The sequence below is a fragment of the Diabrotica virgifera genome, chromosome 1 (assembly GCF_917563875.1).
Source record: "Diabrotica virgifera virgifera chromosome 1, PGI_DIABVI_V3a".
Classification (NCBI taxonomy): Eukaryota; Metazoa; Arthropoda; class Insecta; order Coleoptera; family Chrysomelidae; genus Diabrotica; species Diabrotica virgifera.
Window position 1 is genome coordinate 19,439,195 of NC_065443.1, and position 288,358 is coordinate 19,727,552.

The following is a 288,358-nucleotide window of genomic DNA, read 5'->3' on the forward strand; positions in this document are numbered from 1 at the left end:
TATTGAGTATTTTTGGAGTTATTACCAAAAGAAAATAAAAATAACAATAATTTTAAAAATTCTGATTTCCTTACATTATATCTTTTTTTAAAAAATATGCATTCTAAACCGGTCAAAATTATTGAAATCATTACTTATACCAATACAAAGAAATTTTAGTAAGGATTACTATAAATTTTAATTTTTGTGGAAATGTTATATTTTTCACTTTTTCCTAAATAATTCGAAAAGGCTCTCTTATTTTCATCGTAACTTGCTTAATTTTGATGTTATTAACTTCTCCTGAAGCTCATTTGATAGGTATTCCGAAGTACTTTGATAAGTGCATTGTACGTATATTTTATAAAATGCATCGTTTTCCCGTTATTTAAGCTTGAATACTTAGATTTGAGTACTCGTCTAAAAAAGTACACATTCAATTGCCCCTAACTCACTTTCATTTAAAATTAGTTTAGTTTTTTATAGTCCTGTCGCCAGGGGGGGTACAACGGCCTCGTTAATTCAGATGGACTTACCCAAGTTTTTTTTATGTATTTTGACCCGTAGAACACGAATTTTTTGGGTAACAGTTGATCCGGATGTCGATAAGATTGTTATAGACCAAGAACTTGAGGAATCAAATAACAGCGATTTTTGGCAAAACAAAACAATATTTTGCATTTTTTGGGTCATTTTAAGCAAAAAATATTTCTACAAGTTTTTTAGTAGGATGCACAGTTTTCGAGATAAACGCGGTTGAACTTTCAAAAAATCGAAAAACTGCAATTTTTAAACCCGAATAACTTTTGATTAAAAAATAAAATAGCAATTCTGCATAGCGCCTTTGAAAGTTCAAGTCAAATTATGTCGGTTTTGATTATTTGCATTGCTAAAAATTTATTGTGTTATTGTTAAACAAAGCTACAAACAACTAGTGCGTGAGTGATGTTTCTATGATTTCTCATTTAAAATCGAACGAGTAGGTAGAATAGGTACTAGTGCAATCAAGACTATTTCTACGTTACATGCGTTAAAACGCATGTAAAAGCACGGGAAACCCTACGTGTTTATAGCTTTGTTAAACAATAAAAAAATAAATTTTTACCAATGCAAATAATCAAAACCGATATAATTTGACTTAAACTTTCAAATGCGGTAAGCAGACTTGCTATTTTATCTTTTAATCAAAAGTTATTCGGGTTCAAAAATTGCAATTTTTCGATTTTTTTAAAGTTCAACCGCGTTTATCTCGAAAACTGTGCATCCTACGAAAAAACTTGTAGAAATATTTTTTACTTAAAATGGCCCAAAAAAAACAAAATATTGTTTTGTTTTGCCAAAAATCGCTGTTATTTGATACCTCAAGTTCTTTGTCTATAACAATCTTATCGACATCCGGATCAACTGTTACCCAAAAAATTCGTGTTCTACGGGTCAAAATACATAAAAAAAACTTGAGTAAGTCCATCTGAATTAACGAAGCCGTTGTACCCCCCCTGGCGACAGGACTATTAAGCGAGGAGTTTATTTCGTTTTTTATTAGCTTCAATTTCGGTAATTAGAACGTTTTTGCAAAAACATAGTTTTTGAGTTATTTATGAAAAATCGGTTAAAAACATGGATTTTTCTCACGAAAAATTAAAATTTTTGATGTTTAATAACTCAAACAGTTTTGATTTATTTTAATAGCTTTATATAACAAATTTTGCTTAGAATTTGTCCCTCTATCGATTTATGGTATTATTTTTAATAAAATAATTTTCACCCCCGAGAAGGGGTGGAATCGACCCCCAAGATAAAAGCGCAAGTTGGCATTATGTCACCTTTGTTGCTTGAGGTATTCTCTAACTACTCATCAATTTTCATGAAAATCAATGGAGGTTCAACGAAATCGGAGGCGAAAACCTTTAGTGACTGCACTTAAATCAAACTATAATTTGGAGGCGTTCTAAACGGCGGAACAGGTTACGTGCAATAATAATGATAAATTTCCCTTTAAAATTTCTTTTTTAACGAAATATATCTAAGGAACAAAAACATTAAAAAACAGCAGGTAAATTATTACCAAGCGACAAATTCCACCTATTTTAGGTAGAAAGAAAGAACTATTTATCTTGTTTAAGAAAGTTACATCTAGATAGGTATATGTAATTAACTAAACAAAAAAATGGTATTTAATTAATGTGCGAAAAAAAGTAATAAATGATAAAAAAAATATTTTTGGATAGGGTAAAATTTCTTAAACATTTTAAAAACTCTAGATATTGTTTGTAAAAAATCACTAAGCGCTCAAACATTTAAAATACATTGGAAAAGACTTGGAAAAAACTGTGTACACACTTCTAAGTAGGTCAAAACGGCATACAGGTGTATGTTCTCAAAACATTTTTGATAGTGTGTAAAAAATTTAAAATACAATCTAACAAAAACTTACTAACTGTAAAGGATTAAAATGGGATAGGTACCAAATGAAAGTTGTTCTTAAATTTACAAAATTCTACTCGCTTGGTCACCGAAAATTGTTAAAAATGTCAATTATTTTAAATTACCAAGCGACAAAAAATTCATCGTAGCCAGATGAGGATACAACCAATCGACGCAGAAAAATTTTCTGATTTCAGTGATATATAAAAGTAACTTAATATCACCCTTTCAACCGTCGATATACTGAGATATTTTGGACATAAAACTAGTAGAGAAGGCATGTAACGGATGATAGTTGAAGGAAACGTAGCCGGCAAAAGATCCAGAAGACGATCTCGAGTACGATGGTCGGGCTAAATAAAAGAAATGATTGGTTACTTATTCTCCGAAGTAAAACCATACGCACACGAGAGAGAAGAGAAGAGAATTGGACAGAAATATTCAAGTATATGCGATAGAGGAGATGAAGAGTACTAACTGCACACTGATCCCAATATTAACAATTTGAATAAACAAACCAAAAAAAGCAAGTTATTTTAGAATTAGAGAGTTTTTACGTTATATTAGTTTTAAGAGTGTAGGCGCAAAATTTCGGTCTAATGCTTTTTAAATGCATTCATTTTTTTCGAATACTTAAATAACTGATAAATATCTTTGAAAAATTTAAACGCAGAATGAAAGTCTACGTTATTACCGAAGGCTGAAAGTCCCTAAGAATAAACAAAAAGTTTCTTTTGAATGAGATATTTGAAATTAAAAATTACACTAAATTTTCTCTTCTTCTTATTACTGTAACATATTAAAATAAGCATTATAGGAGTTTTTAGGGACTTTCGGCGCTCGGTAATAATGTAATATTTCATTCTGCGTGCAAATTAAAAAAAATACTTATTAGTTTTCCCAGTTATGCAGTTATAATGAATGCAGTTAAAAAGCATTGCCCCAAATTTTGCGCCTACGCTTCTTATGCACTTTTAAATAGCTTTTAAGTGGATCGGTACATAGTTTCGGCTCCAATGCTATTTAGATGGTATTCATTTTTTTCGAATCCTGAGAAAACTAATAAGTATTTTTGAAAAATTTAAACGCAGAATGAAAGATTACGTTCTTACCGATGACGAAAGTCCCTGAAAACTTTTATAATGTTTATTTTAATAAGTTACAGGGGTGAAAAACTAAGAGAAAATGTAGTGTAATTTTTAATTTCAAATATTCCATTCAGAAGAAAGTTTTTATTTATTCTAAGGAACTTTCGGTCCTCGGCCCTCCTTTGGTCTTACATTCTGCGTTAAAATTTTTTAAAAATATTTAAGTATTAGTTTTTTCAGGATTCTAAAAAAATGGACACCATCTCCGTGGTGATATTTTCCAAATCGACCATTCGCTATCTTTGTCATACAACGCACTGAGTCGAATAGAATATGGTAACAAGACAGTGACAATTTTAAATATTTGACGTGGCATCGGGAATATTTTGAGTTGTGAATTAAATAATATTGATATGTAGTGTATTTGATAAATAATTGACTTAAGACGTGAATTTAATAAAAAGTCATTTATTGTTTATTATTTATGGAAGATAAAAGTAGAGTATACACCAGGATATATTCTGTGATCCAAGTATTTTGTTGTTAAAGATGTTCAAAATTTTTGTAAGCGTTCCATAGTAACAATATATTATTAAAAAATCAATTTATTACTTCTCCTCTTTTCTCGATTGAGTATTAGTTTTTGTTGGAAACTATATAAATTATTACAATCACTGAATACATAGTTAGTGAAAACATTATCATATTAATTAACTAAATTAATAATTTAAGCAATTATACAAGTAACAGTTATCCAAGAACATTCAAACGCCCTCTCTTTAAAGTCAATGATGACATTGCCAAGTAATGTTTATATATCAATACGAGTGAGAATTTTAATACACGTATTTTGTTGTTAAAGATGTTCAAAACTATTTTAAGCGTTCCATATTAACAATATATTATTAAAAAATCACTTTTCCTTATTGAATATTAGTTTTTGTTGTACAGTAGGTATATAAATTATTACAATCACTGAATACATAATTAGTGAAAAAATTATCATATTAATTAACTGAATTAATAATTTAAGCAATACAAGTAACAATTATCTAAGAACATTCAAAAGCCATTTCTTTAACGTTAATGATAGCCGGGACTTTCGGCCTTTTTCTCTGACATAAGAAACACCGACCTTGTCCTGGTGCTTAGCTCCAGGTGGTACATCAGAAACGTCCAATTCAGGATACGAAATTTTCATCATTTGCACCCTACAGTCATTTTTCCAAAAAAAGCCAGTAAACGCAAAGAGTTTTAAATGCTGTAATGTGTGGAATGCGTTTGGAATTGAATGTAATGCGAATAAAAAAATGGACAAAAATCAAAAAAATTTATTAAAAAACGGTGAGAAAAATGAGGTCTGGGGTGCAGCTGCATCCCGCACCGCCTTACGAGGGTTAAAGGCAGGATACAAGTAATAATTTTAGTTTCGGTTTACACATTTGTCTTATAAAGTGACATTTCGTTTTTATGTCACTTATAAAATATACAAAATATTAACCAACAATAGTATAGCAGTGTATGTTAGCGGATCGATTGTTCGACTGCGTGTTCTTCCTCCTTTCTGTCTACCACAGCCACAGCACAGCACACAGAGTCAGAAGGCAGTACAGCCGCGTCGAACACAGAAACAACGCCGGCAGTTTGTGTTATGGTGTCCCGCAGTCCACAGTTGCTAGTCGCGCGGCGTTTCAACAAGTGACATGGTCCTGGTACGGCGGGCCGGCGGTGTCGGGGCCTCGTGCCTCGTGTGCCTCCTCCTCATGACCTGCTCAACTTTACTCCTTGTAGACGGAGCTGTTATCCTGCCGAACACTTCGGGAATTGATGGACAGCTAACGGCGAATCATAAAGTTGATCACTTCTTTTCGCTTTGGTTGGTGTTTAGTAACGACGATGTTAAAATATCAGGTTAGTACAAATCCTTGTTTTATAACCGCTATAGACACAATCAAACTTATATGGAATCATCTGATATATTTGTTATTATTTTCAACGTATTTTAAAAAACCAACATGCGTACCATACCAATACATAAAAATAAATAAAACACTCGAATCTTGAAAAAACAATATATTCCAGGGTAATAACCTAGAAATAGACCATGTTCGGGACACTCAAAGATCCGGGTAGCTGACTACTTTTTGTTATTGTAGACCTATAGAAAGAAAATCTACCTGTTTCCTGCCTAGAGATTGCGTTCGTTTTTTAATTATTAACAATTTAGGGCAAAAATCGCGATTTTTTGCACCCCATTCAAAAGCTAAATAGTTGACCCAAAATTACAAAATTAAATTTTTTAAAACATTATAAAACCTTCAAAATGCCGATTTTTGAAAGTTAAAAAGTTAATTTGTTGCTACGCAAACTGCAAAATAATTGAAAATCGTTATTTGTTAGTAACTTTTACTAAAACTATCTTAGAACTTCAGTGTTTCTCCCAAAGTTGAATATTGGGGTACTTAACAAACTCTCAAAATTTGAGACCGATCCATTAATTAGTTTAAGAGTTATTCTATTTGTTTATCCCAGAGACCTTTATTTTGCAATAATATAAGACAGAAAATAATGAAGATAGGACAATTCTGCGTATGGCAAATTAAAGTAGAAAACTGATGCTATCAAAATGTACTAAAAAAGATAAAAAAATTATCTAATGCTAATGCCAAATTTGTGAAATTTTGTAGTTTATAAACATTTAGAATACCTTTAAAAATATTGTCCGTAGAAAAAATCGTTTTACATATTACGAAAGCTTATTATTTTACACGAATTTTTAAAAATGTAGTTCACTTGGTGACTAGTCGTGGTAAGTGAAGGAGGAGCTGGGAGCCGACAAATGCACGAGTTCAAAAACTAAAAAAGGCAACTTAAAACTACATACCATCATTTTGTGTATCTCGGGATCTACTGAATATATTTTAATAGTTCTTTTTTTAATTTGTATGTAATTTTTCTGTACATTACAAATATGCAATTTGTCTAGACATTTATTAATTAATAAACAGTCTAATTTGTTTAAAAAAATTTTGAAAAAATAATTTTTCCCCATAAAAAAAGTTGAGGTATACTTTAATAAATAAATTATCTTCAACAAATAATTATCTAATAAAAATAATTTTTTCTACGAGCCTGCAAAAATGTCTACTTTCAAGCACGCGTTTTAGTTTAGAAAGTTTTACTTTTCCTCACGCGTGTTACTTTTCAACACGCGTTTTACTTTTCCGCACGCGTTTTACTTTTCCGCACGCGTTTTACTTTTCCGCACGCGTTTTACTTTTCCGCACGCGTGTTAATTTAGATATGTTAATATATAAGTAATTATAATACATGCAATAAACTAATATTTAGATATTATTTACTAATTTATTTCAAATATATCTTATTGTGTTCATGTTTTAATGAAATTAATGCGAGAATTCGATGAAATAAAATAATTTTGACATAATATTCGAAACCCAAATCAGTAGACAATAACAGTGGTTTTGAATCGTCGTCATGGAAACCAAGATCGTCGTCATGCTGACCAATTATGCTGAAAGTTTGGTTTTGACAACCTTGTCAAAGAATTAATTTGTCTATGTATTTTCATATTAATTAAATTAATTGATTAAGATTTGGTCATTTTTTAAAGACTCGTAGAAAAAATATTGTCCCTAACGTTTGCAGAAAGTCTCTTTTCCGCACTCGACTGCTTGCCGAAATCCCGCTTCGCGTCGTTCGGCAAACTGCAGTCGCGTGCGGAAAAGTATGACTTTCTGCACTTGTTAGGAAAATAACTATATTTATTAAAGTGTACTTTAACTTTTTCTATGATCATTAAAGATACTATGATTAAAAAAAAAGATTTTGGTAAAAAAATATTTTTTCAAGAAATGTTTAAACAAATTAGACTGTTTATTATTTAATAAATTTATAAACAAATTGCATATTTGTAGTGTACGTAGAAATTACATAACAACTAAAAAAGAAAGATCAAAATCGATTTCGTTGATCCGGAGATACAGAAAATTATATTCGTTTGAAATTGCTTTTCGGTATTTTAACTCGGTGGTTTTGTAGGTTCCCCCTAGTAATCGTTTGAACTACATTTTTGAAAAAGCGTAGAAGGTGCTGTGAAGGTACAAGGTTTGTGCAAATTTTTTAAGAAAAAATACAAATCCCATTCTTTAAAATGGCATTCATGAGATTCCTTAATTTTTATAAACAAAATAGCTGTGAATTAAAAAAAAAACATATGGCTAACTTTGTCCCAAATGAATCCAGGCTAAATTTTTTTATTTGAAAATTCGTGTTAAAATACTATCTTTTCAAATATATAAAAATATTGTTTCTACGGACAACATTTTTAAAGTTATTCTAAATGTTTATAAACTACAAAATTTCAAAACTTTGGCATTAGGATTTTTGAACATATTAATTATTTTTTTTATCTTTTTTTAATACACTTTAATACCATCACTCTTCTACTTTCATTTGGCATACTTAGAATTGCCATATCTTCATTATTTTCTGTCTTATCTTATTGCAAAATAAAGGTCTTTGGGATAAACAAATAGAATAACAACTCGTAAACTAATTAATGGATTGGTCTCAAATTTTGAAGGTTTGTTGTACGCCAATACCCAACTTTGGATGAACACTAAAGTTCTAAGTATAAGGGAGTTTTAGTAAAAGTTATTAACAAATAACGATTTTCCCCTTATTCTGCAGTTTACGTAGCAATAAATGAAATTTTTGACTTTCAAAAATCGGAATTTTGAAGGTTTTTCAATGTTCTAAAAAACTGAATTTTGTAATTTTATGTCAACTATTTAGCTTTTGAATTGGGTGCAAAAAATCGAAAAAATCGCGATTTTTGCACTAAATTGTTAATAATTAAAAAACGGACGCGAACTATAGGCAGGAAACAGGTAGGTTTTCTTCTTATAGGTCTACAATGATTAAAAAAGTAGTCAGCTACCTGGATCTTTGAGTGTCTGAGAAAATTCTTATTACTCTGGACTAATATTAAACTATTTGCTTAAAAGTCAATAGCCTGATAATTTCAATGTAAAACAAATAATGTTTAAATTATTTTTATTTATTTATGTTTTTTTAATAGTCAGTGTTACCAGCCCTATATCTTATGCAAGTTTCAATTTACGCTCCAAATCAAGTTGTTAACATTTTGTTGTTGTATGTAAGTTGTCCCCTTCTTCAAGAACAGCAGCAGCTGGTACTAGCCGTACTGTGTTTTGTGGATTATCCCGGCAAGCTCTAATTTGTGTTTTGAGCATATCCCAGAAATGCTGTATAGGGTAAAGGTCGGGCAAGCTAGCAGTCCTCTCCATAACAGTGATATCTTCTGTTTCAAAAAAGTCTGCAGTCACTCGGCTATAGTGAAGGTGCATTTTTATGCACGAAAATTAAATTTTCTCTCCTTAAACTTCTCCAGGGCCTAATTACAGAACCAGTTCAACTTACCAGTGGGCTGTTAAAGTTGGTTGGATAAAACAGACGTTTTTATACCAATCATAATGCCTCCACGAAAGATAGATGACTTTGCTCCCTAAAATCAGGTCAGAAAAATTACGACTTTGCTCCCTACAATCAGGTCAGGAAAAGTATACTTTCGGTAGTGGTACGTGGAAAAAGAATTTAAATATGAGTCCCATAACACTGAAAAAATAATTATACTCCGCGAAATAAGTTAGAAATATTGTCAATAAACTTAGAAATTTAATTATTATTATTTTTTAAATTATCTTTTATCTACCATTGACATCAATTATTGCTTGACTTCTAGTGTCATACTATTCATGCAAATCTCTATTTTTTCCATTAAACTGCAGATCTACATAAATATGTAGTTGAGAAATATCATAAAAAAAAGTGATCCCCTGATCATAAAGTTGATAACTTCTTTTCGCTCTGTTTGTTGTTTAGTAACGACAATGTTAAAATATCAGGTTAGTACAAGTAGTTGTTTTATATCCGCTATAAATATATGATTTGTGGTTACAGTGGTTACATTTCTAAATACAAGTCATAAACTATTATTTATCGCAAGACTTGTTCTGTTTGATATACATTGCATATACACATGAACAATGCAGATATAATTAAAAAAGTTTAAACAACAAAACCATTATTATCTTGAGTTAGAAAATTGTTAGCTTTGGATAGTGTTTTTTATAATGTTTGCTCGTGATAGTTTAATAAAATGAGAAAATCAATATTTTTCTACAATTGTGTAAACTCTACTGATCCAAATTTTGGTGTGATCAGTTTTCTTTGGTCATTTAGCCAGTTTCCTCTCTAAACAAAAAATATCATTTCGCTTAAATTAAAATAAAGATTCTTACTTGTAATCAATAACTTAAGAGTATCTTATACACTCTCAGTTATAGGGTTATAGGGCAGTCAATGAGGGTATTTGGCTCCGAATTCCATCCTACTACATCGATTTACTTGATATTTTCACAGCAAGTAGGGAGTAGCTCAAGAAATAAAGTCTACCCTATATACTATGGCGCTTTTTATCTTGGGGGCGGTTCCCACCCCTTCAAGTGGGTGGAAAATTTTTTGGTCAAAATAACCACGGAGATACCTAGAGAACCTAATTCTAAGCAAAAACTGATGTGTAATTTTTTTTAACTCAATACTTTTTCAGTTATTCGTGGTTGAAAATTGCCCATTTTCATTGAAAAATGACACCTTTTCGGACGGTTTTTGGCGAATACCTTAAAAACTATGCAACTAAAAAACTATATAAAACATTTTTGCAGCTTATAAAAAACAAAGAGATTCTTTCCTTCATAAATCTTCTAATTATAATACAAAAAGAGATATAGTAGGTTAAAATAGTTTGAGTTTTTGGTGCATGCTCAAATCGGTGTACTCAACTTGAAATAACAGAGAAATGGTCGATTTTAGGTGTACAATGCTACCAATACTTTTTGTAGTGCTTGAAAAGACCTTTAAAATGAGCAATATTAAATGTCGATTACTTTCAAACTAAGCGAGATATGCTGCAAAAAATATGTATTTTAAGAAAAAAATGAGAACCCCTTATCCACCAGAATTTAATGCATCATTTTCATCTACAATACCTTTTACTATAGTGTTATTTCTATGTTCAAAAAGTTAGCCGAGTTTAAAATGAATGGTTTTTGAAAAAAAAAATAAGATCAAATTATAGAGCGCATTTTTTAATTTTCTCAAAAATCTTCCTTTTTCTCCATGTACTCGTAACTCGAAAATGATACCGTACAAAACTCAAAAAAGATACCGTACAAAAATGTAGGGTGTCTTTTAAGATAAAAATTTTGTTTTTGTTTTTCATTAGTATATCTCCTATCATTTTCAAGTTACATGGAGAAAAAGGAAGATTTTTAAGAAAATTTAAAAATGCGCTCTATATTTTCATCTTATTTTTTTCAAAAACCATTCATTTTAAACCCGTCCAACTTTTTGAACAGAGCAATAACAGTATAATAAAATATATTGTAGAAGGCAAGCGATGCCTCTAAATTCTTGTGGATGAGGGGTTAAATATACTTCTCATCTTTTCTTAAAATACATTAGTCATCAATTTTCTTGCAGCATATCCCTCTTAGTTTGAATGTAATCGAAATTTAATATTGCTCATTTTAAAGGTCTTTTCAAACACTACAAAAGGTATTGGTAGCAATATAACCTAAAATCGACCGTTTCTCTGCTATTTCAAGTTGAATACACAGATTTGAGCCTGCACCAAAAAAACAAACTCTTTTCACCTATTTAGAACTATTAGAACTAGAAGATTTATGAAGGAACCAATCTCTTTGTTTTTTTATAAGCTACAAAAATAATTTATATAGTTTTTTAGTTAGATGCATGGTTTTTAAGGTATTCGCATAAGAACCGTTTGAAAAGGTGTTATAATGAAAATGGCCAATTTTCAACCACGAATAACTCAAAAATTATTGAGTTTTCAAAAAACATTATACAACAGTTTTTGCTCAAAATTAGGTTCTCTAGCCAGTTCCGTAGTTATTTTAACCAAAAAATTTTCCATCCCCAAGAAGGGGTGGTAACCACCTCCAAGATAAAAGCGCCATAGTATATAGGGTAGACTTTAAATTAGGAGATAAGTAGAGGCTATTCCCAAAATTTCATTAAATAAATGCAGTAGGATAGAATTAGGAGGTAATATCCTGTTCTTGCGCTCATTGACTGGCGTATTAGGTTTAGGTCGGGAGATTCTGCTGACCAATCGAGAACATAATTATGTTCTATAGTATAGATTCTGTTGAGTTAAAAAATTCCTTGAGTCACCCGAAGACAAACGAGTATCAAAAACATTCTTTGACAAACAACTGCTGCATGTGAAAATACAATGGATTCAACAATAGCAAGTCAATATTTGATGGTCTCTTAAGTATTCCATAAATTCGTGCATTGTTTTATACTATGATTTCCAGTGATTTGTTTAAGGTGATACAGTAGCGATCAACAGGTAGCAACAAACGCGGTACACGATTGCAAAAGTTCTGCGAACTTTCAAAAGTGAGGCAACAATGCGTCGGTAATTCGACGCTGACAGTGACGTTTATACTATCAAAAACAATAATTTTTATACACATAAGCGCAAAATGTTGCCAAGTCAGTGACGTTCGATTTCTTGTTATAAAAAAATCGATTTTTAGTAGTTCCAAGATTACACAAAATCTAGGCATGGGATAAAAAAGTTTATGTGAAGAAAGTTTATTTTTTTGTCTTTCTTAATGGCGGTACAGGCTCCTTTTTTCAATATTTTATTTAGTTATAGAGTAATTTCCACATACTAACATATTTCTGAAATTGGCCTCTGTACCGCCATTCTTTATTATATTACTAATATGTCTCCCAAATATCTCGACAAAATATTCAAAATTAGAGTCGCAATCTTGGAACGCGTTTGTTGCTACCTGTTGATCGCTACTGTTTGCTCTTAAACAAAAATTTGGAGAAAAACTGGAAGTTGTCAGAAAAAATTGGAGCGTGTCAGAAAAATAGGAAGGAGTCAAAAAAGTAGAGGAAAAATAGAGAAAAAATTGGAGGGGATACGATCAAATTGGAGCACGTAAAAAATTAGTGCGGTAACTGTAGGGGGCAATTGATTGTATTCGCCATCGCACATGCGAGGTATAAAATCACCTGTTCTATTATAAATATGATTATTAATTTATAATCATGTATAAATACACAAAACAGTTATTGGTTCAGAAATAATTTATAATTGATAGATATATTGTGTTGTCCTCTGTCTACATAAATTATAATTATATTTCCAATGTATATTATTTATGATACAGAGAAGGATGTGGTTAATTATTCATTCTCGATATGTCATCCTAGAACACAAACAGTGGATTTAGTTTCCTTTAACAAGATACACGAGTGCATCTGCAGTGTTGATTTGTATCCTATAAGGACTGTTGCGTTTGCGTTTAGTTTATATTCTGGACACCACTTTATATTATATTACTTCTATGACACTGCGGGTGTTCAGCGAACATTTTAGTATCAGATTATTATTAATCCAACATTACTATGAAAGTTCCATTTCATGTTAATGTCACATTCATGTTGTTAGAATTGAAGTGGATGCAAATAGTGCATTCCTTTTTTAATCAACGTAACCATTTTAAAAATTAACTATTAACTAATTGATAAAATTGATAACTATAATTATCGTAAAAATCGTCTAGAGGCATTGAATAAATTTCTGATCAACAATAAAGAAAAATCAATTAACAGCGTAGGCGCAAATTTTCGGACAAATGAAGACCTTGGAACTAGAAGGGGACAAGCCACAATTTCGTCAAAAATGAGTTAAAGTAGAAATCGCACACTCTAAGACCATATTAATGTCCCAAACAGAAAATTTTAGCTTTTTTCTCACAGATGGCGCCGCTGTAGTAAGTCCCGTTGTGTCACCATTACTTTATATTGCAACGGAAGGAGACAAGTCACGCAGTCTTCCCAGACCTACTGAAAAATCAGTAGACCTACTGATCTCGATCCTCGTCTACTGATCTACTGATGGCATCCTTAAACCTACTAAAATACTAAAAATTACTAAAATACTCAAAATCAGCGTATTTTAATTGAGGGATTCGGTAAATTTAACGAAAAATCGGTTGAATCCACCGATCTTTTGAGGCATCTGGTTGCCTTCTCCCCTAATTCTACTGATTTTTCGGGGCAACATCTAGTTGTCTATGTATAAACTGATAGATTTTTGAGGCGACTTGATACTACTGAAATCTACTGATCGTTTGAAGCGACACCTACTGATCATCAAAAAAGTCATCTGGGAACACTGAGCCACAGTAGTCATCAACATGGCGGCGGAACATTCCGGGGCATGTAAACGGAAAAGAGACCTTGATGAGTTTGGTTCTGAAACAAAGTGACCAAAATCCATTTTTAAATAAGAGCGAAGATGACAAAGACTGCAGTTCATTTTTTAGAATATAATTTTGTTTGTACAAAAGGGGATAAGCCTCATATTTTTAAAAAAAAATGTTCAAAAACTCAAAAACGGTTAAATAGACATTTGTGCTACCTACTTTATTTGTGTATTTAATAACATACTTCCAAACGATTGTGGACCTTACTTCCGAGAAAAATGTAAAAATATGATTCCAGGATCTGAAAATAAGTTTAAAATATGGTGTTTTCTCCAAAATAATCTTTTGTGACATGTCCCCTGCTGGTCCCAAGGTCTTCAAATGCTTTTTAAATGCATTCATTTTTTTGGAATCCTAAGATAACTAATAAGTATTTTTGAAAAATTTAAACGCAGATTTTGTATCCAATTTCCACAAAACTCCAGGAAACGGTGCCTATTTTGGGTACTAGGTGCCTCTTGTGTACCACATTCGTCTTGATATTCATGTTCAGCGAGCCCAAAACCCCCTTGTAATAAAATTGAGCTCATTTGCGTCAATTATTTCCAAATTACAAATTTATCATTTTTTATCACTTGATGTATTTCCTTGTTTAATAATGCAATTTTCATTTCGGCACCATCATTTTTGTTCACAAAGTTTCCTAATTCTCTTACGAAAAAAAGTTTCATTAAGATTTACTTAAAGGTATAGTCTAAGATACGATATAAGGTCAATTTGCACCATCTGTTTAATGGATAAAAAGTATTGGATATACAGGGTGTTTCATTGGGAAAGTAACATACGTTAACTGTAGAAAGAGGACACTTAGGCGGTCCCAAAAATACCATACTTAATGGGTCTTACTCCATTAATAACAGAGATACTGAGTGTTTTATCTATTTTGCCATTTTATTATTTGGTTCATAACTTTTTAACCACACCGTATATTTATTTTATGTTTGGCACGCAAATATCCTTTAAGGTGTACAATAAATTAATTTATTTACAATTGTAGAAAATCCAGGTTCGGATTAAAAAATATTTGAAAAATGTTCCGACCCAAAAACAACACCCTGTACATTAAATTTTTTTAAAGTGGATTTTTTAGTTGAAAAGAGGATGAAAAACTAAATTTAGTGGTATACTTTGAATTTTCTGCAAAATGATTTTTCTGGTCAAATATTGAATTTGAATTCTGAAATTATGTGAATTGCGAGAGCTATAAGTAGAAAAAAATTAAATACAACTTACAACTTATTAACTGCACTGTATATTTGTTTTATATTTAACACGCGAATATTCTTTTAGGTGTCCAATCAATTATTTTATTTACAATTATAAAAAATCCAGGTCTGGATTAAAAAATATTGTTAAAATTTTCCGACCTCAAAAAACACCCTGTATATTAAATTTTTTTAAATGGATTTTTTAGTTGAAAAGAAAATGAAAAACTAAATTTAGTGGTATTCATTGAATTTTTGGCAAAATGATTTTTCTGGTCAAATTTTGAATTTAAATTCTGAAATTATGTATGTGAATTGCGAGAGCTCTAAGTAGAAAAAAAATTAAATACAACTTACAACTTGTTAACCGCACTGTATATTTATTTTATATTTAACACGCGAATATTCTTTTAGGTGTCCAATCAATTATTTTAGTTACCATTATATAAAATCCAGGTCTGGATTAAAAAATATTGTAAAAATGTTCCGACCCAAAAAAACACCCTGTATATTAATTTTTTTTAAAATAAATTTTGCATTTAAAAAGAGGATGAAAAACTAAATTTAGTAGTGTACTTTGAATTTTCGGGAAAATGATTTTTCTGATAAAATTTTGAATTTGAATTCTGAAATTATGTCAATTGCGAGAGCTCTAAGTAGAAAAAATTAAAATGCGACTTAATTTTAATTAGTACCATTATTTAATCTAAATTGGTAAAATGTTAAAACATTTCAGTGTTTTTTTATTATCTGTGACAAATAGTTTATGGCGAATATTCATCTTTAAATAATGAATAAATAATAAAAGGTCAATAAAGAATACATCACTTTAATTAACAAAGAGAAAATGTGCAGCATAACTATTCAAAACTAAAGTACTTATTCAAAATTACCTCCATCAAAAATCATTGTTATGTGTCAAAACGTTAATATTTTACCAATTTAGATTAAATAATGGTGTTAATTAAAATTAAATCATATTTTATTTTTTTTTTACTTTGAGCTTCGCAATTCACATAATTTCAGAATTAAAATTCAAAATTTTACCAGAAAAATTATTTTGCCGAAAATTTAAAGTACACCATTAAATTTAGTTTTTCAGCCTCTTTTTAAATGCAAAATCCATTTTAAAAAAATTTAACATACAGGGTGTTTTTTGGATCGGAACATTTATACAATATTTTTTAATCCGGACCTGGATTTTTTTATTTGTAAATAAATTAATTGATGGGACACCTAAAAGAATATTCGCGTGTTAACTATAAAATGAATATACAGTGCGGTTGACAAGTTGTAAGCTGTATTTAAATTTTTTTCTACTTAGAGCTCTCGAAATACACATAATTTCAGAATTTAAATTCAAAATTTGACCAGAAAAATCATTTTGCCAAAAATTCAAAGTATACCACTAAATTTAGTTTTTCATCCTCTTTTCAACTGAAAAATCCATTTTAAAAAAATTTAATGTACAGGGTGTTGTTTTTGGGTTGGAATATTTTTCCAATTTTTTTAATCCGGACCTGGATTTTTTACAATTGTAAATTATTTTAATTTATTGTTCACCTTAAACGATATTTGCGTGACAAATATAAAATAAATATACAGTGTGGTTAAAAAGTTATGAACCAATTAAGAAAATGGCGAAATAGATAAAACACTCAGTATCTTTGTTATTAATGGAGTGAGATCCATTAAGTATGGTATTTTTGAGACCGCCTAAGTGTCCTCTTTCTGCAGTTAACGTATGTTACTTTTCCAATGAAACACCCTGTATAATTTAGCATGTAAACAATTACAAAAAACAAGGGTTGCCCGATCTAATTTTGCTAACTATAATTAATTAATAATTAAAAAATTACATTTTTTTTATAAATTTAAAAAAAAATTTCGACCCGGGCAGATATTATTGCAGATTTTTTAGGTCATTCTAAACAAAAAGGTCTTTTGTAATTTTTCTCTAAAGTTGATCGTTTTCTAGTTATAAACAATTTAAAACTGAAAAAAGAACGAAAGATGACGATTTTCAAGGCTTAAAAACAGAAGTATAAAATATTATTTTTGAAATTACGAAGTACCTAAATTCAAGTTAAAACCTTAATATATCTGTTCTTGATAAGCCTTTTGGACATATTTCATTCTGAAACCTTGTTTTTAGTTGTTAATGCCCGTCTCCCCATCATAAGAAAAGTTCCTCATTAACAATTTAAAAAATATGTTTTAGACTAAAACATGACTAAAATCCTTATCGACATCTGATAGAAAAAGACTTGAACTTAAATTTATATACTTGATGATTACAACAATCGTATTAACCGCAGAAAGTTCCCGACTGTTTAGATTTCTTTGTTACAAAAGGGTTCTCAAGGGGATATCTAAGTATCGAATCAAATTTCGATATAGAGTCTGATCATACTCCTGTAGTAGCAACTGTACATTCAGGAATTAAAGAAAAAGAGCCTCTGCCCAAGTTGCACAATTACAAAACCAACTGGCAAGCTTTCAGAGAAAGGGTTGAAGCAAATATTGAACTAAACGTATCACTAAAGTCACCAGAAGAACTAGAAAAAGAAATCCAAAATTACACAACAACGATTTAGGAAGCTGCATGGAAATCAACACCTCCACCAACAAAAGCAAAACAAAAAATTAATTGTCCAATAAATGTCAGAGAAAAAATAATTGAAAAAAGGTATCTGAGTAGAACTTGGAAGCAAACTAGACATCCAGATGACAAGTTAAGGCTCAATAGAGCAGCACGACAATCGAAGGAACTACTAAAACAACTAAAAAATAACAGCGTTCAAGAATACCTAGAAAATTTAACGCCGTCAGATGCCAGCGATTATGCGCTATGGAAGGCTACAAAAAAATTAAAACAGCAACATCGTCATATCCCACCAATTAGAAAATCCAACGGAACATGGGCCAGAACAAACAATGAAAAGGCAGAAACTTTCGGCGAATGCCTAGAAGAAGTTTTCAAACCTATACCAGCTGCTGCAACAAATAACGATCAAGAAATCTACAATTTCCTACAGAACCAAACCCCGACAGGAGAAAACACACTACACGCTTCACCCAAAGAAGTTCAAAACATAATCAACAATAATCTAATAAAAAAGAAAGCACCTGGCTATGACTTAATCACAGGTGAGGTAATTAAAAATCTACCTACCAAAGCAATTAAAATGCAACTCAATTGTGTAATGCGGTACTAATGCTAAAACACTTCCCAATCCAATGGAAAATTGCGGAAATTATCCTTATACAAAAATCAGGAAAACCTCCAAATGAGCCCACTTCATATCGACCAATTAGTTTAATGCCAGTAATGTCTAAGCTCATGGAAAAAATAATAGAAAAAAGACTTCTACAAATACTAACAGACAGAAATATGATACCCAACCACCAATTTGGCTTTAGGAAAGAGCATGGCACCGTCGAACAAGTTCACAGAGTGGTCAACGTTATAAATAAAACCTTTGAAGAAAAAAGTTACTGTTCAGCAGCATTCCTCGATGTTAGCCAGGCTTTTGATAAAGTTTGGCATCAAGGACTGTTGTATAAACTGAAAAAGAACTTACCAGAGGAACTATATACACTCCTTAAGTCGTATTTATCAGAAAGATACTTTCGAGTGAAGTTTGAGTCAGCCTATACAAAACTATATCCCATCAGATTAGGGGTACCGCAAGGAAGCGTTCTGGGACCACAACTGTATCTGATTTACACAACCGACTTACCCACAAATCGTGATACAACGACCAGCACCTTTGCAGACGATACTGCAATCCTAGCAGTACACAAAAATCCCGTCGAAGCTGCTGCAAAACTCCAGAGAGTATTAAATTAAATAAATACTTGGGCACAAAATTGGAGAATTAAATTGAATGAACAAAAATCAAACCATATTGTTTTTACAAAATGTCACGGTGAATCACCTACAGTAACAATAAATAATAAGGTAATTACCTCAGTTACCTCTGTAAAATATCTGGGCATGCACTTGGACAGGGGATTAACCTGGAGAACCCACATATGGAACAAACGGAAACAACTGGGCATAAAATTTAGTAAGCATTATTGGCTTCTAGGGCGTAAGTCTAAGCTCACGACAAGAAATAAACTGCTAGTCTACAACTCAATATTCAAATCAGTATGGGCATATGGTCTGCAGCTCTGGGGAACAGCATCCAAGTCGAATGTATCCATAATTGAGAGATTCCAGTCCAAGGTGTTACGTTCAATAATCGATGCTCCGTGGTTTGTTACTAACAGGGATATTTACAATGATCTGAAAACGAAAACCGTCAGTGAAGTGATAGTGGAGTTAAGTGCAAAATACATCGTACGTCTTGAAAGCCACGCGAATGTGCTTGCAATTAATTTGTTAGACAACAGTCAGGAAACAAAACGGTTAAAGAGACAGACACCATTAGATTTACCGCAGAGACATTAACATTGTTACAGTAGCTAAGTTAATATATTTATGTAATACAGTAATTTAATATTATCTCTATAGAGATTAGAGATGTGTGGCGATGGTCACAATCTCTCTTCATGTCATTATTTCTCAGATAAAATGTGCCTATTGTTATGTTATAACAAATTGCCTAATAAACATATAAAAAAAAAATCGTATTTTTTACTTGTGTTTTTGAGTCTTGACAATTGTCATATTTCGTTCTTTTTTCAGCTTTAAATTGTTTATAACTCGAAAATGATCAACTTTAGAGAAAAATTACAAAAGACCTTTTTTGTTCAGAATGATCCAGAAAATCTGAAATGATATCTGGCAGTGTCGAATTTTTTTTTAATTCATAAAAAATGTCATTTTTTAATTATTAAGAACAAGATTAGATCGGGCAACCCTAGTTTTTTGTAATTGTTAACATTCTAAATTACATATCCAATAATTTTTATCTATTAATAGTCCAGAAAGCCACTGCGCATCCGCTAGGAAAAATATTCTAATTCGGATTTTTTGCACAATCTTACTCAAAAAGAACTCCTTTTAACAAATTTGCATGTTGCCAGTACCAAAAGGTGGTCAAAAATTTTTTAAACGTTTTTTTTTGTTTTTTTTCCTAAAATTTTTTTTGCATGGAAAAAAGTTTTTTTAGGTTTTTTGGATCATTCCATACAAAAAAGGTCTTTAGTGACTTTTCTCTAAAAATGATAGTTTTTGACAAATAAGCGATTAAAAACTGAAAAATTGCGAAATCAGCCATTTTTAACCCTCAAAAACTATGTGAAAAACTGAAAATTTGAATGTTGCCAAGGTAGGTAGATATTCTTTAAACATCGATTGATGAAATCCCGAAGAGTTTTTTGCAACACAATATTCAAAACTCCTTTGTTTTTTAATTGCTAATCAAGAGTGCGCGACACTATTTTCCACCGACAGTATGGTGCAAATGAAAGGAATGAATTCGTTATTTCGTAAACCGGCGACTTTAAGGAAAAATTACGAAACAGGCCGATTTTTATTTTTAAGGTATGATATTGTGGCATATATGGTATACTAGTGACGTCATCCATCTGGACGTGATGACGTAATCGATGATTTTATAAATGAGAATAGGGGTGGTGTGCTAGCTCATTTGAAAGGTTCTTCAATTCTCTATTCAGTAATATAAACATTTACATAATTATTTAGACATTGTGTCCAAAAATTTTTATTAAATTAAATTATTTGACAAAAAAAGAAGTAGAAGGACACCCTGTATAAATAATTATGTAAATGTTTACATTACTGAATAGAGAATTGAAGAACCTTTCAAATGAGCTACCACACGACCCCTATTCTCATTTAAAAAAAATCATCGATTACGTCATCACGCCCAGACGGATGACGTCACTAGTATACCATATATGCCACAATATCATAACATAAAAATAAAAATCGACCTGTTTCGGGACTTTTTCTCAAAGTCGCCGGTTTACGAAATAACGAATTTATTCCTTTCATTCGCACCATACTGTCGGTGGAAAATAGTGTCGCGCACGCTTGATTAGCCATTAAAAAACAAAGGAGTTTTGAATATTGTGTTGCAAAAAACTCTTCGGGATTTCATCAATCGATGTTTAAAGAATATCTACCTACCTTGGCAACATTCAAATTTTTAGTTTTTCACATAGTTTTTGAGGGTTAAAAATGGCCGATTTCGCAATTTTTCAATTTTTAATCGCTTATATGTCAATAACTATCATTTTTAGAGAAAAGTCACTAAAGACTTTTTCTGTTTGGAATGATCCAAAAAACCTAAAAAAACTTTTTTCCATGCAAAAAAAATAATTTTAGGAGAAAAACAAAAAAAAAAGGTTTAAAAAATGTTTGACCAACTTTTGGTCCTGGCAACATGCAAATTTGTTAAAAGGAGTCCTTTTTGAGTAAGATTGTGCAAAAAATCCGACTTAAAATATTTTTCCTAGCGGATGCGCAGTGGCTTTCTGGACTATAAACAGATCGGTACAAATCGACCTTATATCGGATCCTCTACTAGTAGGTTTTGGGCTTAATTTAGTAGGCTTTGGGTTTTTAATGCGTCATTGCATCGCCTAATACCAAAGTGGTCAGTTTAAACTTAGTTAATTTCAAAACAAATCTACTATTACTCCAAACTCGAATTGTACGTGCTTCGGCAATAATTATTCGAAGATTAATTAATCATCTTCCATAATCGACTACTTGGAAGTTTTGTTCTCGACTTATGTTGAGCACAAGGAACATCCACAATAGTGACAATAGAATATATATTTTAAAGAATAGTCAATCTAGATAACGAGCGATCCACAATTATTTACATCAAAGCTATCCTAGCAAAAAATTACGTAGGTATATCTGGTTTTAATCCGAATTTATATTATTGGTTTATAAATTAATTTTGATTAGCATTGTAAAACATAAAAAACATATAACACAGAACTTTAAGGCCATCGGTAAATAACTCGCAAATATTTTACGGCTATCCCTACTTTTTCTGTCTTTACACAGCAAATTACGTGTAGTAAAATTAGCACTGGTATGGATACGAAAACATTATTTGACAATGTTATCATTAACTTTAAAGAGATGGCTTTTAAATGTTTTTGGATAATAATGACTCTTACTTGAATAATTGGTTAAATTATTAATTCGGTTAATATGATACTTTGTTCACTAACTAATAATTTATAAACTGGACAACAAAAACTAATACTCAATCGAGAAACGAGGAAAGTGTTAAAGTGATTTTTTAATTATAATATATTGTTACTATGGAACGCTCACAATTTTGAACATTTTTAAGAACAAAATACTTGGATCACAGAATATATCCTGGTGTATTCTCTGCTGGGATCTTCCATAAATAATAAACAATAAATAGTTTTTTATTAAGTTCACGTCTAATAAATTATTTATCAATTACACCATCAATATTATTTAATCAACAACTCAAAATATTCCTAATGCCATGTCAAATATTTAAAATTGTCACTGTCTTGTCATCATATTCTATTTGACTCAGTGCGTTGTATGACAAGGATTAACTTTTAAATATTGTTGTGCCCATATTATTGCATTCGAAGAAATAACAAAAGACAGTGTTGTGTTTTGAGTTTTTCTTTTTTGTATTAGGTACAACCTTTTTTATAACGTATACCTATAGTCTTTTTCTAGGCGAAATATTGATTTTTAAATTTCTCTTACAATTCAATGCGCTTTCAAAATCTGTTTTATCTAAAACCTCCAAATATTTCAGTTTCCGCATTAACCTTCTCATTGGATCTAAATCTCGTTCTTTGGAATATTCTTTTATACAAATATAAAAATTTAAATACAAATAGCGCGTGCTATTCACCGACATCCTCGTATTCTGACGAGACCGTTGAACTTTTCTATGGCGAGATAATCAAAGCGACTAATGAAGTAAAATTTTAAAAGATGTTTGTAATCTGAGATTTCAATGCTATCAATGGACAGCAAAAAGAAACATCAGGAAAGTTAACGAACATCTTTTATTTGCAGGAAACAAACAGTATGGCAAGAAAATTTTCTTCTGAAAAATTACAATGCAAGTGGATATGGGCTAGTCCTGATGAGATTGTGAAAAATAAAATTGTGACACATCTTATGATATACATAGTAACAAAATGTTGGTTATACATATTAGATGGACCCGCGATTTAAAATTTTATATTGTTGTCGTTGCCAAATGAACAGATTTCAAAATTTTAAATCGCTGGTTCATCTAATACCTATACATTACAAATATTTTGTTACTTTATCACACCGGATGTCACAGATATCTGACAAATTATACCCCAGGCTGTAGGTTAAAAAACGTGTTATAATTCAGGAATTTTTGAAACCTATCAGTTGTTGTAAAGGACGGTGCCAGGAATAACTTCTACTTAAATGTAACCAAAAATTTTAGGAGCTTTTTTAGTTATGACGTTTTTCATTTATTAAATTTGCAATTTTTAAAAATTTTTAATTTTGCAGCTTAGGATATTCATTTAAAAAAACTTTTAAATAGAAAGTTGTAGTAAATTAAAAAAGTTTAATTTCGTTAATGTGTTGTTGCAAAACAGCCTCCGAAAGATCCAAAATGGCCGTTTTTTGCAATTGCATTAGTTTTTGTAAAAATATCTTTTTTATTTTTTAAGGATACAAAATAAAGATCTTTTAATCCCAAATATAAAAAAAATTGTAAAGCCTGATTGGTGAACTTGTTGCTTAAATATAATAAATTGTTTACCCCGAGAGGTTAAAAAATGTCGAAGGCTATAACTTTTTGAAAAAAATATCGTAGAGAGTCAATACTAGATCCACTCCCCTTCTAAAGACCTATTCATATTCCCATGTAAACAACAGCGTAAAACATTTCTCAATACCTTTATTTCGGATTTTAAAATAGGGGGGCAAATTTCATAATAAACATTTAGAACTGAAGCGAACTCGAAAAGTAATAACTTAGTGATAAAATGCTATAGAACAAGACTTTCTTAGAATTAGTCAGTTTATCTATTTCCAGACCTATTTTGAACGTATATTTTTTCACCCCCATAAGGGGTTTCGCCCCCAGAGCAAAAGCACACATCTGACCAATATAAGTTTTCTTCTTTGACGTGTTATCTATGTGTATGCCAAATCTTATGTCAATCTAAGCGGTTCTTTAAAATTTGGAGCAAAAACCGTGATTCAATGTACTATAAGTTGATAATCTCCACTTCACTTTAAAAATCATTTTTAATAATTAAGTAAAATTTTCTTTTAAAATAATTTCTATTTTAAGATAATATAAGTATTTCGTTAGTCAATGACTGAAATAATTTCTTAATTGTTATAAATAAAGTCACTACGATTTAAGAAAACAAAAACAATTATCTCGCCTTCAGTTGGTCGTAGAAAATTTTTATTTGGTTTTGAATCTTCCTTTTGTCTTCAGCAATAATAATCTGCAAGTTAAAAACTCATAGGATGTATAGGGGCCGCTTCAGTTCTAACTGGTCCCCTTATTTTCAAACCTGAAATAAAGGGGTTGAGAAATATTTTACGCATTTGTTTACATCAGAATATGAAAATATGAGTCCTTAGAAGGAGATTCTAGGATTAACTCTACGATTTTTTTTTCAAAAAGTTATAGCCTTTGACATTTGACCTCTCGAGATAATCAATTTATAATATCTAAGCAACAAGTTCACCAATCGGGCGTTACAATTTTTTATGTTTGGAATTGAAAGATCTACATTTTATATTCTTAAAAAATAAAAAAAGTTATTTTTACAATAAATAATGCAATTGCAAGAAACGGCTATTTTGGATATTTCGCAGGCTGTTTCGAAACAACAAATTAACGAAATTAAACTTGCCGTAGCTCAAATTGTAGCCATTAAACTTGCCGTTTTCCCAAAGGTTTTTTAATCAACTACAACTTTCTATTTAAAAGCTTATCTCTAAAATGAATATGCAAACTCTTTTAACAAATGAACATTTTAGTACAGTTACATTTTAGTAGAAGTTATTTCTGGCATCGTCCTTTACAACACCTGATATATTTCAAAATTTCCTGAAATCGACCTATTTTTCACCCAGAGCTTGGACTATTATTTGACAGAGGGACAGAAAGTTTATTAATATTGTTAATTTCCAAAGTATTTAAATTTAATTTCATAGATCCAAAGGTATACAGTGCGTCCATAAAGTAAAGCATAAATTCATTACTTCGTAAACCGGCGACTTTATAGAAAAATCCCGAAACAGGCCGATTTTTATTTTTAATTTCCGATTTTTTGGCATATATATCATACTAGTGACGTCATCCATCTGGGCGTGATGACGTAATCGATGATTTTTTTAAATGAGAATAGGGGTCATGTGATAGCTCATTTGAAAGGGTATTAAATTAATATAAACATTAACATGATTATTTATACAAGGTGTTCAAAAAAACATTTTTTTAATTAAAATAATTGAGAAAAAAAGAAGAATGTATGTAATTTATCTAATTCAAAACACGTTTTAATGTTGTCAGAAAACAGGAAAAAAAATGTTTATTTTGACAAATAAATATTGTTTTTCGCTTAAATTCAATGTTAAAGCTGCCACCCACCTGCCTCTTGTCTTGCCAGTTTGAACATTTCGTTTAAGCGAAAATCAATGTTTATTTGTCAAATAATTTTTTTTCCTGTTTTCTGACAGTAGTAAAACGCATTTTGAATTAAATAAATTACATACATTCTTCTTTTTTTCTCAATTATTTTAATTAAAAAAATATTTTTTTGAACACCCTTTATAAATAATTATGTTAATGTTTACATTATTGAATATAGAATTGAATACTCTTTCAAATGAGCCATAATCATCACGCCCAGATGGATGACGTCACTAGTATGATATATATGCCAAAAAATCGGAAATTAAAAATAAAAATCGACCTGTTTCGGGATTTTTCCTCAAAGTCGCCGGTTTACGAAATAATGAATTTATGCGTTACTTTCTGGACGCACTGTATACAGCTGTAACAAGAATATTTAATGAAAAATAAAATGGCAAAAAGTTTATTTTATGATTGATAATAGCTGCTTCTCATATTTCGTACATCTGTTGATTAAAATACAAATTAAAGAAGAATTATCTCCGAATAATTGGTCCTAATTAATGCACTTCTTTCTAACCAGAAAGTTTTCTGAATTTCAAAGAAAATAAAAAGATCGTTATCCTCGGAAGGTGTATGTACCTACTTCCTGCCGGAAGCACGTTTGAATAACACTTACTTTTAACAAGACACACAAATTTACTTCAACCTGATGGTTATACTTAGCAACTATCTTAGTGAAACAATTGCCCAACAATAGCGTAACCGACTGTGTAAGGGGGTTTTATTTGTTATTAAAGCAGTTTAAAAAATATATTTCAAATCAGAGTAGATTTATTATACAGGGTGCTGATAAATAAGTGCCACAAACTTATGATGCCGCAGTTATGATGCGGGCCCTCGCCCAATAATGCGCCCCCCCCCCCCCCAATTATGCCGGCCCCCCGCCCAATAAAAACACGCATTGTATATTAAAAGTTTTTAATAAACATTACATATAAATCATCATATATTTTTTATAAACACTCAGCTAAGTTAAAACAGTAAATTAATATTAATCCTATCGTGTTTCATACCAACGGAAGTTCTGATACGTACCTGTTAGTTCAGTTGTCCTTACTTTTGTTTTAGACCAGGAAGCATCTCTAAAAATATTAGTACATTTGGACGTTGAGAGGTGACTGAAATTTTTTTGCAGAAATTGCTTGAAAATAGCTCAAATAATAATATTTGAGTTATCCTCCCACTCAAAAAGGTCCGGAACATTGTTTAAATAATTAAAATGTCAAAAAATGAAGGAAAAATTCGATGTTTTCTTCATTTTTTGATTATAACTTTGAACATATTCATTTCCGAGAAAAGTTGCACTAACCCAAAAGTTGCGTAATTAAATTTCCTACAATATAGGATGGTTAAAAATTTTTAAAAATTATCACCCTTGTTGCAAAATAGCAATAATTGCGAAAAAAACATAAAAAAACAAGTATTTGCATTTCACGTTTTTCAACCATATTATGCTACACTTAGGACCTTCATATTTTACCTAAAAAACTTTATGATATAATAAAATACTACTGTGAATTTCAGTAAGACCGGGTCAGTAGATTTTGCAAAATAAATTTTGCAATCCAGCTTCCGCAAAAAAAAATGATTTTTCCAAATATTACAGGACCGAAAATAAAGCAAACAGCAAGTGAATTTTTTACTACTTATAGAACAATACTTTACCTTTCATCTGCAATTTGCAATATTAAAATCGGGTAACTATCACGTGTCAGGAATTTTTTTAAATAAACAATAATTTTTGGTGCTACGCGCAGGACAGCGGATACGTTTGCTCTGATTGGGCATTCCAATGACCTTTGATAATTATTGATACATTTTAATTTTTAGTACATTTCGATATAAATAAATAAATTTGTTTATTGCAAAATAAAAACATATACTCTGTCTTTTGAAATAACACTTTTTTAGCATGTTTTAGCTATTTTTTCTTTGTTCATATATTTTAACTTAGAGAATAAAAGTTTATTATTTTTAAACATATGCAATTGTTTAAACAATATTTCACAAACAATAATCAAATTAGTTTTATTTTTGTGGAATTAAAATATTAAAATACAACAAACTATAGAGGAACAAAATATAGAGGAAGAAAATAATATAATAGATAAAGATTGGAAGAAATTTTGGTGGAAATCAACTTGTGTGAATCAAACACGGCTGTCCTGCGCGTAACACCAAAAATTAATGTTTATTTAAAGAAATTCCTGACGCCGTGGTAGTTAATCGATTTTATTTTTGCAAATGAAAGGTACAGTACTCTTCTATATGCAAAAAAATTCAACTTGTTATCTCTGCAAAATGAATTATTTTTGCGAAAGCTGGATTGCAAAATTTATTTTGCAAAACCTATTGAACCGATGTTAATGAAATTTACAGTATTTTTTTATTATATTATACAGTTTTTTGGATAAAATATGAAGGTCCTGAGTGTAGCATTAATGGTTGAAAACGTAAAATGCGAATACTTGTTTTTTTTTATGATGGGGTTTTCGCCATTTATTGCTATTTTGCAACAAGAGTGACAATTTTTAAAATTTTTAACCAATCCTATGTTGTAGGAAATTTAATTACGCAACTTTTATGTCAGTGCAACTTTTCTCGGAAATGAATACTTTTAAAATTATAATCGAAAAACGAAGAAAAAAATCGAATTTTTCCTTAATTTTTTGACATTTTGATTATTTAAACAATGTTCCGGACCTTTTTAAGTGGGAGAATAACTCAAATATTATTATTTGAGTTATTTTCAAGCAATTTCTGTAAAAAAAAATTGAGTCACCTCTCAACGTCTATCTCAAAACAGATGCGCCCTAGACTATTTATATTTATTTCAGTTATCAAGAATTATTACTTAAAAGTAAAAGCTAAAGAATGATGATGCTATAAATAAAAACAAAAGAAGCATCTTTCGTCGAGGTAATTGTCTTGGGATTAGGCATTTTATAACCCTGCCAAAACTATAAAACTTGCAATGACTGTGTCAATTAGCAAAATTTTACAACTTTCTAGTTTACAACTAATCCTAGAAACGTGCAAATATAAATATAAGTTTTTGAGTTAAAAGGTACCTACAGGCGGTAATTCTTTACATGTGTTAAAACCAGAACTTGCGTTTTAGTCACTTTCTTTTAGTAGGTAAAACAAGTACAGAACCTTCCAAAAGTTAATTTTCCTTGTATCTATTATTAATTTTGTTTTCAAATTTTTTGATAAATTGGTATTCTTAGTTTTTATTTATAAATAACTACACAAAAATAAAAATTTATTAAGAAGTTACATTTTCTATTGTGTACTTGTGTAGTGAAAAATGTCCCTATTAAATTAGAAAAAAAAGTAAAGAGCGCGCTAGAGCGGGCCCCTGCGGGGCTCGGTCCCTGGTTCCGCAGAACCATGCTCAGTACGCCACTGTCAGGAAGTATTCTGCATGAAAAAATAATGATCGTTTGTTAGATAAACTTATTTATGCAAATTATTCGTTTCCGAGATACGGGTTGTTAAAATTTGTCTACAAACTTAAAATTTAGTGGATTTTAAGTTGTCGAAGTGTTTGACATACAATTAAGAATTTTATATTCATCATTGTCGCTCATACGGGTACTAATCTAAATTTTAATAAGCTAAAGAATACTAGACCACTGAGATATTTCAAATTAAAAGTAATTTTTGAGTTTCTCGTTTAATTTTAATGCACTAAATAAAAATTCACTTTAAGATTATGTTCACTCGGCCTAGGGGTCTATAAAAATAGACATGTTTTGCATTTATGCACATAAAAAGTAAACAAAATGAAAAAAATTGAATTCTGGTAGTGGGGAATTTCGCCTATTTTAATGGAGGATGCCCTTTTCCTTAAAAAAGAATGTGTGTGTGTACTTTGTACGCACGTAAGAAGTTATACTTCTATTATTATGATTTCAACGAAATTAATACACTTAACAGGTTATTTGTATTTTATTTAAATATTAGACTAACTTTCTTTACCTACCACTTTTAAAAATTTTTTATTAAAACGACACCAAAAATATAAATAAAAAAAATGAATCGTCCGGGATTTGAACCCGGGACCTCTTGATCTCCGGTCACATGCTCTACCACTGAGCTATATCCCTTTTGCTTTGACAGGTTACAAGATATGTCATACATACTGACAAATTTAATACAAAAATACTTTAAATATACTTACTATTATTATAAAATATCTTATTCCCGAGGAAGACAAATCCAAAGACACAAAAATTATAATGACTTATTTGCGCTGACAGCGCTGATACATACATATTTTGAAAGATTAGCAACGAAATACATACTATCTGTGTGCGCATGCGCCCGGCATTATAAAAATTTTACTCTCGATCGTAAAGAAGTATAACTTCAAAAATGGTAATGAATAGTTTACTTCACTGAACTCAATAACGAAAATAATGGATACAAAAATATGAAAATCTCTTGACAGTAGAGTAGTTGTATAGAAGTTGATTTAGAGGAAAAAAAACTTTATATAGATTTGATCGCATAATACTACAAGAGTTTATAAAAGAGATTACAATATCAAGTCACAGAAAAATACAAAGAATATATAAAAGACGATAATATCCACATCGCTATAATAATATAGTAATTTCATACAAAAAATCTTGGATATGTACAAATACCTAATATAAAAAAACAATATTAACAAGAAGGTCTCATGGTAATCCGATGTTTGCCCAAGAAGTCCTCAAAATATTCACATTCTGCACGGCAATTTTTATAGGTACACCAATGAGCTAAAGCAAACTAAACGAACAATGGTGAAAAAGAAAAATAGTTGCGTCAATTAACCTTTTCTGTTTTTGTAGTTTTCTTAGTCTGTACAACATAAAACTTTCGTGTCTTAATTTTGAAAGTTATTTGTTACGAAATTAAAAGAGGAACTAATTGAGTTGTAAAAGTTGACTCGTATAAAGAACTCAACACAAAGTGCCTGTATGCATTTCCCGGAAAGTTTCCTAAATTCTAGTAATTATATAGAATACTTCAATTAAGTTTTATTATACAGGGTGTTTCTTTGGTAAAGTACCATACGTTAACTGTAAAAAGATGACCCTTAGGCTATCTCAAAAATTCAGTATTTCAGGGTATCGGTGCAAACTTTCGGCTCCAGTGTTATTTAAATGAGATTTTTTTTTTCGAATCCTGAGAAAAGTAATAACTATTTTTGAAAAATTTAAACGCATAATAAAAAACGCTATTACCGAGGGCAGAAACTTTCTTAAAACTTCTATAATATTTATTTTAATAATTTACAGGGGTGAAAAACTAAGAGAATTTAGTGTAATTTTTAATTTCAAATATCTTATTCAAAAGAAACTTTTTGTTAATTCTAATGGACTTTCGGACCTCGGTAATAATATAGTATTTCATTCTGCGTTTAAATTTTTCAAAAATATTTATTAGTTTTTTCAGGATTTGAAAAAAATAAACACCATACAACGCACTCAGGCGAACAGAATGTGCTAACAAGACAGTGAAAATTTTAGATATTTGACACGGCTTCAGGAATGTTTTGAGTTGTTTATTAAATAATATTGATAGTATATTTGATAATGAATTGATTTAAGACGTGAAATTAATAAAAAGTTATTTATTGCTTATGATTTTTGTAAGATCCCAAGCAGAGAATACACCAGGATATATTCTGTGATACAAGTATTTGTTATTAAAGATGTTCAAAATTTATGTAAGCGTTCCGTAGTAATAATATATACAGGGTGGTTCACCTTATTCGCCTCGGTCTCTGTACGGAAAACCACTTGATATTTTAAAAAAATTTCTTCACAGAAATATACAGGGCCTTTAATACTACTACCTAAAAATAATGTGAATTATACAGGGTGCTCCAAAAAAGAGTGGTATGTCAAAGTTATATTTTTTCTTATGGAATGCACTATATCTGATGACATTACTGAATTGACCTTAAAAAATAAGCTATACTTTTATAAGGGTTCCCTATACCTAAATACAGGGTGTTTTGATTTATTTCGATTTTTATGAAAATGTAAGGTTTTAGAAAAAAATAAATATCTACGAATCTAAGAATCAGTAACAAATTCCTTCTTGGATCTTAATAATAGACTATTTAGCATACTTAAACAGATGCTTGCTGCAACAAAATTTCTTACAGGGTGGTCAAAATATGAGATTGTTCTATTAACAAATTCAAGCTGTAATAACTTACTTATTTTAAATGGAACACCCTGTATCTTACTAATCTATGGCGTATAAAATTTACTTTGCTTTCAATTCTTATTAGGGTTACCTATGCCTATCTCCCTTCATTTTTGAAATATTTAAAGATTTCCTAATTTGTAAGCTTTAAAAATTCGAATTAAGTACCTATGTCGTGGTTATGTACAACACATCACCAACACCGGCAATATACTTAAATATCTTAGTCAAAATACTTTCGTTAATAAAATTCATATTTTTATCATTTAATCACACAGAGTATTCTTATTTTAAATGACATACTCGATATTCTATTCTTTATAATGGAAGATATTTAAAATCTCTTCAATTCCATGTAAACATTCTCAATACACATGTTATTCTGTAAATGTTAATTCCCATGTTATTCTGTAAATACCCATTTTTACATATTTTTGTACAATAGGCTCGTTTTCGTCATAGTAGCCATTGCATTTAATTGTCTGTAATTGCGATTCAAAGATTCAAACAAAAAGTGGTGTTCTTAAATTTATTTAGTAACCATTGGTTTAAGATATGGAAAATACTTATACGGAATAAAACATAATTTAAGTATCTTCCAGAATACGGCATCTAATATAGGGTATGCAGTTTAATATAAACATATTATTCAATATCACATGTAGGCCAAAATCAACTAAAATAATACAACACTCTGTGTGATTACATGATAACAATGAAAATTTTATTATTGACAGTATCATGTTTAAGTATATTGCCGGTGTTGGTGATGTGTTGTACATAATATGTAACCACGACATATTTACTTAATTCTAATTTTTAAAGCTTGCAAATTAGGAAATCTTTAAATATTTAACAAATGAAGGGAGATAGGTATAGGAACACCTAATAAGAATTGAAAGCTAAATAAATTGTCTACGCGATAGGCTAGTAACATACAGGGTGTTCTATTTAAAATAAGTAAGTTATTGCAGTTTGAATTTGTTAATAGAACAATCTAATATTTTGACCACCCTGTAAAAAGACAGGTGTAGGAAACCCTAATACAAATTGAAAGATAAGTATATTTTCTACGCGATAGACTAGTAAGATATAGGGTGTTCCATTTAAATTAAGTAAGTTATTACAGCTTGAATTTGTTAATAGAACAATCTCATATGTTGACCACCCTGTAAGAAATTTTGTTGCAGTAAGCATCTGTTTAAGTATGCTAAATAGTCTATTATTAATATCCAAGAAGGAATTTGTTACTGATTCTTAGATTCGTAGATATTTATTTTTTTCTAAAACCTTACATTTTCATAAAAATCGAAATAAATCAAAACACCCTATATTTAGGTACAGGGAACCCTTATAAAAGTATAGCTTATTTTTTAAGGTCAATTCAGTAATGCCATCAGATATAGGGCATTCCATAAGAAAAAATGTAACTTTGATATACCACTCTTTTTTGGAGCACCCTGTATAATTCACATTATTTTTAGATTGTAGCATTAATGGCCGTGTATATTACTGTGAAGAAATTTTTTTAAAATATCAAGTGGTTTTCCGTACAGACACCGAGGCGAATAAGATGAACCACCCTGTATTTAAAAAAATCACTTTTCCTCTTTTCTCGATTGGGTATTAGTTTTTATTAAATAGTATATAAATTATTATAATCACTGAATACATAGTTAGTGAAAACATTATCATATTATTTAACTGAATTAATAATTTATTTATTTATTTATTTAAAACTTTACAAACACTATAAACTAATAGTAGTTACATGTAAAGTGAAGTACTAACTAAGAATATAAACCCAAAACTAATAAGCTAAGTAAATGAAAAAGAAAGGGAGTATTTGTGTTTTAAGAAATCCCTTAAACCTAGCGCCGATGTGCAAGCAATGTCCTAAGGTCCCTGATTTTTACATTAAATATGTCTATATCAGTTAGTCCATTGAATACTTCATTACATATTTTTAACATACTATTCACTGGTGACATATTTCTATAAGAACTTGTATAAAATAGATCTGGGTTGGTTATCCTTAACCTACTCTTAGTAGGCTATTGATTATATTCAAAATAAGATAGCTAAAAGGAACTACAACGTTAACGGCGTTTTATTATTTCATATAGTCAATGGACATCTATATATGAAAAAACCGCGGAGTGCTACCATTTAAAGTGGTGCGTTTTTGAGAAATGGGTGAATTAGTCTCTGGGCAGAGGTTACATTAGGGTGAGTTCTATGCACTTTTGGTACAAACATATCTACATAAAAATTGTTCCTGGTTAAATTTCGTATCTAAATATCACTATTTAAAGTCAATGATACTTTTTTTTACAAAAATATATTCAAAAGAAAAAGCACAAAATAACCCAAAATAAAGAAATTTTGTTTTTTGTCCCATAACTTTTGTCCACGGGTATATAGGTATAGACATTGCTTTACAGAAAAAAAATCTACATATTTTTTCTTTAAAATTTTGTTCAGTAGAGGTAATTAGGATTTATAGTTTTCGAGATATGATTTTTCAAATTTCACCACTCACAGCAATTTTGGGCAATTTTCCTTGTTATGTCGCAAATATTGTTCTGTAACTTTTTTCTACGTAACTTTAGGTATATGCAATGGTACACGTAATAAGAATAGAAATCAATTACCTTTAAGATGGTCTACTGTATAATGTTGTACGACTTTTTTTTTAAAGAGATTATGGTTTTTAAATGTTTTATACTTTTAACGATTTTTTATAATATAATATAAAAATAAAATAATATTATTATATAATATATTATATATTATATATTATATTATAATACCTAATATAAAAAACATATCTATTATTTTTTACGATTATTTTTGAAATTTCTCATAACTTTTTTCTTCTACATTTAGGTATATATTATATTATATAAAAAAAAGCTTATTTTGTTTACTTTAAAATGGTGTATTACAAAAAATTCTAGGATTATTTTTGAATAAGATAATATTTTTCAAAATGTATTAAGTACTTGCAACGATTTTTGATTTTAGGTTTATTTTTTAAATTTCTCATTATACCTTTTTTTTTGTTGTACATGAATATACTATATATTGCTCAATAAAGATGGCTTACTTTCTGTTCTTTAAAATAGTGTATCATCTATATTTAAATAATGGAAACCGAGTGATTCGTTGGTATTTTTTACCTGTATTATTTAAAATTATTTCATTTACAAAAATTACAAAAACATTAGTCTTAGAAAACATCACTTTAGTTAAAATTATTTAAACGTTGACATTTAAAAAATTTTTAGAATCAAAGTCCATCTCTTCGTTAGCATTAGATTCAATATCTTCCTCTGACACCTCAGTTATCTTAGAGTTCCCACAATTAGTACCCATGCACATGCACCCTTTGCAGAATATTGAACAACTAATTCCTATCTTCCTACAACCGCAGTTTTTTGTACATTCTTTGGTACATTTACATGCTATTTTTTCAAGCAAAGCTTGTGGTGCAGGAGCTTCAAGTCAAGTCAAGTCCGAGTCAAGTGGATCCAAAGTATTACCTATAAAAAATAAGATTCAATCATAACACACAATCACATAAAAAAATTACAATGAGAAATTTAAAAAATAATCCTAAAATCAAAAATCGTTGCAAGTACTTATTACATTTTGAAAAAGCATATCTTATTCAAAAATAATCCTAGAATTTTTTATAATACACCATTTTAAAGAAACCAAAATAAGCTTTCTTTTTATTATATAATATATACCTAAATGTAGAAAAAAAGTTATAATGGAAAATTTAAAAAATAATCGTAAAAAATATAAAAACTCGTTAAAAGTATAAAATCTTGAAAAAGATAACCTCTTTAAAAGAAGTCGTACAACATTATACAGTAGAACATTTTAAAGGTAATTGATTTCTATTCCTCTTACGTGGACCAATGAATATGCCTAAAGTTACGTATAAAAAAGTTACAGAACAATATTTGCGAAATAACAAGGAAAATTGCCCAAAATTGCTGTGAGTGGCGAAATTTGAAAAATCATATTTCGAAAACTATAAATCCTAATGACCTCTACCAAACATCATTTTAAGGAGAAAATATGTAAGTTTTTTTTCTGTGAAGCAATGTCTATACCTATATACCAGTGGACAAAAGTTATGGGAAAAGAAACAAAATTTCTTTCTTTTGGGTTTCTTTGTGCTTTTTCTTTTGAATATATTTTTGTAAAAAAAAGTATCTTTGACTTTAAAAAGTTATATTTAGATAGGAAATTTAACCAGGAACAATTTTTATGTAGACGTGTTTGTACCAAAATTGCATAGAACTCACCCTAATGTAACCTGTGCCCAGGGACTAATTCACCCATTTCTCAAAAACGCACCCCTTTAAATGGTAGCACTCCGCGGTTTTTTCATATATAGAGATTCATTGACCATATTAAATAATAAAACCCCGTTAACGTTGTAGTTCCTTTCTATAGTACATAATCAATAGCCTATAGGTACTCTTAGGTAAACAAACTCAATTAGATCACAGTCTGTGTACTTAATACTATTAACAATTAGGTATATAAACATAATGGCCTGACTGTTTCTCCTAGTGGCAAGTGACTGCAACTGAAACGAATCCAACATTACCCTGTAAGAGACCATATATGGATATTCCTTGTTTTTCCTTAGGTATAAAAATCTTAGAAATCGTTTTTGAACTTTTTCGATCCTTTCTGAGTTTGAAAATGCAATTGGAGACCAGATGTTTGAAGCATATTCCATATGTGGTCTCACCAGGGCATTATAGAGTTTTATAATTGTGTTTATTCTGAAGTTATCGCTATTTCTAATAACAAAACCCAAGGCACGTAATGTAAGCGATTATACAAGTAACAGTTATTCAAGAACATTCAAAAGTCATCTGTAAGTTAATGGTGACAATGTCATTGTAAAGTAATGTTTACATATCCATATCAGTGAGAATTTTACTACACGTAATTTGCCGTGTAAAGAAGGAATAAGTAGGGATAGCCGTAAAATATTTGCGCCTACACTCTTAATGGATCTTTCTTTATCAGTAACAAAGATACTGGGTCTTTTATTTATTTTGCCAACTTATTTTTTGGTTCATAACTTTTTACCAGATTGTATTATTTCTTTATATTTTGGTCACGCGAATATTCATTAAAGTGTCCAATCGATTAATTTATTTCTAGTTTTAAAAAATTTGGATTAAAAAAAAAGTTGAAATCGAATTATGAAATTATGTGAATTGTGAGAGCTCGAAGTAGAAAAAAATTTAAATTTTGCTTAATTTTGATTAATACCATTATTAACATTTCACTATTTTTTTATTATGTGCGACAAATAATTTATAACATATATTCATCTATAATTAATGAAGAAAATATTAAAGAGCTCACAAAATACATAATTTTAATCAACGTTTTATCAAAAAACACATTAGTTTTGTGGTAAACCTTTATTTGTATACTCCATAAGTTAACAAAAGTAAACCAGGGCTTTTACGTACTCTGTATATAACTCATGATTAATCCAAAATTCTAAAGGTAAGTTACAGAGTTATAGAGAGCCTAATATGAAAATATCGGCAAAATAGTCGAAAGAGGAAGAAAATCGACGCATATTATTTAAAAACTTTTAACATTCATTTATCGATTTAGTCAAAAAATACATGTAATTTTTATGCCTGATTTCATTTTAACTCAAATGTTTTGCTTTGATCTTTAAAATTAATGGAAGAAATTTTCTGTCTTAAAAACTTTGTGACTTTATCGTTAATAAATATTTCGTGGCCGTCAAATTTTTGAGAACGGTCTTCTAATGGAAACGTTTAAATCGTTTTATAACATCACTTAGTGGCTTATATAAATGACAATTGATCTTTATTATAAAATTGTATACGGTCGCATAAGTGGCCTTACTTTAAGACGTAAATCGAGGCGTGTTCGTATGTTTCAAATTGTATCGCTTTTAGGGTGACGTTTATGACGAAAAAACCGAATTTATCCAGACATTCTTTCACGAACTACACAGAGACTTAACATTAAAGCATATTTTTAAGTTGTTACAATAGTTTATGTTTTTTGACCCAGTTGTAAGTAAGTATTATTTAAATTTATGATGCCAATATTTTTGATGAAATGAAAGGAACTGTATAACGAAAATATTTAGTATAAATTTGAAAAGCTGTATTGTAGTCCAGGCAGTATTTGTTTTGAATCATTTTCCATAGATATCTATTTTTGCTGAAATAGCTTCAGGAAATACCTTCTATAATCCGTCCCAAAACCTTTTTTTAGTGCGTCATTAATTTTGACGTCACATAGGATTTTAAGAATGTCACAAATCATTACATGACATTTTAATTAAATCTGACACTGACAGTTATCAGAATATAAACATCAATATTTATACAAATATTTGCCAGAATATTAATATTTAAAATAGTTTAATGTAAAATTAAATAAATATAATATCAAATTTTACTATACAATGCCCGAATATAGCAATGACATAAAATATTTATATTTACGTAGTTGACAAATTTCTAACCCAGAAATTACAATTATAATTTTACCATATGATCGATTATTTTTGTGTCAAATTATCTTACTCGCCTCATTGATTGGTTATCTATTTAGAGTATTGTATGCGTAGTATATGTGGTCCAAATTATATGCTTCAACCATTAAATGCACAATAATTTTTATAATATGTGCACGAATCTGCTGCAGATAGGTACATGTGAAGATAAGTTATGCATTTATTACAAGGTAGTTAACATAACTAAAAAGTTAAAAATATTTGCTGAAAAATATTTTTACGCTCTTTTCAATGCGTGTATTATCTTTTTGAAAAATTAATATATACAGGGTGAAAGAATGGAAAAAAAACAACATAGGTATTTTTACATAAAAAATCAGGAAAAAAACACAACTTCTGGTAAACCGATTCTTCCGGTTCAGGAGCTCGATCTTATACATCAAAAAAGAAGCCATATAACTTTTCGACTTTTCGTTTAAAAGTTATCGTGCTATTAGTCACATAAGTATCGTCGTCATTTTGAATGCCAGCCATTTTTGTAAAAGGTAAAATCTGAGATGGCCTCATATCTAATTATGAACCTTTATATGTGTAGTATATTATGTGGTCCAAATTATATGCTTCTATCATTAAATGCCCAATTCTTACAATATTTGCACGAATCTGCCGCACTATTTATAGTTTTTTAAAACACGGACAGAAATAATAATTTTATCCCAAGTACCTTTCGCACTGTATAAAGATGTAAAAACTGCTTTACCCTTTTTAGTATTGCTCCACTGTCATAAAATAGTAAAAATCCTAAATAGGTTAGGTATATATAATAAAAATAATAAAATATATAGGTATGTAAGTATGATAAAAAAAATAAAATATAAAATGTCATAAACTATTTTTCTTAGACCGCTAACATTTAAATTGTAAAGAGTTTTCATTAAATCGTGAAAAAACATTTACCTGGGATTTTATAATTACTAAAAGAAAAAAATAAAACCTCAGAATAAAGGCCTTAACGATTCCCAAAGGGCATATTATACACCGAGTATTCTATGTAGGCAATGAATAAAACACTTTTTATTACCTGAACTAAAAAGCTAGTTTAATGGGCAGAGACATTCTGACCTATTTTGTACAATAATAAAAACAGAAAGCCTAGGGGAAAAGTTTTTTTATTTCTAAATAATTTCACAGTTGGTGGAAGTTTTTACTTCTACTCTAGATTAAAATGTTTTTTAAAAGCTACTGTTAAAATATAATACAATGCCCCAATTTGCGAATCTTCTTGAAAAATTTAATTACTTGAGAAAGTTAATAATAACTTAATTGATTAAGTTAATTGAGAAAAAATATTTTTTGGTAAATAGACACTGCTTTTCGCTTAATTTCAATGTTCAAGCTTCCACCCATCTGCCTTTTGGTATCTTGAATATTGAATTTAAGCAACACACAATGTTTATTTATCAAATAAACATTTTTTATGTTTTATGTCAGCAGTAGAATGTATTTTGAGTTAAATAAATTACATACATTCTTCTTTTTGTGTCAATTAATTTAATTCAAAATAATTTTTCTTTGACACCCTGTATTAGTGTTTATGTCAATGTTGATATTACTGAATACAGAATTGAATAACCTTTCAAACGAGCTATCACACGATTCCTATTCCCTATTTAAAAATAAGGGGTGGGGGAAGAAGAAGGGAGGGAGTTGACAAATGACAGATGTTTGTACCGTAAAAATGTGTCCCTCTTAGATAAAAAATTAAGCTGTTTTTTATTTTCTTAAAATCTAATAAATACTGTCAAATATCGAGGTGGACTCTTTTGTTTGGCCCACTCTGTACATATATTTTATAATATTTGAGTGTTTTTGTTAAGGAAATTTTTTTAAAATGACGGAAGGGGGTTTTTCTAAAGGGTAGTATGATAATGATAACTTACCCTTACTTACTTACTAGCCAACGCCCACCCTTGGCATGTTAGCCATTTGGTGGCACGCTGACCAGTATAGACGAATATCTACTATTTAACTATCATATTTATTCTCATATTTTTTCGGTAGCTTTGTTAAACGTTCCATACAAATAACTTCACGAGCCATTTGTTAACTGTCTGTAAAAACTTATCATCCAAGCATCTACAAGAAAAATATCACATCGTCCATTTATTACCGTGTAGTTTAGTTGAAAGGTATTAATTATCATCATTCGGTTGATAAATGACCTGAATCGTAGTTTAAGATAAAAAGGTGACAGCTTATTGATTGGCCACTAAAGACACGTTAGCAATTTCATTAGTTAACATCTTCTTTCCGATTCTGTTATAGTTTTGAAATATCACATTGTTTAAATTAGGTAAGTTACCAAAGAATGGATCGCTTAATATTAATGACGAGAAGTCAGTAGGTATTTACGTCATTAGATTTCTCAGTAGTCCGTTTTTGTGTCGCAGAAAAGCTAATTTATATTAGTTATGTTTACAAATAATACAGATCGAAAGGAGCCGGTTACCCCAGTCTATCTATTAAAAAATCATCAAATTCATATAAATATAGCTCCTATAGCTACAGGTTTTTGAAGTTTCTAAAAGGTATATTATAGCGAATCTCTCTCTCTCCTGTCGTTTCCCCATTACTGAGGATCGTGATTTCTTCCAATATTCCTAACAATGTTTCTCCATGGGTCTCTATCTTCAGCTGCTCTAAGAGCTTCGCAGAATGAGTTTCCAGCTGAATGCTTTATTTGGTCAGACCATCTAGTTGGTGATCGTCCTCTTGATCTTCTCCCCGGAACGTTTCCAGAAACAATTAATCTCTCCAAACTGTCGTCACCTCTGCGATCCACGTGACCAAAGAATTGCAGAATTCGTTGCAGACATATTGTGGACAGCCTTTTTTTAATATTGAATTGGTTTAGAATGGAAACGTTTGTCCTATGAGCTGTCCAAGGTATGCGCAGCATTCTTCTCCAGCACCACATCTCAAAGGCATCAATTTTTTGGCGCTCGCATGCGCGAAGAGTCCAAGTCTCTGCTCGGTATAGAAATATTGAGAATACAAGGGCATTCACCAGTCTCATCTTGATATTTTGAGTGAGAAATCTGTCTTTCCAAAGTTTAGTTAGGCGACTCATCGCATTTTTTGCCATACCAATACGTCTCCGAACTTCTGCTTCACAGTTACCATCGTTAGTTATACTAGACCCGAGATAGACAAAGGTGTTTACTATCTGGTATTCCTGTAATATGTTAGTCAGTTGAATAGTGTCAAATCTGTCGACAACCATTATTTTTGTCATAGCTTTATTGATTTTCAGACCAACTCTATTGCTTTCGTACTCAACTCTTCGCATAAGATCAAACATTTCTTGCTCATTTGCTGCTATAAGTGTAGTATCATCAGCAAATCTTAAATTGGAGATTTTCTTCATCCTCATTCAGATTTTCATTCTAGATTCTTCTAAAACCATCCTCATGACATGTTCACCATAAATGTTAAATAAGTCAGGTGACAATACGCATCCTTGTTTAACACCTCTCTCGGTCTTGAATTGGTTTAAGAACTTATGATCTAGTCGTACTGTCGCTATATTAGACTGGTACAGATTTTTAATAAGTGTCACTAGGTGCATTGGTGCGCCCATTTCTATTAAAATTGACCACAGATTTATCCAGCTTACACAATCAAATGCCTTTTGGTAGTCAAAGAAGCATATAATCATAGGTACTTGAAATTCTCTAGACTTTTCAATGAGTTGTCTCAGGTTCAGGATTTGTTCCCTTGTAACTTTACCCTTTACAAACCCCGCTTGTTCCTGAGGTATTTGGTAATGTAGATAGGTTTTTAATCTGTTTTTGATGAAATGCAACAAGATTTTATTAGCATGTGTTATTAGTGACAGTGTGCGGTAGTTTTCACATCTGGTAGTAGTTTCTTTTTTGTGTAGTGGGATATAAAATTGAGGTACACCAATCAGATGGCCATTTTCCTGAATTCCAAGAATTCTTGTGTAGGTACTCATAAATAAAAACGAAGAATACCGATTCATTAAAAAGTTTGAACAAAAAAATTTACTAAGAAGCACAGATAACGCTTTTGTAAGGTTCTGCAAATATGAGTGGCGTTTATAATGGCGTTTAAGCCAAAAGTTCAAAAGCTCAAGAGTCTCAAGCTGGTTGTAAAGGGTCGTTTAAACACAGCGATAAATCAAACAACTTGTCAAGGTCAATCGAGTTGTTGCAACTTATCATTGTGTGTAAACGGTGCATCGCACAACTTATCAAAGTTGGAGTTGGGTTGAAGGTGGTATCGCATTGAATCGCAGCGTCTAAACAGCGTTTCAACTTGTCATCACAACTAGTTGCTGTGACTTATCGTTGTGTTTAAACGACGCTTTATAAGAAGAGGAATTATATTAGCTTTGTTTGAAACGTCGCAAAAAGATGTTAAATATCGGCAGGAGTAAAACCGTGCAACTTATGCAAAGAAAAATTAGTTCGGATTCGGAGCAGTGGCGTACTGAACATGGTTCTGCGCGTTTTGTTGAACCAGTGCCCGGGCCCCGTAGGGGCCCGTTCTAATGCGCTTTTGCTTCTTTTGTTTCTAATTTGATTGGGACATTTTGAACTACACAAGTATATACCAGGAAATGTAACTGTTTAATAAATTTTAATTCTTGTATAGGTACGTATAAATAAAAACGAAGAATACCGATTCATTAAAAAGTTTGAACAAAAAAATTTACTATGGAACACTGGGAACGCTTTTGTAAGGTTCTGCAAATATGAGTGGCGTTTATAATGGCGTTTAAGCCAAAATTTCAAAAAGATATCAAAACGCTCCTTATTTTCACTGAGCTTCAAATAGTCTTAACTTAGTTTTAAATGATTCAATCAAAGATATTGAGTCTATAAAAAATTTTTATGATTTTATTGAAAAGATCTATGTATTTTTTGGAATAGTTTCATACGGTGGGGTTTACTATATCCAACTGAAAAATACAGCAAAACAATAAATTTAAAAAGAATAATACCCACAAGATGGTCTTCTGGATACGATGCCTCACATGTACTTCGATTTAATTTTATAAATATGTATATTAAAAACACTGACAAATTTTAATAGCTAAAATAAAAAATTAAATTGTTTAGAATAAAAATTGTTTAGAAAAATTTGAAATTGTTTTTAATAGTATTGGAAACTAAGATTTTGCAATCCATAGATGTTCTCTCCAAATTACTTCAAAAAAGTCGCAGTATATAAGTGAAGCTGCTAAATTATTGGAAAATGTTTTAAAAAATATCAAACAACTGAGGGAGCAGTTCCAGTGTGTTTTTAAGTGAAGCGGAACAATTGGCTATTAGATGAGGAATAAATCCAGTGCTTTCAGAAAAACGAAGGTCCCGATCAAAATGATTTTACGACGAAACAAAAAATCATTATAATGTAGTAAGCAATGGAGAACATTTTAGAATAACCGTTTTTTTTTAAACGGTAGACATTTTGATTTTGCAATTAGAAAACCGATCCAAGGGTGTTTGTCATATTAATAAAACCTTTAAAACTTTAGATAAAGATGTACTAATTAACAGTACAAACAATCAATTAGGTATACGAAATTTACAAAAATTTTTTATAAAAACACAAAAATTACGTTACAAAAGCAATTTCTGCTCAAGTTTTATCTTTTCAGCAATGCTTCCGCGAACAACTAGCCAATATTAATTCTGTAAAAGATCTTTTAAAATTAATACTGATTAATAAATTCTCATCAAGCTGTAGTTTTTCCAAAATTATAACAACCTGTACATTTTTTCTTACAATTCCTGTAGGTACCTAACAGTTGCAACAGCAGAGCGAACGTTTTCAAAATTTAAATTAATAAAAAATTATCTGAGAAATAAAATGGGTCAATTAAGCAATTATTTCAATGGAAAATGAGATAGCAAAAAATTTTAATGTATCCATCTTTATAACATCTTTTGCTAAATCAAAATTAGGAAAAAGATTATAATTATAAATATGCTAATTTACGATTTTTGTCTTTTTCTCTCGAATTTTTGTTTGTTTATTCGTATATATTTGTTTGTTTTCAAACTTCAAATTTACCCAACAAATATGTCAGTATGAAAAACGATAGGATAAATATTAATTTATGTTTTAAATTAGCTTGAGTTTTTATAAATATGATATATGATGATTTATAATTAATATTGATTAAGAACTTGTAATATACAATGTGTGCTTTTATTGGGCGGGCCCGCATTCCAACTGGAACCATGGCACGCTGATATATCAGTACGCCACTGATTCGGAGTAATTCATATCTTTCACCCCTCAACGCATGATTTTAGTATTATTGTCCTGTCTTTGATTGTGCTTAATAAGTCTTTTTGTTTATTCATGCGCCAAAGAACATCGTCGTTGATAACTTTTTACCCATGAAGTTTTCAGAACCTGTTTATATGTATAAATCTCAAAGATGTCTATTCTTTTTTTCTCATTCAGAGTCCATTGCCCAACTTTCACATCCATACAGCAAGACAGCGAGAACGTAACATCTGTTCCTTCGTATTCTGAGCTAAAGACCAAGGTCTGATCTTGCAAAAATATTTTTAGATAAATGACTTTTACTCGCTTGATGGATTCTTGATAGGATATCTTTTTTCTGGTTACACTCGCTGTTGTTGGAGTACGACAGAAGTACGACAGAGATGCATTTTGTCACCACTGCTATTTAATGTATATGGTGAAAGCATCTGCCAGGAAGGACTTATGCAAGCAAACGAAGGAATCGTAATCAATGGAGAGGTTGTAAATAATATTCGACACACGGATGACACTGTACTAGTTGCAAGAACAGTAGAAGAATTACAACGATTACTTACAAACATAAATATTGCTTGCAACAATTATGATATAAACATCAATATAAAAAACAAGTCTTATGGTCTTCAGTAAAAACATGACCCAACCAGCACATATTAGTACAAACGGCATTCAAATTGAAAAAGTATGAAGTTACAAAAATACTTTAATAAACTGGAGCTTTAATGAACGAAACTGTAGACCAAAACAATGAAATAAAAAGACATATCGAAATTGCCAGGGCCACCTTCATATAGATGAGAAAATTCTTCTGCAACAGAGATAAAAGCATTCCTCTACGATTAAGAATGCTAAGAGGCTACGTATTTAACACGCTATTATACGGTGTAGAGGCCTGGCCTCTCAAACATAACAACATAAAAAATATTGAAAGTTTCGAGATGTGGTGCTACCGTCGAATGCTGAAGATTAGTTGGGTTGAAAGAGTCACAAACCTTGAAGTAATACGAAGAATAGAAAAGACCCAGAAATTTTGTTAACGATAAAACGAAGGAAACTCGAATATCTGGGTCACCTGATGAGAGGACATAAATACGCATCACTTCAAAATACAGGGTGTTTCATTAATAATTGTCCATATAGTAAATGGACAAACCTTAGCACAAAATATGAAGATTTAACCTAAAACATTTAAATAAAATGTGGTTTCTTACTGAGTTACAGGGTGTTTTAACTAAAAATTTAAAAATTATTTTTGCTCAGAATTTTAAAACTATCCGACGTATCCTTTTCATACATAGCAGAAAGTGCGACTACTATACACTCTACTAAATTATGATAAACAAACGTTTCTAGCTACTACCAGAGGCGTACGACAGGGGATAGTGAATGGTTGACCCTTCTCAAATTCTACGCCACTGGAAGAATTACTATTTTAGTGCCATTTTTAGATTCTCCAATACTTTCTACGTAAACAATATACTCGTCAATGGTAACGATAAAATCATTAGTTTTCGAGATATTTGAAGTTAAATATGAAACGGCACAGTTATTTTGATTAATTTATGCTATGATTCATATGATTAAAATTTAAAAAAATTTTGTACCAAGTACTTTAAAACTATTTGGCGTATCCTTATCATACTTGGCAGAACGTGTAGGTACTGTTCACCCTACTAAATTAAGATAAATAAACGTTTCTAGCTACTACTAGAGGCGTACGACGGGGGATAGTGGCTGGTTGACCCTTCCCAAATTCTACGCCACTGACGAAATTGCTATTTTAGTGCAATTTTTCGATTTTTAAATATTTTTTATGTAAATAATATACTCTTCATTCGTAACGATAAAGTGATTAGTTTTCGAGATATTTGAAATTAAAAATGAAACGACACAATACATTAATTAAAATAACTGTGTCGTTTCATTTTTAACTTCAAGATCTCGAAGACGAATGACTTTATCTTTGCAATGAAGAGTATATTATTTTCATAGAAAGTATTGGAAAATCCAAAAATTGAACTAAAATAAAAATTCCGTCAGTGGCGTAGAATTTGGAAAGGGTCAACCATTCACTTTCCCCCGTCGTACGCCTCTGGTTATAGACAGAAACGTTTGTTTAACAGAATTTAGTAGTTTGTATAGTACCTACCTATACTTTCTGCCAAGTATGAAAAGGATACGTCGAATAGTTTTAAAATGCTAAGCAAAAATAGATTTTAAATTTTTAGATAAAACACCCTGTAACTCAGTAAGTAACCACATTTTATTTAAGTGTTTTAGGTTAAATCTTCGTTTTTTGTGCTAAGCTTTCTCCAGTTACTATATGGACAATTATTAATGAAACACCCTGTATAATGCAAGGGCAAATAGAAGGAAAACGGAATCCAGGCCGTAGAAGAATGTTCATATAAGAAGAATGTTCATCGATAAATTCGATCGCATATATTGTGGGTGCTTTTTATTTTTTTAGAATACATGATACTTTACCAAATGATGCCCATGCTAGTCTTCTTCTTTTTATTTCTTCTATTCGATTGTCCCTGTTCAGCTTTATTATCTGTCCTAGGTATATGTATTCTGCCACCTGTTCTAATTTATTCTGTTTGACTACTATTTCTAATTTGTCTTCTTGGTTTATCATAGTCTTGGTTTTACTATAGTTCATCTCTAGACCTACATTTGTCGCTTTTTTATCTAGTTCCTCAAGTATCTTCTGTAACTCTTTCTTCATATCTGTTATCAGGACTATATATCGTCTTAAGTGGTTCAAGAACCACTTGACTCAGTACTAAGTAGCTTTATTATTTTTTATTTTTTTAGGTACAAACTAGAATAATTTTTAAAGGTTAATTGAGGGCATAGTCTAAAGAGTTGAGGTCTTAAACGTCATTAGTTGATCATCGCTTAATGGATGTTCGGATTTATGTAAAGTCAAAGATAAGGTGTCGGAGAATTTAAATTAAATAGACAGGTAACCTTTATAATTAATTTTATTAGACTTATAAATAATTCATCAGCCATTGTGTGTGCTCATAGCCGAATGAGTCAGAGATCGACACGTCGATAAGAAAGCCATGATACTTGTACGATTACTGTTATTTTGCAAATAAACATTTAACAAGATACCATCAATTTTTTAATTAATAAAATTATATTAACAACCTTATAAAAGACATATTGGTAATAAATCTTAAAATATATAAACATGTTGAACAAAATTCAATTGTTACTACAAATGTCACAGAAATGTCGCCAACCTTCGGATGGATGCGACTTTGTTCTAAAAAAATTATATTGGTCATCTCGAAGGTTATTTGTTTCAAATTTTCGTCTATTGAATGCAGGCTATCCGATAATTATTTATTTGTCAATTCTTCAATATTGTAGTTACTAAGGTAAGTCACACCAAAATGATGACTGCAGTTTTTATGACTCTCTAACGTTCGAATTCACCCAGCTTTTTTAAGAGTTTATAATTATTCTACTAGTAATTATACCCGTCCCTATGCGACTAAGATCCAATTAGTTGCCATCTAGAGTCACTTCACCCAATTTTTTCAGAATTTTAGAATGAACAAACTTTCAAAAGAACTAAAAACTACATTTTTAAAATATGTATGTAATAAATGTCTTGCATGTAAACCAAGTAAATATAAGGTATTTAACATAAGGCATTAAATTATTTTTCTTAATAAAGTAACCAATATGCCAATTTTGTCAATTTTGCGAAAGATTTAATTAAGTACGGATGAAGTAGTAAATACAAAAGCAATATACAGTATTTCTAACAACCTTTTAACGTTAGTTTTTAATAAATCCTTTCAAACTATTAGTGGAGGAAATGAAACTGAAAAAATGGCAAGACCTCACAATTTTTTCGTCCAGCATCGATTTGTACAAAAATTTGGGATTAGGCTCATTTCGCCCTCTAATTCATGTTCTATATTGAACCGTTGTACGCTTTTGGTTTTTTAAGGGTGAAAACTACCCCTAATTGTAAAAAATTATAAAATAACATTTTAAACTTTAATATTGTCAACATTTGGTTCTTATTAGTTAGGTACATAATGATTGTTTTATGTTTTAAGATATCATAATATTTCAACCCTTAAAAACCACCCTTAATAACATTGCAATTTTTATAAATAGATAATTTAAGAGATCTGTACAGAAAAAAAGTAAAATTAAAGAATTACATTTTATAGTCATCTTCCAGTATACGAACCGGTTCTGTGGTATTATATACATTGAAAATATAATAATAAGCGGACTATTCAAATTTTTCGAAAACAAAAATTCATTTTATAAACATAGCTCCTTCATTTTTGGCGATAAAAAGTGTTTTCAAAAATGATTTTGTAGGATTTTTGAAGAGCTATAAGTCTATGTAAATTAAATTCCTTAACATCCCTTAGTTTTTAATTGGGGTGGGTTTAAAGGACTCGAATAAGGGGGTGTTTGCTCGTAAATAGAGGTTTTAAACAGCTATATATTGCTAACTATTCACTGTAATGAAAATCTATGTACAAGAAAATTTTGCTATTAAAAAAACTACAATTTAGTAGTATATCATTTTTTTCGTATCTCCAGTATTTTCGGAGATATTTTGAAGAAAAGGTGAAAAATACGAAATTGCAAAATATCTGTTTTTATTTGAACTCCAATGTTTCTAAAATTAGTACTTTTAAATAGGTCAAACTTCTTGGGTGTATTTATAATGCAAATATAAATGAAATTTCAGAAAGGTGAAGACCAATGTTTAATTGGGTATTAGGAGGGTAGTTAGGGGGTTGTTTTCACTGATTTTTTCGTAGAGAAAAGCAGGTACCGACTTTTTTTTGATCATTTTGATCAAGTCGCTCAATTTTTATGCTAGAAACTTTTTATTATTTATTTTTTGAAAGGTCTAATTGTATGCTTGAAAAAAGGTTATTAAGGTTTCCTCGAAAAATGTAGTTTTCCCGTTATTTGTCTTTAAATATTTCAAATGATGCATTTGACGAAAAAAGCCAACCTTCAACATGCCGTAATAATAGGTTTGTTCCAAGACGACACGATTTGTACGATCCCTTGAACCGTCACGAAATCGATTTTACTGTTTTAATGCGCAGAATCGCCCTTAAACGGTTTTCTTTCGATTCCGAACCGATTACCGGTACGTAACCCTCTTGGAACGTATTTGTGTACCATTTCAGGTTCGAGTTGCGCCTGAGCCATTTTCAGTACGAGTACCACAGTACACTTAGTAGTTTGCTAGATGGTTAGAAATTAATATTTCTAACATGTTCATTAAACATCACTTCAACTTCAAAATCTTCCTCAGAATCGATATCTGACATAAAATCGCTGTCCTCTATAAAAAAAAATAATAAATTATCCATATTTTTAAGATTAATTGAAAAAAAAAGAATTAATAATTATTTAAACAGAAATCAAGATTCACAGGTATTAATAGCGTAAATTGTGGATTTTCTATTATTGAATCATCAGCTGATCTCATAGTAGTGACCAGTAAAAATGAAAACAATCCTAACTGCGCAAGTCATTAAAAATAGTTTCTGCTTGAAGGCATGTATCAAAAGGACCGTTCAGTTACCGATTTTGAAACGGTACATGGATCGCTTGGAACAACACAGTGTGTATGTGTTCACAAAGAGGGCAGGCGCGGATCCAAGGGGGGGTCAATGGGGTCAATTGCCGCCTCCTTGAGACCTCGTATGATGTCTACTGACATTGTTTTTAAGAAAGAGATTCCGATTGAACATAAATAGTGAATTTTATGTCCTGTTGATAACTGAATAACTGAAACATAAATATGGCAGAATTCCTTAGAAATGAAAATTATTAAGTCTTTGGAACATAATAACTGAAAAAGTTCCACAATAAATCTGTTTATTGCCATCTATTCAATTCAATGCCAGAGAAAAGATAAAAATAATAATTACCGGGGCTATATGTTATGGTAATTTGATCATATAATAAAACCCCCGAATAAGAGCGGCTTTTAGAAGGATGTCCAAAGTATTATGTAACAGAGACCTAAACTTGGCATTAAGGATCCGACTACTTCGCTGCTACGTGTTCTCGGTCTTACGGTATGGTGTCGAGTCTTGAACTGTGAATAAAATCGATCTAAATCGCCTTGAGGCTCTCGAAATGTGGTGCAATAGAAGAATTTTAAGAGTTTATTGGATGGAGAAGATTCGATACTCCACAATACTAGAATGTCTCAGCAAGACTACTGTTATTATAAGAAGCATCAAGAAGAGATAGCTGGATTATTTTTGACATTTAATGAGAGGTGCAAAATATAGGTTGCTACAAGATATTATTCAAGTGAAAATAGCAAGCAAACGCAGTCCAGGACGAAGAAGAACTTTATGGTTGATTTAGGGTAGCAATAAATAAAATTAAGATACCTGTGATGGTAACCAACGTTCTGAAAGGACATGGTACATGAAGAATAAGAAAATAACAGCCCATCCCGAAAAAGAAGCCAGTCACGAGAAATTTTTTATTTCATTGCCCCCACCTAGCAAGGTTGCTGGATCCGCCGTTGAAAGAGGGATGGCATTAGATAAACTTTTTTCCACAAATATAATATAATATAAAAAATACACAACACAGTGTACGATACGAATCATCGTTCATGTTCGCTTGGAACGCATTTTTTATAATGCGCATGACGAGGGCAGTACGAAGGACGGTTTTCATGTCACTTGGAACGCACCTATTATAGAAAAAGAATTTGGTTTGTGTTACTAAAAGATACAATTTTCATATCTACTTTTTTTTTATTAAATGCATAATTTTCTAGTTATTTTCAAAAAAACCTCAAAAACGTGGATTTTTCGACGAAAAACTGTTACTTTCAACCGCGAATAACTCGAAAAATATTAGTTTTACGAAGAAAATGTGAAAAAACATATTCTTCTTAGAATAACTTTTTACATCGATTTACATGGCTAAAATGTAATAAAAAATTCCCACACCCGAGATGGGGTGGCAACCACCCCCAAGGTTTTAGCGTACAGCGGCATGATATAGAAAATGATCCTTGGACTTACTATTCCCTACCTTCTGTGAAAATGTCAAGTAAATACATGCTGGACGAAAAAACTGCGAGCCAAAATGCGTCATTTGCTGGCCGATATAGGTACTCAAATGTTATTCTTATTCCCAAGATGGGCCTTGTCTTTTGAAGTTTTATGGAAATTCGGTACAACCTCAGTACAAACTCGTTACTCTGTGGTTTTTGGGGTCGTTGAACACTAATATCGTGTCGGCAATGGTCTTCAAGGCATCTGTTGTGCAGGATGGTCCTCATCTCCCGGAGTTTCATTGAAATTCGATAAAAAATCGCTACAAAGTCGTTATTTGGGGATTGTAGGGGTTGCTGAAGACGAAGATTATGAAGGTTATGATGTCCATGGTACCTGGTGCTCGGGGTTGATCTCGCGAGGAATCTGGCCCCACTGGAGTTTCACGGGAATTAGATACAAAATAAGTACAATCTCGTTACCAGGTTATCTTTAACAATAATAGGTAATATTATTAATAGATAACGGGTTGAGGTATCTTCTACCTTTGGCCGCCAAGGAAACATTTGTAATACTTTTACTCTAGAGTAACAAGTTTGCATTTATTTTGTATCGAATTTTCATAAAAATCCAGGAGAAGACCCCTTCCTGGGGTTGTCACCAATTTTTAAAATTATTAGTATTTAGCAAAGGACCCCGCACAAACCTTATGGAAAATAGGTTCCAGTGGATTTCGTTCATACTTTAAGAAAATACTCTTTGAAGCATCCTGATAAAAAGTTCTCATGGGCACAACTTAATCGTATGAAGGATTTTCAAGATATAGAAGCCCAAACTCGGAAAATTATAAGATTTACGGTGTATTCCAATTCCGTGAGTTACTGGTTATTTGGCAACGTGTAGAAGTTTGAATCAAGGAAAAGTACTAGTAGTCTAGGATTTTTTCCTGGTTATCCAATGGCGACCATTACTTTGACTTTGACCTTCAACGGATGTCATCTTCTAGAGTTTCGAGGGTTTTCGGCATTCAATTGATATAAACAGATTACTCATGGGTTTTTTGGATCGCTAAATACGAATATGCCATCAGAATTGCCCTCCGGATGACGTGGTGGCCAGGGCCTCTGCAATGGACGTCATCTTCTAGAGTTTCGATGGTTTTCGACATTTAATTGATGCAAATGAATTACTGGAGGGTTTTGTGAGGTCGCTATACACGAATATACCACCAGAACCGACTCCCGGAGCACCTGGTTTCCACTGTCAATAAAAGAGGCTCCTGGAGTTTCGAGGGTCTTTGGTACTACATTAATGCAAACGGATTAGTTATAGGTTTTTGGGGTTGTTGAACACGAATACGTTATCAGCACAGACACAGGAGCAACTGGTGCCTAAGACAAGTTATCTTCTGGAGCTACGGAGGAATCGAATGGATTACTCTTAGGTTTTTGATACTCCAGAGCCTTTTATCTAAGTTATATTCGTGTTCCGCAACCCCAAAAACACAAGAGTAATCCGCTTGCATCAATTTAGTACCGAAAACTCTCGAAACCCCAGCAGATGAGGTGCCTTAGGCACCAGGTCTCCGTTGTCTGTTCTGATGGCGTATTTGTGTTTAGCAGCCCCAAAAACTAATGAGTAATACCCATCTGCATCAATTTAATGCCGAAACCTGTCGAAACTCCAGAAGAAGACCTGCCTTAGGCACCAGGTGCTCCGTAGATCGGATATGATATCGAATTCACGTTCAGAAGCCCCAAAATCCTGTGAGTAATCAGTTTACATTAATTTAATACCGAAAGCTCTCGAATCTCCATAGCATGACGTGCCTTTGGCACCAGGTACTCCTATGTCTGTTCTGATGGGGTATTCGTGTTCAGCAACTCCAAAAACCTATAAGTATCCCTTTTGGATCAATGTAGTACCAAAGGCCCTCGAAACTTCAGCAGCTTCTTTCATTGACCTTGAAAACCAGGTGCTCCGGGAGTCGGTTCTGGTGGCATATTCGTGTATAGCGTCCTCAAAAAACCCTCCAGTAATTCATTTGCACCAATTAAATGCAGAAAACCATCGAAACTCTAGAAGATGACGTCCCTTGCAGAGGCCCTGGCTACCACGTCATCCGGAGGGCAATTCTGATGGCATATTCGTGTTTAGCGATCCCAAAAACCCATGAGTAATCTGTTTATATCAATTGAATGCCGAATACCCTCGAAACTCTAGAAGATGACGTCCGTTGAAGGTGAAGGTCAAAGTAAAGGTCACCATTGGATAGCCAGGAAAAAATCCTAGACTACTAGTGCTTTTCCTTGATCCAAACTTCTACACGTTGCCAAATAACCAGTAACTCACGGAATTTGAATACCCCGTAAATCTTATAATTTTCCGAGTTTGGGCCTCTATATCTTGAAAATCCTTCATACGATTGAGTTGTGCTCATGAGAACTTTTTATCAGGATGCTTCAAAGAGTATTTTTCCAAAGTATGAACGAAATCCACTGGGACCTATTCTCCATAAGGTTTGTGCGGGTCCTTTGCAAAAAAATCATAAAAGGTAAAAACCTACTGATATGAATGAAAATCTAATAATTTATTGTTTTTGTCAAGATGAATCTGAACTTACACTCACAGGAGCAGAGAGCAGAGAACAGAAAATCAAAAACGATTTCAAAAGACACTTCCATTGCAAAAATGGACTAAGACAGGGTGACGGACTATCGTGTCTCTTATTTAACCTGGAATTAGAAAAAATAATTCGAGAAATAATAATGGTACTATTTTTAACAAATCAGCACACATTGTCGGATACGCAGATTATATAGACATCATAGGTAGGTCCACAGAATCTCTGACTGAAGCATCTTGATCGTTAAGAGCATCTGCACAGAGAATGGGACTAAATATAAATGTTCAAAAGACCAAATATACAGTGCTAGTCAAAAGTCCGTACCCCCCTCGTATCTTTTGAACGGTTATTCCTATAATAGTGAAATTTGGAGGGAGGAAATAAACGGACGTAAGCTTCTTAACTAGTTATGACAGGTGACGTAATAGTGACAGATGACGTTACAGAGCCACTGTGACCGATAATTTTAAATAGGACCTTATGGCAAGTGATACCTCGTTTGAAAGGTATTTAAAATACCTATTCAGTCATACTAATTTTTTTGGGTTTAGGTTGATTTTGATTTTGGTCAATAAATTAAATAAATATAATATTGTAGTTTCGAATTTAATTAATAAAAATTCAAATGTCCGCCTATGGATTTTTTGTCAAAAAAGTTGACGTTTTTTAATTCTCTAGTAGTTTTTACGTCAACGTCAACCTGTTTGACAAGTAATCATAGGCGGAATTTTGAATTTTTATTAATTAAATGGGAAACTTTAATTTTATATTCATTTCATTTGTTCATCAAAATTAGCTTAAACTCAAACAACATTAGTATGACTGAATAGGGATTTTTAATACCTTTCAAACGAGGTATCACTTGCCATAAGGTCTCATTTAAAATTATCGGTCACAGTGGCTCTGTAACGTCATCTGTCACTATTACGTCACCTGTCATGACTAGTTAAGAAGCTTACGTCCGTTTATTTCCTCCCTCCAAATTTCGCTATTATAGGTATAACCGTTCAAGAGATACGAGGGGGGGTACGGACTTTTGACTAGCACTGTATATGTGTTGCACTAGGTCAAGCAACCCGACACCTACAAGAATAATAAATCGACGACCTAGAACTGGAAGGTGTCAACACCTTCTATAACTACTTAGGCTAGCTGCTAACTAAAGATAACAAAGTCAGTAAAGAAATTAAAACATGAATAGTGCTCGCCAGTAAATGTGACGATAGCTTAAGAAGACAGATGGCCTCAAAAATTTACTGTCTTCAAAACCCTAATAAAACCAGTACTAACGTATGGTTCAGAAACTTGGTCACTTACACAGAATGGCCAAGAACTGCTCAAACGTTTTGAGTGAAAAATCCGAAGACGAACATATTATGGAGGCATAAAAGAACAAGGTTTGTGGCGCAGGCGTTACAACTTTGTAGCACGCCTTATATGGATAGGTCATGTAATCAGCCGAGAGGGAGATTCCATAGTCAGAAAAGTTTTTGATCGAAGAAGGCCGGTAGGAGCAAGAGGAAGACCGGGACGTCGGAATTAATGCAATTTAGAAAATGATTTAAAATCTATTGGAATTAGAGCATGGAGAAGAGTTGCCAGAGACATTGGCGAATGGATGATTGTTCTGAAGAAGGCTTTGGCTCATAAAGAGCTGTAACGCAAATGATGATGATGAGTCTGTATACCAAATTCTATTACAACAAAAAAATTTAAAATGGGTGTCGGTTTTCTATGTCACTTAGTATATCATTGTTATTTAACGAGTCCAAATAGCCTGAGGATCAAATAAACTGTTTTTGATGTCAGTATCAAGCGTTTTCATTAAAATCCTTCATAAAAATTATCCCATAATGTTTACAGTTAATGGATAAAATATCAAAGCAAAACATGCTGCAAGCGGTATTTAAAACCGTTGACTTTTTGAAAAATACATTGCGGCATATTTTTAAAAGTATAATTACATCGAAGCTTCAAATATGCAGATACTACGCAACCATTAATGACTGCTGTTAAGTACTATTTCAATATTTTAATAGTGAAACCCTATCTATTCGCTTTGAAGTGTTTTAATACACTCACTGGCATGCAACACAGGCATCAATATCATTTACGTAAAAAAATATTGTAACTTGTTATAATACTTTTTTTATTTGTATTTGTTTTTCAAATTTGGACAATGCTCAACAATGAATAATTTTTACCAAAAAACAAAGCAAGTTCTCATTGATCAAAATAGGACGTCCACAATCGAGGACAATGTGTTACAAAGGTAAAAACACATTGAGCTACATACAAAAAATTATAGAAGAGGTTGTCCTCAATTTAGGACACGGTGAACGAAAGGGTTAAGTAGAATAAATAACAAAAATCAAGGTATTACAATCAATAAAGGCGGCTGTACAATTGACCGGGAACGGGAACGAGAACAGAAAGGGGAACGAGAACGGAAACTGAAAGCATCAGCAGATTCACAATTAAATGGTAAACATCTGTTTTGTGTCACTGTCACTTGTGCTGTTAATTATTTTTCATCTCAAAATAAATTTTGTCGAAATATCTTTTTCTAATTTTATTAAAAAAGTATGTCTGGTAACTCTGAAAATATGGCTTTATTTGATGACGAGCTTTAATATTTTCGTTTTTTTATGATCTTGCAACTAATTTACACAATATGTGTGCAATTACAAAGAAGGTTTGTCAGCATAAATATAAAAAGAATATCATTCAAATAGTTATATTATTATTATTATGTATCTATCATACATTATGATCTGCATATCGATCATACGGATGAGGTGATTTTTCCAATAAAGAAATCAATAGTTCGTCATTCATTTTAATGCAAAATATGTATATAAAAATTGTAACTGAAACTTGGTCACTCACATTGTTAACAAATTTTTATTGGGCATTTGACAGTATTTTTAATACTGCCTTCTGATTGGTTCCGGGAATACAACAGGAACGAGAAAGTTGAAACACGGGCAACTTTCCCGTTCTCGTTACCGGACAGCTTCTCGTTCTCGGTTATTGTGCATCTAAACATTGATTTGCGTAGAGGTTAAATTTTTCCCGTTCCCGTTTCCGTTCTCGTTCCCGTTCCCCGACAATTGTGCAGCCGCCTTAACTGTTGCTTAACTCTATGTTAACATAATATTTCAGTTAGACAACTCACAAGAAAGTAGTTTTAGAAACTTGTCATCAAGTAACTGCCAAAATTAGTGAGATAGGTTTTAATAATGGTAATTTAGAGAGGTCATGCAGTTTATTCGGGGATGACAAAAAAGGGGAATATCCTCGATTAGAGAGATTAAAAGAAATATACCTATATATAAGAACCATAATCCAGTTTGGAACAAACAATTAGATCTGTACGCTTTATTCTCTGTATTCGCTGTTATGATAATATATCTAGTCTTTTGTATGCTTCACCTTTTATTTCTAATTTATTATGTTGCTTCCAGGTGAGTCTTAGAGACGTTAAACCGAGCACTTTACATTCTCTGGCAATGGGAAGGTAAGTTTTGTCAATCATACTACTAGGAGATGTGCAGAGTTGTTGTTTTTCAAATTTTATTATTTTTTATTTTGTACATAATAACCATAAGCCTATGAAGCTTGTTTTATTAATGAGAGCATCTACCGCAGATTGAATAAGCTTGGAAGAAACAGATCATTGGTGGCAGTAAATTATTATGTCGTCTGCAAGTAGGACATGCCTAGTAGTGGAAAGTATACCAGAGAATAAATCGCTTATGGCTAGATTAAATAGAGTTGGAGTTGGGCATAATACTAGTCCTTATGGTACCCCATCGGTTTGAGTGTGTACTGATGAAAAATACTCAACACGTGCTCTAATAGTATCTTGACGGATGCTCTAAGCCAGTGGTTCTAAACCTTTTTGAGTCATGTACCACAAAATACATTGCTACTACAATTATTTTTGGTACCACCTAACTGAAATATCTCTCTATACAGGGTGTCCCAGACTAATTTATCCAGGCCATAAGCGAATAGAGATTTTCGAATGGGACAAAAACAGATCTATTCCATTTGTAATACAATTTAATATGGAGTAGAAAAAATCATCCCCTAAATATTAATCCCTTAGTTACAACCCCCAACTTTAATTTTTTTAATAGCGCCCTGTATATTTTTTATAGTTTTGGATGTGATCTATCGTTTATTCAACAGATTTTAAAAAATAGTATCGGTTCGTAAGTAATCAAGAAAATATCAGTTTATCTTTGATAATTATGTGTCCCAGACTAATTTATCCATGCTATATTTCTTAAACGACTAGAGATTTTCAATGGGACAAAAACTAATCGATTCCATTTTTAATACACTTTAATATGGCGTAGAAAAAAAAATCATCCTCTAAATATTCATCCCTTAGTTGCAACCCCTAACTTTAATTTTTTTAATAGCACCCTTCTCTTCTTCTTCTTCTTCTTCTTAACTCAGGCGAGACTCGTTAGTCTCTGGCACTTGGTCATAAGACCTTTGTACCAAACCCTGTTCTTCTCCTTAAACTTTAATAAGTCCTGTGGCCTCAACGAAGGCCAACAGTTTTCTCATTGGTAGTTTTAAGATCTCTTCTGGTTCAAACCTCATGTGACCAGTGAAGTTCTGCCTTACATCATCTAGCACACTGCAATAGCATAGTATGTGTATGGCAGTTTCTTCTTCCATTTCGCACTTTCTGCACCATGGTTCATTCACCTTACCTAGTTTGTATAGGTGATTTCTTAAACGACAATGTCCAGTCACCATTTCAGTGACCGTTTTGATCTCTCGTTTATTGAGGTTCATCAAACTGTTCGAGAGTTTTTTATCAATATTCTTGATTATTTTTTTAGTCTGGATTTGCCCTTGAGTGGTTCTCCATTTATTTTGATGATTCTTTATCAGCCATTTCTGAACCTCGTTTTTCATAGCATCTTTAGTGATGCCACAGAAAGGTTCTGGGCCTTCAAAAGTTTTTCTCGAGCCTTGTTTCGCTAACATATCTGCTCGTTCGTTCCCATGCACCCTTTCATGACCCGGCACCCATATTAAAGACACTTTGTTGTCTTTTGCCAGGTTATTGAGGAGATCTTTGCAGTTTCTCACCAGTTTTGATTTGGTGAGAGGGTTCTTTACAGCCAGAATAGCCAATTGGCTATCTGTGTAAATGTTGATTCTCTTAGCTTTTATCTATCGTTTATTCAACAGATTTTAAAAAATAGTATCGGTTCGTAAGTAATCAAGAAAATATCAGTTTATCTGTGATAATTATGTGTCCCAGACTAATTTATCCATGCTATATTTCTTAAACGACTAGAGATTTTCAATGGGACAAAAACTAATCGATTCCATTTTTAATACACTTTAATATGGCGTAGAAAAAAAATCATCCTCTAAATATTCATCCCTTAGTTGCAACCCCTAACTTTAATTTTTTTAATAGCACCCTGTAACTAAGGGATGAATATTTCGGGGATGATTTTTTTCTACGCCATATTAAAGAATATTACAAATGGAATAGATCAGTTTTGTCCCATTCGAAAATCTCTATTCGTTTAAGAGAGATAGCCTGGATAAATTAGTCTGAGACACCCTGTATATTATAGCAAGGTAATCTAATTAACTATAATAGAGGTGCCGATTTTGACTCTTTTTGCGTTTTGTGTATCACCGAAAATAATGATATGTACCACCAGTGCTACATACACAGATTGAGAACTGCTGAACTAAACGATCGCGATGATAAGATTATTTTGTATAATATTGAAATTCATTCAGACAGGTATAGGTCTGGATCCCGCGTATAAAAAAAAAGTTGATTAATAGCAAGCTGAAAATTTGTTAATAGCTTAAGGGTGTCTGTCGAACAAACTTTAATATATGGGAACACTGGAACAGGGGAAGTTTCAATTGTGGAACAGGTTAATAATTTGGAATGATCAGACCACGAAAACGTCACGTGTATTTTGTCCGACAGAACTTCCAATTGATTTGTTACCCTTTCATTAAACTCTCAAGCAAAAATCAGACTGCTATTTATAATTCCTGTCATTTGACATATTTTTCGTGTTCCACTCATCATAATTCCCATTTGGTGATAAATAGCAGCCTGATTTTTGCATGAGAATTTAATGAAAGGGTAACAAATCAATTGGAAGTTCTGTCGGACAAAATACATGTGACGTTTTCGTGGTCTGAGCGTTTCAGATTTTTAAACTGTTCCACAATTAAAACTTCCCCTGTTCCAGTGTTCCTATATATCAAAAATTGTCCGACTAGACACACTTAAGCTATTATCAAATTTTCAGCTTGCTACTAATCAACTTTTTTTCATGCGCGGGATCCAGACCTAGTAGTTTACATAAATTTCTATGATTAAATAAAATCGATTTTAAAATTTCATTGTGAAATATGTATGAAAAAACTATATTTCTGAACATGATAATGATTTTGAAGTCTTGTTTAAATATTATTACCAAATATGAAGGTGCCCGGTGATTTTGGTGTTAGTCAATGTGTCTAACACCAATTAATATTCTAAACATTTTCTCGTTGCAATTGATAAGACTGTGGGAAATAATAATTGGCTTTGCCTCAAATAAAATGATAAGTTGTATGCTAATACTGGACCCCGAAGTTTACTTTTTGTAAATAATTTTCTATACTTTTTAGGTAAGTACCTAAAGTTAACAACAAAAATCATCAGCATGAAAATCTAAATTTGCTAAAACTGAATAAATTTTATAAAATGCGCTGGAATAAGTGTAACCCCCTACCCATATTAACTTATTTATTATTAGCACATAAGCAAGTACTTCATGTGACACCTCATTTAAACCTTTTAACATACCGATTACAAAAATGTATAATACTTGCACATAATTTCGGTCTAACTCTTTTAAATGCATCTTTTTTATAATCTTAAGAAAACTAATAAATATTTTTGAAAAATTTAAACGCAGAATGAAAGATTGCATTATTACCGAGGGCCGAAAGTTCCTTAAAACTTCTATAATGTTTATTTTAATAAGTCACAGGGGTGACAAAAAAGAGAAAATTGAGTACGATTTTCAATTTCAAATATATCATTCAAAAGAAACTGTTTCTTTATTCTAAGGGGCTTTCGGCCCTCGGTAATAATGTAATCGTTCATTTTGCGTTTAAATTTTTCAAAAATACTTATTATTTTTCTCAGGATTAATTTATTATTATCAAAATGATTTAATTTATTTTATTTTTATTTATTTTATTGTATTGTATTTTGATTTATTGTATTATATTTTATTTTAAGTTTGCTACTTCACAGTCGTTACAGTGGTTACAGTTGTTACAGTCGTTACACTCTGCTGCGCGAGCCATTACGATCCTTTTGCGCGAAGAACGCCATGATTTCAATAAACAAATTTAAAATATTCTTACCAACTTAATCATTGATAAGAAACCAAATGTAACCACAATAACATTAGCTAAAACAAACTTAAGCTCAATGCAAAGGGAACCACCAACTTAGAATAAAAGAAACCCTAGTTTTCTTATTTTCTTCCTTCGTCGTGCTGTTAATATTATTTACAAAGCTTCTGAGTAAAGATATATGTTAATGGCAGCGCCGGAAAAAAATTAGTCACTTTGCGAGAATTTAAATGATCTTAGCAAATTCTGGAACGCAGCCAGTCGCTCGAGTTTGCTAAAAATGTTTGAAACTAAAAACTTTTTTGAGTTACTGAACACCCTCTATTTGAATAAATTTTATGACATAAAGTAAATGAAACGTGCATGCCTTTTAAATTGCACATATATAAATTCTAAGAGAATAAATTAAAATTATGGAGCAAATTTATATGTATATCTGGCAAAGAACTACAAAATGGGATATAAAAAAGTTGTATACATACGCCATGAAAAATATCTTTCACTACCTCATACACTGATTGTTGTAAAACTTTATTAAACTACAACGAAGACTAGATAATATTTCATAAACTTAGACTAGCTTAGAATCGTCTTGTGATGCTATGAAAATTGTAGTTATATTCTGATAAGAAAATGGAGAGGGTGATTCATGCATATAATACGATATACTAATTGTAGGAGGTGTAAACGAAATATGTCATTTACGAATAAGAAAATCAAAATAATACCGTTCACAATATTTTGACAGCTCTCTGTACTTTATAATGCGTAATATACGGTCCTTACAGTGAGTCAGTTGTCACAACAGACTTATTCACGATACGTCAAATGCATAATTTGAAATATTCAAAGCCAAATAATGGAAAAAATTTGCATTTTTCGAGGAAAACTGAAACAATATTTTTTCAAGTATACAATTAGACCTTTCAAAAAAAATAATAAAAAGTTTCTAGCATGAAAATTAAGCAACTTATAATCAAACAAATCTCGGTACCTGCTTTTCTCTACGAAAAAATCAGTGAAAACAACCCCCTAACTACCTTCCTAATTTAAAATTGGTCTTCACCTTTCTGTAGTTCCTTTTATATTTATATTATCAATACACTCAAGGAGTTTGACCTATTTAAAATGACTATTTTTGGAAAAATATTATATCTCACTGTGTACTGATTTTCAGCCTTAGTAAATGGATTTAATTACCTTCGTAGGAAAGCAACTTTGATACCCTCTCAGTAATGAGACCCTCAAAAATGATTTTGTAGAATTTTTAAGGAGTTATAAGACTGTGTAAATTAAATTCCATAAGATGCCTTAGTTTTTAATTGGGGCGGGTTTAAGAGGCTCGAATAAGGGGGTGTTTGCTGGTAAATAGAGGTTTTAAACAGCTATATCTGGTTAAGTATTCACTGTAATGAAAATCTATGTACAGGGTAACTTTAGTCATTAAAAAAGCTACAATTTAGTAGTTTATAATTTTTTTCATATCTTCAGTATTTTCGAAGATATTTTGAAGTAAATGGTGAAAAATACCAAATTGCAAAAAATCAATTTTTTTTAAACTCCAATTTTTCCAAAATTAGGCATTTTAAATAGGTCAAACTCCTTGAGTGTATTGATAATATAAATATAAAAGGAACTACAGAAAGGTGAAGACCAATTTTGAATCAGAAAGGTAATTAGGGAGTTGTTTTCACTGATTTTTTCGTAGAGAGAAGCAGGTACCGACATTTTTTTGTAAGTCGTTTAATTTTCATGCTAGAAACTTTTTATTATTATTTTTGAAAGGTCTAATTGCATACTTAAAAAAAGATTATTTAAGTTTTCCTCGAAAAATGTAAATTTTTCCCATTATTTTACTTTGAATATTTCAAATTGTGCATTTGACGAAAAAAGCTAACCTTTAACATGCCGTATCTCGGTTTGTATTGGTCTTAAAGATATTATAGGAAAAGAATATGATTTGTGTTACTAAAAAATACAATTTCGATATTTACAGCTTTTTTGATTAAATGCATATTTTTCGAGGTATTCTCAAAAAACCCTCTAAAAAAGTCGATTTTTTCGTCGAAAAACTGTTATTTTCAAGTGCGAATAACTCGAAAACTGTTAGTTTTACGAAGAAAATGTAAAAAACATATTTGTCTTAGAATCACTTTTTACATCGAATTACATGGTTAAAATGTAATAAAAATTTCCCACCCCCGAGATGGGGTGGCAACCATCCCCAAGGTTTTAGCGTATGATAGTGCCATGATATAGAAAATGATCCTTGAACTATTCCCTACCTTCTGTGAAAATTTCAAGTAAATCCGTACTGGACGAAAACATTGCGAGCCAAAATGCTTCATATCCTCAATCGATTATTGGGGCCGACCGACCGGCTCTGTCCCGTCATACAGCTGACCGACTATAATAACTTTTATTTATATTTAATTTAGAATGTGTGTACTGATTTCAGCCTTAGTAAATGGAAATAATTACCTTCGTAGGAAAGCAACTTTGATACCCTCTCAGTAACCCCTGTTCTACGTTTCGCTTAACCGACCGCAGTATGTTTCTTTACACACTCACAGTAATCAACTGTGAAAAATGTAGCTTTAGTAAATTTAAATAGATTTTTCAGCGCTGCCTCTTGGTCTAAAACTTTTCATATCAGCTCGTATACCACATCGTTTCTAATTATTTAACTGTTTATTTAAAATAGATTTAAACAAAAACTAGTTTTAAATGCGCACAAAGGTCTTTCATTGTACAATTTATCCCCCACGGTAAAATCTGACAGTTCTTTGGAAGTAACATTCACAAGCAACCTTTATTATATCACATTCTTGTTTTCCCAGAGCAGTTCGTAGCTAACCAAATTACTTCAAAGTCCTAATTTATAGTTTGCCTAATTAAATTTGTTAGTTTACGAGTCGGTTAATTAAATACAGCTTCATCATACAAAAGGGAAACTGGCTAAATTCATTTTTCAACTGGCTTTTCACAGTTTGACTATTTTGGGGAGTATGTGAAATTGTATCTTGCGAATTATGTTAGAGGATTTCTAATTGACTTTCTAATTTCTCTTGATTCTCCATTAATTTGCCGAATTATACAGTATGGAACCTATTAATAGGAGAGGAAAGTATGCTAAATTTGCAGTTACTCGAGCGTTATGGGGACCGGTTGGGTTGCGAAAAGTAGGTCCTAAAACCAAAAAAAAGTTAAGTAAAGTTTTCCAAAAAGTGGGGGACTTTCCATTTTTAATTTAATTTTTCATTTCTAACAATCGTTTTTTCCGATTATAGCGCCATCTATCCATAATTCGAAAAAATGTCTCGAACAAAAGTTACTTATTTTTACGTAAAAAATCCAAATCTACAATAATGCAATAAATAATCCAAATCCGCATAAAAATTATTTTCAGGGGTGCATCTGAACTTCAGAAGATTTCATCTGAATCTGTACATACTATTAACGAGTATAAATTATACAACTGTAAATGCATAGCTATGAATATGTACATTCCTTCCGGACAGGGAGGTGCAATTGTTATTTTGACAGGGTATTTTTTAATATTAAAAATACATACATACATACATACATAATCGATTGCCTCTTTTACCGTTAGGTGTCGAGAATTCCTCTTTATATGATACTCTCTGCAAATTTACGCCACTTCTTCCTATCTGCTGCTAAAACTTTTGCTTCTTGCCACGATGTTCCTCTTTTCTTAAGTATTTAGTTTACACTGGTGTTCCAGCTTTGCCTTGGTCTGCCCCTCGTGCTTTTACCCACTGCTTTGGCCTCCCATGTCATTTTCGTTAATCGATTTTACCAGTAATTCATGTCTCATATCTTCGTTTCTTCTTTGGTCTAATCTTCTTGCTCCCACCACTTTTCTTAAGTATCTCATTTCTGTAGCTTGTAAACTTTTTCTTTGTCTGTCGTTAAGTACCCAGTTTTCTGCCCCATATATTGTAATTGGCATATGTACGGTTTTATATACTGTCATTTTGGTTTTTCTCGATATTTCCTTTTTGTTTAGAAAATTTTTATACAGTGAATAATAAGTTCTCGTTGTCAATTTTATTCTTTTTCCAATTTCATCTTCTTGTGTACGTTTGTTGTTTAACATTATTCCCAAATACTTAAAGATGTCTACTTGCTCGATATTTTTCCCTTCGATTTCAATATTTACAGTTGCTTATTTGTTGGCTATTGTCATTACTTTAGTTTTCTCCATATTTATTATTAAGTTGTAGTTTTTTAGTTCTTCTGCCCAGATTCTATTATCTGCGAGAGCATTTTCAGTTCTTGCAACTAAAACAATATCACCAGCAAATGCACAGGCTTCAATTTTTATTTGTTGCAGATTTTTATACCCTACAGCGCATTTTTTAGTTTTTTTCCAACACTTTTTAGTACCTTCATCCATAACAGAAATAAATAAAAGTGGGCTGAGCACACCTTGTCTAATCCCGTCGTTATTAGAAAATACGCCTGAGATTAGGTTACTTGTCCTGACCTGGTTTTTTGTGTTGACATATAAACTCTTTATTACACTTACAAGTTCTTCATCTACTTCCTTGTTTATCAGGCTTTGCCATATTCCTTCTCTATTGACCAAAATTATATAACTATTTTTCTTTATATTACGTATTATTTTCCTTTAATTAAGAAAAAGTTACATAAAAAACTATAATATATAATAATTACTCTAACGTTTCTAGGTACAGCAACATGGGTATCGCCAGGTCACGTGATTTTTCTCGAGCGAACGGACTCACTCAGCTACAACAGAGGACGCAAACAGCTATCGGTATCACAGCACACCCCCACATAGCTATGTAAGTTCCGTGTTAACGAGTGAAACGACGATTGCCGCATCAGCCATTGGTCGGGAGCGTAACTATATGATATATGGCGGTATGTTCAAAAGACCTGTAAAATTAACTGGGATTGAGAACTCATTTTAATGTATAGGATAATCAATATAACCTTAAAATAACAAAAGAGAACAAAATCCTTATCCTATACGATAATATTTATGTCGTTGATTGATAAAAATATACCTGTATGTATTTATCAATCAACGTTTATAATTCGTATAGTATACTATTTGGATTTTCTTGTGTTATTTTGAGGTTACATTTATTTTCCATTACATTAAAATGCCAAAGTGGTTAAAAAATTAAAGAATAAAACATATAATACAACCTTTATTTATAAAAATGTTTATATGTATGTTCATAAAATATGTTTGTTATCAATTATCAATGTAAAAACAACACAACTACCTTATTACACATAATATATATTTACACAATATTATTTATTCATCAGTTTAAACCACACCAAAATTGTATACATTTGGAATAAAACACAACTGCTGTAATTCACTTTACACTTTTGTTGTTGGATGCACTATTTAAACGCTATTTATTAAAAAATAAAACAAATAAATATGGCGTCGTATTTTTCTCAAGGAAATGAAAACACAACGAAACGAAAGTGACAGTGGTGACAGAACGAGCGAACGAACAACGTGCAGAAATCTGCAGAAATGAGACTAGTATCGCCATCCCGTGCCAGGGAGCGAACTAGCAAACGTGCGTTGACCTTGAATATCCCTGTTACATTGCTATGTGGGGTTCTGCTGTGATCGGTATACGTTCTTTCCCACACTGCTGCTTACCTACAGCGCTTTTCATTTATACGCATGCGTAATTTGTTCGATCACGTGGCAGTTGGAAAATCTCACCAAAAAAACCTGTCTTTTTTAGAATATTTATTTTTAATATTAAAAAATACCCGGTCAAAATAACAATAATTGCACCTCCCTGTCCGGAAGGAATGTACATAGGTATGCATGTATATTTGTATATTTTATACTCGATAATAGTATGTACAGATTCAGATGAAATCTTCTGAAGTTCAGATGCACCCCCTGAAAATAATCCTGGGGGGCCCATGCAACTATCTTGCAGAGTTAAAACCGCCCTAAAATCGCCTGGTCTATTTATTTTCTTTATATTTGAATATTTAAATTTACTTTAAAGTCACGTCAATGATATTTTTTGTAATAACAATTTTTACAATTTTTTAACTTTGGAGGGGGGATTTTTGGGGAAAATAACCGCTACCCTCCAGCCAGACCGGCATTTTTGTATTAGGCTATCATGGAAGAGTCATCTGAAAAATTTTCAGGTTGCCTAAAATACTTACTCAAAAATGTCTCGCAGCTCTCTGACCATGACTATGTTTGATGCTAAAAGTTTCTTTAATCCACAGTACGCTCTACTTGCTAGATATACAGAGTCGGTATTTTCTTATCGATGGTATGCGAATTTAATAAGAGCAACAAAGAGACATGTATTTATTATACATTTAAAACGGGTTAGAAGATGTGGGACGGTCGAACGTGGCGGAACTGGGAAGGGTCACCAAAAAATTTCGGGTCGTAGGTAATGGCTTTGTCAGACAGTGTTGCCAAAGTTGGAAATTATCAAAAGAAAATATTAAAATAGAAAAAATAATATATTTAACTTTTTGTAAACAGATATAATAAACATATTATTTAAAAGAAAAAAAACTTAAGTAAAAAAATATTGTTTTCGCCAATTTTAAGAAATGTGAAAACGTTGAATTATATTGCAACGTTTATTTTTTTATTAGTTTTTTCTTTTAAATAATTTGGTTAGTACCTACACTATTTGTTAACAAACATTAATATAATATATTTTCTACTTTAATTAATTAATTATGCAAGTTTTTCTGTCCCAGAGACTTTGTAAACACAACTTTTCCGTCATAAGATCAGACAGAAGGACAAAAATGAGGTGTAAGAGTGAAAGCTCTTAACCCAAGGATGTTATTAAAGTGAGACACTTGATCGCACAAGTACTATTTTAAAGTCTCCGAAATAGTACAAGCGACATATTATTCGACGCGCCGTAGCAAGATGCTTCCGGTATTAGTCAAGTCAGTCCGTCCGACAAAAAAATAGAATGACAAATGATGTGTCGAATGAGAGCTTATAACCCAAAGATGGCATTAGAAGTAAGAAATTTGACCTCGGACTTCCGATTATAGAGTTACAACCGGGAGTACGGTTTTAATGACGCCGAATTAATACAAGCAATGTATTATTTAACACGCTTTAGCAAGACGAAAACAAATGTATTGTACTATTTCGGCGATTTTAAAACAGTACTTCCGGTTGCAACTGATACCATCTTTGGGTTATAAGATCTAATTTGATACCTTGTCTTCGTATTGCTAAAGCGCATCGAATAATATGTCGCTTGTACTATTTCGGCGGCTTTAAAACACTACTTCCAGTTTCAACTCTGCAACCGGAAGTGTGAAGTCCAATTTCTCAGCTTTAATACCATCCTTAATTCGACACCTCATACTTACTACGTACTACGTGGCGTTACAACCCTTCGTGGGTTTTAGCCCACTCGACAGCATGCCTTCACTCTTCTCTGTCGTAGACAATCTCTGTCCAGTTCTCCACGCCCGTAGCTTTCAGGTCTCCTGCTATATTATCTTCCTACCGGAGTTGAGTGTTTTAATAAAGTAGGAGTTATATTCGATAGACAGACGGACGGACAGACTTGCACAAAGCCGGAAAAATATAATGGTTTTCGTCTTGCTAAAGCGCGTCCAATAATAAGTCGTTTATAATATTTATTGGGCGACTTTAAAATAGTACTTCAAGTTTCAACTCTAAAACTGGAAGTGCAAGGTCAAATTTCTCACCTTAATAAGATCGTTGGGTAATGAACTTTCATTCGACAGCTCATTTGTCCTGTCTTATCTAATTACGGAAAAGTTGTGTTTACAAAGTCTCTGAGAGAGACAGACATGCGTATCTAATTATCCATCAAAGTAGAAAAAAAAATAATACAGTGATGAGCGCGCTAATAACCGGTTAAATAACGCAAAAGATGGAAAACTTAATACGTTGTGAAATAAAAAGAGATGAAACTAGTAGATGTGTAAAATTATCGATAGGAACCTATAAGTTTACATTACATCAGATACCTACATAGTTTCCCTCCTTTAGACGTCTGTGACAGAAAACATTTAGAATTTTATAAAATTCTGCTGTCACGGTTAGATTTGTTATACTCCTCAGATATGTCTAATGGTGCGAAACTATGTAATGTTATGTAAATTTATAGGTTCCTATCGATAATTTTACATCTCTATTAGTTTCATCTCTTTTTATATTTCACAACGTATTATGCTTTCCATCTTTTGCGTTATTTTGCCGGTTCTTAATAGCGCACTCATTACTGTACCTATATTATTTTTTGTGAACAAATAAGTACATCTACTAAACAAATTATTTAAAAGAAAAATATAAGTAAAAAAATAAACGTTGAATTATAATTCAACGTTTTCACATTTTTAAATAATTTGTTTATTATATCTATCTGTTTACAAAAAGTTAACTATATTATTTTTTCTACTTTAATATTTTCTTTTGATAATTTCCAAATTCGGCAACGCTGTCTGACAAAGCCATACCTACAACGCCCAATCTTCGGCTACTTCGGCCGCCCAATATCTTCTAACCCGTTTTAAATGTATAACAAATGCATGTCTCTTTGTTGCTCTTATTAAAGACCCATACCATCGATAAGAAAATACCGACTCTGTATACGTCTGTTAATTACATCAGTTACTATATCAGTTTGGTTGATTTGGGAGCCCAGATATACGGACTCTCTTACTTCTTCGAAAGTATTTGTTCTAACCGTTAGGTTTTCTGGTTTTGGTACTTGATTGTTATTGGGTAGTTACAAGAAACCCTACTTGTTATATTATCCTATACCGATTGAGGATAATGTAAAAATGGCGTTTTAACGTTTTCTACAAAACATCCAAATATCTTGAAAAAATATCAAAAACTATCGAAAAAATATTTTTTCCATTGAAACTTTAAAATAAAACAAGTAATTGGACTTCGTAAGTCCTAGGTTTTCACCCAAAGTAATCGAAAGTAGAACTGGAAGTCGATATTTGAACGCTTCGTGTAACTTTGCGTCGATCGATATACGATTTTACTAATTTTTAGTCATTTTGACTAAACTTTGGGTCATCACTGTTTAAACAGAAATGACTTCAAAACAGAAACTAAAAATTAAAACTCAAATTTTCAATACGCTTCGATTGATACATGTACTATTTCTGCGACTATAACGGCACTTCTGGTTAGAACTTTTTAAGCGGAAATATATCGCTTATACTATTTCGGTGCCTTTAGAACAGTTCATACGGTTGCAACTCTAAAACCGCAAGTCCGATATCAAATTTTTCATCTTTAATACCATCCTTGGGTTATAAGCTTTCATTCGAAACCTCATTTGTCATTCTATCTGTATTAATAATGGAGGAGTTGTATTCGAGGACGGAAAGACAGATGGACAGAGAGTCATGAAACCGGAAGCATATATTTGTTCTCTTCTTGCAAAGTAGCGTCGAATAATATATGACGTGTACCATTCCGGTGACTTTAAAATAGTACTTCTGGTCGCATTTCTAAAACCAGAAGTCCTAGGTCAAATTTCGCACATTTAGTACCATCTTTGGATTATAAGCTTTCATTTGACACCTCAATTGCTATTCTACCTGATATAGTGACGGAGGAGTTATATTCGCAGTCGGACGGACAGACGGATAGACAGTTTAGGTCGATTTTCTCACATTTAGTACCATCCTTGCATTATAAGCTTTCATTTGACACCTCATTTGTCATTCTACCTGGTATAATGACGGAGGAGTTATATTCGCGGTCGGACGGACCGACGGACAGACAGCCTAGGTCAAATATCTCATCTTTAGTACCATCCTTGGATTATAAGCTTTCATTTGACACCTTATTTGTCATCCTAGATGGTATATTGACGGAGGAGTTGTGATTACAGACAGACAGACAGACAGACAGACAGACAGACAGACAGACAGACAGACAGATAGACAGACAGACTGACGTGGATAATTCAAAGTTTTCACATTTTTCAAAATTGGGTGAAAACAATATGCAAATTAATTTAAATAAGCAAATACGAAACCACTGTAAAATCGATAAAAATTATATTTTCCGCAAATCGCCAGGAAATTTTGACAGTCCTGTCAAAATTTCTTGAAGAAAAAGTCAGGACTTCCTTACTGTAAGGAAATGTCATTTCCTTACTGTAAGGAAATGATATTTCCGTACAGTTGTTAGTGTTCTACATAAATGATAGAAAATTATTAATAATCCATAAAACGTCTGTATGCATTTTCGTACTTTTCTCTTGATTTCTTTGGCAATAATTCTAATGAAGCAGTATTCACTGCCTCAACCAGCTCTGGAGGAGTCCCAGGAATGGAAACTTCATCATCACTTATCATTTTACTTTCGAGAACACCAGCAATTAAATTTATAAGCGTCAAGTTTGACAATTCAACCTCAATACGTTTCCATAGTAACCCAAGTAATTTTATTAGGAATTTCAAAGCACCATTTATTTGGGAATAAAATTATCGCGTTTTTTTTAAATTAATCAATATCTGTCGAATTTTAAACGATTTGCGGAAAAATAGTATGTTTACCTCGTAGGAAAAGCCACATTCCTGGACTCTGTGTTGCTAAGTCTCGGCTTGCGCCTCGACTTAGCAATCTTCACAGTCGTCCAGGAATGTTAAGCTTTTCCTACCCGGTAAACAATGTACTATTAAAACACAAAAGGAAAAAACGACTATTTGGACTTAAATGTCTTATTTTTATATTACGCAGAAGTTTCAGACATAGGAGACCCAAGAATTTTTGGATCCAAAATTAAGTGGTTTGAAATGGAATCTCCCATATTTATATTTTTTAATCAGATGCCATTTAAAATAATAATCTATAATAGAGTAATGCTTTTGTATATCCCTGATATGTCTTGTACTAAAGCTTTGTTAATTTATTTAGTCCGGAGTAGTAGTAATTGTACATTCCCCTTTAATGAACAATTTTCTTTGAACTTTAGGTGGAACTTAAGCCCTTTGTCGGGTCTGATTTTCAGGCTAGTCTGTTTGTTTTCGATGTGGGTTTGGCCCGCTTTCCCGTTCCCGACTGTCTGGAACTAGGTTGATTATACAGTTCAAATAGTTTGGTAATGGTTGCTTTAAAATATTGTGGTTAATAATCTTAAAAGACGAACCGAATTTAAAAAAAAATTATTTCTATAAGATTTATTCTTTTTTATATAAGTGTATATTATATAGTATATAATATACACTTATAAAAAACTTACATAATATTTACTTAATATTACACTATTTTATAGACAGTGTTGATAAATTCTATAATATGTAACATAACATACGCAACTATCTTTTTCGCGCAAAGAACCTCAACTCTCTTCTTTGATACGTTATATCGGAGATAATACTCCTAGGCTATTGATTATGTACTATAGAAATGAACTACAACGTTAACGGGGTTTTATTATTTCATATGGTCAATGAATCTCTATATATGAAAAAACCGCGGAGTGCTACCATTTAAAGGGGTGCGTTTTTGAGAAATGGGTGAATTAGTCCCTGGGCACAGGTTACATTAGGGTGAGTTCTATGCACTTTTGGTACCAACACGTCTACATAAAAATTGTTCCTGGTTAAATTTCCTATCTAAATATAACTTTTTAAAGTCAAAGATACTTTTTTTTACAAAAATATATTCAAAAGAAAAAGCACAAAGTAACCCAAAAGAAAGAAATTTTGTTTCTTGTCCCATAACTTTTGTCCACGGGTATATAGGTATAGACATTGCTTCACAGAAAAAAAACTTACATTATTTTCTCTTTAAAATGATGTTTGGTAGAGGTCATTAGGATTTATAGTTTTCGAAATATGATTTTCAAATTTCGCCACTCACAGCAATTTTGGGCAATTTTCCTTGTTATTTCGCAAATATTGTTCTGTAACTTTTTTATACGTAACTTTAGGCATATTCAATGGTCCACGTAAGAGGAATAGAAATCAATTACCTTTAAAATGTTCTACTGTATAATGTTGTACGACTTCTTTTAAAGAGGTTATCTTTTTCAAGATTTTATACTTTTAACGAGTTTTTATATTTTTTACGACTATTTTTTAAATTTTCCATTATAACTTTTTTTTCTACATTTAGGTATATATTATATAATAAAAAGAAAGCTTATTTTGGTTTCTTTAAAATTGTGTATTATAAAAAATTCTAGGATTATTTTTGAATAAGATATGCTTTTTCAAAATGTAATAAGTACTTGCAACGATTTTTGATTTTAGGATTATTTTTTAAATTTCTCATTGTAATTTTTTTATGTGATTGTGTGTTATGATTGAATCTTATTTTTTATAGGTAATACTTTGGATCCACTTGACTCGGACTTGACTTGACTTGAAGCTCCTGCACCACAAGCTTTGCTTGAAAAAATAGCATGTAAATGTACCAAAGAATGTACAAAAAACTGCGGTTGTAGGAAGATAGGAATTAGTTGTTCAATATTCTGCAAAGGGTGCATGTGCATGGGTACTAATTGTGGGAACTCTAAGATAACTGAGGTGTCAGAGGAAGATATTGAATCTAATGCTAACGAAGAAATGGACTTTGATTCTAAAAATTTTTTAAATGTCAACGTTTAAATAATTTTAACTAAAGTGATGTTTTCTAAGACTAATGTTTTTGTAATTTTTGTAAATGGAATAATTTTAAATAATACAGGTAAAAAATACCAACGAATCACTCGGTTTCCATTATTTAAATATAGATGATACACCATTTTAAAGAACAGAAAGTAAGCCATCTTTATTGAGCAATATATAGTATATTCATGTACAAGAAAAGAAAGGTATAATGAGAAATTTAAAAAATTAACCTAAAATCAAAAATCGTTGCAAGTACTTAATACATTTTGAAAAATATTATCTTATTCAAAAATAATCCTAGAATTTTTTGTAATACACCATTTTAAAGTAAACAAAATAAGCTTTTTTTATATAATATAATATATACCTAAATTTAGAAGAAAAAAGTTATGAGAAATTTCAAAAATAATCGTAAAAAATAATAGATATGTTTTTTATATTAGGTATTATAATATAATATATAATATATAATATATAATATATAATATATAATATATAATATATAATATATTATATAATAATATTATTTTATTTTTATATTATATTATAAAAAATCGTTAAAAGTATAAAACATTTAAAAACCATAATCTCTTTAAAAAAAAGTCGTACAACATTATACAGTAGACCATCTTAAAGGTAATTGATTTCTATTCCTATTATGTGTACCATTGCATATACCTAAAGTTACGTAGAAAAAAGTTACAGAACAATATTTGCGAAATAACAAGGAAAATTGCCCAAAATTGCTGTGAGTGGCGAAATTTGAAAAATCATATCTCGAAAACTATAAATCCTAATTACCTCTACTAAACAACATTTTAAAGAAAAAATATGTAGATTTTTTTTCTGTAAAGCAATGTCTATACCTATATCCTCGTGGACAAAAGTTATGGGACAAAAAACAAAATTTCTTTCTTTTGGGTTATTTTGTGCTATTTCTTTTGAATATATTTTGGTAAAAAAAAGTATCATTGATTTTAAATAGTGATATTTAGATACAAAATTTAACCAGGAACAATTTTTATGTAGATATGTTTGTACCAAAAGTGCATAGAACTCACCCTAATGTAACCTGTGCCCAGAGACTAATTCACCCATTTCTCAAAAACGCACCACTTTAAATGGTAGCACTCCGCGGTTTTTTCATATATAGATGTCCATTGACTATATGAAATAATAAAACCCCGTTAACGTTGTAGTTCCTTTTAGCTATCTTATTTTGAATATAATCAATAGCCTATCCGGACTTGACTAGGACATTGAATATTTTACAAAATAACAATATTAACAATGATAGTTATTTTATAATCAGCTGTGGCTGTTAAAAAATGTGGCTTGCATATCAGCTTTAACAATGTTTTCACAAATTAAGGATAAAACAGAAGTAAGTAGATAAGTTTAAAAGGTAAAGATTTCAATCCTAATAGCGACATTAATAATATTGAAAAATATTAAAAAATATTACTAAAAGATTTTTAAATTGAAAACTAATTGGTATTGAAAACATATTTCCTAAACCTGTTGGCCGATTTAAGTGATTTTTTTAACATGTTATAGCCTGATTCTTTAACAATACCACTGCAATACCACTGTTGCTAAACAGGTAAATTTTCGTTGTATACCGGGTGTACCAATCAAATTGTGTTTTTTTCTAAAAGTTCGTATCACCCTGTGGAATATTCTAGCATTTATAAAGTACTGAAATTAAAACCCAACTATAGCCTCAGGTTTTCTTATCATTCTGTTTTTTGATTCATTCGTTTATGTTGGATAATAAAAATTTAGGTAATTTAATAACTCGACATGTTCTTCATCAATACACGGTGTTTCTAAATAAGTGCGACAAACTTTAAGGGATAATTCTGCATGAAAAAAATAATGACAGTTGGCTTTATAAGCGTATGTCCGCAAATTTTTCGTTTCCGAGATACGGGATGTTGAATTTTTTCTTACAAACTAAGGATTTATTTTATGTGTTGCTTTGAAACCGATTGAGATATGCCAATGAAATTTGGTGGGTTTTAAGACGTAGTTATTGCACATTTTTAGACATACAATTAAGAATTTAATATTCACCATTAACGCTCATACGTGTAATATGACCGATCATATTACCCGTATGCACGCTAATGGTAAATATAAAATTCTTAATTTGATGTCAAAAAATCCGCAATAACTATCTCTTTAAACCTATCAAATTTTATGTGCATATCTCAATTGGTTTTAAAGCAATAAATAAATCGTCAGTTTGTCAGAAAAAATTCAACATTCCGTATCTCGGAAACGAAACATTTGCGGATATAAGTTTATAAAGCCAACTGTCATTATTTTTTCATGCACAATTAAATACCCCTTAAAGTTCGTCGCACTTATTAAAAAAACCGTGTATTGATGAAGAACATATATCTAGTTGTTAAAGTACCTAACTTTTTTATTATCCAACATAAACGAATGAATCAAATAACGGAATGTTAAGAAAGCCTCAGGCTATAGTTGGGTTTTAATTTCAGTATTTTATAAATGCTAGAATATTCCACAGGGTGATGCAAACTTTGAGAAAAAAACACAGTTTGATTGATACGCCCTGTATACAACGAACATTTACCTGTTTAGCAACAATATTATTACAGTGGTATTTCTAAAGAATTAGGCTATAACATGTTCAAAAAATCACTTAAATCGGCCAACAGGTTTAGGAAATATGAGACATCAAAAATGACCAAATTTTTAAGTGGGCCGATTTCTATGCACGTAAGTTTACTACCATCGTCTATATCTCGGGATCTACTGAATACATATATTTTGATCGTTCTTTTTTTAATCTGTGTGTAATTTTTCTGTACATTACAAATACGCAATTTGTCTAGATATTTTTTAATTAATAAACAGTCTAATTTGTTTAAACAATTTTTGAAAAAATAATTTTTTCCTAAAAATCCATGATTTTAGTCATACTATCGATATTAATCATAGAAAAAGTTAATGTATACTTTAATAAATAAATTATCTTCAATAAATAATTATCTAAAAAAATCATTTATTTATTGAAGTGTACTTTAACTTTATTTATGATCATTAATGATACAATCATTAAAAAAAATAGATTTAAAAAAAATATATTTTTTCAAGAATTGTTTAAACAAATTTGACTGTTTATTAATTAATAAATTTATAAACAAATTGCATATTTGTAATGTACGTGGAAATTACATACACATTAAAAAAAGAAAGATCAAAATCCATTGAGTTGACACGGAGATACAGAAAATTATATTCGTTTGAAATTGCTTTTTCGGTATTTTAACTCGGTGGATTTGTAGGTTCCCCGTAGTAATCGTTTGAACTACATTTTTGAAAAATCGTAGAGGGTGCTGTGAAAATAAAATGTTTGTGCAAATTTAAAAAAAAATACAAATCTCATTCTTTAAAATGGCATTAATGAGATTCCTTAATTATTATAAACAAATTAGCTGTGGAATAAAAAAAAACGAATGGCTAACTTTGTCCTAAATCAACACAGGCTAAATCTTTTTATTTGAAAATTCGTGCTAAAATACTATCTTTTCGAATATATAAAAAGATTGTTTCTACGGACAACATCTTTAAAGTTATTCTAAATGTTTTTAAACTAAAAAATTTCAAAAATTTGACATTAGGATCTTTGACTATAATAATTATTTTTTTATCTTTTTTAATAGATTTTGATACTATCACTTTTCTACTTTCATTTGGCATACCCAGAATTGCCCTATGTTCATTTATTTTCTGTCTTATCTTATTGCAAAATAGAGGTCTCTAGGATAAACAAATAGAATAACTCTTAAACTAATTAATCTATCGGTCTCAAATTTTGAAAGTTTGTTAAGTACGCCAATACCCAAATTTGGGTGAAACACTAAAGTTATATGGTAGTTTTAGTAAAAGTTATTAACAAATAACGATTTTTATTTATTTTTCAGTTTGCGTAGAAACAAATTAACTTTTTAACTTTCAAAAATCGGCATTTTGAAGGTTTTTCAATGTTCTAAAAAACTTGTATCGCGATTTTTGCACTAAATTGTTAATAATTAAAAAACGGACGCGAACTCTAGGCAGGAAACAGGTAGGTTTTCTTCCTGTATTTTCCTCTTCCCTACTATAACTAAGAAAGTAGTCAGCTACCTGGATCTTTGAGTGTCCCGAGAAAATCCTTATTACTCTGGACTAATATGCAAACATGCCTGGGAAAATGAACAAAGGATGCATCAATAATCATGAAGGAAACAGACATGAAAAAGAGAAAAATCAAAGAAGCAGTCCTCATTCAACTAAATGAAGAAAAATTTGTAGCAAATCTATCAGCAGAATGCAGCAGACTTTGGCTACCAACACCTTAAGAAGTTAACAACATGAATATACCAACAATAGCGGATAATTAAATTAGAAACGCACGTATTCAATCATATACAATACATATACAACACAAAACACGTAACACAATAGGAACTTTTCATACACAGAACCGCATGAAACATCTTTTCAGCCATAGCATGGTTGTTGTCTACAACACCATCTCCACGTATATCAACCTCAATGTTATTATATTGAGGCATTACATACATTATGTATGACAACACGTAACCTCCTTAATAACATAGCGGTTATGCACTCTTTAAACGCATTTTTTCTTGAGTTGAGACTTCTGAGCTTCACCGATGAGGCATAAGGATGCTAAAATAGCTATATGGAGATGGTGGTCCAACTCTGAATCAAATATAGACAAAACCTGCCTTGATCTTTTTTATCTTTTTGCATTTTTTCTTATTATTCTTTATGAAAAGTATTTCGAGTAGAAGTCGAAACGTCAAATTTTTTTTAAGTAAAAATGATCTTCATTACAAAAAACTGTGGCTAATTTCATATAAACACAATATTTTTACTACATATACCTACCTACATACAGTCGGAAAATAAAAGAATACCCATGGACGATCACGTCAATCGCATATTTCAGGTATATTTGCTATTCTTTTTTCATAAATAACAAACGAGAGAGATAAATTATTAATAATCTGAATAATATGTGATTGATGTGATCGTTCATGGGTATTCTTTCATTTTTCCGACTGTATCTGTTTTAAAAATAATTATGTAATTTACAAAAAAAAAGTAAAATCAAAACAATTTTTAGCCTCTGGCGTTATTGCAAGCTTTATGTTTTTCCAGATAAAATTTTTAATCGTCAACCGATAAAGGTAGCTGGCCTCCTCCCGTGAGAAATAAAGTTAGTGCTGAAAATGCTTTTTAGTTTCGCTTGCACATATTTGAACTGAAATTCTCAAAATCGCAAACGTGTGATCTTTTTATACGGCTGAAAAATATGGAACTGTATATACAAACATTTTGATGCTTTAAACACTATTGTGTATATACTTGACTTTGTCACTAGGCCTTTCATTCTCTGTTTTAAAAACATTTTCAAAAAGAAATCTGTCACTAATGTGATCAATCCGTTAGAGGTGTTAATAGCGCCTTTATCATTTCCAATGTCTGTCAACTGATTCGGAAACAAAATTGCACCTTGATCTTGTTGCATAAACAATCATATTATTAAGTGAGCTGACAATTGGAGCATGTTTATGTGACGCCATAAATTGGACAATTTCAGATAAACTTTTAGTTCGTCTGCAGCAATTATCGCAATGAATACTTAGAAGAGTCTGATAAAATCAATATACAATATGTTAGGGGAGCAAAATATTCTAAATGTGCAGTCACTCGAGAGCTTTGGAGACCTATGGGGTTGTGGAGAGTAGGTCCTAAAAAAAAGTTAAGTAAAGTTTTCCATTTTAGTGGGGACTTGTCCATTTTTAATTTAATTTTCCATTTCCAACAGTCGTTTTTTAGATTATAGCGCCATCTATCTATGATTCGAAAGAATGTCTTGAATAAAATTTACTTATTTTTACGTAAGAAATCCAAATTTGCGATAAAAATGGAGGCTCCCATTTAAGATTTTAAAATAACCCCCCACCCCACCTCCGAGGGTGGTCGTGTTTGGTGCCATTCGATAGATGTTTCAAAAATATTGAATAAGTGTATTTTTCATTTCTTCGATCTAATATTCATTTCGCGAAATATCGCGGGATTCGTAATTAAAATATTAAATTTACCTCCACCCCTCTCCGTGGAAAGTCGTGTTTGGTATCTTTCGATATATCTTTGAAAATATTGAGTACGTATTTTTTAGTTTTTCGATCTGTCATTCATTTCGCGAAATATTCGCTTTTTTCTTGTGAGACTTTGGGACTCACCCATTTCCTTACGCCCCCGCCTTTTAAATATACACTGTTTTGCATGTACTTCACTTACCTTATCTTAATCTGACGATTTCGAGTTTTTCTAAGGATAGATTTTTTTTTTTCGCCCCCCCCCCCCCTTAACGAACTCCCCTGCATTCAGAGGCAATATATGGTAGAGGTACATTTTCAGGGTAGAAGGTTTCTCCCCATGTAATAATCTGACGCGCTCGAGTAACTGCAAAAATCCCTGCTTGGGCTCCCCTAGCAATAGAATCATGGCTCCACCAAAAGTATATTGGTTGTCACGAATATCTTTCAAAGTTGTGTAAATCACTGCCCTTCATTGACTATATGCCCATATTGAATATGCAGATTGAACGACAAACTCTGAAAGCCCACAGCTAGATCTGTGACATTATTGACACTCTCCATCAAAATATCTTAGAAACCATAAGCTGAAGAAATCTATAAAACTGGATTACCTGACATTTTTCACGATTAGTAATTCACTTGTTATTGACACAATAGTTTGCAAAGCTGTCCAATGATTTCTGGAGCCCCATACAATCAAAATAGTCTCGAATAATTCGAAATAATTTTATGTTACCTACATATGTTTAACACTTTACAGTCAGTCAAGGAGCTGATGGCTGATGGCATTATGAACAAGACTTGCAAAGAGTATAGGTCCTAAATGGGCAACCGAGGCACCCCAGAGCTTGGAGTGCCCTCGGAGATTAGGTTGAAGTACAGCTCTTTAGTTTGACACATATCGATCTTGCATATAACTTTTCAACCAGTAAAGAAGTTCGCTAGACACATAAAAAATTTTAGTTTATGCAATAATGGTAATGGTCTACTCTGTCAAATACTTTGGAAAAGTCGATATAAATGGAATCCATTCAAATACTGTTTTCTAATGCATTTATAATGTAATCATTGTAAACTAGTAGGTTGGTAGAAGTTGATCGACCAGACAGGAAACCATGCTGAACAGAATAAAGCTGACTCTTCAGATTAACTGCCAAAAACTCAGTCAATAAAGCCTCAGAAACTTTAGAAATAGTGGAAGGAATATTAATAAAAATAGAAAGAAAAGAAATTAATTATATTTATCACCAGATTTATGTATGGGCATAACAAAGATCTACATGCTACTTTGTCTTTAAATAAATAGAAAAAATTAACCCAATTTCTAAAGAATTTTTGTATTGTATTTCAGCGATTCCTCAGTATTTTCACAATATTTAACAAAGCAAAAAAAATATCTAATTGTCAAAACCCTTTGAACCCTTCCACCATTTCATACGAATAGAACCTTTCTGCTACAAGAAAAGCACAGAATATTATTAATATGATAACATTTATATTCCACATTCGGAGCAGAGCGAGTATTCAAAATATTACAAATTTTCCCCACGACGTATCGTTTAAGCTCGTATGAAATATAAGGGGAAGAGATTTATAAAGTTTGGCAAAGTATGTAGGTTCGGGTAGCAAAGAGTATCACTGGAGGACATGTATTGAAAAGACGAATAAGGAGTTAAGGAAGGGATATTTTGCTCTCTATAGACCAGGATGAAATGTTAAACATCCCTTTAAAAACTTTTATTTAGTGTGTTATGAATCTGATTATTCAGGAAAAGATCCAAGGAAAGATACATTGACCTGGTAGAAAAAGGACAACATTATTAAAACTTAAAAGGGGTAAACCCTTTTACTATCCATATTTACTATCTATATTTCTATCCACCTTCACATTGACCTCCTTTTCTATACATACCACTACAAACCTAAACTAAATAAAAATCCAAACAATATACTCAATCAAATAATCTTTTAGTATCTTTTAGTTTCTTTCACTCTGTGCTTCTGCCAATACTCTATCTCTTTCATCTCATTCTCTAATTATTTTCACTTAACATAATCATTTTCTCATTATATCAAAATCACACCCTGCAACCCTTAATATTTTTGGATATGACATTCTAATATAGACAATAACCAAAAAAAAAAATTGTTGAATTTCCAACATTTTTTCACTGATTCACCCTGCTTTTCATTTATATTAAAATTAAAAATAAATCTCAGCTATCAACATTTAATAAATTTTACTTAATCTCAGCATGGGTCAATACAATATTCAAATCTAGAATTTCAATAGTGCAATATGTGACATACTTTTTTACATTTACAGCTAACAATCAAAAGTAAATTTCTTTCGTTTTTGATTGAAACATGTACATTTCTTTCAGCACAATTTTTCCTAATTTAATATCAGCATCAATTCATTTACTACTTCACACAATTTATATTTTTAATAGTATTTCTATTTTGTTTATTAGTCCTCTGAAACATATGCAACTAACTTTATCATCCATTTTCAATAATGTTCTAATTTAAATTTTCAATAATTCAATATGCAGCAAACTTTTTAATACATAACAAAATTTTTTTTTAAAGATTGTTCGATTAAGATGTGTACATTTTTCAATTAGACTTCCTTCATTTAATATCAGCTCCTTTTCTTTTAATACCTATCATAATTTACATTACAGAACTATAGATTGGTATTTTCTTATTATGTTCGTTAGTTCCCCGGAAGCATATGCAACCAACCACTCCTTAGTCACAATTCTTTTAAATTCTACAGATGTTCTTCTTAGCCTTCTATCGTCCACGTTTGGACATAGGCCTCTCCCAACTCCTTCCATCGGTCTCTATCCTGAGCAACATATTTCCAATTCGTTCCGGCTACTCTTTTAATATCATCTACAGATGTTATTCAATTAAAATACCATGTTTTTTTTTTAATTTTTCTAAATATTTCCAGATAATTTCAGTAATATTCATTCATCATAACTCTACATAACTAAATATAATTATTTTCAGTCAGTTACATTTGAAAAACACTCTATGACGTCACAGCATATGAGTAGATTTTTGCCTTTGATTTCGGTCCACTAATGAATATATGACAGCTCTTTAACCTTTATTTACAACTTAGAATTCACAACTAACATTTTTAATAATTGCATATTTCTAATCTAACAATTAAAGTTAAATATAAATTCACTTTGTCAAAAAATTTTCGGGTAAATTTGAAAAATCCACCTATCTTCCTTGACATCTTGTCATAAAATTTCAGGCACCATTCTGTCTAATCAGTTGGTTGTTAACCTCTCACCTGAACACAATAACCTTGTGCAATTTCCGAGCAAGGATGATATACATCCACATGTGATAATTATATAATCTTAAGACATCGACTTAAGGTCGATCATTATATAGCTTATAATGTAGCAATAATGTTATTTAGAGGTTTTTACACCTTTTGAAGTGGCTAGTTTCAACTACTTGTACACTGGACGTAAGTAACCATATTTTCTCTTTTTTTTTAACTGTCAAAATTTCACCCTTTTGCATTTCAATCTAAGTGGTTCACTTATTTCCAGGTTTACACTGATGATGGTCATTTTGACCAAAACGTTTTGTACTTCCACTCCCTTGTGGATAAATTTTAAGAATTTTAATAAATTAATATACCTACATACAACAGAAGTGTTTACTTCATTCTACGTTGACAACATTATTATTTAGAGCTGCTGTCAATCAGATCACGATAGCAGATATGGCAGCCAACATGATATCCAACGATAGATAAATGGTCATGGAACTAGAAGAAAAAGAAGAAAGCAAGAAAACATATTACATATTCATGCATATTTTTTCATCAAATACATCATTATCCATTATAATATTGCAAATCGTGTTTTCATCAACTAAATCAAATATACAAACAACAAACAAAATCGTTTCGAAAACAATTAAAAATAAATTTTACTGAATTAATTTAAACATTAAATATAAAACAATTTAATTTAAAATACATATACATATTAATTGTTAATGTTGAAGGTAAAAGTTGTTTTGCTAAATAAATTTATTAGTCTATTGTAATTTATTTTAGAACAATATTATATTTCAAATGAATTGGATTGCGCTATTATTGTTTTTGTTTTTATGTTTTTGTATTGTTTATAAACGTAAATATATATATATATATATATATATATATATATATATATATATATATATATATACAGGGTAATATTTTAGTGTGACAATGGTCTATAATTCCATTTTGGTACAGAATATCCAAAAAAGTAATTTAGAAAAAATGTAGGCAATGATATTTTCCAGACTTGGACAATATATCGAATTTTACAAGATGATTAATGACGACGTGGTAAAATAAACATATATTTTTTAAATAGGACACCCTGTATGTTTTTATTCCGGTGGTGATGTTGACGGAATTAACTGAAAACAATAAAAATAAATGTAACAAAACAAACGGTAAATATTTTATTTATTTTGGTAACAAAAAGGTGTTTTGTTTAGTTCTCGAAAGGGTATGTTGTTAGCGACGACCAGGGGTGTGTCTACCTCGTGCGGATGCTGGGAATGAACTGCCTCCTTCGAACGCCACTTATCATGTCGACTCATTTTGCGGTTTTAGATAATGACCAGAAAGGCCATGAATTCTGCCTCTGCGTTTTAAGGATGAGAAACTTTTATGGATTTCAAGAAATTGACATAACGAGTGTGCCACTCTGGGGGCATCGTAATCAATTAAGTGTTTCTTTGAAAGAAACATTAATCTTATACAATCTGTTTAGGATAACATTTCGTTTCGTAAAACGTGTCCCTCTTAGCATCTGCTCTGAATTTACATGTGAATTTTGAATGACTAATGTTGTTTCGTTTTTGAGAAAAAATAATTAAAAATTAAGAAAAGAAAATTAGCAGAAATAGTAACTATAGCGTATAGCTATATTTTCTTTGATGTAAATCCCTTGCATAATCCCTGTTCTTAAAATATAAAATTTCGGGTCTAGGACGTTTCATCGCCGCCAGTTCATCGCCGGCCGTTTCGATGCCGCCGGTTCATCGCCAGTCAGTTAATCGCTATGGGCCATTCCACGAACATACGCCTGTTTTGGATTACTTCGACAACGAATATTTTACTGTGCAAAATAAGAAGTACGAAAGTAAATGGCGCTAATAATTACTCCAATAAACAACAATGTAATTTGCAATTTACTTTCGTTCTTCTTATTTTGCACAGTAAAATATTCGTTGTCGAAGTAATCCAAAACAGGCGTGTGTTCGTGGAATAGGGTATAACTGATATATTTCCGAATTTTCGACCAATTTTCCACAGTTACATTTATTATTTATTTTTAGTATTAATTAGAAATTCTAGGAAATGCGAGATATGACCATTCCCGTTGCTATACTTAATATTTTAATAGACTTTTAAAGTTTTATGGCGGCGATGAACCGGCGGCATCGAAACGGCGGCGATGAACCGGCGGCGATGAAACGTCCCATTCCGTAAAATCACACTACCATACAGGGTAGAATCTGTTCTTTAATTATTGAAAACCCTTTAGTGTTCTGTTATGCGTTATGTTAAATGCTCTGCCAGTTTGGCCGATGTAAGTTTCTAGAGAGTCAAACTTCAATGTGGTGACCTACTAAGTAACACCGAGAACACGTTGTTACCTTTCAAAATCGTACTATGACACTACACCCTGTATATCCATCACAACATTGGTATTTGTAAATTAATAATGAATTATTTTATACCTATGGTCTATATATCCTTTGATGTATAATTTTTAGAAATAGTTTTAAAATATGGCTCATTAAGCTGATGGTTCGGAAATCACTGCAGGATACGGACGTTGTTTTCTTTGGTAAAGCAACAAACGTCGACTTCAACCATGTTTTTGGTATTACTTCGCTTAAATATATGTCGTTAAATATTTTAGTTAGGCGTTGAGTACCGTCTCAAGGTAAACATAGATTTGTTCAACTTACTCAAGCTTGATACTGTTGATTACATATACAGACGGTTGTATATTCTGTTGTTTACTTATTATTTGGTTACTTACTATTTTAGTTCAGCCAAAACTGACAATTTGGGACAGCAACTGACGTTCTGCCGGACAACAGTTGCTAATAAATATACAAACTAATAGTGCAAAGTAATGACGTAGTTATGGTGACAACTCTAACTGCCTCCTGCAGTTGCTGTTTGCCGTCTGCACTCGTTGTCGGAATCGTGCCTTTACAGCTCGTTTTTTTTTATCTCCTTATATAACGACGCAACCTTTTCATTCTATAAAATTAAGAGCCGAATAACCTGTAACAAAAACTCTCTTGAAAACATCCTGGACTATTAGCAGTAAAGGAGATGGTCGGAGGAAGCATTTTACTTTGAGGTTATCACATTCTATTCATCGCTTTGTGATCGGTCTTTCGATATGATATTTACGAGCCATAATTACGTATAGATCTTTTTTACGCTAAAGGGTACTGTAACGAAAATTAATTGAATTCAGTTACAAAGTTTTGATTAAGTTTACTGCTTCAACGGTTATGGATATTTCTAAATATCGAGAATACAGTGAAGAGTTTTGGTATAATGTTCATATTCTTTTACGGTTATGCCTCAGGAAAGGTTATAATATTTAAAATTTGTATTGTTTTAGAAAACATCGGCAAACTTCAAATTGTTACTTTATTTAATACCGAAAAAGTTAGTTTTTTGAAAATTAGTAAACTGAAATATAGAGAGATCAATGGCATGAGCTGCTTTCCATGATTAAAATTAACGGTAGAACAGCAATTTTTCTTATAATTTGTTACGTACTCTGTCCAAATTCTCTTCAGGTCTCCATTATACGAGTATATAGCGGACCCTCAGTAATATAGACGCACAATTCAAAAAATCAGATTGTTGGGGAATCGCGTTTAAAGATTCTGGTTTCCAATATTACATCTATTTTTTCAAATAACATGCTTATTATTTAAGTTATAAATGTGAAATTTGGCAGATTTGTTACTTGATAATTACAATAAATAGCCATGATAAAAAATAATGATATAAATAAATTACATTAATTACATGTAATGGAAAAAATTACTTTCAAGTTAGTCCCATATATTGCAAAAAAACATAACAGAAATAAGGAACTCTTTAAGTTTGATCCCTTATATTATGAATGCTCTGTCACTGTTTATGAAAAATAGCGATCTATTATGAATTATACCCATTTATTTATTATATTTTCTATAATATAACGGCTCAACTAAAAACTGTTCTATATAATACAAAATGTTAAAACACAAACTCACCAGGATATTCGTCATAGAAAGACATGTTACCGATTGCTACCTTGTAGCAGTAAAAACAAGAGGTGGGCGGGAGAGTAAGAGAGAGGCACAAATATAGTTATTGAACCATTTAATGTTCTTTTTATCTCTTTGTCAACGCTAACCGGTAGAGAATTTCATTTTGTGCCCATATCATTTAAAATCACAGTTTACACAAATTTTGAGTTAGGTCCTTATATTACTGAGGGTGCGATAGGGTGTCCCAAAAGTAGCGGGACGCTCGAATATCTCGCGAAATATATTATATCGCATCAAAAAACTGAAAAACATGTTTTCAATATTTTTAAAAAATCTATCTATTGCCCAAACACGAGACACTCTGGAGGTGGGATGGGAGGTAACTTTAAAATCTTAAATCGGAACCCACATTTTTTGTTGCAGATTCGGATTGTTTACGCAAATATTAACTAACTTTTATTCGAGACATTTTTTCGAATTGTGGATAGATGGCGCTATAATCGAAAAAACTTTTTATCCTGATACCCTAGGTAAATTATAGAAACAGTCTAATATCCTGAGAAATACACTTGCAAATGAAAAACCAAAAAACACGTATATAATATTTTTCAAAAACCTATCGAATTCAACCTATTATGAGACGTATTTAATATTTTTCAAAAACCTATCGAATAACACTTAATACGACCCCCCCCTCCCCAACCCTCGCTATCGCATGGCGGTGGGTGGGGGTAACTTAAAAATATTAAATATGCACCCCCATTTTTTATTGCAGATTTGATTACCTCATAAAAAAGTAAGTAACATTTATTCGAAACATTTTTTAGTTTCGTTGATAAATGGCGCTAATAAATAGTATTTTTCCAATTACAGCGCCATCTATCAACAATTCTAAAAAATGTCTTGAATAAAAATATTCCGTATTTTTTCATGAGGAATCTAAATCTGCAATAAGAAACGGGGGTTCCTATTTAAGATTTTAAATATTATTTCAAAATTAGGTGTACTCATGAGTACAATGGGCGTATGGGAGTAATTTGATATTTTACAATTTTGTTTAGATATGGCATCTATAGATGATTTTGAGAGTATTAGTGTTAGAAATGTCTATGGAAAGAAACACGAAGGTTTACCTTCAGTCTAGAAGATATTCGTGCTTCTAATTCTAAGATATTCTAAGATATTCTTTCAGATATATTAATTGATGAAGGTGATAAGGATAACCTTATAGAAGGAAATTTGACACTACCTAGATATGTTGTAGTAGAAACTGAAGTTCATTGAAGACGACGTTCATTCTTCAGATGAAGACGAAGACTTAGAGGATGTGCCTTTGAAAATGTATGGCAGTCTATGGAACTGTAGCAGAAGTAAAACGATGGACAACTGCTGCTAAGAGAAAAATTGATGTTTCTCAACTTGCTTTATATAAACAGTATAATAAGTCCATGGGTGGTGTAGACTTACATGATCATCAACTACACAGTTACCGGATCGGAATAAGAGGAAAACAATGATGGTGGGTGCTTTTTGCTAATCATATAAACATGACTGTTCTAAATAGTTCGAGATTGTATCAGCTGACTAAAGATCAACAAAGTAGTCTACTTGATTTTCAAAGAATACTTGTACGACATTATTTAGGTTTAATTCCAAATCAATGTATGTATGTATATGAAATTTAGACTTTCCGGAAATATTCTGCCATTAGGAGACATGATGGAGGACACTTTCGAAAAAAAAAACAGTTAAGGTGAGCTCAGTGTCATCATAGAGCCAGACGCAGTTGTTGAAAGTCTAATAATATAACTCTTTGTATTGAAAGAGACTGTTTTAAAACTTTTCATTTAAATAATTTTTTTCTGTTACATTATTTATTAAGACGCTGTAGTGCCCAGTGTACTCATTTGGGTACATATCTGTATCTAAGTAATTCTATTATTTTTTTTCAAATATTAGTTACATTAGAAGTTTTGTAACAAATTATATTACTAATAAATACCTAATGCAAAATATAGCAATCCTTAAAATTAGGTATCGTGGGCGCTAATGGGTTAAGTGCAGAATTAAATCGTATCTAAAAATGAAATCAATCTTATGTAACCACAGCTTAAACCTAAAATTACGACGAACAATGATCAAATGTTAGGTGGCACCGAAACCTGGACTCTGAAGGTTGACACGATCAATCACCTAGGACCTAGAGTCGTTTGATAAATTTGCATATCCTCCTCTGACTCATTATGTAATGTCCAAGAAAATTACGAGAGCGTTAAAGTGGTGCTTTCAGTTTTAAATTATGAAGAGTACGCCTGACCAGTGATAGCGGATTTAATGGTTGGTCGTCGGGTGGGAATGCAGGGCGGATATACTAAATATCCGTGTTACCTTTTCTTGTGGAATAATAGAGCCAATGCACTTCACTACCAGCGTCACTCATTGATTAGACTCTAGACGGAGCTAGTTTCAAATAGGACAATATAACTTCAAAAATAAAGTAATTGTAGAGCCACATCATGTTTTGATTGCCCTATTTCACATAAAATTAGGTCTCATGGAGCAGTTCGTAAATGCTGTAAGTTAAGATTCTGTCATTTTTGCCGAAACTGTCAGAGGCTAAAATTAAAATTGGTATTTTCATCCACCCACAAATAAGGAAAATAATCACCAACGAACAATTTCTGGACCTTCTAAGTACTCCCGAAAAATAACAGTGTTGTATGGCTGCCTTGGCAATAGGAAGGTTGACAATTACAAAGAGCTTATTTCTAATATGCTTGACAGCTTCAAAGTCATGGGTCGCAAAATGTCTCTTAAAGTACACATCTTCATACTCACTTGGATAGGTTATTTAAAGGCAACATGGGTACGTATTCAGAAGAGCAAGGGGAATGCTTTCACCAATATGTAATGAACTTGAAACAATGGTATCAAGGACAATAAAATGGGAACATAATGGGTGACTGCGTTTGAAGGCTCATACGAGAAAGTTCTTGCTTACACGAAAGAAATGCTAAATCTATTCATTTTAAAAGTTGTTTTTTTTTTAATCATTTTTTATATTTTTTGGATGTATATATGCCGTCTTTTATGACTAAAATTAATAGAAATATATAATTCAATTTTTTTTACTTTTAAATATAATTTAAATTAAAAAATAGAGAATAAAAATGTATACCATTTTAAAAAATCAGCTTTAAAAAATAGAGCTTTATCATAGAATTTGAAATTTCGTTCTGGCAAGTACAAAAGCAAACTTTATTACGTAATTTTTTTCTTTAGTTAAGCATAGATAATCCAAATCAAAGGTACAGAACTCATTCTCAAAATTCATGTTCACCTGTGTACATTGTGTACATTGATTAAAATACGTGTAGTAGTTATTAATAAATGCCCGTGAATGTAATAATTAACAAAAATATTTTTTTCTACAACCGTGTTAAAAATGCAATTTTTAGCACTCCATACGAGCGTTAAAAATGCTACTTTAAGGCACTAGTGATTTAAAAAAAATTTAAGGCACTGCAGTTCGTATTGACCGTATATGCAATTTTGATGTAATGTCAAAAAATATAAAATTGGAATGTCAGTCAAGTTCAAGTAAAAGTTTTTGTAGATATTGTCCTGTAATTATGTTTGTAGAAAAAATATTGTATGATATGCGTGTTAAAAATTACATTTTTAAGGCACTCATGTGAATTGCAGAACTCGCTTTCGCTCATTCTGCAAACTTTCACATGCGTGGCTTAAACGTGTACTTTTAACACTTATATCATAAATAATTATTATACCAACACTTTCCAAACAATTATATTATTTATAAACTATAAATAACTATAATAGGGATTTGTCGGAAATTGTTTCGCATTGGTAAAATAAATAATTTATTATTTCACTGTCTTGTTTAACTTTGATTTTCTATTAGGAATAGACAGTTTAGCCCTTGAGAAATCTATAAGTTCCATTGTCCCAAGTTTGGTTCTTATTTGCTCTCTAAGGAGTAAACAATAAGGGTCCGCCAGAGATTGGTAAAGTCAGTTTAAACTTTCTAAAGGCACTATATTATGGTCAGTGACAGACGTACACAACCCTTTTGACCCTCAATCCTCAAATAAAGGGCCATTTGTTTTGTAATAGATTAGTCTTACAATTTCTGTTCAGATTTAGGCAGGAAACTACAACAGATTTTATTGTATGGAATCTATTTTATTAACACGGTCAAAGGGTTTGGTTGTGAATTTTACAGTGCTGTCATGTAATAAGCGGATGTCGACAATCTACAGAAGTTCCTTGTGACAATTAAAGTAGGGGAGGGTCTGGCAATTTTGGCCAGACCCTCGCCAAAATATGTATTGTTATTGAAATTATTGAAATAATTTTAGTTTATGTGAGTTTTATTGGCCTAATTAATGGACCATTTTGTGTTACTTAGCTAAAAGTGATATATCACGAGTAAATGTAGAAGCTTGAACGATTAATTCACATTTTAGGTGTACGATGCAATTGAACAATGTCTTTTTAAGTCGTGTGGGAGACATTGGACGTTATAGTTAGGTGTATGGATAGATATGCAAGGAACCGTAAAGTAGATAAACGGCTCTAAATAGTGTTTTTAGTGGTAGCAATATTGTACCAAATAGGTCTTGAATTTGCTTTTTAAAAAATTTGACCATATTTAATGTATACACCATGTTGATCAAACCCTCAATTACCTATGCAGGGACGATGTGGTGTACTAAGACTAACAAAATGGCAAAAACTTGCGTGTATGGGGTTAACTGGTGTAACAGCAGCTACAGAGGCTTTAGTAGGCCTGCCTCCCTTGAATTTGATAATACCGGGAGAGGCAAGAGTGGAAGCTTACAATCACTAAAGCTTTGCAAACATATGAGTATCACAAGGACTGTGACGAATGACATTCTTCATGAGGAACCAGAACATGATAAAAAGGTACAATTTTAAGAATTTATACAGGGCGTCTATTCCAGATTGGAATGTATGGAGAGATCAAGAGTATCACAACTAACGGGGTAAGATCTGGCACACAGACGTATCCAAGACTAGAGAGAGAGTGGGGTCTGGAATATACTTCAATAACCGAAGAATGAATTAGCGAAAGCTTTTCCTTGGGGAGGAATAGCACCGTTTTTCAAGAGGATATTTATACGGTACTGCAATGTGCAAAGTAAAATAATGGGAGAGCCCTTGAAAAACAGCAGATCCATATATTGACTAATAGTCAAGTAGCATTGAAGGCACTGGCCTGTCAGGAAGTGACGTGCAGACTAGTGTGGGACTGCATCAAAGAACTGAATGAACTGGGAGACTGAAATAATGGTTGAACTTTCCTGCGTACCAGGGCATCGAAGACAACGAAAAAGCAAATCAATTTGCTAAAGGTGGATGGAACGAATCAAACGGACCGGCTGTGACTCTGAGAGTACCAAAGGCTGCAGTACGTAGGACTGTAGAGAACTGGACCCAAGAAAGTTATGAGCGATATTCAAAAGAGATCCTCTGTATCAAATGCATTCAAGGGAAAAACAGCCGACTAACAAATATGCTAGTATTCTAGCAACACGGTTTTTTGCGTTGTTTGTTTTTTTTTCATTAATTCTAGCAACTACAAAGCTGCCAACTTCCAAATCTCTCAAGTTGTTGTTATTTTCTGAATTGAGCTTCTGATAATACTAGATACAGTCGGAAAAATGAAAGAATAGGGCTTTTCATCGATTGTCATTTGTTTCGAGCTTTTGTCATATGTTGTATAATCTGTGTATAATATTAATAAACACGGATTATATGACATATGACAGAAGCTCGAAACAAATGACTGCGCATGAAAAGCCCTATACGCTATGAGCTCGTAGGTAGAGGGGATAATTAAAAATTCCGAGCGCCAGTAGTGACAAGTCTGTAAGCCTTTACTGGAAATTTGACATAAATGTCAAAGTGATTAATTTAAAACATTGAAATTAAAAACATTAATAGGAAATAATATTAGTTGGTCAAAGCTGTGGTGTATATTTTTACCTTAAATATACTTACGTTTTAAATACTGAATTTAAGTTTTTTTAATACTTCGTAATATGTAATTATAAATTAATCTAAGCGCCATCTACACGATAATTGTGAAAGTATCCGAAGTAATAAATTAATATTTCATTAATAGAACGTTAAAATGATTAGCAAAATCTTTAAAAAATCGATTACAATTTAATTACTTTTTTGCGTTGTAAATATTAAGAGATAACAATTAAATAATGAATTTAAAAATTACCAGTGAAAGTTGCATTAGTGATCCGCTAGGAGCGACACCAGCGAAGCTCAGAGCGTATACGCTATGAGCTCGTACGTAGAGGGGATATTTAAAAATTCGCGAGCGCCAGTAGTGACAAGTCTGTAAACGTTTATTGGAAATTTAACATAAATGTCAAAGTGATTAATTTAAAATTAAAATTAAAAACATTAATTATAAAAAATATTAGTTGGTCAAAGCTGTGGTAGATATTTTTACCTTAAATATACTTAGGTTTTAAATACTGAATTTAGGTTTTTTTAATGTTCCGTAATATGTAATTATAAATTAATCTATTAATCTTAGCGCCATCTACACGATAATTGTGAAAGTATCCGAAGTAAGAAATTAATATTTCATCAATAGAACGTCAAAATGATTTGCAAAATCTTAAAAAAATTGATTACAATTTAATAACTATTTTGCGTTGTAAATATTAAGCGATAACAATTAAATATTATATTTAAAAATTACCGATGAAAGTTGCATTAGTAATCCGCTAGAAGCGACACCAGCCAAGCTCAGAGCGTATACGCTGTGAGCTCGTACGTAGAGAGGATATTTAAAAATTAGCGAGCGCCAGTAGTGACAAGTCCGTAAGCGTTTACTGGAAATTTGACATAAATGTCAAAGTGATTAAATAAAATTAAAATTAAAAACATTAATTATAAAAAATATTAGTTGGCCAAAGCTGTGGTATATATTTTTACGTTAAATATACTTACGTTTTAAATACTGAATTTAAGTTTTTTTAATGTTCCGTAATATGTAATTATAAATTAATCAATTAATCTTAGCGCCATCTACACGATAATTGTGAAAGTGTCGGAGGTAAGAAATTGTAGGGGGGATGTTTAAAAATTCGCGAGCGCCAGTAGTGACAAGTCTGTAAACGTTTACTGGAAATTTGACATAAATATCAAAGGGATTAATTTAAAATTAAAAATAAAAACATTAAATATAAAAAATATTAGTTGGTCAAAGCTGTGGTATATTTTTTTACCTTAAATATACTTACGTTTTAAATACTGAATTTAAGTTTTTTTAATGTTTTGTAATATGTAATTATAAATTATTCTATTAATCTTAGCGCCATCTACACGATAATTGTGAAAGTATCCGAAGTAAGAAATTAATATTTCATCACTAGAACGTCAAAATGATTAGCAAAATCTTAAAAAAATCGATTACAATTTAATTACTTTTTTGAGTTGTAAATATTAGCGATAACAATTAAATAATAAATTTAAAAATTACCGGTGAAAGTTGCATTACTAATCCGCTAGGAGCGACACCAGCGAAGCTCAGCAAACGTTTGTTATAGAAAAAGACAGCAAATACAAAATAAGTTATTGATGCTATCGTTCATGGGTATTCTTTCATTTTTCCGACTGTATGTCGGTTTGGTCAAAAAATGGCTATTTCAAAATTTCCTACTCTTTTTTTTTTTTCATTTAGAACCTAATTTCCGCTAAATCGACAATCATGCATCGATCTTTCTTCTTTCTACTTTTTAGTGGCTTTTCTCGGACCTGGTATTGGAAAAGGTTGAATATGAAATTCAGTTGAAATAAGAGAATGCGTTGGTTCCACTGAGTAGAATTCAGTTATTCATTCAGCTTTGCTGTCAATTGGCAGGCTAGTACTAACAAATATTGTTGTAATTACAATTAGGGACACATACTGTTCCTGCATAGTTATATCCATTTTCATCAACATTAAAAAAGATAATGATTGATAATAATACACCATTTCAATCTTTGAGCTAGCAAAAACTGTCGCTTTAAACACTAGAATTTGAGTTATACTTAAATAACAGCAACACTAAACAGTCGAGATTGTCAATTTATATCACACGCTGCATCTTGACTCATAAAGAAATTAAACTATTTCGAGAATTCTCAGAAATAAATCAAAACTATTCAATTCTAGTTCTGATCTCTTATGCTGATTAAAATATTTTAATCAACATAGCAGAGAGTAAAACAAAGAACATTCTGGCGCTGCATTCTCGAGAAAGCTTTATATAATCTAATGTTTTGTCCTGTGCTGACATGTAACAAACGACGGTCATATGTTAACATAATTAATATGTTAAGATCTCTAAGGAAAATTTAATAATATACAGGGTGAGTCACCACTAACGGGACGGAAGATTACAGCGAAACGGTAAAAGATTTGAAAAAAATTTAAATTGATTAGTTTGTAAGTTGATAAAAGCTACATTTTAAAATTATTTGAAAATATACAGGGTGTCCCAATAAATGGCGGCGTATCAAAGTTATATTTTTTCTTATGGAACACCCCGTATTTTATTGTATTTTTTAATTGTCCGCAAAAAATAAGGTATAGTTTCATAAGGCTTCCCTATACCTATGTACAGAGTGTTCTGAGTTATGTTGACTTTCCTTAAAATGTAAAGTTTTAAAGAAGGCTTATTCTCAAGTTATTTACGAAATTATAAAAACATTACTTTTACATCTAAATAGCTGGATATTGGTTGAATGTAGTCCATGATTAATTATTACACATTTGCCTACAGGGTGTTCAAAATTTAGTTTCATTATTGGAGTATTCAATGTGTCATATGATTGTCTTATTTTAAATAGAACACCATGTATATTAATAAATAATTATACTAAACAAATTTACCTCTTTCGAATGGTATATGAATGTCCTATACCTAGGTGTCATAGTTTTTGCGTAATTTACAATTATTTAAATTCTTAATCTGTAAATCGATTTTAAAACAAAAGATTATTAATGTCATTGTATGACATTGTCAGTTTATGACAGTACGGTCTGGTAATTATCAAAACTATAAACATCCGTGTATGATATTCAATTTTTTTACTTAAAAATGGCTTTGGAAGAGCCAATTACATTAAAATTTAATTGTTCCTAAAAATGAATAATCACACTATCTATGAAAGAGTAGACATGCTACTTTGCATTGGGGAATATTTTTAAAATTTTCTCTTAGCTTCTAAAGTTTACGCTTAAAAGTATCCTGATAGAAGACACCCAAAAAAGGACGTTTTTGAGAAATTTCTCGATAGATTCCGTGTTGCTGGTAATGTTGCATAGGTAGGAAAAGTTAAATAAAAATAAACCATTTATTTTTAATGACGTCAACGAACTTGATCTCCTGCTTTCTGTTACGGAAAATTCAAATACTAGTACCTACGTGAAAAATGTCGAGTCAGTTGGAGATCAGTCAAACAAGTGTATGTAGAATACATAAAAAAAAAACACTATCATCCGTATAAAACATCCTACACCAGTATTAGACAGAACAGGAACGTTTAACTTTTCGTTTATAGACTTTAGAATTTGGAGAAGATCCTGATTTTTCTTAAGAATGTATTGTGTACAGACAAATGTACCTACTTTTAATAATAATCGTCTAGTTAATAGACATAGCTTTCATTTTATTATGATACAGTAAACAAACATTTTACTGTTGATCGCCAACACCGATGAAGTGTTAATGTTTCGGGCAGTACCCTATGAGCCAGTGCGTTATCGAACCATATTTTTTGACGAAAATCTGAATGGAGCAACTTTTTTAAATTTCCTAAAACAATTTTTTTGAATCCTTCTTAAAACCTTCACTTAGCGTGCGAACAAACATGTGGCTCCAATTGGACGGAGCTCCTACTTATTTTTGACGTGATGTTAAGAACAACCTCAACATAAAATTTAGAAATAAATGGATAGATAGATTCGGTCCATATATTTCGCCAACTAGGTCACCAGGATTGACCAAGATGAATTTTTTTAAATAAGGTTATATTAAAAATATTGTAAATGCTGCACTTCCTAACCCAGGAACCTATGTTTAGTACAATCTTTGATTAATATACATGGTGTTCTAATAAAATACCCATCATATTATGCTATATTGAATAATCTAATAATGAAACTGTAAATTTTGAACAGCCTGTAAATAAATATGACATTAATTAACTTCATCTTCTGTTTTAAAATCGATTTACAGAGTAAGAATTTAAATAATTGTAAATTACGCAAAAACTATGACACCTAGGTATAGGACATTCATATACCATTCGAAAGAGGTAAATTTGTTTAGTATAATTATTTATTAATATACATGGTGTTCCATTTAAAATAAGCATCACATGACACATTGAATACTCCAATAATGAAACTATAAATTTTGAACACCCTGTAGACAAATGTGTAATAATTAATCATGGAATACATTCAACCAATATCCAACTATTTAGATGTAAAAGTAATGTTTTTATAATTACTTAAATAACTTGAGAATAAGTCTTCTTTTAAAACTTTACATTTTAAGAAAAGTCAACACAACTCAGAACACTCTGTACATAGGTATAGGGAAGCCTTATGAAACTATACCTTATTTTTTGCGGACAATTAAAAAATACAATAAAATACGGGGTGTTTTATAAGAAAAAATATAACTTTGATACGCCGCCATTTATAGGGACACTCTGTATATTTCAAAATAATTTTAAAATGTAGCTTTTATCAACTTACAAACTATTAATTTAAAAATGTTTTCAAATCTTTTACCATTTCGCTGTAATCTTCCGTCCCGTTAGTGGTGACTCACCCTGTATACAGAGCGAATTTTATATATGTAGCGCCTTTACCATCTGGGAAAGGGCCTGCACGATTTTTAAAGATTTTAGTAAGTAAGGGTCTTGTGTTGCGGTCGATATTACCTTGTTATGTATTTACATTGTTATCAGATCCTCAATTTTTCTAAAAATCTAATGAATTTTCTTATTTCAAATGGAATACCCTGTATATTGTTTGCATTATGAAGCTAGTGGGTAACTAGTCTGACTGCAAGTATTCCCCGTGCGCCCCTATTCGTAGACTCATTTTCCAGAATATCAGTTTTTTGCGATCCTCTAAGGTATGTGCACCGCATTGGTTGCATTGGCGTTAGTTACGCCGCTGTTTGAAGCCCTAAGAAATACTGATTATTTGTCATGTAATGTTTTCTAAACCTCTTCTTCTTCTTTTTTTGTATACACATGACTCTCTCTGTTTTTTCAATGTGCCTCTAATAATTTGTCGTCCATCGTTTTCGTGGTCTTCCCACTGATCTTCTTTCTATTGGGGAACCGTCTCTCGCTGTCCTGACTACCCTATTTGTTGTCATTCGGCTTATGTGGTCATTCTCTATTTGCTCTATTCACTTGATCTTCCACTTCTGTTTCGAGCCTTCCGTAGCTAGATAGTGTGATGCCTAGGTATTTAAACTCGATTACTTATTCTATTATCTGACCTTCCAGCTCCAATTTACATCTTATTGGACGGAGCTCTTTTTTGGAAAATAAAAACATGTTGTGGAAAAAAATTGTTTACGTTATTTGACGATAAAAGTTTCGATTGCAGATTCGTTTGAATAAACTCGCAACTTCGTCAGATTTTAACTCATTATATAGCCTCGACAGGACTTTAAAAAAAACCATTTGATTTGCTATTTTGGAAGTGTTTCTTTTTTTATTCATATGACTTTTTGATTTAAACTTACAGTTTTTGAGATATTTTTGAAAAACCACCCAAAACATGCATTTTTAGGTATTACATAAACAATTTCAAGAGTATCAATTATATCGAGTCAAGTCTGTGTTACATTTTTTGATATACATACGTTATATCGCATGCGTGAGATGGGAACATGCCACAAGTCAACAGTTTTAAAAACCTATTTTTTGCTATAGATTGAATTCTCTATCCATTTTGGGAATAAGCTAGAAGTTTAAATATTTTCACCCCCGAGAAGAAGGTGCACCCTTAGGGTAAAAACACAAACCAGTACTACATAACTTTTTTTCTTTGACATGTTTTCTATGTGTACTTCAAATTGCATGTCAATTGAAGCGGGTCTTTAAAACCCTGAGCAAAAACCGTAAAACAATGGACTACAAATAAAACGTGACAACATCGTCTTTTATAAAGCGACAAATTTACTTGTTTTAACACGAGAAATTAGGGTACCCTTTAAACCTTTTACTACGATAAAACTCACTAAACCGCTTATAAAATCAGAGGTCCCGAAATACCTAGTTTTGTCACTACTAGAGGGCTATAAACTGTTTCAATAAAGGTTAAGGATTAAACTATTAAACAGAGCAATTTATTTCAGAAACCCAAAAATTTAGAATATAATTTATGTGTATTATGGATTTCATCATTATATATTTTTTATTCTTACATTATACAGGGTGTCCCGAAAAGATTGGTCATAACTTATACCACATATTCTGGGGTCAAAAATAGGTTGATTGAACCTCACTTACCTATATACAATAGTGCCCACAACAAAAGTTACAGTCCTTTGAAGTTACAAAACGAAAATCGATTTTTTTTTCATATATCGAAAACTCTTAGAGATTTTTTATTGAAAATAGATATGTGGAATTTTTATGGCAGGAACATCTTAAAAAATATTAAAATGAAATTTGTGCACCCCATAAAAATTTCATGGGGGTTTTGTTCCCTTACACCCCTCCAAACTTTTGTGTACGTTCCTATTAAATTATTATTGTGGCACCATTAGTTAAACACAATGTTTTTAAAGCTTTTTTGTCTCTTAGTACTTTTTTATAAGCCAGTGTTTATCGAGATATTTTGAACATTTGTCGAATCTACCACATATTTGTATATGGTTATAGACACCTGTTCATAATCTGAAAATTTATTTATAACTTACATTTTTAGGTATATTTTGAAAATGAAGCCACATCTCGATAAAAGGTGACTTATCAAAAAAATACTGTAAGGCAAAAAAGTTTTAAAAACACTGTGTTTAACTAATGGTCCACAATAATAGTTTAATTGGAACGTACACAAACATTTGCAGGGTTTAGAGGAACAAAACCCCCATAAAATTTTTATGTAAATATATTAAAAAAGAAGCCGCATCTCGATAAAAATGAGCTCACTGTCGTGGCGACCGTTTCGTAACATGTTCCACAAGTAGTGCCACATTCAGAGAACGAATTCATCGAGCGTGTTCAAAAGACGAGTTAGAATATTTAGTTCCGGTCTTGATGTCGTTTTCGCTTAAAAAACTATGACCGAAAGTTTGGAAAAAGTGACTCAAAATTAGTGAAATCCTAGATCAACCGACGCAAAGTTACACGAAGAGTTCAAATATCGACTTTCGGTGCTACTTCCGGTCACGAAGGATGCAAACCTAGGACTTACGAATTCCAATTGATTGTTTAGTAATTTAATTTTCTATTCAATAAAAATCTACGACAGAATGTTGCGGATATCCAAAATTATATTTAAATTTTCGGATACGCATTGATACGCATTGAGAAAATATAGAAAAACTGTAGAGATATGGCTATAAAATTAAATGATAACACGACCCTTTTTACACTACACGTCGCAAAGGCTCGAGGCATTATCTATAGTCCAGGAAAAAACCTAAAATTCTTAATGCCAACAATTTTTACAGGCAACTCCAAATATGTCCAAGAAAAATTAGAACTAACTGAAAAAGGGGTAAAATAAGGAAATAAATAAAACAGTATAGAATCTATAATTTAAATATGTTAGAATTAGGTACATTCCCAATCTTCCTCTTCTCGTATCATTGTAACCAGGGGTGGGTCCTGACTAATTGCATAACCCGCTACCGTTTCGAATTTTCATGATAGTTGAGTCAGAGGATAGCCCCATTTTCCTTAAATACGACCATATGATACCTGGTGTTCGTGTTAGGCTTTTAGATTTAATAGTGTTGTGAAGGCTATCCATACATCTGTTTGCTTCCTGAAGTCTCCCTTTTATCGCTTCCGTGATATCGTTATCTGCAGTGATTGTCGCTCCAAGACATTTAAAACGCTAGACTCTTTCAACGTTTTGTAGGTCTATTGTTACATGTTGCCTTATTGTATCTCGTGTTTTTTGTCTGTTAATGCACATATTTGGTTTTCTCTTCATTGGTCCTTAGACCGGATTTTTTACCTCTATCTCTATTTTTTGAAAGTTTCTTTTACATTGGTGACTTTGTTTCCCACAATGTCAATGTCATCCGCGTATGCTAGTAGTAGTTTTGGTCAATTAACTGTCAGTAGTTGTGTTCTAATTTGTGCTGCTCTTACTACTATCTCCAGGATTATATTAAAAAGGAGATATGACAGCTCGTCTCCTTGTTTCAGGCCATTGTTTATTTCCAACGATTCTGAGACTCTATTACATATCTGTATTCTGGATCTCAGAGACAGATTTGTCAGTGTAGTCGCTAACCTCCACTAATGCTGGGGCCAATGCCGTTAATTAACGCGTTATTTGACCAACGCATTAGGTGTAGCCATGACTTAGCACGATAATTTGTTAATGCCATTATTAATGCCGTTAAACGTTAGGCGATAGAGCGGGTGTCGATTTCTTTCGACACTACAAACTAGTTACTACGTTACTTATCGTGTTGTTGTGGCTACATTTGCACTGTTTCAACAAGTTCTAGCTTGCAGCGCAGCAGAGTAGTTTGTTTTGTGAAATAGGTACATACTATTCTACGAAAATGGAGTGGAATAATGAGAAAATAATTGAATTTTTAACAGTGTTTGAAACAGAACCGTGTTTATGGGATCCCCGACAAAAATCACATAAAAATCGTGGTGTTCATGGTGACGTTTGGCGTCGAATTGTGCAATCATTATCTTTCCAGCGACTGTAGAAGATTTGAAAAAGAAAAAAGACACACTTATGGGATACTATAGGTTCCATTTAACCTTTAACTACCCGCGCATCAAGTTATGACATAACTACACGCGTGGCGTACTTTATACGCCACAAGAAAATACTGTATTCAGAAATTACTGTACTGTATAAGAAAATACACAATAACAGCGGATTTGTTTATTTTTTTGTGAAAAAATACACTTAATTGTTTGTTATAAACCTTATTCGGCATCAGTGAATACTTGGAGTTCCTTCTCAGTAAGCCGATTGGGATTTATAACTGGAATCATGGAATAACTGGATTCCATGATAAATAAAACTGCTAATAAAAAATTTTTTGGAATGAGATTTTTTACGGGAGAAAAAGTATTGTTTATAAGGAAAAATATATTTTGTGTCATAATGACTAAAAAACAATTGAAATATGTACTTATATTACTAGTTATACTAATATAATCGTGGCGCATATTGTCCACCACCCCAAACAACACATAATAAACTATAAATTACGATCTTCCCAGAACGCCGATTATAACGAAACTAAAACCAAATTGTAAATCACATTCCAGTGATAGGTTAGAGACATAAACAAGGTCAAAAATTAAATTTTTAAATTTATTTGCAGTAGAATTCTTATATCTGGCGTACAAAATACGCCAGCGCATGTAGTTAAAGGTTAAATAAATATAAAATAAAAAAAATATGAAAAAAGTTTTTTTAAGAAACGCTTTTCTTTAGTTACGAGTGACTAAAATTAAAAATATTATCAAAAAATCAACTAAAAAGCAAAAAATAAAAAAAATTGAAAAAATCTAACACATTCGTTAAAGAAAAGCGTGGCGCGTCTTCATCGAATAAACGGTTTTCGCCCCACACTTTTCTTTAACGAATGTGTTAGATTTTTTAATTTTTTTTTATTTTTTGCTTTTTAGTTGATTTTTTTTATAATATTTTTAATTTTAGTCACTCGTAACTAAAGAAATGCGTTTCTTAAAAAAAAATTTTTTAATATTTTTTTATTTTTTACTTTTTAGTCTTACACTTTTCAAACATTAAAATATATCGTCATGTTTATTAAAATATGTATAAAACATATGATGTACTAACATGAAAAGTATTCGGAATGGGCAAAAAATTTGAAACTTTATTGTTTATTTATGAAGCATAACGTAAACAATTAACGCAAAAAGTGAAATTATATATAGTTCATATCATTAGCTACAATCCGTAAAAGTTTCAAGTTTTTACATCGTAAAAAAACAAGAGAATTTAAGCATTTTCCATTAAAATCGTTTTTTTATTATTTAAACAATTAATAAACATAAAAAAAATTTTATTGACTATTCGTGTATATGTCTGCAAATTTTCATTCATTTGCATTGGAGAAAAGGCAGTCAAATTAACGTCTAAAGATTTGACGGAAACTATTGAACTAAATAAAAGCGTTTAAAAATCGTTAAAATCTAGCATGGGAACGAATGAGGTATATAAAACAAGCTGGTTTGCATTTGATATCATTACGGTGTTCGTTTTCTGTGCATTTTTATCATCCACCATCTTCTTTTGAGTCTTGGTTTTTGCTTAATCTGTTTATAAAAGAATAAATTCATAAAATAATAATTAGCACTCATAAAATATAACAACGTAGCAGCTTCGACTTCCATCTTGAAATTATTGGATTAAAAAACGCGTTCTCTGCTGACTACGCGCTAAAATAAGTGTGGCCAGTCACTTTAACGCGCAGTTTATCCCATCATTTTTGGTGTGTTAATTAATACGATAATAGACGTTAGACGTTAACGTTATTGTGGCCCCAGCATAACGGAGACAGCATCACAAGAGGACTCAGGACCTTTAACTAGCTGGATAAGTCTTTTTGGAACTGAAAGTTCTGTCTTTGCTTTCCACATCTGATACTTTTCAATGTTGTTTTATGTGTGCTGGAAACCTATTGAAGAGTTTATGGACAGTTCTATTAAATTCTTATCTTTTTCAAGCAGCAGCCTTAGACAAAATATATTTCAAGCATCTGCCTTAGAGTAAATTAATTCCCATTATCAATAAGAAAATTAATTAACCTTTGACATTATTTTTTATAAATCAACCCCGCAAAAAATTTGTCCCAGTCAATAATGGTTCCGTTTTTTCTTTAAAATAGTTCCCTTTTAAACCTCGTACAAAATCTAATTTAATTTAATGAACAATTCAAAAGAATATTGCATCCTTCATCAGATAAAATGAGGGAGCATCACAATGGGAAACTCGGGTCGCACATAACAGGAATTCAAAAACTATGCGCATATTTTCTGGGATAAAATTTAAATTAAAATCGAAGAAAGCTTACATATTATCAATCCGAAGGATTCAATAAAAAAAGTAGACACGGTTTTATTGGATAAGTTTTTCCATTAGTACATACTTAAATCTTAAATCGGGCATATATCGTCAGATACTAAATTGGTTTTATGTATAAATTTGAATCTTGGAAGCCTTTAAGGAGAATAATTTGAAAGTGTTCTTAAAATAAGAAGAGTACAATAGGGTGGTTCGAAAAAAACTTTTTTTCTTATTTCAGATCGCTATAGTGCGCAAAAGTTGCCATTGGTATAGACTTGAAAAAAGCACTAATTATTATTTTTTTATTAATTTGTCTTCCGGTCGCGCAATGGCATCAAAGTTAGCGAAAATTGTGAAAAACCTTAATTTTTCAACGAAAAGCCCCAGATACAAAGTTTACTACTTTTTAAACAATTAGAATAATTGAAATAAAAATATAATAAACAATATTTTAAATCTAAGACTTTTCGTTAATAAACTGCTTTCTGGCTGCATCCCATATCTCCGGATTTTAAAATATATAATCACGTAGAGACGACGAAAATAGGAGAAAGCAAATAGAGGACATTTAGGCCACGCATTTACCTTCTCTTCGTCTAGGAAAAGGACCGAAAGACAGTTTCTAAATACTCAAAAACTGAGTAAAATGAAAAAGATTAAAAAGGGTTCAAGGCAGGTTTTGTTTATATTCGATTCAGAGTTGGACTACCATCTCCATATAGCAACTATTTCAGCATCCTTATGCATCATCAGTGAAGATTATGCAGTCACAACTCTGAAGGAAATATAAACATTCTGCCCCTTTTAAGGCAAAACATCGCGATGAAATGAACCCACCTTTTGAGACGCAAATCAGCGACATCTCTCGTATTACGAGGAAAACAACGAAAAGCCCCACATACAAAGTTTACTACTTTTTAAACAATTAGAATAATTGAAATAAAAATATAATAAACAATATTTTAAATCTAAGACTTTTCGTTAATAAACTGCTTTCTGGCTGCATCCCATATCTCCGGATTTTACAATATATAATCACGTAGAGACGACGAAAATAGGAGAAAGCAAATAGAGGACACTTAGGCCACGCATTTACCTTCTCTTCGTCTAGGAAAAGGACCGAAAGACAGTTTCTAAATACTCAAAAACTGAGTAAAATGAAAAAGATTAAAAAGGGTTCAAGGCAGGTTTTGTTTATATTCGATTCAGAGTTGGACTACCATCTCCATATAGCAACTATTTCAGCATCCTTATGCATCATCAGTGAAGATTATGCAGTCACAACTCTGAAGGGAATATAAACATTCTGCCTCTTTTAAGGCAAAACATCGCGATGCAATGAACCCACCTTTTGAGATGCTTTTCGTTGTTTTCCTCGTAATACGAGAGATGTTGTTCTGAAGCTATTTTCTTGTGGCATTTTTATAATCAAGTATATTTAAATGGGAAATAAGCCACAATTTTACCTAAAAATGATTTTATTAACGTTTCGACGCCCAAGTCGGGTGTCGTTGTCAAAATACAAAATAATATTAAATAAACAAAAATGTTGTTGCTTAGTAAAAAATTCTTCTAATAATTTATTTAATCTGACTCATTTATATCGGCAATTCAGACACGTATTATACATTTTAAAGTAGACGACTTTAAAAATGATATTGCCAATATTGATGAGTTGCGTTCCTGGGACGACTTTACTAAAAGATAGTTCATTCGATTACATGAAATCAATCCCAACTCAAGAATAGCCGCCACAAAAAATCATAGCATGTGATCTGTCTTTAAAAAGACAACCAAATGCAACGGTGGTACTGAAATTCTCGCGATAGAGATTCCATAGTAAATCACGAGGGAAAACCAGGAAAAACCTCGTGATACTATCCCGACATCGCAAGTATTTGGGTTTACATTTAGTTTACTCTCAAAACTAATACCAAATTCTGACTTGATATTTAAAATTTTAAATAATACTAAAATACTAAATATGTACTAACTCGATATGTTACTGATTTACTAATTGTGGTATTTTCTTTCTATTGACTTCCTCCTTTAGTATGGGTAACCACATCCTACTGCATTCTACCGAGGAATTTGCGACACAATTGGTTTCATTTAGCATAATTAGAGCCGCTTCTTTGATTTTTCTCTTTTTACTATCTGCTTCTTTTAGGACTATACTTGAATCTCTCCACTGAACTCTATGTTCATTATCCCATGCGTGTTGACATATTTGAGATCTATCAAATTCTCTATTTTTTATATAAGACTGATGTTCATTTACTCTAACGTCTAATGGTCTTGACGTTTCACCTATATAAAATTGTTCGCATTCACAAGGTATTTTATAAATACAATTCTTTGTTCTTTCTTGTTCACTGTTAGGTTTAGTTTTAGATAGAATAGATCTCAATGTGTTTGTTGTTTTGAATGTTGTTGATATGTTGAATTTATTTCCTATTGTTTTAAGTTTCTCGGATAGTCCTTTTACATATGGTATTGATATTTTCCTCGTATTATTTCTTGTGAATGTTGTAGGATCCCGTTCTAAGTTGTTCTGTTCCATTCGATCCAATCTTGACAATTCCTTATTTATAAACGATATGGGATAATCATTTTTTAATAAAACAGATGTTAACAATTGTTTTTCTTCTAAAAATGAATTTTCGTTAGAACAAGTAATTTTGGCTCTATCATATAAGGATTTAATGATTCCCTTTTTAACGTTGATGTTATGATTTGATTTGTAATTGAGATATCTGTTGGTGTGTGTTGGTTTTCTATACACTTGAGTCTCATATCCAGTATCCTTCTTTGAGACCAAAACATCGAGGAAAGGTAGGGTGTTATTGTATTCCTTTTCCATTGTAAACTTTATTGTCTCTTCTTGATCGTTTATAATATTCAGGAACGTATCCAACAATTCCGATCTATGAGGCCATATGGAAAACACATCATCTACATATCTCCACCATACTGCGGGTTTTAAATTTTGTTTAGAAATGATATTAGTTTCGAAATCCTCCATAAATATATTAGCCAATAATGGAGATAAAGAAGAGCCCATTGCGAGACCAAAATTTTGTTTATAGAATTCATTATTTAGTTGAAAATAGGTATTATTAGTACATAATGTCAATAACTCCATTATAGCTGATACATTTAGTCTTGTCCTAGTTGTTAATGTATTATCATTTTCTAATTTCGTTTTGATTATGTTTAAAGTTTTATCTAATGGTACATTTGTAAATAAACTGTTTATGTCAAAACTTACTAAAATATTATTTGGATTAAATTCTATATTTGATAATTTGTTTAAAAAATGTTGTGTATTTTTTATAAATGTGTCATTATTATTTGCAAATGGTTTTATAATATTTAATAAGAATTTTGATAGTTCACTACAAGGAGAATTGATGGTACTACAAATAGGTCTAAGTGGAATATTTGCTTTGTGAATTTTCGGTACTCCATAAAAATGTGGTGTCTTACTGTAATGAGGTGTCATTAATTTTCTTTGATAGTACGTTAGGTCATTTTTAAATTTGAATAAAGTTCTATAGATTTTGTTTTCCAGTGTCTTCGTTGGATCCTTCGTTAATTTGGTATAAGGTCCATTTGTAATTAGATCTCTAATTTTGTCCTCATGTTGTACTTTATCCATTATTACAGTTGCATTTCCTTTATCCGCTGGTAGGATTGTTATGGAGTCATCATTTTTTAAAGTTTTTAAAGCTTTCATTTCCTCTTTGCTGATGTTCTGTTCAATTTTATTAGATTTTTCCAATTCAAGTTTGCATAGTACAATTCAAGTGTATAGAAAACCAACACACACCAACAGATATCTCAATTACAAATCAAATCATAACATCAACGTTAAAAAGGGAATCATTAAATCCTTATATGATAGAGCCAAAATTACTTGTTCTAACGAAAATTCATTTTTAGAAGAAAAACAATTGTTAACATCTGTTTTATTAAAAAATGATTATCCCATATCGTTTATAAATAAGGAATTGTCAAGATTGGATCGAATGGAACAGAACAACTTAGAACGGGATCCTACAACATTCACAAGAAATAATACGAGGAAAATATCAATACCATATGTAAAAGGACTATCCGAGAAACTTAAAACAATAGGAAATAAATTCAACATATCAACAACATTCAAAACAACAAACACATTGAGATCTATTCTATCTAAAACTAAACCTAACAGTGAACAAGAAAGAACAAAGAATTGTATTTATAAAATACCTTGTGAATGCGAACAATTTTATATAGGTGAAACGTCAAGACCATTAGACGTTAGAGTAAATGAACATCAGTCTTATATAAAAAATAGAGAATTTGATAGATCTCAAATATGTCAACACGCATGGGATAATGAACATAGAGTTCAGTGGAGAGATTCAAGTATAGTCCTAAAAGAAGCAGATAGTAAAAAGAGAAAAATCAAAGAAGCGGCTCTAATTATGCTAAATGAAACCAATTGTGTCGCAAATTCCTCGGTAGAATGCAGTAGGATGTGGTTACCCATACTAAAGGAGGAAGTCAATAGAAAGAAAATACCACAATTAGTAAATCAGTAACATATCGAGTTAGTACATATTTAGTATTTTAGTATTATTTAAAATTTTAAATATCAAGTCAGAATTTGGTATTAGTTTTGAGAGTAAACTAAATGTAAACCCAAATACTTGCGATGTCGGGATAGTATCACGAGGTTTTTCCTGGTTTTCCCTCGTGATTTACTATGGAATCTCTATCGCGAGAATTTCAGTACCACCGTTGCATTTGGTTGTCTTTTTAAAGACAGATCACATGCTATGATTTTTTGTGGCGGCTATTCTTGAGTTGGGATTGATTTCATGTAATCGAATGAACTATCTTTTAGTAAAGTCGTCCCAGGAACGCAACTCATCAATATTGGCAATATCATTTTTAAAGTCGTCTACTTTAAAATGTATAATACGTGTCTGAATTGCCGATATAAATGAGTCAGATTAAATAAATTATTAGAAGAATTTTTTACTAAGCAACAACATTTTTGTTTATTTAATATTATTTTGTATTTTGACCACGACACCCGACTTGGGCGTCGAAACGTTAATAAAATCATTTTTAGGTAAAATTGTGGCTTATTTCCCATTTAAATATACTTGATAATACGAGAGATGTCGCTGATTTGCGTCTCAAAAGGTGGGTTCATTGCATCGCGATGTTTTGCCTTAAAAGACGCAGAATGTTTATATTCCCTTCAGAGTTGTGACTGCATAATCTTCACTGATGATGCATAAGGATGCTGAAATAGTTGCTATATGGAGATGTTAGTCCAACTCTGAATCGAATATAAATAAAACCTGCCTTGAACCCTTTTTAATCTTTTTCATTTTACTCAGTTTTTGAGTATTTAGAAACTGTCTTTCGGTCCTTTTCCTAGACGAAGAGAAGGTAAATGCGAGGCCTAAGTGTCCTCTATTTGCTTTCTCCTATTTTCGTCGTCTCTACGTGATTATATATTGTAAAATCCGGAGATATGGGATGCAGCCAGAAAGCAGTTTAGTAACGAAAAGTCTTAGATTTAAAATATTGTTTATTATATTTTTATTTCAATTATTCTAATTGTTTAAAAAGTAGTAAACTTTGTATCTGGGGCTTTTCGTTGTTTTCCTCGTAATACGAGAGATGTCGCTGATTTGCGTCTCAAAAGGTGGGTTCATTGCATCGCGATGTTTTGCCTTAAAAGAGGCAGAATGTTTATATTCCCTTCAGAGTTGTGACTGCATAATCTTCACTGATGATGCATAAGGATGCTGAAATAGTTGCTATATGGAGATGGTAGTCCAACTCTGAATCGAATATAAACCAAACCTGCCTTGAACCCTTTTTAATCTTTTTCATTTTACTCAGTTTTTGAGTATTTAGAAACTGTCTTTCGGTCCTTTTCCTAGACGAAGAGAAGGTAAATGCGTGGCCTAAGTGTCCTCTATTTGCTTTCTCCTATTTTTGTCGTCTCTACGTGATTATATATTGTAAAATGCGGAGATATGGGATGCAGCCAGAAAGCAGTTTATTAACGAAAAGTCTTAGATTTAAAATATTGTTTATTATATTTTTATTTCAATTATTCTAATTGTTTAAAAAGTAGTAAACTTTGTATCTGGGGCTTTTCGTTGTTTTCCTCGTAATACGAGAAATGTCGCTGATTTGCGTCTCAAAAGGTGGGTTCATTGCATCGCGATGTTTTGCCTTAAAAGAGGCAGAATGTTTATATTCCCTTTAGAGTTGTGACTGCATAATCTTCACTGATGATGCATAAGGATGCTGAAATAGTTGCTATATGGAGATGGTAGTCCAACTCTGAATCGAATATAAACAAAACCTGCCTTGAACCCTTTTTAATCTTAATTTTTCAATTTTGTTTTAACAGGTCAGATGGTTTTAATTGCGTTCCTATACCATGAATTAACTACTAAAAGTATGTAAAATCAATATAAATGCACTTATTATACATTTGTTTCATATCTTCCTGTGGCGCAACGTAATACAAAAAGAGTAAAATTAGTAGTTTTTGCAAAATTTTACTGTTTGACTGTTTGTAAATTCAAGTTTGACTGTTTAGTACAATTTAATCATACGACTTTTAGAGATGTTATAGTTTAATTCAATTACAATAATATATTTAAAATCCAAGCATCTAAGATACATTTGGATATTCAAGTGGAATTAGGTCGCGCAGCTTCGTCAAAAACAGCAGACTACCGAGAGGCGAGGCGAAAGTGACGAATTCCAGCGAAGCTCGCGCAGCCACAAATAGAGATACATGTGGAAAGATCTCTACAATAGAGTATTTGTCTTCTCCATTACAAAGAACTGCCATTCCGCCACCTTTTCCAACACTTAGATGGAAATACAACAGACACTATAGGATATCCGGACCGATTGGAAAGGCCCTACCTGATTGTGAAAGACTACCAGTTGTTGTTGATTTTAATCGTTGGCATCGTTGAGTGGTGCAATAATGTGGTTCTAATATAGTCGTCTCTGGAACTGTGTCCACACACTTAACTTGAAGCTACGGTCACTAGCTTAACGCATCTTTCAACTTCCTGTGTATGGCATGGCAAAGTATCTATACTCATAACAGACTTGAAGTCATTGCTCACATACTGTTTTATCTCTTCATTAGTCAATGTTCTTAGCAGTAGAGGGAAGTCAGTGTACTGGTGTTCCATTTGATAATTTCGTAATACTATTTAGCTTCAAAGTTTAAGTTTGGTGGTTTAAAGATTCTGATAGAGTCACTTTCAGATATTGCTTGCTTTTCCTTCATGATACGCCTAAAGCCCAGCTCTCCGATATGGTTTCTGTCATCAGTTACCATAGCCAAAAGTAAATTTTCGGGATGGGCAAAATAAGCATTCCGTTGTAAAACTGGATCAAAAACTTGAAGAAGCTCTTCTGGTAAGTACCTTGAATATTCAATGATTTTGTGATCATGTCTAGGCCCATCTGCGAATTTGTCGTTTATTTTTGTGGCAAACCACATAGGCTTATTATAACATTTGAGAATGAATGTGACAATCTCTCTCAGATTTTCAGAAGGGTTGGACACACTGATGTAGAAACGCAAAACTCGGTTTGCAGTAGTAAGCCATCTTGAATGTGACGTTGGGATAGGATCACGTACCCATTACAAAGTCTTCTGGACAATGTCCTGACTTGATGACTTCTGATATCTCAAGCAAGTACAATTATTGGTGCTTGCTAAGAATACGCTTGTCAACTTTTGGAATCTCACAATCAATAGGATTAAAATCAATAAGTGGTAGTCTTTCACAATCAGGTAGGGCCTTTCCAATTGGTCCGGAATATCCTATTGGGCCTGTTGTATTTTCATCTTAGTGTTAGAAAAGGTGGTGGAATGGCAGTTCGTTGTAATAGAGAAGACAAATACTCCATTGTAGAGGTATTCCCACATGTATCTTTATTTGTGGCAGCGCGCGCTTCGCTGGCATTCGTCACTTTCGCCTCGTCTCTCGGTAGTCTGCTGTTTTTGACGAAGCTGCGCGACCGAATTCCACTTGAATATCGAAATTTATCTTATATTCTTGGATTTTAAATATAATATTGTAATTAAATTAAAATATACCATCTCTAAAAGTTTTATGATTAAATTGTACCAAACAGTCAAACTTTGAAATTTTGCAAAAACTACTAATTTCACTCATTTTGTATTATGTTGCGCGACCGGAAGATATGAAACAAATGTATAATAAGTGCATTCATATTGATTTTACATACTTTCAGTTGTTAATTCATGGTATAGGAACGCAATTGAAACCATCTGGCCTGTTAAAAAAATATATGTATGAAAAATTAAGGTTTTTCACAATTTTTGCTAACGTCGATGGCATTGCGCGACCGGAAGACAAATTAATAAAAAAATAATAATTAGTGCTTTTTCAAGTCTATACCAATGGCAACTTTGGCACACTATAGCGATCTGAAATAAAAAAAAAAGTTTTTTTCGAACCACCCTAGAGTACAAACTCCTTCCAATAAAAATACGAACAGAAAAGATAAAGGACCAGTAGTTATGGTGTATTTCACGAATATACGACTGTTTTGGATTATCGCGACAACGAATATTTTAGTGAGCGGCATAAGAAGTACGAAAGTATTTTGCTTTAATCATCATCATCATCATTCTCTTTGCCTTATCCCTATGCGGGGTCGGCTTCCCTAATTGCATTTCTCCACACAATTCTATCTTGGGCCATATCAATGTTAATCCCCTTTACCAACATGTCCTGCCTTATCGTCTCCCCCCAGGTCTTCTTTGGTCTTCCTCTCCTACTCCTTCCAGGAATCTGCACTTCAGCTATTCTTCGTATTGGGTGGTTAACGTCTCGACGTTGAACATGACCAAACCATCTTAACCTATGCTCTCTCATTTTGGCATCAATTGGTGCCACACCTAGACTTCCCCTAATATACTCATTTCTAATTTTATCCTTCTTTGTCACTCCACTCATCCATCTAAGCATTCTCATTTCCGCCACATGCATTCGCTGTTCCTCTTTCTTTTTCACTGCCCAACATTCAGTTCCGTACATCATAGCTGGTCTTATGGCTGTTTTATAGAATTTTCCCTTCAGCTTCATTGGAATTTTTCTGTCACACAACACACCACTCGCTTCTTTACACTTCATCCATCCAGCCCTAATTCTACTGCATGCATCTCCATCTATTTCTCCATTACTCTGTAATACCGATCCTAGGTACTTAAAACTATTGCTTTTTACAATCATTTCACCATCCAAAGATACCATTTTATTTGTAGTAGCTCCATCTTTAAATGAACATTCCAAATACTCTGTTTTTGTCCTACTAAGTTTTAAACCTTTTTCCTCCAGAGCTTGTCTCCACTGTTCCAGTTTTTGTTCTAAGTCACTTTCACTATTTCCTACTAACACGACATCATCAGCATACATTAAGCACCATGGAATGTTACCCTGTATTTTCGCTGTTATCTGGTCCAAAACTAATGAGAATAAATACGGACTAAGCACAGAACCTTGATGCAATCCTACTTTCACATGAAATTTATCAGTCTCTCCCACACCTGTCCTAACACTAGTCGTTACTCCCTCATACATATCCCTCACAATCTTTACATATTCACCAGGGACTCCTTTCTTATTGAGTGCCCACCACAGAATCTCTCGAGGAACTCTATCATATGCTTTCTCAAGATCAATGAATACCATATGAGCGTTTGTTTCTTTACTCCTGTATTTTTCCATCAACTGCCTTATAGTGAAAATTGCATCTGTTGTTGATCTACCCTGCATAAAGCCAAATTGATTCTCGGATATTTCGGTCTCTTCACGTATCCGTCTATCAATTACTCTTTCCCATATTTTCATGGTGTGGCTAAGCAGTTTTATAGCCCTGTAGTTTGTACATTGTTGTATATCTCCCTTGTTTTTGTAAACAGGTACCAGTATACTGCTTCTCCATTCGTCTGGCATTTGTCCAACTTCCATAATTCTATTAAATAGACCTGCTAGCCACCTTGTTCCTGTCTCTCCCAATGCTCTCCATACTTCCCCAGGAATATCATCTGGTCCTACCGCTTTTCCTTTCTTTATTTTTTGAAGCGCTTGAGCCACTTCCTCATTGGTTATTTTGGTGACCATTGCTGCTACTGTCTCCGTTGACTCTACAGGCTGTCTGTCAAATTCTTCATTTAATAAGCTGTCAAAGTACTTTCTCCATCTCTTTTTGACATCCCTTTCGTGAACTAGTATTTTATTATTTTCATCTCGGATACATCTAATCTGATTAAAATCTTTTGCTTTCTTTGCTCTCTGTTTGGCTATTTTATATATCTTCGTTTCGCCTTCCCTGGTATCAAGTTGATCGTATAGGTTTGAATACGCTTCTGCTTTAGCTTTTGCTACTGCTACTTTCGCTTCCTTTTTGGCGACCATATAGTTTTGAAGATCTATGTCCGATCTGGTTTCTTGCCACTTTTTATATAATTTTCTCTTCTCTTTTATTTTTCCTTGTACTTCATTTGACCACCACCAAGTCTCTTTATCTTCAAACTTCTTTCCTGACGTTTTCCCAAGTATTTCAATAGCCGTCTCTCTAATAATATTGGCCATTTTTCTCCAAATTGTGTTAGGGCTTCCTTTCATGTTCCAACATATTTTTTCTACTATTCTTTCCCTGAATAGACCTTCCTTCTCATCTTTTAGCATCCACCACTTGATTTTTTGTGGTCCTCTCCGATATTTTTGTTTAGTTTCGCTTTTTACTTCGATGTCCAGAACAAGCAGCTTATGTTGTTGGCTTACTGTCTCACTAACTATTACCTTGCAGTCCTTGCATTCACGTATGTCTTCTTTCCTTATCATGAAGTAGTCTATTTGGGATTGATGTTGTCCACTTTTGTAGGTAATAAGTTGAGTTTCTCTCTTTTTAAAGAATGTGTTAACAATCGCCATATCCAATGCTGTTGCTAATTCTAGCATGTCATCTCCAGCTTCATTTCTAGTTCCAAAGCCTAATCCCCCATGTATTGTTTCATATCCTGTCTTGGCTTGGCCCACATGTGCATTGAAATCACCTCCTATTATAACTTTCTCCTCCGCTGGAATATCACTCAGTATGTCTCCCAATTGATCATAGAAAGCTCTTCTTTCATTCTCACCCAGACCTGTTTGAGGAGCATACACACACACAACATTCAATACCTCTTTATCAATTACAAATTTCACTGACATCATTCTATCACTCGTTCTTACAACTTCTACTACGTTATCTTTCATTTCACTATCAGCAATTATACCAACTCCATTTCTAGTGTTACTACTCCCTACATACCACAATTTATATCCATCACCTAGTTCTTTCGCCCTTTGTCCTTTCCACCTAGTTTCTTGAATACAAGCAATTTGAACTCTTCTTCGTTTGAGCGCATCCACTAACTCCAGACTCTTACCTGTAAGACTACCAAGATTCCAAGACCCTATCCTGATTTTTCTAACCTGTAATGGTGTTCCCCCTGAGATAGTCCTCACCCGGAGATCCGAATGGAGGCTCATTTTACTTCCGGAACATTTTACCTCAGGAGATGCCATCATTTCAGTATAAGTTTTTATTTCGTTTGGAGAAGGTCTTTTCATTATTATGGCCTGAAAAGATTTTTGGATATTTGATGCCTGAATGCCTTTTCTATCAGCACCATACCCTGCCCTGTCCTGCACGTTTAGCCAATACACCACCAATGCAACCAAAGTGCAGTATTACCCCACACCCGCCTGCATTTTTCTGTATAGGCCAGGATCCCTACTGTAAGGACTGCCCTATAAGCCAATGTATTGTTGCCCGTATCCCGCCACTAGGAGGCACGTACTTCATTCGGGATACCCAAAGTATTTTTCTTTAATAATTACTCCAATAAACAACAATATAATTTGCAATTTACTTTCGTTATTCATATTTTGCACAGTAAAATATTCGTTGTCGCGAAAATCCAAGAGGGTCGTATATTCGTGGAATGGGGTATACTAGTAAAGTGCTATTACATAAGCAGTACTCTACTACTTATTTACAAAAATAAAGGAGCTTATTACCAACTACAGTTACAAGACTATCTACACTAAACAACAATATTATTGTAGACGGACGATACAGAAATTATAGTGCCGTACAACTGCTTCCTTGTCCTCATTCCTTGATTCCTCATCACTCGACAATACGTTTTGTCCATCGATTGTCTGACAATCTAGCGACGTGTCCTGCCCAATTCCACTTGAGCGACGCGATTTTTTCGACAGCGTCTGTTGTTTTGGTTCTACGGCCTATTTCTTCGTTTGGGATTCGGTCTCTCAGGGAGACACCCAACATCTGGCGCTCCATAGCCCTCTGAGTTACGCGAATCTTGTTCACTACCTTTTTGGTTAGTGTTAATGTTTCGGCTCCATAAGTGAGTACAGTCACTCTAAATATTGTTAGCTTAATCGCTCCATTGGCCTTCTATCTTTACTTCTAATATCTATAGTTTTATGGTCTCCTTTGTTCTGGTAATGTGGCCAAAGTCATTTAGGTGTGCACGGTTTACCTGTGTTAATATCCTGTATTTTATATGAAGCTCTTTCAGAATTGACACGTTGATTCTGTGTTCTGTCCAGGTATGTTATTATTCTGATCCTAAACTGAATCTATTAAGTACCGGTACATCTGTTACTGTATGTATCTGGTTTGTAAATTGAAAAGGTACACATGAGAAAATCTAGAACTCTACATAGGTACACCTCAGACAACTCATCGAAAAGTTGAGAAAATTTTAAGTAGGTACCTACGATAATATGCTCGGCTGACTACCAAAAAGCATTCTGTGTAAGCTGTATAAATCTTTGGTCCATTTTCGACCCGATTATCTGGTGACATTTATCAAAAATTTGTATAAGTCCAATATGGCAACAGTACGACTAAATCAGTACTATTTTAGTAGTTCAGCAGATTGTTTCATGCACCAGGTGATTTGTAATTTTTTAACGATTTAAAAATTATCTCCTCTACCTCTTCTGGTAGTATTCGTATATATGAGGCTATTATAATGTATTATGGGTTTGAAATCTAATCTGCCTTAATTTTAGAAGTCCTTCGAAATACTCGTCCCTAGTGTTGGAAAATTCTCGAGAATGAAAAATCAGAGAATATTCTCGAGAATATCCTCGATATGGAGAATTTTCTGAGAATGAACCCTACGACGCACTTAGGGATATTGTTGAAGATGAAATAGGGTATCAAAAATCATGAAATTATATACAAAATTATGAGACTGAACAACAGTGTTCTTTATACAGGGTGAGTCATGAGGAACTGTACATACTCCTACCTCGTATAGAGGCTCCTATGGGGAATAACAAATGACCATTAAAAAGTGTCTGCTCCCATTGTTTAATCATATACAGGGCGAGTTTCGCATTTTGAGAGAAATTTGTATTCGTCATAATTTTTGAACGGTCAGATCGATGTTTCTCTTGTTTTGGCCAATCGTTACACTATTACCACCTAATCAACTAATTTATTCAAACTAGAAAAAAATCAGGTCCGGCTTTATAAAAATTAGTCCGTTTGGGTCTTAGAAAAGATTTCACCCTGTATATGCTTTTTGAAAACTCTAATATGAATTTTACAAATTAGACAAATAGGCAATTAAAATGACATATTTAATTTTTTCCGCACACGATTACTTAATTTTTTATAAAAAAATCAAATTTCATTATGAATTAAAAGTTTGGTAAAGTGAACCATAGATTTAAAAAAAATAACTTTTACTACAAAAATTAATTTTTTTTGCACAAATAAGTAATTTATGTTACCATGCAATCAACTGATTTATTCACACTAGAGAAAAATCAGGTCCGGATTTAAAAAATTAGTTCGTTTGGGTCTTAGAAAAAATTTCACCCTGTATACGCTTTTTGAAAACTCTAATATGAATTTTACAAATAAGACAAATAGGCAATTAAAATGGCATATTTATTTTTTCTCCACACGATTACTTAATTTTTTATTAAAAAATCAAATTTGTCAAAATCGGAATTTTAACCTAAAAATGAAAAAAAAAATGAACTCACGGTTTAACTCGCTACAACTCTGTTCCATTTTAATATTTTTTTTCTGAAATTTTTACAGCACATACCTCTTACCATTGTGAAGACTATGAAAATTGTTGTAGACTTTCAGTCTTCTTCTTGTAAAAGTTGTAAACTTGTAAATCGCAAAAATTAGGTGGAAAAATTTAAAATTTATCAATTTGATCACGTCTATGTTAAACTATAAAATCCAAAAGAAGTGTTATGGGAAGTTTTAGATCTAGACGTGTTATAAAAAAAAATGGTAAAACTTTTAATTTTAAGAAAAACGTTGCTTTTGTAAATTAATTTTTGTAAAAAAGTTAATTTTTTTAAATCTATGCAAAAACTTGCATTTCCAAACTTTTTATGCATAGTCAAATTTGATTTTTTAATAAAAAAATAAGTAATCGTATGGGGAAAAATAAATACGCCATTTTAATTGCCTATTTGTCTTATTTGTAAAATTCATATTAGAGTTTTCAAAAAACGTATACAAGGTGAAATTTTTTCTAAGACCCAAACAAACTAATTTTTTAAATCCGGGCCTGATTTTTTTCTAGTTTGAATAAATCAGTTGATTGGGTGGCAATACTGTAACGATTGACCAAAATAAGAGACACATCGATTTGACCGTTCAAAAATTATGACGAATACAAATTTCTGTCAAAATGCGAAACTCCCCTGTATATTATTAAACAATGGGAGCAGACACTTTTTAATGGTCATTTGTTATTCCTCATAGGGGCCTCTATACGAGGTAGGAGTATGTATAGTTCCTCATGACTCACCCTGTATATAAACAAAATACAAAAACAACAGAGAACACAATTTATTTGAAAAAAAATGAAAGTTTTTTCTTAACAACAAATTAATGCAAGTAATGGATGTGGTAATTTAATCAGAAAAACATGAGGCCTCAGGTTCAGAATCTATTTCTATCATTAGCTCATCCTGGTCATCTACATTCTGCATTTCAATGTACTGATGAGAAGTTGTGGGATTTTATTTTTCACGAGTCGTCAGCTCAGTCATGGATTGGTCTACGTTTAAAGGGGCATTTAGACGGACTAGTTTTTGAAGCAATATGTTGCCAAAAATATAGATTTGGTATCTTTCTGGCAACATTACCCATCTAATGAAAATATCGCCGTTTGGCTGAGCCATGTGGCCGAAATTTTAGTGGTATTTGAACACTATTGCAGTGCCTGATGCGTTGCCGATAAAGTCTAACTGCTGTGGAAAATTTTGCATGTTGCTCTGTATTTTCTCTTTATTTCCTGTACTCTGTTGAAATTTAATTTGGTTTTGTCAAAACATACAAAGAAAAGATGAATATGTTGTCAAATGAAATCACAATAAGGTTTATTAATGCAGTACATTTACGGCCAGAGTTGTTGAACTTGGCATACTTTTGGAACTATGAGAAAAATGGAAGAGCGGTGCACCCTGAATAAATACATTAAACTAAAACTGTGAGTATATATAAATAACAATTGCTAATCTTGTTGAGATTGGTATTGCGTTTCTCATGTTTGATCTTTCTTCTCTAAACTTGACCCTATCATATTTAATAATAGTTCGAAATCACTTTTTGACATTCTTGTAAAATTCTTAAACAAATAATTGTCTAGCATTATTTCCATAGCTAAATTACTCATTGTTTCGCGTTTACTTAGAAAAGCCGTATCCACATTTTCCTTTTTTCATTTTTCTTTTTTATGTATCGTCTTGGCACGACTAAGGACGAAGCAAGTCTCAAGAGAATATTCTCGAGAACGAGAATATTCTGGCCGAGAATATTCTCTTATTACATCACTACTCGTCCCATTTATCAGATGTAATTTGTAACTGGTAATCTTATATCTCTTTTAGTGCACTGTCGTAGTGATTGTAATAGTCTACAACTTTCTGTGCTACGTCCTTCTAGACAGAAATTTATTATGTTACACTTTTTTGTCTTCTTCTTATTATAGTGCGTTGGCCAATTTTCACATTAGCATGGATCATCCTCTACTTGTACTCTTAAAAGTGTGCCCTTTCTTTTTTATTAAGAATTAACTGCATATCATGTTCGTTATCTGTAATTATCGCGGTGTCGTCGGCATAACGAATGTTATTTATCGGGTACCCGCTGATATATAGAGGTTAAACAGCACAGGAGACAAAATACACCCCTGTCACAACCCTCTTAAAATTGAAAATTCCTCTGTGTTCGTTGATTTGTTCAGCCTTACCCATTCTTTTTGATTCCAATAGAAATTCTGGATAACTCTTACCTATATCTTTCTCATCAATATTAGCATTATGTAGCATTTTTATCATTGCATCTCGTTTTATGGGGTCAAACGCTTTTTCGTAATCGAGAAATGTGATGATTATATCCTTTCGTTGGTCCCTGCAGTTTTGTACAAGCGTATTCAAGCAGAATGCTACTTCGCGTGTCCCAAATCCGTTCTTGAAAAAAAGTTGTGTTTCTCTTAAATCTTCTAGCTTTCGGAACATGCTTGTGTGGAGTACGCGAATAAATACTTTAAGCAGTATATACAGGGTGAGGCAAATAAAGGGCCTATTAGAAATATCTCGAGAACTAAAGGCAACAGAATCATGAAAATTTGAATTAATGGATTTTGAAGAGTCGTCTGTTTAATGAAAATTTTTTTGATCTATTTGCTACTTCCGGTTATACGGGAAGTTGCTTATAACTTCGTTTTTTTAAAGGGACACCCTATATATTTTTACATTTTTGGATTCTCATCGATGTCTTCTTTCTCAAAATATGAGGTTTTGTAATGTTATACAGGGTATTTTAAAAGATAATTACGTTTTTTTATTAATTTCCTAGCAATATTCACACCCTGTAGAATTGTAGTAGTTTGACATATAAAACTCTATTTACGTTCAAATGATTTTTAATATAGTCTACTATTGTTAAGAATCATTAGTATAGCTAAATTTTTAATTGTAGTATACAGGGTTGGTCGAAACTCGGAATGAGTATTTTATGAGTTTTCTTAAATGGAACACTCTGTATTTTATTATTGTAATAAAATGATATTTTATGGTACTTTTTTATTTCTTAAGCATTCCCTATACCTAACTGCTTTAATTTGCGCTTAATTGTTAATCGCACCAACAATCTTAACTATGTAGGTATTTTGATAACTAAACCATTATTGGTAATTTTAAGGATCAGTCTGGATTAATATTAGTTCAGAGAAATAAGGAAAAAAAATAGCCTGTTGGTGACACAACCCCCTCCAGGCCGAAACCAAATTTTTTGAGTAATATGGACATCTATAATAATAACCTATATATTTCCTGCAGCCGATTTTGATGATATACATAGTTATAAACAAATAAAGATCAAAAAACGGTAAATTTTCGCTTTTTTCGTCTATTACTAAGAAAATAGTCATTTCAAACAAATTTGAGAATAAGAAACTCATAAACGGTATAAAAAACTTCAATATGGCGTTTGCTTAATATGTCTATCCTTATTGGTTGCTTAGAAAATTGCAAAATAAATCATAAATTTAGAGTTTTTATAAATATTTATAACTTATGTAAAAATTAACTTAGAACCTTCTTATTACACGGAATGCTGAGACTTATGGTGCTTAATTCATACCCTAAATTTCGAAGAAATTGGTCAAATAGTTTAAAAGTTTTTTAATTTGTTTATCCCAAATTTATTTTTTTTTGCAACACTGTAAGTCAGAAAATGATGAAGCTACTGTAATACTTTGGATAGTTTATGGAAGAAGGAAATTTACAGTATTAATTTAATTAAAAAAAATTACAAAAAATATTTATAAACATTGCAAAATTATTTTGCAAAAACATGTGAATTAAATAAATGGGGGGGGCTAACTTTGTCCCTAATTGTCCTAGGACAGTTGTTTTTCTTTCTAAATGTGTATAAAAATTCAGTCTTTCTAAATATGAAAAAATAATTTTTCTACAGGTAACGGTTAAAAAGTTATTCTAATTGTTTATAAGTAAGCAAAAATTCGACATGTTTTTTCAAAATAATTTTACACTGTTTAAAATTATTTTTTGTCATTTATTTTTAATAATGGTAATAGTATAAATGTTCTTCTTTCATAAACTGTCCGAAGTATGATTGTAGCCTCATAATTTTCTAACTTGTAGTGCTGCAAAAAAATGAATTTGGGATAAACAAATTAAATAACTTTTAAACTATTTGACCAATTGCTTTGAAATTTAAAATTTAATTTAAGTACAAGAAGTATCAGCATTCCGTGTAATAAGAAGGTTCTAAATTAATTTTTACATGAGTTATGAATATTTTTAAAAACTCAAAATTTATGATTTATTTTGCAATTTTTTAAGCAACCAATAAGGATGGACATATTCAGCGAACGCCATATTGAAGTTTTTTATACGATTTATGAGTTTCTTACTCTCAAATTTGTTAAAAGTGCTTAACTTTTTGGTAATAGACGAAAAAAGCGAAAATTTAGCGTTTTTTGATCTTCATTTGCTTATAACTATGTATATCATCAAAATCGGCTGCAGGAAACATATAGGTTAATGATATAGATGCCCATACTACTCAAAAAATTTGGTTTCGGCCTGGAGGGGGATGTGTCACGAGAAAAGTCTTATTTCTCTGGACTATATGTATTTATTTCTAAAAAATTATTTGTGATTTAATATCTTCACGGCTAACCTAATAAAATTTTACGTATTTTTTATTGCGATTAATGTTTAGCTTTAATCACCATTAACTCACAAATTAAAGCAGTTAGGTATAGGGAATACTTATAAAATAAAAAAGTACCATAAAATATCATTACATTACAATACTAAAATACACGGTGTTCCATTTAAGAAAACTCAGAAAATATTCATTCCGAATTTCGACCAACCCTGTATACTAAAATTTCAAAATTAGCTATACTAATGATTCTTAACAATAATAGACTATATTCAAAATTACTTGAACGTAAGCAGAGTTTTTAATGTCAAACTATTACAATTCTACGGGGTGTGAATGATGCTACGAAATTAATAAAAAACACGTAAATATCTCTTAAAATACCCTGTATAATATTACAAAATTGAAAAATATAAAAAAACGAAGTTATAAGCCACTTCCGGTATAACCGGAAGTTGCAAAGGGATGAAAATATTTTCATTTAATAGATCATTCTTCGAAACCCCTTTATTCCAATTTCCATGATTCTGTTGCCTTTAGTTCTCGAGATATTTCTAATAGGCCAGTTATCTGCCTCACCCTATATAATGTTGTTAAAGTAGTATATGTATATATGGCATTGAAAATTGTTACTAGCATCTCGATGTTGTCATCCTCCAACAGTTTTAGGGCTTCCGTAGTAATGCCATCCGGTCCAGGTCCAGGGGCCTTGCCCAATTTTGCTATTTTTATAGCGTACTCTACCTCGGTACGAATAATGGGAGGGCCGGACAAAGTTTCTTTCTCACTCCTAATTTTAAGTTTTCTTCCAAAAGGTATTTCAATTTTGATTTAGGGTTTTCCCGTTTTTTTAATGTTCGTTTATTCTGCTAAAATTAGCCAATATTTGTTAATTACCTTTGTTGTTAATGCAAAAAGTTATGGATTTTTGTTAATTACCTAAAAGCCATTTGACTTTTATTGTCGTTCTAAATTGGACCCATTTACATATTTACGGCTGTAATAAAAAGCTTCATTATCTAGTTCCAACTGAACGTCTGTTCAACAATCCAAACAAAAGTGTATTCTTCAAAAGAAAAATCACAACTTCTCAAATAACAAAATTAGCCGCTGGCAAAATTACAATCTCCTTTGTTACCTTTTTCACTTTTATATTTTCATTACTTCTCCGACTTAAATTAAAAAATTAGAAAAATCTCGAAATGAAAGAGCCTCTGTAAATATTTCATCGTGAATTTATTATATTGCTGAGATCAAAGTTGGCGAAATTGCTATGCAAGGAGGTAGATAGACTTAACAAACTTTTTCTCAAAAGGATGTTCATTTAAAGAGAAACATTTTTAAAATAAAATGCTGCATATTTTCTTACCAATATTTCTTGGCAATTAATTTAAACTGCAGCTTTACTTTTTATTTAAGGGCATCAAGTTGTACAAATATTCGAAAGTAAACTATAAAGATCCATAAGCATAACAAGAAGCTTTTACCTTTATGAGGAAATATACAGTAAGAGTCACTTTCAAATTGTACATCAAGTTATTACCAATATACAGAGTGGGTTTTATGTATGAAAACACTCAATTATCTCGGAAACGGCTTGCACGATTTTTATAGATTTTGGTGAGTAAAGGCCTTCTGAGGCGGCCGATATTATAGTGGCAACTAAATTGTTGTCAGATTTTCCGCTTTTCTGGAAATCTAACGAACTTTCCTATTTCAAACGGAACATCCTGTATATTTTTTGCGTTTTGAAGTCCTAAGAAAATACTGACTATTGTTCATGATATATTCCCTATACCTAAATGCCATAATTTCGGAGTTATTGCTACATTTATTTAAAAAAAATTAAACAAATTATAAAAATAAATTTTCTCGGCTCAGGTAAATATTACTTTAGGTTCTTTGGATCATTGGGAACAAGACGTTTGTGTAATTTTTCTATAAAATTAATCGTTTTCGAGTTAGAAACAATTTAAAACTGAAAAAAAAATCGAATAATCACGATTCACGTTTCAAGTTCAACCCTTTTTCTAGGAGCTCGCCATAAGAGTTTTTGGCACGTTTTATTCTAAAACATCGCTTTTTAATTTGTTAAGAGCAAACAGTAGCGATCAACAGGTAGCAAAAACGCGTTCCAAGATTGCGGCTGTAATTTTGAATATTTTTTCGAGATATCTGGCACACGTATTCGTAATATAATAAAGAATGGCGGTACAGAGCTAAATTTGAAAAATTTATTATTATGTGGAAATTACTCTGCAATTAAATACAATATTTAAAAAACGAGCCTGTACCGCCATTAAGAAGAACAAAAAAATACACTTTCTTCAAATAAACTTTTTTATCCGATGCCTATATTTTGTGTCATTTTGGAACTACTAAAATTTTTTATTTCATTAGTAGTTCCAAAATGACAAAAAATCTAGGCATCGGATAAAAAAGTTTATTTGAAGAAAGTGTATTTTTTTTGTTCTTCTTAATGGCGGTACAGGCTCGTTTTTTTAATATTGTATTTAATTACAGAGTAATTTCCACATACTAATATATTTTTCAAATTGGGCTCTGTACCGCCATTCTCTATTATATTACGAATACGTGTGCCAAATATCTCGAAAAAATATTCAAAATTACAGCCGCAATCTTGGAACGCGTTTCTGCTACCTGTTGATCGCTACTGTTTGCTCTTAATAAAGCGCATACAAGAGGTCGGGTGATCGGGATGTATTAACAACTAAAAAAAATATTTTAATATAAAACAAGTTTAAAAAACTTATCGGTATCTGATAAAATGAGGCTTGAACTTGAATTTGGGTATTGCGCAGTTTCAAAACTTATAATTTTTATTTGTGTTTTTGAACCTTCAAAATTGTCATTATTCGATTTTTTTTCAGTTTTAAATTGTTTATATCTCGGAAGCAATAAATTTTATAAAAAAATTATAAAAGATCTTTTTTGTTCCCAATGATCCAAAGAACCTAAAATAATATTAACCCGAGCCGAAAAAATTGATGTTTATAATTTGTTTATTTTTTTTTTTTTAGTTAAATGTAGCAATAGCTCCGAAATTCTGGGTTTTAGGTTATAGCGAATAATATGAAAAATAATCAGTATTTCTTTAGAACTTTTAAAACGCAAAAAAATGTACAGGGTGTTCCATTTGAAATAAGAAAGTTCATTAGATTTCCAGAAAAACGGAAAATCTGACAACAATGTAATTACCACTATAATATCGGCCGCCTCAGAAAACCCTTACCCACCAAAATCTATAAAAATCGTTAAAGCCGTTTCTGAGATAATTGAGTGTTTCCTACATAAAACTCACTCTGTATTTCTGACGAGATAGTTTTCTGAAAAAATCAATGTGTCCTTATTCTCCTGATTGTCTTGCTTCTGGTATCACGATCAATATTGAGCAGAGCTCCATTCGTCTCATCGGTATATTTCTTATTGGTCGACACAAGACACTCTTCCTCTTTTTGTTTTCCCATTACCGACAATCAGGATTTCCTCCAATACTTCTTAAAAATTTTCTACATCGGTCTCGTATCTCCAGCTGGTCTAAGAGTTTCGTAGAATGACTTGTCCATCTTCGTTTAGCCTGACAAACACATCAAAATCAGATCCCTCGAGAAATCACAGATAAACAAACATGTCTGGGAAAACAAGCACAGAGTAAAAAAACAGACAAGACAAAGATAAAATTCATAGAAGCAGCCCTGATCCTATTTAAACAAAAAGAATATAATAACAAGAGCGGAGTAAAGGAAATCGCAGAACAAGTTATCTATAATCTCATACACATTACAAATATGCAAACACAATACACAAACACAAATTTATGTTACAAAACTTCTTCTTTCTGTGTAGACGTACCTGTTTTTCAATGTGCCTCCTGTAAGTTTGTCGTTCCATCATTTTCGTGGTGTTTTCGAAACCGTCTCTCAGAAAGCGTCTTTAATACTATATTTCTTGTCATTCGGCTTATGTGGTCGTTCGATCCTACTTTTCTGATTATTACTTAGTTCTTAACGTTCTCCACCTCACACCTTCATATACCTGTATATCTGTACTTCTAGCTCTGTCCCATAGTGTCTTACTATCGATTTTTCGAATAGTTTTCTTCCCTGCTGTTTCCATCATTCATTTTGTCCCGATGTCAGTTCAAGTTTTTGCCGCGTATGTCATTATTGGTCGGGTGAAAATGTTTGCCTTTCATTTCTTTCCTAATATTTTTATTTCTCCATATTGTTTCATTCCGATAACCTGTCTGATTGCTCTAATCACTTGATCTTCCACTTCTGTTTTGAGCTTTCTCTAGCTAGGTGTGATGCCTATTAGGGTGGGTCGAAAAACAATAATGTTTCATTTTTAATCGCTATACCGCGGAAAACTTGCCTTTGGGGTATATAAGTAAAATACAAAGTAAAATAAAGGTATATATTAAACGCCCAGCTAGCGCATCACACTTAAAATTTAGTTTTTTTTTCAGAAATCAAGACTATTTTCAATTATTTTTACAATCTTTAGCCAATAATATTTGAACGTGCTATAGTGAAAACTGTTTAGTTATTAGCTTAAAAAATAGGAAATAAATTTGAAACAGACAATATCTTTTAATTTGCGGTAGCGCAAAATACTCAAAAATTGTTAAAATTCACATATTAGCACCTTAAAAGAAGGTGTGGTGTATTATGTTGTGTTTGGTGTTATTAGCACAATCCCTTTTTTGTTCTTTTACTTTACGCTTCATTTAATTGGAATAGAATTATTATAGTGTGTTTAAAGTTATAAAGGATATAAATAAAACAACTTATAATTTTTATAACATGTTTAATTGAAACAAAAAAGAAACCAAATTTTAGCCAAACAATGTCAACAAATTACATAAAATTTTGACTTTAGAAAGAGTCTTTTACTCACTATTTCTGAGTGGGTCCGTTGAAGCAGCGACTGCTGTCAAACTTTGGCATCGAAGCTCTGGATGCTACGGCAGATCTTATGAAACCATCTCACTACTTAGCACCGACTACTTTTTTAGATGCTTCAGTCACTAACTTGACGCAGCGTTCCACGGCTTGAGTATGACATGGAAATTTTCAAAGTTCCAATCCTCGGGTATTTCACCAGCGTGATTTTAGTCCAAACTTCATCATCAGAGACTCTCCTTAACAGTGGTGGTGGTGTAATTTCAGTGGTGTTCCAATCAAATAATTCAGTAAAGTCAATCGCATGAAAGGTGATTTTTGGAGGTCGAAAAACCCTAATTGTTTCTGTTTCTGTAGCTAACATCCTTGCTTTGATTATTCTTCGGAATCCTAATTCTCTTATGTATTTCCTTTCATCAACTGTCATCCTCAGTAACAAATTTTCTGGGTGGAAAAAAATGCATTTCTTTCGATTACAGGATCAACTGCTTTAATCAAATTCTCTGATAGAAATCTGGTTGCTTTGATAGTCTCAAAAACGTGTCATGCTCCATCTGTTATGTATTTGCTGTACTTTATTTTGAACCATACAGGCATGTATGATTTAAAAATGAAGGATACTAAGAATTTATGTTCAACTGAAGACGTTTTCACACTTACATACAGTCTCAAAACTCTGTTAGCTGTAGTCGACCATCGAGAGTGGGAAAGTGGACCCGGTTCTCGAACAGATAAGTCCACAGGGCAATTGCCTGACTTTATCGCACAACTTATGTCTAGAAGATACTATTCATCTTTACTTAAAAGATTGCGATTAACTAGTCCTCCTAGTGGTTAGGAACGAGATGGTTTCATAAGATCTGCCGTAGCAACAAGAGCTTCGATGCCAAGGTTTGACAGCAAGCACAACTTCAACGTACCCACTCAGAAATAATGAGTAAAAGACTCTTCCTAAAGTCAAAATTTCATTAATTTGATGACATTGTTTGGCTACAATTTGGTTTCTTTTTTGTTTTAATTAAACATGTTATAAAAATTATAAGTTGTTTTATTTATATCCTTTATAACTTTAAACACACTATAATAATTCTATTCCAATTAAATGGGGTGTAAAGTAAAAGAACAAAAAATGGATTGTGCTATTAACACCCAACACAACACACAACATATTAGAATACACCTTCTTTTAAGGTGCTTTTAAGGTAAGATCTGCTGTTATATTAATATATCCGTGCATTTTGTAATATTTGGGGAAATTAATATGTTAAATTTTCTGGCGATTATACTAAATGGGTGCGGCATACGTTGTCAATCATCTTCAGTTTGAGAGAAAAGTATCGCGTCGTCTGTAGAGCAGATTATTTTACTATCGCTAAATTTAACACCTCCAGGTTCATCTCTTTTTATCTAACAACTTAATTATGTTTTCCGTCTTTTGCGATATTTTGCCGGTTATTAGTGCGCTCATCACTGTATAATTTTATTTAAAACTTATTCTTATAGTGCCTTACGGTTACGAGTGGATTTTCGACAGTGATATAAATTAAATATTAAACTGAGCATTGATTTTCAGCGGCTTCTTTATCATAAAATTCCATTTGTTGATTAAATTTGTAAAGGAAAGAGGTTTTACTTCCCAAATGTAAACTAAGATGTCCTATTTGTCAGACGTATTTGTATACATTGTAATAACAAATATACCAATGCCTAGGAGAAACGAATAATGTTAAGCGAATATATGGATGGTTTATAAGGGCTAATGATAATCTTTTTCTAGAGTTATTTACCAAAATATACATTACAGAAAATAAACAAATACATAATAGTCATAGATAGTCATAAGCTTGAAACCGGTAAGGGTATGGCGTATGGCGCTTTCTGAACGAACTAAAATATAAGATGTCTCTTGATTGCATTTTACAGCGAAATTATAATTTTCTACTAGTTTTTCTCCTAACTGAGTATGCGGGACCAAGTTTTCGTTGAAATTTCATCACGCTGAACAGGCAGGAAATAAGATGCAATTTATAGATCTCCCGGGCCTTCTTTTATTACTCTTTTTAAATAATAGGATTCGTTTGCTTGCCCTTCATTCATCTGGCATTTTATTGTATCTTATAATCTTGTTAATTAATTTTGTAACTTTTATCCGTCATTGCCCCTGCACCACATTTCAACTATTTATTTGGCATCTCATCTTTACCTGCAGCTTTTCTGTTCTTTAGTTTATTAGGGACTTTTTGTACTTCATGCTTGCTTATGCGAACTTCGTTTATGGTAGTTTCGGATGTTTGCAATCCTAACGTCATTTTTGTTGTTTCACTGTGTATAACTTCTGTAAATTGTCAATCCATGCATACTTTTCGAAATGTTTCGGGTCTGTTAATTCCTTTACTTTCGCTCGTCTAAACCATAAACATCAGGCTCTAGTTCTTTTGAAAAACATACCCACTGATGTTTTTTAGTTCATTTCTTATTCTCTTGTATTCTTTGTCCACTTATTTTTTTCTTTTCTTTTCCTTGCATTATTCTTTAACCTCCGTACTGAACCATGGAGTTTTTCGCTTTGGGGGAAACTTGATCTAATTGATCTTTCTTTCTGAGTCTAAGATGTTTGCTTTAATTTTTGCTTAGCCTTCCTAAGAAAAAATAGCACTTTTGTGCTGGGAAATACGTTGATCTAGCCATTGGCTTGTCTGTCCATTATAGCAACCGACTCAACAATCAGTTGGTGAAATATTAAGAGACTAGAATATAAAATTGTTTTAATTCCAGATCAACAGAGCCTCACCTATCAAAAAGATTATTTTAGAGAATATACAATCGACAGCAAAAAATTCGACTATATATGGTTGTTAAATTTAGTTTTTTGTTAGAAATTTGTCTAATATAATTAGCAAGTAACAATAGTATGGAATTAGTCCCATGAAAGAGTATACACGTAGTAAGTCAACTTTTATGTAGTATGTATGTTGGTGAACGTGAAATTTTTCCAACAAACTACATCAAAAGGTGGTAAAACATGACGAAGTCTACTTCATTTGGCGTGTATCTAATTTGCTTTTGTTCAGTTTTGTTTTGGCTCCGTTTTGTGTATACAAGCGTAAAATTTAACAACAAGCCCTAATGAAGTAGAGTTGATAACAAATAAATTTTATTCGTTCGGAATTCGGAAAGAGTGACAACCATTTATTTGATATTTGTATATTTGTGTACAAATGCAATGAAAAATATACACACGACCCACAGCATATAAAGCAATTCTTCCGTTTATAGAAATATCAGTTAATCAACTGTGTTACAAAACAGGATTGAATAGGACTGATAGGATAGGGCGAAAAATACATGTGCCTTTATTTAAATACATTAAAAATATATTTTAAATACATTTTAAATACATTACTGCCAAAGCGGCAGTAAGCGCTGTAAAAAGCATGGCCAGACGGGGATGTAAATTACGGCGCGTTGCGAGATGAAAATACAGGTTTTTGGTCGTTGTTGCGGCTAGATGAGGTACTAAGTACTGGAAAAATACAGGAATAGAGAGACCAACGCTCATACGGTATTCATTGATATTGAGAAAGCATATGATAGAGTTCCTCGAGAGATTCTGTGGTGGGGACTCAATCAGAAAGGAGTCCCTGGCGAATATGTAAATATTGTGAGAGATATGTATGAGGGAGTAACGACTAGTGTTAGGACAGGTGTGGGAGAGACTGATAAATTTCAGGTGAAAGTAGAATTGCACCAAAGCCCGGTGCTTAGTCCTTATTTATTCTCATTAGTTTTGGACCAGATAACAGCGAAATTACAGAGTAGCATTCCGTGGTGCCTAATGTATGCTGATGCTGTAGTGTTAGTAGGAAATAGTGAAAGAGACTTAGAACAAAAACTGGAACAGTGGAGACAATCTCTGGAGGAAAAAGTTTTAAACTTAGTAGGACAAAAACAGAGTATTTGGAATGTTCATTTAAAGATGGAGTTACTACAAATAAAATGGTATCTTTGGATGGTGAAATGATTGTGAAAAGCAATAGTTTTAAGTACCTAGGATCGGTATTACATAGTAATGGAGAAATAGATGGAGATGCATGCAGTAGAATTAGGGCTGGATGGATGAAGTGGAAAGAATCGAGTGGTGTGTTGTGTGACAGAAAAATTCCAATGAAGCTGAAGAGAAAATTCTATAAAACAGCCATAAGACCGGCTATGATGTACGGAACTGAATGTTGGGAGTGAAAAAGAAAGAGGAACAACGAAAGCGTGTGGCGGAAATGAGAATGCTTAGATAGATGAGTGGAATGACAAAGAAGGATAAAATTAGAAATGAGTATATTAGGAAGTATGAGTATATAGGAAGTCTAGGTGTGGCACCAATTGACGCTAAAATGAGAGAGCATAGGTTAAGATGGTTTGGGCATGTTCAACGTCGAGACGTTAATCACAATACGAAGAATAGCTGAAGTGCAGATTCCTGGAAGGAGTAGGACAGGAAGACCAAAGAAGACCTGGGGGGAGACGATAAGGCAGGACATGTTGGTAAAGGGGATTAACATTGATATGACCTAAGATAGAATTGTGTGGAGAAATGCAATTAGGGATGCTAAGGCAAACAGAATGATGATGATGACATACGTAACTTGAAAGATTTAGCAATTTCATACTGTCCTGTGCGCGTAATTCATGCTGTCATATTTATAAAAATTCACTCTCAACAATTTTCCCAATCGCACTTAAAGAAGTATAACTTCAAAAACTTTTTTTGCCAATTTTTCATTTTTCTGGTCAGACGGTCAAGCACTGTTTTATTTAGTTAGATGATAAGTTATTTATACATCGAATATCTGTTATATTCGATTTAAGATCTAAAATATTTAACCGTATTGCGAATAATGTGCAAATTTAATAATCTACAAGATTTGAATAATTGATGTATCCGTGGAAATTCCCTTGTAATTGAAGTTGGAACATCGCAATAATGGAACTAGCACGATTTTTGGTTGTGTAAGTATAAAAGGATTTAAATATTCCCGAATGGTCGATGTTAAGCAGATACCCGAAGGGAATTAAGGACTGTCGCGGAATCTTAATTAGTTCGTATAGTTTTAATTGAAAGTACCATGAGGTGGAAAAACGTGACCAGTAGCTTATTTCCTTTGAGGATTAGGGCCTGTATCGTTCTCCTTTTATTGTACAGGGTGACTCCATCAAAATTTTTAAAAAGCAGTAAGTAGGTGGGTATTTGGAGGTTTACGATTGATACGTCTAGACCTAGACTTAATATATTTCCTGGTTACTACACCTTTAATATTTTTATTAATTTTTGCACTTCTTCGCACAGCATATCCAGGAGCAGATATAAGCTCAGATGATCATCCCGTGATTGCTATATTTTATTTTCGTTGCCAATTATTAACAGAAAGAAGTAAAATACCGAAATACAATATCCTTAAGACGAGATGTACATTAATACAAGAGACAATGAAGGCCAAAATAGTCAACCTTTGCCATGAAAGCAATCCCAGGCAACAAAATGCATCCAATGACATCTGGAATTCGCAATTTTTCAAGGCCTATCTTAATCTAAAAGAAAAGAAAAGAAAAAAAAATAAAAGAAAAGAAAAGAAAAGAAAAGAAAAGAAAAGAAAAGAAAAGAAAAGAAAAGAAAAGAAAAGAAAAGAAAAGAAAAGAAAAGAAAAGAAAAGAAAAGAAAAGAAAAGAAAAGAAAAGAAAAGAAAAGAAAAGAAAAGAAAAGAAAAGAAAAGAAATGAAAAGAAAAGAAAAGAAAAGAAAAGAAAAGAAAAGAAAATAAAAGAAAAGAAAAGAAAAGAAAAGAAAAGAAAAGAAAAGAAAAGAAAAGAAAAGAAAAGAAAAGAAAAGAAAAGAAAAGAAAAGAAAAGAAAAGAAAAGAAAAGAAAAGAAAAGAAAAGAAAAGAAAAGAAAAGAAAAGAAAAGAAAAGAAAAGAAAAGAAAAGAGCAAAAGAAAAGGTTTATACTTTATTCACCTATGGTGGATATTAAAGGAAATAATTCGCTAAAATTATTATCACGGTGAATGACAGGACGTGAAATGCAATTTAGATTTCCCTTGTCGAGTATTTCGCCACTCTGTTATGCTTTATTTTTCCAACTTAAAAAGCTTAGAGGATAAATAATTTCGAATTTTATTTCTTGATTTGCCTATCTTAATGTTTCCTCAGAATGAAGGTTAAATAACAGAGGTGAAAGTATACATTCTTGTCTAACGCATCGCAGGATCTGGATTCTTTCCGTAGGTTGACCTCCAAGATTTGTTCTAATTGTGGCTAATTGATTTCAGCATAAATTTTGTATTATATGCCGGTCTTTATCATCCATCTCCATTAATTTCTTTGACTTACTCGCACCAATACTTACCATTAGCATGAAAAGGATAACAGAAGGTCAACTTAACGTAAAGCACACCCCTGTAGAAAAAGTGAAGTACTACAACTATCTCGGCACCATAATAAATGAAGAATGGACCAGCAGCGAAGAGATAAGAAAGCACATTGGAAAAGCTACATCCAGCACCTTCAACCGGATGAAGGCCTTCTTTAAGAGGAACAACATCTCTCTTAGTACAAAAGTAAGAAAATTTGAAGCATTTAAGATGTGGCTATACAGGAGAATACTTAGAATTAAGTGAAATGACCGAGTCATAAACGAGGAGGTCCTCAAAAAAAATAAAAGAAGATCCGAGAGGTACTGTCCACCATCAAATCTGGAAAGCTATACTTCGGACACATTATGCGAAATGAATCCAGATATGCCCTCCTACAAGCAATCCTGCAAGGGAAAATATTTGGATAACCACGTCCAGGAAGAATAACACCCTGGTTAAAGAACCTCAGACCTGGTTCAACAAAACATCTGTGGAGCTTTTCCGAGCTGCTGCCAATAAGATTGTCATGATGATCGCCAACATTTATCACATCAAGATAAACTCGTATTAAGTTTAAAAATAAATAGTTAATAAATAAATTAAGTTAGGTCCCTTTTACAATATTTTGAAAAAATATAAAAATACCCAAAATCCTGCTTCTTCTTCTTTTTGTATAGACATGACTGTGTCTGTTTTTTCAATGTGCCTCTAGTAAGCTGCCGTTCCATTGTTTTCGGGGTCTTCCCACTGATGGTCTTTCTATATTGGGGAACCGTCTTTCGCTGTCCTTACTACTCTATTTGTTGTCATTCGAGCTATGTGGTCATTCCATTCTACTCTTCTGTTTCTTACCCAGGTATTAATGTTGTCCACCTTGCATCTCCATCGTAAATCTATACTTCTAGCTCTATCCCATAGTGCGTTACCATCGTTTTTTCGAAGAGTTTTCATCTCGGCCGTTTCGAGCAATATTTTTGTCCTCCCTGTGTCAGGTGGTGTTTCTGCCGCGTACCTATGTCATTATTGGTCTGATGACTGTTTTGTAAATTCTGCCTTTAATTTCTTTTCTGATATTTTTATATCTCCATATTGTGTCATTCAGGCAACCTGCGGCTCTGCTTGCTCTATTCACATGATCTTCTACTTCTGTTTCGAGCCTTCCGTAGCTAGATAGTGTGATGCCTAGATATTTAAACTCCATCACTTGTTCTATTATCTGACCCTCCATTTCCAATTTACATCTTATTGGATTTGCTTTTATATCCATGCATTTTGTCTTTTTTTGGGGAAATTAACATGTTCAATTTTCTGGCGGTAATATTAAATTGGTGCAGCATACGTTGTAAATCATCTTCACTTTGAGAGATCAGTATCGCATCATCTGCATAGCAGATTATTTTAATTTGTTTTCTCGGATTTGTTATCCTTTTATAGTTGTTACTTTTTTTATTATTTCATCCACGATTAGGTTGAACAATAAAGCACTCAAGGAATCCCACTGTCTTAGCCATTGGCAGTCTCAATTGAGTCAGTTAGTTTATCTTCTCCTTTTACTTTTATTGTGTTGTCCTGGTAGATATTTTCGATCGTTTTAATTATTTATAGGGGTATCCAGAATCCTATATCGTCAAAATGGTAGACAAACCTTTATTAATTCCATTCATCATAACAATTATTGAATGATATATCTTTCGAAACCTACAAATCGTTCCGCCTTATTTTCCCGACAATATTTGCGGTAAAGTTTAGCCGGAAATTACGACAGTTATTTAGACCTAAAATTAATTAAAAACCATTGTGGCAACTACTTCACGACGCGGCTTATAATACATTGTTTAGAGCGGCCATAAATCCAATTTTGCGATACCCGCTGGCGACATCGAAAGAATAGATCCCTACGACCAGATATGGCAGACTAACACCTCCAAAAACATCCAGTTAACCCCTTTATCCCTTAGTATTCCGACGAAATTTAGACAGTAAATCCCACGTCCATTGTTGGATATTAGGTGGATTTTAATATTTTATATAGGGTCGTTTACGTTAAAAAGAATTCCACCGGAGCGGGTTGAGGCGCGCTCTGCTAAATAGAAAAATAATATAAAAATAAACGACACGAATCAACGCAATGTGATATAGCAAAATTTCGCTCAAAATTTGTGATTTATAGGCGAGAGGCACATCCCTAATTTGAGGCTTAGAAATCTAAAAAGCGAACATGATAGGTGAATGGCATTTTGGTCATTCTTTATATTTTCGAGGTCGCTGAATCCGAATATGAGTTTATTTTTATCTAGAATTGGTGAAAAATGTTCAAAAATCAAATTTTTTGCAAAAATGCGAAAAATTAATTTTGATGATTTTTCATATTTACCTTGCTGTATCTTTGGTCGCGGTAAAAATTTCCTTTTGAAAATTTTACTGTGTCATCTTTGCTGTGTCATCTTTGTATTTATATAACAACGAGCTTTGTCGAAAATGTTTCAACGAATTAAAAGAGGAGTTGTTTAATTTTTAAAGCTTTTGTCGCCAGATTTCGTTAGTTTCATGTTTTCTTAAAAAAGTTGAGTGACAAAATTTTTGTTTATAATTTTATCCAACACAGCACAATGTAAATATTAATGAAGATGTTTTATGGAAAATTTCAAGTCAAAATATGCAAAAGGAAAAAGGTTATGTGACTTTATAGACGAGTGGTACTCCCAAAAAAAAACGCGTATTTCTCGAGATACTGACCACGGTGTGGTGAATAGCTAATTTTGGTCTTGCTTTATGTTTTTGATGGTGCTTAAAACGAAAATGAGGTTTATTTTGAATTTTAGATGGGGGAACATTGTCAAAATCAAAATTTTCCCTTCAAAATAAAAAAAATGAAATCACGTTTTTCTTAAAATTAAAAGTTGCTCCATTTTTTTTCTATAAAATATTTTGTTCTTCGTACCCTATGTTTTATTAGAAACTTAATTAAAAAGCTAAATTTCAAATTTCGTCACTCAACTTTGTGATGGGTAGTTCTTCTAAGGACGACAGACTCAGTAAAACACAGGTTAAAACAAAATAAATCTATTCAGTCTTATTATTTACAAAATAAATAAAATAATATATCTCATTTCTATTCGTCGCAACGAAGTCCTCCTCCGGGTAGACGTCTGGAAAAGAAGAACAAAATTAACAATGTTATTCAAATATATACGTTTATCGGGGGCCCGCTCACTACGCGTGCCTCCGTTTACTTATGAGCCGCAAATCACTTCACTACGGTGCATCTTGCGGCTCGAGTTGGCGTACCTAAGTTTGCGAATCACGTCAGTACGGTGCACCTCGCTACTCAGGTCGGCCTGCCTAGCTCACCTCGCTTGGCTGGTATTTGGAGCCCAGAACTGTCGTTTCAGGACTGCAGACTACAAATTCAGTAAAACACAAGTTAAAAATGAAGTAAATATATTAAAGATAATTATGTACAGTTTAAAACAACTAAATAAAATATAATTCCATCTTCTGCAAAGGGAAAAACAATAATAAACTTTATTACAGTCATCCGATCATAATAGCAACATTCAAATGATACGATAAACAGCACAGTATATAGGGTGAGGCAGATAACTGGCCTATTAGAAATATCTCGAGAACTAAAGGCAACAGAATCATGAAAATTGGAATGAAGGGGTTTTGAAGGATGATCTATTAAATTATTAAATGAATGTACCTATTTTTATATCTTTGCAACTTCCGGTTATACCGTTATAACTTCGTTTTTTTTAAATGGGACACCCTATACATTTTTTCATTTTTGGATTCTCCTCAATATCTTCTTTCTTAAAACATGACGTTTTGTAATATTATACAGGGTATTTTAAAAGATATTTACGTTTTTTTATTAATTTCGTAGCAAAATTCACACCATGTAGAATTGTAAAAGTTTGACATTATAAACTCTGCTTACGTTCAAGTGATTTTTAATATAGTCTACTATTGTTAAAAATCATTAATATAGCTAATTTTGAAATTTTAGTATACAGGGTTGGTCGAAACTCGGAATGAATATTTTCTGAGTTTTCTTGAATGGAACACCCTGTATTTTAGTATTGTAATGAAATTATATTTCATGGTACTTTTTTATTTTATAAGTATTCCCATACCTAATTGCTTTAATTTGTGAGTTATTGGTGATTCAAACTAAACATGAATTGCAACAAAAAATACGTAAAATTTTATTAGGTTGGCCGTGAAAAAATTCAATCACAAATAATTTTTTAGAAATAAATACATATTAATCCAGACTACTCCTTAAAATTACCAATAATGGTTTAGCTATCAAAATACCTACGTAGTTAAGATTGTTGGTGCGATTACCAATTAAGCACAAATTAAAGCAGTTAGGTATAGGGAATGCTTAAGAAATAAAAAAGTCCCATAAAATATCATTTCATTACAATACTAAAATACAGGGTGTTTCATTTAAGAAAACTCAGAAAATACTCATTCCGAGTTTCGATCAACCCTGTATACTAAAATTAAAAATTTAGCTATACTAATGATTCTTAACAAGAGTAGAGTATATTAAAAGTCATTTGAACGTAAGTAGAGTTTTAGATGTCAAACTACTACAATTCTACAGGGTGTGAATATTGCTACGAAATTAATAAAAACACGTAATTATCTTTTAAAATACCCTGTATAACATTACAAAACCTCATATTTTAAGAAAGAAGACATCGACGAGAATCCAAAAATGTAAAAATATACAGGGTGTCCCATTTAAAAAAACGAAGTTATAGGAAACTTCCGGTATAACCGGAAGTAGCAAATAGATGAAAATATTTTCGTTAAATAGACGACTCTTCAAAACCCCTTGATTAAAATTTTCATGATTCTGTTGCCTTTAGTTCTCGAGATATTTCTAATAGGCCCTTTATTTGCCTCACCCTGTATATAACAACAATCTCACTACGTTAAATCAACATAGCCGGTGTCACCGCATTTCAGTTCAATGCGGGACGGTTGAACAGCGACAAGCGGTCGCTCGTTCCTCGTTACTACCGCCTACTGCGATAACGGTCATGGCAAAATTCCACGTCACTACTGTGGCGTCCGCCTCGGCATAGTCCCACCTCACATACGTTGCATATTTTGCCAAGCCAGCTAATGCTAGTTCAATACGCTAGCAGCAGCTGTTGAGCCATGGTTAGTTCAATACGCTAGCCACGACTGATTTTATCGTTCTGCTGGCTCGCCTTAAATATGCTCTTGCTGCCACTACTCCTTCGATTTCCCCCAGCGGCGCTATGCGCCAACACGGATGCTCCTCCGGTCATATCTGGTAAAACAGCTCATCGCTTGTCGTGGCATCACATCGTTACAACTTTTGCGATTAAACTTGGCAACTCAGGAATCTGCACCTTTTACTTTAAACAATTCATAACTTTTATTACAATAACACAGAAAGATTAAAACAGACACCATTGTCTTCAGAAAGGTAAGAAATATATAGTGTAAAATTTCAGAAAAAAATATTAAAATGGAACAGAGTTGTAGCGAGTTAAAGGCAGAAAAATGTGATTTCATTTTTTTTTATTTTTATTGCAAAATTGCGATTTTGCCAATGTTCCCCCACGTAAAATTCAAAATAAACATAATTTTCGTATTCAACATCATTAAAAATATACAGTATGACCAAAATTAGCCATTCACCACACCGCGGTCGTCACACCACACAGTATTTCGAGAAATAAGCTTTTTTGGGGTGTGCCGCTCGTTTATAAAGTCACATAACTTTTTTTATATTGCATATTTTGACTTAAAATTTTCCAGAAAACTTCCTCATGAATTATAATTTGCTGTTGTGTTGGTTAAAATTATAGACTAAAAAGTTTGTTACCCAACTTTTTAAGTAAATATGAAACTAACGAAATCTGACGACAAAATGTTTAAAAATTAACAACTCTTCTTTTAATTTGGTTAAACATTTTGGACAAAGCTCGTTGTTATCTAAATACTTAAAAGATACCACAGTAAAATTGTCAAAAGGAAATATATACAGCGGCCAAAGATACAGTGGGGTAAACTTGAAAAATCATCAAAATTGATTTTTCGCATTATTGTATAAAATTTGATTTTTGAACATGTTCCACCAATTCAAGATACAAATAAACTTTATATTCAGATTCAGCGACCACGAAAACATAAAGAATTACCAGAATTTGTTATTCACTTTAAAGTTGAATATCGTGGTCGGTATAACTTGATTTTAGGGGTTGCTGCCGCTCGCCTATTATGATCGCCATCCTAACACCGAACCCTCTATTTATGCTCCCTGTTGCGCGGTGTTTTATTTTCGTCAATTATTGTCGGTAAAATGACACAGTTAAAAACAATCAGAAGCTAAAACATGACCCTTCCAATTGGGCAAGGGAGCTACGGTTAGTACCGTGGTAATTTTGTGGTCTCAGAACGTTGTGTTTTAATTGTTATCATTGTATGAATTAACCAACCTGCTACCTAACGCCAACACTGGCGGTGTACCTTGATATTCTTGGGGACATGATGGTCCGATCGATTATATAATAAAGTAAATCTTTATTAACTTTACAGCAATGTGGGCTGTCAAATGTGCTCTCTTTTCTTTAGAAACACAAATTTAAAATCTTCTGCGATAGTCAAATAGTTCAAACGACCCGTGACGTCACATAGTTTAACTATATGGTTATATTTAGGTATATTTTTCTTCTCCTTTTTTAGTTTATTGGCCTTCACCTACTTGGGTATTTGGCCAGCCCATCGTCGCGGAATAAGGGAAAAATATTTTATTCCAATGACATTTACCGTATGTCATTGTAATAATATATACCAGTTTGTTGAGATTGGAGTTTGATACAGTTTTTGAAGGAAAGGAAAGAAGGTTTACTATGGAAAATAAACCATTTTGTAAAAGTACAAGTTTTCTATGAATAGTTCAAACGATCAAAAACACTTGTGACGTCACATAACCGTATTTTCTACTCACGACGTTTATAATGTCTAATTTAAAATTATGTACAATTTTGTTTACTTTGTTGGTGCAGAAAGTAAACATTAACCGTATGACGTCACGACGCGTTTTGGGCTAGTTCCTTTAATTTGAATTTAGAATCGTCTTTAGGGGCCAAACGGAACACAAAAACAACTTTTTTTATCTTTGATACATGTTTTAAATTATGTTCTGTTGTGATTTATAACATTTTTTTTGAATTTAAAATTTTATGCAAGTTCCCTATTTGCTCTAACTCTGGCATAATTGTTATTGTATATGCTTCTTTTCATGAGCATTTTTCAGTGCGTCACAAATGATAGAAAAAAAAGGTAAGTCCGTGATAATATACATTTTAGTGACATGACATTTTAGTTAAATCTGACAGTTGTTACACTTTATTTGCAATTTGGCATAAAATCAAATCAATTGTGTTTATTGCATTTATAAAATGGTATTTTCTTTGATTTGTATAGTCTTATAATTTGTGCAGATTATATTCGTAGATATATATTATATAATTCGTAAATAATTTTTTGTTCGATTATAACGCCATCTATTGACAACTAGAATAAATGTTATAAATGTCACCGACGAAATGTAATCAGCGACGTGCGTTTTTTTCTGTCACATGCAATTTAATGCGTTAGAAAGAAATCGAAAAACTGTGACGCACTGAAAGATCCTCATGAGAAAAAGCATAGTCTTTTAATTAGCAGTGTCAGATGATTCGGGACTTAAACAGACAAAACCTTCTACATTTTATTCCAGTTGACTAGGTCGAAGTGTTTACTATAATCTATGAAGCACACAATCATGAAATACGCTATAATATATACTGGTATAACATCGGAAATAAAATAGCCATAATATCTCGTCTATAATAAAAGGAGATAGACGAGCGGCAGGCAACCCCAAAACTGACCACGGAGAGCTCAATGGCCAATTTTAGACATACTGTATATTTTTTAACGGTGCTGAAAACGAAAATGAGATTTATTTTGAATTTTATGTGGGGGAATATTGTCAAAAGCGCAATTTTATCCTAAAAATAAAAATAAATAAAATCACGTTTTTTGCGTTTACCTCGCTACAACTCTGTTCTATTTTAATATTTTTTACTGAAATTTTTGCAGTATTAATTTAATAGCTCTAACATTTCTGAAGACGACGGTACCTTGTAACGGTTTCAAGCTTTAATTCTTATTCTGATAAAGGTTATGAATTTTTCAAACGAACAGGTGCGGATTTGTGCATTGCAAAGTTTAATCGCAAAAGTTTAGTGACGAAATTTAAAATATAACCTTTTAATCACGTTTATGTTAAAATATAGAGTACAAAGAAGTTTGTCTGGAAAATTTTAGATCAAAATGTTTTATAGAAAAAAAATAGTGCAACTTTTATTATCTACATTAGAAATCCCCAGATTATGTTTTCGACGGTGCTGAAAACGAAAATAAAATTTATTTAAAATTTTAGGTGGGGGTATATGGTTAAAATCGCAATTTTACCCTAAAAATAAAAAAAGTAAAATCGCGTTTTTTTTTTTCGTTTAACTCGCTACAACTCTGGTCCGTTTTAATATTTTTTTCTAAAATTTTTACAGTATATAGCTCTAACATTTCTGAAGACAACGGTACCTGCTTCAAGCTTTAATTCTTATTCTGATAAAGGTTATGATTTTTTCAAATACATTTTCTCAAAGGTTATATTTTTGGGGTAAAATTGCGATTTTGACAATGTTTCACCATATAAAATTGATAATAACCTTATTTTCATTTTCAGCACCGTCAAAAGTATGACTAAAATTGGCCATTCACCTCTCCGTGTTTAGTTTATCGAGAAATAAGCGTTTTTTTGGGGGTGTTCCGCTCGTCTAAGGCTAAGACCACACGAGCGATAATTTACGGCGTCGTAAAAGCAGTAAACCCATTGGTTGACTTGGGCTACGGCTCCACGGACGAGAAATTGACGCTAGCAGTAGCCGTAAAACGAACTTAAGCTTCCGCGGAACGGAATAGGAACAGCCGAACTGTACCGACTACAGGACTTGTGCGTAGTCGGTTCAGTTCGGCTATTCCTATTCCGTTCCGCGGAACCTTAAGTTCGTTTTACGGCTACTGCTAGCGTCAATTTCTCGCCCGTGGAGCCGTAGCCTAACTCCTGCACCAATAATTTTAGATGAAATAGGAGTCAGTCAACCAATGCCTCGTCAGGTTTACTGCTCTTACGGCGCCGTAAATTATCGCCCGTGTGGCCTTAGCCTAGGAAGGAAAGAGCAGAATTGAATAATATATTTAATATAAACGGATGACCAGAACGAGTCAAATTCATTAAATAAACGCCATCCATATAACTTTCACTGTCGCATGTCGTCCCAGTGTGGATAAATTAGTTTAACAAACGTTCTCATCGCCTATTCGCAATTAGAAATAAAACATGTAACTACAGCTAGAGCTGAAAACTTCACCATTACGCAAAATGGAATTGCCACTAATTAAATTTCTGACCAATCCATCTTCACTAAGCCAAGTACCTCCCGGCAGAGGCCCATAAATGGAATTAACATTTTCACGTGGAAACTTCGTTGAACAGTTCAAAATGAAAGATGTAAATGTGGTGACTGACCGATGGGCCTTTTAATGAGCTCTACGCAGTGGCGTACCTCCACTGTACGTGACAATATGGAGAATCAGGGAAGAGGTTCAAGATCTTATTATAAGAAAAAATAAAGGATTTAAAGTACAAACAAGTTTTAAAAAATACTGCAGGAAATCCATTCAAAAATACGTACGACTACCAAAAAATATAATCGGAAAAAGAGACAAATTAAAGATCTATTAGTAGGGGAGGAAAGTATGCTAAATTTGCAGTTACTCGAGCGTTATGGGGACCGATTGGATTGTGAAGAGTAGGTCCTAAAACCAAAAAGAGTTAAGTAAAGTTTTACATAAAGTGGAGACTTTCCAATTTTTAATTTAATTTTCCATTTCCAACAATCGTTTTTTCCAATTATAGAGCCATCTATCCATAATTCGAAAAAATGTCTCGAATAAAAGTTGCTTATTATTACGTAAATAATACAAATCTGGAATAAAAATTGGGGGCTGCTATTTATTATCGACATTAGATTACATGTATTATTCTTCAAATGTGTCAAATGTACAATCGAAAGAGCAGGATTGTAAAGTGCTATAAACCATGTTGCTCCATTTAAATCTCCATGGGAGATTTAAATGGAGCTCCTGTCTACTAAAAAAAAGATTGGACATTTTATTGACCCAATCTATTTAAAGCTAGGTTAGAAGCATAGCACTAGGTTATATACTAAAGACTTAAACAGCTGTAACAGTATTAGTGTACATATATGTATAAAAATGGCCGACAAGACAACACTCATTATTAATTCAATTAGTAAATGTGATTATTTCATTCATAGGAGATTCTGACCAATAGAAAGCTACAAAAATAAAAATTAAAGTGATAATTTTTGATAATATCCCGTCGTCAAGTATATTACGTCAGATGCCCTTCGTTGCTACGAAAAAATACATTCATTGACATTAATGACAATTAATGTTTTAAAAATTGATGATTTTCAACCGTCAAATATTTATAACAACTGTGTGTATAATTGCACTAATGTGTACTTATCTACATAAATAAATTACAATAAAATTTTGGTTTTGAACAGTTTAATTCATGAAATAATCGCAACAAATTGCACTCGATCTCTAAAATTATAATCGAATTTTTGCCCTCGTGGAAAAATTCGATAATTTTAGAGCACTTGTGCAATTACTACTGATAATTTTTTTCACGAACTATGTATTCAGTGATTGTAATAATTTATATGTACAACAAAAACTAATACTCAATCGAGAAAAGAGGAAAAGTGTTAAAGTGATTTTTTAATAATATATTATTACTATGGAACGCTTACAATTTTGAACATCTTTAACAAAAAAATACTTGGATCACAGAATATATCCTGATGTATTATCTGCTTGGATCTTTCATAAATAATAAACTTTTTATTAAATTCACGTCTTAAATCAATTATTTATCAAATTCGCTATCAATATTATTTAATCAACAACTCAAAATATTCCCGTTGCCATGTCAAATATTTAAAACTGTCACTGTCTTGTCACCATATTCTATTTGACTCAGTTCGTTGTATGACAAATATAACGAATGTTCGATGTGGAAAATATCACCATCGACATGGTGTCCATTTTTTCGAATCCGGAAAAAACTAATAAATAGTTTTAAAAAATTTAAACGCAGAATGAAAGACTAAATTATTATCGAGGGCCGAAAGTCACTTAGAATAAATAAAAAGTTTCTTTTGAATGAGATATTTGAAATTAAAAATCACACTACATTTTTTCTTAGATTTTCACCCCTGTAATTTATTAAAATAAACATTATAGAAGATTTCAGGGACTTTGGGCTCTCGGTAAGAACGTAATCTTTCATTCTGCGTTTAAATTTGTCAAAAATATTTATTAGTTTTCTCAGGATTCGAAAAAAAATGAATCCCCATTTGAATAGCATTGCAGCCGAAAATGAGTACCCATCTCCTTAATATTTTTCAAAAAACTATCGAATGACACTAAACACGACCCCCCTCTACATGTAACAAAAATGAGAAAACTTCTGTTGGAGTGAAAGTAAAAAGAAAGATATACTCCAACAGAAGTAAGGAAAAGAAATAGAAAGACTAAAAAAAAATACTACTAAAGTGCAGTAGTACTGAAGAAAGGGGAATTAGAAGGGATAGAAGTAGAAGTGGGAAGAGACAGAGGCAAACTGAATAGAGTTGGCTAGCTATAGATGCAAGAGAGCAACTTGACACTCAAGGATGGATACGGCTCGTTTGCATGCCTGTCGAAGAACAGTAGCTCTATATAGATAGTAATGATGACTAAAAGATGAAATAATAAAATAAGAATAATGTACTGAAAATGAATGGAGATGAATAATGACTAAAAACGAACAAAATAAATAAAACTAACTAATCATGGGCGCCATGAAAATGATCTTCGATCATTTTCCCAGGTACCTTACACTGCTTTCCAATATTAAATATATTAAACCTGTAATAATGAACATAAAGGAATAATAAAATAATTGATATACAAAATAAATACATATTTATTAAAAATAACTACTAGATTTTTGACAATCTCTGAGTTACACAAAGTGTATATCATGTGACTCTAAAATGACATAAGTTATACAAAAAGTCATCTCTAAGATAACAACAATAATGTTATCTGTTACAAAATTACAGGTATTAGTACCTCTTACTTACATATAGGGTACAAAATTACATAAGTCTTCTACCAAATGGTTATAGTACGCCTGCTACGTACAACTGAATTGAAACCGACAAAGATGAAAATAATACAAATAAATAGGCCCAAGCCTCACTAAGGGAAAATACAATAATGAATAAATAAAGTTAAATATACAATTGACTAAAGTAGAAATGAAGTTGAGATAAATACAGACGATGACCTAAATTAACCGAACAAATGGAATAAAGCGAATAACAGTAAAATATTTGGGAAACAAGCAAGTAATATTACAAAATAAATTTACCCGAATTACATAAACCAATATCAAAGCAATAATAAAGTATTAAAAACCTAATTTTCTCTAGGCTTATTCCTGTGCACAAGAAGTTACCGTAGATACAAAGTTTGGGAACCAAATAATCTAATATACAAATATGTCAAAAAAAAAAACCAGAGGTAACCTAAATCTGAAAAAAAAACATAGTGTATTTAACAGATAGTCTGAAATATAAAAAAAACCAATAGTTACTAAAACACCTCACTAAATGTTCCCAAACGAGGTTGCGGTTACATCCTAGAAAATGATGCACCAGGATGGTGCGGCCCCATGACTCCTGTAGGCCCAGGTGCCAAGACGAAAATTGAGCTGGAACGCTCCCATAGCTTGTTCCCAAAATTACTACCCAATGATGACTTGACTGTGGCTGTAGTGGTTTCCCAAGGTGGTCAAATAAGGTCTAGGACTTCATGGTAGGGTTTCTCCCAAATGGCTAAAAACATTCCCAGTTTTATTTCCCATTTTAAACATTAGCAAAAAGTAAAGGGAAGAAGAAATAATTGAGGAAACTTTTTAGAAGCATTAACATAGAAAAACCGATCATTAAGATGGAACAAAAACTAATCTCAGGTAACCTTGAACTATTTTGAGGGTGAACACATGAACAAATAATGATAAATGTGAAATTTGAATATGATTTATCTGAGGGAATATCTGTAAAAATATATAGAATTTATAAAAATATTGGAGGTTCAATAAATTTAAAACCTACAGAGAAATGATAATTATTTCTAATATTAATTGAGAATTGCACATGTTTGGTTATGTCTAACCAAAAAATATATTAATATATAATTTTCCTTGAATGAATATTCAATAATCGAAATAATCTACATAAAATCCAAATAATGAGTTGACTAAGAAATTTAACAATGAACCTAATATCTCAAAGGTTCCATCACAAAAACCAAGACTATACATAAAAAATTACTATGAAAAAGTAGATCTCACCGAATGATTCCTATTTATACTCCAACACTAGTTGTCACCCCCATGTCTCCTCACTCCAGACAATCCCTGGTGGTAACTTTTTACTTTACGTTAAATTTCTTATGTGATAAAATAAGTTGGAGGAAATCATCCGCCATTCTATATGGTATATCTATTCGACACCACAGCTCACAGTCAAGTAAAGAACGAGAGGCGTTTCTCCGCCAAGGTAAACGTCAAATTCTCTCAGAACCCGAATAATTCTCGATAGAGAATTGACGTTCCATCACCGAGGTATGACGTCACCTCAGTGGTCCTATACGAGAATTTAAATGAGAGACCGAGGGAAAATAATAATAATAATTATTAAAGAGCTACTTTCGTAACGTGACCGTTACATACACCCTGGAAGTGGGTGGTAGTAACTCTAAAATCTTAAATAGAAACCCCGTTTTTTATTGAAGTTTTGGATTCCTCATGAAAGAATAAGTAACATTTATTCGAAACATTTTTTAGAAATGTTGATAGATGGCGCTAATATACCGTATTCTTCCGAATATAGCGCCGTCTATCATCAACCGTCTAAAAAGTAATTCGAATAAATGTAACTTCATTTTTTATGGGGAATCAAAGTCTGCAATAAAAAATGAAGAATCCTATTTAAGATTTTAAAGTTACCTCCACCCTACCTTCAGGGGATGGGGTAGAAAGTCATTTTTGGTGTAGTTCGATAGATTTTTAAAAAATATTATAGGTGTATTTTTTGGATTTTCATTTGGAAGTGTATTTCTCGAGATATTAGACCGTTTCTATAATTTACCTATGGTATCACGTTAAATTGTTATTTCTTATTATAGCGCCATCTATCCACAATTCGGAAAAAAGTCTCGAATAAAACTTACTTAACTTTTACGAAAGTAATCCAAATTTGCAATAAAAACTGGGAGTTTCCATTTAAGATTTTAAAGTTACCCCCACCCCACCTCCAGGGGGTAGAGTGGGAGGACGTGTTTGGTGTCATTCGATAGATTTTTGAAAATAATTGAAAACGTATTTTGCAGTTTTTCGATCTGATGTTCATTTCGCGAAATATTCGACCGTTCCACTACTTTTGAGACACCCATACAAAAATACCTAAAATAAATTCAATATCTCATTTTAGTGCTGAAAAACCCAAACAAAATAGTTTTCTTTCGTTAAAGATTGATGCCACGGCGCTGGTGTTTTCACATATCCTTCAGTGATCGTTCGTGCAGAGGGAGAGCCTGCATTGATTGATGAGCCACATAATTGCAAATACCTTCCTTACATCATTACACGTACGCCATTAAAATTCCTTTATAGTCAATATCACAGCTCTCATCAGTCCCTCATCACCACAAGTTACTTTTTTATGTTGTCGCTGCATGCGTGCATAAAAGAAGGCCGTTTAGGAAAACTGCATTTTAATTACTTCAAACGTTTATTGCATTTAGTTTACGGCTTTTTTCTTTTCTTTTTAAAAAAATTTTAATTATGATTTTTATCCCGCAACAGGCCTTAAGATTATGAAAAAAATTAAATTTTACCTTTTTTCCAAAAATTTTTATTTATCCTTCGTGTACGTTTTATTTGATGATTTTATAAAAAATGAAATTTTTGATGATTTTGATAAATTAAAAATTATTTAGTTATCTCATTTTTCTGTTACATTGTGAAGCTCTTCGCTTGTTTAGATATTGTATGACAATATTTAAACAACCCAGAACTCAAAACGAGGGGGTGGTTGCAGTTCTAGCTCCACACGCACCCCTCTCTCCAACCAACCAATGAGTGTGTGTTTTTTACATTATGTACAAATGTTCATTTTTTTTTTCATCTGTTTGTGTCCAGCTCTTAAACATTAACTTTGTATTGTGATATCTTGGTAAAATCTGGCAGCATGGACCTTGATTTAAATGTTTTCCTGAGAACTCCTTCTGTTGATTGGGGCCCACATACATTAGCATTACACGATGCTTCCGTGAGCAACTTTAGACACCGCTCGTCAGGTTGCATGTGGCAGGGATAGTTTTGTACATTTCAGTCTGGCATGTCTCCCGATGTAATGCAAGAAGTTATATCTTCATTTGAAACTCTTCGAAGAACTGGTGGAGAAGAGAGTTTTGTAACATTCCAGTCTATTATTTCAGTGTAGTCCTGTGCTTGAAAATTTAAAGTAGTAGGGATGAAATTTCTAATACTTTTGCCCTTGGCTTTAGTCTGTCCGGCTTTTAACACCCTCCTTGGCCCTATCTCTCTAATGTGTTTCCTTTCTCCCTACTACTTGAAATTTTGAAGCGCAGGACTAAACTAAAATAATAGACGGGAATGTTGCAAAACTATCATCTCCACCACTTCCTCGAACAGTTTCAAATGAAGATATAACTCCTTGTACTAAATCGAGCGACATGTCAGAGTGGAATGTACAAAACTATCCCTGCCACAAGCCAGCTGATAAACGGTGTCTAAAGTTGGCCACGGAAGCATGGTCTAATGCTAATGTATGTGGGACTCAATAAAGAGATGAATGAATCAGGACAACATTTAAATCAAGGTCCATGCTGCCAGATTTTACCAAGAAATCACAATGTAAAATTAGTGTTTAAGAGTTGGACACAAACAGATGAAAAAGAAATGCACATAATCAAATAATGTAAAAAACACACACTCATTGCACTCATTGGTTGGTTGGAGAGAAGGGTGCGTGTGGAGCTAGAAGTGCAAGCACCCCCTCGTTTTGAGATCTGGATTGTTTAAATATTGTCATACAATATCTAAACAAGGGAAGAGCTTCACAATGTAACAGAAAAATCAGATAACTAAATGTTTCTTAATTTTTTAAAATCATCAAAAATTTCAAATTTTTATAGATTTTGATTGACCTTGCGGGATCGGAAAATATCCGTTAAATGCTTAAAACAATTTTTTTAGTACTCAACCATGCAAAGTGTAAATAAATTTTTCCACCTACCCCTACCGAAAGTATACTTTTCCGGACCTGATTGTAGGGAGCAAAGTTGTACTTTTCCTCCCTAGGGAGGAAAAGTAAAAGTGACGTCATGGTATTTCATTCATGAAATATAACTTACTGACGCTCTGTACAATATCTATTTCTATTACGTAAGTATCTATACATTTATTTATTAAACACCCTGTATTTTTCAGAATGGTAAAAAACAGTAAATTGTTATTTTGATTTAACAACGTTTACATTAATAATTTGACTTATATTTGACAGTTGACAGTTATATTGTTCCTACTTGTTAGTTTTAGTTTTAATAAATTTTGTTGGTTAGTTACATAAATAAAGTAAGAATGAAAAAATGACTTGTTATTTGAGGAAGGTGGAAAAACGATATGTATAACATGGGAGTAAAGTGCCTTTTCCTCCGCTACGCGTCGGGCAGTAAACTTCATTCTCGGGAGGAAAAGTCACTTTCCTCCCTTGTTATACAAATAGCTATTACTATAGCGATAAATAAAACGTACTCGAAGGATAAATAAAAATTAAAAAAAAAAAGGTAAAATTTCATTTTTTTCATAATCTTTAGGTCCCTTGCGGGATCGGAAGGTAAAGTCAGATTTGAATAATTCTTTTTTTGTTTTTCTTGTAATTACCAATCGCAACTTTTCCGCACTATAGCGATACGGAATTATCAACTTGACTTTTTTCGCACCACCCTAGTATATAATAACTGTAAAAGACAGAAGCGTTTATAAATTTAATGAACAACAAAACGCTAGAGTCTTCTAGACCTGTAAGGTAGGAAGGTCTTAGGTTAGGTTCTCTTCAATGTGTAACATTAATGGCAAATACCAACGCAAACGGTGTTAACAATAGAGATCAAGATTACCAAACCACAAAAATGAAAGAAAAGTTTTACACAACAATAAAAATAATACCTTGTACAATCATTGTCCTGATTCGTCTTGGTGGTTAATAAGTAAAATGCGCGATTTCACTTCACTAAAGTCACTCCCCAATATTAATAGATACAGCAACAGTACATAATTGATGAAAGCATAGTTCATAGAAAAATTTTTATAGAAAAATTCAGCATTGTATGCATTCAACATTCTCAAAAACAAATTAGCACTACTCGAACAAAAGTATTAAAAATGATTTGTTTTCTAGTTCATTAAGCGAGATCAAAATTATACAAAACAAAATCATCTTCATGCTTTAAAAGAAAACTTCTACTTCTGTTTGCATGTCAAGAAAGATGGTACCAATAGGGGTACGAAAATATCGCGTTCGCTTAAAAACAGCTGAACGCAGTGGCCTGCAGATTGCTTAAGCCATACTGGAACAAACACTAACCAAACACAAGAACTTATGCAATAAAATTGCACAAACTTGTAACTGGAACTTCACTACTAATTTTGCCGGTAACCGCATTTGGCGGCCCGAGGCACCGGCAACTTCTTGACTTGTCGATAGCTCTAACTCAACTCCATGACGGCACTAACTGAACTCTCCAGACAAAACTTAACTGACTCTTTTTGTCCTAATTCCGGACAAGCTTCCTTCTCTCCAAAAACAGAATTTACGTCCCACTTCGGCAGCCATCAGATACATTATCCAATAAGAATAAACCAAACATTTTTTCTGTCAATAAGATAGCGAGAGAATGATAATAAGAACATCCTACTGAAGCTACAATTCTTCTTCCTAACCAATGAAAAAACGCTCATTTTCCGTAACCAGATTTCTCGTTCTCACCAAAACTACTGACTCTATCCTAACGGCTACTTTTGAGAATTCAGACACTTGAGAATTTTATCAATACTATAGACGTTATTTATGTCGACATTCCAGCTCTAACATAAACAATTTCCAGACTCTTGTCTCAAAAGGTCATTAAATCCTTTTGATACATAGCCGAACACACACGTACTCTTCCTCGGTATAAGATAAATTGGACCCAACAAGGTCCCTCAGACGAAAACAGATATGATATTCACGCTAAAAAAATCCTGAGAACGTACGATCGACAAAATACACAATATTCAACATTGTGAGAAAACAAATTACGTAATACCCACTCTCTAAAGCAGTGATACTCAACTTGGGGCCCGCGGGCCGCATGCGGCCCTCTAGCGTTTTTTATGCGGCCCGAAGGCTAACTAAAGAGCCCTGTAATCAAATTATCTGTCAAATTTCACGTGTTTTTCAAATTATTTGATAGTGTGCCGATGTGTTTGAGGCATGTTTGGGCGTGAGGCAGACAATTTAATGACTAGTTTTAAATTATATTAAAATTTGTAAGAACTCTGATTAAAAGCAGGGCATTATTAATTGTTAATAATAAATTATTAAAGTTAATGAACAAATACTCATTTTAAAAATAATCAATACTTATTTATTACATTGCAACGACCCATTTATTAATCACAAGAAAAATTCAGGTCCGGATTAACAAAAAAAAAATTTAAATAATTGTGACCATGAAATAACACCCTATACATTAAAATTTTCAAAATTCGTCTGCACATTTGAAAAGAGCACAAAAAACTAAGTTTAATTGCTCCCTTCAATTTTTTGCGCAGATAATTTAATGACATTAATTTTGAAATTATATCGAAATTTTTGTTTTGAAAGTTCGAGTTCCTAAAAATTTCGACATAATTTTAAAATTAAAGTCATTGAATTGTCTGCGCAAAAAAAGGAAGCTCTGTTAAAGCTCTTTTCAAATGTGCAAACGGGTTTTGAAAATTTCAATATACAGGATATTGTTTCAAGGTCACAATGGATTTATTTAATCCGGACCTGTATTTTTCTTGTGATTAGTAGTTGGGTGGTTTGGGTTCTAAATGTAACATACGTGTACCAAATATCAAAAAAATATACAAGGTAGTTCTAAAGTTATGGGTCCAGAAAGAAATGGGCAAAATCAATAAATCACCTTGTAACTCGGTTATAAACTCGGTGGAGCAATAAATTTAGTATGTTTAGAATTTATTAACTTTTACCTCTATTCACCATTCAAGTATTTCCGTTTTCTAATGAAACACCCTGTATACTACTTCATGGTGGCCCAGGAAAGAAAAAGGTTGAGTATCGCTGCTCTAAAGCGATACGCGGTACAATTCCCGAAACGGAAAAACATTTCACTTGCTATTGATATTTTAATAAATGTATCTATACCAGGGGAGTACTATAGATATGGTCTTAAACACAAAAAAATTAAGAGGTAATGGGATCGTCAGTGATTCGAAAATACTAGTGACCTTTGCGCCCGTTGCAAATGCTAAGTAGCTAAGGGAGAATAAAACTTCTTTATTGATCGAAGAGGTCGTTTTTCGTAGCATTTTTAGTGATGCCACAGTTCTGGCCCTTCAAAAGTTTCTCTCGAGCCTTATTTTGCCAACATATCTGCTCGTTCATTTCCAAGCACCTCTTCATGACCCATCACCCACATTAAAGACACTTGTTGAAGAAATTTACAGTACCTTACCAGTTTTGATTTTGTGAGCGGGTTCTTCACTTCCAGTCCAGGATAGCCACTGGCTATTTGTGTAAATGTTGAGTCTCATAATTTTACGGTCTATGATTTCATCAATGCAGGTCACGAAAGCGAAAACTTGGCAAAGTTGAACACAGTTGTATATTGAGCTAGGCTGTAATATTTATTATACATAGTTGCTTGTTTGCCCAACGACCCCTGATCTAGTACCACGGCAGTTTTAGATCCATCTTCTTCTTCTTGTTGTGCCACTCCTACCGGAGATTGGAAATCATCAAGGCTATCTTAACCTTGTTTACAGCTGACCTAAAGAGTTCATTAGTGGTGCAGCCAAACCACTCTTTCAAATTCCGCAACCATGACATTCTTCTACGGCCTGGATTCCGTTTTTTTTTATTTTTCCTTACATTATATCTTGCAGTAATGTAAATTTATGTGCTTTTATCAGGTGACCCAAATATTCGAGTTTGCTTCGTTTTATCGTTAACAAAATTTCTGGATCTTTTCCTATCCTTCGTAATACTTCAAGGTTTGTGACTCTTTCAACCCAACTTATCTTCAGCATTCGACGGTAGCACCACATCTCGAAATTTTCAATATTTTTTATGTTGTTCTGTTTGAAAATCCAGGCCTCTACACCGTATAATAGCGTGTTAAATACGTAGCCTCTTTAGATCCATTAGTGAACCATATTAAGTCCCCAATGGTATTTGGGACTTTTTGTTCTCTAGATGGTATAATTGTATTAATCTACTCAATGAAGATTAGTTTCGATCTCGTCATATCTGAGTTCATCATAAAGATGGATTCTTCAAGTATAGTCCCAGTAGTATTTGTGTAACTATTCGATACATAATTCGGCCTCCAAGTATTGCTTGCTTTGAGTCTCAACTGAGTCTCAAATAAACTGAGAATGGTGATTTGAGCTATTTGATATTGTTAAAGACTGCATTATTCTTTTAACTTAGGTTTGTATATATTTAATACAGTAATTATTCAATATAATGGATAATTCTGCTCTTATAAAACTATGTTAAAAATAGTTTTTCATTTACTCCGAACCTTTTATTGAAATAGTTCCAGTAGTTCCTTCAGTTATCTCCCAAATACTCGTTTTTCTTCATTTTAACTTTACATTTGCCAAAATCTCTTTCGAATGCACTTCAATATGTCCTTGTTCTAGGATACTTAAGCGGCTAAGTGTAAACCGAATGGCAAAGTTTCTAGCTCTTAGTTACCTACTTCATTCACGGCATAACAGTTTTCCCAACAAACTTCGCCAGGCACATGGTGTTAATTTGAATATTATGTAGATCGAAATTTGAGACCGCTTGTTCATGCTGGACATATATATAGAAATACGAGTAGTTTGGTATGAAAATATCTGATAGTATATTATGACGTCCATAAATTTTAAATGTATTGATGATTTAACTCGTAGACTGTATTAAATGGGTAACACATATATCTAATTGGCGAATGGATTTAGTGTCCGCAGTCATATAAACCCAAACAAACAACAACATATATCTAATTAAAATAAATCATCATTTTTATTAGTTGAATTATATTAAAACCCTACGGGAGTGATCAAGAATGATGTGTGTGACACATTACCTATTGGCAATAAACTGTAGCACCCAAAATAGAGGAAGGCCACTTCAGGAAATTATCTTTAGAAACAATCATGCTTTAACTAATATATTATTGATATCTTCGGCTGAATATTTGCTAAACTGTTCCTGGTGTTCTCTTTGACAAGTCGTAAAACATTAATTTTCATTAATGTCACTGAATGTTCATTTTTTCGTAGCAACGAAAGGGCATCTGACGTAATTAGTCGAGGAAATGACGAATTTTGGCTCGCAATTTTTTCGTCCAGCATGGATTTACTTAAAATTTTCACAGAAGGTAAAAAGTAGTCCAAGGATCATTTTCTATATCATGCCGCTGTACGCTAAAACCTTGGGGGTGATTGCCACCCATCTCGGGGGCGGGAATTTTTTATTACATTTTAACCATGTCAATCGATGTAAAATGTAATTCTAAGAAAAAAATGTTTTTTATATTTTCTTCGTAAAACTAATATTTTTAGAGTTTTCCGCGTTTGAAAGTAAAATTTTTTCGATGAAAAAATCGACTTTTTTGAGGGTTTTTTGGGAAAACCTCGAAAAATATGCATTTAATCAAAAAACGTGTAGATATCATAATTGTATCTTTTAGTGACACAAACCAAATTCTTTTTCTGTGGTATCTTTAAGACACATACAAACCGAGATACGGCATGTTAAAAGTTAGCTTTTTTGTCAAATGCGTAATTTGAAATATTCAAAGTAAAATAACGAAAAAACTTTGCATTTTTCGAGGGAAACTTAAATAATCTTTTTTCAAGTGTGCAGTTAGCCCTTTCAAAAAATAATAGTAAAAAGTTTCTAGCCTGAAAATAAAGCGACTTCAAAAAATGGTTGGTACCTGCTTTTCTCTATGAAAAAATCAGTGAAAACAACCCCTTAACTACCCTCCTAATTACAAATTGTCTTTACCTTTCTGTAATTCCTTTTATTTTTGTATTATCAATACACCCAAGAAGTTTGATCTTTTTAGGGGGCCTAATTTTAGAAAAATTGGAGTTTAAAGAAAAATTAATTTTTTGGAATTTCCCATTTTTCACCTTTAACTTCAAAATATCTCCGAAAATACTGGAGATACTAAAAAAATGATGAACTACTAAATTGTAGCTTTTTTAATAACTAAAATTCCCTTGTACATATATTTTTATTATAGTAAACAGTTAGCGAGATATAGCTGTTTAAAACCTCCATTTACGAGTAAACACCCCTTATTCGAGCCCTTTAAACCCACCCTAATTAAAAACTAAGGGATCTCACGGAATTTAGTTTACACAGTCTTATAACTCTTCAAAAATACTACAAAGCTGTTTTTGAAAAAACTTTTTATCTCAAAAATAAAGGAGCTATATTTATAAAACGAAAAATCGAATTTTTCGAAAAATTCGAATAGTCGGCTTATGAATAATTTTTAATGTATGTATAATATGTGCCATTCCACGAACATACGCCTGTTTTGGATTATTTCGACAACGAATATTTTACTGTGCAACATAAGAAGTACGAAAATAAATGACGCTAATAATTATTCCAATAAACAACAATGTAATTTGCAATTTACATTCGTTCTTCTTATTTTGCACAGTAAAATATTCGTTGTCGAAGTAATCCAAAACAGGCGTATGTTCGTGGAATAGGGTATACCACAGAACCGGTTCGTATACTGAAAGATGACTAAAAAACTATTTGTAGTTGTACATATTTGTAAATTCGTATTTTTGTGTAAATAAATGTTTTTGTAATTCTTTAATTCTACTTTTTTTTCTGTGTAGATCTATTAAAATATCTACTTATAAAAACTGTAATGTTATTAAGGGTGGTTTTTAAGGGTTGAAATATTATGATATTATATCTTAAGTATAAAACAATCATAATTTAACTAATCAAAACCAAAATTTACCCATATTAAAGTTTACAATGTTTTTATATAATTTTTGACAATAAAGGGTAATATACACCCCTAAAAATAATCAACACCCTAAAGCATGATATAGAATATGAAGTACAGGGTGAGATGATCCTAATCCCAAATTTTTATGTAAATCGATGCAAGCCGAAATTATTCTTTTAGGATAAGTAAATTTTTTATATATAACTCCGACAAGGGTGGTTTAAGGGTTGAAATATTATGATAGTATATCTTAAAGTATAAAACAATCATTATGTAACTAATAAGAACCAAATGTTGACAATATTAAAGTTTAAAATGTTATTTTATATTTTTTTACAATTAGGGGTAGTTTTCACCCTTAAAAAACCAAAAGCGTACAACTGCTTAATATAGAGAATGAACTAGAGGGTGTAATGAGCCTAAACCCAAATTTTTGTACAAATCGATGCTGGACGAAAAAATTGCGAGGTTTTGCCATTTTTTCAGCTTCATTTCCTCGACTAAATATTTGACGACGGGAAATTATCAGTAGTAATTGCACAAGAGCTCTAAAACTATCGAATTTTTATCGAGTAACACTTTGACAATTTTAATTTCACGACCCAAATGGGGGTGAAATTATGTCCAAAGTGTCACGAGGGCAAAAATTCGATAATAATTTTAGAGATCGAGTGCAATTTGTTGCGATTATTTCATGAATAAAACTGTTCAAAACCAATATTTAATTTTAATTTATGTACAGTAGTAAAAATGGACACGTCCAGAGGATGGATAACTCAAGACCTAAAATAATTATGCCGTGGGTACCACCAAACCGCAGAAAGAGAGGAAGACCCAAGAAATCTTGGAGAGAGGGAGTAACGAAGGCGATGAGCGCAAGAGATCTTAGAGAGGGCCAATGGGATGATAGAGTGTCATGGAAATTAGGCATCAAACAACGTCGCAAGACGTTTTAAAACCGATTGATATATATAGGAAAAATGAAAGAATACCCATGAACGAACATATAAAACACGCTGTATTTTCCTGTCGCCGTATCACACAAAAAATTGGCCAGCGCAAGTACATGTAATAATTATTATTACATGTACTTGCGCTGGGCAATTTTCTTTGTAACACCGTGACAGGAAAGTACTGCGTGTTTTATATGTTCGTTCATGGGTATTCTTTCATTTTTCCGACTGTATGTAAGTTCAAATTAGTACAATTAAACACACATTTGTTATAAATATTTGACGGTTGAAAGTCATCACTTTTCTAATTTTTAAAACATTAATTGTCATTAATGTCACAATGTATTTTTTCGTAGCAACGAAGGGCATCTGACGTAATATGCTTGACGACGGGATATTATCAAAAACTATCAGTTTAATTTTTATTTCTGTAGCTTTCTATTGGTCAGAATCCCCTATGAATAAAATAATCAAAAATTATCAGTAGTAATTACACGAGAGCTCTAAAATTATCGATTTGTATCCCGAGTGACACTTTGACAGTTTTCCCCTTCAGGTCGTGAAATTATGCGATAAAAGTGTCACGAGGGCAAAAAAATCGATAATTTGAGCTCGAGAGTAATTCGGTAAGATTACTTCATGAATAAAATTGTCTTTTAAAAATCATTTTAACCAATATATTTACTATTGATATCTTCGCCTGAATATTTGCTAAACCTGTTTCTTGGTATTTTCTGTGACAAGCTGTAAAACATGAATTGTCATTAATGTCACTGAATGTATTTTCGCGTAGCAACGAAGGGCGTCTGACGTAAAATACTTGACGATGGGAAATTATCAAAAATTATCAGTAGTAATTGCACAAGAGCTCTGAAATTATTGAATTTTTCCCGAGTGACACTTTGACAGTTTTAATTTCACGAGCCGAAGGCGAGTGAAATTATATCAAAGTGTCACGAGAGTAAAAATTCTAGATTAATTTCAGAGGTCGAGTGCAATTTGTTACGATTATTTCATGAATAAAACTGTTCAAAACCAAAATTTTATTGTAATTTATTTATGTAAGTACCATTAAACACACAGTTTTTATAAATATTTGACGATTGAAAGTCATCACTTTTATAATTTTTAAAACATTAATTGTCATTAATGTCACTGAATGTATTTTTTCGTAGCAACGAAGGGCATCTGACGTAATATATTTAACGACGGGAGATTATCAAAAATTATCGATTTAATTCAGATTTCTGTAGCTTTCTATTGGTCAGAATCTCCTATGAATGAAATAATCGCTGTAATTGTTGTTATTGTAGGTTTATATTGGTCAGAATCTCTATGAATGAAATAATCAGCAGTAATTACAAGAGAGCTCTAAAATTATCGATTTGTATCCCTAGTGACACTTTGACAGTTTTAATTTCACGACCCGAAGGGGAGTGAAATTATGTCAAAGTGTCACGAGGGCAAAACAAATCGATAATTAGAGCTCGAGAGTAATTCGGTAAGATTATTTCATGAATAAAACTGTCTTTTTAAATCATTATAACTAATATTTTATTGATATCTTCGCCTGAATATTTGCTAAAACTGTTTCTTGTTAATGTATTTTTGGGTAGCAACAAAGAGCGTCTGACGTAAAATACTTGACGACGGGAAATTATCAAAAATTATCGGGTATAATATCACAAGAGAGTGAGAATAAATTGAAAATAATGCGACAGTTTTTCGAAAATTTGTTGTATGGCAATAGACACGAGAGCCCGCAGGGCTCGAGTGGCTATTGCCCAGTGACAACAAATTTGAGTAAAAATGAAGCATTATTTTCTTATTTATTCTTACTATTGTGTGATATTCGTAAGATTATTTTTTAATACGTATATTATGGATATTTTCTTAAATGTGACAGTTGCCAAAACTAGGAAACTGGTTGCCATTAAACAGAAACAGTCTACTTAAAAAAATTCTATCGGTAATTTTCTACACTAGATAATTCTCAGTATAATTTTAATCTAATTAGACAGAATTAAACACGTGATCAAATATCTTACTGAACGATTGGAAGTTAAAACCATTAAAAAATAATCGTTGTAATTTTTATTCATGTTGGTTTCTATTGGTCAGAATCTCTGTGAATGAAATAATCAGTAGTAGTTACACGAGAGTTCTAAAATTATCGATTTGTATCCCGAATGACACTATTTCACGACCTGAAGAGGAGTGACATTATGTCAAAATGTCACGAGGGAAAAACAAATCGATAATTTTTAAGACCTCGAGAGTAATTCGATAAGATTATTTAATGAATAAAACTATCATTTTAACTAATATTATATTGATATCCTCGCCTGAATATTTACTAAACCTGTTTCAGAACGAAAGCATCGCTTGTGGCCTTAGTAACAATTTAAACAAATTTGCTGACTGCAGATTTAGGACGACACATTAGAAAGTATAAACCAGGCTGAGAATATATATCGAATAATATAAAGGAAGTCGATTTGAGCATTACCTATACGCATACGTATACAGGGTGAGTCATGAGGAACTGTACATACTCCTACCTCGTATAGAGGCTCCTATGGGGAATAACAAATGACCATTAAAAAATGTCTGCTCCCATTGTTTAATAATATACAGGGCGAGTTTCGCATTTTGACAGATATTTGTATTCGTCATAATTCTTGAACGGTCAGATCGATGTGTCTCTTATTTTGGTCAATCGTTACACTATTACCACCCAATCAACTAATTTAGTCAAACTAGAAAAAATCAGGTCCGGCTTTATAAAAATTAGTTCGTTTGGGTCTTAGAAAAAATTTCACCCTGTATACGCTTTTTGAAAACTCTGATATAAATTTTACAAATTAGACAAATAGGCAATTAAAGTGGCATATTTATTTTTTCCCCACACGATTACTTAATTTTTTATAAAAAAATCAAATTTGACCATGAATTAAAAGTTTGGTAAAGTGAACCATAGATTTAAAAAAATAACTTTTATTACAAAAATTAATTTTTTTAAACAAATATTTAATTTATGTTACCACCCAATCAACTGATTTATTTAAACTAGAAAAAAATCAGGTCCGGTTTTAAAAAATTAGTTCGTTTGGGTTTTAGAAAAAATTTCACCCTGTATACGTTTTTTGAAAACTCTAATATGAATTTTACAAATAAGACAAATAGGCAAATAAAATGACGTATTTATTTTTTCTTCCCTACACGATTACTTAATTTTTATAAAAAAATCAAATTTGACTATGAATAATTCTTAAAAGTTTGGTAAAGTAAACCACAGATTTAAAAAAATTAACTTTTATTACAAAAATTAATTTTTTTTTAACAAATATTTAATTTATGTTACCACCCAATCAACTGATTTATTCAAACTAGAAAAAAATCAGGACCGGATTTAAAAAATTAGTTCGTTTTGGTCTTAGAAAAAATTTCACCCTGTATACGCTTCTTGAAAACTCTAATATAAATTTTATAAATTAGACAAATAGGCAATTAAAATCGCATATTTATTTTTTTCCCACACGATTACTTAATTTTTTATTAAAAAATCAAATTTGTCAAAATGGCAATTTTAACCTAAAAATGAAAAAAAAAATTAAATCACGGTCACTCGCTACAACTCTATTCCATTTTAATATTTTTTTTTCTGAAATTTTTACAGCACTTATCTCTTACCATTGTGAAGACTATAAAAATTGTTGTAGACTTTCAGTCTTCTTCTCGTAAAAGTTATTAATTTTTAAAAATAAAAGGTGCAGATTCGTGAACTGCAAAGGTAAATCGCAAAAATTAAGTGAAAAATTTTAAAATTTGTCTATTTGATCACGTCTAGGTTAAACTATAGAGTCCAAAGAGAAGTGTATGAGTTTTAGCTCTAGACGGGTTATAGAAAAAAAATGGTGAAACTTTTAATTTTAAGAAAAACGTTGTTTAATTTTTTTTTATTTTTATGCTAAAATTGTGATTTTGACAAATTTGATTTTTTAATAAAAATTAAGTAATCGTGTGGGGAAAAAATAAATATGTTATTTTAATTGCCTATTTGTCTTATTTGTAAAATTCATATTAGAGTTTTCAAAAAGCGTATACAGGGTGAAATTTTTTCTAGGACAAAAACGAACTAATTTTTTAAAGCCGGATCTGATTTTTTTCTCGTTTGAATAAATCAGTTGATTGGGTGGTAACATAAATTCAATATTTATTTAAAAAAAATAATTTTTGTAATAAAAGTTAATTTTATTAAATCTATGGTTCACTTTACCAAACTTTTAATTCGTAGTCAAATTTGATTTTTTTATAAAAAATTAAGTAATCGTGTGGGGAAAAAATAAATACTCCATTTTAATGGCCTATTTGTGTAATTTGTAAAATTCATATTAGAGTTTTCAAAAAGCTTATACAGGGTGAAATTTTTTCTAAGATCAAAACGAACTGATTTTTTAAAGCCGGACCTGATTTTTTTCTAGTTTGACTAAATCAGTTGATTAGCTGGTAATAGTGTAACGATTGACCAAAATAAGAGACACATCGATCTGACCGTTCAAAAATTATGACGAATACAAGTTTCTGTCAAAATGCGAAACTCGCCCTGTATATTATTAAACAATGGGAGCAGATACTTTTTAATGGTCATTTGTTATTCCCCATAGGGGCCTCTATACGAGGTAGGAGTATGTACAGTTCCTCATGACTCACCCTGTATAATATTAAAAATTTAATAATTACATCCGACAAAGTATCTATCGAATTGGTCTTTCCTCATCTCGTCTTCGAAATTTGCAACCGTTTCCGAATTGCATCAATCATTTTATCAGTCAGAAACATAAGGACGTCTTAATTCATTACGTCAAGAGATCAGCTGTAGCGTATAATGCATGTCGGATTCAAATTTTCCGTCAAAGCCAGACCCTCTTAGGCCAAATCACAATGAATTATCGTTAAGTATTTCACACAGAATTGCACTCGAGCATTTCTGCGACGCACTCTTAAGGGATAGAGATGGAGAAATTGGTTTTATAAAATAAATTAAGATGTCACTGTGTTTGTACTAAAGCGTATATATAGTTCAGTCGATAATATACATATTTTTGATATTTATTCCCTTGATGATTTAAATAAAATCCGATCGGATCCATACATAACTGTGTACTTTTAAGTTTCTCATTACGGGACATTATCGTTATTGCTAGTTCAATGTTCCACAGTCGATATCGATATTGAACCTCTTTCTGAATGTGATCTGTAACCATGCCATGCCGCCATCATGTGTAAAAGCGCTTACTGCTGGCTGCCCCCCTCTCTCACCCTCTCTCTCTCTCTCTCTCTCTCTCTCTCTTTCTCTCTCTCTCTGTCTCTCTCTCTTTGACTGAACTCCCACCAGAGGCCCACCACTACCAGCGATGCGAGCTGGTGACAAAACATCGGCAACGATACAAATCGCCGTCCACCGCAGCAGAGTACTGAGTTACTGAGTACTGAGTACGATAAATACAAAGTGTTCCAACGAAAATTTGACCTCCTCCCAGTAACTCAGAAACCAAGAGTTTCTTCAGAATTAAAAAAAAACATGTCAATTTGTATCGAAAGGGGGACGAATTTTCATGCAAAATTGGTCCCCCTCCCATTGAAAATCGACGTGCTTTTTTTTTAATTTGAAGAAGCTCTGGGTTTCTGAGTTTCTGGGGAGGGGGTCAAATTTCCGTTGGAAGAGACTGTATTATAACAATAAGAACAACAATATTTTCCCATTTTTGAGAAAAAAGAAGAAATGTAAAGATGCGAAGAAATTGAGGCTCTGCGGCTGTGTATAGGAAAGTTAAACACACAGGTTCGCTAAGATGGGGGCAGAAAGAAAATCTAACTGATTCTGGGAAAAACATCAGGTTGGAGAAAGAGTAAAATAAGAACGTGGAAGAGAAACTGTTTGAAGATCAAATAGATAACATCGTTGAGGTAGAAGAAGAGGTAAATGATGAACCAAGAATGTTGTAACAGGAAGTTTATTCTGCAATAACACAGCTAAAGGATGGCAAAGCATAGGTCCCAATAATAAGAAAATTTACAAGCTGTATGAGTGTCAAATTTCCCCCAACCAGTTTGGGTTCATAAATACTGTTGGTACGAAAGCAGCTTTGTATGATGTACAATTTTTATTATAGAGATCCAGAGACGTCGAGTACAGCACGGCTAGGTGATGTAAATACGAAAAGAAGAAGGAATTTTCAATCAAGGTCTGAAAATAATTAGAAACCTTCACTGGGAGTGAAGAATGTGAAAATCCTGCTTGTAGTGAGATAAGGCTGTATTTTGTCTCCTCGAATCTTTACCCTCTGCTCTAAAAAAATATTTATCGGAGCTTTGCACGAAACAGAAAAAGGCATTTAACTAAACGGGTATCGGCTAAACAACGTCAGATATGCAGATGACACCATAGTATTTGCGGAATACCTAGAAGGCTCAAGTTTTCACGAACAAAATTACTTATTCATGATAATAACCAGAAAAAAGATAATGCATCTATTAGTGTAGGAAACAAAGGTTGAACCTCGCAAAATGGACACAAGTCCGGTTTTACTTAATTTTTTTATATATCAAGGGGTGCTTATTATGAGAGTAAGTTTTTCTTAAAAAATTTCACCCCGGAACCCCCCTTTTCTTCCCTTTAATTTGTGGTTTTTGCAAAACGTAGCCCTTCCTCTACGTTTTGCAAAAAATTTACTTAATAGTAAAATAAAGAGGACTATATTTCCTACTATTTATTTCCAACAGCAAATGTCTAGCACCCACCGTTTAGCGGGGGTGGCGCCCCAAAGTTGGCAAGATTTTAAAAAAGATGTTTTGTAACATTTTGTAATGAAAATTATTGCCCTGCGGCAATTAATCACAAATAAGTGCCTGATTTTTTTATATAGGTTTCATTTAAGGACAATTGCCCATTTTTTAATTACAGGGTGTTACATTTTAAAAAACCCATTTTATACCATCTGAACCGCTTATGCTAGAGTAAAAAAACTTTCAGCGATTACCCATGTGCAAGTATCATTTACAAATTTGTATAATGCATCTCCATAGTTTTCCCGGAACCACCCCAAAAAAAGGAGAATTAATAAAGAAAATAATCAAAAATTGATTTTGGGTCACCACTGTGGCTTTAGAGTGCAAAGAAAGTAAAATATACATCGGTCATAATGTGTATCGGACAGTGTGTTCTTTTATTTTTCCATAAGTACGTTATCAAGAAAATTAATAGGTGACGAAAAAGAAACCAAAAACTGGAGTCCGCCAAAGCATTTCTGAGGTTTACAGTGCCACTGTGCCGTAACGGTTGCTTATACGAAAAAAATGCATAGGACCTTATTTGTACGGAAAATAGTGGTATTTAATTCTATATAGGTTTTGTTTAAAAAAAATGCATAGGTAATGAGAAAATCGTCAAAACATGCTCGCCAAGGGATGGGGGTAGTTTCTGCAGTTAATTTTCAAGGGTAGGGGTAGTTTCCGCAGGGATGTTGCAATAACCATATATATTTATGAAAAACCCTATTGATGGAGCATATACCCATATGGGTCAAAAAGCAAAAAAAAAAATTTTTTCAACCCCGCATTATATTCACTTTTTTTTGGCTACAGGGGTTGCATCAAGAAATCGCTTTTCATGTCTCTGCATGGGTAATAAGAACGTGCACAAAATGATATATGAAGCATTTTAATAAACGGCATGGTGTGTGAAAGATTCCAAGAAAATCACTATCTTTATTAATTCTCCTTTTATTTGGGGTGGTACCGGGTAAAAATGGGGGTGCATTATACAAATTTGTAAATAACACCAGTACATAGATATACGCTGAAAGTTTTTTTACTCTATTTATAAGTTCTACTCTATTTCTATTCTATTCTATTTCTATTCTACTCTATTTATAAGTTATGTTTTATATTTCTATTTTATATACCTTGTAATTTTATATAGGTACCTTGTAATTTTGACTTGCTACAAACAATATTTTTGTAAAGTAGTTAAATAAATATATCTATCTATCTCTAGCATAAGCGGTTCAGATGGTATAAAAAGGGGTTTTTTAAAATGTAACACCATGTATTATTAAAAAATGGGCAATTGTCCGTAAATGAAACCTATATAAAAAAATCAGCCACTTATTTGTTATTAATTACCGCAGGGTTTCTTCTTGATTTCCATTACAGTTAGGGAAAAATATTTTTTTTAAAACATCTTTTTTAAAAACTTGCCAACTTTGGGGCGCCCCGCGCTAAACGGTGCGTAATAGACCTATGCTGTTTGGAAATAAAGAGTAGGAAATATTTCTTTATTTTGCTATTTAGTAAATTTTTTGCAAAACGTACAGGAAGGGCTACGTTTTTCAAAAACCACAAATTACCCCCTTTAAAGGGATGAAAAGAGGGGTTCCAGGGCGAAATTTTTTAAGAAAAATTAAGTGTCATAATAAGCACCCCTTGATACTCGCGGTGTGCAAGTACTTGGAAGGGATACGTGAAACGATCGTGCGCGAATACCGGAGAAATATTGCAACTTTCTTAAATAATTCAGATTGTCAATTGAAATTGTCAAATTGACGTACATTTCATATCTACTGTCATTGGAGAAGAAAAATTATATGTTGGTCCACAATATTGATATGATATGCAATTATTATATAAAGGTAAATTTAATTAATTGTATTTTGCTTGCAGTACTGCATTTTATTAACTAATTTTATTTACTACATACAATTGTTTACGTTTTAATAACATAACCTGAATCTGATTTTTTCTTCTTATTATTTTTTTGGGCTATGGCCTTGACAATTATCCAGTAACCAGGACTAATATAATTGGCCAATTATAATTAAAAGTGCGAATAAAGTTGCAGAGCGTAGAAACGGTCCCAATACCAGAAAAAAAAATAAAACTGGACTTGTGTCCATTTTTCGAGGTTCAACCTCTGTTTCCTACACTATACCGAAAGTTGGAAATCATCATGGCTATGCGGACCCTGTTGACCGGCACTCTAAATAGTTCTGCACTACTGAACAAGTTAACAGCATACCTAGTGTGACCAACTAGCCCGAAAAATCCGGGACATGGCCCGAATTACGAAGTCGTGTCCCGGCGTCCCGGACAAGGCTTCCGGGCCATCAAAATTTTCAAAGTTTTGGTAAACTTCTATTTTCAAATTTTGACTACGTTATTCTTCTAAGAAATCACATCAAATTGAATTGGTGGGACGAAAAAAAGTCGATAATTTCTAGAGTGTAATACTAATACAATATCCAAAACACATGCATTTTATATCGTGGTATTATAGTTCTACGAAAAGTAAAACTCTTTTGCCCGTTCCTGTATTTCAATAAACAATTCTGAAAAGGCGATTCGAAAACACGAATATTATTTTTATAATTTTCTTATATGTAATTATATTTTTATATTAATTTAAGGTTCTATTTACATGGAAGTCCAATATCATTTGTCCAGTTGACAAATGACAGATGTATGTACCGTAAAAATGTTTCCCCCTTAGATCAAAAATCAACCTGTTTTGGCATTTCCTTAAAATCTAATAAATACTGCCAAATATCAAGGTGGTCTGTTTTCTTTGGCCCACACTGTATTAAAAAAAAAATGGCCCGATTTTCATTGAAAAGTCCCGGATTTCAGGTATTTTTTTTTCAGCCTTGTCCCGAATTCGACTGAATTGGAGTTGGTCACACTAAGCATACCTATTCCTAACTTGTTCTCTAGCACTGCAAGCTGTTAACTCATTATCAGCCAGTAAATAAAAAAGTAGGAATAGGTATGCCGGTTTTTTAGCGTCTATCCATTCTCTTAAAACTACATATTTATACTGCATAATATGCACTTCAGTTCCAGCTATCCAAAACTATTGCTATAATTTAATCCTATATTTTTTATACCAATTTGGAAAACGTTGTTTTCTGGACTATTTTATAAAATTACCCTCAAGCACGGTTATAGAGTGGTCTCGACACTACCCTAGGAAGATGTTGTCAACTTAGAGGCTAGGAAATATCAGAGAGCTTTTGAGTTGCTTGTAAATGACTGGATTGGACGTTGAAGCCTGGAAACACGTGTTTTAGCCTAGATTTTTACGAAGCAGTGTTTACAAGACAAAACGTTTACTTAAATTTTATATTACGTGTCACATATTTATTAAATCATCATCAGCTTACTACATTTATTGGGAATTAACCACCATTTTAGTTTAAAATGTTTATTTGGTGTTTCAATTTCCACTTCGAAACTCGTTGTTAAAATACAGAGTTTCTAACCAAATGCTCAACAAAACAGAGGCATTAATATAAACTACATTTTACCAGAGACATGTTTCTCTGGTATTTTCGATTATTTTACTTTCACCTCTAATCCAGGGCAACAATCATCACAACATATTATTGACAATGGGGATCGAATAAGTTATCGTTTAAAAACCTCTGCAATTTCCTATCAATTAGTTTTTATTAAACGCTTTTATTTAGTTCAATAGTTTGCGTCAAATGTTTAGACGTTAATTTGACTGCCTTTTCTCCAATGCAAATGAATGAAAATTTGCAGACATATGCATTTGCGGGAACAATACACGAATAGTCAATAAAAAAAATTTATGTTTATTAATTGTTTAAATAAAAAACAACGATTTTAATGGAAAATGCTTAAATTCTCTTGTTTTTTACGATGTAAAAACTTGAAACCTTTACGGATTTTAGCTAATGATATGAACCATACATAATTCCACTTTTTGCGGTAATTGTTTACGTTATGCTTCATAAATAACAAAATGAAATTTCAAATTATTTGCCTATTCCGACTACTTTTCATGTTAGTACATCATATTTTTTATACATATTTTAATAAATATGACGATATATTTTAATGTGTGAAAAGTGTAAGACTTAAAAGTAAAAAATAAAAAAATATAAAAAAAAATTTTCTAAGAAACGCTTTTCTTTAGTTACGAGTGATTAAAATTAAAAATATTATAAAAAAAATCAACTAAAAAGCAAAAAAATACAAAAAAAATTGAAAATATCTAACACATTCGTTAAAGAAAAGCGTGGGGCGAAAACCGTTTATTCGATGAAGACGCGCCACGCTTTTCTTTGACGAATGTGTTAGATTTTTTCCATTTTTTTTTATTTTTTTGCTTTTTAGTTGATTTTTTTTTATAATATTTTTTAATTTTAGTCACTCGTAACTAAAAAAAAGCGTTTCTTAAAAAAAAATTTCATACTTTTTTATTAAATACTTAAATTTAGTCCAGTACTTTTATTTGATTTATTAGGAAAAAAATTAATTTTTAAAATTAATATTTTTAGCTGGTTACTTATATTTGAGCCCGTCAGAATCAAAACCTGCTAAATCCCAAATTTTTCGTTTTCCCTTTTTTTACACATTTTCAAAGTTTAAGTCTACCTTTGGATCGAAAGGTCCGAATGGTCGTGAGTTTGAATCTCACCAGGGGTCAGAAATTTTTCGTTTATTATAAATTAATAAATGAAAATAGATTCTGTCCTTGTGGGATCGGTACTCACCGGAGGGACCGCAGCCGTTCGGATACAATTAGCGTCTCTTTGCAAAGACAATGACGTCGACTTTGCAAAGTAACAAGACACTTACTCAACACACACACTATACATTGTTCCCCTGAGTTAGTGATAAGTTATAGTCTAAAAAATCATTATGAAATTGATTGGCCAGTTGGTTGTGAAAACCAGTGCCAATAAAACACAAAACACACACACAAAGTTTAAGTATATATTAATCTACAGGCATAAGGTTTCGGCTCAAAACCTTCTAAGGCTGATGCCACATTATGCGTTTTGACCGGACGCGGTGAAAACGCATCCGTTTCCAACGCAACCGGACCGACCTGTCACACTATGCGTTTAGTCTGGTGCAGTTTGTAAGCGCGTACCGATGACTCAAAACGCATCCGTTTTCAACGCAACCGGACCGATTTGTCACACGATGCGTTTTCACCGGATGCGGCGGAAACGCATCCGGTCAAAACGCATAATGTGGCATCGGCCTTAATCTGCTTTAAAATACCAGTGAAATGTTGACGTTAGAATTAACGTCATACGTAACAGTACGTAATAAACAGTTATGGATTAAAATTACGGTTCATAAAAAAACATTTGGAATAGGTGTAATATATAGACCTCATGAAAAAAATTTAAATTCTTTTCTGGATGAGTTTGAAAATAGTCTAATTGATATTGGACCAACTGTAGATGAAATAATTTGTATGGGTGATTTTAATTTAGACTTGTTTGACTATGACAATAGTAGTGTTAAGAATTTTTATTCAATTTTAGAATCACTGAATTATTGTCAATTGATAGACGTTCCTACTAGAGTCACTGCTACATCTGCAACACTTCTAGATTATGTAATAATACAAAAAGGAGCTGCAGTGGAGGGGGGTGTCATACATCATAACATCTCAGATCACTCTATTGTTTATTGTAAGGTAAATGTAGGTGGTACATCGCAACAATCTAAAATGTGTACATATAGAAGCTTTAAAAATTTTAATCAAGAATCCTTTCAGGCTGATTTGTTTAATACTTCATTTTTCAGAATATATGACCAGGAAAATATTGATGCAAAAATATCGTACTTAGTTAATTGCTTAAATAATTTATTTGATAGACATATTCCCATAGTTACTCTAGAGTCACTAAAGCCAGAGCACCATGGATGACATATGTCATCAAAATTATGATGAACGAGAGAGACAAAGCTTTAAGCAAATTTAAAAGGACTAGATTAAAGAGACATTTAGATTTTTATAGACAAATGCGTAACTTTACTAATCGGGCTATTGAGAGAGAAAAAAAGGCATACTTTATACATCAATTCAATAATAATTCATCAAAAGAAATGTGGAAGACACTAAAGTTGAATAAATTTCTTCCCGATAAAAATAAAAATATTCCAGAGGATTTAAAAAAGCCTAACGATCTAAATAATTTTTTTATAAAATCTGTTCCTAATAAAAAACCACCCCAACATCTTTTAAATTTTTATAATAATAATAGATTACTCAATGAAAACTTTAAATTTAAGGAAATTAATGACTTGTTTGTTTTTAAGACCATATCAGATATAAAAACGAATGCGAGAGGGTGTGATGGTATAAATATTAAATTAATTAAACTTTGTTGTCCTCATATCGTACCTTACATTACACATATTATAAATTATTGTTTAACAGAGAATGTCTGTCCGGCGATGTGGAAGAGGGCAGTTGTGAGGGTATTGCCGAAGAAACAAAATCCAAAAGAAATGAAAGACTTGCGAGGTATCAGTATTTTACCTACTTTATCCAAAGTATTGGAAAGAGGTATGGAAATTCAAATAAAGGAATATATACAAAAATTTTCTCTTTTACCTGATGTTCAATCTGGATTTCGCAAAGGCTTTAGTTGCACAACTGCACTTTTGCATATTGTCGATGACATACTTACGGCTATAGATGACAGAAAATGTACTATATTGATTTTATTAGATTTTAGCAGAGCTTTTGACACTATTAACCATGAATTAATGATAAGCATTTTAAAGTATTTAGGATTTTCCTATGATGCGTTGTTACTTATAATAAGCTATTTGGAAGGGCGACAACAGCATGTTAATATAGAAGGTCAAAATTCAAACTCTTTGAATATTAATTCAGGAGTTCCACAAGGCTCAATATTGGGTCCTTTATTATTTTCTCTATATACTTCTAATCTTCTCTCTAAGCTTCAGTCATGCCAAGCTCATTTATATGCTGATGACACTCAGCTCTACTACAGTTTCCCAATCGAAAATTTAAAAAACGCTAATGATCTGATTAATGCCGATTTAAAAAGATTTGTAGAAGCTGCTTTAAACCATTGCCTATGCATCAATTCCAGTAAATCAAACATATTAATATTTGGGCCAAAAAATCAAAGGGAATTAGTTTTACCATCAATCCAAATCCAAATTCAGGATTCAATTCTTGATGTTGTTGATGTGGCAAAGAATTTGGGTGTATTAATGGATTCAGAGTTAAGATTCGAAAAACATATAAATAAATTGATACAGCGTGCCTACGCTTCAATTAAGATTATATACGGTAATCGACATTTTCTACCATTTAATGTTAAGAAAATTTTGTGTGAATCTCTTGTACTTTCAAATTTTAATTATGCTGACGCTCTTTACGGTCCTAATTTAGCCACTCACTACAAGAATAAAATTCAAAAAGTTCAAAATTCCTGTCTAAGACTCATATTTGGCATTCGCAGAAGACAAAGAGTTTCACATAAAATTAAGGAAATTGAGTGGCTGAATATGGAAAATAGAAGGGTACATCATACAGTCTGTCTTTATCATAAAATAATTCTAACAAAAAAACCGTCTTATCTTCATCGTAAAATCACGTATCGAACGGACATACACAACTTAAATATTAGATATAAAGGTTTGCTTGCAATACCGAAATTTAAAACAGAGATATTTAGAAGGTCTTTTAGGTATCAGGTATGTCATTTGTATAATTCATTACCATCAACCATCCAAATCTAGAGACTATTTGTTTATTTCTCAATCATAATTTTGGTTCTGGACGAACATAATGCTCGAGCTCGAATAAATTGGTAAATGAAACGAAATTATTGTTGTTTTTATAATGGCACTATATAGATAAGTTTTTTTTTTCTTTTTCGGGTTAAGTGGAAGAACATTTTCTGTAAATGGCGACATTTCAGAAAATGAACTTCGCCCTTTATTTCTGAAAATAATATATTATGTTTTATATAAAAATGTACATTTCTATATTGAAGAAATAATAAAGGCGATATTATTATTATTATTATTATTAATTAAACTTTGCTATGTCCATTACTTTTATGAACAATAAAATACTTATTTTTCTTAATATTGTTCTGAAGCTATTTCTTTGTGGCATTTATGTAATTTACTATTCTAATTAGTCCTGTCGCCAGGGGGGGTACAACGGCCTCGTTAATTCAGATGGACTTACTCAAGGTTTTTTTATGTATTTTGACCCGTAGAACACGAATTTTTTGGGTAACAGTTGATCCGGATGTCGATAAGATTGTTATAGACCAAGAACTTGAGGAATCAAATAACAGCGATTTTTGGCAAAACAAAACAATATTTTGTATTTTTTGGGCCATTTTAAGTAAAAAATATTTCTACAAGTTTTTTCGTAGGATGCACAGTTTTCGAGATAAACGCGGTTGAACTTTAAAAAAATCGAAAAACTGCAATTTTTGAACCCGAATAACTTTTGATTAAAAAATAAAATAGCAAGTCTGCTTACCGCATTTGAAAGTTTAAGTCAAATTATATCGGTTTTGATTATTTGCATTGGTAAAAATTTATTTTTTTATTGTTTAACAAAGCTATAAACACGTAGGGTTTCCCGTGCTTTTACATGCGTTTTAACGCATGTAACGTAGAAATAGTCTTGATTGCACTAGTACCTATTCTACCTACTCGTTCGATTTTAAATGAGAAATCATAGAAACATCACTCACGCACTAGTTGTTTGTAGCTTTGTTTAACAATAACACAATAAATTTTTAGCAATGCAAATAATCAAAACCGACATAATTTGACTTGAACTTTCAAAGGCGCTTAGCAGAATTGCTATTTTATTTTTTAATCAAAAGTTATTCGGGTTTAAAAATTGCAGTTTTTCGATTTTTTGAAAGTTCAACCGCGTTTATCTCGAAAACTCTGCATCCTACTAAAAAACTTGTAGAAATATTTTTTGCTTAAAATGACCCAAAAAATACAAAATATTGTTTTGTTTTGCCAAAAATCGCTGTTATTTGATTCCTCAAGTTCTTGGTCTATAACAATCTTATCGACATCCGGATCAACTGTTACCCAAAAAATTCGTTTTCTACGGGTCAAAATACATAAAAAAAACTTGGGTAAGTCCATCTGAATTAACGACGCCGTTGTACCCCCCCTGGCGACAGGACTAAATTGGGAAATAAGCCACAATTTAACTTTAAAAATGTTAAATCGCCTCTTCCAGTAATTTTTACTTAGTAGGTAATAGATCTGTTTCCGTCTTTTTTAATCCGTATTTTTAAATCTTATTATGTATTTTTGATAAGGTGTTTTTTAGTTAATAACATTTCTTGAAAAATGAATTAATATCCTGCTGAGACGTTGAAAAGAAGTAAATAAAAAATGTCGTAGTATCACATAAATATCACATTTAATATGAATCTAAGCCCATCAAAATATTTAAAAGGGTTTTCTTTCTTTAGATGATTTAGTTGATTTTCTTACAAACTTAGCACTTACATGTATTGATCCAGACCGATTAGACTTCAATTATCTCGTCTTCCTATGTAGTGTTTCTTGTCCGTTATTAAGTTCTAATAACCAGCATTTATATTCATAAATTAAGTTCTGTTTATCTTTCTTATATCCTTTAATTAACTTTCAGACCATGTAGAGCAATTATCCATAATCCGGGGCTATTTATTTTCAGGATGGCGTATAATGTATCTTATGATATAGGGTCGTGGATGACAATATTATATTTATACGAGGCAATTTCCGGAATAATTTATTTATGAAACAAGTATACAGGGTGTCCAGAAACTCTACCAACAAACGAAGACAAGGGATTCCTCAGATAATTTTAAGACAATTTAACCCAATTCACCTAGTTCGAAAATGCTTCTTTAGGCAGGCCGCACATCAAAGAAACATGAAACGTAAATTACGTTTCATGGAAATAAAACAGTGCTAATAGCCCAGTAAATGAACGGGAAATACGGCGAGACCGTGTAATTTTGAGGGGCAACTCCGAATTGCATCAAAATTTGGATTCAGGTTCTACTTACCCTCCACTTCAAAGTTGAAATTGTACCGTTGGTTGCTTTTACTTGGAGGGGTCACAGTCACCCCTTCTCGGGGGTAAAAACCATAGGTTCAAGATAAGACCGGAAATGAATAAATTGACTGATTTTAAGCATTTTTTGTTCTATAAAGTTTTTTATGTCAGTTAATACTTTTCGAGTTATTTGCGATTGAAAATGTTTATTTTTCGACAAAAAAACTACGTTTTCAGACGGTTTTTCGCAAATAACTCAAAAAGTAAATATCTGATTGAAAAAAATATTCATAGCAAAAGTGTATCATATAAAAAACCGAAAAAAATAGTGTATCAGTAAAGTCCATCAATCGAGTAAAAACAAAGTTGTAGCTCATGAAAAATACGTTCTTATTCGTTTAACTCCAAATCGAATATTTCAAGGTGAAATCACCGACAAATTAAGCACTTTTTGGGAAAAACCTATTTAAACTTTTTTAAAGTGTTTACTAAATACTAAAAGCTTTATTTTAATTGTTCACAAAAGTCTCTAGCATTGAAAATAAACGAGTTACGCTCAAAATAAAGTTGGCCCTCTTTTTTTTTTGGAAAAAAATCATGAAAATCTCCCCGTGTTTAACTCCCCAAATGAAATTAATCGCTACCTCTTTACAAACAATTTACTTACTTATCTATCTTTTATATGATCTGTCAGTCTCGCCGATTTAAAGTGCTTATTTTTGAAAGGGTTATAGTTGAAAAAGCTTGAACGGGTCACTATCCACGAGTGTATGCAAAATGTTAACACCCATATATTAACCAATTTTTGTCTCACGGAAAAACAAAATAAAACTAGCATATTTATAATAGCAAAACCTACATTTTTTTACTCTTTAAGATTTTCTTATCGCTAATACTTTTTAAGTTATTTTGGAAAAAGGAAATTTTTCAAATATTTTTAGAAATTTTCTTTTACTCTAAAACCATATTTTTTCAAAAATAAGCAATTTAAACCAATCAAACTTAAAGACCGTATAAACAATGCACATACACTTAAAATAAAGCGTAAAGTGGTAACGATTAATTTTATTTAGAGTGCTAAATGGAAGGAGGTTTTCAAGATTTTTTTTTTTACTAAAAAAGGCGCCACCTTTTTTTTTCAGTGTAACTCGTTTATTTTTGATGATAAAATTTTTTGTAAAAAACAAATATAAAGATTTTTTTAGATACTTTAAAAATATAAATAAGCTTTTTCCCAAAAGTGCTTAATTTTTCGGTCATTTCGCGTTGAATTATTCGATTTGGAATTAGACGAATAAAAACGTGTTTTCATGAGCTACAACTTTGCTTTTATTCAATTTATAGACCTTACTAATACACAATTTTTTTCGTTTTTTTATAAGCTACACTTTTACTAAGAATATTTTTTTCGATAAAATATTTACTTTTTGAGTTATTGGCGAAAAACTGTCTGAAAACTTAGTTTTTTTGTCGAAAAATCAATATTTTCAATCGCGAATAACTCAAAAAGGATTAACTTACGTAAAAAATTTTATAGAACGAAAGTTGCTTATAATCTGTCAATTTATCCGTTTCCGGGCTTATTTTAAACACGCGTTTTTCACCCCCCGAGAAGGGGTGACTGTCACCCCCCAAGTAAAAGCAACCAACGACACAAATTCAACTTTGAAGTGTAGTGTAAGTAGAACCTAAATCCAAATTTTCATGCAATTCGGAGTTGCCCCTGAAAATTATACTCCAAAACGGTCATTTATTGGGCTATAAACAAATATACGTCCGGCCATTTATGAAACTCTCCGAAAATAAAAATGTGTCATCAGCATGAATCACACTCGTTTCATTGGTAGGTGGACTTTGAAATTTGTTTAGCAGTGTTTTAGTTTCATGAAACATGTTCTTTGTTTCATGTTTCATGTTTTTCGTTTCATGTTTCTTTGGTGTGCGGCTTGCCTTAAGGGAGCTAGAGCTAGTGTCTGGTAATTAATTTTTCTTAAATACCTCCAGAACGCTTCTACTTAGAAAAATAAAAATTGGTACACATATTTATCTTTCAGAGACAAATTGATTTCATCCATTGCGAATTTTCAGTACCGGTTATAGGCGTCCGTTTTCGGTAGGACAACGATTATTTTATCGCATACCTTTTTTGTCTTTTATTTTTAAATATTTTTGACTCTGGATTATTAAATTGTGAGGTATTCTAGTACTAAAATGTACCCTGGCTTTAAGTCGATAGGATGTTTTCCAAGAAAATCCTAGATGACCGTTTTCTAGAAAAAACGATTTGTATATTTTTCGTTTTTTGAATTAAAAAAAAATAAAAAAACACTATTTAGAAAAATGGAAACTGGTATGTTTTTTATATTCCAGAGATGAATCGATTTCATTAATTGCGAATTTCTAGTACCGGTCATATGTGTCCCTTTTGGGTAGGTCAACGAGTATTTTATCGCATAACTTTTTTGTCTTTAATCTTTTAAGCATTTTTGACACTACTGAGTAATAAATTATGAGGTATTCTAGTACTAATAGTTACTCTTGGTATAAATTAGTAAAACACACCGTTTTTTTGAAATTTTTTTCAATTTTTTTTCCAAATTCAAAGAACGAAAAGTTTTCAAATCGATTTTTCTAGAAAACGGTGTATCCTATCGACTTAAAGCAAGAGTTTGTCCTACCGACTTAAAGCAAGAGTACCTTTTAATACTAGAATACCTCACAATTTAATAATCCAGAGTCAAAAATTCTTAAAAGTTAAAGACAAAAAAGTTATGCGATAAAATATCCGTTGCCCTACCCAAAAAGGGCGCCCATGACCGGTATTAGAAATTCGCAATGGATGGAATCGATTTACCTCTGGAAGACAAAAATGTGTACAAATTTCCGTTTTTATAACTAGAATCGTTCTGGAGGTATTTAAGAAAAACTAATTACAAGACGCCATCTTCAAAGAGCTCTGGCCTGGCTCCCTTAGGAATCATTCTTGGACTAGATGAATTTGGTTAAATTTTCTTAAAATTATCTGAGGAATCTTCTGTCTCCTTTTGTGTCGGCAGAGTTTCTGTTACCCTGTATAAAAAGCTTTGAATCTGTTTTATGTATGGCTTGTGTACCTATAATATTTTTTTAACACTCACAGGCACATATTAGAAATTCCAAACCGACATTTTTAAATATGTACTATTTAACATAACTAGTAACAACATAGTCCACAAAATTCAAGTGACTCGGAGAACCATAGAATGGAGAAAAACACTAAGCCCAGCGATCTGAAATCCAATAAAGAAATAAGATGATCAAAAGTAACAGATTTCATCGGCAATAATATTCTATGTTAAAATGGAACTTGATAGGACACATAGGTAGAATAGAAGACAACCTTTGGACGAAGCGAATTGTTGAATGGCGCTCATGAGCAAGTAAGAGAATTAGCGGCAGACCTCAAATCAGCTGGACTGATGACATCAAGCGAATGGCGGGCCACAAATGGATGCAAAAAACAACCAATAGAAATCAATGGACACACCTATGGGAGACTTACGGCCGACGATTGATGGAAGATGGAATAGCTGTTGATAATGATGTCTATTTTAAAGCAGTTGTGGAAATGGCTGCAGTATATACCTAATATATTTTATAATCTAAATTTAACCCTCACGCACAAGTTGTAGTCCATGTGACTAACAACTTCAGTGAGAAACTGGGTTTATTTATTATGTACTAGGTTGCTACAAATAAACTCTATTATTATTATTATCCAGACTTAGCCATACGGCTCACACTCCCTCTAAGGGGAAAATTGACTCATCCCAGATACCTACGGTATCAAAAGGATTGAGCTCTGGTGGGACTCTTTCCGTGTTATCGAGCCCTAGGTGACTTGGTATGCTGGAGTTTCTCCCAGAAATTTTCGAACGCATCTGGCCGTCGCGAGTAGTACAGCTTTCTGCATGGTCTTATAAAGGTGTTCATTTAGGCCCAGCTTTTTTATGCTTTCGAGGAGGGTCTTATTATTATTATTATTATTATATTGAATTTCAGAATAAATAGGAAAAAATAAGAAAGAACAAAAAATATTAATAAAGTCTTCCTTGTTTTTATGTTTTTTATGAAGTGTCTTTATGTTTATTATTTTGTGAATTATAAACTAAATTAATTTTGTTTTATTCCAGATGAGCCATTCACAATCTTTGCTCCACAAAATGCAGCAACCAAGCGAGCAGAAAAACTTCTTCAACAACCTGAACTTATTAAAAAACTACTTATGGACCACGTTGTCCTGGGATCACTTATCGACCTTACAAACGTAACAAGCAATGTTTCCTTAAAAACTCTTTCTGGTAAAATGATTACTGTGAAGTTTTCCAAGGAACATGGTCTAACTGCTAATAATGCCAATGTAGTGGAAAGAAAAGTCAAGGTACCAAATGGTAAGTACAATGTTCATGTTTTCAAAACGTCTCACAACGTTTCCCCCCTTTCCATGGTTTAATGCTTTTCTTGCTTCCTACTGTTTAAAGGTTAGTTTTCACCGTCTATTTTTATTCATTCTTCGTGTACCATGTCCTTTCAAAACGTTGGTTACCATCACTTGTTGGGAGGTATTTGTCTTTAAACAAGACAAGATGCACAGAACCGTGAAGAGTGGCAAAAAATGAGAAAAATCTATGTGGCAGTGGACGGAAGAGGTTGCATGATGATGATGATGATGATGATGATGATGATGATGATGATGATGATGATGATGATGACTCAAGATAAGTTGAAAAAGAGAAAAATATGAAGGCCCTTATGATGCGCCAAGTACGTTTCATAAGCGTATGAGTATTAATAATATTCCCAATCCACAAGAAGGGAGACAAACTCAGTTGATGGTATAAAGTCAGATGATATAAACTGAATGAGACGAACCGCAAGAGACCTCACAGAACTTTATGGAGGTACTTTCGTTCCTCAAGAGTGGTGTTAAAGTATTTCCTCAGAAGATTTACTCATTTTGCATTTTCTTGATTTTTCGTTGTCGTCATGATTCGTTTGTTTGAATTTTTGGTGAGGATATCGTCAACCTGATGTTGACTCTCACTATGTATTAGTCTGTATCTCCATCTACTCTTCTGAAGCATCCAGAACATTACTCCTATGACTAGCATCGACAATTACGTGATCAATTTGGTTCCGTGTGGAGTTGTCATTAGAGACCCAAGTCTGTTTATGAATGGTTTTATGTTGGAGCATAGTAGACTTCACGAGCATATTATTATCCGATGCCAGCTCTACGAATATTTGTCCATTATCGTTTGATATCGTGGAGGCTGTGTTGTTCTATTATGGTTCTTAGGTTAGGTTCTTTGCGTTGAAGTCTCCACAAATTATTTACATGTGTTTTTGAGTATCCTCTCCAGCGTTCTTTCGAGTTGTTCATAGAAGTTCGATTTAGTTGTTTTCTCTTTATCATCTGTCCGAGCATGTACTCCATGCTACTTACTCCTGTATCCGGAGTATTAAGTAGTTAAAAAACATAGATCCATCAATAAAAACATACACTGTGACACATTGAAGTGCTCAGTATAAACCACTGTTGTCACTAAGGGGGTAAAATTCTATTCTAAACCAATTTTAACTGCCATTCCTGACTTGATTCAATTTGGAGGAGTTCTTTTCTTCTTAGGGTGCCTGTCCGTTCCGAACGTTGGTGATCATTCTGGATATGATGATTTTGTTGGATGCTATACGGAATAGTTGTGTTTAGGTCTTTTTATACCATGCTCTCAGGTTAGCAAACCAGGATATTCTTCTTCGTTCTGGGGTTCTTTTTCCTTCAATTTTACCTTGCAAAATGCATTGCAGTAGCTCATAGCTGCCTTGATATCTCATTATATGTCCCAACTACTGCAGCTTACGGCCCTTCACGATGTTGACCAAATCTGCGGTTGTGTTCATCCTCCGTAGTACGTCTTCATTGGTGACTTTATCTGTCCATGGTATCTTCAGGATCCTTCTGTACAACCATAGCTCAAAAGCGGGAAGTTTTGGTGGAGTTTCCTCCTTCAATGTCCACGTTTCTACTCCGTATAGAAGCACTGAGTACACGTAACATTTGAGGAGCCTTATTTTTGTTTATAGGCATTCTTTACAGAAAATATATACCAGTTAAATAAGTCAAATAGATACAGTAATAAAAAAGTTTGTTCTTTAGTGTTGTAACTCATTTAAACACTATTTATCTGTCCTTTTGCACTACTAAACAAAAACTATACAATCTAAATTAGTAGCTTTAATTATATAATGCCACTATTTACTTTTCTCTTCAAACCAACACCGAAGGGAGCCGCAAAAAATTTCAATTAACTTTTTCTCTGCTTATTTGCAGGTTTATTAGTCGTCTTAGACGGTTACTTGTTCTCGTTTACGGAAGAACAAGAAATAAAAGAAAAGAACACTTCCTCAACGACGTCCACGTCCCAAGAAAAGCTGATGGACGTATCGGCCACGTTTCCCTCAGCGTCCAACGAAAGCAATAAAAATCAATCGAACACTACGTTCGTGGAAAACATTATGGAAGTACTTTCGTTCCTCAAGAGCGGCGTTAGAGTATTTCAACACTTCTTATCAAGATCCAACGTTTCCAAGTTGCTACACCGAGGTAGGTAATTGAAATTTAATCTGATTTTGCTTTATTTATTGATTTGAGCTTGTTTGGCTATACAGTGCCGTCAATATTTAAAAATACTCTGGGAATTTTTTTAAACTGGAAAATCCTTTGCTAAACAAAAGAAAATTTGACCTAATACTCATTACTTAGTTAGAGGCTGTTTAATCCAATAATTTAAACTTGTTTTCATCTTTTTCTTTGTATAATATTTCACAGTTTGCCATCATAACCTATAAAAGGACAGGGAGTTTGCAGTAGTTTCTTTCTATTACAATCTCATAAACTGATGTAGGATTGATATTATAAAGGTAGCAACTTTGATCGGAACAGCTACATTTAGAACCAATAGGAATATGGTTCTATATAACAGCTCCTCCAAAGACACCCAACTCTTATTTATTGTTTCATGTGCCAGACCTTTTTTAAACCTTCTATCATATATCAAACCGATCAGTTTAAGAGTCAGATTGGTGCATCTTCCATTCATATATGATGCCCATTCTATAATTCTGGGATTCTGTACCAGCTTGAAGTTGATGCATATCATATGTTTTTGGTGTCATTTGGTAAAATCCAAAAAGGATTTGCCGCCTGCGATCTAATGTATGCTAGTCATAAATGACATGATTAACTGCTTCAGGTTCTCTGCTACAGGATCTCTCCAAGAGACAGCTCTATGGATGCAGGCGTTCGTTAACTTATGTATCTCCAGTAAGGAAGTCGCTTATGACACTGAGCTGTTCCCGGCTTACTTTCCATAGTATTTTAGCCTCACTAGCGCATGTTGTCCAGCATACATCTTGTCATGTGCTTGGCAGCGTCTACTTTTCCAGTGAAACAGATCAAGACAGTTTTCTACTTTGGACCAAGTCCAGATCGAAATCCAGGCTTTGGAACGAAATATATTGTTATACTTCTCAGTAACCTGGAACCCACAATAGTGTAATACTAATATGTTCTGTTATTCTACCAAGTTCTTCTTGTCATTACCACATTCCCCTAGAGTCCAGCTTGAAGCATTTAAGGGCCCCTATAACCACTTGACTATCTGCGCATGTATGGATCCGCTTGAGATCGAAGACTTGATGATTTCTCTTGTAAAATGCGAGACTGCATAAATATCTGCCATGAAATGTTTATTCCAGAGATATTCTCCTAGTGGAATAGAAATGTTTACATTTCCACCACTATAGAATATTTCTACACCCGAATATTGTGCCACTTTAGACCGTCTGTATACTAGGTATAATCATGTTGTGTGAGTAATATGGTTCCTGTCTATCATACTTAAACCTGTATCTATTTACCATGTGATGAGAAGTCATCATTTATTTGTACCCATATTTTTTTGTGATGTTTTTATGTCCTGATATAAGCATTGCCTTACTCAGGGTTTCTTAAAATCTATAATATCTTATTCTCGCCTCCTTTCTTATACAGACGTCCAGAGGAGATTCTGCTAGAACCTCTGTAGCACTGACGGTGTGCTCCTCAAATCCCGTGTGATTCCAATGCAACCAAGTGTTAGAACTTTACTTAGTTTGAGCTACACATTTGGCCACCATACCACTGATGTATATGATATTGTTGACTCTACTACCATGTTAGAAATATATTATAACATGCCTGGCGCTTAAACTCTACTTTTTTCATGAGCGTGTCTGAATACCAGAAACGTAGTAATCGCTTTCTTGGTTATTTGTTCCGTTTGGTGATTCCAGTGATTCCTTGAGTCCTTTATTGTTCAACCTGACCATGAACGAAATAATAAAAGAGTAAGAACTATAAAAGGATACCAAATGGTAGAAAAACAACTTAAAATAATCTGCTATGCCGGCCATGCAATACCAATATCTCAAAGTGAAGATGATTTACTCGTACAACGTATGCTGCACCAATTTGATATAACCGCCAGAAAATTTAACATGTTAATATCTCCAAAAAAGACAAAATGTATGGTTATGACGGCAAATCCAATAAGATGTAAATTGTAGCTGGAAGATGAGATAATACAACAAGTGATGGAGTTTAAATATCTATGCATCACACTATCTAGCTACGTAAAGCTCGAAACAAAAGTGGAAAATCAAGTGAATAGGGTAAACAGAGCCGCAGGTCGCCTGAATGACAGAGCATGGAGAGATAAAAATATCGGAAAAGAAATGAAAGGCAGAATTTACAAAACAGTCATCAGACCAATAATGACATACGCGGCAGAAACACGACCCGAAATAGAGAGGACAAGAAGGTTGCTCGAAACAGCGGAAATGAAAACCCTTCGAAAAATCGATGGTAAGACTCTATGGGACAGACCTAGAAGTACAGTTATACGACGGAGATGCAAGGTGGATAACATTAATAACTGGGTAAGAAACAGAAGAATAGAATGGAATGACCAGAATGACCACATAAGTCGAATGACAACAAATAGAGTAGTAAGGGCAGCGAGAGACGGTACTGCCCCATTTAGACAGTATGCATGGTCCTTTCTTCGCAAACATAATGTTTGGAGAGCATTAGGAGGGTCCTTGTCTGCACAGTCATTGACCTTCTGAGCATTGACTATCTCTCCGGTTTACACCAGTCGTCAACTATATTTAGGGCTGCTTGCATTCTCCCAGATACCACCTGCCCCTGACACGGATTGCTACATCGTCAGCATATCCTAGACAGTAAAAGTTTTCTGTGGACAGATTTTTGAGGAGCTCATCTACCAAGGTTGCCCAAAGTAGTGGTGACAGAATTCCTCCTTGTGGACTGCCTCTCCGTACTCTTGCTCTGATGCTTGCTTTACCCAGAGTGGAAATTACTATCCTATTCTCCAAGGATGCCCTACCCATCTGCATATCACCGCAGGTGCGCCTCGTCTACTCATAGCCCCTCAAAGAACTGGTAGTAACATTATTAAGTGACCCGTCAATTTCTAAAAAAGCGGCCATAGCTATATCTTTGCCCTCCATTGAATTTGAGATAAGCCTATTTAGATCATGCAACGCAGAGTCCGTAAATTTATCAGGTTGGTATGCATATTGACGATTGCTTAGAGGATTATCTTTTAGCACTTTTTCTCTGATGTACCTATCAAGAAGCCTTTCCAGCGTTTTTAAATTCTACCATTCTTTAAAAGTATTTAATTTTCCCCAAAAAACAATACAAAATGGTTGTCCCGACTTTAAGTTTCTTGTTAGATTTTTGAACGATGTTAAATTATTTATTCCGTGACATGAATATTTATAGGAGCACATTAAACAAAATTAAAAATCTAAACTGTCTCTTTTTTCTTATGTTCACTATATTTTGTTCATGAGCGTGTTTAATATCAAGCAGTATCAAACTCATGTCTGGTTTATTTTTCAAGCATATTTTTAGAAAATTGGTTGAGATAAATTTAGGCAGTATGTATGGTCCCTTCTTCGCAAACATAATGTTTGGAGAGCATTAGGAGGGTCCTTTTCTTTCTCAACGTAGCGTTAGGGTCTTTTCAGCACGTCTTATCACGATTTAACGTTCTCAAGTTGCCACGTAAAAATGGCGTAATTGAATTTTAATCTGATTTTATTTTTATATATTGATATCAGCTGCGTTTTACGGCGTCTAGCTAATATTTTTTATTTCCATGCCTGCCATTCAAATGGTAACAGTGCATTTTTATTTTTGTGATAAACTAATATGTTATTTTTAATCCCCAAAATTAAATATGCGTTCAATGCAGTAGATAAAAATCGTTGCATGAAAATAAGAGTAGAAAAACTAAATTTGACGATTAAGGGGGTAAGCGCAACTTCTTGATCCAATGCTATTTAAATGCATTCATTTTTTTAGAATCCTGAGAAAACTAATACGATTTTTTCTTAAATTTAAACGCAGAATGAAAATTACATTTTTACCGAGGGCCGAAAGTCCCTGAAAACTTCTATAATGTTTATTTTAATAAGTTACAGGGATGAAAAAAAAAAGAAAATTTAGTGTGATTTTTAATTCCAAATATTTCATTCAAAAGAAACTATTTGTTTATTCTAAGTAATAATGTAATATTTCTCGGTAATAATGAATTATTTCAATCTGCGTTTAAATTTTTCAAAAATATTTATTACTTTTTCAGGAATCGAAAAAAATTAATGCATTTAAATAGCATTGGACCAACATTTTGCGCCTACCCCATTAATGTACAGGACAGCTTTCCACCACATTTGAGTTTGTTTTACTTCATCATGGTTTCATATTATTTGTTATAATTTTTAAAGGTAATTTTTTAATATTTTGGTTACTATTGCTGTTACTCTTTTTAAATTTTATTATTATTATTTAATTATTTATTTTTTAAATACTGTTCTAACAAATTTTTTTTTCCGAAATTTTAAACAAGTTTTAACAAAGATACAATGAATATTACTTTATGGTCAAGTCGAATCCCGTCTAAGATACGGATTTGTTTTTGGGAAACAACATTAGCCATATTAATGAATTTATTGCACAAAAAAGAATAATACTATATTGCTGGTATCCTCCATAATACTAGTTGTAGACACATCTTCAAAAATTTAAAATACTGTTTTTGGACTGTCTTTATATTCTGCAGACGTGGGGTCTTTACAATTGTATGTAACAACCTCAAAAATTTTAAATACCAAATAAAACTGAATATCTAAAATTATAATATTAGCAGAAGAACAACAAGAGAAGATCATGCACCGACGCTATATTTATAATGAGGCAGGTTGAAGAGAGGTCATTAGAATACAACAAACCGGCATATTTATGTTTCGTGGACCTTAAAAAAGCACATGACAGGGTCAAAATATAGGACGTTATCTATTTTTAATAGGTAGATACATATGTTGAAAGATACCTCTAAAACTAGTTATCTACAAGAACAACACAATAAAAGTAAAAGCAGAAGAAGACCCAGCTGACCCAATTGAAGCTGGCAATGGAAAAAGCTGACCCAATTGAAGCTGGCAATGGAAAAAAAGTTCATTGAGTCCTCTATTGTTTAACCTGATGATGGATGAAGTAATAAAAAAAGTAAGAACTAAAAACGGACAACAAATGGGAGAAAATAGTATATTATTCAACGAGCATGTAATGATGGCTATTACTCACGATGATGAAGTTTGCGACACGAGCCGTAGGCGAGTGTCGTAATTCATCAGAGTGAGTAATAGCCATTACAATCGAGTAGAATACTATACTTCTTCTACGACTTTTTTAATTTTAATTAGTAAAAAATTTAATTATCATCTACTCGAGATTTAAATTATAATAATTTACAGAAATACCTAAATGCTATTTACTCCTAGTACGTGGCTGAATAATTGGTTGCCTACTATTACTAAATTCTTATTTATTGTAAAAATACAACTAGAAATAGTCAATATAAGTTCTATTTGTTTCCGAAAAATTATAAGCTTTTGTACAGGGAATCTAATAAATAGGAAATGGCTGTTGTCGGTGGACGTATTTCATAATATATAGTTATAATGTATATTTACATTTAACTATATATAATATAATAATATACAGGGTGTCCAGAAAATATTAATGTCCATAAATTATACCACAGATTCTGGGGTCAAAAATAGATTGATTGAACCTGACTTACCTATATACAATAGTGCACACAAAAAAAGTTACAGCCCTTTGAAGTTACAAAATGAAAATCGATTTTTTTTATATATCGAAAACTCAGAGATTTTTTATTGAAAATGAACATGTGTCATTTTTATGGCAACAACATCTTAAAGAAAATTAAAGTGAAATTTGTGCATCCCATAAAAATGTTATGGGGGTTTTGTTCTCTTAAACCTCCCCAAACTTTTGTGTACGTTCCAATTAAATTATCACTTTTTCGATATCAATATTTTTGTATATGGTCAAGTAGGATTATGTTAATAATCTGAAAATTTATTTATAATTTACATTTTTAGGTATATTTTGAAAAAGAAGCGACATCTCAATAAAAGGTGACTTATGAAAAAAATACTAAGTGGCAAAAGTTTTAAAAACACTGTGTTTAACTAACGGTACCACAATAATAGTTTAATTGGAACGTACACAAACATTTGGGAGGTTTAAAGGAACAAAACCCCCAATAAAATTTTTACGTAAATATATTGAATAAGAAGCCGCATCTCGATAAAAACTGTCTTATCAAAAAAATACTAGGAGGCAAAAAAGTTTTAAAAACGTTGTGTTTAATTAATGGTACCACAATAATAAATTAATTGGAACGTACACAAAAAAATTTTGGGGGATTTAAGGGAACAAAATCCCCATAAATTTTTTTATGGGGTGGACAAATTTCACTATAATTTTGTTTTAAGATGTTTCTGCCATAAGAATGTTACATGTCCATTTTCAATAAAAAATCTCTAATAGTTTTAGATATATTGAAAAAAAATCGATTTTCGTTTTGTAACTTCAAAGGGTGTAACTTTTTTTGTTAGCACATTTGTCCTAAGGTAAGTTAGGTTCAATCGAACTATTTTTGATTCCAGAATGTGTGGTATAATTTATGACCAATCTTTTCGGGACACCCTGTATAACTGTACATAATATGCTATAACATATTTAACACAATATAACTTGAAAAACGGCTGAGAGCCAATCATGCTCTTACGCCATCTTACATGCATAGAATCGGCTTGTCAGATACTCTTAATTGTACTTGTGGCAAAATCGGAGATCATAACACATGTCATATTAGAATGGCATTTACAAATAAATAATATAAACGACCTTTATAAGGAATTAAAAAATTTAAAATGTTTTTCCCAATAAATCTTAATACGTTAATATTTACAAATGATATGGAAATTCTTCATTTCATTTATAAACATGTTAAAAATTATGTAAATACAAGTTGTAAATGTAATATATACCTACTAACTAGGCATAATTTGTTAATGTGGTTAGAAAAAAAAAAGAAAAAAAAATATAAAAAACACATAGTAAAATAATAACAAAAAAAATAAAAAAAAAATGAAACAAAAAAAAGTGTTTAGCACAAATTAAAATATATATATTAAAAAAAAACAGTAAAATAATTTAAAAAAAACAAAATAAAAAAAAGCAACACAATGTACCTATGTATCTAAAAATAATATTGTAGAATGTACTTATGTTATGAAATAAGAAATTTATGACTATGAATCTGCAATCAATCACAAACAAGTCTGGCTAATTGGCTCTGCCAAAGCCATTTTTCAAAAAAAAAAAAACTTGAAAAACAATCACAATATTATTTATAAATTCCAATTAACATAAACAAAATGCGCTAATGTCACTGTCACTAAATTAAATGATAAACGTCAAAATTTTTAATAAACAAAATATAAACGTACAAAATATACTGATATTGTTAAAGTTAAAATTCCTTTAAAAATTTTTCGAAGTTAATTATTGGTATAAATTACAATAATTATTGTATTAAATAAACAAGTTTAAGTAATTTTATTTGCAGTTTATATACGATTAATATTAAAAGTGGCATGCGTCACTTGAATCTAACTTCAGCCCGTGAGTAATGACCCGTGAGTAACTTCAGCTCGTGAGCAATGAATTATTACTCACGGGTACAGTAATGGGTGCTATTATCTATGAAAAAATAGCGAATAATGAGCATGTTATTAAACGGTCGTAGAAAAAATATAATATTTAATTCAAAGGGATTTTTGAGCGCGAATATCTGGTCAATTCTACACCAACTATGTTTGTCAAAGGGACAATATATTTTTTCTGCTACTGCAGGAGATAATTCTTTGTTTCTTAGATTCTAAGCTTCCTACACTCTCAAGATATATTTTTTGGAAATTTACATTTTTTTTTTCTTCAACCAATTATACTTATGTCATTTCAAGTTGTTTTTCTCTACTTCATACTTCGTAGAGAAAAACCTACTCTACTAGTTTATAGATTTTTTTCGTCCTTGTTTGCAGATTTTTCAATTAATTTAGCTACTAAAATATAAGCTTTCGTGCTTGCGAGAGTGCGAGAGTACCTTCTCTTCTTCAGATGCAAATCATGCACTAATGGATATTAGCGATCACATTTTCCATTAACTCTCTGTTTCTTGCAATTTGTATCAGAGATTGTATGTCTTTAATCCCTCCCTGTCCATTGCCTTGTTTCGGAACCAGGACATTTTCTTGCGTCCTATTCCTCTCTTGCCTTCAATTTTACCTTGGATTATAAGTTGAAGGAACTGGTATTTTTCGTTTCGCATGATGTGACACAAATAGTTTTTCTTTTCTTAATGTTTTCGAAAAGCTGGCGTTCTTGGTTCATTCTTTTAAAGCTTGTGGAGCTTGCTCAATGCGACATTTTACTTCCCAGTCCGATGCCCAGTCTTCAAAAAGCCACGTCCCCAGGTATTTAAATTTGCTCACTCTTTTAATGGACTTAGTATTCAGTGTTATGGTGGAGTTTTCAAATGCATCCAAGTTTCTGGAGATGATCATGAATTTGGTCTTTTTGGTATTAATCTCTAATCCCATTCGCTTACTGTATTCTCCGATTATAGTGACAAGTTGTTGAAGATCTGCTATGTTGTCACAAATTAAGACAGCATCATCAGCATATCGTATGTTGTTGATCAATACTCCATTCACTTTGATTCCCATCTCTGCATCTTCCAAAGACTCTTGAAATATGGCTTCCGAATAAATGTTAAATTGCGAGAGTACCTGCTATCCTTTTTAAAACGGAATATGATTTGCTACGAATGCCATGATACCTTAAAATTGGTAAATACTTGCAATAAATTGATAAATACTTACAGGAATTACTCTCTAGTTAACAATTAAAAGTACAAAGTATTCGTTGCTACCGAAACACAGCAATCTCAAGCAGGAATGGCATGACATAAGATGACAAAAATAAACATTTACTGCTTGAATTTTATTAAACGTAAACTTTAAACAATAAAAATGTATGTTACCACATATAAAACAGTTTATGTGCCCTTACCTTTAGAGTGTTATGTGGTTGGAGTAATAACGAAGAATTACATAATTAAACTGGAATTTATACACCGTAATAAATACCGGAAAACAACAGGATTGCTGTTGTTAAGAATAAGTTATTCTGGTCATCTTTAAATGCATACCATTAATCTTATAGACCTTAAAAGTTTTATTTACTTAGTTATATAATTACAATACTGACTGTCATGCCAAGTGGGTCAAATTTTAAGTAATAAAATGAGAATCAAATTTTGCTTTTAATATAGAACTACACGAATAGTTCAATTAGGGCAGTCAATGAGGGCATTTGGCTCCGAATTCCATCCTACTACATCGATGTACTTTTTTTGTCTTACCTCCCTGTAGAATGTTTACTTTCTATCTACGTTGTTCTTTTACCTTTTCAACTTGTTGTTATAGATATTGATCTACACTTTCACTTTGATTTATTTCCAAAACCAGAAATATATTTGTTATTTCTAAAGTATATTATCTTCCTCTAACTTCTTATTTCAGCTTCGCCGCATTCCACCTTTCGATCTTCGACTGTTTATCTATTATTTTCATAGAAATTATTGGTCTGAGCTTGGCTTTCACGAGAAAATGGTCCGTGTCGCTTTCTGGTCCTCTCATAGTTCTTACGCCACTTTTGCTGCAAAAATGTCTCATATCAATCAAAACATGATGTATTTGATTAAAAATATATCTTCCTCAATAAAAAATGTCACCCTTGTGTCACGTTCAATAAGGTTGTTTATAGTGCGGCCGATATGTGAAACAATTGCACATTTAATGATAAAAGCATATAATTTGCACCACATATACTACACATATAAAGGTTCAAATTTAGATATGAGGCCATCTCAGATTTTGTCTTTTACAAAAATGGCTGGCGTTCAAAATGGCAGCTATACTTATGTGTTTAATAGTACCATAACTTTTGAACGAAAAGTCCGATTTCAACCAAATTTGGTATATAGGTTTTCTTTTTGATTTACAAGAGGGATATGGTGAACCGGAAGAATCGGTTTACCAGAAGTTGTGTGTTTACTGGTTGTTTATGTAAAAATATGTTTTTTTTTCAATTTTTTCCCTCTGTATATATTAATTTTTCAAAAAGGTAATACCGCAATTGAAAAGAGCGTAAAAATATTTTGTAGAAAATATTTTGAACTTTTTAGTTATGTTAATTATCATTTAATAAATGCATAACGTATCATCACAAGTACCTATGTGTGGCAACTTCGTGCAAACATTATAAGAATTATTGTGCATTTAATGGTAGAAGCATATAATTTGGACCACATATACTACACACATCAAGGTTCAAATTTACATATAAGGCTATCTCAGATTTTACCTTTTACAAAAATGGCGGGCATGCAAAATGGCGACTGTACATATGTGACTTATAGCACGATAACTTTTGAACGAAAAGTCCGATTTCAACCAAATTTGTTATATAGATTCTTATTTTGATGTGTTAGATCAAGGTCTTGAACCGGAAGAATCGATTTACCAGAAGTTGTGTTTTTCCTGATTTTTATGTAAAAACATGTTGTTTTTTTACCAATTCTTTCACCCTGTATATATTAATTTTTCAAAAAGTTGATACCGACGTTGAAAAGAGCGTAAAAATATTTTCTAGGAAATATTTTGAACTCTTTAGTTATATTAATTACCAATTAATAAATGAATAACGTATCTTAACAGAATTAATGAACCTATGTGCGGCGCATTCGTGCAAATAATATTTTTATTTATTTATTTATTTATTTATTTATAGTACTATACAAATGACCTGGCCTCTTGTGACTAATCCAGGTCGTTTCCTGATGGGATTACAGTAGTTTATCTTTACATTATTATTATTTTAAGAATTTTCTATATTTAACTAATTAACAATAGCCCTAATCTACTACTAATTATGAAAACTACAAATTGTAAACAATTCTAATAAATAATTCTAATGAACAAATAATAACAAATAAACAAAAACCAATAAACAAAATATAAATTATTAATTTTTTTTTTTTTTTTGAACATATAATTTTTATAAAAGTGCTCCCATTTCTCATTCTCAGATGAGAAATGCCAGCATTCTTCATCTAAAAGTAGTCACGAATAATTTTAAGTGCAGGTCTAATCGACTTTATGATATTCTTAATGGTATTTCGGTGAGCCTCAGACCATTGAGTTTTAAAATTAATTTTTTATTATATAAATATTTATTTAATTATTCCAATATTTTATTTTATATTTTTATAGGTAATTTTAATTTTTTTTTTTTTTGTATAATTTCTTATTTAAATTCAAAGAGGTTGGATATTATTTACTTGCAAATAATATAAGAATTATTGTACATTTAATGGTAAAAGCATATAATTTGGACCACACACACTACACATACAAAGATTCAAATTTAGATATGAGGCCATCTCAGATTTCGTCTTTTACAAAAATGGCAGGCATTCAAAATGAATCTACCGCACATAGGTACATGTGAAGATACGTTATGCATTTATTAAATGGTAATTAACATAACTAAAAAGTTCAAAATCTTTCCTAATTTTACACTATTTTCAATGGCGGTATTACCTTTTTGAAAAATTAATATATACAGGGTGAAAGAATTGAAAAAAACAACAACATATTTTCACATAAAAAAAACAGTAAAAACACAACTTCTAGTAAACCGATTCTTCCGGTTCAAGACCTCGATCTTATTCATCAAAAAAATAAACTTGATACCAAATTTGGCTAAAATCGGACTTTTCGTTCAAAAGTTATCGTGTTATTAGTCATGTATAGCCGCCATTTTGAATGCTCGCCATTTTTGTAAAAGGCAAAATCTGAGATGGCCTCATATCTAAATTTGAACTTTTGTATGTGTAGTATATGTTGTCCAAATTATATGACTCTACCATTAAATGTACAATAATTCTTATAATATTTGCACGGATCTGCCACATATAGGTACATATGTGAAGATACGTTATGCATTTATTAAATGGTAATTATAATTAACATAACTACAAAGTTCAAAATATTTCCTAAAACATATTCTTACGCTCTTTTCAATAGTGGTATTACCATTTTGAAAAATTAATATATACAGGGTGAAAAAATTGAAAACCAATTATTTACATAATATAAAATAGTTTTACATAAAAAACCAGGAAAAACAAAACTTCTGGTAAAACGATTCTTCCAGTTTATGGCATCGATCTTGTAAATCACAAAACGAACCTACGTACCAAATTTGGTTGAAATCGGACTTTTCATTCAAAAGATATCGTGCTATTAGTCATATATGTATAGTCGCCCATTTTGAATGACCGCCATTTTTTTTAAAGGCAAAATCTGACATGGCCTCATATCTAAATTTGATCCTTTATTTGTGCAGTATATGTGGACCAAATTATACGCTTGTATCATTAAATGTGCAATTCTTATAATATATTGCACGAATCTGCCGCACTATTACAGGCGTTATTATAGTGATCCATCATATATAATATATATAAATATTGTCATGATTTTAAGATACCAAATTGATAGAATAAGTTAAATAATAAATAATTTAATGATTTTGCACTGCCAAAGCAGTTACGTAAGTATTTTGATATAGGTTTTGTTCGAGAGACGTGATTGGTTTGGAGAGTTGAATAGAATGAGAGTACTAAAGGGAATTGAAGTTAAAGTTGCATTTGAATTGATTTAATAGTTATAGAATGAATTTATTTAGAGTTATACAGTTTAAGTAACAAGAAAGTTTGAAATAGACCGTACTATATAAAGGAAGCTATTTAAGAGGCATAGAATGTATGAATTTGTTGCTAAACATGCAATAGTTTGAAATTTAGTCTTACCAAAAGAATAACTTACAAATTTGTTCCATGATGACTTTGTTTCTGTTGAATAATCATAAAAATTTATTTTTTTCTAAAGATCATTTGGAGAAAATGTTCATTGATGTACTACGGTCTCCATGATTTGGTTAAGTTTGTAAATTTATGAAAGTATCTTAGAAGAGGCTCCAATCTAAAAATTTAGAATAATAGTTAGATCAATTTTAGATTTTATTAATGTTAATTTGACCAAAATGTTGAAAATAGCTCATTAAAGTTGTAGGTTTGGGAAATGTCAGAATTCGATATCAATTTTAACAAAGAAAAATGATTTTCTGAGATATGGCTAATGCACTATCGATTGGTAATTTATTTCTGAATAATATGAAAGTTATTTCAGTACTTTATATGTATCAATAGTGAAAATATTTGGACTTTAATTTGTAGAGGTAGTGATTAAAGGTATAGAAAGTGTACGGACAGTGTTCGCTTAAAGTAGCTATAAAAACTTATTGGGAGTATCCTCAGATATGCAAGATATATGAAAAGAATCTATAAAGTTCAATGAATTCAATTCTTTAATTCAATTTTACTCAAATAAGAGAATAAAATCACCATTTAGGCATATATTTCCAAATTTTAGATAAAAAATACCATTTTGACTAAATGTCATAATTTGTGAAATTATCTTATTGGTTCATTTAAATTTCCAAAGCATGAATTATTAATTTATTTAAATATGATTGGCTGTAAAAACGACGCCAAGCTTAAAAAATTGAATTCAGCAGAAGGTTCGAGATTTTCAGAGGGAACAGACGCTTTGTGAAGCTATTCCCAAAAGATTTGGATTTTAAAATATAAATTTTCAGAAAATGTAATCAAAAAGTAGTAAAAAACAAACATTAAGAGTTATTTTTCGTATGGAAAGTGTTTCCAAGCAGATTTGACTTTAGAAAGTTACTAAAAATAAGATTGTAAGCTGAATTGACCTGGGGAGATCCGGAATTTCAATGTATAGCAGCATCTGGGAGTGTTGAAACAGTTCGAACATCTTCGATGGACAATAATCAGGTGACATTACAAAACTTTAACATGATATCATGATTAACAAAAATTTAAAGAGAAAAGCATGCATAATAAAAATAAAAATTTAATAAGTTTAGTATATTTACCGCTTTGGTAAAATAAATTTAAGAGAGAAATATTGCTTACTTACATAAATTGGTTTATATTCCATAATCACACAAATTTTCGGAGTCATTGAACTTCCATTTTGTTTTCATATCCTTTCATGTGGCGAATTAAAAATATATAAACCAGAGTATGTATCATATACATGTTATAATATTAAACATTTAACACTATTCTATGTATTTACCGAGATTGATGTTGCATTAAGCGTATTTTTCTTTCATTTAAATATATTTACGAAATTTTTCATCACAGTGTGGTCTTCAATTGTTTTTGGTTACATATTTTTACAGTTTTGTCCTTAATGCCTCTTATAGAATTAATTTCAACCCACACCTCTAAAGAAAAGAGTTTCCTGCAATATATGGATTCGGACATTGACTGAGCTGGTAGGTACAATAATTTCTCAATAGATGGCGCCCAATAGATTCGATACAAATCAATAAATAAAAATTTCAATAATGATATAACAAAAAGTGTTTAATTATAATAAATAATAATAAATATTATAAAAATAAAATATTTAAAATATTTAATTAAATAGTAAAATATATAATTACCCATTGTTGTATAAATATTAAAAATATATAATAATTGGCTCAACCAACGTGGAATAAATAAATAATAAATAATAAATAAATAAATTATCATTAAAAAAATATATAATAATATATACAGTGCGCTGGAATAAGTGTTACCCCCCCCCCCTTATTAACTTATTTGTTTTTAGCATATAAGAAAACGCTCGGACAGGTCGATTTTTAAAATAATCATAGTACATATATTATAGCATCAATGTTTCGAACTTTACGCGATCCCTCTTCAGGTGACAAGCACAACTTTGATTCTTTTAAATGGGAAAGTACATAATGGGACACCTTATTTAAAAGCTTTTGAAATACTGATTACAAACATGTATAATACTTTAATCCTTTTTAAGGGCGTAGGCGCAAAATTTCGTTCGAATTATTTTTAAACACATTCATTGTTTTAGAATCCTGAGAAAACTAATAAATATTTTTGAAAAATTTAAAGGCAGAATGAAAGATTACATTATTACCCAGAATTAAAGTCCCTTAGAATAAACAAAAAGTTTCTTTTGAATGAGATATTTGAAAGTAAAAATCAGACTAAATTTTCTCTTTTTTTTTCACTCCTGTGACTTATTAAAATAATCATTATAGAAGTTATCAGGGACGTTTGACCCTCGATAATATTGTAATATTTCATTCTGAGTTTAAATTTTTCAAAAATACTTATTACTTTTCTCAGGATTAGAAAAAAATAAATGCGTTTAAAAATAATTCAAAACAAATTTTGCGCATACCACCTTAAAAAGGATTAAAGTATTATGCAGTTTTGTAATCAGTATGTCAAAAACTTTTAAATGAGGTGTCACATGATGTACTTTCCCATTTAAAAAAATTAAAGTTGTGCCTGTCACCTGAAGAGGGATTGCGTAAAGTTCGAAACATTGATGCTATAATATGCTATGATTATTTTAAAAATCGACCTGTCCGAGCGTTTTGCTTATGTGCTAAAAATAAATAAGTTAATAAGGGGGGTAACACTTATATCAGCGCACTGTATATAAATATCACATTTTATTTTTATGTACTGCATTCCTTTTTTTATTATTGTATAAACATCTGTTAAAAGTCACTCAAAATATGATTATTCTTTGCTAATAAAAAAACGAAAAATTACTTTCATCTTTTGTCCGTGTGGTAAAAAATTCATCCGTAAAAAAGAAGAAGAAGCAGCCGCAAAAAGGTGAAGCTGCGAATAAAAGACAATTTTCAGATCCATTCCACGAAAATTAATGTAGCTTTGCGGCTTTGGGGCTGGCTGCTTATTACATTTTCTTAATCTAAGTTATTTGTTCTGTCCAGTGTTTAGCCAAATTGAAATGAGTTTTGTTTCGCTGTTTGCGAGAATATATTAGGAAATAATGAGACAGGCATTAAAAGATAAAACGGTATTTATTGCAAAAACGGTTAAAAGAGTGACACGTTAATTATACGATACGACTCTACTTTTTGTGATACTCAGACAGACATTCTGCGCTTATATATTTCATTTTTTTTAAGCGAAGCTTTAATAGTGACGTTGTATTAATTTTTCTCTATAGTAAAATGAAAAATCGTCACGACACATGCAATAGATAGTCTAAGATACGAATAGGAGGTCGAAATGGATCCATCTGTTTGACGGATAAACATTTTTTTATTAAATTTCATACATAAACACAACCAGCATGGGTTGCCTATCAAAATCGTGTCATAACTATCCTTAAGGCAGATGCCGCACTGCTGGAAGTTTGGTAGGATGGTGGATGGTAGATTAGGGATGGCGGTTTTTGACAAAAAACCGGTTTTCGGTTATACCGGTTTTTTTTGCTTACGGTTTAACCTGGCGGTTATAACCGGCCAAAAAAACCGGTTTTTGGAAAAACCGGTTTTTGGTTTTTTTAATCCAATGGGTTACAAAGTTACATTTACAATTACAATTTTCCTCTCCTCCCAAAATCAAAAAATTCCCCAACCATTTCAACTTATTAAAAATTTCCCAGACTCTTTGAAATGGGATTTAAAAAAAAAATAATATCAACATAAATATTTTACTTAAAAATAAATTGGATAATGCAATGTATCTTTTATTTTTGCTACCATCAAAAAAAATTTATCATGTATTACTTTTAACACGTTTGTATATATTTCTAGAATTACATTTTAACTCATTTAATACTTCCTGTATGGGTGTATCGTTTTGAAAACGTAGGGAAATTCTTGGAGATTCGTATTCGTAATCAGTAATACGATATGCATAGGCAGAGCATTATTTTTGGTAATCAGATAAAATCATTCACCGACTTTCAATGTCAAGAGTTAAGAGTTTAGTTTAGTGTGAAAAATAGATGATGTTTGGCTTGCGTCTAATTCAAACAGACACTTCTTATGTAAATATTATGATTACAAATACCTTTTCAAGGAAATATTAATAAAACTTAATAACTGATTCTGCTGGCTGATGTGAGATTGCACTTTCAGTTGGCTTCGGTATTTATAAAATAAAATAAAATTTGAATTATGGTTTTGTTTGGAATAGTTACTTGAGAATAATAATTATGATTGGGATCCCAAATAATACCTAACCTAATCCTAATCACCGTAAAAACCTAATAACCGGTTTTTTTCTTTAAAAAGAAAAAACCGGTTATAACCGGGACAAAAAAATAACCGGTAAAACCGGTTATTGCGAAGTAAAAAAACCGGTTTTAGGTTTACACCGGTAGGTTTTTCCCATCCCTATGGTAGATACCTGCCTGGCGACTATCCATCTACTTATACCACGAATAACAAAACGACGGTAGCCGTAGTGGCCTCCCACTACCATCTAACCATCCGGTGGTTCGCCAGGCGTCTATCCACCCATATCAGTCGTGTTTGATGTTCCATCCTGGTAGCCTGGCTATGGATGAAAGCGTAATAAGTTATGTGTATAAAAAAAGGGCTATTTGGGACTCAGCAGACCCACTATGTGACGAAACATGGCTTAAAATATCTGTTTTATTTGTTCATTGCAATTGCATTAAAAAAATCCAATATTCAAGTCAGGTGAATCAAAAAAACAATTTGTAAATACCTTCAGTCGATTTTTCTCCGCTTTCTGAAAAGTATACTTAGTGAGTTTTACCTCTAATAGGACGATATCCTAAAAAACAAATCAAAGGTAACGTAACAAATGAAACGAACGATTCCTCAGCAGTCAGTTGGATACTGACTTCATTTTACTCTTTCACTGCGTCCAGGATGCAGTGTCCTTCCACCATCCACCTTTAAAATCCACCTTCCAAGCGACCATCTAGCATCCTGCAGTGCGGCATCGGCTTAAGGGATATGGTAGGGGTTGAAATCAACATTTTAAGCACATTTTTGTGAATTTTTTTTGAAAGTATGAGAGAATAATTTTATTTTTAAATTAAATAAGCATTAAGTATAACTCAAAGAATATTCAAAAAAAAAATTCAAGAAAAAATAAGCCAACGCAACGGTGGCAAATTTTTAAAGACACCTCGAAACAAAAATAGATTTTGCGGTGGACATCCGAACTTATCATTGGATTGTGCTAAACAAAAAATTCAAAAAGATTTTATTAGCTTATATGTTTATCGAGATAACTCTGTCGAGTTTTTTTTAGTTTTAACGATTTTTGACCTATTGGTATATCAAAACAACGAAATTTTTTGCACAAAAAAGGGCGAAAATCAACATATTTATTATTGTTTAATAAAAAATAAGCATAAAACAAAAAATATATCGACAGCGTTACCTTAAGGCATGTCTAAAAAGAAAATATAATATACAAAATTCCAGGTGGGTCGGTCAAGTAGTTTTGTAGTTACGATGTCTACAGCCTTTGAAAAAAGCAGTTTTGAGGAAGAAGCGTTTAAAGTATTGTCAACTTTTATTTTCAATTTTTTTTTTGTCTGTCAAATCGTAAAATGATGCACACCGGAATATCTTTTTGAATCGCGGAGTAATTTACAAACGAAAATGAGAAGAAGTTGTTGACCGTTGTTCATTACGTTCAAGCGTGCTGACGCGAATCTGCTGCAAAGCGAGTCGAATATAGGGATATTCAACACTATCTCCCTACCTTCGACTGGCTTTGCAGCATCTTCGCGCCAGCGCGCTTAAGCGTAGTGAGAAACGGTCAACAGCTGTTCTCATTTTCTTTTGTATATTGCCCCGCGATTCAAAAACATATTCCGGTGTGCATCACTTTACGATTTGACCGACAAAAAAAATTGAAAATAAAAGTTGACAATACTTTAAAAGCGTTTTTCTCAAAACTTTCAAAAATTTTTTAAAGCCTGTAGACATTGTAACTTAAAAACTACTTGACCAACTCACCTGGAATTTTGTACATATTTTCTTTAGATATTCCTTGAGAGAACACTGTCGAGATATTTTTTGTTTTATGCGTATATTTTGTTTAACAATAATAAATATGTTGATTTTCACCCTTTTTTCTGTAAAAAATTTCGTTGTTTTGAATTCTGAGTGATACTAAAAAGTCAAAGATCATTAAAACTAAAAGAAACTTGACAGCGTTACCTCAAAAATCTCATAAGCTAATAAAATCTTTTTAAATTTTTTGTCTACCATAATCCAATGGAAAATTCTGATGTCCACCGCAAAATTCATTGTTTTTTGAGGTCTTTAAAAATTTGCCACCGTTGGCTTATTTTTCAATATTTTTTCTTGAATTTTTTTTGGAATATTCTTTGAATTATACTTAATATGCATATTTAATTTAAAAAAAAATTATTCTCTTATACTTTTAAAGAAAAATCACAAAAATTGCTTAAAATGTTGATTTCAAGAAAATCTCCTCTAAGTCAGACAAGGAGATGTAATATTCCCAAAACTCTTCACCTTAGCTCTGGAAGACGTCGAATGGAATGGGTATCAATAACCGGGCAGAAACTCAATCACCTCAGATTATTACAACCAACCAAAAAGAACTAGCCACAATGCTAACTCAACTAGCTCAGCTTAAGCATCAAAACAATATAATCAGATTGGCGTGTGCAGCGTTTGGAAAGTTAGGATGGATACTAAAAAGCACAAAAAAGCAACACTACCTAAAAGCCCGTGTATTTGAGCAGGATATCCTTCCTGTTCTGACGTATGGCTCAGAAACATGGAAGTTAACAAAGGCCAAAATAAACAAAATAGAAATAACTCAAGCAAATGGATAAGAGAAAACAAAAATAAAAAAAGGATACAAAACATATAACAGGGATAAAGTGGAGATTTGCGGGTCACAATGCGAGACAGGAAGATAAAAGATGGAATGCTGAAATAAAAATTTAGAGACCCTGGACAGGAAGAAGAGGAAGAAGAAGACCTCAGATGCGATGGAAGGACAATATGGTAAAAGCTAAAGGAACTCACTGAAAAAGCGCAGCCAAGGACAGACAGATAGGGAAAAATTTTGGTAAAGGCTATGTCCAAAGTTGGATATAAATGGGCTAAAGAAGAAGATTACAGTTGAGTCCGCGAGTCTTTACCCGTGCGTCATCACTTAAAGCATACGAAATAAGTCGGAAATCTATTTCACGCAACAACAACTGACAGAAAGTGGCTACTGTTCCGATTACGGGTTTTATTATAAAATTTGATGTTATCAAATATATTATAGTTAGTGTTGCCCAAAATCAGTCTTGGTCTTGCAGTCTTGGTCTTGTTCTTGCGTTTTCGCAAGACCAAGACCAAGACCAAGACCGCCTAATTTGAGCAAGACCAAGACCAAGACTTACCGTGCAAGATTTGAGCAAGAACAAGACTAAACCTGCAAGACTCTTGCGTCTTGCAATTAGAACTGAGGGTCTTTTATGAAGTATATTAGTTCGGGTATATTCTTAGGTAGGCACTCTATGAGAAGCAAAAAAATTTGTAAAATTGGACTTATGCGCCTTACGGATAATACCATAAACAAACATACATTCTTCGCTCTGAAATTAGTTGTCCAGGTTTTGAGAATAGCCGCCCTCCATTCATAAATTAATAGGTCTGGATCTCGTGTATGAAAAAAAGTTGATTAATAGCAAGCTGAAAATTTGTTAAGAGCTTAAGGGTGTCTAGTCGGACAAACTTTGATATATGGGAACACTGGAACAGGGGAAGTTTTAATTGTGGAACAGGTTAAAAATTTTTAACGGTCAGAACACGAAAACGGCACATGTATTTTGTCCGACAGAACAGACTTAAACTCTCTGAACAGAGATTAAACTCTCATGCAAAAATGAGACTGCTATTTATCACCAAATGAGCGTTTTAATGAGTGGAACATGTAGAATATGTCAAATGACAGGAATTATGATAGGTGATAAATAGCAGTCTGATTTTTGCACGAGAGTTTAATCTCTGTTCGGAGAGTTTAAGCCTATTCTGTCGGACAAAATAAATGTGCCGTTTTCGTGGTCTGACCGTTCCAAATTTTTAACCTGTTCCACAATTAAAACTGCCCCTGTTCCAGTGTTCCCATATATCAAAGTTTATCCGACTAGACACCTTTAAGCTATTAACAAATTTTCAGCTTGCTAATAATCAATTTTTTTCCATACGCGGGATCCAGACCTATAATGTATCGAAACTTTTTAAAAATATATCATATGCTGATAAAAAATATACCTACAATAAGTAGTTAATTTTTTTCCTTAATTAGTTTTGTAGGAATTTAAACACATAAAAATCATATCGATATATAGAATAATAAGACTATTATGTATGTATATTTTTTCTGCTGAGTGTGATTACGATAGGAGACAGACTAACAGATAATGCCGTGCCGTCTATACCGTGTAACCAAATACATACCCAAATATGTAGTCTACGAGGCATTCAACAAAGAAATATTTACAGTGAAATACATGGAAAACAAAAGGACATTCATAGCAGTTTTTTCTGTAGGTACTTAAATTAAACTAGTCATTTGTTTTATCAATCGACTCACTGTTCTTTTGTTATGCTCTTTGGTTGCTATACACTATTCCAAGAAACGGGTCATTTTTGGTCTCTCGAATTTTCTAAACTTGTTCGATTTAAGTGGTTTATAATTTGATTTTTTATTTATTTGATTTTAATGTTTGATAATAATATAGCCTTGTTCTGTATAAATATCGCTGTAATAATATTGTTTCTATACAGGTAAATTTGTCATTGGACACTACCAATCAAACTGTATCTTTTTTCTCAAAGTTCGCATCACCCTGTGAAATATTCTAGCATTTATAAAATATTGAAATTAAAACCCAACTATAGCCTCATATTTTCTTAACATTTTGTTTTTTTTATTCATTCGCTTATGTTGGATAATAAAAAGTTAGGTACTTTTTTAACTAGCTATGTTTTTCATCAATACAGGGTGTTTTTAAATAAGTATGGCAAACTTTAAGGGGTAATTCTGCCCGAAAAATAATTTGACAGTTTGCTTTATAAGTGTATGTTCGCAAATGCTTCGTTTCCGAAATAGGGGGTGTTAAAATTTTTCTTACAAACTGACGATTTATTGCTCTAAAACCGGTTGAGATATGCAAATGAAATTTGGTGGGTTTTAAGAGGTAGTTATTACGCATTTTTGACATGCAATTAAGAATTTAATATTCACCATTGGCGCGCATACGGGTAACATGACCCGTTTGTTTAGAATTACCCCTTAAAATTTACCATACTTATTTAAAAACACCCTGTGTTGATAAAAAACATGGCTAGTTGTTAAAATACCTAACTTTACTGTTATCCAACATAAGCGAATGAAAAAACAAAATGTTCAAAAAATATCAGACTGTAATTGGGTCTTAATTTCAGTATTTTATAAATGCTAGAATATTCCACAGGATGATGCTTACTTTGAGAAAAAAACACAGTTTGATTGGTACACTCATTAGTACCGATAAGTTAAAGTCGGTTCGCTAAACTCAGACATAACTGGCTAGTGATTTTAGTAGGTAATTTTTTTGTTTTTGGCCAATTTCGCCAAAATTGGCAAAATTACTAACTATTGAGTAATTAGTAACTATTTAGTAATTATTTTTTTGCCAATATTACCAAACTGGCAAAATTACTTACTAAAATCACTAGCTAGTTGTGTCTGAGTTTAGCGAACCGATTATATCGGGTACCTATACAACGACAATTTAACTTCTAGCAACAATATTATTACAGCGATATTGTTAACGAATAAGGCTATATAATATTAAAAAATCACTTAAATCAGACAACAGGTTTAGGAAATTCGAGACATCAAAAATGACCCATTCCATTTTTAAGGAGGTGCCTTAATTTCTTGGAGAAGTGTATTATTCTCGGTTTGGTATTCGGTACCAAAATGAGAACTGGCGTTAACATATGAAGGGCCAGGGGAAAGAACGATGAATGTCTATCTGCAAGCATTTTCGGTAAAATGAAAAATAAAGTTACATATTCATTGTTTTTACCCCTTGCGTCCAATCTTGTGACGTGATTTTAAGACGATTATCATATTTATGTCCCCTTGTCCATTCACAGGTTGATAGTACCCTTTCTAAGCTAACAGATTGCACAACAGTCTCAAAATGACCAAAAATTTACATTCATCCTTTTTCCCTCTGACCCTTCATATTGTGCACATCTGTCACTGAATTGAATTCTTTTCAAATCACACATTGTCAATGGCAAATACTCGAAAAAATACGTAAGTTCCTAATAAACTTTGGTTAGTTGGAATATAGACACGGATCGCTTAGATCGTAGGTTAGATATGTAATAGGCTAATGGGCAACTGCGAGACTTGCAAGACTCTTGCTGCAAGACCAAGACCAAGACCTGGAGCGCAATACCAAGACCAAGACCAAGACCAGGTGTACTGTCGCAAGACCAAGACCAAGACTCTCTAAGTCTCGTCTTGGTCTTGCACTTGGGCAACACTAATTATAGTTATCAAATGACGTTATCAAAATTTTTGCGCAGAATTACAGCTACATTTGAAGTAGCTTAATAAATTCTTTTATTATTATTGATTAATAAATAAATAAACAATTTATACAAAAATCCAATAACATATTTTATTTTTGTTATTTTATTCACTTTGACTGAAATCTAAACACAGTCATTTCTTTACTGTGTGAATGACGTTAGCTTTGTATGTTTTAAATATTAATTGCCTAAATATAATTATTTACCTTAAAATTTCAAAGCCCAATAAGTATAAAATTAGTTGTGAAAACAACTGTTTGTGTAATATAAAGAAACTTCAAAACGCAAAAATTCGACAAAAACCGCAAAAAGTTCAACTGACTGACAGCCACAAAATTAAACGAATCAGAAACGTCAAACAAATTGTGCTTAAAATATGAAAACATACCGAATCGTCTTTTTTTGTACCTATCTCTTTTCAATGCACTGAGTCTAGATGGTTCATAAAAATAACATGTGTTGTTACTTAATAACAAACGGCAGCTGGTTTGTCATGAGTTTCATGCATGGAAGAGAATGATGCTAGATAAAAAGTATGTGTTTTACCTCGCCAGGTATTAATGACGCACGGGTAAAGACTCGCGGACTCAACTGTAGTTTAACTGTCATTTTCATTGTTCTCAAAATATATAGTCCAGGAACCGAAGCTTTCCACCTCGCAATTTTTACAGAATGGATCGATTTCCTTGAAAATTTGAGAATAAGTAGTGGATAGTCCAAGGATCAAAATTTATATGATGCCGAAAGGCGCTTTTACCATGGGGGTGGTTGCCACCCCATATCGGGGGTGGAAATTTTTTATTATATTTTGACCACAAAAGTTGATAAAAATATTCATTCTAAGCAAAAAATGTTCTATAGATTATTTTGATAAAATTAATAGTTTTCGATTTATTCGCTATCGAGTGTTAGTTTGTATAAGTGTATGTAAGTGTTTGTGTAAGTTTTAAATCTATGTTTTTCGACATACTCATTTACGATTCACTCAATTTTTGCCGTAGAAAAATTTGTTCAAACCAAGTTCTTGGGAATTAAATAACCTACGATTTTATATCTAAACATTTTTCGTATCTCTGATGCTAATCTTTCTATTCCGAAGAAAATGACATTTTCTACCAAACTACAAAATTTCGTTATTCGCTTTTAACTCCAGTTTTTTAAAAACTAATCATTCTAAGCCAGTCAAACTTCTAAAATCTATTAATAATACATAAATAAAGAAGAATGAATAAGGCCAATGACTAAAAACACCGCTAACTTACATTATTATGCTTCCAATTGGATTTCTCCTTATTGTTTTTCAAAAAAATATTATTGATTTTTTAACCGTAACTTTTTTATTTTTTATCTTAAAAAGTTTTGTAAAAAAGAACTTTGTAGGTTTTTACAAGATCTATAAGCCTATTAATATTAAATCTTTTCAAAATTCGGTCTCAAAAAGAGATGACTTTGAAAGGGTCGGTAAAGGTGGTTTTTGCATGTTATTACAAGTTTTAATTGTCAATAGCTCACTCAATTTTTGCCGTAAAAAAATTTTTTGCAAACCAGGTTCTTGGGATATAAATAAGCTGCAATTTCATGTTTAAATATTTTTTCGTATCCCTGATGCTAATCTTTCTACTCTGAAGAAAAGGCCATTTGTTTCCAAAACTATAAAAATTCGTTATTCGCCTTTAACTCCATTTTTTTTAAATAATCATTCTAAGCCAGTCAAACTTCTATAACCTATTAATAGTACATAAATGAAGAAGACCAAATAAGGTTAATGACTAATTTTAATTAGGGTGGTGATTAGGAAGTTGCTTCCGATCACTTTTTCGCTGAAAAAAAATAGGGGCTGACATTCTTTCCATTGTGTCACTTAATTTTTAAGCTATAGACTTTTTTATTTCTGGAGATAGATATTTTTAAATACTTTAAATTAGTTTGAACAAGTTATCCTCGAAAAATGCATAGTTTTCCCGTCTTTTGACTTTGAAACTACAATATTTAGCATTTGACAAAGAAGAGCTAACATATAATAAAGTATAGCTGGACTACTATTGGTCTTAAAGAAAATAAAAAAAAAGGTTTTTGTTTATTTTCTCAAAAGGTGCATTTTTGTTAAGTTAAGTTGTTTTGATAAAACCAAAACTTTTGGAGTTATTAGCAGAAAATTTATTAAAAACATTGATTTTTTCGTAATAAAACTAACACATTCGAGAGCGAATAAATCGTAAACTATTAATTTTATCAAAAAAATGTATAGAACGTTTTTTGCTTAGAATGAATGTTTTTACCAACTTTTGCGGTCAAAATATAATAAAAAATTTCCACACAATCGATCCAATCTGTAAAAATTGTGAGGTTTTGTCCTATTTTAAACTTCATTACTTGGACTAATAGAAAACATGTAGAAGGGAGGCTTTAAATGTGCACTTTTCTCTCTTTAGCTATAAATATAAAATGCTTATTATTTATTAGTAAAAAATTGTTCGGTCACATAATTATCGTCGAGTACATCTCCTAATTTTCCAATTTTCGTACCAATTCGTTAACTTCGAGAAAAATAAAATGATCAGAAAATAGAAGTAGATTAATGACTCTCTTCTGAAGTTTTATGTGATTATCGGAAAAAGGAAAAGACGGAACGTTGAGCGACATCCGGAACAAGTAACGCAATAACAAGAGCATCTGGCCTATAAGTCGGGATGTGATGGAATTTGCGAGATGTTATTTTGAAACGGTATTTTTTTCCAAAATATAACAATGTTAATAATTTGCTAACAATTTATATTTTTGTTAAAGCGAGATTGAAATGGTTATACTTTGATTCTCTAATACAGCGATTCTCAACCTTTTTTAGTGATGTTACCACCTACAGTTATTTTTATTATTTTTGGTACCACCTATATTTTTAAATTGTATTATCAATACTTACTAAGTACTACTATTTTAATTTTTTCTGTGTTTTGTGTACCACCGCCAATAATGATATGTACCACCAGTGGTACATGTACCACAGATTGAGAACCTCTGCTCTAATATACAGGATGGGCCAATGAAAACAGTCCACTCGATATTTGGCAGTACAGTAGAACACCGATAAGTCTGCCCTCGATAACCAGGAAGTCCGGCTAACCCGGAGATTTTAATCAGATAAACATTTTGATTTTCAGTACATATTTTGTATTTTGACAACGACACCCGATCTGGGCGTCGAAATGTTAATAAAATTATTTTTTAAATTCAATTGTGGCTTATTTTCCATCAAAATAGTTAATTATCAGATAAATATTTCAACAATAAAAATGTATGTATGTAATATAATATTTGAGAGATAATGTGTATTTGTGTAATTTGAACTATGCGATAGTAAAAATGACTCATGGCACACGCCGGCAGAAACAACAGGCACCTGTCTGTAGTATTCCTTTATTTTTTATTTCAAACTGTGTTAGCATTGTTTAAGAAAGACTATGTAGGTATTTAAAAAATTCTTTTTAATCAATGGTCTTAGTTTTCACTGTTCGTAATACATACTAACAAAACATCGTTCCGATTGTGACTGTATGAATACAGTATTGTATTGTTCGCTTCCGTTTGCTTAGGTTTGTATTGTGTTTGCGTGCATTTAAAAATATTTATATACAGAGTGGCCCAAAAGTCTGGAAACGGCCAATTATCTCGTAAATTGCTAGTCATAATTGTACAAAATTTGAGGTACACCTATTTTGGGATGCGCAGATTCCATATTTGATATTTGCAATGTTGCCAGATTTGCCGTTTTTCTTATATTATTAGTAACTTTGGTTTTTCAAATTCATCACCCTGTATATTCAGTTATTATTGGAATCTCCTATTCAATACGAGTTCAACCATATGTTACACTTATGATTTTATGTACATATATGTACAATATTTCATGTTATTTCAATTCTAACGGAGATTATCTGTAAGTACCTATACCGTATTTTATTAATTTTTACCATATTCTTGGGCTAACCCAGATTTTCGATAACCCGGATTGGCCGCGGTCCCGATTAATCCGAGTTATCGAGGTTCCACTGTATTTATTATTGTCCGTTTTGTATATCGGTAGAAATATATTTTTCTTCCAGTCTTCCGGGATTTTCTTTCTCTGTTCTCCATGCTTCTCTGCATATCTATAATAGCCAGTCCTCTCCGTTGTCTCCCATCCATTTAATCATTTCTGGATCTATTTGGTCCTCTCCTGTCGCTTTTCCAATTTTAACATTTTTTATAGCCTCTGCTAGTTCTTCCTTTCTTATATTCTCTAATTCCTTTTCCTCTCTCACTTCTGGTCTCTTTCCTCCTGCTTGATTTCTTTCTGCTTCTTCATGTTTGAGTTTATTTACGTAGTATTGTTACCATACTTCTAATATTTATGTAGTCTTTCCTACTAAAATCTTTATACGATTCCAGAATGTTCTGTTAGCTGTTTTATAATTTGTTTCCAATTCTATTTTGAATTCTTCCCAGCTCAACTTTTCCGCTTCCCTTACTGCTGTCTTTGCTCTATTACGTTTTTCTATATATTCTGCTTTGTTATTTTCATCTCTACACTATTGATATTTTTTCGAGGCTTGCTTTTTCTCATTTATTATTTTCTTTATTTCTTGACTCCACCATTCTGTTCTCTTTTGATATATTGTTATGCTCTACTTTATTTAGATTGATTAGCAAATTCTTAATTTAATTATTTAATCAATTACTTTAATCACTGCCTATGTGAAACAAAACTAAATTCAAATTAACTATTCCAATAAATTTTATTTTTAGGACCAATTTTGTATTTACAATACCTATGATTTGTGGCTTCTAGTATTTCTAGTTGCTTACTTCTTCCATAATGGAACAGGGAAATTAAAAACATTCAATATCATATAAATGTAATATATGATTCATTTACCAAATAAGCCGTGTACATATGATTTAAAAAAATACTAAATTTTACTTTGTTGCAACAATTTCTTACTTAATAAATCAAACTTTAATTCTGATATCTCTTTGTTTTAACAAAAAAAATTATTTAAATAAATTATTATTTTCTCATACTAAATTTAATAAAATTTCCTTTTCTTCATTTGAATTGAATTCTTAAATTTTAAATGACTAACTGCGTTATAGTAATGTTCAACAAACAAATAAGGAAATATGGTTCTGATATAAACAAATTCTCTCTATTCCGACAAATAATTTGACTAACCTTTTTGTTTCTTCACTTCCTCTTTTTTCGGATTGCGTGGTCCTCGATTCTCCCAACGTACGCTCTGGATGTTGCGAAAAGGTCCCTCTCGTCCAAACTGCTTCCAAAACAAACACACAGGACTTGCTCGAATTCTCTTACTCAATTTTCTCCTTGCTCGATATCTTGTGCAAATAGATATCAATCAGCTACTCGTTCTAGACAAAACAAAGGAATCTCCCTCGGACTAGGAAATTAACTTTTCAACCGGTCGACAATTTGGTTTCAACTTGATTCTGCTCGCAAAGGCCGATCACACCACATTACACTGATTTCTCACTTTTGAAAACTCGACTGCTCTCTTCAGATATCCATTACACAGTGACCCTCTTTTCTCTCGCAAATTGAGACTCCAACTTTCTTATCCCTTCTACCGATCTTTGCCACCCAGTCAAAAACACGCCTCTCTCAAAACCTTTCATACCCATTTCTCAAGAACCAAATATTTTTCTATATAACATTCCAATTTGTCAAATTTTAAGAAATATCATACTTAGTTTTTTCCTACATACTACTTTTACTACTACAAACTAAAACAAAGTGTTTACCATCATTTAACCTTCCCGGAAACATTTTAAAAATATTATTGTTCTCGCCAAACGATATGTCCACTTTCTAATCCCGAATTGTTTGTTAGTGTACCCATTCACTTCGTCGGATCATTATCACTAATCGTTTTCACTTTCCCGAAACACTGTTTAATAGCTAAATTAGATTGGGATGAGAATCTATGATCTAATGGTCTTTGATATAAATTTAATTTTCTTTTTAAATGATGAACTATAATTTTTTTGAATTTTTTTAAAAAAACAATTCTACAACAATATATTTTATTAACTTTTTTCCGAAAATTTCCTCTGTTGTATATAGTGTGTCTTTTAGTACTTTCCATCTTTTTTCTATATCAAATTGTTATCTTTCCAGCTCTATTCTTTCCAATTCCTCATCTATTTCTTGCTTATAGTCACTTTTCTCTTTCTTTTTTTTTAATATTTATCTCAGTGCATGTAATCAGCTGTGGATAAAATCGTATATAAGAGAACAAGAACAAACGTATAACCCTATTAATACAAGTCAGTCTAATATATGACACATCATCGTCATTCTCTTTGCCTTATCCCTATGCGGGGTCGGCTTCCCTAATTGCATTTCTCCACACAATTCTATCTTGTGTCATATCAATGTTAATCCCCTTTACCAACATATCCTGCCTTACCGTCTCCCCCAGGTCTTCTTTGGTCTTCCTCTCCTACTCCCTCCAGGAATCTGCACTTTAGCTATTCTTCGTATTGGGTGATTAACGTCTCAATGTTGAACATGACCAAACCATCTTCACCTATAGTCTCTCATTTTGGCATCAATTGGTGCCACACCTAGACTTCCTCTAATATATTCATTTCTAATTTTATCCTTCTTTGTCACTCCACTCATCCATCTAAGCATTCTCATTTTCGCCATATGCATTCGTTGTTCCTCTTTCTTTTTCACTGCCCAACATTCAGTTCCGTACATCATAGCCGGTCTTATCGCTGTTTTATAGAATTTTCCCTAGTTTTTGTCCTACTAAGTTTTAAACCTTTTTCCTCCAGAGCTTGTCTCCACTCTTCCAGTTCTTGTTCTAAGTCTCTTTCACTATTTACTATTAACACTACATCATCAGCATACATTAGGCACCATGGAATGTTACCCTGTAGTTTCGCTGTTATCTGGTCCAAAACTAATGAGAATAAATAAGGGCTAAGCACCGAGCCTTGGTGCAATCCTACTTTCACGTGAAATTTATCAGTCTCTCCCACACCTGTCCTAACACTAGTCGTTACTCCCTCATACATATCTCTCACAATCTTTACATATTCGCCAGGGACTCCTTTCTTATTGAGTGCCCACCACAGAATCTCTCGAGAAACTCTATCATATGCTTTGTCAAGATCAATGAATACCATATGAGCGTTGGTCTCTTTATTCCTGTATTTTTCCGTCAGTTGCCTTACAGTGAAAATTGCATGTGTTGTTGATCTGCCCTGCATAAAGCCAAACTGATTATCGGATGTTTCGGTTTCTTCACGTATCCGTCTATTAATTACTCTCTCCCATATTTTCATGTTGTGGTTAAGTAGTTTTATAGCCCTGTAGTCTAATATATGACATATATTAGACTGAAAAAGGAAACGTCACTATTTATCACTGTAAAAGTTCAATAATTTCTTTCACAGTTATCCGAGAAACACAATATTCCCATCCCAATATGAATGGCCCACGCTTCTCACAAATCCGTCGAAGCCAAGGCAATTTCATTACGGAAAATTACTTGTAGAGCACGAGACAAACAATCTTTTTTATTATCACTTGAGCGGAAGTGCGACATCTCGTTAATTCTCCCGAAAAACGTCCAAATTTAACTCAAATAGCTTATTCGCGAAATCCCATAGTGACATTTCGTTACATTACTTTTTTCGAGATCTGGAAGCAATAAAATTTAAAATTGGATTTGCTTAAATAATTGCGGAAACGAAGAACTCGAGTTCTGTGATGTTTCAAGTGTTTATACAAAGCTGGACAAAAGGCTTTAAAAACCTCTTTACGTAAACAGTTGGTGTTGCATTCCAGAAGGTTTTATTTAGTTTTGACTTAATTCTGTTTAAAGTGGCGAATATCCTAATCTCAATTTGTTTTATTAGCCTAAATTACGGCAATATTTTAAGAATATTAGCTAATAGCTTTTAACGGCTAGTTCTTTTTGGATACTCTCATAATCAAAACATCGACAACTATACACACAGCTACCCATACAGCAATTCCGGATAGGAGATGGCACCAACCGCTCGCTGCGGCTGCATATTTACCCACGAAGCATTTCTTTAATACAGAGTTCCTTTGCCCCGGCAGGTTCCGACTCAATCGGTCGCATAACTGCAGTTTGAGTTCCTTTTCCGTTCAGTACACTGCGTGGAACTGCCTTTATGATCATCGGCTTTCTTCTTAAATACAGTCTCGGCTGCCCATCACTCCTTGTATCCATCGAAATGGGGAACTTAGTGGGATTGCGATGGTATCGATGCGCGTTCGATCCTCTGCTGACGAGCTGCTAAATGTCGGGTTGAAGGCAAATCGTTACACCCCCTTCGCTTTGGAAATAAAAAAAAAAATGTAGCATACATATTTTTTGCCTGTATTCTACACGGCTTGGACTCATCAACGGCTTGATCTTTGTCGGTTCTTCGTTGCTTCGTAAACTGGTCCTTATTATTATGAATCTTCGCCATTGACACATTGACTAAGATTTATCATTAGTTAAAATATATCCAATAGAATTTTCTGAATTATAAAATGTAGCTGGTACGTTCCATGTCAAATCACTCAGGCAAAAACTTTTGGATCTCCGATTTTTCTGAACCTTGAAGATATTTAAGGTCAAAAATTCTTCTTCTTCTTTTTTTTTCTCAACATGTTATTTTATGCAATTTTACAGTGATTTGGTATTTATTTAAACAAATTTGCATTTTCTATCGTAAAGTATCAATAGAAAAATAATATTTTATTAGAAGAGACTCAAAAATGTCATTTATGGCAATATAAAAAGTTATTTTGATTCAAAACAAGTTTTTGATCATATTTTATAGTTTAGAAAACGTTAAAATACCGTTTTTTACATTTTCCTCCATTCCCAAAATTCATCATACTCGATTGGGCTAAAAATTTGCCCACAGATAGCCAAAACATAGGACTTTAAGTGGTTAGAAGGATTTGAATTATATTACAATACCTACCAAAAAAGTTACATGCAATATTATCAGACTCAAAAGTATATTAGTCCAGTCGGAATAGCATTTGACCTTGCATGCCGAGCTGCCTAAAATTATATTTTTCTAATCTTTAGGGGGGTCAATAGTAGACAATTTAAAATCGCGAATGAATTCTTCCGTTACGTTAGCCGCTATCTGGATTTTAAAGGAGAACTGTTTTTGCTCAATATCTCCGCCACTTTTAACTTTTCGACAAAAATGGTAGGAACTGAAATTGTTCTAAATAAATCGTATTTAAAATTATTACAATTTCTTTTTAACAATTTTTGTCTTGAGGTTGATATTTTTCAGAGTTAATTGTACTTACAGTAGACGTCTATATTTTTGACTATGATATTGCATGTAACTTTTTTGGTATTGTAATATAATTCAAATCCTTCTAATCACTTAAAGTCCTATGTTTTGGCTATCTGTGGGCAAATTTTCAGCCAAATCGATGTTGATGAATTTTGGGAATGGAGGAAAATGTAAAAAACGGTATTTTAACGTATTCTACACTATAAAATTTGATCAAAAACTTGTTTTGAATCAAAATAACTTTTTATATTGCCTTATATGTAATGACATGTTCGAGTCCCATCTATTAAAATAATATTTTTTCCATTGATACTTTACGATAGAAAATGCAAATTTGTTTAAATAAATACCAAATCACAGTAAAATCGCTTAAAATAGCATTTTGAGAAAAAAGAGAAGAAGAAGAAGAAGAAGAAGAAGAAGAGGAAGAAGAAGAAGAAGAAGAAGAAGAAGAAGAAGAAGAAGAAGAAGAAGAAGAAGAAGAAGAAGAAGAAGAAGGAGAAGACAATTCGACCTTAAATGTTTTATTTCTACATCCCGCAGATGTTACATACCAATTTTCAGACAAATCAGAGATCCAAAAGTTTTTTTGATCCAAAATTGAGTGATTTGAAATGGAATCACCCACCTACATTAATAAATTTTTGTAACAGAGGTATTTAATTTTCCAATAGTTTCATTGACTACGGTACAAAATCTATGCTACGTTATTTTATCTGAGTAAATAAATCGATTTCTAGATGTAGTGTATCAGCTTTACATTATTATTTGCCAAGTAGACTTAATTAGAAGTTTCACTCAGTTTATATGACATATTTCATTTTCTAGCGACCACCTAGAGCTGCAAGAAATTGTTATTTCCTTCCTACGGTAATTAAGATCTCGTCAAATCAACTTCAAAAATAAAAAGATAAAATAGATCTTTAAAATTTCTGATATAATTGGTTTAATTATTAGAAGTGTCTGACAATTTAAAGATATTTTTTGTTGAGTTGGTTGAAAAGTTATGTATAATAATGGAGGTGGTTATAACACATTCCAAGAAACAATACTACGGTTCACTTGTTGTTGCTTTACCAATAGGGTAAATAAATAGATAAATATAAGTCAACAAGAAGCACTATAAGGAATTGTTCGCAAATGTAGGTCCATTTTGAAAAGGTCAAAAGAAAAAAGAAAAACAAATAACGATTCCTAATCTCTGTGAAACCACAAATTGTAAAAACAATAGTTATTTATGTACCAAGTCAGTAAAGTGACTCTTTATCGAACGAGTGTGATATTAGGAGAAGAGCGAGCGTAGCGAGCGAGGCGAGTAACAGACGAGTTCGATAAGGAGTCTTTACTGGCGTGGTGCATACAAAATTTTATCGCCAACATATATTTTTTAAATTTAGTGTCGTCCGAACCACTGGGGTTATAAACGACAACAATGGAAAATACATATTAAAAATAAAAAGAGATTGTAATATTAAGTAAATACATATGTACTAACAAAAAGTATACCTATTTCCGTTAAAAACTGTATGATATTGTTGATATTTGTATTGTCTCTAAGAAGCTCAGATATATCTCTGGGAAGGTTGAGTTTACTTATCGTTTGCTGGTATATTTGACAATCGGTTAAGATATGTTTTATTGATATAAAATAATATTTGCCAATATATTTAATTTGATATTGGTTTTAACACTTCTTGCAATTTACAATTTAAGAACTTTCTAAATTTTAGACGTCATAAGAATTTCATGACAGTGATGACAGATAACTTGCAAGATGGCCGCTTTCTGTTTTTAATCGATAGTTATCAATATTGAATAATTACTAAATCGGTAAAGTTGTAAATTATTTTATATGAATATAATTACAAAATACTACAGAATTTCACTTTTTGGCATCAATTTAATTGATAATATCGCAAATTACGTACAATATTTTTAATAATTAAAGTAAATAAATTGTAAGTCCAGTCAAATACTCGCCATTCGATTACTGCCATCGACCACTTACATTCAATCTCGGTTAATTTGATTAATCGCGGCAGGTAAAGTAAAATTTTTCTTTCAGTACAATAAAGTGTTACTTTACTGCCGTAAATGAGGGCCAATGAGTACAATAATGAATGACTTTAGTGACGGTTGGCGATAATATTCATTTATTTAATAAAATCCGGTACTCGTTTCGACATCACTGTCACCATCAGCTTTCTAAAACAGGATAAACTAAATCTGAAATGCGTAAATCCAACTCACGGTACTGCGATGTCGTTCGACAAAATCGTCGATTATATCAACTCTGAGTACTGCAGCAGACAAGCCAGTCTCTCTGTGGTCAAATTGTACGATTTTGTTGGATGCACGGTCACACACGATCAAAATTTTTACCAATTTGTCGAATTCGACAAAATATAACGACGCGACGCCACAGTACCTTGAGTGGCCGGCTTAAGAATATACAACTTTAGGAACGAACTCAGTGTATTGAGAACTCTAGTCAACATTTATGATCAAATTAAAAAACGCGCTATAAACCTGGTACCCGTGTTGAGCGGACCTCCCCCCCCCCCCCACTTGCAAAAATTAAAAAACAAATAGCGATTTATGAGCTATTTATCAGCTCTCATATTCCGCAAATTAAAAATTTTGAGCTCGTTACCCTGGGCAGGAATTTAATATTTTAGTGCGGGGGCTGAGTCAGTCCCCCCCCCACTACTTTAAAATAGGAATATTGAATCGATCTTTACGGCAGAATTACGAGCTATTTATGAGCTCTCGAAGTGACATATATTGTATTTTTGAGCTCATTCCCTTCACCCCCTAACAACCCTTTAATTGATTTAACTTCAGAGAAAGATGCTGGGAAAAATTAAAATACATCGTATCGCGGATATAATTCGTATAGCTTATATATTCTAACAATAAACTTTTAAATCACGCGCATTTCGATGATTGAGCTGCAACCCCTTCGCAATAAAACCTTCCCGGCTTAAGAGAGAGTTGTGATTAAAATGATTTAAATTCATTATTTGGCGACTACATATCGTTTAATAATTTATGAGCACCCAAAATACGCGCATTTACATCATTAAATTGTAATTTCTTTTGTATAGTGCAGTCACTGAAGGTAAAAATCAACCATTACCTTCAATTTCGGTGAAACTTCATCAATTTTCACGAAAATTGGTAAGTGGTTAGAGGATACCTCAAGAAATAAAGGTGACATGGTGCCATTTTGCGGTTTTACCCCGGGAGTGAATACCACCCCTTCTCGGGGGTGAAAATTGTTTTATTAAAAATAACTTCACAAATCGATCGAAAGACAAATTATAAGCAAAATTTGTTATATAAAGTTATTTAAATAAATCAATACTTTTTGAGTTATTAAAGATCAAAGATTTTAATTTTTCGTAAAAAATGCCTCTTTTAAAGCAGTTATTCGTAAATCACTCAAAAACTGTAAGATTTTTACGAAAAAGTAATCGTTATGAAAATTGCGGCTAATTAAACATTGAATAAACTCCTTGCTTGAAAAACCTTTTAATATTAATAATTCAAAGTGAGTTACATATTATAGGCAATTAAATGTATATTTTTTTATGTAAGTGAGTACTAAAATCTAAATAGGTATTCAAACAACTTTATATAACAAATTTTGCTTATAATTTGTCCTTCGATCGATTTTTGAAGTTATTTTTAATAAAATTATTTTCACCCCCGAGGAGGGGTGGTATCCACCCTCAGGGTAAAAGCGCAAGGTGGCACCATGTCACCTTTATTTCTTGAGGTATCCTCTACCCACCCACCAATTTTCGTGAAAATTGATAAAGGTTCACCGAAATTAAAGGTAATAGTTGATTTTTACCTTCAGTGATTGTACTACACAGAAGAAATTACAATTTAATAATCTAAGTGATCGTATTTTGGGGCCCATAAATTATTAAACGATATGTAGTCGCCAAATAATGAATTTAAATCATTTTAAGTACAACTCCCTCTTAAGCCGGGAAGATGGGGTGGTTTTCTTGCGAATGGGTTGTAGCTCAATAATCGAAATGCGCGTAATTTAAAAGTTTATTCTTAGAATATATAAGCTATACGAGTTATATCCGCAATACGACGTATTTTAATTTTTCTCAGCATTTTTCTCTTAAGTTAAATCAATTAAAGGGTTGTTTGGGGGGTGAAGGAGATGAGCACAAAAATCGAAATTATGTCACTTCGAGAGCTCATAAATAGCTCGTAATTCTGCTGTAAAGATCGATTCAATATCCCTATTTTTAAGTAGACTCAGCCCCCCCCCCCCCCCCACTAAAATATTAAATTCCTGCCCAGGCTAACGAGCTCAAAATTTTTAATTTGCGGAATATGAGAGCTCGTAAATAGCTCATAAATCAGCGCTATTTGTCTTTTAATTTTTGCAAGTGGGGGGGCAGCTCAAGACGGGTAAGTCTGATACTACATACCTGTTGAAAAATTAGAAAAATAGAATTTTTTTGAGCGGGCACTTGGCAGTCATTACGATATATATTTGTTTTTCTGTTATCTACTAATCTAATGTGTGTTTTCTTTTTTGTAGATGAAGAATATACCGTTTTCGTACCGACTGACCACGCTTTCCAAAGGTGGCACCCAATTGATTGGGGGTTTTATCCATTTAGTGTCCCCGAATTTACAGAGAGTGTAATTGTTAACCATTTTGTTAAAGGTAGATTAAAACAAGAACTTATTAAGGACGGAGAAGTTATCAAAACAATCGGAGGAAAGGAAATTGTGTTTAGGAAAACACGTAAGTAGTTTTGTTGTTTTAACCCGGGAGCAGAAAAAATTTAACATTTTACCCTTTTCTGTGATAACTTGATGAAAAATTTTTCAACATAACTTTCCACTCGTAAGTGCCTCGAGGAAGATTGTAATAATGCGTGGAAATTTTTTTTAATTAAAAAAAATTTATTACCTATTTTATTTTATTTTTTTGTGGAATTTATGGCTTTGGTGAGAACCAATTAGCTTTAAAATTGTTAAAAATAAATATTTTTAGCATAACAAGTAAATAAAACATTATAAAATAGAAATTTGTTTTAAATTCGTATTGTATTTTTTCGTAAAAAAAAAGTTGATTAATAGCAAGCTGAAAATTTCTTAACAGCTTAACGGTGTCTAGTCGGACAAACTTTGATGTATGGGAACATTGGAACAGGGGAAGTTTTAATTGTGGAACCGTTTAAAAATTTTGAACGGCAGATTACGAAAACTCCCATGTATTTTGTCGGACAGAACATCCAATTGATTTGTTATCCTTTCATTAAACTCTCATGCAAAAATCAGACTGCTATTACTAACCAACATGATTCCTGTCATTTGACATATTCTTCGTGTTCCACTCATTAAAATATCCAGTTGGTGATAAACACCAGTCTGATTTTTACATGAGAATTTAATGAAATGGGAACAAATCAATTGGAAGTTCTGTCCGACAAAATACATGGAACGTTTTCGTAGTCTGACGTTCCAAATGTTTCAGCTGTTCCACAATTAAAACTTCCCCTGTTCCAGTGTTCCCATACATCAAAGTTTGTCAGACTAGACACCGTTAAGCTATTAACAAATTTTCAGCTTGCTATTAATCAACTTTTTTTGGCACGCGGGATCCAGGTCTAAATGTTTTATTGTTTTCTTTCTTTCTTTGCCTTTATAATGCAATCAGTTCTTACAAGAACCATAAGTAGGCGAAAGGCGGGCAAAACGGGGTAGCTGCCTAAAACGGGGTACCCCTTTTTTTCAATATCACTCGCTCCATCTATACGACGTTAATGAAATTATATTATAGACGCCTGTTTACGGCTTCTGTCATAAAGCAGATATAACTAGCTGTTAGTCGATTGTTGTAAACAGTACATGTGCGTTTTTAGTTAACCAAGTTATAATATCGGCCGAAAAATAATCCATCGTTAGTATTACTAAACCAATTTATTATTTATTATCATTACTTCCAACTAACAGTAAATGTGTTCTAGAGTATTCATTTGCCATTATGTTGAAAAATAAAAACTTGCAATAATTTAAACAGGTCCCCAGACAGCACAAGTACGTTTTATGGACATCCAATGGACGTACATCTGTGTACATTGGAACGTCCAATGGACGTCCCGATAAGGTACAATGGACATCCGATGGACGTCCAACGAATGTCCAGAGTTCACAAAATTGGACGTCCATAGAACGTCCGCTACAAACGTACATTGTACGTTGTATTGAAGCTTTCAGTGTACACCTTATGTACATTCAATGTACGTCTTATGGACATTTGTAGGGCACTTTTCAGAAAGAAATCTGGTATCTATAATTTTGTGAATACATAGCAAAAAGCCTTTATAGGAAATAGTTCCTTATAATACTAAACTTATACTTAAAAATATTACACAAAAGACCTTTTTATTTCTCTTTACTATAACTTCATTTTAATATATACTTTATTATAGGAACTAGGAACTTCATTAATGCACGACTGCACTTGCACGATAAACAGAAAACACAAATATATCACAGGATGTATTTTCATAAAAACGAGATTCAGATAATGACGCCCTAGGATAAGCATGCACATTAAAAGAGGTTTAATCTCTATTCTGTTTCTGTTCCAAACTATTTTTAGAGTCAGTACCGTTGTTGTATATTACAAGCGCGTTTGCCATTCTGTGAATTATCATAAATAAACCATCCTTCAGTATTCCACAACAATTAACAGCGATAATCCCCTAAAAGTACCTGTATAATACTACCTTTCACGACCGATAGCGCGAAGAGCGACAACGTTGTCAAGAAGATTCTCATTTAGTTTGTATTGGGACTTAATATAATAGTTGCGTTTTGTGTAAAATATCCATGGACCACAAATGGATGTCCAATGTACGTTGAAATCCAACGTCCAATGGACGTCCCGTAATGTACGTACATAGTACGTCCAGTTTTGGTCCATGGACGTTTGGACTTTAAATGTACGTTATATGGACGTACATCGGACGTTGTGTGCTATATGGGTCAAAATCTCAAAATCTGCTCTTTGGGCAAAATGGGGGTACCAATCGGTAGGGTAAAATGGGGTACCTGGTTTACCATACCTATTGGTAGTCTTTACCCTTTTAACCATACCAAGTAAGATAGCCGATGATCAAACCAAATCACAGAAGAGTAAAAAATTGCAATTGTAAAAAAACTAAAAAAGTAGAGTCAGATTCAGAAGGCGAAGATAATGACTCCGACTGGTTCTGCGGAAACTTTTATTCAAGTTCCACAGAAGGATGGATCAGCTGATCCAGTTGCCATAAATGGGCTTAAAATTCATGTACAAGTGTTGAAGATGAGGATGATGAAGCAGTACTTATATGCGAATTTTGTCAATAGGTTTCCTTGCTTTCAATTTGGTACCCCATTTTACCCTATACGACGGGCCCCATTTTACCCTTTCTGTTTTTCATATAATAAAAAAACTTTTACTTTTTTTAACTTTAAATTATATTAATAAATAGTTACTACTATAACAATGATATTTGTCTTATTATTAGACCTTAAAAGTTACATATTTTTTTTTAAATCCCAATTTAAACCTTAAGTACCCCATTTTGCCCGCCTTTCCCCTACGTTTATTCGGTTACATATAAGCCAGAAGATAAATATGTATTTCAATAAAAATTAGTATTTTAATCTAATGGTTCTTATTTCCAAAATAATAAATTTATTGGTCTGTTGGTAATTACCGTGTTGGGCATCACAATTGTTGACTACTGTTGAATACAATTAAAGGTATCGTATTCAGATGGTTCATCAATCGTTTAAGATATTGCGTGCATAATTTATTGATTATCAAAAAGCATTTGACTTCATTAACCATCAAAAGATGATCGAAATTCTGAGAACAACAAACTGTAATTTATGAACAAGACTTACGAATTATCTCATGAACTCTGTTGGTACCAAACAGCAACAATTGAAATAGAGGTCACAATGTCCGAAGGTATACGAGTCGGACGGGATTGTGTAATCGGAATCTATATTCAGAGAAGCGTTAGACAAGGTCCAAGGTGGAATCAAGATTAACGGAACCAGCATACATAGCATCTGGTACGCTGGTTACACCGTAATAGCATACAACGTACAAGACTTACAACCTATATAATCAATGCGGTAGTTCGTCAAAGCATAATGTTAGGTTTACATCTAAACGTTTCCAAAACTAAGAAAAATAAGGAAAGGTAACTTCCATAAAATATTTGGGAGCAAATATCAAAAGCTAGTATAACCCAAAAAGAAATCCTATCAGGAATCGACCAAGCGTGAAAAACACTTATGATGATAAAACATTTTTTAGAAGATCAGGCCTTAGTCTAGAGCTCAGAATCTGAATGATCAGATATTACGTTTTGTCTGTCTTGCTCTATGGCTGTGAAAGTTGGACAATGGACTCTGAATTCTCATTTTTCTCATTCCTTACTCTGTCGACTCAGCCTATTATTACTGCTCTATGCATACTTATTTTATTCAATAGTTCTTGTTTTCTTATAATTATTCATCCTAATGATGTAGGTAGCGACCATAGCCTAGTATTATGTAAAATAGGAATCATTATGAAATATTTCACACCTAAGAGGGCAGCACCAACACAAACAAAAATCAAAGTCGAAGGACTACATACGGAATCCACGGAATACTTATACAGGAAAAGAATATCAGAGAAGATTGCTGAGAATGGAATATTAGAAAAATAACATCGATGAAAGCTGGCAAAAACTCAAAAATAACATAATCGACGCTGCAACAGAATCACTTGGAGAGAGAAAAGTAACGAATACTCACATATTAAAGAAGAAAACCCCCTTGGTTTAGAGAGGAAAATAAGATAAAATGCGAAGAAAAGAAGAAAGCCTTTTTACAATACAGAACAAAACAAACACAACAGGCATACAACCACTATAAACGAATCAGAAACGGAACAAATACTTTAGTGAGACAAATAAAAAGGCAGCACTGGCAGAGTTTCTCAAAACAGATGGAACACGACTTCTACGGAACACAAAAAGAAGTATGGAGAATGATCAGGGGGCAAAGAAAGGAGATGAACGAATTAAACACATTCAGAAGCAAACATGGGCAGACTACTTCCGATCTCTATTTGCTAAACGCGAAGATAATGAACCACCAACACTTGAAGTTACGACAAACGAAGAAATAAACATCGAGGAAGGAGAGATAAAGGAAGCATTAAGAAAATTAAAAAATAGAAAATCTCCAGGAGAGGACAGAATATCGAACGAACTCCTAAAGTACGGAGGACAAGATCTAACTAAACAACTATTAAAACTAATACAAAAAATAATAGAACAAAACAGAATACCACAAGAACGGAGATCAAGTATCCTAATACCTCTCTTCAAAAAAAGAGACAAATCAGACCCGGAGAATTACAGAGAGATTAACTTATTAAACACTACATTAAAATAAACAACAAAAGTGATAACAAATAAATTGAATGAAATTATAACATTAGCAGAAGAACAACAAGGTTTTAGGTCATGCACTGACGCTATATTTATAATGAGGCAAGTTCAAGAGAAATCGTTGGAATACAACAAACCGGCATATTTATGTTTCGTGGACCTTAAGAAAGCATTTGACAGGGTCACATTATGGGACGTTATCCACTTGTTATACTCGAGAGAGGTACCTCTGGGAATAATTAAAACGATAGAAAACATCTACCAGAACAACACAATAAAAGTAAAAGTGGAAAATGAACTAACTGACCCAATTGAAGCCGGCAATGGGATAAGGCAGGGGGATTCCTTGAATCCTTTATTGTTGAGCCTGATCATGGACGAAATAAAAAAAACAGTAAGAACTAAATAAGGATACCAAATAGGAGAAAAGCAACTTCTGCTATGCGGACGATGCAATACTAATCTCTCAAAGTAAAGATGATTTACAACGTATGATGCACTAATTCAACAAAATCGCCAGAAAATTTAACATGTTAATTTCCTCAAAAAAGACAAAATGCATAGTTATAACAGCAGATCCAATAAGATGTAAGTTGGAGCTTGAAGGTCAGATAAATAGAACAAGTGATGGAGTTTAAATATCTAGGCATCACACTATCTAGCTACGGAAGGCTCGAAACAGAATCAAAAATGACATACGCGGCAGAAACACGACCCGACATAGAGAAGACAAAAAGATTGCTCGAAAGAGCGGAGATGAAAACCCTTCGAAAAATCGATGATAAGACTCTATGGGACAGAGCTAGAAGTACAGATATACGACGGAGATGCAAGCTGGATAACATTAATAACTGGGTAAGAAACAGAAGAATAGAATGAAATGACCAAATAAGCCGAATGACAACAAATAGGGTAGTCAGGACAGCGAGAGACGGTTCCCCAATAGGAAGACGATCAGTGGGAAGACCACGAAAACGATGGAACGACAACTTACTAGAGGCACATTGAAAAAACAGACAGAGTCATGTCTATACAAAAAGAAGAAGAAGAAGAATAAGCTTTTACTCAGTGTGATCTGTCGGTATATCTTCACTCGAATAGGTTTTTACTGCTTTCACTGGACTACTTTTTGTACACATAATAGTATATACCCCATTCCACGAATATACGTCTGTTTTGGATTATAGCGACAACGAATATTTTACTGTGCAAAATATGAAGAACGAAAGTAAATTGCAAATTATATTGTTGTATTGTTTATTGGAGTAATTATTAGAGCAAAATACTTTCGTACTTCTTATGTTGCACTCTAAAATATTCGTTGTCGCGATAATCCAAAACAGACGTATATTCGTGGAATACACCATAATACGTTTGGTTATGGACCACTCGTTTAGTGTATTCGCTAGTTATCTACAGATCTTTCTGTAGATTTGGTTTGAAGTTTTTGAAATTTTTATTTGCCATTACTAGTTGCTTCTATTTAGGAAGCAACTACTATTAACTTCTTATGAATCCACACCATCTGAATTCAACTGTGGTTGCGCTAGACTACATAAATACCTTTATTAATAAACGACATCACGTTTATAATTCAAAATATCTTTTAAATTAGTTTTAATTAATATCTGTTCTTTATTTAGCCAATCTTACCGTCAATGGAGCCATGCTAGTAAAGGGAGACACACCAGTCGCCAGAGGCAACATAATGTTCATAGGAGAAGTACTATTCGTCACGGAATCTATAGTGTCTAAACTCCATCAACAACACAAAGATAAAGAAACTCCCCCACTCCTAGCATTTCCTTGGTTCGGAGCTCAATTCCTTTCCCATGCCTTCCTAGCATTGGAACGAGACAAGAGATTCACGCATATCACACGGTTCCTGAACCTTGCTGACCTCGCACCGCATGTATCAGGAACGGGATATTCGTTCTTTGTTCCCACTGATACAGCGTTCGAGAAGATTGGACTGGACAAAATGCCGGACAATTATTTGTCGACTGGGGACGGATTGCAGATTTTACTTAACCACTTTGTTAAAGGAAGGTTGTACGATAGAGACCTGAGGGATGGAATCCGACTGGAGTCTTTGGGAAATAGGACCATTGAAGTGAAAAGAATGAAAGGTAAAGTATAAAAATATTTCTTAGTCATTACGAATAAACACACATACATACATACATAATCGAAAACCTCTTATGCCCGTAGGTGTACAAGCTCTCTTAAATGTTTTCTACAAATTTACGCCACTCTTTTATGTCTCTATACTGCGTTCCACGGTCACCTTTCAGTACAGACTCTTATGAAGAACAGTGTTGCCAAGAGATATTAATCTTTATATTAAATAAATTTTAAAGTATTTTTATACCTCACTTGGTCAATTAAATTTGTCAGTATGTATGAGAAATTGTGTAAGCTGTCAAAGCAAAGGGAGTTTAGCTCGGTGGTAGCGCGTTCGACCGGAGATCGAGAGAGACCTGGTTCGAATCCGTGTGTTATCTAACTTTTTTTTATTTTTAGTATTGTTTTAATAAAAATTTTTGGAAAGTAGTAAGTAAAAATTAGTTTAATCTAATACAAATAACCTGTTGAAAGTATATTTATTTCGTTGAAATCATATAATAGAAGTATAACTTCTTACGTGCGTACAAGGTACACGTGTTAAAAAGTACATTTTTAAGGCACTCATATGAATTGCAGAATGAGCGAAGCGAATTCTGCAAACTTTTACATACGTGCCTTAAAATTGTACTTTTAACACTTATATCATAAATAACTATTAAATATAATATTAATCACAGGCTAATTATAATTAATATTCAAATGATATATCTTTAATATCGTATAAATATCTTTCATAGTACCTATCTATGAATTATTTAAAAATAATAAAACCCACAGATTTTCAAATCAAGATGTTTTGGACTTCTGAAATATTCTATTTAGATGGACTTTAAGTTCGTCTGCTTAAAACCGGCAACACTGACCTGCATGGTTCCATAAGTTTTATATTGGGATATGCTGCCCACACTGCAAAGTGACTGCGGAACGCAGAATAGCTAGTTCCTTCTCCCAGTGGTTACAGGGGAGGGGGGTATTGGGTAGTGTTGCCCAAATGCAAGACCAAGACGAGACTTAGAACGTCTTGGTCTTGGTCTTGCGACAGTACACCTGGTCTTGGTCTTGGTCTTGGTATTGCGCTCCAGGTCTTGGTCTTGGTCTTGGTCTTGCAGCAAGAGTCTTGCAAGTCTCGCAGTTGCCCATTAGCCTATTACATATCTTAGAACAACGTAACAGAGTAGGTCAATTTTAAGCTTCAATATCACAGCCGTAGTAAAGACCAACCAAATTAATAAATATCTAAACAACTGACACCGGGAGGGGTTTGAACCTACGATCTATGCGATCCGTATCTATATTCCAACTAACCAAAGTTTATTAGGAACTTACGTATTTTTTCGTGTATTTGCCATTGACAATGTGTGATTTGAAAAGAATTCAATTCAGTGACAGATGTGCACAATATGAAGGGTCAGAGGGAAAAAGGATGAATGTCAATTTTTGTCATTTTGAGGTTGTTGTGCAATCTGTTAGCTTAGAAAGAGTACTATCAACGTGTGAATGGACAAGGGGAAATAAATATGATAATCGTCTTAAAATCACGTCACAAGATTGGACGCAAGGGGTAAAATCACTGAATATGTAACTTTGTTTTTCATCTGGCCCTTCATATGTTAACGCCAGTTCTCATTTTGGTACCGAATACCAAACCGAGAATTATACACTTCTCCAAGAAATTAAGACACCTCCTTAAAAATGGGCCATTTTTGATGTCTCGAATTTCCTAAACCTGTTTTCTGATTTAAGTGATTTTTTAATATTATATAGCCTTACTCTTTAATAATATCGCTGTAACAATATTGTTGCTAGAAGTTAAATTGTCGTTGTATATGTACTAGATAACTTATCGGTACTAATGAGTGTACTAATCAAACTGTGCTTTTTTCTCAAAGTTAGCTTCATCCTGGGGAATATTCTAGCATTTATAAAATACTGAAATTAAAACCCAACTACAGTCTGATATTTTTTTTTCATTTTGTTTTTTCATTCGCTAATGTTGGATAACAGTAAAGTTGAGTATTTTAACAACTAGCCATGTTTTTAAATAAGTATGGCAAATTTTAAGGGGTAATTCTAAACAAACGGGTCATGTTACCCGTATGCGCGCCAATGGTGAATATTAAATTCTTAATTGTATGTCAAAAATGCGTAATAACTACCTCTTAAAACCCACCAAATTTTATTTGCATAACTCAACCGGTTTTAGAGCAATAAATAAATCGTCAGTTTGTAAGAAAAATTTTAACACCCCCTATTTCGGAAACGAAGCATTTGCGAACATACAGTTATAATGCAAACTGTCAAATTATTTTTCGTGCAGAATTACCCCTTAAAGTTTGCCATACTTATTTAAAAACACCCTGTATTGATGAATAACATGACTAGTTAAAAAAGTACCTAACTTTTTATTATCCAACATAAGCGAATGAATCAAAAAACAAAATGTTAAGAAAACCTGAGGCTATAGTTGCGTTTTAATTTCAATATTTTATAAATGCTAGGATATTCCACAGAGTGATGCGTCTTTGAGAAAAAAAAATACTTTGATTGGTACACCCGGTGTACAATGAGAAACATGTCTAGAAACAATATTATTACAGCGATATTTATACAGAATAAGCCCATATTATTATCAAACATTAAAATCAATTAAATAAAAAATCCAATTATCAACCACTTAAATCCAACAAGTTTAGGAAATTCGAGAGACCAAAAATGACCCGTTTCTTGAAATAGTGTGTATGTCAACCAAAGAGTAACAAAAGAATAGTTGATTGATAAAACAAATGACCAATTTAATATAACTACCTACAAAAAAAAACAGCTATAAATGTCCTTTTGTTTTCCATGTATTTCACTGTAATTATTTCTTTGTTGAATTCCTCGTAGACTAAATATTTGGGTATTTGGTTACACGGTATATTTAGCCGGCATGGCATTATCTGTTATAGTATAGTCTGTCTTCTTATCGTAATCACACTCAGCAGAAAAAATATACATAATAGTCTTATTATTCTATATATCGATATAATTTGTCGTGTAGTCGTGTTTAAGTTCCTAGAAAACTAATTAAGGAAAAAAATGAACAACATACTTATTAGGTGGTATATTTTTTATGAGCATATGACATATTTTTAAAAATTTCGATACATAATAGGTCTGAATCCCGCGTATGAAAAAAAATTGATTAATAGCAAGCTGAAAATTTGTTAATAGCTTAATGGTGTCTAGTCGGATAAACTTTGATATATGGGAACACTGGAACAGGGGCAGTTTTAATTGTGGAACAGGTTAAAAATTTGGAACGGTCAGACCACGAAAACGGCATATTTATTTTGTCCGACAGAATAGATTTAAACTCTCCGAATAGAGATTAAACTCTCATGCAAAAATCAGACTGCTATTTATCACCTGTCATAATTCCTGTCATTTGACATATTCTACATGTTCCACTCATTAAAACGCCCATTTGGTGATAAATAGCAGTCTGATTTTTGCATGAGAGTTTATTCTCTGTTCGGAGAGTTTAAGTCTGTTCTGTCGGACAAAATACATGTGCCGTTTTCGTGGTCTGACCGTTCCAAATTTTTAAGCTGTTCCACAATTAAAACTTGCCCTGTTCCAGTGTTCCCATATATCAAAGTTTGTCCGACTAGACACCCTTAAGCTTTTAACAAATTTTCAGCTTGCTATTAATCAACTTTTTTTCATACGCGGGATCCAGACCTATTAATTTATGAATGGAGGTCGGCTATTCTCAAAACCTGGACAATTAATTTCAGAGCGAAGAATGTATGTTTGTTTATGGTATTGTTCGTAAGGCGCATAAGTCCAATTTTACAAAATTTTTTGCTTCTCATAGAGTACCTACCTAAGAATATACCCGAACTAATATACTTCATAAAACGACCCTCAGTTCTAATTGCAAGACGCAAGAGTCTTGCAGGCTTAGTCTTGTTCTTGCTCAAATCTTGCACGGTAAGTCTTGGTCTTGGTCTTGCTCAAATTAGGCGGTCTTGTTCTTGGTCTTGGTCTTGCTAAAACGCAAGAACAAGACCAAGACTGCAAGACCAAGACTGATTTTGGGCAACACTAGTATTGGGTTGGGTACAGAAATTTGTTTGTATTGCTTGTGAAAAAATAAGTTACATTTTCCTGCTATTCCTTATAGGTATAATTTATATATGTACTGGGAGGGGTTTTAACCCCCAAAACCCCCTCTGGGTCCGCCACTGCCTTCGCCTCATTCTATGTCTCCCCTTTTTCTTCGATAATCTCGTTTATGCTATAGTTCCATGTTTTTCTTGGTCGTCCTCTACGTTTTTTTCCAATTTTTCTCGCTTCCTATATCTTCTTCCATCTAGTTTCGTTAATTCTGATCATGTGTCCCTACCATTTCAATTTATTTTCTTCTGCTTTAACGTTTAATGATTTCGTTCCTAGTTCTTGTCTAATGTCTTCGTTTCTTCTTCTGTCTGTGCTTCTAATACCCAACACTTTACTTACTGCGTTTATTCTGGCACCAATATCCTCTTCTTGTGACCCATTATTATTCAAACATCACTAAATTACTTGAATACTTCTATCTGTTCGATTTAATTTCCTTCAACCTTCAATGTTAATGTTTATTTTTGTATTGTTTTTTGTTACTTCCATCACTTTAGTTTTATCGGTGTTTACTCTTAAGTCGTATGTTTTTAATTCTTCTGTCCCCACTGTCATGTTCCTTTGAAGAAATTGTCATTACGAATAAAATTGTTTTTAAAACTTTTCAACTTCCAGCAAATGTATTGTTTATTTGTTTGTTTAAGTATTTATGTTAGAAAGTTCGAAGCCTTATTTCCGAAGAAATAAAGAGTTCTACTGGGACCAGATTCTGGTAACTCCTGTATTGGTGCTCTCTAATACTTGTAATGTAGACGAACGACGAATTAAAGAAGCCTAGGAGAAATCTAAAATTGCATTTTACTACCTGTCTATTCATTTAGTTAAAAATTCCAACGAATCTTGGTTCCCTGTAGTTAGATAGGAGTAAACTAATATAAAATGAAAATGAGAAACAACTTATATTTCAATTCGTTTAGAGAGGACCATCATTCTCTTAAGGGGGGAGGTATGGTTTGGAATCAACATATGAAGCAAGCACATTTTTGTGAATTTTTTTCGAAGCTATGATAGAATTATTTTATTTTTAAATTAAATAAACATATTTAATTCAAAGAATATTTAAAAAAAAATCAAAATATTGAAAAATAAGTCATTGGTAATAACAAATTTTGACAGGCAGCTAAAAAAATGGATTTTGCGGTGGTCATAAGAACTCGTCACTGGATCATACGAAACAATAAATTCAAAAAGGTTTAATTAGCTTATGAGTTTCACGAGGTAACAACGTCGAGTTTTTTATTTCTAATGATTTTTGAATTTTTGGTATCACTCAGATCAGCCAAATAAGTCAAAAATACGAAATTTTTGGTAAAAATTTTGTGAAAATCAAAATATTTATTAGTGTTGAACAAAAAATAAGCATAAAACGAAAAATATCTCGACGTTGTTACCCCATGAAATGTATAAAAAAATCTATGCAAAATTTCAGGTAGATCGGTCAAGTCGTTTGTCAGTTACAATGTCCACCGCATTTAAAAAAGCATTTTTGAGAAAAATGCGTTAAAAGTTTTGACAACTGCATCTTCATTTTCTTATTTTTCTGCCAAATCGTAAAGTGATGCACATAGGTATATGTTTTTTGAATCGCGGAGTAATCTACAAAAGAGAAGGCGAACAGTTGTTTAACGTTTCTCACTACGCTCGAGCGTGCTGGCGCGTAACTGCGGCAAAGCGAGTCGAAGGTAGAAATATTCAACACGCTGTATCTCTGGCAATTTTACTCCGATCAATCTGAAATTTTTTTTTCAGAGAGTATTCTTGAAAGTATGCACTTTTATTTGAGATAATAAAAAAAATAAATATTTCAAACCATATCCCCCCCTTAAATACGTTTCACCCTCCTTAGAGATCATCGGAGAGGCTCTATGGTGTGCTCTGAACGAAAAGAGAAATAAATTTTCTCCGAATGCCAAATTAAAATAAATAATTCGATATGGTCTACTTAAAAAGTTTGAAGCTTTATTTCCGAAGAAATAAAGACTTCAACTGGGACCAGATTCTGGTAACTCCTGTATTTGTGCTTTGTAAAACTTGCAAAGCTGAGGAACGATGAATTAGAGAAGACTAGGGGAAATCTAAAAGGCAAATTATTTCTCTAAAATAAATTTCATATTGTAGTATTACATATATGTTACATTATAGGAATTATTCTTATATATTCTATTCTTTTTTAGATGACGTATATATCAACGATGCAAAAATAGTAGAAAGTGAAGTTTTCGTATACAACTTAGGCACAATGTTCTATATAGACAAAGTACTTTTCACGGCTAAAAACACTCTCCTCAACACTAGTGTAGTTACAGAAGCAACGCGATCTCTAACACCAGCTTGGACGACGCAATCAAACGTTGAAGACGTTCCCGAAGAACTAGCAGAGCCTTCGGGATCTTTACCAGACGTCCTCTTCGCGGATGGAGCTAGCCCCGATAACGAAACAGAAGCGTCAACTATAACGATCACTAAACAAAAAAGTACTGTTAAATAATGTGTTAAATATTGTAATGGTGGTATTAGTAAATTATATTTTAATTTTTACAAGAGCTAACATTTTTTCACTTATTTTTACTAAACACAGTCCAGTAAATAGGAAGCTTTATATTACAGAACATCACATAGGTCCATATCTGGTCATTTTTGAGTCTTCGGTTTGTTTTCCTTTAAACATATTATATAAAAATCAGCAGTTTTTAAAATTTTGCCGAAAAAAATACGCTTTTACAAAGAAATGTCTAAAACCAAATTTAAAAGATGAAATATTATACCAAATTTAAGGACAGTGGTTGTTTGAGTAAAGTAGTGGACTGTATAATAAAGAATAGACCTGGATCCCGCGTAAGAAAGAAAAGTTGATTAATAGCAAGCTGAAAATTTGTTAATAGCTTAACGGTGTCTAGTCGGACAAACTTTGATGCACGGGAACACTGGAACAGGGGAAGTTTTAACTGTGGAGCATGATAAATGTGTCGTCCTGACAAGTTTATGATTGTGAAAAATAGCAAGTTGTTTTTAAGTTTATTCGATAGCCAACGTTATGTAATATATGCAAAAATGTTTTTCCGACAAAAATGTTGGGCATTTTAACGAGTCCAACACGTAGAACATGTTACATCACAGGAATTATGTTGGTGATGAATAGCAGTCTGATTTTTGCATGAGAGTTTAATGAAAGGTTAAAAAAGCAATTGGAAGTTCTGTCCGACAAAATTAATGGGAAGTTTTCGTAGTCGGACATTCTAAACAGGTAAGATATAGACAAAAATGCTGGTGATAAATAGCTTTCCGACAAAGACGAAATTTAATTAAGTAAATTATTCCTTATTAAGAATGACTGTTGTCGGAAAAAAATAAGGGGTAGATTTTGTAGTCGGACAATTTAAAAAAATAATTTTTGAAATTTCAATAAGGGGTGATTATTCTATGTCAAAAGTACCTGCAATCAATTACAATCGATATCTTTCGATTTATGTCAACATAATTTAGATACCTCACTGTAATACATTTATAGTAGATCAGGTAAATTATATTATGGATTGAGTGGTCTAGCTATCTTTGTCTGCCACATGCGCGGGATCGCTTGGTTAAAAGAGATAGATAGACCACCTATCGACTTTTTGCACTGTATTCCCTGTCTACCGTTATGTCTATGAATACATTTCCATTTAAGAAAAACTGTCACTTTTGACAATAATTCATACTAAATTGCAATCGTAACTTCAAATTTAAACTAATCGATTTATTTTGGCAGCAAATTATTTCTTGCCATGTGACATATTAATTATAATATTACATTATTATTAATAATATTACATTATTAATAATATTACATTATTATTTCATTTGTAGAAAGTTGAGAAAAATTACGTTATTACAATTTTAGTAATAATTTATTTAGGTACCCTTTTTCAATCAAGCAAAGTATTATAGCACGAAGAATGATATTCAATAGAACTTTCACAATTATCTGGCAACTGAACCTCATTGAATTGATGACCAAGTATTTTACTAACTTTGTAAAATGTTCGAAAATTACTCAAAAATGTTCCGTTGAATGGTTTCACTTTTGATTTGGCGACTTAAAATTTAAACTGTCGACACTCAAAAATAGACACAAAAACACTCCATAGTTAATATAAATTTTAATTTCCAACACACGTGGCAAACAGAAACTCAGAGACCATGTACTTTCAAATACTACTTTGTATAGCACAAAGTGTCACACTGACAAATGCAGCCTTCTAATACATACTTCTAAGCATAATGTGTCATATTTACGTCTATTCTTATAAGCACCGAAGTTTTAGACTCTTCACATTTTTCAATGTCGTTTACAGGGTTAAGATTTGAGTATGGAAAAAAATGTATACAACGTTTTTTGTAGGAAATTTTCCGTACTTTCTGATGCGCCTAATTAGAAAACCCTAAGAGATTGCTTTCACATGTTCTTTGACATTTTTTATTGTAATTTTGAGAATATCTAGAACAAACTCCACCCAAGAAAATAATTGTTTTGCAATGTATACATGCATTGATACTTACCTCACTGTTTTTGGAGTGTGCATGTATATAAATGCACATGCAAATATGTGAATATAAATAATAATATACAACTAAAATAGCTTTATCAATATGTGACTAAGTCATTCTGAAAAAATGTTTTTTATTTATTTCCTTCGATTTGCCCAAACTTTTTGTCCGACATATAACTTTTTGCGTTACAAAATATAATTTGTACATAAACAAATCAAAATTAGCTTGCTATTTATTACCAACATTTTTGTCTATATCTTACATGTTTAGAATGTCCGACTAGGAAAATTTCCCATTCATTTTGTCCGACAGAACTTCCAATTGCTTTTTTAACCTTTCATTAAACTCTCATGCAAAAATCAGACTGCTATTCATCACCAACATAGTTCCTGTGATGTGACATGTTCTACGTGTCGGACTCGTTAAAATGCCCAACCTTTTTGTCGGACAAACATTTTTTCATATATTCTATAACGTTGGCTATTGAATAAACTTAAAAACAACTTGCTATTTTTCACTATCATAAACTTGTCAGAACGACACGTTTATCATGCTCCACCGTTAAAACTTCCCCTGTTTCAGTGTTCCCGTGCATCAATGTTTGTCCGACTAGACACCGTTAAGCTATTAACAAATTTTCAGCTTGCTATTAATCAACTTTTTTTTCCTACGCGGGATCCAGGTCTAGAATGTGGTTCATCAAGTCTAACGGAAGATATTTTAGTAGTACCTATCTCCATCAATAAACTCCAGATCCAATAAGAGGAATGTCTTTTGTCATTTTAGTTTTAAAGGAAAACTGCTCTATTATAAAATAAAATGTAACGATGAAAGAAACTACTGTGTGGTAACAGGAAAACTAGAAGGCGCTGCTCCAGAAAACAAGAGACCACTAAGGAACTAGATTGTTAGACTTGATCTATGCATCACTAGAGCAAAAAAAGAGCGTCATATTTTTATTTTTTTATATAAGTGAGTTAAAATGGTATTTAAAATCCCTTTCCACGCTATTATGTATGTATTTAAAATTGTGATGAAGCTGAAATAGGCTGGTATTTCTATGTATTTTCTTTAAATTACTTGTAAAATTATTATTTTCTAGGAAATTTTGGTTTACACTTTACAGTTAGAAATGCAGTAGCACACAGACATATCAAAGTTTTTGTTTGTATTTTCTTTTATGATAATGCCTTAATTTTTCAATAGCTTTTGTTACAAAAATGCAGATTAAATGAATTAAAGCTTATTAAATTATAGCGTTGGAAATCTAAGAAATGAACATAATATATAGCATAGACCAGGGCGCATCTGTAAAAACATTAGTAGGTACATTTGGATGTTGAGAGGATTATATTTTGCTTGAAAATAACTCATATAATATTATGTGAGTTATTCTCCCACTCAAAAAGGTCCTGAACATTGTTTAAATAATCAAAATGTCACGAAAAAGTAAAATTCGTTTTTTTATTCATTTTTGGATTATAACTTTAAAAGTATTCATTTCCGAGAAAAGTTGCACTAACATAAAACTTGCGTAATTAAATTTCCTACAACGTAGGGTTCGTTAAAAATTTTAAAAATTGTCACCCTTGTTAATAAAAAAAAACAAGTATTCGCATTTTACGTTTTTCCACCATTTATACTACACTTAGAACCTTCATATTTCACCTAGAAAAACTATATGATACAATAAAACAATACTATACATTTAATTAAGATCGGTTTAATAGATTTTGCAAAATAAATTTTGCAATCCAGCTTTCGCAAAAAAAAGTACTTTGCTAAGTAATAAGACATTTACTCAACTACACATTATACTATAATTTGATTGCGACTGTATGAATCATTAATATCTATGCCATTAAAGAAAACTAACATTCAACCCAATGTTAAATCATATATGTTCAGTTCTTTGAATCCCGATGCTGTATATTTGAAAAAAATATATGTAATTAATAAAAAAATCGTATATGCTACGTGTAGCTTAGTAAAACTATTTTGTTGACATATATTTTTTTAAACTTTTTAACTTTTTCGGTTTTTAAAAAATCGTCTTAGATATAGCGTTAATATTATATTTATAATAGGACTACTTTTTCCACTAGTTTCTTTGCACATCACCGAAAAAACAAAATATATAAAAAATTTCAACAACACTTTGGTCTGAATTTTATTCATTTATCTGCATTAAAGTTTACGGCAAGTTTCCCTTTTTAATCAACTCTTTATTATTTACTAAAGTATACTAAAAGTTAAATATAAGAAAAATATGATTTGGGAAAAAACCAGTTTTATTGTTGTTTAACATTCGTAAGGCGCACCCCAGACCTCGTTTTTCTCACCTATCTTTTTGATAATTTTTTTTTATTTTTGTCCATTTTTTTATTCGCATTAAATTCAATTCTAAACGCACTCCACCCATTACAGCTTTAAAACTGTTTGCGTTTAAGTGTTTTTTTTTTTGGAAAAATGACAGTAGGGTGCATATGATGAAAATTTCATTTCCTGAATTGGACGTTTCTGATGTTACACCTGGAGCTAACAGAGCTACGGAACAAGGTCGTTGTTACTTATGTCACAGAAAAAGACAGGAAGTCCCGACATAACTGTATTGTGTGTAAAAACTTTGTGTTGCTCACTCTGTGAAAAATTTCATGTGTTTGTGATGCAATGATAATAATTTTTTTAAGAAGAAATGAGTACTTTGTTTGTAAAATTATGTTTCATAGTTTAATAAGCAAGTCCTATTTATTTTTCAAATTAATTTCCCCGACGTTCACATATGAAAAACAATGGATATACGGATGGGGTGTAAATGCACCCTGCACCGTCGTTTACGTAAGAATCTAAGTACCGCCTTACGAGGGTTAAAGTAAAGTAGTTACTTTTAGTTTAGATTTTTAAATAAGTCGACACCTCATCCGGCGTCCTAAAACTTTCCACGAGTAGTTTGTTTTTGATTCTCTGCAACACAACACAAAGAAATCACAGGGTGCCAAGTAAGGACTTTATGGAGGATTGCCTACAAAATCGATGTTTTTCTCTAAATGGTACCTACACAACTGTCAAAGCTCTATACGATTGAGCTTTTTGACAGTTATTCATTCCATTATCTAACGAAATCGTCATGCAAGATTGATTTTTTGAATTTTAATAGGTTCCCTTAACATCCGTGGATCTTTTACTAGCCAACTGTGTCCTTGGTACCTTTTTTAACTATTTGACTGTTTTACTTGGTTTTATTACATATTTGAAGTGCAAAGAAATTACTCTTAAAAAGGGTATACTAATAGTTAAAATTCTTATTTTGTTTTAAATTACTTATAATATTTTTTATAATAGTTATGCAGATTAAAGTAATGGTGTATATATAATAAATCAGTTATTTATGTAAGTAAATTAGAAATAATTTATATCTAGACAAACCATGACTGATGAATGTTAAGAACAATTTGCAGATTTTTGTAAATTGGTTTATATTTCTATAAAAATTAATGTCTGTTATTCTAGTAAATAGAGAAATAGAATCGGTTAGAGATGAAATTATGGATATGTTTCTTTACTATAACATTTCTGTTCAGTTAGAACATATGAAAGTATCTGGAAACAAGTAAATTTGAATCATAGTCAATAGAGTCAAATAGAAAAAAGTAAAAAAAAATTCTGATAACAACCAGATACAAAAGGAAACAATGGATGAAGTCATAAAAAGGAAATTTTAGAATTAATAGAAGAAAGACATCATAAAAAGAAAATCAGATGTACAAAAAAATTCATAAACAAATAAAATACAAAATTAAGCAAGCAATAGAAGAATGGTTAAAAGAATAATGCACAGAAATGGAAGAAAACCAGAAAGACATGATAGTTTTAACACACAAAAAGATTAAACAATTAACTACAAAAATAGAAAAAGAAAGCCTGGAATATTGAAAGATTCAAATATGAAACTAGTGTTAAATAATATCAAAAAATTAAAGAGATGGATAAAATACATCAATAAGTCGTTGAAAGAGAATAGAACAGAAGATATTATGAAAATAGAAGTAGAAGATGGTACGGTTTTATAGGTAGTAAGAAAGGAAATTAAAATGGCATTCAAAAACAGGAAAAATGGCAAAACAGTAGGTTCAAACATTAACCTTTAACTACACGCGCTGGCGTATTTGGTACGCCAGATATAAGAATTATACTGCAAATATATTAAAAAATTTAATTTTTGACCTTGTTTATCTCTCTAACCTATCACTGGAATGTGCTTTACAATTTGGTTTTAGTTTCGTTATAATCGGCGTTCTGGGAAGATCGTAATTTACAGTTTATTATTTGTTGTTTCCGGTGGTGGACAATATACGCCACGATTATATTGATATAAGTCGTAATATGAGTACATATTTCAATTGTTTTTTAGTCATTATGGCACAAAATATATTTTTCTTTATAAACAATACTTTTTCTCCTGTAAAAAATCACATTTCAAAAAAATTTTTATTCGTAATTTTATTTATCATGGAATCCAGTTATTCCATGATTCCAGTTATAAATCCCAATTGGCTTACTGAGAAGGAACTCCAAGTATTCACTGATGCCGAATAAGGTTTATAACAAACAACTAAGTGTATTTTTTCAAAAAAAATAATCAAATCCGCTGTTTTTAAGTGTATTTTCTTGTGGCGTGTAAAGTACGCCACGCGTGTAGTTATGTTATAACTTGATGCGCGGGTAGTTAAAGGTTAAAGTAGACTTGATTAACACAATATACAAAACAAGATATATACCGAAATAATCTTTACTTTTCACCTTTTGCGCTATTCCTAAATATACAATGTTACTTTGATTTTAAAAAAGCATTTGGTAAAGAAAGGCATGAAAAATTAGTCCAAATTCTTAAGAAATAAAATATAGACAAGAGTGACCTAGGAATAACAACAAACTTTTACTCGAATCAAAGAGCACAAATTGTAATAGATAAAAACGCAGTTCAGAAATTGAAATCAGGAGGGGAGTTTAGGCAGGGATGTATTATGTCTCCATTACTATTTAATGTATATAAAAATAATGAAATATTTAAAAAAAAAATTTAACGACCACATCAATAACCAAACGTCATATCCCTAATTTCAGTTCTAACTTCTGATTGTAGATGAGTGTTGTGTAATTCTAATAAATCATAAATGTTTACGTTTAGCTAACAATAATATATTCGATATATTACTAGTACAAACAATAAAACAATTACTTTCGTACATCTTCTTTAATGGTTTTTGTCTTTGTACATATTTTAATTTTTGATTTAATAAAGTCTTAAAACTTGCCATGTGTTTTATTTTCCTCTCTGCTTTGTACATTTTTTGACGTTTCGATTTCGATGCAAAAAATAACAAAATTAATAATATCTATATATTAGTTGGCTGTGATTTAGATAGATAATAATTGAAACATTTCATAAAATATTAAGGCTAGGTAGGATGGGACATGTGAGAAGAATGAAATATGGCAAAATATCAAACAAAATAAGCAAAGAAGTACCAAACAAATTTCCTAAGGTTGCCCACAAACAATCTTGGGAAAAAACAAGAGGAAGGCCGAAGCTGAGATACGCAGAGACAAGTACGAAACAGATCAAAATGGAGAAGAATCCTGGAAAAGGTTGTCCAGTCCAAATAGACCCAAAAACGGTTGTCCAGTCAATGACGATGACTTTTGCAAAACTTAGAAGCAAAATTTGCCATTCTTTTTAAAATATACAGAACACTTATAAGACAAACAATATATTAGGGGAGAGTTGGACAAAACGGGATACCATTCTTGTTTACTTTTACTACGGAAAATATGTTAAAGAAATTATCATAATATTATTTTTTATAGGTATAACATTTATTGCAGCACACAAACAACATATCTTTAGATATTTTTAATAACTGGAAAATAGTAAAAAAAATATTTATTAAAGACCTACACATCCCGTTTTATCCAACCGCGGTTGGATAAAACGGGATAGGTTTATAATATTTAATTTTTTGTATAAAATTATCTAAAACTTAATTTACTCTTGAAAAAATAATATCTTCAGTAGTCAGAAACTTAAAAATAGGCGTTTTTTATGTTTTATGACAAAATGGGAAATAAGACCTTTTATTTAGGACTAGGTACGTATATCAGAACAAAAGTCACATAAAAATATGTTGTTCTTCTCTACGGTATGAGAAAATGCTTCATATCTCTATTTAAAAAATTAATAGGCCAACAAATAAATAGGTAGATAAAACGGGACATAAGAAACTGTATCCCATTTTATCCAACTTGTAAGTGTCCCGTTTTGTCAAACTCAGACATTTTTCAAAATAAAAATGGCTGATGTCTAAATGTGAAAGTAAAATTAGGTAGACTACACATGAAAATATTCGTTAATGACTGCTTAATTAAATGTAATAGTCACCGGAATTATATTTTTATATATGTAGGCAGTATAATGTAGAAAACAACGCACTTAAAAGTACAAAGTACCAAAAAAATAGAGTCAAACAATTCTAAACACAACAACTTTTCATTAAATAGTGGCATCAAGGTAAAACGATTTGAGAATGTTAAAATGACGACTGTTAACAAGTTTCCGTCGTTGTCAGATTGATAGCACCACTAGTTGGGTCTCTAGGCTAGGTATCCCGTTTTATCCGACTATCCCGTTTTATCCAACTCTCCCCTACGCCTCAATTGCGTATTTCTGTGTCAACGAATCGATATTCTATTCCATATAGGGAACGCTAAGAGGAGGAAGCAGTATAGGAAGAAGGAGAGTGTCATGGTTGAAGAATTTAAGGAACTGGTTTAGATGTAGTTTTATAGGACTCTTCAGAGTAGTGATGTTGATTATAGTTACTTTCGAGTATTGGTTACAAATCGGTACTTTTGTATAAAGTAATCATTTACAGTATTCGTTACTTTGATTACTATGATTAGTTTTGTTACTTTTGTATTTGAGTACCGGTAATCATATCGAAAATCATATTTCTCAGTAGGTAGGTATTTTGTATAAAGTAATCAATTACAGTATTCGTTACTTTGATTACTATGATTACTTTTGTTTTTGAGTACCGGTAGTCATATCGAGAATCATATTTCTCAATAGGTACCTATAGGTAGGTATTTTGTATAGGTATTCCTATATAACAACGACCTTCACCGATGTGTTTAAGGGATAAAAACGATTTGATTACTATGATTCCTTTTGTGTTTGAGTACCGGTAATCATATCGAGAATCGTATTTCTCAGTAGGTACGTATTTTGTATAGGTATTCCGATATAATAACGACCTTCACGAAGTACGAGGTAGTCAGAGTAATCAAAGTAGATAAAATAGTCGTTACTCGCTCTGATACGATTGGTACGAAGTAATCAGAGTAATCAAAGTAGATACAATAGTCGTTACTCGCTCTGATACGATTAGTAAGAAGTAACGAAGTAATAGAGTAATCAAAGTAACGATTTGCCTCTCTGTATATTAATCGTTACTTTCGGTATTCGTAAGTAACGAGTACTTTGTAACAAATAGTTACTTTTTCAACATCAATACTTCAGAGCAGCGGTAGATAGAGTAGGGGAGAGTTGGACAAAACAGGATACCATTCTTGTTTATTTTTATTACGGAAAAAATGTTAAAGAAATTATTATATTATTATTTTTTTATAGGTATAACATTTATTAAAGTACACAAAAAACATATTTTTAGCTATTTTTAATGACTGGAAAATAATAAAAAAAATATTTATTAAAATCCTGCGGTTGGATAAAACAGGATAGGTTTACAATATTTAATTTTTTGCATGAAATGATCTAAAAAGTATATTTAAGTAGATATAAGACTGCAAAGCAAAATTTACCTTTGAAAAAACAATATCTTCATTAGTCAGAAGCTTAAAAATACTCCTTTTTTATGTTTTATTGCAAAATGGGAAATAAGACCTTTTATTTAGGACTAGGTACGTATATCAGAACAAAAGTCACATAAAAATATGTTGTTCTTTTCTGCAGTATGAGAACACGCTTTATCGCTATTTAAAAAATTAATAGGCCAACAAGTAAATAGGTGGATAAAACGGGACATAAAAAACTGTATACCATTTTATCCAACTTATAAGGGTCGATTTCTCATACCTGCGGTAATCTATGGTTCAGTTGAACCAGGTTCATCGGTGATCTACGGTTTTGTTGGGAATGCATTTCTCATTGCACGTTCATGTCAGCGCTCGTTCTACAGCTTTCGAGAAATGCCAATAGATGGCAAAAGGTAAAAATCTGTCGCCATTTTGAACTACGTTTTTTATGCTGTTTTTGAATAAAGTAAAATTTAAGTATTTATAGTCAAATAGTCATTTTAATAATTATAAATAAATATTATAAAAACAAAAATAATGTTATCGTTTATCGTTAGGCTTAATATAGTAAAATAGGATATATTTATATATGACAGCGTTTCGTGTTAATACAACGCATGCGTAGTCCATGAAATCATCTGAACCGAGTTCGGAAATCTTTGAACGGCCGAATTCCACCGTTCAAGCATCGTTCAAGATTAAACTGCCATCGGTTGAACGTGCGAATTGAGAAAGACGATTTTTACTTTAAACTGACGTTTACTAGAAGTTCAGGTTAAACTGGAGTTGAACTCGATATGAGAAATTGGCCCTAAGTGTCCCATTTTGTCCAACTCAGACATTTTTCAAAACAAAAATGGCTCCTGCCTAAATGTGAAAGTAAAATTAGATAGACTACACATGAGAATATTCGTTAATGAGTGCTTAATTAAATGTAATAGTTAACGGTATTATATTTTTAGATATATAGGCAATATAATGTAGAAAACAACGCACTTAAAAGTACAAAGTACCAAAAAAAATAGAGTTAAACAATTCTAAACACAACTTTTCATCAAATAATGGCATCGAGGCAAAACGAACTGAGAATGTTAAAATGACGACTGAGAACAAGTTTTTGTCATTGTCCGATTGATAGCAGCACTAGTTTGGTTTCTAGGCTAGGTACCTAGCCTAGAGACTAGAGACCCAACTAGTGCTGGATACGGGATACGTATCCCGTTTTATCCAACTCTCCCCTAAAGTGATGATGATATCCGATTGGGAGACGGCACTTAAAGAAGAAGAAGTATCGGTGTTAGAATATCAAGATACAGAACAAGTCCTGTACCCACTTTAAGCCTAATAAATGGTCAATATGGACATGTTTGAATTGCAATTCAAAATCAGATGATTTGAGTGTGTTCAAGAAGAAAATCAGAGAAGACACGGAGAGAGACGGTTGGGCAGGAATATTAGTAAATGTAATGGATTTGGCAAGAGCTATGTGTCATGCCGAAACAGTACCTATACAAGTTTACTCTTTGCGTCCAAGTTGCCACCCCTTCGTTTTATATACGTGTGAGTATAGTAACTCCAAAACGGGGACTCGTAACGGACAATACTTTGGCAGAAGTGATATACAGAGAGAGTCTGTAAAGTGGAATAAATTCAATATCTCAAATACTAATTGTTTTTTTGGAAAATGCTCAGACCCGTCGATTAGTATTTCAAATTGTCCTTTTTGACATTCAATAATAATGTATACAGGTTGTCTTAAATGATTTTCTTAAATGGCAGCACTGTCATTTTGATAGTTAATTTGATAGGGTTTGTAAAGTTATACATAACTGCAAAATATCAAATTTTTATTCTCTACCATTTACAAGATAATAGAAAATAACAAAGTTATATCTGTAATTTGGAATATATTCAATAATTAAAATACATACTAACTGTTTTTTTGAAAAATGCTCAGACCCGTCGATTAGTATATCAAATTGTCCTTTTTGACATATAATAATAATGTATACAGGGTGTTCCAATTTAGAGATATGACGTCATCGTTGATTTTCTTAAATGGCTACACTGTCATTTTGATAGCTATTTTGATAGGGTGTGTAAAGTTATACACAACTGCAAAATTAGCAAAACTAACTGCAAAACTACCATTTAGATGATAATAAAAAATAACAAAGTTATGAAAAAGAAGTAATCAACTAATAATTGAATTTAATTATTTCAATAAATTAAGCAAAAACTCATAATGTTGCCCTCAATTATTGTCAAATTGTCAATTGGCAACGTTATGAGCATTTGCTTAATTGAAATAAATAAATTCAATTATTATTTGATTACTTCTTGTTCTTCATAACTTTGTTATTTTTTATTATCTTGTAAATGGTAGGGAATAAAATTTTGAAATTTTTCAGATGTGTATAACTTTACACACGCTATCAAAATAGCTATCAAAATGATAGTGTTGCTATTTAAGAAAATCAACGATGACGTCATATCTCTAAATTGGGACACCCTGTATACATTATTATTATATGTCAAAAATGACAATTTGATATACTAATCGACGGGTCTGACCATTTTTCAAAAAAACAGTTAGTATTTTAATTATTGAATATATTCCAAATTACAGATATAACTTTGTTATTTTCTATTATCTTGTAAATGGTAGAGAATAAAAATTTGATATTTTGCAGTTATGTATAACTTTACAAACCCTATCAAATTAGCTATCAAAATGACAGTGTTGCCATTTAAGAAAATCGACGATGACGTCATATCTCTAAATTGGGACACCCTGTATACATTTTTATTGAATGTCAAAAAGGACAATTTGAAATACTAATCGACGGGTCTGAGCATTTTCCAAAAAAACAATTAGTATTTGAGATATTGAATTTATTCCACTTTACAGACTCTCTCTGTATAAGTTAAACAGGCAAACAAAAACGATTGCTATAGTCTGTTCGCTAAACTCAGACGCAACTTTCTAGATATTTTAGTCGGTAATTTTGCCAATTTTAGTAAAATTGGCAAAAAATAATTTTTAAATAGTTAATAATCACTAAATATTTAGTAATTTTGCCAATTTTTGCAAAATTGGCAAAAAACAAAAAAAAATATCGACTAAAATATCTAGCCAATTGCGTCTGAGTTTAGAGAACTGACTATAACATCGCCTTCCAAGCAAATCCGTAGATTGGTTGCATAGACAGTTCAAATTTTTAGTTCCCCATTCTACCTCCATGTGATAGGCGACTATAATTATTTTGAGCATGCTGCATGACGCTAGCTGACACAAAAATAGCTAATTTCCAAATAATAATAAAGCTAATTTTTATTATTTTTTGTCAATTAATATAATTAACGAAAAAAGAATTAAATTATTCTCAGCGTGGCGCCATCTTACAGCAGAGTGACAGATTAATAATTCAAGAGACAAGTATTATTGATTTATCAGGTGGATAATCATTTTTTAGATTATGGTAAAATTATTTACGAGTTTGTAAACTAAAAACATTTCTTTAAAAAATAATTTAATAGATGGGAAATCGACTGTAGCTTCATTATAAAATGAATTAGTTATTTATAACAAAAGTATTAAATTATTTTGCTGATGGCGCCATCCGACAACAGAGTGCCATATTAAGCATATTATTAAAGTTTGTTTTAATATATGTATTGGAAACTGCAAGTAAATATTTTTAAATGATACAAGGCACAAGGAAAACATCTACTTTAACAGCAATATCATTGACATATTGACAATACATATCTTTAAAAACTGTTGGAACTTACCTTTAAAAAAATCTACGTCGAACTATATCTTCTAATCTACTGGTCTGTGTCACCATCCATTAGGTACTCGTAAACTGGTCCTTCTCGGCTTCTTTTCAACCCTAGTTCGCGTGAATCACTCCGGACATCTTCTGATCCCGGCGGCGACCAACTCATTCTGACATAAAGGCACACCATCACCAAACAGTTCCTATTGGTTGGCCATCAAGAAGTCTAAAGAAGAGATTTTCATGATTCCTTTTCAATTTACAATACTTGAGCTGCTGTTAATGTAAGTTTCTTACACTTTAGCAATTCCATCTTGCTCTTTGATCTTGTTTTGTCCCCCTTCTTTCTTCCTATCAAAATCCCTCTTTTAGACAACTTTTTGGCAGCACCTGGATCAGCCTTGAACAACTTACCCCGGTCTCGAAAGACTCACAGATTAGTTACCTACGCTTATTCACCACTTAGGAACTGTCAATGATCCACTCTTATATCTCAGACTTTTCAAAATCTCGCTCTCACTCTTACTCTGTCGAGTCCCTACCTTTATTAAATATTTCAATATTTGATCTTAAGAAATTATATCAGTATTTTTGTATTTCATTGTATAATACTAAAATTTCTATGTACATCATATCTCCACCAGATATAAATATACTCCTACCTTCACCGATTATAGTCGACCCGACACTGTACTGGATGCTGTAACAAAGAGAAGATTTATTAGATCAGAATATACAGAGAACAATCAGATATTTTGCAGTAGTCAAATTAAAAAAAATATATTAAGATATGCATATATTATACATACAAGAATGTAAAATTGAAGCCCTCGGAGCACCAGTGGCCTAGGTCACAAATTGAGCATTTGTTTATTAATATATTAATAAAAGCAGCAACATTAAATCTTCGGATTAACAGGGCCTACACAACCTACAATCCGTCCAATATAGATATTGTTCCACGTCATTATCTACGTCAGAGATTGACATTGTTGTCCAATTAAAAAAAATCTAGAATCCATTTTAAATCAAATATCACATAATTATTGCGGAAGTGTGCATACAACGAAACAAATTAATATTCGATGCAAATAAATAAAAACATTTGAAATAGAAGAAAAAAAATAAGTTAAAATCTTACGTTAAAGTAAATAATAAAAACATTAAACGTAGTAAAACAAATACTTGTAAATAATAAAAAAAAAGTTACCCATTTATGCCAAAATGTCAATTTTGTTCGATCGCAGTTAGACAGTTAGGTAATCCGAATAAGTGTGATTTATAAATATGCTTTATATTCCACTTATACAAATTAAATGAAAAAATTAGGGTATGTCTCTTTAAATTTACATTAATAGAAATCCTCCAATATTATTTCTCCGCGTACCTATATAATTAAATAATAGTGGCTGTAATTCCACTGTACTCATCTAAACGATTCTAAAAAGGAACACACCTACGACTTAAATAGTTCGTGTTGGTATCATGTGACGTCACGTGCTATGCCGCGGATGACGTGCAACGGTATCTGTATTGTACTGACTAATACCTCTATACATATTTGGCTTTCTGGGGCTACATAATTTGTAGCGCCATATCCAGGGCCGGCGATAACGGGCCTGCAAGGGACGCATTGCAGGCGGGCGCCCCTGCTTGGAGGGCGCCAAAATGAGCTTTTTTGGATGGTAATATACAAAATACTAATTTTAAAAATCCACAAGGAAAAAGTTTTCCTGTAGTTGGCTGTAGGTATACCATGTAATACAATAAATAGTAAAATCCTTTATAAAAGGTATATTTAAAATCCCTAAAAAGGGCTACATCACAATCACATAACTATAACTAGTTTTCGACTGGTTTACCAGTCATCATCAGTTCTTACCTAAAATAAATATAACCTGGTAAAATAATGCAAAGATTTTGAAATTTTGACTACGGTTAAGAAAAGTTGTAGGTTATACTCACGTGAAGTTTACATGCTAACCACCAAGATATAATTTACAAAAATATTAGGGTCAAAGACCTGTAAAAGTAATCCGTCAACATCGGAAAAAGCATGTTTAGATCGCATTTACACGGTCGAGCAACTAATAGAAAAAAGAATGGCCTCAAATATATACGTTCATCTGGCTTTCGTAGATCTTAAGAAGGCGTATGACTCGATACCTAGAAAAGAGCTATGGGAAGCAATGGAATATATCGAAGTTACACGAATATTAATAAAGCAGTAAAAACTCTCTACAAGAATAACAAAGTATATAGCTATCAAAACGGGCAATAGAAGCCGTGCATTTAAGACGACAAACGGACTGCTACAGGACTGCTCCACATCCCTTATCTTCATCAAAATATTCCTAGAAAAAACCCTGAAACAGTGGAAAAGAATGTGCAAAGGAATGGAAGATGAAGAAAGAAGATGAGTTCAGTTTTGTGATGAGAAAACTGGAACAGGAGTATACAAAGATTACGAGGAAATAAACCTTAAGAAAACTGCATCTCTTACAATGGAGAATACAGAAATAAGAACAGTTGGAAGTAGGCGAAGATAAACAAATCAAAGGAACAGAGCAATACAAGTATTTAGGTCTCATAATATCAGGGCCGCCGCTGCCATGTGTGCAAAGTGTGTATCGCACACGGGCGGCCAACAATAGGGGCGGCCAAAAGCAGTCCACTAATGATAATACTTTTTTTTTTAACAAAAACCAATTCAAATAATTAAACAGTAATGATACAAAAATAATTCTAATTCTAAACTCTAATAATCTAAACAATAATTATTATTATTACATGATAATACTAAAATGCGTTTCATTTATCATTTATAGTTTTTTTTTCTGTTCTGCGCATAGTTTAAATCTGGTGGTGATTGATGCAGTAATAAAAATAACTTTTGAGTCGGTGGATTTTTTAGTACTTTACAGGAACTATATGTATTTTTTTCTTCTTCGATTATTTGATGGAACATTTTATTAAAGCACATTCCAAAGTTGACATTGAAGCATTGTCGGACACGTGTTGGGAGAGTGGGATAGATGCAACCGCACCATTAAAAACCCAGATAATAAAAGTGAAATATATTATGATGCTTTAGAAAAATTGCAAAATAATAAAATGAATGTGAATACAAGAACTTTAGCAAAATCCCTTATAAATAAAATTTGTAAATTCAAATTCATATTTTCTGTTGTGGTGTGGCAAGATATTTTTAAGTAAGTAAAATAAACGTGGTTATCAAAATCCTTCAAAGTCCAAAATTTGACATAAAATCTTCACTTGATGTATTTATGTTATATATTTACGGTTTATTTTAATTAAATGGACGTTTAAATTGGGATATTAGGATATCTATAATGGGCCTTGGATTATGGATATTAGTCTAAATGTTCAAGTATTTACCTATTTACAAATGATTATTGTTATGCATCTTCTGCACATTTTTTTAAATAGGTACTAGTATGTATATACATATTTCTAAAGTTTTAAAAGGGGGCGGCAAATATTAAGTTGCACACGGGTGGCCAACACCTTAGCGGCGGCCCTGCATAATATCAAACAAAGGAACAACTGAAGAAGATGATGTAGAGAACAGAAAACAAAAGACTGCATACGAAAATTGAACCCGGTACTATCGGTAGGTACATCAGTACTATGGGTACTACATCAGTATAAAAACAAAAAGAAGAATATATAACACCGTGGTGACAAGTAAGAAGTATCATCAGTGTGAAAGTTGGATAATAACATAAGAAAACCAAAAACAAAATGGAATTCCTAAGGAGAAGCTGAAGAGTAACAAGAGATAGAATAGATAACATAGACATTAAGAAAAAATGGGAATAAACTCAAATATAATAGACTTATAGAACAGAAGCGATTAACGTGGTAAGTACGGACATGCCAGAAGAGCAAGACCAAAAACGTTGGATACACAGAACAACAGAATTGAGCCCAATAGGAAGAAAGAAGAGAGACAGACCATACCAGAAATATAAAACTTAATGTTAAAATGTTCCCTAAAATCAAATATTTCAATCACTTACGTACCTTTTAGTTAAGAAAATCAGAAGTAGAGATGAATTTGGAAAGCCACTATTATTACTGCAACTTCACTGCATTTAAACCACTACCTAAACGACCAAATTTAACTCGTTTATTGCCTTATATGGAATAATGCAGACACAATCACACACTATTGTTTTTATACACTATTTTTTTTTTGTCTGCTGCAGTTTTATGTTTTTCAAAGAACCCGGATTTTCAAAGTAAAACCAACGAATATAAACGCATGCTCCCTCTATATTCGCTGGTAGAACACTAACATGGCGGTACACATCGCGTAAAGCACTCTGTAGCAACCTTGACGTAGTTAAAAACGCCAGCCAATCTTTTGGTGTCCAAAGTTAATGTCCGAATATACATTTATTTATCTAGTATTTACTTGTATTTTTATTTTTTTTGCAAATGCATTTTTGTATTATTTAGGTAATAAGTGAAGGGAACACCTTCGATATAACATAATATATTCACGACTGATAGATGGCGCCAGAAGTCTGAGTTCTAGAAATTCACAAGATAATAAAATATTTACTAAATTATTTTATTTTGTATAATTTGGTACTTAAATAAAAGGTAATAAAGATAAATACAAATGTAAAATTAATATTAAATGTTGTGTTTATATCGATTAAGCCAAAGGTTTCGGAACCGTATAAAATTATTAATAATAATTGTAAAATAGAAATGTTCTAGAAGTCGGCAACCAGTATATCATTTCTGTCCTTTATAAGCATGGGACATTAATATAGAATATGTATTAATAATAATAATTAGTTAAATCTTTGATAATAGGGCTTTTCATTCATAGGCGTAACCAGGATGATCCTAAGGGGGGGGTTACAACTACCTGAAAGGGGGGGGTTACAACTACTGGAAGGTCTCTGAGGGCTATGGTGTTAAGCGTTTAGAGCTCAAAGTACATCCCAATGGGGGGGGTTACAACCCCCAAAACCCCCCCCTGGTTACGCCTATGTTTTCATTCACAGTCATTTGTTTCGAGCTTCTGTCATGTGTCACATAATATTAATATATCTACGTCACACGTTATTGGTATATACCAATGATACAGATCAAAGACGTATGACGGAGATATATTAATATTATATGACACCTGACAGAAGCTCGAAACAAATGACAATCGGTGAAAAGCCCTATACAGTGTATGTAATATATAATTATTTGATATAGTAGTATCCTTATGTTTATACAAATCGTCTGATCAGTTGTTCAAACATAAATTTCTATTGTAAACGTCTTCTGGTTCTTATCAATATAATATTATTTCCATCTACCTACCTAAGTATATCCTTTTTTTTCTAATATCAACAATTTATTTGTTGATTTTCATTGTATTGTTCTGTGTTTTGTTTGTAACATTAATTATTATTGGTATGCTCTTCTCTTCAGTTATTTCCATCTTCATATTTTTTATCTCTTTCATCTAAATTTTTGCCAGTTTCTTCTGTTTCCCTTATCTGTTTTTCATTGTTTCTATTCTGTTTTTCCCCATGGATTTTCTAAGATTTTAGGTTTTCCACTGTGTTTTTCAATATTCGCTGCGTTATTAATATAAATTTTATGTTGCTATCTTCTTGCTTTAAACCTTTTTGCATTTCATAACTTTCCATTTTTTGGGACTTGCATATACCTACACTCAACGATTTTATTTATTTTTCAATGAAAATAAAATAATTCGATTAATTTGTAAAGTCCGTGATATGCTCAAATTTATGCTATTATAAAATATTCAAAAACAACTTAATAAAATTAAATAAAATTTAAAAAGTTTACCATCTAGCACCATCTGCAAGAACTGCATGCAGTGTTTTATTTAATTGGTTGTGAACATTGCTAGATTGGTTGAAGGCTCTACTGGAAGCCACATATTTATTACATTTATTATTGATCTTTGGGCCCTTTAGGCGATATAAAGGTTCGACTATATCTCGAAAGGTGGCGATAGTTGACTAAAACTCCAAGTTACTAACTACATTCTACTTTTAGCCCGATCAAAGAACACTCTGACCCAAAAAAAAAATATAGGAAGGATGAAAATTTGGGAATAGGTAGTTGAAATTGTCTGTTATTATATAAGAAAAAGTTTACAATTCTACATCCCCTTCATTTTACAAAAATGGTGGGGAATACCCACCTCTCGAGGATGAAAAAAATACATTTAAAATAAGACCGGAATTGGGTAAAATGACTAATTCTAACAACTTTTCTTCTATAGAGTTTTTTCACTAATACTTTTCGAGTTATTTGCTAGTGAAAATGTTCATGTTTAACAAAATAAAACATGTTTTTGGACGGTTTTTCGGAGATAACTCAAAAAGTAAGTATTTTAGCGAAAAAAATATTCTTAGCAAAAATATAGCCCATAAAAAATTGAAAAAAATGGTGTATCGAATATGGGGTATCAAATCGAATATTTCAATGTGAAATAACCCAAAAACGGAGCACTTTTAGGGAAAAATTCATTTTGACTTTTTTAAAGTGTTAAAAAAAGGTTTATTTTCGTTTTTCTAAAAAACTTGTAATATTAAAAGTACTACTTAAGTGAATTAAGCTCAAAATATTGTTGGTCCCTTTTATTTTTTGGTAAAAAAACCGCGAATCACCCCCCCCCCTAATTAGCATCAGATATTTTACGTTTGTAACATTACCACTTCACAAGTTACTTTGTCTATGTATTATTTATATGATCTGTAAGTTTCATCGGTTCAAAGTGCTTCGTTTTGAAAAAGCTGTAGTTAAAATGGCTTGAACGAGTACCTAACCACGAGTTTAGGCAAATTTTGAACAGCCATAGCATAACCAATTTTTGTCTAACAAGAAACCAAAAAATCAAAAATATTCAGAAAAGCAAAACGTACATTTTATTACCCTTTGAGATTTTTGCTATTCCTAATTGTTTTTAGTTAATTCCATAAACAATTACGATTTTTTTCAAAATTAAAAAAAATGTCTTATTTTAAACCCAATTTTTTTCAAAACTGAGCACTTTGAACCAATGAAACTTATAGATAATATATAAACAATAATTAAGTTAAATAACTTGTAAAGCATTAACGATGAATTTTATTGGAGAAGCTAATTAAGGGGTGATTTTCGCCATTTTTTTACCAAAAAATAAAAGCGACCAACAATATTTTGAGCGTAACTCACTTACTTTTAATGTTAGAAGTTTTTTTAGAAACAAAAATAAACCTTTTTTTAAACACCCATCGAAAGGCTAGCCAGGTTGAAGTGGAGATGGGCAGGACACATAGCCAGAAGGACAGATGGGCGATGGACAAAAAGGTTATTGGAATGGAGGTCAAGAGAAGACAAGAGAAACGTCGGTCGACCGCCTACAAGATGGATTGACGACTTAAGAAAGCGAAATAAAAACTGGATGAGAGCGGCGCAGGATTGACGTGGTTGGAAACGAGGAGAGGAGGCCTATGTTTAGGAGTGGACATTTAAGCCTGGATGATGATTGTAAATTTTTATTATTACCTCAAATGCGATTAAAATAATAACAAAGTTCTTTTACCGAGTTTCCGGTACTTTTCGCAACCTCGTTTTCCATTTAGGTTCAAATGGCCACTTGGATGTTACGTAACGTTTAGGTAGGGGGAGGGGGATACAGAAAAACGTTACGGTGCTTTACATGGGGGAAGGGGGGTCAAAAATCTTCAAAAATTGCGTTACGTAATATTTGAACGCTCCCAAAGCAGAACTACCAAACCTACAAATCTGACCGTTTCTACTAAATCGTTTAGTTGAATTATAGGTACTTTATTTTTTTGAAAATTTTAAATGGATCACCATATTATTCTATATCGGTATCAGAAAGAACTATTACCACATAGGTACTTCAATTTCTATAAAGCATTATCTATGGCTAAAATGATTGTTTTTTGAGAAATATGCGTTTTTAAATTCATGAAGTACTTATATGTATCTAGTAAAGAGTGAAAAATATATTTTTTGCCTATAAAACGTTTCTTATAAACTTTAGAGAACAATGGTTGAAATAAATGTTGTAGATCATAAAAATGTTCTTTAATTGTGAAAGTTACCAAATTAAAAAACATAAACAATTGACCGAGATAATTGTAAAAAACTATTATTTTAGCAATAATTGATAAATGTTAATAACTTTGTTTTTTATATAGATAATGAGATGTGACATAACCATCCAAAATTGTGGCAATTAATAAGCTGTTAAAGTGTGCTAAATTTCAAACAGATCGACCAAATAGTTTATAAGTTATTCAATTTGTTTGTCCCGGTTTATAAGTTATGGTAGGCCCAAGCGGGGATTTTTGCAGTTACTCGAGCGCGTCAGATTATCATATGGGGAGAAACCTGCTACCCTGCAGATGTACCTCTACCATATATTGGCTCTTAACACAGGGAAGTTCGTTAAGGGGGGCCCGAAAAAAATCTATCCTTAAAAATACTCGAAATTGTCAGATTAAGATAAGGTAAGTACATGCAAAGAACAGCAATAAAAAGTGCGATATGAGAATACTAAAAGATAAGAAAACAAAAGAGACAGTCGCATAGATTCTTTCAGAGAAGCTAATTAATATGGAGCAAACATATAATGCCGAAGAATCACTCCAAAATATATGTGAAACCTTTAACAACATCAGAGAAGAATATGTAATAGAAAAGAAAGAGATGAGAAAAAGTTGGATGAACGACAATATATTACAACTTATGGAAGAAAGAAGAAAATAAAAAAACAACAAAATAATGTACAACACGATTCAGAGACAAATAAGAACTGAAATAAGAAAGGCCAAAGGAAATTGGTTAAAATCACAGTGTGAAGAGATAGAGTCGTTAGAGCAAAAACATGATACGTTTAACATGCATAAAAAGGTGAAACAAGCAGCTGGTCTTCAGAAATCCAACACAGCTAGCAAATTGCGAGACCAACAGGGGAATATCATCACAGACAGAAATCAAGAAATCTGCATATGGACAAAATACATACAGGAACTCTTTGATGATACTAGATCTGAACAACCTCCATCCTACATATGTGATGATCACTTGCCAATCACATCAGCTGAAGTGAAAAGAGCAATATCACAACTAAAAGATGGCAAAGCTCCTGGACCTGACAATGCATATGCTGAACTCATAAAACTATTTGACACCGACGGTACTCAACGCCTAACCAAAATATTTAACGACATATATTTAAGCGGAGTAATACCAAAAGCATGGTTGAAGTCGACGTTTGTTGCTTTACCAAAGAAAACAAAGTCCGTATCCTGCAGTGATTTCCGAACCATCAGCTTAAAGAGCCATATTTTAAAACTATTTCTAAAAATTATACATCAAAGGATATATAGACTGTGCGAAGAAAAAATCAGCCGAACACAGTTTGGTTTTCGAAATGCAGTGGGTACAAGAGAGGCTCTATTTAGTATACAAGTGCTATTTCAACGATGTAGAGACGTGAATTGCGATATTTATGCATGTTTCATTGATTACCATAAAGCGTTCGATACAGTAAAGCACGACAAGCTGATGGAGATATTAACCAATATTGGAATAAACACCTGTGATTTAAGGATTATCAGCAATCTGTACTGGAATCAAACACTATCTATCCGGACAGAGGCAGGAGAATCCGACGATATCAAAATCAAACGTGGGGTCCGTCAGGGATGTATACTATCCCCACTGCTGTTTAACATCTACTCTGAGGAAATCTTTCAAGAAGCAGTGGATGATGTTGAAGCCGGAATTAGAATTAACGGAGAATGTATCAATAACATAAGATACGCAGACGACACTGTGGTATTCGCTGACAGTTCTGAAGCCCTACAGGAGTTAATTAGCAGAATCGCAGAGGTCAGTCAGAGATACGGACTTTCACTAAACACTAAGAAAACCAAATGTATGATGATCTCTAAGAATGAACAGCAATTTGGACGAATCAGTGTGAATGGTCAACAAATAGAAAGAGTAAAAACATACACCTACCTTGGTACGAACGTCAATGAAAATTGGGACCATTATATAGAAATCAAATGTAGGATAGAGAAAGCAAGATCTGCATTTCAAAAAATGGCAAAGTTGTTCAAATGCCATGATTTGTCGATACCCATAAAAGTCAGATTACTACGATGTTATATATTTCCTATACTGTTGTACGGAGTTGAGTCGTGGACTCTCACAGACGCCACCTGCAAGAAAATTGAGGCTTTTGAGATGTGGCTTTTTCGTCGAATCCTGAAGATATCTTATACCGACCACATTACTAATGAGGGTGTTTTGCTGAGAATGAAAAAAGAAAAAGAGCTGTTAATCAAAATAAAAACAGCCAAAATCGAATACCTCGGTCACATCATGAGGAACAGTGAGAGATATGGATTGCTGCAACTGGTCTTGCAGGGAAAAGTAGAGGGAAAGCGAGGACCAGGAAGGCGAAGGATTTCCTGGCTGAAAAATCTAGGAACGTGGTTCAACACAACCACTACAAATCTTTTCAGAGCAGCAGTGTGCAAAGTGCAGATTGCCATGATGGTCGCCAACATCCGAAACGGATAGGCACTACAAGAAGAAGAAGTACATGCAAAATAGTGTATGTATATTTCAAAAACCTGACGATTTGAGCGGGGCGTAAGGAAATATGTGAGTCAAAAGTTCCACAAAAAAAGCGAATATTTCGCGAAAGGAACGTCAGATCGAAAAGAAAAACTAAAAAATACGTTTTCAATATTTTTCAAAAATCTATCGAATGGTACTAAACATGACCCCCACGGAGAGGGGGGTTATTAAAATATTAAATAAGACCCCCAAATTTTATTGCAGATTTGGATTCTTTACGTAAAAATAAGCAACTTTTATTCGAGACATTTTTTCGAATTATGGATAGGTGGCGCTATAATCGGAAAAAACAATTGTTGGAATTGGAAAATTAAATTAAAAAATGGAAAGTCCCCACTAAAACGGAAAATTTTACTTAACTTTTTTTGGCTTTAGCACCTAATAATCACAACCCAATAGGTCCCCATAACGCTCGAGTAACTGCAAAGGACATCGCACACATCTTATGGAAAATATAATGTCACTCAAATTCAATAAAATTTATACGAATAGATGCGTTTTAAATTAACGGTCAAATCTTATAATTGCGCCATCTCTATATTTTCAATAATAAGAGCAGAAATTGATATAAATAAATCTGAAATCAAATGGGTACGTACATAAGTTAGAGAGAGAAAAAATATTTTAAAATACCCAAATTGTCGGTACTCCATAAATCAGCGGATTAGTTTCACTAATCCGCTTAGACCCAGCGGGGTTTAAGCTCTTGTGAATAGCACCCAGAGCAATAGTAATTGTAACTGACACTTTTACTGACTCAAAAAATGTGATTTCGATAAACTTTAATTGCAATTTGCGCCGTAATTAATCATAATTAAGAGTTGGCGCAATGATAAGATTTGACCATTAATTTAAAACGAATCTATTCGTATAAATTTTATTGAATTTGAGTGAAATTATATTTTCCATAAGATGTGTGCGATGTCCTTTAGCATACTTTGCTCCCCTACCATTACTAAATAATTAATGTTTTTTAATATACCTTAAAAATAAAGCCTCAAAGAATTCATTGCACTTTACAAAATATCTCTAGAGTGACTGTTTGGGCAGGTACTCAAGGTAGTAACTCATTAACTGCCATAATAAAAACTATTTTCTTCACTTTTTTATTGTTTAATAAAAAACAGCAAAATTAGCTGTACTTCTTCCCGCATTGTTCATTAGCTAACTCTCATATACCTTTAGAACCTTCAAATATACTTATGTACTTATCTTATAAGATTTTTACATGGAATTAATCATTTTTCCACATATAGACTAAGAGGAACGGAACAACCTATATTAGAGTTTCCGTTCCATCAATTTACAGAGAGAAAGACGGGAACATCCTCCAGATTGTCTCCATTTCCATCATTCTATAAACAGATGAAAGAAGGTAACGTCAGAGTGTCTTCAGGACCATTCATCTGCAGGCTAAACGAAGAGATTTTCAGCCAGAGTATGTAGCTGCTGTCTTACTAGGCCGGAAAAACTCTGGATACATGATCACAACAATGTGTATTCTCATTAGACATATTATGTATTATATGTATATGTTTTTTTTTTTTTTTTTTTTTTTTTTTTTTTTTTTTTTTTTTTTATGCTTTATTTAACAATCAGAATACATTAGCATCCTATAAGTTAAAGTGTTGGCTTGGGAGCTGGGCCCCTCATTGGCGTGAAGGGACTCCCTCCAATGAAGGAGTCCTAGATAGTCTTCATGTCAGCTGGCCATAATCTCTTCAACCTTCTGGGAATTGGAGCTTGTACTAGCGGCTGTAATACTGCGTTGGGGTGTGTTTCCATTTTCTCGTGGTGTTTGTTGTACCTATCTTTAATGACATCTGTGATGAATGGAACCTTCAGATCTTCATGTAATGTTAAATTCGACACGAACCAAGGTGCATCTGTGATCATGCGTAGTATTTTTGACTGGCTCCTTTGGATGATAGCAATATTAGATTTGCTTGCACATCCCCAGACTTCGATACCATACATCCATATTGGTTTGATTATGGTGTTGTATATCAGCAGTTTATTTTCCAAACTTAGTTTTGATTTTCTACCTATCAACCAGTAGAGTTCTTTGACTTTCATGTCTATTTGTTTTCTCTTCTTTGTTATGTGCACTTTCCAAGTAAGTTTTGAGTCTAGATGTATGCCAAGGTATTTGGAAGAGTTGTTTTTAGCAATAATTTTGTTATTTATGTATAGTGATGGACACTGATCTTTTCTTGTAGTAAAGTTGACATGGACGGATTTAGCCTCATTTATCTTAATTTTCCATTTTTTTACCCAATTTTCTAGGTTTGCTAAGTCATTTTGTAGGATGTTGGAAGCTTCTACTGGATCTTGGTGAATTGCTAAGATGACGGTGTCATCCGCAAAGGTTCCTATGACAGTGTGTGGAGACGTAGGAATATCTGATGTGAATAATACATATAGAATGGGACCCAGGACACTGCCTTGCGGAACTCCGGCCTTGATTGGGAATTTTTGCGAATATTCATCATTCACTTTTACAAGAAACTGTCTGTCGTGAAGATATGATTCGAGCAGTCGATAGCAGGATAGTGGAAAGATTTTAGATATTTTGTATAAAAGTCCATCATGCCAAACCTTGTCAAAGGCTTGGCTAACATCCAAGAATACTGAGGGGCAGTATTGTTTTTGTTCTATTGCTAAATTTATTGAATGTGTTATTCTGTGTATTTGCTGAACTGTTGAGTGGCCTTGTCGAAAACCAAATTGGTGTGATGGAATCCAATCCTCAGGGAGTACTTCCTTATTTATTCTTTGAAGTATGAGTCTTTCTAGTAGTTTTGACATAACTGGCAATAAGCTGATTGGCCGATAAGATGAAACTTCGTTTGGGTTTTTGCCTGCCTTCAGTATTAAAATTATTTCTGCTGTTTTGAGTTGCGTCGGCCAGTAGTTTAGTCTCAGGATAGCATTGAAAATGTACATCATGAGTATGACTCCTCTGCGTGGCAGTTCTTTTAACATTTTGGAGGTTATTTTATCGATCCCTGGAGATTTTCTTGGATTTAGGAAGTTTAGTTCATTTTGAACTTCCTTTACAGAAAGTTGTTTGGTTGCGGGTATGTTGTTTGGGATATTTGAGAGATGTCTAGCTATTTCGTCATCAACTACATCACAGTTCGGTGTGAATACATTGGATAAGTATGCACCAAATAGTGAAGCCTTTTCTTTATCGCTTCTTGCCCATATAGCTGCAGGATTGCTGGAGTCACGTACAGGAGAATTCTGCATTTGAGGCTTGTTTTTGAATTTGCATGGTTTCCAGATGGAGTTATCACTTCGGTTAAGACCTTTCAAATATTCATTAAATGAACATTCACGCAATTCTTTAATTTTTGCTTTTAGTCGACTACTGGCTCGGTTGTACACTGTTCTGTCAACAGGGGCTTGCGTGCGTTGTAATCTAGCTCTTGCTTTTCGTTTTAGAGCTATGAGTTCCTTCACTTCTTTAGGTACAGAAATGTCTTTCTTTTGGATGGTGGGACGAGGAGTGGCTTGTTGTACTGATTCAATTAGGAGGTCATTAAAAGTTGTGATCGCCCCTTCGACTTCATTGGGTTCCTTTAGTCTGATGTCGAGTTTTACTTTTTCTTCAATTCTGGTACGATATTCTTCCCATTTAGTTTTCTTATTATGTAGTCTTGTGGGAGTTTTTCTATGTAACGCTGCTGTTCCTATTGAAGCTATTATCGGAGAGTGGTCAGAAGAAAGATCATAGCTTGGTATTACGTCTAAGTAAGGAGCTGGTAACCCATTTGTCACAAAAAAGTCAAGCAAGTCAGGAGTTTTAGCAGGATCAGTTGGCCAGTAAGTTGGAGTTCCTGTTGACAGGTATGCGTAATGCTTCTCTTGAATCACTGATGCCAATTCTCTACCTTTGGTTGTTGTAAGCCTAGACCCCCATAAAATGTGTTTGCTATTGTAATCACCGCCCGCAATAAATTTGGATCCTAGTGTATCGAAAAAATCACTGAAATGTTCCTTTTTTATGTTGTGTCGTGGTGGACAGTAGACGGCGGCAACTTTTAGATTATATGAGTCCATGCAGACGTTGACAGTTGTGGCTTGTAGAAAATTTTCAGCATAATTTGGCATTTCATGGTGCTTTATTGTGTTTTTTATTAGGATAGCAGTACCAGCATGTGCAGTGTTGTCTGGGTGATTGCTGTGATATGTTGTGTAATGTGGAATGTAAAAGTAGGATCTGTCAGTGAAGTGTGTTTCGCTGATGAGAAGCAGGTCTATGGAATTGTGTTTTAGAAATATTTCAACTTCTTGTTTGTGATGTAGAATGCCGTTGGCATTCCACAGTGCTATTCTAATGAACTTAATGAATTTTATTTATTAACGTAGTAAGCATATTCATCACCATGGTGTTTTGATGAATAAGTTGCTGAAACATGGCTTTGAATTCGTCTAAGAATCTATGTAGCATATCTGTTGTTGTGTCACATTGATTCTGCTGAGTATAATTGTTGGATGCTACATTTGCATAGGTCACATTATTTCTTACCGGCGTTGTTGTTGGCTTGGTGGTAAGATTAGGATGGGCATTTGGGCAACCCTGACTGCTGACTGGCTGTACATTTTGCCTACTATTTTGATTATTAGGGCGTCTCATTATGTTGTGATAGTAGCTACAACCTTTATAGTTGGCTGTATGGGCACCTCCACAAAGTGCACATGTTGCTGGAGTGTTCCTTGTTTTTGTGCAGGTTGATGTACTATGGGCTCCCCCACACTTAACGCAGACAAAAGGTTTATAACAGTAACCCTTGGTGTGTCCATATTGTTGGCATCGCGTGCATTGAGCTGGTCCATAGTTAGGTTTTGGAGGTTCTACATGTATGATTAAATTTTGCATTTTTTGTATTTTATATACGTCTTTGTTATTTACCGCAGGCTCTAAATCCACAAAAAACAGATTAAGAGGCTCCTTAGTTCTTTTGTCCTTGGCATTGAGGATATTTCTGACTTGATGGCCTTTTGCGTTGAGTTCTTTCACTATTTCTTTTGTGTCCATAGTGTGGTGAAGGTGTCTGATCACTACTCGGAATGCACGTTCTTCTTTGAGTTGGTATGTGTGGTGTACAATTTTTTTCTCACGCATATACGTTACTAGATGCCTGTAAGACTCAATAGTATCACTAATTATTTTAATTGTATTATCTGCAAGTGTTTTTGTACTGTAGTGCACATCATCAATGGCATCTCTTAAACTTAGTATCATTTTCTGGTAATCTGTTACTCCGTATACAAATATTGGAGGAGGTTTTATAGTTTTAGCTTCGGTGATATCTATTTGTTGGTCTGTTTGACTCTCTTCTACAGTTTCTTCTACAGGAAGCTGACTATATCTATTGCTTATATCTATGTCGGAGTTTTGTGAGTTGCTTCTTCTGATCTTCCTTCTTTTTGTATTCGTTACTTGTTGCCATTCGTTCTCGTTGGCTGCGTGTTGTTCTAGCTGCTCATCGTCACTTGTAGAGGACAATCTGTGATAATATTTCTGACTGGTTGATGGTATATGTTGTGATTTTTGGATCATTGGTACCTGATGTATGTAATTTTGTTGATTAATTGGTACCTGCTGAGTGGAATTTGCTTGAGAAGCATCAAAATGTTGTTGAGTTAAACAAGAATTATTATTATTTAATGCTGCTTGAGTTATTGGTTGAGAATTAATAAATTGTTGTACTTGCATATTTGTATCTGCTACACCCTGTATGTTGGTTTGCGAAACTGGCTGGCTATAAGAATCTCCAGGTCCATTACTAGCTGGTAGCACATTCATGTTTTTATTTCACTTAAATTAGCACTGGGTTCAAAAACTCATTAAATTTCAATGTAAATGAAAATAAATATTTCATTAATTGTTTTTAAATTGTAGGTATCGGTTTTTAACAAAAATTCCGGTTCGAAGTTTTTATCGTGGCGTACGTTGCTTGATGATTAAGGCAATACATCCGCACAGCACGAGAGGCGATTCGGTACTGATATGTATATGTGGAGCTAATTTAAATTTGTGTGATAGACTCATATGCACAGATAAAGATAGGAAACAGAATATCGATGTCATTTAGGACATAAGGACCTACACAAGGAGACACCGTATCACCGTTGCTATTCAATTTGGCGCTAGAATATGCAATAAATAAAATATCATCTGAGCCGACGATTTGCGAATCGAGAATCAAAACTATTATTGGCCTTTTCTGATGATCTAGATGCAGTCGCCCATTCTACAAGAGACGCTAGAGAGCGGTTTTCGCAACTCAAGGTGAAAACAGATAGTCTGGGCCTCGATTTTTGACCCTTTCGTATACTAAACAGATACGAAACGAATACGAAGCGAAGGGTCAAAAATCGAGGCCCTGGACCTTTTAATAAATGAGAAAAATATGAAATACATGCTAGAAATCAAAAATCTAAGATCAAGAGTTGGGTAGAATATAACTATTAATGACCACAACTTCGTAGTAGTAAAATAGTTTAAATATCTGGTATCGGTAATCACAGTATCAGATGTCAACCATATAGAAAAAGAGATTTCAGCAAGGATAGCTGCGGTGAATAGATCATTATATTTACTATCATCATTATTGAGATCTAAGCTACTAAAAAGACAATCTAAATTAAGACTGTACATGTCAATTACTCGCCCAGTTACTACATATGGAAGTGACACCTGGACACTACGTCAGCGGGAAATAAATAAGTGACTGCTATTTGAAAGGAAAGTTCCCAGATTGATATTTGGACTACAAGGAGATGAACTAACAGGAGAGTGGAGAAGACGCCGCAATCCTGAATTGGTGACGCTGTATAGTACTGAAAATATCGTCAGACATATAAAATCTGACCGAAATAAATAGGCAGGTTATTTGGTAAGATTAGAGGAAGAGACAGTATTTAAGACAGAGAGTGTATTTTGAGAGACCAGACTGTAGAAGATCAGTAGACCGTCCCCGAATTGATAGAAGGAGGAAGTCGAAGCCAATTTATCTAGAATTGGGATACAACAATGGTGAATGGAAGCACAAGGTAGTAGAAAGGAGGCTATATTGTATGAGATGAAGGTTCACTCCGATTTGTAAAGCCAGTCAAGAAGAAGAAGAAGAAGAAGAAGAAGAAGAAGAAGAAGAAGAATAAGAGCAAGAACAACAAGAAGAAGAAGAAGAAGAACAAGAAGAAGAAGAAGAAGAAGAAGAAGAAGAAGAAGAAGAAGAAGAAGAAGAAGAAGAAGAAGAAGAAGAAGAAGAAGAAGAAGAAGAAGAAGAAGAAGAAGAAGAAGAAGAAGAAGAAGAAGAAGAAGAAGAAGAAGAAGAAGAAGAAGGCATATGTATTATAAAGCGTTTATTCTGTTACATTCTAAAGGTTGTTCTAATCTCTATTCGTTTTAAATAATTGATTGATTCGACCGTTTCTTGATGGAAGTTCATCTTATCTAACAATAAAACACTGAAAACGTTTGTTTTCTATACTTCCACAAAATTTATTATAAGTATGTGACTATAGTGTTTCGGCAGAGTGCCTTTCTCAAGTGATTTAGTTTACTATGTGTTTGCCTTTTTTTTTTGTCTTTAACTGAAGAGGTTGAGGAGTGGGGAGCTGTTTGTCTCGAGTTGGTCATTCCGAATTATATCTGTATTTTTTAATTTAATAATTTCCATAGATTCTAATAAAGATAGTTTAAGGCCTTTATTTTGAATATGCAGAATTTGAAACTCTTCATTTAAAGAATGATTATGATTTTATGATCTAGAAGGTGAAGTGCGTATGTAGAAGTGTCTGTTTTTCTATTGTTGAAAGCCCTTTTGTGTTCTGCTATCCGTTTGTAAAAGGTTCTGCCAGTTTGACCGATGTAAGTTTTCGGACAGTCACCACAAGTTAGTTTGTAGACACCACTCTGTAGTTGTTTTCTCTTTTGGCTCTTATTGTTCTTAATATATTTGCTTAAGTTGTTGTTAGTTCTGAAAGCTGGTGTTATTCCTTTCTTTTTTATGTATCTGGCCATTTTTGTTGTTATCTTGCCAGTATATGTGATATAGCAGAAGGTACTGGGTTCTTTCTGTAGTGGTGGATAGACTAATTTCAGGGCTTTCTTATGGAGTTTTTGGTTTAAAATTTTATTAATTGTTTGTTCGTTATAGTCATTGTTTACTGCTATTTGTTTAATGATGTTCAGTTCTATTTCGAAGTTATTTTTTGACATGGGAATTTCTGGCAGTCTATGTATCATGCTATGGTAGGCTGCTAATTTGTGTTGTGTAGGATGGAATGATGAATTATGTATATAGTTGTGTCAGTATGGGTAGGTTTATGACATACGGAGAACTCATGTTTGTTGTGTAGTCTGGTAATTGTTACATCTAGAAAATTCATGGACTTATTCTGTTCTGTTTCTATTGTAAACTCAATATTACTATGAAGTGAATTAATTAATGTATGATAGAAATTGGTCAAGTTGCCTGTTTGTTCCTGTATGCAAAACATACGAGTATAATAATATCATCCACGTATCTCCAGCAATATAAGAACTGTTTAAATACGGGATGTCTATTCGTTTTCTGAATTCAGTGTTTAATTTTGGTTTTATGAGATGATGGTCAATTAAATAATTTGTTACTGTTTCTTTAATATCATTAAATATTAATTCAAGTCTAAGTTATCTTTTAACGGCCACCACAAAATTAAAAGCTTGTGTAAATAAAACTAAAGTTTTTTTCCTATTAATAAATTATATGGACGATTCAATTATTTCAATTTTTTTTTAAATTAAGTTATTATTGCCAGTTATCCCATAAATTTTATTGAAACGAACGATTTGATGTAAGCTATGTAGGTACCCGTAGTTTATAACGTTATTTGCTTATGAAGAGTGCTCTAACTTAAATACAGTAAAATATGTTTAATTAGATGTTCATTAGATGCTTTCTGTCGATATAATAATAGATTAGAGTGAAAGCCTAACAGGGAAAGTTCAAGAACCATAGGCGCCCATACACACGGGCAGGGGGGGGCCGTGCCCCCCCCCTAGCTTTTCGGGAAAGAACAAAAATTAAGTTTATATTACATAAACGTATTTTTGTCAAAAAATTATGAGAGATAAATTGGAAACAACATATTTATTAATAAAAAAAATTCACATATTGGGTAGTTATTAATAGTTTAAGAAAATCTTTGTGTCTGCGACAGTGGTCTATATAGAATGTGCATAATACACATTTCCCACAATCACGGTATGCTATTAACGAAAACATTGAAAGAGATTAGAGGCGTGGGAAACATATATACACTGTAATCGACACCCAAATTTATCAATTAAATGAATCATTTATAATACTGCAAAAAAAACCATATCAGCAAGAAATCCGATCTCTGACCGATAATCTTTGAGAACTGGTATAAAGTAATTATATTTTATATTTCGAAATAAATTCATACTGAAAAATAATTTTTTAAATTTATTGAACATAGTCAAATTTTAGTTTGCATAAGTATTTTTTTAGTAAGTAGATTATTTTTAAAGTGTGCATTATGATGAACAGAACAATTTTATTTAAATGAAAAACAGGTGATCTTTCATGATTATCTAATGAGTGTTTAATACAGGGTGTCCCAAAAGTAGCGGAAAGGTCGAATAATTCGCGAAATGAACATCGGATCGAAAAACGGAAAAATACGTGTTCAATAATTTTCAAAAATCTATGCGATGACACTAAACAAGTCCACCACTTCAACCCCTGGGTGTGGAGCGGGGGGTAACTTTAAAATCTTAAATGGAACCCCTAATTTTTGTTGCAGATTTGGATTTTCCTTGTAAAAATAAGCAAATTTTATTCGAGCCATTTTGCGAATTGTGGATACATAGCGCTATAATCGGAAAAAACGGTATATCGTGATACCATAGCAAAATTATAGAAACGGTCTAATATCTCGAGAAATATACTTCCAAATAAAAACTAAAAAACACGTGTTTAATATTTTTCAAAAATCTATAGCATGACACCAAACAGGATTTTTCATTCGACACTCTGGAGGTGGGGTGAGAGTTAACTTTAAAATCTTAAATAGGAACCCTCGTTTTTTCTTTCAGATTGAGTTTCCTCCTCAAAAAATAAGTAACATTTATTCGAACTTTTTAGAATTGTTGACGGATGGCGCTATATTCGGAAAATGCGATTTATTTGCGCCATCTATCAACGATTCTAAAAATGTTTGGAATATGTGTGCCTTATTTTTCATAAGGATTCTAAATCTGCAAAAATAAAGGGGGCTCCTTTTTAAGATTTTAAAGTAAAAACTTCGTTCGACACATACTCATGGTTAGTCTGCTCGCCAAAGTTGAAGGGAAGGCTTTGCAAGCATTGTATTCTTTTCAAACGGGTTTTAAAGAGAGGTGCAACTTTTGAGGTACCCATGATATTTCCATTTAAAAACTTGGTCTAGTGTTTAAATGTATGAATAATTTCTCACAACAGGGCTCAACCTAGGTTTTTTTAGGTGGTTTAAACTACAGTAGGCTCCCTCTATAACGAGAACTGAAATGGTGGATTAATTATCTCGTTATAAGCGGATCTCGTTATATCAAACAATAATAATATTGAAATGTTTTGATGCCTCTTACGTAGTTTATTAGATGTCGATGGTCAACCTGAACAGTGAACAATATGAGACTTCGCCGCCATAAATTGTAAATTTCCTGTAGTATTCAATATCGGTCGATAAACAGGCAGATGTTTATTACAGGTGGCCGACTTTATTACGGCACTGACCTCGATAATAAGACAGATGTTGGGCATTTCTATGTACAGGTAGTTGGGGCATTTATTTATTTATGACCATTACAACGCTAAAAACAGGTAAAAACAAGCATTTTTCGATTTAAATTTTCCTCGTTATAACCAAATATGCCTCGTTATAGAGCGTTATAGTTCAATAGGAATTTCATGGGACACCTAATGTACCTCGTTATAAGCGAAACCTCGTTATATCCGTGTTCGTTATAGAGAGCGTCTACTGTATATATTGTCATCCGAAATATACAAAATGTAGTGTGCAACATCTTCACGTTTGGCCCCCCCCTAAAAATTTTTATATGGGCGCCCTTGTCAAGAACTATTAAGAAGATAAGGACAAGTTGCATATTTTAATTAGTTTTATGGTAGTCAATGCAATTTAATAAATATAAATATGTATACAGGGTGTTAGTAAATAAGTATGAAAAACTTTAGGGGTAATTCTACATGAAAAAATAAAGACAGTTTGCTCTATAAACGTATGTCCGCAAATGCTTCGTTTTCAAGTTTTCAAGATACGGGGTGTTGAAATTTTTTTTCAAACTGCGAATTTTTTTATTGCTCTAAGACTTTTTAAGCTATGAAAATTAAATTTGGTGGGTTTCAAGAGGTAGTTATTGCGCATTTTTTGGCAAACAAATAACAATTTTATATTCATCATTGGCGCGTCTACGGGTAATGGTCTGAATTTAAAAAAAATAGTACGCCACTGAGATATTTCAAATTAAAAGTTATTTTTGTATTCCACATTTAATCTATGATAAAGAACCTTTCTTATCTTTTTTTCATATGGTGCACCATTTTTATGCAAAAAAATAAAACATCCTCGCGCGTATTTTTCATTTCGTAATACATTATCAAGAACTCTCCAATATAATAAAGCCAAACTAGAACAATAACAGAAAATATTTCTAAAAAGAGTTTAACTATGTGCAAGGCTACAACAAATGTTCAAAATTACCTCCTTTAAAGTTGACAGAGTAATTTTATATTCACCATTGACACGCGTACGGGTAATGGACCGAATTTTTTAAAGAAAAAAATATTACGCCACTGAGATAGTCAAATTAAAAATAATTTTTGAATTCCTCGTTTAATTTACTACAAAAAATTGTTTCTGTCTTTTTTCCATATGAGGCGCCGTTTTTATGCAAAAAAATAAAATATCTTAATGTTTACAAGGTATTTGAAATAAGTTTCTATTCATATGGAATCTACCTGGAATAATTTGTAAGCGTTAAGATGTTTTATTTTTTTGTATAAAAACGGCGCCGCATATAAAAAAAGACAAAAATGATCTTTAATTTGACGTATCTCATTGGCGTACTATTTTTGTTTCTTTAAAAATTCAGACCATTGCCTGTAAGGGCGCCGATGGTGAATATAAAATTATTCTGTCACATTTAAAGGAAGTAATTTGAACATTTGTTGTAGCTATGCACCTAGTTAAAATCCTTTTAATAATATTTTCAGTTATTGTTCTACTTTGGAATTATTATATTGGAGAGTTCTTGATAATGTATTAAGAAATGAAAAATACGCTCGAAGATGTTTTATTTTTTTGCATAAAAACGGTGCACCATAGGAAAAAATACAAGAAAGGTTCTTTTTCATAAATTAGACGTGGAGTACAAAAATAATTTTTAATTTGAAATATCTCGGTGGCGTACCATTTTTTCTTTAAAAAAATTCTGACCATTACCCGTAGGCGAGCCAATAATGAATATAAAATTGTTATTTGTTTGCCAAAAAATGCGCTATAACTACCTCTTAAAACCCACCAAATGTAATTTTCATATCTCAACCGATCTTAGAGCAATAAAAAAATTGGCAGTTTGAAATAAAAATTTCAACACCCTGTATCTCGGAAACAAAGCATTTGCAGACATACATTTATAAAGATGTCAGAAGATTCAGAAGATGTCAGAAATTACAACACTGAACACATAACTCAAGCCATTGATAAAAATAAGAGTTTAAAGGTACTGCGCCGACAAATGACTGAAGGATCGAAAAATATTTGTAAACTTGTAAATAAAAAAGGAGAAATAACAACAAATAAGGAAGATATTTTAAAAATTGCTCAAGATTTTTACTCAGAATTGTATAAGCGAGAAGAACTTCCAGATCCTGATCAAAGTCAAATACCAAAAGTTCAAAATGTAGGCTCAAAAGACATCCCAGATATCACAACAGAGGAAATAAAATCAGCTCTCTCGGAGATGAAAAACAATAAATCACCTGGAGAAGATGGGATAGTCATTGAACACATCAAAGAAGGAGGAGAAACGTTAATAAATGTGTTGAAAAAGATGTTCAATGTTTGTTTGACAAGAGGCGTAACCCCCTCTCAGTGGCATAATGCAATAATAACCATAATGCATAAAAAAGGTGACATTTCAGATCTGAAGAACTACAGACCTATTAGTTTGCTCTCCCATACATACAAACTATTCATGAAGATAATAACAAAACGGCTTGTGAACAAACTGGATAGTTACCAACCTTGTGAACAGGCTGGGTTCCGCTCCAGATACGAAACAAACGATCATCTACAAGTTATAAAAACGCTAATAGAAAAGTGCACAGAGTATAACAAGCCTATCTTTCTTATATTCGTGGATTATGAAAAGGCGTTCGATACTATAGATCATCATAAAATGCTTCGAGCATTGGCGGACTGCCGCATTGACTACCGATATATCGCCTTGATTAAAAGTATCTACGAAACTGGTACAGCTTGTGTTCGACTTCATGAAGATATCAAGAAATTTAGAATAGAACGTGGAATTAGACAGGGTGATACTATCTCCCCGAAATTGTTTACAGCTGTTCTTGAATATATGTTCAAGCAAATGGAAGGAGAGGATAATATGGGAATCAATATAAACGGGGAGGATCTGAACCACCTAAGATTTTCCGATGACATCGTTTTAATATCTGATAGAGTTGATAAAGCTACAAAAATGCTGCACACGCTCTATAAAGTGTCAAAAACAATTGGTCTTAAAATTAACACCTCAAAGACAAAATTTATGACCAACCTTGTAGTCAGCGATAAAATTCAGATTGAGAGTCATAGCATCGACCAAGTAATAGCTTACAAATATCTAGGGCATGAGATTCGCTTAGGCCGAGATAACAAGACAACTGAAATACAAAGAAGGATAGGTCTCACATGGGCTGCCTTCGGTAGATTAAATAATATTTTTCAAGTCTAATATTCCAGTTTGTTTAAAAAGAAAGGTTTTTGACCAGTGTGTTTTGCCGGTTCTTACATATGGTGCAGAAACACTAACTCTGACAAAAAGAACAATAAATAAAATAAGAGTTACACAACGCGCTATGGAAAGATCAATGTTAGGTATTACCATCAGAGATAAAGTACCAAACCTAGAAATAAGAAGAAGAACAGGAGTCACAGAGGCAGTTGAAAGAATAGCCATGGCTAAATGGGCTTGGGCAGGACATGTTGCCAGACTGACGGATGACAGATGGACCAAAAAGATTCTGGAATGGCGACCAAGGCAGGAGGCATATCGAAGCAGAGGACGACCACCGACTAGATGGACGGATGATATCAAGCGCATCACCACAAATTGGATGCAAGAAGCTCAAGATAGAAATAGGTGGAAATTTTTACGGGAGGCCTACGTTCAGCTGTGGACAAATATAGGCTAGTTGATGATTTATAAAGCAAACTGCCATTATTTTTTCATGCAGAATTATCCCTTAAAGTTTTTCGTACTTATTATTTACTAACATTCTGTAATATATACTTATAACCAACTGACTAGAGATCTCGGACCGTGTATCCGAGTCTACCACCTTAACATCGAGGGCATAAGCCAGGCAAAATGCCAAGTGTCGCAAAAAATCCTACACGATAACGACATTGACATGGTTGCCATACAAGAGACCCATACTGAAGACAAAGTCCAGCTTGATTTAAGGGGAAAGATACCTGGCTACGATTTACTGGGAGCCACCTATGATAAACATTACGGCGTCGCAACCTACATTCGCTGCAATATAGAAAATGGTTTCCTACTTTCTGCTTCCAATGAAAATAATATACATGAAGTAGTCACCAAGATTGGAGATATTACCGTAGTTAACATATACAAACCTCCAGCCACTACATGGAACCCAGAAGTGCTAAAGACTCATCCACATCCTACTATATACATCGGCGACTTCAACAGCCACCACGAAATGTGGAAGTACACCACGAATGATGAAAATGGGGAGGCACTAGTAGAATGGTCCGAAGAGCAAAACACATATCTAGTTTTTGATGCCAAAGACAGAGGAACATTTAAATCAGCTGCATGGAGAAAAGAATATAACCCAGACCTATGTTTTGTCTCAAAAGATACCAATGACAGACCACTAACAACTGCGAGAAGTGTCCTTGCAGACTTCCCACATACTCAACATCGTCCGGTGCTTATCACCATCGGAATATCAATTCCAATAATTAGATCATATCCTCGACCCAGGTGGAATCTTAGAAAAGCAAACTGGAAGAAGTTCTCTGAACAACTAGACCGGACCTTGAGCTGGGTCCCTCCAACCAGCAATCATTATCAGAGGTTTGTGGGCGCAGTAATAAGCACTGCCAAGAAAACCATCCCTAGGGGGTATCGCAAAGAATATGTGCCTGGATGGACTGAAACATGTGAAGACTTATACACGAAGTTTCTCGAAAGTGGTGACCGAGAAATAGCCGATGAGCTTTTACACAACATCGATACAGCTTGACTTCAAAAAATCAAGCCGGCAGGCATGGTCCTTGTTGCGGAAAATTGGAGGAGCTAACCAGCTGGAATCCAGAGAGTCTAAAATGTCTCCTAACAAGGTTGCCTCCCATATAGTATCTCTATCCAGAGCTCCACGAGATCGAACACATACTACCAACGTGAAAAGAGACTTAAGGACATTAAAACAAATGAACAGAACGAACTCCGAATATTCAGCAAGAATACTTATTTCTGAAATCACACATGCGCTGAAAGAAATGAAATCAGGTAAAGCACCTGGCTTTGATGGTATCCATCCAGAGTTCTAGATACACAGTGGTGCATACACGAAACAGTGGCTTGCAATGTTCTTTAATGATATACTTCAGTCAGGTAACATTCCTTTCTCACTTAAGCGAACAAAGATAATTGCAATTCCGAAACCGGGCAAATCAAACGATAAGCCAGAAAACTACCGCCCCATAGCTCTACTCAGCATGGTATATAAACTATTAGAAAAGCTTCTCCTCAACAGAATTAGTCACAGGATACTAGAAAATGTCCCCATTGAACAAGCTGGCGTCCGCCCTCATCGAAGTTGTACGGACCAAGTGCTGTCATTAACAACTTTTACAGAAGCTAGTTTTCAAAAGAAACAAAAGACAGCAACAGTATTTATAGATCTAACAGCAGCATATGATACTGTTTGGAGACAGGGATTAATATATAAACTGGCCCGCATTATCCCCTGCAGAAAGATAATTAACCTCATTGACAACATGCTGACCAACAGATCCTTCCAGGTTATAATGGGAAAGGAGACGAGTAGACAGATGAAACTTAACAATGGTCTTCCACAGGGTTCTGTCCTTGCCCCTTTACTTTGCAGCCTCTATATTGCTGACATGCCTGAAACCGAATCTCGGAAGTTTGGATATGCTGACGACTGGACCCTTGCAACAAGCCACCAATCTTTAGAAACTACAGAAATCACTCTCACGAATGACTTATCCATCCTCAGCGAATACCTTAAGAAATGGAGACTACAGCCAAGTACTACAAAAACTGAAGTATCAGCTTTTCATCTAAACAACAAGTTGGCAAACAGAGAATTGCGAGTGTATTTTAATAACAAGCTGTTAAAACACAATAAATACCCGAAATACCTTGGGGTTACTCTAGACAGAACGCTCACATTCAGAGAACACCTGACGAAAACAGCAGCAAAATTGAAAACACGCAACAATATAATACAGAAACTCTGCGGCACTACATGGGGGTCCACAGCATCAACATTAAGATCCTCTGCTCTTGGCCTGATATATCCGGTGGCAGAATACTGTGCTCCAGTGTGGCTAAATAGCAGGCATACCCACCTGGTCGACACCCAACTAAACCGTACTATGCGTATGATAACAGGCACAATTAAGCCCACCCCTACAATGTGGCTACCTACCCTTAGTAATATAGCACCACCCAACCTACGCCGCGAACATGCATTGGTTAAAGAATATAACAAAATAATGGACAGTCGCCAGCTTCTAGTCCACAACGACATCCCGATATTCTTGGAAACCGTCTCCGATCCAGGTTACCCCCTCTACAATCTGCTCAAGCGCTGCAGCAATCCAACTTTGACTTAAATACCCGATGGAGAGAAGATTGAGAAAGTAGGACAGATCCACATTACCATAGTCTACCGGACATCATAGGGAAACCTGGCGAATTTGAACGTCCCCGTAAGATTTGGGCAGCCCTTAATCGAATTCGAACAAACTGTGGAAGATGCGCCGACTCCCTCCACAGATGGGGTAAACTCCCCTCGCCTTCTTGTGACTGCGGCGCTGCAAGACAGACGATCAGTCACATTGTTCAGGACTGCCCACGCAGAGCATACACAGGCGACCCTATAGACTTTGTAATGGCAACCGAAGGGTCAATCGAATATATAAAAAAATTGGACATCTGTTTGTGATGCATTGTATAATGCATAAATCTAAATATGTTCTGTGATATACTTAAGCCATACGCTAAATAAAATAAATAGGTTTTATATTTGAATTTTAGTAGCATTGTGACCTTTGTTAATTCTTTAGTATTTACTAGATAATCTATTAAACTTTTAGCAATTCTTTCTTCTGCTATAAATGTATACCTACTTATCCTCTCTTCGTTGATTTGAATATCAAATTCAGAATTCGATTATCAAAGTCAAAGTTTTTCATCCTAATAAAAATATTTAAAAATATTTTTAAAAAATATTTAATTGAAAAATGTATTGACCATTTTCCTGGTAACACCTCCATGGCTTCTAAAAATTGCAAGCCAGATGGATGTTGCCATGAAGAAAAGAGGGAATTCTAAAATTTGCAATTCACAACCCCGTCTGCACAGATTGGTAAATTCCAACGAAAATTGGACCTAGTTACTCGATAGGAGTAATACTAATAGAAAATAATAGCTATTTATATAACAAGGGAGGAAAGTGCTACATTTCCTCCCGAGAATGAAGTTTACTGCCCGACGCGTAGCGGAGGGCAGTAATCATTCAAGGGAGGAAAAGGCACTTTACTCCCATGTTATACATATGGTTTTTCCACCTTCCTCAAATAACAATTCATTGTTTCATTTTTACTTAATTTATTTATGTAACTAACCAACAAAATTTATTAGAACTAAAACTAACAAGTAGGTACAATATAACTGTCAACTGTCAAATACAAGTCAAATTATTAATGTAAACATTGTTAAATCAGAGTAACAGTTTACTGTTTTTACCATTCTGCAAAATACAGAGTGTTTTTAAATAAACGTTAAAATGTATCAGATACTTACGTAATAGAAAATAAATATTGTACAGGGCGTCAATAAGTTATATTTCATGAATGAAATACCATGACGTCACTTTTACTTTTCCTGCCTAGGGAGGAAAAGTACAACTTTGCTCCCTACAATCAGGTCCGGAAAAGTATACTTTCGGTAGAGGTAGGTGGAAAAAATATAATATACTATTTTTATTCAGTTGCAATGCGAAGGCAAAACGGTCTTAATTTTCACTTAGTTCAGAGAGCTATAAATAAAACCAAACCTAAGGTTTCTATAAAACCTTAGTTCGACCAATAGCATGCTATGGCAATAAAGCATGGGTCCTGAGAAAAACATCCAAAAACAAACTCGACACATTCGAAAGGAAAGTACTGAGGAGAATACGAAAACGTAATTTCGTAAACGAAATCTTCAGATTTCGATACAACAAGCTTTATCAACTTTGTAAGGACACACCCCTGTCAGACTTCATTAGAATACAAAGATTGCAATGGGCCGGACATGTGATAATGATGGGAGACGATAGACTACCAAAAAGAGCACTGAACGCTAGAATACAGGGAAAGAGATTGGTCGAATGAAAGCCAAGAAAGCGATGGGAAGTCACAGTAATCTGCGACGCACAAGCAAGAGTCCGTATGGAGAAGAGCAACCACAGACAAACAAGGGTGGAGGCAAAAAATAAAGGAGGCCAAGGCTCAATTTGTCCGTAGAAGAAAAAGAAGATGTTTCAGTATTCCCCGTGTCCTTTTTCTATTGTTGTGAGTTAATTCTTTAATTTTTGTGTGTGTTAAAATTATTATCATATCGTTTATAGTATTCTTCTATTTCTGCGAATTAATCTTCTATTAATCATTTAACGATTCCTCTTTTGCTTGCTTAATTTTGTATTAATCTTTGTGTTAATCTGACTACTCGTAAACAAAAACTAAGAAAACTGATGTTCTATAACAACACGGTGATTCCATAGGTAAATATTCCGCTTAATACAATGAATTATGTTTTGTTTATGGATTAAGTCAAGAACTCGATTTTGAATGAATGAACAACCAAATAGAGCAAAAAGCGAGATTGTAGTTGTGTTGAAAGTCTTAAATTACAAGAATAATAATGAATATAGGTATTCATTTAAATAAATGTCCAGAAGCCGGTGGCATTCCCAACTAAACCCGATTAACATATTTTGGTCATAAATACTCCTACGCGAGGTATATGTGCCCAAGGAACAGTGACAAATTAAAAGATTTATTTTACAATTCGCTCCCTACTTTCACGATTACACAGGATGTATAAATAATAAACATTTTTATTCTTTATTCGAACAAGTATTCTTTGATGGCAGGTAAGTAATTCACTCATTTTACACTCTATAAATCATATTGTTTATTACTTAGTAACTGGAAACCATACAGAAGCGTTATTTAAAAATGGATTTTTGTTTGGACTTTGATAATAGGTACCTGATTAAAAATCTTTAAAAGGATCTTTAACTATATAAAGAGCTGAATGAGATATCACCATATGGGTTTAAACATAATTAGCAGACATACCGAGTGGGATTAAAATAGAAGTAAAAACCACAAAAAAAGACTAGGTAGAGACTTGCTTAAGTGAACCAACTGATAATTATAATGAGACTCAAGAAAAAATGATGGAAAATAAACAAAAATTATGATATATAGGGTGAGGCAGATAACTGGCCTATTAGAAATATCTCGAGAACTAAGGGTAAGAGAATCATGAAAATTGGAATACAGGGGTTTTGAGGTATTAACTATTTAATGAAAATATTTTCATGTCTTTGCAACTTCCGGTTATACCAGAAGTTGCTTATAAGTTCGTTTTTTTTAATGGGACACCCTGTTTATTTTTACATTTTTGGATTCCCCTCAATATCTTCTTTCTTAAAATATGAGGTTTTGTAATATTATAGAGGGTATTTTAAGAGATATTTACGTTTTTTTATTAATTTCGTAGCAACATTCACACCCTGTAGAATTGTAATAGTTTGACATTAAAAACTCTGCTTACGTTCAAGTGATTTTTAATATAGTCTACTATTGTTAAGAATCATTAGTATAGCTAATTTTGAAATTTTGGTATACAGGGTTGGTCGAAACTCGGAATAAATATTTTCTTAAATGGAACACCCTGTATTTTAGTATTGTAATGAAATGATATTTCATGGTACTTTTTTTATTTTATAAGTATTCCCTATACCTAACTGCTTTAATTTGTGAGTTATTGGTGATTCAAGCTAAACATTAATTGCAACAAACAATACGTAAAATTTTATTAGATTGGCCGTGAAAATATTCAATCACAAATAATTTTTCAGAAATAAATACATATTAATCCAGACTGATCCTTAAAATTACCAATAATGGTTTAGCTATCAAAATACCTACGTAGTTAAGATTGTTGGTGCGATTAACAATTAAGCACAAATTAAAGCAGTTAGCTATAGGGAATGCTTAAGAAATAAAAAAGTACCACAAAATATCATTACAATACTAAAATACAGGGTGTTCCATTTAAGAAAACTCAGAAAATATTCATTCCGAGTTTCGACCAACCCTGTATACTAAAATTTCAAAATTAGCTATACTAATGATTCTTAACAATAGTAGACTATATTAAAAATCACTTGAACGTAAGCAGAGTTTTTAATGTCAAACTATTACAATTCTACAGGGTGTGAATGTTGCTACGAAATTAATAAAAATACGTAAATATTTCTTAAGATACCCTGTATAATATTACAAAACCTCATATTTTAAGAAAGAAGATATTGAGGAGAATCCAAAAATGTAAAAATATACAGGGTGTTCCTTTTAAAAAAACGAAGTTATAAGCAACTTCCGGTATAACCGGAAGTTGCAAAGAGATGGAAATATTTTCATTTAATAGATCATCCTTCAAAACCCCTTTATTCCAATTTTTATGATTCTGTTGCCTTTAGTTCTCGAGATATTTCTAATAGGCCAGTTATCTGCCTCACCCTGTATATAAAATAAAAATATATTAGTATCAGGGAGCATGCGAAGAAAGGCAAAATGGAAAAACAGTTAAAATAGGCTTTGCTAAACTGATAATTTAAGAAGTTTGGAGATGCAACAAAGAAACTTCAACATTAGAAGACCAATAACTTTACAGATTACAGAGAAGTACGGATGTAGAAGAAACGGCCAGCCAAAGGAAAAGTACATGAATACAAATACCTCGGGAGAAGTAGAGAATAAGAAATTATTGAAACTGAATTTCCAAGTAGGTATACCAAATAAAAGTAAAAAGCAAAAAACAAAAAAAAGATAAAGTAAAAAAAGGAATTTGGAATGTGAAGACTAGGTTAGTAGTGGGGAAAATGTAGGAATTAATAAAGCAGATGATAAAACAAGAACTCTATTATATCTTAGCACTTCAGGAAATTACGGTAGATGGAACAGTAGAAAAGAAAATCTTCACACTATATTACCGAAGAAGAGAAAATAAGCAGGAAAAAAATGGAACTAAATTTATGATTAGTAGAAACTAAGAAACAGAGTCATGGATTTTAGAGAAATTAGTGACAAAAATTTCATAGGTACATAAAAAGAAAGAACACATAAAGCAATATGTTAATAATAAACATTTAACCTCTAACAGAAGATGAAAGTAATGAAGACAAAAGTAGACTTATACGAGCCATTGAAGAGGTTTGTGAAAACATACGCTAGTATACGAGATGCTGATGATAAGAGGAGACTTCAATACTAACGATAATAGGAAAATGATACGGAAGTTGCAGGGAAGAGAAGAATTCACGAAGAAACGAATCATGATGAAATAATAATATGCAACTAATGTAACTTCAACTTCGGTCATAAACACACATGTCAGTACAAAGTGCTAACATAGATATCAACATAAAATGGCATGGCTACTTTTAGACCGAAGAGAAGGTAATCAGATCATGTACTTATTTCAAAAAAATTACTATCACTAACACAATATAATATGTCAGATCATACAGAAAGGTAGCAATCTCTGATTTAGACCTCATATTAATAATAGGAAAATACAAATTAAAAATTCTAAGTAACAACACAAGCTTTATGATAATATGAAAAAAATCTGGAACCTTGAGAGACTAAAAACAGAAGAAGTAAACAATAAATACGAAAAAGATATAGCAAAAAACTACAAACGGGCGAAACTAAAGTAAGAGTAATTGACTGAAACTACATTAAAACGCAAAAGAGTGAATCAAAAGATTGTTTTGATGAAGGATGTAAAGTAAAAACATAGGGAAGAAATAAACATCAATGAAATACCTACATAAAAATCGGAACAGATGGAAATCTAAATGCATAGAACAGCAAAAAAAAAAGGAATCGCCAATATAAGAAAAAATAAAAATTAGAATGAATTAAAGAGCAAATGGAAGTAATTGAAGAATTTGCAAATAACAAAGACTAATAAAATATATGAATATGTTACAAAAATCTACCAACAGTTAGACCGAAAATCGGTAAAGAAAATGGGGAAAGGTTTTCTCTAACTTATACAAAATCAAGCAATGCAAGAATATTGGAGAAGTAGAGATAAGGGATAAAAGAGACGAAGGAGAAAACGTTTCCATATAAAACGTAATTCTTTTAAGGGAGCGTTCAAGTATTACGTAAAGCAATTTTTGAAGATTTTTGACCCCCCTTCCCTCTACATAACGCACTGTAATGGGAGTTTAACTACTACGTAACGCAATTTTTGAAGATTTTTGACCCCCCCCCCCAAACTGCGTTACGTAATACTTGAACGCTCCCTAAACAGTGAATAGGTTGAAATGGGGAAAAGCAGCAGAATCGGGTAAAATTAACAATGAATTGATGAGAATGGAGGACAATAGGTAACTGATGCACCGGATTCATAAACTAATAAAAATAAAAGAATGTGTTTGTACTTTGTACGCACGTAAGAAGTTATACTTCTAGACTTCTTTTATATGATTTCAACGAACTAAATATACTTCAAACAGTTTATTTTTATTTTATTTAAATATTAAACTAATTTTAATGCTTACCACTTTCCAAAAAAGAATAGCAATGTTCTAACAATAACGCCACGACCTCTCTGTTTAAATAGTTTCTCGGACATGATGACAATTCACTGTAACAAACAGACGAAGTGAAGTATAATAAATATGAAAAGATAGCTTAAGGCCTTTATTAGAATCTATGGAAATTAATAAATTAAAAAATACAGATATAATTCTGAATGACCAACTCGAGACAAGCAGCTCACCACTCCTCAACCTCTTCAGTTAAAGACTTTAAAAAGGCAAACACATAGTAAACTAATTCACTTGAGAAAGGCACTCTGCCAGAACAGCTGTAGTCACATAGTTATAATAAATTTTGTGGAAGTATAGAAAACAAACGTTTTCAGTGTTTTATTGTTAGATAAAATGAACTTCCATTAAGTAACGGTCGAATCCATCAATTATATCCTTTTATTTGTTCTATTCCTGTTTGTGCCGTTTGTGCCACTGTAATTATTAGTTCCTATTTGTCAAAACATTAGTTAATTAAAAATGTAATTTTCTATACACCAATGACTAAATTCAATCTAAACATAGTTAATCCTTAAATTAGACATTCCACAAGAAAACTGTTTCAGAACCTTGCTAAAAAGTTTGCAAGCTTCAAGAATAAATTTTTTTCTGGAAGTTTCTTAACTGTTTTTATATAACAGTAAAAAGTAAAGAAGGGAAATATATTGTGTGTTTTTTTACTTAACATCGGCATCATCCCTAAATATTTCGGTATAAAGAAAAATGAGACAATGCTATTTAAAGTTAATAAAGGTTAAATTGGTTGTCGTGCCAGTATAAAAGACACCCGAGCCGTGTATTAAATTGCAGTAAACTACGGTTTAAGTAGAAAATTAGAAAATGATGTCGGAAAAGGGAAGCCGCATCCCTTGGAGACACTCGAAAAGTATTTTAATAAGGGATTTTTTTGTCACGCGCTTAAGACTTTATAAGAAAACGAGCAGATTAAATCGAAAGCCTGCTGCTGCTGCACCTGAACCACCAGACACCTACAATTTTGTTAAATTGATGTTGGAACTTTCGTTGTCATAATTCAGCGGCGTAGCAAATCTTTTAGAAAAATTTGCAAATATATAAACGATATATTTTTAAAACCTTTCGAAGTTTTAGATTCTACAATCTAAAGACTTCTACTAGAACCAAGTTCTGGTGACAATCCAAGTTGGTGCCTTCTAAAAATTGCAAAAAAACGAACGATAAATAGGAAGAAATCTATTAGACCAGGGCGGATCTGTGAAAAAGGTCTATTTTTGGATGTGCGAGGTGGCATTCGAATTTTTGCAGATAAAGTTAGGTAACAACTTCAACAATAATAATTGACTTATGCTCCTTCTCAAATATGCCCGGAATATTAATAAAAAAATTAAAGTATTTAAAAATTTCGAAAAACATCGATTTTTTTTTACTTCCATTGCTTATAACTTTAAAACGATTTAGGTCTGGATCCCGCGTTTGAAAAAAAGGTGATTAATAGCAAGCTGAAAATTTGTTAATAGCTTAAGGGTGTCTAGTCGGACAAACTTTGATATATGAGAACACTGGAACAGGGGAAGTTTTAATTGTGGAACAGGTTAAAAATTTCGAACGGTCAGACCACGAAAACAGCACATGTATTTTGTCCGACAGAACAGACTTAAACTCTCCGAACAGAGATTACACTCTCATGCAAAAATCAAACTGCTATTTATCACCAAATGAACTTTTAATGAGTGGAACATGTATAATATGTCAAATGAGAGGAATTATGACAGGTGATAAATATAGTGTTGTCCAAAATCGGTCTTGTTCTTGCAGTCTTGGTCTTGTTCTTGCGTTTTAGCAAGACCAAGACCAAGATCAAGACCGCCTTATTTTAGCAAGACCAAGACCAAGACAGACCGTGCAAGACTTGAGCAAGAACAAGACTAAGCCTGCGAGACTCTTGCGTCTTGCAGTTTGAGTGTCGTTTTATGGAATAATACAGGGTGTAACAAAAATACAGGTCATAAATTTAATCACATATTCTGGGACCAAAAACAGTTCGATTGCACCTAACTTACCTTAGTACAAATGTGCACATAAAAAAAGTTACAGCCCTTTGAATTTACAAAATGAAAATCGATTTTTTCCAATATATCGAAAACTAGTGGAGATTTTTTATTGAAAATGAACATGTAGCATTCTTATGGCAGTAGTATCTTAAGAAAAAATTATAGTGAAATTTAGGCACCCCATAAAAATTTTATGGGGGTTTTGTTCCTTTAAACCCCCCCAAACTTTTGTGTACGTTCCAATTTGATTATTATTGTAGTACCATTAGTTAAACACAATGCTTTAAAAACTGAGATTTTGAGAATAGCTATCCTTTCATAAAATAATCTTCTTGTGTTGTGTGACGCCGACACGACAGTATAGTAATATCACATTGAAACTTTTAAAGAAGTATGTCGCCTAAGGTGATAAAATATAATACGAATACCATATCCACTGTTACGGACAACCACTCAATTGTTTTTCCTTATCCATATCGTAAAGACTAAACGTCCTACTTATAAACTGTTTGCAGGGTGTGCAATTAGATATTAGATCAATCGGCCAAACAAAATTTTTTGCTAAAAAAGCACTAGATAAGATAATGCCTGGCTACTCTGTATAGTCCATTCACGCACGGTAAAATGTTACAAAACATTCAAATTAAAAAAAAAGAGATATTATTATATAAAAAGAGATATTGGCGGATGTGTGATTTTGCCATTATTTTTTTATTGTTAATGAAGAACTTATGAGAGGATGGGCGATCGGGCTGCATTAAAAACTAAAAAACAATGTTTTTTAAAATTAAATAAACAAATTACTTATCGACAACTGATAGATAAAGTTTAAACTTCAGTTTAGGCACTTCGAGATTTCGAAAATAATATTCTTTACTTGTGTTTTTGAGCGTTGAAAATCGTCATTTTTCGATTTTTTTCAGTTTTAAATTGTTTATAACTCGGAAACGAATAACTTTAAACAAAAACAACAACAGACCTTTTTTGTTCCACATGATTCAAAGAACCTAAAATAAGTCTGCCAGGACTGAAACAATTGATTTTTTTAATTTGTTTAAATTTTTTTTTAAATAAATATAGAAAAAACTCAGAAATTACGGCATTTCGGTATAGGAAATATTACATGAAAATTAATCAGTAGTTATTATGGTTCAAAATGCAAAAATATGCAGGGTGTTCTATTCCAAATACGAAAGTTCATTATATTTTCAAAAAAGCGCAAGATCTGACAACAATGTGTATGTAATTAGCACTATAGTATCGGCCGCATTAGATGACCTTTACCCACCAAATTCTATAAAAATCGTTCAAGTCGTTTCCGACATATTTGAGGCGTTCCATACATAAAACTCACTCTGTATAAATGGTATTTAATTAAACTGCGTGTATTACTTTGTATTAATTCTTGTTAAAAAAAAGTAAATCTTAAAATTATCAACTAATAGCAAACAAAAATTATCAACTAATAACAGTGTCAAAGGTATTGCGTACTGTGCTGTAATTTAATTTGTGTTTTTTTTATTTTTTATTTGAATAAATGGCAAATTGTAGAACTCTTTTATTCCATTTCATTTCATATACCTAATGTGAGAGTCCATCAATCCCTTTCTAGACAGATAATGTTCTTTAAAATACAGTCAAGTTTATGTCATTTATTTGTTTTTTTGTGTTTTCACCATGTTTTAGCACATGTCAGGTTATTAAATGCAAACGTTTATTAAGAAACAGACTGACTCCCGTGGGACATGGTAGATAGCCCAGTTAGTTAGAGTATAGGCAGGGATAGTTTAGATCGTGGGTTAAAACCCACCTAATGTGAGTTGTTTATTAATAAATAGCAATATGCTAGTGGGTAACTGCGAGACTTGCAAGAATCTTGCTGCAAGACCAAGACCAAGACCAAGACCAGGTGTACTGGTGCAAGACCAAGACCAAGACTGTCCAAGTCTCGTCTTGATCTTGCATTTGGGCAACACTAGATAAATAGCAGTCTGATTTTTGCATGAGAGTTTAATCTCTGTTCGGAGAGTTTAAGTCTATTCTGTCGGACAAAATAAATGTGCCGTTTTCGTGGTCTGACCGTTCCAAATTTTTAACCTGTTCCACAATTAAAACTGCCCCTGTTCCAGTGTTCCCATATATCAAAGTTTATCCGACTAGACACCCTTAAGCTATTAACAAATTTTCAGCTTGCTATTAATCAACTTTTTTTTTATACGCGGGATCCAGACCTAATTCATTTTGGAACAAAGTCGTAGGGAAATAAAATAAAGATAATTGAATTTTGCTTGATAAACGACTGGTTAAAAATGTCTTAAATTATTCAACTATTCAACTGACTAACATGTTACAGGAATACCAGATAGTAAACACCTATATCTATCTCGGGTCTAGTATAACTAACGATGGTAACTGTGAAGCAGAAGTTCGGAGACGTATTGGTATGGCAAAAAATGCGATGAGTCGCCTAACGAGTTTAAAAAGACAGATCTATCTCTCAAAATATCAAGATGAGACTGGTGAATGCCCTTGTATTCTCAATATTTCTTTACGGAGCAGAGACTTGGACTCTTCGCGCATGCGCCAAAAACTTGATGCCCTTGAGTTGTGGTGCTGGAGAAAAATGCTGCGCATGCCTTGGACAGCTCATAGGGCAAACGTTTCCATTCTAAACCAACTCAATATTAAAAAAAGGCTGTCCACAATATGTCTGCAACGAATTCTGCAATTCTTTGGCCACCTGGTTCGCAGAGGTGACGACAGTTTGGAGAGATTAATTGTTTTTGGAAACGTTCCGGGGAGAAGATTAAGAGGACGATCACCAACTAGATGGTCTGACCAAATAAAGCATTCAGCTAGAGACTCATTCTGCGAAGCTCTTAGAGTAGCTGAAATAGAGACTAATGGAGAAACATTGTTAGGAATATTGGAAGAAATCACGATCCTCAGTAATGGGGAAACGACAAGAGAGACAGAAAGAGGACCGGACTTTGTGTAATACTTCAAAAGTCCTTCAGTAAATAGCTTCACTATCCTCCTTAGATATGCCGGCAGCTTCACTTCTGTAAAAGCTCGCATAAGGCAATCCCAGTTGGTATAGTTAAAAACATTTTTTATGTACAATGTGGCGACCAGACAGTACTTATTCGTACAACCCCCCCCCCTTCCTTCTACTCCCTGTGATCGCCTCCTAAGCTGTATTAACGACAAAATTAATCGCATGTAGTGTCCTTTTCCAAAACCATACTGATTACTGTTGAGCATTTATTCAGCTGCTGCTTCGATTCTTTGGAAGATTATTTTAATATCATGCCAGCTGTATCATGCCAGCTGTATATGCATACAGAGTGGACGATAACATGTGGTTCATCTAGTGGTTTCTTTCCTTTTGGGAGAAGCACTAATCTTTCTTGCGTTCATATGTGCGGAAAAGTACCTTCATTAAGGTCTGTATTGTAAATCTTCAGGAACATTGTCGGTGATCCTTTAATAGCTATTTTTAAAGCAATGTTTGGGATTCCATCTAAGGAATTACATCTAAGCTCCATTATTTCCTACTCTATTACACGCCTCTATAAGCTGATCCTCCGTATTCGACAGGATTTCTTCATCTTCGCACTACTTGATTGGATCA

The 288,358-nt window shown here is 32.4% G+C and overlaps 1 protein-coding gene across 1 annotated transcript; it reads left to right on the forward strand.

Annotated features, from left to right (window-relative positions):
- Window positions 1-5,085: 5,085 nt before the first annotated feature.
- On the forward strand, window positions 5,086-242,190 carry LOC114324605 (transforming growth factor-beta-induced protein ig-h3). The gene is made up of 6 exons (XM_028272471.2): window positions 5,086-5,402; window positions 181,212-181,469; window positions 183,410-183,682; window positions 221,142-221,351; window positions 227,700-228,185; window positions 234,522-242,190. Exons 1-6 carry the CDS (start codon window positions 5,195-5,197, stop codon window positions 234,833-234,835), a joined length of 1,749 nt encoding a protein of 582 aa, XP_028128272.1. The 5' UTR covers window positions 5,086-5,194; the 3' UTR covers window positions 234,836-242,190.
- Window positions 242,191-288,358: the final 46,168 nt, after the last annotated feature.

What these genes read in the sequence shown, in the direction of transcription:
- LOC114324605 (XM_028272471.2), top strand. Translation starts at nt 5,195, where the DNA reads ATGGTCCTGGTACGGCGGGCCGGCGGTGTCGGGGCCTCGTGCCTCGTG. An exon ending in TTCCAAGTTGCTACACCGAG is followed by an intron (nt 183,683 to 221,141) that starts GTAGGTAATTGA and finishes TCTTTTTTGTAG; the next exon opens with ATGAAGAATATACCGTTTTC. An exon ending in TGAAGTGAAAAGAATGAAAG is followed by an intron (nt 228,186 to 234,521) that starts GTAAAGTATAAA and finishes ATTCTTTTTTAG; the next exon opens with ATGACGTATATATCAACGAT.